The following is a 288,358-nucleotide window of genomic DNA, read 5'->3' as shown; positions in this document are numbered from 1 at the left end:
TCCATAGAAAGTGGCAATTGTTAAGTGTAGTGCACACAAGAAAGTGACTGATATAATAGGAGCAGGCAATGCCTTTGCGGATCACACAGCCCGTGAGACTGCAATGCAGCGAAGCAACACATCTATGTATGTGGTTAAGTCACAAGCTGAACCTTGGCATGATGCCAGGCAGGAAGTGCTGGACATGCAATAATCTGCCTCTGCTGACGAACTAGACCAATGGTCTAAGGAGGGAACACTGGATAGTGAGGGCTGTTTGAGGAATAAAGAGATGACCTAATGGAGGTTACCACAGCATACTTATACCCCTTGATTCACAAGGCATATGGGCAGGCACATGTTGGCGCATCCTCAATGGCAAAACAACTCATGCAAGTTTGGGATCATCCTGATATTGCCGGGACTGCTAAAAAGATAGTCCAGTCTGGTCTGTCTCCAGTATAATCCTGGAAAGGGAACGCAAACTCCAACAGGAAGGTTTACAACACCATCTGCACCTTTTGAGGTCCTGCAAAAGGACTACATAGTGGTTTGTACCTTCAGTAAATGGGTTTAGGCGTATGCTACAAAGGATAATACAGCTCTCACGAAAGCGGAAATTCTCTTAAAGGAGTTCTTTCCCCGCTTTGGCGTTTGTCAGGTCCTATGGAGCGACAATGGACCTCATTTCATTGGGCAAGTTGTAGAATATGTCATGAAAGGGTTGGAAATTAAGCAGAAATTTCATTCTGCTTTTCACCCACAGTCAGCAGGCCTGGTGGAGCGTTTCAACTCCACCCTGAAACTGAAATTGGCTTAAATACAGACTTCTACGTCTTTGAAATGGCCTGATGCGCTGCTCCTAGCCTTGCTTTCTATCAGATCAATACCACATACACGATCTGGCCTTACGCCACATGAGATTGTCTTTGGGAGGCCCATGAATATTTGGGTGGTCCCTAAGCCTCGCCCTATACATGATGTTCCCCACATGATGATGAGTGACTATTTGTCCCAGTTAACTGACAGCTTGTCTTCTATTTATCAGCAGGTGTGAGAAGCTCTTCCAGACAGGTCGCAGGGTGATGGCCATGATCTGCAGTCTGGAAATTTCATCCTAACAAAATCGTTTCAATGGACATACTGCTTAGAACCTCGCTGGCATGGCCCAGAGCAGGTCATCCTTGCTACCAGAACTGCAGTCCGAGTGACCAACAAGAAGAACTGGGTCCATGCCAACCACTGCTGAAAGATTCCGCATACCTTCGTGAGCCCTGCTGTGCTGACAGATCACGCAACATTTTGGTCACCAAGAGAGGACGAGCTGCGTCACCTGAAGGGCCTGAGCAAGTCTTCCAGGACCACACGATCCCTGGTGCATCTAGATACCTACTTCGATCCAGGAAGTGAGACATTTCATCGCAAAAAGAGACTGTTTGAGCCACTGTCCTGGGTGGTTAAAGACTGACTACAAAGGAGGTAGCCTTTTAGTGACTACTCGTCTCAACCTTAGAGAAGAAACCAGCGCCTGCCCAGGACCCTAGGGCATCATCTATTTTGTTGTTTGTTGACAAGAAGAATATGCCTGAGGAGAAGAAATCAAATGCTGAAAAGATCTGTAGCGGCTCCACAATGTTTATTACTAGATTGCCTTTGACTGCTGTCATCATTGCTAGGGTAATGTGGGTTGTGGAGGAAGTAACTCCGGCTCGAAACGTATTGCCTGTTACTAATCCTGTCCCCACAGAACATTATTAATTCACTTTTCCCTATCATGAAAAGAAGCACCGAATGTCATATCTCAATAACACTTTCATACAAATGTTGCATCATACTCAAAATGCTACAAATACTACCAACTGCTGGGTGTGTGGAATGATGCTAGCCCATCAGAAGAAGGGAGGAATGCCTCCCATTCCCCTACCATTTTCACATAATGGCTCTTGTTTAGGGAAATCAGGATGCTAAATATCCGACCTAGCTCCTGGAAAGGATCAATCATTTCCCCAATTTATAAATCGGGTGAAAAGTCGGCACCACAAAACTATCGACTAGTGGCTTTATTAGATAATGAGGCAACGTTTTTTGCTGGTACATTACTAGAGCAACTCCAGCCATGGGCCACAGACAAATCTGCAAATCCTCTACAACAGACTGCATTTGTAAAATAATTTGGGACAATAACCAACATACTAAGCAAGGCAATGGTTATGGACAAGGCTGAGGCTCCCCAGGCACCTCTATACTCATGCTTTATTGACTATAAGGCCGCATTTGATCACGTCAACTGCACTAAATTATGGTCCAAACTGCACAGATGGGGGCTGCCACAGTCCTTATTAAACTTGTTAATAAATTTGCATACGGACACATGGTTGCTGGTGAAGCTGGGCAACGGAACTTTCCTGTCGGGGCGCATTCCTACGGAAAAAGGGCTAAAACAGGGTTGCGTCCTTGCACCGACTCTCTTTAACCTATATATAGCGGACATAGTACCACTCCTGATTAGCTGCAACTCACATGCCCCAAAACTAGGAGATATCTTGATACGCTGTCTCCTGTATGCGGACGACATGGTCCTGATTAGTAAAACAAAAGTAGGACTACAGCGTTTTCTAAAGGCAACACAGGATTTCTCTCAAGCAAATTATCGAACGATGAACCTGGACAAAATGAGAACCATGACAATCAGGAAAAAAAGGAGTCAAACTGGAGCCTGGTTTTGGGGGGAACAAAAATTGAGGACACAGCGGAATACAAATATCTGGGTGCAAAGCTGGATAGAGGGGATGCTTTTTGGCACAGAAGAACAGCATCAGGTATAAAAGCCTAATATTGGCCAACACTTTAAAAACATTAAATTCAAAACTAATGGGACCATCGATCTTCCCTTTGAATGAGGTAGTTTGGGCAAAACTGCTGCCAACAATCACCTATGCCAGCGAGGCTCAGAAAGGCAGAGACGCTAAAATACTTGACGCCACAGTAAGAACTGCATACAGGGTCATCTTTGGGCTGCCCAAACATACCTCGTAGGCGCAAATTAGGCTTGAATTTGGTGTCCAAAAACAAACAGTTGCAAGACAAGGGGCCTTCATCATTGCGTGGGACAAAGTGTGAAAAGCTCCACATGGCACACTAAATGAACAGCTATGGAAGGAGATACAACAACACACTAAATCACCTGCTGCGGAATATCTTTACTTCTTCTTACGACACAGTATATATTTGTGCCAATGCATTGCTTGTACTTAATAGTGGTTATTTACCCAGATGAAGTTGGGTTATTTGGGTTACCCCTTTGATATATTGGTGATTTTTACGCTTTGTGAAGTGTGAGGTTTTTTAATTGTAAATGAACCACTAGTTATTGTATATATTGATATAAAAAAGAGTAAATTGTTTATCATTGTTCAAATGGCAGTTTGAGATATATATATATATATATATATATATATATATATAAAATCTTTTTTGATAATTGGATACGCAGGAACGTTTTGACATGTCAGAGCCTTTAATAGTGAGTTACACAGAAGAAGAAATCAGTGCTCTATTACAAATTACATAATAATAATAATAATAATAATCCACATTTGTGAAGCGCACAATAACCCGTAAGGGTCTCTTGGCGCTGGGGGCCGTCGGGAAGATTAAGCAAGCTATTGCCCAGAGTCACATGGTGCTGGGCTAATCTGCCGCGGTGCCGGGGATCGAACCGTGATCCCCAGATTCCGGAGTCAGTCGCCCTAGCCGCGGCGCCACACCTCTTCCTTCCAATTCTCCATTATTGAGTGGAGATCAACCAGTGACACAAGTCATAAATGTGGACAAAGTAGAGAGATTGAAACAATAAAAAAATAAAAAATATAAGACTCAACTGCATGCATAAGTTTTGTTAGAACACCTTAAAAACAATACTATCCCATAGGACTACAAGTGAGAAACATTCCAGTAATCTTCATTGCAGATAAAGCATACTTAGGCAGATTTAGTGGTGTACGAACAAAATGTTCAAGGGATTGGATGGCATTATCAATCGAAACAGCGCTTAGATTAAATGAACAAGAACTTAAGGAGATTAAAGCATTAGAAGAAGAAATTCTGGGAGATAATGCCATCAAAGATTCTAAAGCATTACTGGAATCAGTTGAAAAGACAATTGCTGATTTTAAAACACATACCACAAATCAAAAAACAACGGAAGTGGCTAGGGACATCAAAAACTTCAAGTTAGAAGAAATATATCCCTACTTGAAAGAATACTTTTTTCAAAATAATAACCCAAGTTCACTTAACCCTCAATACAGAGGCCGATCTCAATGAAAATGTATTACGTTCTCGGACACATCCTCAGAATCTGATCAAGGTTCTTACAGTGGTTATCAACCATACCCCCAGTACCCCAGAGCCCAACCTTTTTTTATCAGAGTCAGATACAGAGACAGAGGAGGAGGGGCAGTATGGAGAGGTTACAATCCTCAGCCAGGCCAATACCATCAGCAGGGCCAGTAACAGAAGCCAAAACAATACCAGAATCAAGACCCCGATCTTTTCAGAACACAGAGGAAAACATACAGACGATAAATTTAACCAGTATGGATGTAATAGCTAGATCTGAACCTATACCAATTTATAATTTATCTAACTATACACCGACAGAAACTGAATTATCTGTATTATATAAAGGTTTGTCCTTTGTACCTACGGTTTTGCAAAATCCAGTAGATACAAAAACAGAAGTATTACACTTCTTAAGAAAAGTGAGACTTAAGGCATTTTTCCTCGAAAGAGAATTCAAAGAGCAGATTAATGTGAGTGGACTCAGGAATAATTCAAAGTTCATGCTAGAAAGTGTTCTGCTACCAGCAGAAATCCTAATATTTGAAGAACAAATTGTACGAGAATTAGACAATTTACATATAAAGAAGATCTACTATATTGCAAATTGTACCAAACAAGAAGTATTAGCCCTTAAAAATCTATCTGAAAATCCGGCGATAATAATAAAGCCGGCAGATAAGGGGGGAGAAATTGTCCTATGGAATAAGGACAAATATGACTAAGAAGTAATGCTTCAACTATCTAATCCCGTACATTATAGATTGCTAGAAGTGAATCCTACTCTAGAGTTGAAATCACAAACACTAGAAATCACTATGGAAGCACTGGAACAGGGTTGGCTATGCCAAAAATAATTTGGTTTCTTAACACTGACAATCATAAGACACCTAATATATATGTTTTGCCTAAGGTGCATAAAAGTACGGTGATCCTCCAGGTAGACCGATAGTGTCAGCATGTGGGTCACTATTGGAACCACTTGCTAAGTATATAGACACATTTCTAGTCCCTTTGGTAAAAGAAACACAATCTTATGTACGGGACACAATGGATTTGATATCCAAGGTTGAAAATCTTCCTTATAACATTGAAAATCAATTTTTAGTATCCTTCGATTTTGAATCGTTGTATACTAATATACCTCAAAATGAGGCTTTGGCTGTAATGAGATACACACTAGACCAACGAGAGCGTCCACATCAGGTCCCTACAGATTTTATAGTATCATTAGCGATCCTATGCCTCAAGAACAACTTTTTTAATTTTAAAGAGGCACTCCATCTACAAGTATCGGGAGAAGCGATGGGATGTAGTTTTTCACCTGAGATAGCAAATTTAGTTATGGCGGAATATGAAAAAAGATGGATATACAGCAACGCCAACCCATTTAAGATTCAAGTTGGATTTTGGTGTCGCTATATTGATGACATATTTATGATTTGGGAAGGAAATGAGGTACAATTGACGGATTTTCACAATTGGTTGAATTCATGATTAGAGCTTAACTTTACAGTATCGAAAGACTGTGAAAAGATAAACTTTCTAGACGTATTTATTCAACATGAAAACGGGCATTTAGAAGGTAGTTTATATACTAAACCTACTGACTGGAATACGCTTTTACATTTTTCCAGTGGACATCTGCGTACTTTAAAGGAAAACTGACCATATGGACAGTTCCTCCGTTAGGAGGAATTGTACCAATAAGGAGGATTACTTTTTTAATGCTGAAAACCTTAGGATTAAACTGATTTCACAGGCTTACCCCAAAAAACTGGTTAAAACAGCATTAAAAAGGGCATGGTACAAGCCTAGAGAGGAATTGCTTATCCCCAAACAACAGGATAAAAATACACCTCTTACTTGTGTTCTTACATATGACCCAAATGCAAATAAAGTCAAAAGAATCATTTAAAACAATTGGAAGTTAATCGATACTTTAGGTATCCCCCAGACCACTATATATATGCTTTTAAAAAAGGAAGAAATATCCGTTCGTTCAAGAGGTCTTTATTCGATTTGCATCATAAAAGATATTCAGCAACAGTTGGTGAGAGCAGCCAGAGTTACAGAACCCCCTAAGAATGACCTTAGGAGCTTACTCAGTCTACCACCTGTAGTTGGCCATTATAGATGCCAAAATTGTGTAGCCTGTCGTTTGACAGAGGATTCCAAACAATTAGACATCAACGGCCAGACACATATACAAAGAGTATTTTTCAATTGTAATTCTAAAAATACTGTATACTGTCTAAAATGCCCATGTAACAAGTATTATATTGGTCAAACTAAACAAGCAGTGAAGAAACGAATTCTACAACATAAATCAAGGATAAAGTGCAAAACACAAGGGGCTCCCCTAGTACTTCATTTTCAGAATCTAAACCATTCTGAAAATGATATAAAATGGTCTCTACTAAGTGTGATTCAAAATGCCAAAAGTGACGAATTAGAAACTAAATTCCACAGATTGGAGGCTAGACTGATTGAAAAATATCATACAGCAACAGTAGGCCTTAATGACCAGGACGAAATTTGGTCACTCTTGCAGTAATGTTCACTGATATATAATGAACCTGTATTTCGAGAAATTGTTATCTAAATGTTTGCTATGAATAGTCTCTGACATGTGGTCTGTATAATGTACATGGACTTGAAAGATTGTACGGGGCGGCGGCTCATAATTGGGTTATACGGTTTGGACTATTCACTCATGTTGGCGTTTCAAAAATTTCTATATATAAACTCTTTCAGCACGATTCATTTATTATTTTTTTCATTAATAGCATATATATTTTGTTATTATTTTTTTATCATTTTTATTTGTTGCATTACTATTATTATTTATTATATTCCTTCCTAATTGGCCTTTTCATTATTGTTGCCTGGTTTATTATAGGGTGTTCAGAACGCGCAAGTCTGTCCTCAGCGGAGATTAGACGCCTTTCTTCCGTGTTTACACGTACCATTTTTACTTAAGGACGTGCGCACGGGTCATGTGACACTCATCGCAGACCCAGAACTAAATGGCGGTTGGTGAGAGACGGCACGCACGGTAGAAATCAGGAAGGTAGGAACCGGCTTGGGAGCTTTTACTAGGGTCGTTAAGCATGTAGGAAAGGGCCTCATTTATCTAGAAGTCCTGATTGTTTGTCCCCCCTCTTTTGTAGAATGGATTTCGAAGTTTAAAAGGATCCGGACAAGTAACGCGCCATCTCTTTGAAGTGGTTTCCCCTTTAAATAGCGGTAAGAAAAGTTGATGTTTATGTACCTGTATCTGAGTTCGAGAGGGTAGGAAAGTAATGTACGATGCCCGATATGGGGGTATGATGTATAGAAGTATATATTTTTTACCAGATGAGAACACACAGACGTCATTTTGTAGTGACATAGTTTTCTTCACCAAGTGCTTTATATAAGACGTAGTGTATTGAGTTTGATCTGTGTCCGTGGTGTTTTTCTTGATTTTTGACACTTTCTTGTTTGCAGAGATATTGAGGAAATTGAATATTACAGAAGTTTTGGATTTCTCCATAACAGTGGTTATTGTAAATATATTTCTGGCTGCAGTATAATAGCATCGACTAGTTTTGTGTTTGGACACTAAGGTTTATTTGAAGCATGTTACTCACTTGTGGCCCCGCTTGATTTGCACGAAGGGTAATTTTTGCATTTCTAGTTAATCGCACTTCTTGTTGCACTTTATCACGGGTGATATGATTTTTCATGGTTAATACAGGTCTTTCTAGATTTCCCTTTCGGGTGTTTAATTAGGTAATTTTTTAAATGGTCCGTCACTTCGAGAAAAAATATATACATAATAATTATGGCCTTTGTATCCATATGTTCCTGGATATAGATGTATGTGTGTATATATATGTAAATAGATATAAATATATGTGTATATTTTTGTAGGTGAAAAAGTATATTTATCTTACAGGAGGTTTTCGATAAAAAATTATCCTTCTACAACACAGTCCTGATGAGGCCCAATATCAGTGGGGCTAAAACGCGTCGACCTTATGATTTGAGGATGCCCATGTGAATTTAAAACGATGTGTTAAGAATTTGAAAGTACTAAATATTTAGAGGTTGGAGTTGTGTACCTCATAGTACTTTTTTGTAGGGTGATCTTTTGCAGAAAGGAATGCCCTTTTTCCAAAAAAGTGAGAGCATCCTGACATACTAATAGGGTATTAGGGAACAGAAGATATATTTGGATTCTTTTCGGATTTATGTTTTAAAAAATGATGTATTGTATATAAGAATATATGATTGTATATATACATACATAGAGAAATAATATATATATATATATATATATATATATATATATATATATATATATATATATATATATAAAGTTTTGTTTAAAAAAAATTCAAGACTTTTTCTTGAACTGCTTTTTGTCCATGATTTGAATTGATATTTGATTGATCAAGAGAGCGAATCTCATAGGGAGGAATAATTTAAGTTTTCCTTCATCTTACGACACAGTATATATTTGTCCCAACGCACTGCTTGTACTTAATAGCGGAATATCTTTACAGCAGCTTAAACAGGATGGGTCTATGTCAGCTTTGGGAAACATCAACAACCACTACTACCTTCAAAAAACTAGTGTGGAAGACAGTGAAACATCTTTCTCTGTTGGAGGACAAGGCCTCATTGGCAAAAAGGGCCCAAGGCTGGATGACACTGAAGAGATATACAGAGTCGGCCGCTCAAGCCTATTTCAATCTGGGATATGACAAAAAAAACAAAAATTGCTTTCATGAAGTACAGACTGGGGTTGTTACCCTGTATACAACACCTTCCACCCTGGTTAAGAGAGAAAGCGGGCTCTGCGTGCCGCTTATGTGGGTCAGCATCAGAAGATCTGCTGCATTTACTGTGATTCTGATAAAAACTTCTTAAGGAACGGAAACAACTGTTGAAGTGACACTTCAATCAACGGGGGATTCGTACTAGGAGGCAAGCTTTGCTGGTATGCTTTGCACCAAATGATCCACAACGGAACTGCAGCCTAGTGAGGTATCTGAGACTGTGTGACAGCAAAATGCCTGAAATGCTGATGTAAGTAATCTACGCTATGAACTCATGGGCAAACATTCTGAGGCGCATTGGAGAAACTCTCCTCAAAGAACAAAAACTTTATATCTGAAGCATGCGGTGGTCGGACAGCGCAGCACCTGTGAGCTCGCCATATGGAAGCGTTAATATTTTAATATGGCTGATTGTCAAGGTCAGAAGGACTTGTCAATGGCTGGCAGAAAGTTATTTGATGGACTGGAATGCTCCCCGCAGTACTCGGATAGAAATCAGACACTTCGTTGGTAAAGCTGCTTGGGAGATTTTTTTTGCAAGTTTTTAAACATAATAATTATGAAGGAATGTGTTGTAAATGTATATATATATATTTTTTTTAATATGTTGGCACTTTGCAACGGTTTTACTTTGCAAATAAAATGTATACCTTATACCTATCATGAAAAGAAGCATTGAATGTCATATCTCAATAACACTTTCATACAAATGTTGCACATTCTCATAATGCAACGAATACTACCAACTGCTGGGTATGTAGAATGATGCCAGCCCATCAGAAGAAGGGAGAACCGCCTCTCATTCCCCTGCCATTTTCACATAATGGCTCTTGTAGAGCCTGGTTCGCACTGTTGTGGGCCTCTGCTGTTAGTAATATTGCTCTACCGGATGTAGGAAGAGTTAATGTACAGTTACCCTGAAGATGAAGGCCTCCCACAAGCCAAAGGAACTGTATGGGAAATGGAGGAGTATCGAAAAGGAAATTCCTCCGCAAGCTATGTTTTTCCCAAACACTCGAATGGCCAAGGGTAACGAACCTCCTGTTATCGCTGTTACCAGAACCCAAGCAAATCTTTGTGTGAGCAGTTTTGGCAGTATCCCAGTGGGAAAAAGTGACTGTACTACAGTATTAAATATCACTGGAACGAGCAATAGCAGTTTTCTATCCTCACATAACACTTATTTCATTTGTGGAAGTAAAGGTTACTATCATCTACCAATTGGATGATCTGGCATATGCCATGTGTCCTTCTTGCTTCCTCCTGTGTTTTTAGCACCTGCATCTTATCATAAAGATCAAAAAATGTTAATGACATTTTCTTGAACCGATTGAAAAGAACTATAAACAATGATGAAGTGGATCAAACTGACACTGCATTACAGCAACATGTTGACTTTAATTTGGGACTCTTTTTCTTTGTTGGTGCAGCTTTGAATAGTAGAAAAATAAGACGTGTTACCCGAGTGGTAGAGGCTGTGACTAATCAAACAGCAATGGCTCTTGGAAATATTACAGAAGAACTCCAAATTACGAGAATTGTGACACTGCAAAATAGAATAGTTTTAGATATAATATTAGCTGATTGTGGTAGAGCATGTCGCATTATTGGGAGTAGCTGTTGTGTATTTTTCCCTGACCACGCACCTTCTGTTTATGATGCCATTTCCAAACTGCATAAAATAGCCACTGAGATACATCAAGACTCAGGAACATGGACTTGGACTGGATGGTTCTGGAACTTATTTTCTGTATGGGGTCTGAAAGTATTGTTGACCTTATTCATAATAATTGCAGTTATCGTCTCTTGTTGTTTATGCATACAATGTTGACCAATGCTCTGTTCCCTCTGTATTTCCACTAGTACTACTTGTGTCCCATCTAAAACGAATGTCCAAAATGCAAATGCCCGTTTAGCAATGGAATGAGAAATTTGTGAAATTATGTTAATTGATATTCACGATGTATATCATACCCCTTAGAAGGGACAAGAACATTTCTTAGCTTATGCTAAAAGGGTCATCTGTGGAAATGTGTAATATTTTACATTAGCATAAGCAACAGCCATTTTGGCTGTGGTGTCCATTTAGTTTCCTTCGTACTTCTTTCGTCCTCTGCTGTTCGCCTTTTCACTCTGCTTGTGTCATCTATTTTAGTTGACATTGCTCAGCAATGTACGTGCTGGGGGGTTTGTAGCTGCAAGTGCCCCTGGTCTTAGAGGCTATCTATTGATCGTTAACTGTTGCCATAAGCATTCCTTATCCCCCTCCCTATTTTCTGACCAAGTGGTCATCCATCTGCCCTTGTTTGCCGAAAGCTATTCCTGTGTTTAAACTTGCTCTTTACATTTCTGTCCATATGCTTACGTTGCAACAAAACTGTATATAAGGACGATGTTATGTAACTTCAGGGTACCTCCTCCTACAACACTTGGGAGTGTTGTGTGGATGTGGTACCGCTCATGAGTGATTAATAAACTTGTTGTTTTACTTCAGCTTCAGAGCTGATCTCTCTTTTTGTTAGTTTATGGACCCGTGGAAGAGAGAGTGACCCTGCACCAGTGTGCTCACTTTTGGGTACATTTCCACAGTTCAAAAATTGAAACAGCACAATGGTCTGTTAAACCTGAATTGAAGAATTTATTAAATTATCTTTGTGCTCAAAGCATAATTAAACCTGTAGAGTCCTCTGAATGGGCATCAGCAGCTGTTATTGCAAGACACAAACAGGTGATATTCACCTGTGTGCAGAGCTATGTTCTCTAAATAGAAATATAATTCTAGACTGTCACCTTCTACCTTGCATTCAAGATATGCTGGAAAATCTTGGTGGATGTTAATATTTTTCTACAATACATGTGAGGATGAAGTAAACCCAATAAAACTTCTTCAAGGTTTATTATGGTTGTTGTCTTGTTTACAGAAGTTCAATTGTGACATACAATTATTGCGTGGTGGGAAGAAAGTAAGGGCAAATTGTCTTTCTCAATTGCCTGTTAAGGATGACCAAAGCAAAGGAGATATTTTTATGATGATGAATGTGTTATTGCACCTTTCAATGCCACATTTAGTCCTAAAGTAACAGAGGAAGAATGAATCAAAAGGTACAATAAAGATCATATGTTGTCCAAAGTTAAGAAGGATATTATTAAAGGCTGGCTTGTTGTCTGTTAGTCCATGAAATCATACACCATGGCATGAAAGGCCATGGGAAAAATGTACGAGTTACTTATCTTCGGTAACGATGTATCTGGTAGAGACGTTGTCTAGCCGCAGATTTCTTAACTTAGAATATCCCCAGGCGTCAGACTGGATCCGGATTTGTTTTGCAGTACCACCTCTGTGCGGGGCCACACGACCCTGCCCTGATGTCGTCCACGTATGTGACGTCAGCGAGGTCATATATGTCCCTCCCGGCGCGCTGACATCCGTTTTCTTCGGAGAAACTTTTCCGGAGCACAACGCGGAGCCACCGACAAAAACTGTGAATGTACTGGAACAGTGTGCGAAAGATTAAAAATCTGTGAAAAAAAAGGAGGGTGGTGTAAGACACCATAGTAAAAGACAGAATCAGACACTGTCTACCTATAAGTGAAAGAACTGTGAGAAAGAACCCTGCAAGTGAAGTGAAGACCCTTCCCTAAATGCAACAAGGGAAGAGTATCTTCAACAGACAGAAATAGACTGCCATTATCATGCAGAACTGCGCCGTCCAGCAATAACGGTAAATCACAAAAAAGTGCCTTCACCCGACATGCTTAACCAAAATTATTTAAATGGAATGGGCAAGCGCTGTGTATGAGTTTGACCTGGTATTTTTATTTATACCTATTTACTTTATCACATTTTTTCTATACCTTTTTCAAAATTTCACCAAAAAGGAAAATACATTCATAATATTTACATTACAGTACATGACTATTTACAACCACATATTTACAAATTTCATACATTCCACAAACAAAACTTTTTACAAATACACATAAAAGATATATAATTTCATGAAATCGAATCAATCACAATCAAAGGAAAAAGACAAAGTCAAAACAAAGGAGCAAAGCCAAAAGATGGAAATAACTTATAAAATCAGCCTTGACTGATTCAAAAACTCCTAATGATATTGCTTGCTCCTTCTGGTGTGCCGACGCGTTTCTAGTCCAGGGAAACCAGTTCCCGGACTGTCATCAGGGCTTTGTCAGTTTTCTGTATAGAATGCAGAAAGACATTTAGGATTTATTACTAAATTGCTACCTACTCCTATATCATGTTTTGCACAGTTCATTTTCTGAAGGAAGTACCTGTCTTTAGTAGGTCATTCCCTTGCAGGTCAACAGAACGAAAAAAGGCTTCGAGTCAGCGTATTTTATTCAAAGAGAGACCGTTTCGAACAACGGGGCGTTATCTCATTATCTGCAATGAGAGAAAAGTTTTTTTCAGAGTTGGGATCAGGTTTTATTGAGAAATTCAAAAGGGGAATACCCTGTTATGTTCATACCTTTTACACAGAGCTCAAGGTGATGGGGGTCGCCGTCAGGCGGTGTTGTATTGTAATTTCACTCGAAGATTCTAACAAAAAGAAGGAATGCGGGCGTATATTAAAGGTGCATGCTTCCAACCATGTGTGGGGCATTGGCTTGAATCAATATACTGTCTATCATACCTATACTTGTGCATGAAGTCGATATTCAAAATGCAGCATGCAAATTTTCTTTTATTTCATTGCCGCGTGTGCCCAGTACAATCTGAAGCAGAAAACACTTCTATAAGAACATCGCACCATAAACACGATAACTGAAGCAAGTTTATAGTGTGTAACACGACATACCTGCTTGTATGCTGGCACCTTCCTCACCTTGAATGGCCGTTTTTCTTTTACTATATTAACTCGACCCTAAAAATGATTGAAAGGGGGGAATTATATTCTGGCGTGCTTATTGTTCATTTTGGGGAGCTAAAAGCCGTCAAAGCCATGGCTTACCTGCTGCTACCACTCGTATTCTCAGACATAAATCCTCCTACACTTCTGCTGGAGCAGCCATTTTGGAATACCTAGTTCATATCATGTGATCTCTTGCTCAGAGTTATGGTCCATGTAGTTTGCTTAACACAAACGTCAGGGAACACCGCAATGAATCCTACAGAGATTATCCAAGCATTCTGCATAGTCAGTTTTGATGTTTCTTAGCTATGGTTTTTACCTAATTACGCCTGCACCTCCTAATCTTTTAATTATTAAAAAAACTCCAAAAGGATGAATTCTGGGTCATGTAGTTTACAATTCATTGCGCAGTCAATATGGGTGAACACCCATAGATATTTGTTCCAAAGGTTCATTCACCGGCCATAGACAATCAATGCAAGTGAAAAACGCAAATTGTGGCCAAAAACTTTATTACATTTTTAAATTCTTGATAATTCAGTCAAGCTATTAAGTCCTGTCAGTGTACAATTAAACTTTAGGATTAGATATGCCTCTTTTTGCAATAATGCTCGGTCAATGTCCACCGGTCTATTTTCTTGAGTTATTGAAAAAAGGACAGACCATTTGAAATCATTTTCACTATGGTTTTTCTCCACAAAGTGCTCAACCATAGGGGCCGTCATGACTTTTTTCTTAATTCGTGATCGGTGTTGGCTAATCCTTAGATTAACCTGTTAGTTTGTTTTACCGATATAGATTTTTCCACACGGGCATTCTACCACGTATACGACATTTCTTGTCCTGCAGTTTGTAAACATATGATGTTTCCACTTAGTTCCACAATGTTCAAATTCTTTGCCCACAATGGTATTAAGACAAGCCACACAATTCCCACATTTGTGGTGGCCTTCTACAGGTTTCATATTCCACTGGGCAAGTAGATCTTGGAGGTTGGGAAAGAGAAAGGTTTTTTGGGTGTAAAAGAATTTGAATTCTTAATGAAAAAATTTCCTAGGACCCCAATCCTTTATTTATTACCAAAGATACATAAGAGTCTACATGAACCTCCGGGAAGACCAATAGTCTCGGGGTGTAACTCTTGCCTTGAACCAATATCAAAATATGTGGACTTCTTTTTGAAGCCATTTCTCAGGGAAGTTAAGTCATACCTGAGAGACACCACAGACTTCTTAACAAAAGTAGAGGGTACCCCTTTTGATGTGGACACACAAATAATGGTCACAATGGACGTGACGTCCCTCTATACGCAGATCCCACAGGACGAAGCGTTAGAGGTTATAGAGCTGTACTTGGAACAAAGGGAAAGACCGCACAGGGTTCCAACAACTTTCATCTTGAAATTGGCCGAGGTAGCTCTAAAAAAGAACTATTTTGTGTTCAATGAACAATTTTACATGCAAGTGAAGGGGACTGCCATGGGATGCCCTTATGCACCGGAAATGGCAGTCCTCTTCATGGCACAATATGAAGAAAAGTATGTGGAAACAAATAATCCATTAAAAAACCACATAAAGCAATGGTGGCGCTATATAGATGACATCTGGCTCCTGTGGCAGGGGAGCCGGGTGGATCTATTGGCGTTCCATGGGTGGCTAAACGCCAGACATATGGACATTAAGTTTTCTATTGAACACAGTACAATCCGCATGACCTTTCTTGATGTGGAACTAATATGTGATGGAGGACAACTTAAATCATCTTTGTACAAAAAAGAGACGGATAAGAACACGATCTTGCACCACAGGAGCTATCATCCGAGGAGCCTAAAAGCAAATCTCCCGTATGGCCAGCTGCTAAGAATAAGGCGTAATTGCACTGAGATTAGCGATTATGATGATCATGCCAACACATTTTGCAGCGAAATGATACATAGAGGATATCCTAAAAAATTATTGAAACATTCCTCTAAAAGGGCACGGTTCACTCCATGTGAATGCCTGCTAGAAATCAAACCAAAGAAAGAACTAGACAGATTGGTCTGTGTTACCACGTTTAGCCCAGACACACATAAAATGCGACAGGCTGTACTCAATAACTGGCACCTCTTAGAAGGACTAGAATGTGCATTTCCGCGACCAATTTTTGCATACAAAAAGAATTTGAGTATAGGCCAACAGATTGTAAGGGCTGATATCACTCCCCTTAATAAAAAAAAAGAGCGATCTACTTGCCCAGTGGAATATGAAACCTGTAGAAGGCCACCACAAATGTGGGAATTGTGTGGCTTGTCCTAATACCATTGTGGGCAAAGAATTTGAACATTGTGGAACTAAGTGGAAACATCATATGTTTACAAACTGCAGGACAAGAAATGTCGTATATGTGGTAGAATGCCCGTTTGGAAAAATCTATATCGGTAAAACAAACCAACAGGTTAATCTAAGGATTAGCCAACACCGATCGCGAATTAAGAAAAAAGTCATGACGGCCCCTATGGTTGAGCACTTTGTGGAGAAAAACCATAGTGAAAATGATTTCAAATGGTCTGTCCTGTTTTTCAATAACTCAAGAAAAGAGACCGGTGGACATTGACCGAGCATTATTGCAAAAAGAGGCATATCTAATCCTAAAGTTTAATTGTACACTGACGGGACTTAATAGCTTGACTGAATTATCAAGAATTTAAAAATGTAATAACGTTTTTGGCCACAATTTGCGTTTTTCACTTGCATTGATTGTTTATGGCCGGTGCATGAACCTTTGGAACAAATATCTATGGGTGTTCACCCATATTGACTGCGCAAGGAATTGTAAACTACATGACCCAGAATTCATCCTTTTGGAGTTTTTTAATAATTAAAAAATTAGGAGGTGCGGGCGTAATTAGGTAAAAACCATAGCTAAGAAACATCAAAACTGACTATGCAGAATGCTTGAATAATCTCCGTAGGATTCATTGCGGTGTTCCCTGACGTTTGTGTTAAACAAACTACATGGACCATAACTCTGAGCAAGAGATCACATGATATGAACTAGGTATTCCAAAATGGCTGCTCCAGCAGAAGTGTAGGAGGATTGATGTCTGAGAATACGAGTGGTAGCAGCAGGTAAGCCATGGCTTTGACGGCTTTTAGCTCCCCAAAATGAACAATAAGCACGCCAGAATATAATTCCCCCTTTCAATCATTTTTAGGGTCGAGTTAATATAGTAAAAGAAAAACGGCCATTCAAGGTGAGGGAGGTGCCAGCATACAAGCAGGGATGTCGTGGTACACACTATAAACTTGCTTCAATTATCGTGTTTATAGTGCGATATTCTTATAGAAGTGTTTTCCCCTTCAGATTGTACTGGGCACACGCGGCAATGAAATAAAAGAAAATTTGCATGCTGCCTTTTGAATATCCACTTCATGCACAAATAAAGGTATGATAGACAGTATATTGATTCAAGACAATACCCCACACATGGTTGGAAGCATGCAGCTTTAATATACGCCCGCATTCCTTCTTTTTGTTAGAATCTTCGAGTGAAATTACAATACAACACCGCCTGACGGCGACGCCCATCACCTTGAGCTTTGTGTAAAAGGTATGAACATAACAGGGTATTCCCCTTTTGAATTTCTCAATAAAACCTGATCCCAACTCTGAAAGAAACTTTTCTCTCATTGCAGATAATGAGATAACACCCCTTTGTTCGAAACGGTCTCTCTCTGAATAAAATAGGCTGACTCAAAGACTTTTTTCGTTCTGTTGACCTTCAAGGGAATAACCTACTAAAGACAGGTACTTCCTTCAGAAAAGGAACTGTGCAAAACATGATATAGGAGTAGGTAGCAATTTAGTAATAAATCCTAAATGTCTTTCTGCATTCTATACAGAAAACTGACAAAGCCCTGATGACAGTCCGGGAACTGGTTTCCCTGGACTAGAAACGCGTTGGCACACCAGAAGGAGCAAGCAATATCATTAAGAGTTTTTGAATCAGTCAAGGCTGATTTTATAAGTTATTTCCATCTTTTGGCTTTGCTCCTTTGTTTTGACTTTGTCTTTTTCCTTTGATTGTGATTGATTCGATTTAATGAAATTATAAATCTTTCATGTGTATTTGTAAAAAGTTTTGTTTGTGGAATGTATGAAATTTGTAAATATGTGGTTGTAAATAGTCATGTACTGTAATGTAAATATTACGAATGTATTTTCCTTTTTGGTGAAATTTTGAAAAAGGTATAGAAAAAATTTGATAAAGTAAATAGGTATAAATAACAAGCATTTGCAATGCAATAGGCCTCGCATTAGGAAAGTTTGAGCTATTGGTCTTGTAAATGACAAATTTTTTATTTATGTGTTGGTTTTAAAAATAGCGAAATTAATAGCTTTGTCATTTACAATGCCAATACTTTTATCTTTTGCAAATGTGACACCTATAGCATTTGTAATGCAACATGTTTTGTATTTACGTGACTTAGATGTATTGATATTACAAATAACAATGGCTTTTAATTTTTTTAAATAATTAATACTTAAATAAAAGTTATTGTAATTTATAATGGCAATAGCTTAAACTTTTGTAAATAACTTTTGTGAAGATTATGTTCAGTGTATTTTATTGTGACGAAAATCCAAGAACAGAAGTGAAATATTAACATCTTTTTGTGACATTTGTAATAAAGCTTGAAACATTGAGAGAAAATATTTGAACCAGTTATTGTTGAATGGTTGCACAGATTGATACTGTGGTGGCGCTGAGTGATGTTGTGGTGGCGACCAGTGATGCTGTGGCGTTCAGTGATGCTGTGGTAGCGCATAGTGATGTTGTGGTGCCCCTGAGTAATGCTGTGATGGTGCGATAGATAGATAGAGTGAGCAATCAATCAATCAATCAAAGACATTTATAGAGCGCACTACTTACCCGTAGGGTCTCAAGGCGCTTGGGGGGAGGGGGGGGGGGGTGCCGTTACTGCTCGAACAGCCAGGTCTTGAGCTTCTTCCTGAAGGAGAGGTGGTCTTGGGTCAAGCGCAGGTAGGTCGGGAGGGAGTTCCAGGTCTTGGCGGCCAGGTAGGAGAAGGACCTTCCTCCTGTTGTCGCTCTTCGGATGCGGGGGACTGCAGCGAGGGCGTGGCTGGCTGATCGGAGGTGGCGTTTGGGAGCGTAGAAGTTGACTCGGTTGTTGAGGTAGCTCGGGCCTTGATCGTGTAGGGCTTTGTGTGCGTGGGTGAGGAGACGGAAGGTGATTCTTTTGTTGACGGGGAGCCAATGCAGGTCTCTCAGATGTCCGGAGATGTGGCTGTTACGTGGGATGTCGAGGATGAGTCTGGCTGAGGCGTTCTGGATCTGCTGGAGTCTCTTCTGGAGCTTGGCGGTGGTTCCGGCGTAGAGGGCGTTGCCGTAGTCCAGTCGGCTGGTGACGAGGGCCTGGGTGACCGTCTTCCTGGTCTCCGTGGGGATCCACCAGAAGATCTTCCGTAGCATGCGCAGGATGTTGAAGCACGACGAGGAGACGGCGTTGATTTGTCTGGTCATGGAGAGGGAGGAGTCCAGGATGAAGCCCAGGTTGCGTGCGTGGTCCGTCGGTTTGGGTGAGGTGCCCAGGGCGGGGGGCCACCAGGAGTCATCCCAGGCAGAGGGCGAGGAGCCCAGGATGAGGACCTCCGTCTTGTCTGAGTTCAGTTTCAGGCGGCTGGTCGTCATCCACTCGGCTACATCTTTCATCCCTTCGTGCAGGTTGGCTCTGGCGGCGGCGGGGTCGTTGGTCAGGGAGAGGATCAGCTGGGTGTCGTCGGCGTAGGAGATTATGTTGAGGTTGTGTTGGCGTGCGATGGCCGCGAGGGGGCTAATGTAGACGTTGAAGAGGGTAGGGCTCAGCGAGGATCCTTGAGGGACGCCGCAGATGACTTCGGTGGCCTCTGACTTGTACGGTGGTAGGCGGACTCTCTGTGTTCTTCCGTCGAGGAAGGAGACGATCCATTCCAGTGCCTTCTCCTGGATTCCGACGGTGCTGAGGCGTTGCACTAGGGTGCGGTGGCAGACAGTGTCGAATGCCGCGGAGAGGTCTAGGAGGATGAGGGCTGCTGTTTCTCCGTTGTCCATCAGGGCTTGGATGTCGTCGGTGGCGGCGATAGCTAGAGGGAGGGCGAAAGATAGCTAGAGGGAGGGCGAAAGATAGATAGAGTGAGGGCGAAAGATAGATAGAGAGAGGGCGATAGATAGATAGAGTGAGGGCGATAGATAGATAGAGTGAGGGCGATAGATAGAGTGAGGGCGATAGATAGCTAGAAGCTAGAGGGAGGGCGAAAGATAGCGAGAGTGAGGGCGATAGATAGATAGAGTGAGGGCGATAGATAGATAGAGTGAGGGCAATAGATAGCTAGAAGCTAGAGGGAGGGCGAAAGATAGCTAGAGGGAGGGCGAAAGATAGCTAGAGGGAGGGCGAAAGATAGCTAGAGGGAGGGCGATAGATAGAGTGAGGGCGATAGATAGATAGAGTGAGGGCGATAGATAGATAGAGTGAGCGCGATAGATAGATAAGAGTGAGGGTGATAGATAGAGTGAGGGCGATAGATAGAGTGAGGGCGATAGATAGATAGAGTGAGGGCGATAGATAGATAGAGTGAGGGCGATAGATAGAGTGAGGGCGATAGATATATAGAGTGAGGGCGATAGACAGAGTGAGGGCGATAGATAGACAGAGTGAGGGCAATAGATAGATAGAGTGAGTGCGATAGATAGAGTGAGGGCGATAGATAGAGTGAGGGCGATAGATAGATGTGTGTGATTGTGTGTGTGTGGTTGTGTGTGTGTGATTGTGTGTGTGTATGGTTGGGTGTGGTTGTGTGTGTGGTTGTGTGTGTGTGGTTGTGTGTGTGGTTGGGTGTGGTTGTGTGTATGGTTGTGGTTGTGTGTGTTGTTGAGTGTCTGGTTGAGCGTGTGGTTGTGCGTGTGGTTGTGAATGTGGTTCTGCATGTGGTTGTGTGTGTGTGGTTGTGTGTGTGTGGTTGTGTGTGTGTGGTTGTGTGTATGTGTGGTTGTATGTGTGTGTGGTTGGGTGTGGTTGTGTATGTGGTTGTGTTTGGTTGTGTGTGTGGTGTGTGTGTGTATGATTGTGTGTGTGGTTGTATGTGTGGCTGTGTGTGTGGTTGGGTGTGGTTGTGTGTGTGTGTGGTTGTGTGTGGTTGTGTGTGTGGTTGAGCGTGTGGTTGAGCTTGTGCGTGTGGTTGTGCGTGGGGTGATGTGTGGGGTGATGTGTGTTTGTGTGTGGGGTGATGTTTGTGTGTGGGGTTGTGTGTGTGGTTGTGTGTGTGTGTGTGTTTGTGTGGTTGTGTGTGGGATTGTATGTGTGTGTGCATGGTTGTATGTATGTGTGTGCGGTTACAGAAGGATGGATGTGGAAGAGAGCAGCATATCAGCACAGCAGAAGAGAACAGGGAGTTAAAGAAGGAGGCGGGTGGAAGAGAACAGCAGATCGGCACAGGAGAAGAGAAGAGAACAGGGAGCTAGAGAGGGAGGCGGTGCAAGAGAGCAGCAGATCAGTATGGGAGAATAGAAGAGAACAGGGAATTAGAGAAGGATGTGGGTGGAAGAGAGCAGCAGATCAGCACAGCAAAAGAGAACAGGGAGTTAAAGAAGGAGGCGGGTGGAAGAGAGCAGCAGATCAGCACAGGAGAAGAGAACAGGGAGTTAAAGAAGGAGGTGGGGTGGAAGAGAGCAGCAGATCAGCACAGCAAAAGAGAACAGGGAGTTAAAGAAGGGGTGGGGTGGAAGAGAACAGCAGATCACCACAGGAAAAGAGAAGAGAACAGGGAGTTAGAGAAGGAGGCACGGTTGAAGAGAGCAGCATATCAGCACGAGAGAAGAGAAGAGAACAGAGTGAGGGCGATAGATAGAGTGAGGGCGATAGATAGAGTGAGGGCGATAGATAGAGTGGGGAGAGGGGAGATGGAGGGGAGAGAGGGGAGTGGGGAGAGAGGGGAGTGAGGAGAGAGGGGAGTGAGGAGAGAGGGGAGTGAGGAGAGAGGGGAGTGAGGAGAGAGAGGGGAGGAGAGAGTGAGGAGAGGGGAGAGTGAGGAGAGGGGAGAGTGAGGAGAGGGGAGAGTGAGGAGAGGGGAGAGTGAGAAGAGGGGAGGGTGAGGAGAGGGGAGAGTGAGAAGAGGGGAGAGTGAAAAGAGGGGAGAGTGAAAAGAGGGGAGAGGGAAGAGTGAGGAGAGAGGGGAGAGTGAGGATAGAGGGAGTGGAGAGGGGGAGTGAGGAGAGAGGAGGGAGGGGAGAGTGAGGAGAGAGGGGAGAGTAAGGAGAGAGGGAAGAGGGGAGGGGGAGGGGTGGGAGAGAGGGGAGGGTAGAGGAGAGAGAGGGGAGAGTGAGGAGAGAGGGGGGAGGTAGAGAGGAGAAGAGTGGTGAGGAGAGAGAGGAGAGTGGTGAAAGGGGAGAGTGGTGAGAGGGGAGAGTGATGAGAGAGGATAGAGTGGTGAGAGAGGAGAGAGTGGGGGGAGTGAGGATAGTGAGGAGAGGGGAGAGGTGGAGAAGAGAGGGGAGAGAGAGGAGAGAGGAGAGAGGAGGGAGAGGAGAGTGAGGAGGGGAGAGAGAGGAGAGTGAGGAGGGGAGAGTGAGGAGAGGGGAGAGAGGGAGGTGAGAGAGGGAGGGGAGAGTGGAGGGAGGGGAGAGTGGGGAGAGTGGTGAGAGGGGAGAGTGGTGAGAGGGGAGAGTGGTGAGAGAGGAGAGTGGTGAGAGGGGAGAGTGGTAGGAGGGTAGAGTGGTGAGAGGGGAGAGTGGTGAGAGGGGAGAGGGAGGTGAGAGAGGGAGGTGAGAGAGGGACTGGAGAGTGAGAAGAGAACAAATATGGCATTTAGGCCGATCGTCCGTTGTAAAATGTTGTTTTGCCACCGGTCACACTGTACACATCACTTTTTCATCCATTACTGGGTTCAAATTCCAGTGCAAAGAGGAAGTGGCGTGGTGCAAACCTGCCCGTCAGCTGTATTATGCGTATAATCAGGCTCCAGGAGGGGGTCACTGTAAAGCGCGCACAGGATAACTTATAACTGAGCTCAGGGTCTGCAGGAGAGGGGCTGGTGTGTAGGTAAATAAATTCTGTTTACAGATAGAAGAATGGAGGGTATTTTAAGGCTGCATCTAACAATACGCAAGCTCCTGTGGCATCGCAGTGGCAAAACTCAAAATTACGGAGCTGTGAACCTCTCATATTTCTTGGATATTCATTTGCTTTCGGATAATGGGGGATCCCGATGAGTTAGGGGATCTCTGATGGTCTGCCTCACTACATACAAGCACACGTGCACCGTGGCGGCCAGCCTTATGTCCCTGTGGCATTGGAGACGAGGATAGCATGCGGTAGTCAAGTCTGGGCATTCTGCCTCCATAGCAAACTGTGCCTATGAGGTGGGCGCGAGGGGGCTACACTCTGCCTTGTTTGCCTTTAGCCGTATCTTATCTGACCCCAGGTTGCATTTATCATTTAAACTCGCATTTAATGGCTTGTACGGGACGATGTGCGGTATTATCCACTTACATACAGGACTTAATAGTTGAAGAAAGTAAACACCCGGAGAGCAACAACGAGCAAGAATGAGGAATAGAGAGGTGCATTGGGAGAAAGAGGTGACAAGAAACAGGAAAAGAAACAAGTTAGCAAACATCCAAATGCGGGAATTTACCAACAAAAACACAATTGTGCATCCACAAGCTCGTTTTTGACAGATTTGTAGCCTAGACTCTATGAACTAAGAACAAAGGCTAATGCAATTAGCACGGAGAGACTGGGAGCAAATGGGAGCGAGGCATTGCGCAGAGGGGGGCGGGGGAGAGCATTCCTTTGAAGTGTGAAGCTCTCGGCATTGCTGTGGCGGGTCCGATGTGATGATGCAGGCGGCTCGGGGAGCAAATGGCAGCAAGCTCGTGCACGGTTTACAGATAGAAGAATGGAGGGTATTTTAAGGCTGCATCTGACAATACGCACGCTCCTGTGGCATCGCAGTGGCAAAACTCAAAATTACGGAGCTGTGAACCTCTCATATTTCTTAGATATTCATTTGCTTTTGGATAATGGGTGCTCCCGATGAGTTAGGGGATCTCTGATGGTCTGCCTCCCTACATACAAGCACACGTGCACTGTGGCGGCAACCTTATGTCCCTGTGGCATTGGAGACGAGGATAGCATGCGGCAGTCAAGTCTGGGCATTCTGCCTCCATAGCAAACTGTGCCTATGAGGTGGGCGCGAGGGGGCAACACTCTGCCTTGTTTGCCTTTAGCCGTATCTTATCTGACCCCAGGTTGCGTTTATCATTTGAACTCGCATTTAATGGCTTGTACGGGACGATGTGCGGTATTATCCACTTACATACAGGACTTAATGGTTGAAGAAAGTAAACACCCGGAGAGCAACAACGAGCAAGAGTGAGGAATAGAGAGAGGTGCATTGGGAGAAAGAGGTGACAAGAAACAGGAAAAGAAAAAAAGAAAGAAGGAACGAAAGACAAGAAGTGGCAAAGACAAAAAGAGAAAGCAACAGAAGAGTATAGAAAGAAATTAAGTGGAGTCAGGACAAAACAAAGATATGAAAAGGAAGAAATCAAAAACGGAGAAAGAAAAACGAAAAGATACGCAGAAAGAAAGAAGTAAAAACAAGCAGGAGGAAAATATAGAAAGAGTATCGGCTGATAGAGGTAAAAAATAAACGCGGCCGCGAAAAGGTAAAAAATAAACGCGGCCGCGAAATGAAAGCAAAACTCAAAATTACGGAGCTGTGAACCTCTCATATTTCTTAGATTTTCATTTGCTTTCGGATAATGGGGGCTCCCGATGAGTTAGGGGATCTGATGGTCTGCCTCACTACATACAAGCACACGTGCACACTTGCACCGTAGAAGTAAGTGAGGCCGAGCCTGCTGGGGGAAGCAACAGATGGCTCTGGTGTGGACATGCTTCGCGCGCTGGATGGAAAGCGCGTGCAGCAGGGGGCGGTGCGGATCCCTTTGAAGTGCTGGTTAGAGTTGCATCAGGAAAGCTAAACCAGCAGGCGGATGCGCGTTCACCATCACATGCACTTGTGGAAATCCGCCGGCTAGTTTAGCTTTCCTGATGCAACCCTATAATTCTCGCTATTCATTCCTTGCGGAATGGAATAGCGAGACCTAAAAATACCAGGTCAAACTCATACACTGCGCTTGCCCATTCCATTTAAATAATTTTGGTTAAGCATGTCGGGTGTAGGCACTTTTTTGTGATTTACGGTTTAATAGGGTCCAGCCTACCCCGTACCCCACCAGGACCTAACTCCTTAGTCTTATAAAGTCCAGCAATAACGGAGCATAGAAAGAACAGCAGTCCACTGCAGGAAGGTATGAAAAGACTGGCACTTTCCCTATAGTAGTGGAGGTCTGAAACAGAGCTCAACAGATCCCCAAAGAAGACTAATATAGAGGAGACAAGAGCCCCAAGTTAACAGAGAAGGCAGGCGGGAGGGTAGGTAGCAGGAGAAGTAACGGAGAAAGAGATGAATCTCCTGATGATGGTGAATCAAAAGGTACCATTTTATAAGAAAGAAGCCCCTTGGAGGGAGTTAGCCGCATATAGCAGTTCTCAAAGGGGCGCAACAATGTGAGCACCAATGAAAGAAAAACCAATGGCAACTGAAAGAGGCAAGTGGAGAAACCCACTTGGCAAAGTCTAGGCAGAACGGGGAGGATGGGTGGGCGTTAAGGAATCTGCGGCTAGACAACGTCTCTAGCAGATACAATGTTACCGAAGGTAAGTAACTCGTACATCTGAGAGAGACATCTAGTCGCAGATTCCTTAACTTAGAATAGATACCACAGCAATACCCCAACGGGGAGGTGGGTCTGCGAAAGAACAACAGAAAGTACCCAAGCAGGGAGCCGGCAGCAGAGTGACGGACAATGGGGAAGGTTTGGCGGAACAGCCAGACATCAACCCAATTAGCTCGGAGAGCAAAAGATAACGGGAAGTGGGGCGTCCCATAAATGCCAGAATGGCACTACACCATACCCTTATGAGTATGAGATATAGAATCAGCACTAGCTATATACCATAACAAAAGAGAGAGAGAGTCCCGAACGAGGGAGGAAGAATGACTACTCTCAGCTTAATGGCACACTATGTGGACACCAACCAAAGGTTGAGGAAAAAATGAAGAGATGCAACCAGAGCCTACCATGCTAGCCATTGGAAGGAAGGCCGGAAAGGTGACAACCAGGAACCAAGGGGCAAGAGATAGAAACTGAGCAATGTCTTAAAAGAACAGACGGTAACAAGAAACACGTCAAGTGCACAGCCAGTCACCAAGGGGGGGAACAGGGGCGAACAGTAACAATCTGAGGCACTCTGGTGCGGCCACCACTGAAACATGCACAGAGCAGACAGCTACAGAGACAACAAGTGGCGTAGCTAAAATTAGCATACGACTGCCCAACCAGGCAGCTTGAAGACTAAGGTGAGAACTAACTTACGAAATACAGATATGCAGGGTGCAGACCCTTGGACAACTGACATCAGAAGAGCTGTCCCGCAGGCAAAGCCGATATACTATAGGGTGATACTTAAGGAAAGGGGCACATCTGAAGGAAGTGGCAGCAGGGGCACCAGAGTACCAACAGGCGTATAAACGTTAGGAAAGAATCTCAGAATTCTAGACCACTTTCTCCGACTGGGAGTAAAAAGTAACCCTCGCCCAGAGAGAGAAATGTCCTTATGAATCCGGACACCAAGAAGGGAGCAGTGTAAAGCTGGGGAACCACCCCAGGGAGTGGGACCCAAAGGGACCCCATTGCTGAAGATGCAGGAAAAGCAACGAAGTACACCCAAGTGTACTGAAGACACCCTGCCGCGTAGACCAAGGTCAATCCTGAGTGCAGCACTAAAAAGCTCCCTGACATATGGGGACATCGGACCAGACCTCGCAGCAGCGAAGAAAGGTAGAGATGTAGGAAGAGAATACCGCTAGCAACCTGTATATATATATATATATATATATATATATATATATATATATATATATCAAAGAAGGGTAAATGAGCCCCGACCATGCAACATGGGTGTTATAGGTGCACACCTAGTACATCAATGGCAGGTGGTAGCCGCAATTTAAGCGTGAAAAACACAACGACAACCTTCCAAGGAGGAGAATGAGGCATATAAGCAAGAAGACCCATGAAGTATAGAAGATAGCGCCAAGTCACAACATTGAACACTGTACAACAGCAAGATAAGAGCACCAGGGGACGCATAGAGCCCAAAAGGATCTCTAGGCCCACTTGCCATAAAGCAGAGCTATATAATAGCATACACGTACCCCAATTGGAGTATGGCACAGCCCAAACAACGGAGAACACCTCTTAGGGCAAACCACAGTCAGAGGACCAGACACAACAATCTGTGGAACACTGCCACAGTAGGCTTACTGCCAGCTCAAAACGCATAATGCACCTAAAGGATGCTAAATGAAAGGGTAATCACCCAGAACATGTGAAAGGAAGACCTGAGGCTTACTACCAGCTTAAAACATGCGCCTGAGAAAGACATGCTTAAGGGGGAGGGCGAAAGCCCGCAAGGACAGCAGATTCGGCGTGGGCATCAAACAATAGAACCCCATCAAAGGGTAGATCAACAAGTCGCTCTTGGATATTGTCAGGGAAGACAATATCTCCCGCAACCGAGCATGGCGCCGCTAGGCAACCGAACCACCCATAGCTCGGCCTAAGGAATCGGCAGTATCCAAGGCCGAGCGTAGCGTAAATTCAGCAAGGTCACAGCCATCCCGTAGAAGATGAAGGAGGTCAAAACGAGCGCCTTCAGAGGTGGCCGAAAGAAGAGACTCTGCAGAGCCCCACAGGGCAGAGGTAGCCCGAGCTAAGACACACACTGTATTCAGTGAACGAAGGGCAGCGCTAGAAGAGGCGAAGATGTTGCGACCCTACGACTCTAGCCATCTGGACTCCCAGGAGGGTGGAAGCATTAGCTGAGGCAAGGAAGGGAAGGCAGTTTGCAGAACCCCTGCACGTCTGGGTGAACAAATAAATAAACCGGGTCATGTGGAGCAGGACGGTGGCAGTGCAAGACAGAACGAGCCACCGGATGACCGGAAGCTGGCCGAACCCAGGTGCCCAAAAGGGCGTCATAAAGAGAAGCTTCAAAGGGCAGAAGCGGCTCCACATTCCCCGCCCCGTGGTGGAGGACATCTAGCATAGGGTCCACAGGCAGAGGGAACGAAGGTGGCTGCATCTTCAGAACACTAGTAGCTAAGAAGCCTACTCTGAGAAACGCTACACCAGCCTCGGTAGCCCTCCGAGGAGGGAACAGCAACTCATCCGTAGGTGAGGGCTGTAAACTAAGTCATCCAAGACACTGGGGGTGCGACCAATGCCCAAAGGAAGGGAGCCCCATTGACGAATGGGGTTCCTGATGGGGCTCCTGAGGAGGCGGGGAGGCTGCCGGGTCAAGGGGCTCCTGAGGAGGCGAGAATCCTGCTGGGTCCACAAATTCTAAGGGGGGCACAGGCAAGGATATTTCCGGCATAGCCGGACGTGAAGGTGACACCAAACACTCTCCGGCTTCAGAAGAAGAGTCAACCGTCCGGCGTTGATGCGGTGCCAAAACGACTTCGGTCGGCGCCGATCGTGCCTCATCCGGTGCCGACTCGGCTCCATCCAGCGCCGAGTTGGTCCCGTCCAGCGCCGATTCCACGTCCACCACGACAAGCTCCGCTTCCGAAGAAGGGGATGCCGTCGTAAGAAGCGGAGTCGAAGCCGGGGAGGTGAGTTTACGGCACCGGAACGGCGTCGACCCCAGCTCCGGACACGCAGCCGCCTGCCTGGAAGGCCGAGGTGTGCTTGAAGCAAGGCTTTGAGCACCAGGAACCACCTGCGATGCCACAGGGAGCCCGACAGGACTATGCGGAGGGGTAGGGGTGCTATGGGTCATAGAGGGGGATCCAGCCGGGCCGCACCCAGACAACACCATATCACCTTCGTCCCTGAAGGGCAAGGGCCTAAGCGGCGCCTGGGGCGAACCCACCGGTGAATCCTACGGGGCCCCCATTAGATGTGGAGGCCCAGAGGACGGCCCAGGGACAGGAGAGGACCCAAGGGAGGCCTGCAGAGCTGCGGCATAGGCCTCCATTTGGGTCTGAGTCGCCCCGTGCCCGGATAGGGGAGGGACGATTCCCGGGGCACATGTTCGGAGGGCTCCGGGAACTAGCGCCCCCAACAACAGACGGAAGTGAGGTCGAGGAGTGTCTTACATTTCTCCAATGAGTTGTGCTTGTTTCTGGGTAGTTCTCTGTGACCATCATTGTGGAATGTGGCCAGCAGCAGTCATTTTCCTGCAAGGTCCACCATCTCTCCAAGGCTTTGCTTTATTGCAGTTCATCATGCACCATTTTCTCCCGGGCACACCTTTTGAATTCAGATATGTTGCGGGTCACTCTTTGGCTGTGACCATGGTTGCTTTGCTGGCCATTAACTTAAAGCAGCTTGTTGGCATATCAGGTGTTTGTTTTCTTTTTCTGTTCCTGTTTGACGAGGACCCAGTCTCCTACTTTAAGATCTGAGGTTCAAGCCCTTCAATGTGCATATCGCTTCACCCTATCCTTTTGCGGCTTGCCTTTTCATGTAGTTCTTCGCATTCTCTGGATTGACTTGATGTTAAAACCGTTTTCCTCCAATTGGGTATTCTCGTCCATACTTCTCTCTCTAGCATGATGGCTGCTGGACATTTACAGGTGGTGCTGGAGGTGTATTCCAATACACTCTCAGGGCCAGCTGCACTTCTCATCTGTTGTGTTCAGCTTGTTGAATGGTCCTTTTCAGCATGGCCATGAACCGCTCCACAATGCCGTCTCCCTGGGGCCACTGTATGGTGTTAAGTACTATAATGTAAGGGGGATTTGTAGAGCTCTGCTTGTCATGTGAGAGTGTATCCAGGCATTGAGTAAGTGAGTCTAGGCATGTGGTGAGACAGTGCCGGACTACAGGCAGTCTTGATGGTCCTGCAAGAAGACTAAGGGCCTAATTTAAAATGGGCCTCTGCACTCATGGCGGAGGTCCCGCAGTCGTGGGGTAATCTCCGCCCTCTGGGCGGAACCTACGCAATGACAGTGAGGGGCCTCCGCATAAGTGCTGAAACCCTTTGTGAATCAGGCTTAAATGAATAGCAGGTATTCAGCTTCTTGCGGAATTCAAGAAGAGAAGAGGAGGCACTGATGTGCTGCCAGAGGTTGTACCAGGATTTGGCAGCTTGGTAGGAGAATGATCAACCTCCCATTCTGCTTCTGTGATGCTGAGTATGTGTGTGTGAGTGATGTTGAGTGAAGTTGTCTGGTGGGTTGGAAGAGGTGAAGCTGATGATAGAGGTAGGTGGGTTCCGTGTTGTGTAGTGACTCTGAGGAGTAGTGTGGGTTTGGCAAGGGAGGTCGAGGAGGAGTCTGGCAGCGACGTTTTGGGTGGTGCAGGAGATGGGATGGGATGCTGGCGTAGAGTGCATTGACCTAGTCCAATGTACTTTTGATCAGGGCCTGCGTGATGATCCATCTGGTGTTCAGTAGGAGCCACTTGAAGATTCTGCGTAATGTGCGGAGGATTTGAAAGCATGAGAAGATGACAGCGCTGACCTGGACTTCATGGTGAGGTTGCTGTGTAGGATGAGGCCTAGTTTCCTAGCGTGGTTGGTTGGGGTGGGTGTGGGTCCAAGAACAGGAGACCAGCAGGTGGAGTTCCAAGGTGAGTTCTTATTCCCAGAAGATCAGCACTTCAGTTTTGTCTGTGTTGAACTTGAGGCAGTTTTCTTTCATCCAATTGGTCACTCTGGTCATGCACTATTTGAAGTTTGCCTTGGTAAAGACGGAGTTGTCATAGAGGGAAAAAATGTGCTGGGTGTCATCGGTATAGGAGATGATGTTGAATCCATAGGAGCTGATGATGTTTGCCAGAGGAGACATGTACATGTTGAAGAGTGTGGGTCTGAGTGAAGATCCCTGTGGACTCAACAGACTAGGTCCTTGGGTTCTGAAATGATCTGCGAAAGCCTGACTCGTGTTCTTCCATACAGGAAGGAAGCTATCCATTTGAGTGCTGGTCCTTGTATTCCCACTGTGTGTAGTATGGAGATGAGTGTGTGGTGGGAGACGGTATCGAAAGCAGCTGCGAGGTTGAGGAGAGCAAGGGCGGTGGACTTTCCACAGTCGTGGATGGTGCGTATGTCATCTGTGACAGAGATGAGTCTGTTTCGGTGCTGTGGTTGTGGGGTGATCTTGCGATGTTTTACGTTCAAATATATTGCCTCCTTGGGTATTCCCTATGCTGCAAACACTTCACCCAGGACAGGGATGGTAATTCCATCTCTTGTTGACGTCAATTGCTGAGCTATCGGAAATCAAGAGTATTCATCCATTATAACAGTGCTTTAATTTCCAGACTACAGAGGGCTAAAAGATATCATCTACGACTTGGCACCAAACATCTTTTAGAAATAAAGTAATCCGCAAGGGTGGGGGCAGATCTCCCTGGTTGATGACTTGGCAATGGTGGCACTCCTTTAGGATGTTCGCGGCTATCTAGTCTAGGGAGGGGAACCAGGTATGCTCCCTTATGGCCTGCTTGGTTGCTTCTAGGTCCCTTGGCCCTCATGTGCCAGGTTCACTATTCTTTGATGCAGCTTCTTGCCATCAGGTTTATGCACATGGGACCAAGGTCAGCCTGAATGCAAGGACAGCAAACTGAACATTTAAATCTCCCACAGAGCATCTTCCAAAACTTCCAGTGCTCACGAGATATCTGCACCTGGAGTAAGTGTCCAGTAGATCCAAGAAGGCTAACCAGTCCTGAGTTTGAAGAACCACAGTTATATGTTGAAAGTATAGTGGAAAGCCATGGCTGCTGCTGGATGTGAAGGAATTAGAATCCCAAGAAAACGGACATACACAATCTCATCTGTTTTTGGCAAAGCTCTAAGGTAGATGCTCGAAATTCTATAGAGTGTGGAGCTCCAGACAGGGACTCGCACATAATATGCAACAGAAATCCAACTGTGGTGGCTTCTAGCTGAGTGCGGATCATATACCCTGCAATGGTTGGAGTTTGGGCTGTTTACAATGAGGAGACTCATTACTAAATATCAATAAATAAACATCACTGCATTGCCATACAGTGCTATCTGTAATGTTACCCGGGGAACTCATCCTGACGATGGGGATTAATTCAAAAATATGTATTTTTGAAGGCTTGAATGCTGAAGAAGTTTCTTAATAGCTGCTGAAAGCCCGTCTTTGGGGAGACACTAAATGAGTGGCTGGACTATTTCTCCCCAGGCATTGCAACAAACAGTGCATATGGATTAATCATACAAAGTTGCTAATTACAGGAGGCTGAGTGTTATCACAATAGAAAAGGTTCTGTTCCAAGACAACATTTATAAGCGTCCCAGGTGCCTTCCAAAGGTAATCTCACTATAGCTAGAGTGTGTCACCTCTCCAGGAAACACATATTGGTTAGTCTGTCCAGAAATTAGGACAGTATCAAAGTTCAGTAATAATGGCAGCAGTCGTTCAAGTCCAGTCAACCAGAGCTGTCTACTGTCGAATTTAAGTGCACAGTAAATGACTCGGTTTGTGTAAGGAACTAGCATATCCTGCTTCTGTGCCTGGTCTTGTAGTAAATGAAATCTGGTGGGAAGCTTTCATCATCATAGCACTGGGAACTAAGGAGAAAGCTTTTGGCTCTATTTCAATATTGCCATCACATTAAGAGAAAAGTGAGATAGTTAGCGGCCACAATACCTGTGATCTCAGCTAAGGGAGTGCAGAGCCCATTGTGCACAAGCTGCTACGTCCTGGTATCACACTAGTAGGCCCATCAGCAGTAAATGTCCCATGTGCACCCCTGTTCAGCTAGAACATGAGCATACAGAGCAGAGGACCTAGCAGTCATCCAAACCACAAAGCATAGTGGCACAAGGCACATAGAGAGCTTCTCCCGCTACCAGGTTAGTTATTCCCCCCCACAGCCTCCAGGCAGGTCTCTGCTCATGTCCAAAAGCCTGACAGCCATCATTGCTCTTCACCATACCTCCTTTACCAAATGAAGAACCATATCCACAAGCTCCCACAGCAAGTCCGCCCAGCCTTCAGTGCTCTCTCTCACCAGGTCTGAATCAACAGCACTGACTCCTCCTTTATGTCTCTTTTCGGGTGTACATAATTCTTCAGGCTTTGCACTTTTTTTCTGGCACAGGTAAGTGCTCTAGAGCTTGCATAAAAATCCCAATGGTTCTGCTGCATGGCAGCACACAGCTTGGTGGTATGCTGCATGGCCACAATCTTTAAAGTTTTCTCTAGAATGCCCTTCAAACCATCTCAGAACTACCTTTATTCTCCTATCCCCCAAAGCTCATGCCTGTACACTCCTTTCAGTAGTAAGTTGATCTTGGTAATCGATTACCTCCCAAATCTGCCCTCTGCTGCGAGGATCCTCCAATTTTCAAAGGTTTAACTCTTTAAATAGATATGTAACATTTTGTAAATAAGTCTTTATAACACCACCTAACCACATTTCCATCAATTCCTTTTTATGTTACAACCCAATCTATATTTGCTCCTATGTTGTGGGTTGAACATTTGTAGAGCGTGTCTGTAAAAAGGACTACCAAATCTCAAGAAAAACAAATATTAACTGAAGTTCATCCTAGTATTGCTTCATTATTTAGACAAAGGGATTTTATTTTATAGACCAAACTTCACTGTGTAAAAGCAACAAACTCGATTGAGCACCCGTAAAAGTGGAACTGCATAAAGATGTAGATAGGCCGCGCAGCCAGAGTAAAACAAACAGAATTACTTAATGCAGTTGAACAGGCTACACCCCCGCCCTCCCAACTCCAGCAGGTTAGTTACTTGTAAACACAAGGCATTAGAATATTGGAGTAGTTTCTTACCTGTAACTCCAGTTCTCTTTTAGGGGTATTTCCGTGATAGTCATAATCATGTGAATAGTCCCGCCCATACGCGTGGACCCCGGAGCACTTCATTAGATATATCTTCTTAAGTTGGTATCTTCTGCCTTTTTATCAGGAAGGCCTATATAGACACTTAAGAGATAAAAAAGACAATAATGCAGCCTAACCAACTAGGCTACACTGGCCTTTACTTTTTCTTGAAGTGAAAAAATATAGCCAGTTTAACTTTTAACTTTAGCAATTTCTACTGAGTTTCACACATAAAAAACTCCCCTTCACAAAACTCCTTTTGTCATGATAGAGATGAGAAGGGTTGGACAGAGAAGCCCCCCATAGGCTGCCATTATGTGTCTGCAAATGGATACCGTGTCTTTAAGAGTCTCCAAAGACCCCTGGTATCCCATGATGCACAGCCAGAGGCAGTTACTTTCTGTTCTTTTTGAAGGCTTAGGAGGCAGTGCCTGCTGAGTCTTGCGTATGTATGTGTCTGCCACCCGGGAGACGGGCGGGTTGCTTATGATTATCACGGAAATACCCCTACAAGAGAACTGGAGTTACAGGTAAGAAACTACTCCTTCTCTTGTAGGGGATTTCCGTGTATAGTCATAATTATGTGAATAGACTAGCAACCCATCCCAAAACAACTCGCCACAGGTGGAAGAAACAGAGAACAACCGCACTATTGTGCAAATAGATTCCGAAGTGAAGCCTGCCCAACCTGAGCATCTGCCCTAGCATCAGTGTAGGCAGTAGTGCTTAGTAAATGTGTGGACTGACTTTCAAGTGGCAGCCTTACAGATTACCGAACTAGGTATGTTACGAAGTAAAGCCGAAGTAGCTGCTTTACCTCTGGTAGAGTGAGCCCTAGGCTTACTAACAAGAGTCTTGTTGGCTTGCTGATAACACAGCTGAATACAGGAAACAATCCACATAGAAATGGATTATTTGGAGGTAGCTAGACCAGTTCGGACCGAGCCATAGTTTACAAATAACTGGTACGATCAACAAATATCCTTAGTCTTGTCCAAATAGAACTTCAAGACCCTCCTGACATCAAGGGAATGAATCGACTTCTTAGCCGGAAAAGGGGGATTCTGAAAGAATGTAGGCAATGTAATAGTTTGGGTCACATGAAACTCTGAAACTACTTTAGGGAGGAACTTAGGTTGAGTCCTCATAACTACCTTAGAGGAATGAAAAACTGTATATGGCTCTTCACAACATAATGCCTGAAGTTCGCTAACCCTGCGGGCAGAAGTTATGGCCACAAGGAAAGCAGTCTTCCAAGACAGATGCTGAAGAGAGGCCTTGTGAATGGGTTCAAACGGTTCCCTCATCAGTCGAGAAAGAACCACATTAAGCTCCCAAGGAGGAGAAGGACGCCTAATGGGAGGAAACACTTTCTTCAATCCTTCAAAAAAATCTTTGATGACTGAGATTTAAAAAAAGGAAGTTTGTGAAGGACATTTTCTATAAGCAGTTAAAGCTGCCAGGTGAACTTTAATTGAATTAAACTGAAGGCCAGATTGAGCCAAGCGTAGCAAGTAAGGAAGGAAGGATGACATCTTCCTTGCATGAGGTAGGATCCACATTCTTAGAAGCACACCAGATGCAAAATCTCTTCCATTTATATGCATTGGACGTCCGTGTAGATGGTCATTTGGCCTCCTTCAATATCGCCATACAGTCATGAGGGAGATTCAAATGTCCGAACTATGGCCTCCTTCAATATCGCCATACAGTCCTGAGGGAGATTCAAATGTCCGAACTATACTAACTCAGGAGCCATGCAGCCAAATTCAACTACGAGAGATTGGGGTGCACCATCTATCCGCCAAACTTCATCAGAAGGTCCGGCGGCTTGGAAGACGGAGATGGGGCAGGAGAGACCGGTGGAGTAGATCTGTGAACCACAACTGACGGGGTCACTCCGCAGCAATGAGGATCATCTTGGCCTGTGATTGTGAGAGCTTGATCAGTACAGTCGGGATCAGGGGAATTGGCGGAAAAGCGTAGAGAAAGCCGCCTGACCAGTTGATCCACAGTGCATTCCCCAGAGTCCCCGGTTGGTAAAACCTGGAGGCAAAGAGGCAGATCTGCTGTTTTTCACGGTAGCAAGTCTCACACCACTTTGTCGTTTAAGACCCATTCGTGATTTTCTTGAATGAGTCTGCTGAGCGCGTCTGCCTGAGGATTTTTAACAGCTGGGAGGTGAGTTGCTGTGATGGTCAGGTCCCTGGCCAACAGCTAGTTCCAGGTGGCCTGGGCTTCCCGAGATAACGCTCGAGATCTCGAGCCCCCCTGCTTTTTGAGGTAGAACATTGTGGTCGTATTGTCCGTCTCAACAAGTATGGAATTGGTGTGAAACGATGGCTGGAAGGCTTTCAGCACCAAATCAACTGCTCGAAGTTCCAGAAAGTTGATGTGGTACTTGGTCTCCTTCCGGGACCACGTGCCCTGTATCTGAAGGTGGTCGGAATGTGCACCCCAGCCGTGGAGAGAAGCATCCGTCACTATGGGTTGCGTCGGTATTTCCTTGTGGAAGGGAATCCCCCAGAGGAGATTGCGGGGAGAACACCACCATCGGATGGACTGGAGAGCATGCTGCAACAGCTAAATCCTGTCTTCCCAATCCCCCAGTGTCTGGTCCCACTGATCCTCCAGACATTCTTGCAGGGGTCTCATATTGAGGCGTGCGTTTGGAGTGAGGAAGATATAGGAGGCCATGGAGCCTAGGAGAGAAGACACCTTCCTCACCGTTGAGGAGGACATGGTCATGAGAGCCTGAGCCTTCCGAAGGATCGATAAGCTCTCTACTCCGAAGAACACATGTTTGCTGTGCCTGTATCGATAGTGGCTCCCAGGTACTGTAGTCATTGGACAGGAGTCGAGACAGACTTTGTGAGGTTGATGTGGAGGCCCAAATGAAGAAGGAGATTGGAAGTCCGATTGAAATGCACTTGCACCTCCTGAGACGTTGCTGCCTTGATCAGCCAGTCGTCTAGATACGGCTAGACAAACACCTTGTTCTTCCTTAGATGTGCATCAACCTCGGCCATGGATTTGGAAAATGTCCTGGGCGCTGACTTCAGGCCAAAAGAAAGCACTGAGTATTGATAGTGGTTGTTGCCCACTGTGAATCACAGGAACTTGTGATGTTTCCTCGCTATGGGCACGTGAAAATATGCGTCTTGCAGATCTATTGCGCATAGCCAGTCTCCCTGATGAAGTTGAGGGTAGATTTGATGCAAGGACAACATCCGAAACCTTTCTCTGCGGACCCATTTGTTTGCCTGTCGCAAGTCGAGTATGGGTCTAAACTCGTTCTTGCCTTTCTTGCGGACTAGAAAGAACAGAGAATAGAGTCCTGTTCCTCTCTGTGCCAGAGAAACCAGTTCTATCGCCCTTTTCTGTAAGAGGATGTTGGCCTCCCTCTGTAACTCGTGTAGCATGTACCGTGAGCGAGTTGGAGGAATCGACGTAGGAGGGCTTGTAAAAAGTAGAAACGTAGGGAGGATCCACTGCGAACAATATTCAGCACCCAATTGTCCCAAGTTATTTTCTGCCACTCTGCCAGATATTTTTGCATGCTTCCCCACACCGGAGCGGGTAACGGACGAGGGGAAAGGAACCCTTCAGGACATGGAACCAGAAGGGGCCTTGTTCCCTGGTGCAGACTGCTGGTCGGACCGTCCTCGTGACTGGCGTTTCTAAAACAGCTGAAAAGACAGCTGAAACTGCTGTTGTTGGTTGGACTGACGGCCTTGAGAGCGTTGGAAACTCTGGGAGGAATAACGCTGTTGGAAGGGGCAGAAGGTTTTTCGCTGTTCCTTAGGTTTCTCTAGACCTACAGCCTTCAAAGTCTCCATTTCAGTCTCCATTTCGGGCCATCACGTCATCCGCATGAAACAAAAAGAGAGTCATGCCGGAGCACCCTGGATTAGAAATGCGCTGTTGCGCCTCCGGCTTCAGCGAGGTAAGGCGAAGCCAGGAATGCAACTCCGTGGCAATACCCGTGTGCTGACAGGAGTGAAGTATCCGCCCCAGCGCTGATGACTTGATTTGAAACCTTCAGACCCTTGTTCACTATCTCCCGAAAACCTTCCCTCTTGACCCTGGGTAGGAGGGCTACAAATTGTTGAAGCGACTCCCACAGAGATTTGTCATACCAGCCCAGCAAGGCCGTAGAGCTGGCCGCCTTCATGGATGTAGCTACGATGTTGCAAACTTTTCTCCCCACCGTATCCAGCTTTCCTTATCCAATGGTACCACTGAAGTCGGAGCCGTAGCATGCTGTTTCCTTGCTGCCATCACTATGACAGGGTCCGGGGTGGGGTCCAGTCAGAGGAAGGCAGGATACGAGTCAGGTGGGCGATATTTCATCTGTACCCTGGAAGGTGCAGATTTTATACAAGATGGTGTTGAACAGTTCTCTAGCCAGTTCCACTAAACCAGGCACCAAGGAAGCAATGGACGAGATGTTTGTCTCTGCTGGAGAGTTTAAAATATCACTGATGTCGAGGGCACAGGGGTAGATAAAGGAATGTTAAGTTTTGACGCCCCTCTGACCAGAACCTCCTGAAAGGTGGAGATATCGTCAACGGGAGACACTCTCTGAGGAGGGGAAATCCGTTAGAGTAGGCGCGTACCTCCCCCTACTCGTGGAAGTCGTATCCCTGGTATGCCGGGAACGAGATCTCTCATAGCAATGGCGATGAAAACGTGTGGAAGACCGGTGGTGTCTATCGGAACGACATTTTGGCCGAGACTGTGACCTTGGTCTTCAAGGCTCTGCAGGACACGTGGGCTGAGGAGCCGTGGGCCCAGGCTGAGGCAGAGGAGGAGGACCTGGCGGTGGTGGCGGTGTCACTGGCAGGGCCACCGTTTGACGAGGAGCGGGAGGCGTCTTGGATGGTGAATAGGCACGCGAGTACTCTGAATCTGAAAGAGAGATCCACCTCCTCCGTTTTCTAGCTGGCTGCGAAGAAGGAGCCCTGGACTCAACTTCAGACCTCCCCCTCGACGGCGAACGGCGATGACGTCTGGTTCGCAAACTCTCTGTCGGCGTCCACAGGCTCACTACGGAGCGAGTCCAAGAACGGTACCTCGAGGTCGAACGTCAGTGATGACCCCTCAACGTGGACCTTCTCTTTGACTTCGATCTTCTCCTCGACGTCGACCTTCTTGTCAACGTCTACGGCGATCAGTGGTGACGCACCGATGGCGACCGCCGTTGCCTGTGTGACTCAGATCGACGATGATGTCTCGACGGCGGTCTTCATTGAGTTGACGTTGAACGCGGGGACACCCGTAACGGCGATCTCGTCAGAGACCTCGCCGTTCTTCTCCTTGATGTGGAGCCTCAACGTTGCTTCAACCCAGAGCCCTGAGTCCACAGCGAACATATAGTAGTCATACCCGCTCTCGACGTCATCGTCTTCGATGTCGATCGGGACTGGCGTTGTTTTTCCACCGTTTTTCGACCGGGGAGCCCCCCAGAGGTCGAAGCATGGGTCTTGGTAGAGGACTTCCCCTCACCTTGCCCAGAGGCTATAGATGCTGCCTTCGGTCTTCTCTGCTTCAACCCCTAGAGCCAAATCTTCTCCCTGTCACGCAGGGTACACCTAGAAAAGGTCTTACAAATAGAGCAGGTGTCAGGGACATGAGAGGCAGGCAACCACAGAATACAGACTCTGTGTGCATCAGACTTGGCCATCTTCCTACTACAGTTAGGACACATGTCAAACAGAGAAGGCATTTTGACAAGAAAACTGTAAAAATTCTGCCACAAAAGGACAGCAGAAGGTATTAAAAGGCCAAAGATGTCGAGCAAAGCTGCAAAAATCCAAATACTGAATTAAATTTTGAATGAAATAACAAAAAAGGTAGAGCTCAATATTCCAGGTTCCTGCTAGCAGGAGCCGGAAAAAAGAACTGAAAGTAACTGCCTCTGGCTGTGCATCATGGGATACCCGGGTTCTCTGGAGACTCTTAAAGGCACGGTATCCATTTGCAGCCACAAAATGGCAGCCTATGGTGGGCTTCTCTGTCCAACCCTTCTCATCTCTATCATGAAAGTACGAGTTACTTACCTTCTGTAACAATGTATCTGGTAGAGACGATTCTAGCCGCAGATTCCTTCACGTAGAATTATCCCCAGGCGTGAGACTGGATCCGGAAACTTTTTGCCACAACATCCCTGCGCGCCGGGGGCAGGGCGACATCACGCGACTCCGCCCAGTCGTCATCCCTGTACGTGACGTCAGCGAGGTCACATAAGCCCCACCCCGGTGTGCCTATGTCCGTTTGGTTCGGAGAAATTTTCCGCACTACAACGCGGAGCCACCAGACAAAAAACTGTGGGAGCATGGGAACAGTGTGCGAAAGAGTATATAAAAAGAAAAAAAGATGAAGACACCATAAGGAACAGTGCAACACTGCAATGTACAAGGACAGGGACAGAAGGAAGAACAGAGCAGAGCCCTGAGCAGTCACCCTGCCAGTACGTAGACAGCCTCCCCCCCCTCCCCCGGAGACAAGGAATCTGCGTAAAAAGTCCTGACACATGTAGCAGGCCTACAACCCTCATCCCGAAACAAGGAAGGGGAGCCAGTCCCAAACAGGCAGGAACAACCAACCTCCAAGCCACCCCAGCATAGAGGGCAAACACCCCCCAAGGAATCTGCGACTAGAATCGTCTCTACCAGATACATCGTTACCGAAGGTAAGTAAGTCGTACATCTGATAGAGACTACTAGCCGCAAATTCCTTCACGTAGAATAGATACCCTAGCAATACCCATGGGGAAGGAGGGTATGCGAAAGGACCCCACCAGTCTGGACAGGACAGAGGGTCCCACAGGGGACCAGACCTGCGGACCAGGGAAGTAACCTCGTCCCTTCTAGGCAAGAGGACCCCCACAAGCCAAACACCAGCAACCCCAAGAGGGATATAGGAGGAAGAAGGAAGACTGAAGAGGCCCGTACACTCACAACAGAGGAACCAAGGGCAAGGCCGGAGAGGCTGAAGCACTCCACTCCACCCCCAAGGCAACAGAGCTTCCATCCAATGCCAGAACAGGCAGGGGAAGAAGAAGAAGAAGAAGAAACCTAGAAGGCCCAAGGAAACAAGGGAAAGAAGACGAGCCCACCCAGAGGAAAGGCAACAGGCCAGCCAGAATGGCACCTAGAGCCATAATCCTCCACAGAAGAACACAGAAGCATCCCAGCTCTCAGAACAAGAGCAGGAAGGAGAGGAAATGTCCGGATACACCACTACAAGGGGCCGCGCACACAACCTCAAGAAGCAATAGCAACATACAGAAACGTCATGGAGAACAGGCACCCGAAGGCGGCCAGCACTCCCCAGCAGAGCTTAGCTATATAACAGCTACCACTACCCCACATAGGGTAAGGTAAGCCCCAAGACATGGGAACCCTCTTTGTAAGAACTTCCGCAGCAGAGGAAAAAACAAAAGAGTCACGGGGAAAAACACCCCAGCGGAAAGCTTGACCAAAGAAAAACAGAAGGCCTAATCTCAGGGCCAAGTCTGTGTAACAACTCCAGCAAAAACACACAGAGTCAACAATGGGCCGTCCAGCAGCCAACAATGCCAAAGTCCCAGCAAGGAGGACTCAATGGCCAGAAAACACAATCTACAGCAAGGGCAACTGGCCCAAGAAGGCCCAGAACCAGCTCAACTCAGCAGTCACTGAGGAGGGGAAGGAGGAGGAGGACCAAGTCCTGCCAGGAACCTTTGGATGGCGGAGTCAGCCAGGGCATGGAACAACAGGCTGCCATCAAACGGAAGATCAATGAGCCGCTCCCGAATATTTTTAGGGAACACGCCGCCCCGAAGCCAAGCATGGCGACGGAGGGCGACTGAGGAAGCCATGACACGGCCCAGCAACTCCGAGAAGTCCAGAGCGGAGCAGAGAATAAACGCCGCTAGCTCCCGGCCGTCCAACGCATGATGCAGTAAGTCCACCTGAACAGTCTCTTGGGAAGCTGCGGATCCCAGAGACTCAGCCAAGTTCCACAAACAAGAGGAGGCCCTAGCCAATACACACAAGGTGTTAAGGGCCCGCAGGGCAGCACTGGTCGAGTCGAACATGTTGCGCCCCCAAGAGTCCAGCCAGTGGGCCTCCCGGGACGGGGGAGTCAACAGTGGCGGCAGGGAGGGAAAAGCAGTCCGCAAAAGTGGACTAATTGGGTTAGACTCATTGGTATAGGTAATAGGTAGTAGGCGCCAAAAGGTAATTGCATGATTTATTCTTACAAGCAAGCCTTATTAGTGACAGTGTTCAAAGGTTAGAGAGAACCACCTGCCTCTCTACGTTCTGTGGCATAAGCAACAAGGTATCATAAATTATAAACCTAAGCACACGTAAGATTCAAATGGTTATTTCCAAAGTTAGTAATACATAAAACACAAGAAAATAATTCCATATGTTCTCCTCTTTTCCTCTTTTCTTTTTTAGTACGTCTTCGTGTTTTCAATAAGTGAACAGTTCCCAAGCCAACACGTGTTTCGTTGCCTCAGTATTCTTGTACATGCGACTTGTTCACGGCTAGGTAGAGAATAATACGACGTTTTACAACACTTGAAATTCGCAAAGCATTTGTTATTTTTAGAAACAAATGTGCTCCCAGGGCTAATCCACGTGGCGCGGTGCTAAGTAGACATTAGCACCTTGCATTATGGTGTTTATTTATGCATATTGTGCATAAGAGTGGCTAGATAGTAACAAGTCTTCACATGTTGTGAAGACACAAGATTGTATATACATTGATTGTGTTTAAAGTGAATAGTGCACATGATGATTGTTGATTATATAGTGAGATTTTATAATTTAAATGAGTTATGTCAATATGATCACAGGGCAAAGCCAGAGTGTGTCACCCAGTGACCAGACTTCAAAACACCACCTTTAGGTATATGATTTGAGAAAACATATTCTCAAAGTGATTAGCATATTAACTATTAAGGCCACTAACCTGAACAGATTCACTTCAATATATCTGTGAAGAAACCAGCAACAAACAAAAAGCACCACTATGAGAATTCAACTCAAAGATATACTTTGTTTAATTCAAAGTTAAAGAGCAAGCCATTGTAAACTGGCCAAAAGCCTTCTAAGTAGAACCAAAAAAGAACCTACTTTAAGTGTGGCGATAATTCCAAGCCACACTACTCCTGTGGCATAAGGGGTAATTCTTGAGAGGACTATTATGCTGATCTTCGCATCAACTCCTCAAAATATCCAAATTTGTATGTATCTCAAAATTCAAGAAGGGAAACACAGAAAACAAGCGGACTAATTAAAGTTTCTGCGTGCGGCCTAAACCTCCATAAACTTGTCAATTTACAAGTTCACAAGAGCGCTATACCGCGGTGTGTATGAGGACAAATCCTTTGTTGTCCTTACCTGAAAATTTCTTCCCAAAAGCCGCCGATAAGCGACCTCCCCGCCTCACGCCAGACTCCAAATGCGAGTGCCAACATGTTTTCTGCGCCTCGCTAAGTCCTCTCTAGACGGTCACGTGATCGGGTCCTGAGTCGTGAGCCCGTGGTGTGACTCGGAGGCGGTATCCATTTTGGAATGTAACTGTTTCCATATAAATCATGGGTTTTGTTAGCCCAAACACAAGAGCACAATGGTTAGCTCTTACGCTCAGTACCATATTTCCAAGCAAAAATAGTTCCAGATAAAATGCCCGTATTTTAATAAGAGCGTGTATTTGGGTGATGATTTTGAAAGATACTACTATGGCATACTATAAAATTATATCCGACTTATGACGAACAAAATGAGGTGTCCACTTTGGTAAAATTTGGGGCAGGTACATCGACATATCGGCACTCGCAATTGGAGTCCGGCGTGAGGAGGGGGAGGTCGCTTATCGACGTCTTTTGGGAAGAAATATTCAGGTAAGGCACACCGCGATATAGCGCGGTCTTGTGAACTTGTAATTTGACAAGTTTATGGAGGTTTAGACCACACACAGAAACTTTAATTAGTCCGCTTGTTTTCTGTATTTCCCTTCTAGAATTTTGAGATACATACAAATTTGGATATTTTGAGCAGTTGATGCGAAGAGTAGAATAATAGTCCTCTCAAGAAATACCCCTGACGCCACAGGAGTAGTGTGGCTTGGAATTATCGCCACACTTAAAGTAGGTCCTTTTTTGGTTCTATTTAGAAGGCTTTTCGCCAGTTTACAATGGCTTGCTCTTTTACCTTGAATTAACCCCTTGCATGCTGATGACGAACCCCAGCCGTCATGCACTACGGTGCTCGTGTGCTGATGACGGCTGGGGTTCGTCATGGCCCGCCCCTGTTCATTTGTTTACAGCACAGGGGCGGAAACGGGCCAGCAGTCAAGGGGTTAAACAAAGTATATCTTTGCGTTGAATTTTCATAGTGGTGCTTTTTGTTTGTTGCTAGTTTCTTCACAGATATATTGAAGTGAATCTGTTCAGGTTAGTGGCCTTAATAGTTAATATGCTAATTACTTTGAGAATATGTTTTCTCAAATCATATACATAAAGGGGAAGTTTTGAAGTCTGGTCATTGGGTGACACACTCTGGCTTGACCCTATGACCATATTGTCATATTAAATTATAAAATCTCACCATAGAATCAACAATCATCATGTGCACTATTCACTGTTTGAACACAATCAATGTATATACAATCTTGTGTCTTCATAACATGTGAAGACTTGTTACTATCTAGCCACTCTTATGCACAATATGCAAGAATAAACACCATAATGCAAGGTGCTAATGTCTACTTAGCACCGCGCCATGTGGATTAGCCCTGGGAGCACATTTGTTTCTAAAAAAAACAAATGTTTTGTGAATTTCAAGTGTTGTAAAATGTTGTATTATTCTCTACTTAGCCATGAACAAGTCGCATGTACAAGAATACTGAGGGAACGAAACACGTGTTGGCTTGGGAACTGTTCACTTATTGAAAACACGAAGATGTATTAAAAAAGAAAAAAGAAAAGAGGAGAACATATGGAATAATTTTCTTGTGTTTTATGTATTACTAACTTTGGAAATTACCATTTGAATCTTACGTGTGCTTAGGTTTATAATTTATGATGTCTTGCCGCAAAAGTGGACTAGCAGCAGAGGGGTGGAGAGAAAGACACGCCAGGTCACGCGGCGCAGGAAGTTGCCGGTGCAGAAGGTGCTGAGGCACCGGATACCCTGTGGCGGGACGCATCCAAGCCCCTGTCAAGGAAGAAAGGAGCGAACCCTCAAAGGGAAGCAGCATCTCCCTCCCACCAGAGCCCTGGTGAAGAACCTCCAAGAGATGGTCCACCAAGAAATGAGCACTAGGGTCACCCATGTGCAGAATGCCCACAGCCGTGGACACCGCGTGAGCGAAGGCCGCACCCGCCTTTGTAGGGCTCCGCGGTGGAGAAAGCGGGATGGGCAAAGGCCAGACCTGGAAGTCAGAAGGAACCGTAGAATGGGGGACCTGCCGCTCCTCCGACGAACACTTCGGCCTCGGAAATGGCGGGGAGCCACCCTTTGACATGCCGGTAAAAAAAGAAACCACACAACGGCCAGTCTCCGGGGAGGACGACACCACTATGCAGCCAACCTCTGGAGAAGAGGGAGCATCCGAAGACGAATCCGCGGCACGACCCATGTGTGGAGCCATAGAGTCTGCCGTCTGAGACAGGACGGCAACACCATCCGGCACCGAAGGAGACACCGGATAGGACTCCTCCAAGTCACACCGCGCCGGGGACCGGTGTGGAGCCGGAGCCGAAGTGGGCAATGGGTGGCACCGGAACGACGTCGACTTGACCTCTGCCGAGGCAGCCGCCTGTGTGGAGGAACGAGAATGACCGGGGGAGTGACAGGAAGCCCTCCACAGCCTAGGCCCAGAATGTGGAGGAGGTGGCCCGGCGAACCATGCAGCGGCGCCAGAGACGATTCAACCTCTGACTCGCCCTCCGACGAGGCAGCCGCCTGTGGGGAGGGGCGAGCGGGGCCCCGAGGGGGATGAGGGGTCCCCACCCAGCCTCGACCTAGAGTGGGACGAGGAGAGGCCACCGACCCCTTTGGCGCCGCCCAGAGCAGCAAGCGCTGGCGCTTTGGCGGCGTCAGCTCAGCCGTGGACGAGGCTTTTGCCTGCCCAGATGCCCGAGCGGGGCTTGAGGATGCGACCCGATCCCTGGCGACCTCCCACAACACCACAGGGACTTCCGTGGGAGTTTGCGGCGAGGCAGAGGCGCCGTGGTCTGAAGGAAGGACACCCGAGGGGATGCACCACATCCTTCAAGCCTGGATCCGAACCAGTCGGCGCCAGGGCTGAAGCCGCCGGCAGCGCCGCAGAGGTCCCCGCGCAAGGCAAGGGATCCGCTGACGCCCCCGGAGGGGAAGGAGGAGGAGGAGACGCCAGTGAGGCCTGCAAAGCTGCCACGAATGTCTCCATCTGGACTCTCGATGCCCTATCACCGGGAAACGGTGGATAGGATGAGAAACGGGGCTGCATCTCCCGCGGGGAGCCCACGCCCCGGCAGGCCGGACACCAGCCCCGGGGACAAACTGCGACACTTACCCACCGGGGAGCGACGCTCTCGCAACATCAGAGAAGAGCAAGGACGATGACCACGGCCATATCTAAAGCCGTCTGCCGGGGCTGAACGAGGGGAGGAATCCGACCTGGCGAGACGCGCCGAAAGTAGTTTCATCCAGCGCTCCCGCCGCGACTTCGGCTTCAACTGTTGGCATGCCTCACAATCAGTGGTGCCGTGATCCTCCCCTAAACACCACATACAAATGAGGTGAGGGTCCGTCGCCGACATAAGACGCCCACACGACGTGCAAGTCTTGAAGCCCGAAGGCATTCGCACACTGTTCCACCAAAAGAAGAGACAATGATGAAGAAAAAAGGGGCCCCAAACAGGCCCGATGCAAAGACCGGATCCGCTTTGCACGCGGAAAAGGAAAAAACTGCCGTAGACGCGCCGGAATGGGGCTTATGTGACCTCGCTGATGTCATGTACGCGGACGATGCCTGGGCCGAGTCGCGTGATGTCGCCCGCCCTCGGCGCGCAGGGATGCTGTGGCAAAAAGTTTCCGGATCCAGTCTCACGCCTGGGGATAATTCTACGTGAAGGAATCTGCGGCTAGTAGTCTCTATCAGATAAAGGAGTTTTGTGAAGGGGAGTTTTCTATGTGTGAATCTCAGTAGAAATTGCTAAAGTTAAAAGTTAAGCTGGCTATCTTTTTTCACTTCAAGATGAAGTAATGGCCAGTGTAGCCTAGTTGGTTAGGCTGCATTGTTGTCTTTTTGATCTCTTAAGTGTCTATGTAGGCCTTCCTGAAGAAAGCAGGAAGATGACAACTTAAGAAGATATATTTAATGAAGTGCTCCGGGGTCCACGCACATGGGCGGGACTATTCACACGATTAAGACTATACACGGAAATCCCCTACAATAGAAGAACAGATATGCTCCTATTGATCAGTAGCTTCCCAAGCAATGAAGGATGGTTTTGCAGAGGCTTAGCATGCTGAAAAGAGATAAGATGGCAACAGAAATGATACACAAAAAGTGACTATCTTAGGACATAGCAAACAAAATGGATGCTATTTGGAGGGGATAGACCCCACCAGAGTACCAGCAGGTTACTCCTTTGGCATATTGAGGGAAATGTTGTTTACTGCAGCACCATGTCTCTAAACATGAGACAGCTCCACTCCCTAGTAACGGGGTAGGGGTGCAGTGTGAGAATATGTTATGATGCTCAAAACCAAGGTGGCATTCAGGAAAGATTTTGTGCAGAGAAGAAAGGGATAGAAGCCATCAGTCATGTGGCTGTGAGTTGTTCTAAGCTACAGTCGAGTAAAGGAAACAAATGTGTGAAAAAGAGGTAGCTCCTATAAAAGTACTCAAAATGTATTTGGCTGTGGTGATGCAGTCATAGTGATGAAATGTTGAGGTATTTGTGAAAGAAGTAAAAGCACAATAATTGGGTTTAGAGGGACATTAATTTATGGACATCCATGGCAGTAATTGTGGTATGAGTCTATGCAAGGCTTAAAAAGAGGAGAAGTGCATGTTCATAAAGGGTCAAAACTGTACAGCTATAGACGGCCAAAAAGATTTGAGCAGGCCAGGAACCCGAGTCACCATAGAGGTGGTCCAGCCACAAGAGCACGGTGGGTAACGTATGGCAACAAAGCCATGAGATGATGAAACGGGATTCCTAAAAAGCCATGTGATTGGGTGGGCCATGAGATATTGTAGGTCAAGATATTACAAGAGATGACAAAACCATAAGCTTACTCCCTTTCTAAACCAAAATAAAAACCCTCCCCAAACTTACTGCAGCAAACTGGGGTATCTCAAAGTCTCAACCCATCTTGTGCTCTTTCAACCTACTAACACAAAATTAAACATCCAATCTAATTCAAACCTCTATTCTATCTGGTTGTCCAGCATATGCCTCGTCCTCCCCTCATAAGACATTCAAATCAACTGTTATTCAGTCCTCTGCTACTATACAGACAGGAGAGAGAGCATCAACTCCTCCTTAATGAAGTATGACTTCCCAAATGACCTGAAAACCTTATATATTAAATATATTCTAAATAAACATTAACGCCCATAAGCACCCGTAAGACTGTAATTCTAGCAGGTTTGCAATGACTGTATTTAAATCTATCCTCATGCTTCTTTGCTTACTGTCATGTGCATTAACAGTGATCACACACTGCTGCGTCACACTTGGAAAACATTCTCCCAGCATCATACAACAGCAAACCGCACCAGTAATAGATAGCACAGTTACCAACCCCCTTTTCACATCCATACAATTCAGAACTACAACCATTACCTTTATCTGCAAAGGGCTTTGGGACCTTGACAAGAGGTAGGAAAGCCCAGTGGAAATTGCAGCCATACATTCCAACAAGGTTATTTAAGTTTTGATTAAAAGACCACAGAGGGCTAAGAGAACCCAGAAAAGGGAACCGAGTGGTGCAACTAAGAAAGAAGGCAAGCAGAGGTACAGAACAATGGTATATAAAGTGGGAGAAGGCATGCCACTGACTGGTTACAATTTTCAGAGGATTGATAAAATACCAATTAAAGAATAAACTCTGCAGATTTTTTTTGTTTTAATATTTTATTGAAGAAACAAACAAATCAGAGTCATCATCCAGCAATTAGGCAATAGAATACAGAATCAATAAATCAGGCATATACAGAAAAATCACTTTAAGGATCATTACATCGTCTCGATCCAGTCCTATCCATTGCCATTTCCGCCGAGGGGGAGGCACAGATCTCGCCTCTATAGACATTCCAGTGTCCCCATTTTTTATCCCACTTTTTGGGGCATCCTCTGACTTTAAATACAGATTTCTCTGCCAGCATGCATCTGTCCATTTCCGCCACCCAACCTACCAGGAGAGGGCTCTAGGGGGCACCCCAGTGCATTGCCACTGCACGCTTCACCAACAGGAAACCCAAGGCCACCCACTGAAGCTCCATCTCAGTGAGGTTTGTAGTACCCCATATATTAAGAAGCGCTTCCTTAGGGGAAAGAGGAATAGGTTTCCCTAACGCCTCAGCCATTTTACGAACGGCTCTGTCCCAGAACCATTGCATAATTGGACATTGCCAGAGGACGTGGTAAAAGGTGCCAGGGCGGCCGCAGCCGCGGAGACACATCTCATCCGGGCGTTTTCCCAGTTTGGCCAGGAGGGTGGCGGACATGTATGTTCTGTGTAGAATTTTCAATTGGATCAGTCAGAAGCAGTGATTTATCGCTGTTTCCCTAGGGGACATTAGCGCGGATCTCCAGTCCTCATCGTCTAGGTCTCCCACGTCCTCCTGCCACTTGTCTCGCACGGTCTGGAAGGAGTCAGGCATGTTATTGCATAGTTTACGATATGTGCACGATATCGCCTTTGTCTGGAGTGGCTCTGAAAGTAGCCTATCCTCTAGGGGAGAGGCCTCCGGAAAAGAGGAGAGGTCTGGTACAGTGTTCGTGACAGTGTGTGTAATCTTGAGGTATCTGAATGCCTCGGATTGGGCCAGATCGTATTTCTGTTGGAGTTCGGAAAAAGTCAATAATTTCCCCTTATGAAACAAGTCACCTAGAGTGGAGATGCCAATCGTGTCCCACCTGTCAAAGCCCTTAAGGTGACAAAGGGAACCCAGCCTTTGGGACGCCCAGAGCGGGGTTGCCCGAGTAAATCTGTCAGACCAACCCAAGCTCTTAGTAGCCCGGTGCCAGATAGCCACAGTTTGTGTCATGGGTCCCACATACCGATTTCGGGGGAATTTGCCATATAAGGCGCCTAAGTAACCCTCCCGTCCCGTCTGACAGCGCTCCAGATGGAATGCTGGGTTGACAGGTGACCCGTGGATCCAGGAGTTGGTGGCTACGAGTTGAGAGGCCCAATTGTAGAGGCACATGTTTGGCAAGGCAATACACCCCCATCATACCATCCCTGAGTTAGTTTATTCAGGGCAATACGAGGCGCTTTACCATCCCATAGGAGGAGTCGCAGATCCCCATCCAATGCACGGAAAAAGGAGTCAGAAATTGGGTAGGGACAATTTTGAAGGACATACAAAAAGTGTGGGAGTGCTAGCATTTTGAAAAGAGCTGCTCTGCCGGGGAGGGACCAGGGCAGCGTACGCCAGTGGGAAATGTCACTATGGAGCCTCTGGAGCGGACCCTTTAGGTTATGTTCATAAAAGAGTTTGGGATCAGGAGTTACAAAAATACCCAGGTACTTGAAACCATCGTTGGCCATAGCAATGGAGAACCCCCTCGGGAGCGCGGGCGGTGGGCCGTGGAGACTATATAGGGCCGACTTGGACCAGTTGATTGAAAAACCAGAGTATTTCCCGAAATTCTTAATGACATGAAACAGACTGTTGATGGAGGATCTGGGAGAGGAGACATATACCAGAATGTCATCCGTATACAGGGAAATTTTATCAGTCGTATCTTCATTCCATTTCAGTCCTTTGATTGAGGCATCCGTACGGATCCAATGGGCTAGAGGTTCCAATGTAAGCACAAACAAGAGGGGGGAGAGGGGACATCCCTGCCTGGTTCCCCTATGCAGCTGGAATTTTCTGGATGTATGAGCGTTAACTCACACCTGGCCTAACAAGTCGGTGTATAGCAATCGGACCCACTGGATAAAAACCGGACCAAAGCCAAAACGCTTCAGGACCTCAAAAAGGTAGGACCATTCTATGGAGTCGAACGCTAGAGTGGCATCTAGGGACAGAATTGCGGCATCCTCTTGTATATAGGGTTGCCTGCCCATTACGTTATGGAGTCTACGGAGGTTTAAAGCCGTGTTCCGGCCCGGAAGGAATCCTGACTGATCGTCATGCACAAGGGAGGGGAGGACTGTATGGAGTCTGGTGGCCAGAAGTTTGGCCAGAATCTTAACCTCAGCGATAATGAGAGAAATCGGCCTATAAGAGTCACAGTCAGTGGGCGGCTTATTGGGCTTTTGAATGACTGCTATGGAAGCTAGACGCTGGTCCAGTGGCAGACTGCCACGGTCAAGACTCTCCTCAAACATAGCTTTTAGGTGAGGGATCACTTCTTGGGCCATCCCCTTGAGGAATTCGATGGGGATACCATTAGGCCCCATAGCCTTGCCCGATTTGATAGCAAAAAGGGCGCTCGTAAGGTCCTCAGTTGTGAGGGCTGCATCCAATGCTTCCCTATCCGAATCGGAGATAGAGGGTAATCGCATCTCCTCTAGAAGGAGGCGGGATTCGTCCGCAGAGTAGTATGCTTTCGAGCAGTAGACCTCTTCTAGGTGGTCTGCAAATGCCTCGGTTATGTCCTGCGGGTCTGTGATACGCGAGGTATCAGGTCGAATCAATAGCAGCACCCATCTGGATCCCTGTTCGCGGCCTTCCAACCAAGCGAGCATTTTACCTGCTCTGTCCCCTAGCTCATAGACTCAGTGGCGAGTTTGCAACAGTTTCGCCTGAGCCTTTTCTAAGGCCAGCATTCTGTATTCTATTTGTTTCAGTTGGAGACAGGCAGCGGATTCAACGGATGGGGTAGTGTTAAGGTCAGATTCTAAGTTGAGCAACTCTGACTCGGTTTGAAGCAACAGTTCGGCCTGCTTGTGTTGATATCCGACTTTGAGAGCGATCGCTCTCCCCTTGATGACAGCTTTATATGCTTCCCAGATTGTAACGGCCGATTTGACTGAACCAAGGTTCTAAGCAAAATAATATTCAGTATGTTCGAGCAGGCTGTCTCTGATGTCAGGAATTTTCAGGAGCCAAGGGTTAATAACTATGGGACCCCTGGTCACCTGTCGGTGGTAGGTGAGTTCGACAGTAAGGGGAGAGTGATTAGAGATACCTCGGGGGAGTCCCTTTGGATTGCGAAAGAGGCCAATGTCTGCCGTATGGCAAAGGATATAGTCAATACGGGACATACTGTTGTGGGCGTTGGAATAATGCGTAAAATATGGGGTATCGGGGTGTGACACTCGCCAGAGGTCTTCTAAACCCATCGCCTGTGTAAATTCCAGGTGGTCCGAGCACTGTTTATGGGAGCCACGTTTGGGGTGTCTGTCTATAGCATCGTCCATCGTCATGTTAAAATCTCCACCTATAACCAGTGTACCTTGGGGGAGGTCTAACATCAGTCGTTCTAGGGTCGTCAAGGCGTCTTTACTCAGTGCTGGCGGGATGTAGGCTGAGATAATGTTAAGGTGTCGCCCCTCCCATGTGGTTTCGGCCACCGCAAAACGGCCCAGAGGGTCAGCCCACGTTTTAGTACATGTAAGTGGAAGACTTTTCCTGACAAGGATACCGGTGCCCCGGGAGCCCGAGGTGAACCCCGCATGTATCAGTAGTTTGTATCCCCCTCGATGGAGTGCTCGACATGTGTTACCCATCAGGTGCGAATCTTGGAGTAATACTATATCAGGAGCGTGGCGTTTAAGGTATTGCAACATTACCCCCCTCTTTATCTTACTACCAAGTCCATTGACATTCCACGTCATGAGGGTGAGTGCCCTAGTATGGGTTTGCGTCATGTTTTGTTGTATAATGAAAGACGCTAGGCTAGGGAAAGGCTGTATTTGTATTTTGTTGCGCATTTAAATTTACCAGCATCATTATCAGCGTGTAACAGGGCTTTGCAGCGCTATTTTAAATATTACCGCATTTTACTATCTTTGTTCGTTATAATTTCTTTTCCCCTGATTTTAAACAAAACTATCTTGCCCACATACTTGCACCATAATTGTGCCCCCACCGCTCCTTAGGGCGGAGTAAATCGTGTTTCTGTCAGCTGCTCGTGGCGTCTTGCCGCCATCCTAGGTGTAACCGGGACCTCTTGTGTGCCATCCGCCTGAGCGCTCTAGTGCTCAGCCAGTCGATCAGGTGAGCCTCTATTTAATGCTCACCCCTCCCGCGCAGCGGTGACGCGCAGCGGGTGCGCCCGACTCGCGCCTGAGTCGAGCCAGAGTCTGCCCGTCTGCGACCGTCAGCGCTAAGGAGGCGCGAGAGGCGGGAGACTCTGTGCGACCACCGTCGCCATCCTTCAATTTTTGATTTAGGTATGTCGAGGGATTTCCTGCTGTCCTACAAAGGGCCCTATGCCCATTGCAATGGTACGCTATTCCCCAAAAACTGGCATGGCCCCGTTTGCTGTATTCAATGTCGTATGACACTGACTTCCGAGTCCCCTATGGAAACATCTTCAGATTCCCTTACCATACGGGGTGGATTAATTAATGCACGATATTTACCCAAGAACGCCCAGAACATTTATGACCTTATTGTCGAAACCCATCTGGACTGGCTCTTGGTTACAGAAACATGGCTAAAACCTTGGTGTAATCCCGACCTAGCCATAGCCCTCCCACATAATTTTCTTATCCAACGTTTGGATAGACCTGAACAACGGGGAGGGGGCCTTGCCATTATTTACCGCAATACTCTGAAGTGTTCCACTCAAGAATTGACGGATATTAAGGGGGCAGAGGCGCTAGCATTCTCTTTGGAGATTCACAACACCTTTGTCTTCTCTGGGGCCCTCATCTATCGCCCCCCGGGGCCACCATCTAAGTTCCTGGAAACAGTGGGCGACGCTTTAAGCAAACTAGCACTTACATTTTCCCATTTTTCAATATTGGGAGACCTAAACCGGCACCTAGAGTCCCCTAATGAACCTGGAGTGGGCTGTTTTATGGACATTATTGATGTGTTAGGACTTACACTTGTGAATCAGGAACCCACTCATCAGGCGGGACACTTGTTGGACTGCATCTGTTCCAATTCTTCCAGCCTGAGAGTTAAACCCCCTAGCCCTCAGACATGGACTGATCACTTTTTTTTATTCCTTTTAATATTGTATGGAACTTGAAATCCAGCACCAATTCTATGATGCGCATAAATAAACCCATAACTAAACCTATCCCTAATTGGAAATCACTAGCCAGTAGACCTGATGTGATTGATAAACTAAAAGACAGTATACCAGCTCTAACCGACCTCACTTCGGCAGACAATCAGACTTTCTGTGACTGGATCGCCAGAGCGGGAACCCTGCTAAGCTCACCTAGAAATAACAACTCTAAAACCATCAAGACCAAAAAAAGTGCTCCTTGGTTCTCAATGACCCTGAAACTCAAGCTAGGCGAGGTTAGAGTACTGGAACGGAGGTGGCGTCGAAACTATGATACCACCGCCCGTAACATCTATAGGGCAGCGAGACGGAAGTATCATGCAGGAATAAAATCCGCAAAAAAAAAACACTATCTACAGGCCTTATCCATGGCAGGCCAGGAACAAAAAGCAATCTTCAGGATTGTTAAGGATTTCATGAATCCATCAACCCTATCGCAGGAGATTCCCCCATCCCAAGATCTCTGCAATGCGATATCTGACTATTTTGATAACAAGATCCTTACTATCGTGAAGACTTTTCCATCAGGAGCAACCGCGACTGTGGCTGCTGAACAGATAGTGGAGATGAAGACTTCCCCCCGCTTCGAGGAATTTGCCCCAGTATCTCTTGAAGAAACCTCCAAGGCTATCTTGGCTACCAAATCGGGTTCCCCCTTTGACCCCTGTCCCCCTCCAGCGTTACATACCTTAGTAGAGATGGTTAATCCTATAATCAACAGGATTATTAATTCTATGTCAGGACCGGAGGCTTCAGATTATGCTATATCTTCCTTCGCTTTATTAACATAAAGAAACCACAGCAGCTCAGGAAAAGATATAATAAGAACACAAGATGCTTTAAACATAAAGCATTGACGTAATGTTCAACAAAAATCAACAACAACTCCCAAGAGTCTCTTTGCTTATAATAATAGTCCACAGTCCTTTGTCTCTGTCCATCGTCCCTATATAACCGGACTTCCCATCATCTTCCTCCTCTTTCTTCGCTGCTCCCGCAGCCAGATAAGTGCTTCTCTATTTTGTCTTCTTTTATTGTGATTGATTGTCTTGCGGTCTTTGGGGACTCCTTGCATGGTTTATTCCCTTTCAGAGTCCCTGGTTGCGGGAACGTTCTGTCGTTCCTACGCGACTTTATTCCCACTTGTGTGCGGTGTGTACATAGACCGCAAGGGGGCGGCCTGTCGCCTCGCCGACCCTCCGGCGCGCCTCCGCAGTACGAGGAGCCGCGCCGTGGGGTCTGCTTGCGCAGGGGCCGACCCTCGCGTACCCCTCCGACACCTGGTGATCCGGGTCTGTACTTTCACAATTTTGACGCCCTCTGGGGTCTGTATTGCGGTTTTGACCGCGTGAATCGCCTTCGGGCGAGATCTGTGCACCTCTTTAACAGTGTGTGGCCTAGCGCGCTTGAGGGGTACGTAGACCCGGTCCCGGCGAGGAGGGTCTGCGCGCTTGGGGGTTGGTGCAGCCCACCTGCCACGTCAGCTGGCCCAAAACGTGATCGCAGCCACTGGGCCTGCCCACATTCGAGAACTTTCTCGGTTGCCGCCCTCTTGGGTGCCCCGCATTTGCCCCTTGGTTCCGAGATGGAAGGGGAGTACGAGGAGGAGGCCTGCCCCTATCTGCAGGATGATGAGTTTTACCAAGCGGTGGACAACTCCATCTATCGTTGTGTGACGGAGGTGGTAGGGCCCATGGAGGACCGCCTTTCGGCCCGCATCGTGGAGGAGTGTGCGAAGCTGGCAGCGGCGCAGGTGCCGCCGTCCCCCGAACTCCCGGGGACGTCCGGCGGGCTGCCGCCCGCTCCGAAGAGACCCCGGGGTGAGGGGCCTTCATCGGAGGCCCAAGGCGTGGATAAGGGCGCTTTCGAGCGTCTTCGTGACGCCTTCCTGGCCAAGGCGACGGCGGTGCCTCCGACGCCCTTGGTGGAGCCTGGCACTTCGGGCGGCCTGTCGACGGCGCCCGCCTCCCCGATCTACGACTCTCCGGACACGGATGACGACGGGGAGTCGACCCGTTCTTGGCTCCCGGCGCCTTCGGGGAAGGAGATGCCCCGAGATGAGTCGGGCATGCTGGACCCGGACGAGATCGTCCACCCCCGATCCGCGGCCTGGGCCCCGGGGGAGACGGTGGCGAAGTTTGTCGCGGGCAGGCTGCGCAAGCCCCTGGAGAAGGAGGCGAGGGGTTGCCTGCGCGGGGAATGCCCTCGGCCTACTTTGGAAGGGAAAGTGGCCATGACACCAGAATTGGACCCCAAGATGGCCACCTTCCTGGCGAAATTCATGAAGGACCCCAGGAAGGGGATCGACCGGTCCTGGCGGGCCTGCCAGGACAAGCTGTTGGATGCGGTCGGGCCCGCCACGAAGATCCTCGATATGGCGGAGGAGGCTCGAGCGAATGGCACCGCCATTTCACCGGAGGTGCTCTCCAACTGGGCCCAGAGGGTGATCGTATTCTTGGGCAACGCCAACTGTGCCCTGTCCACGGAGCGGCGGCGGTCGCTCCTTATCAAGCTGGACCCGAAGCTGGGGGACCTGGCCTCGTCGGAGGCAGGTGCCGTGGCCCAGGGTGGCCTCTTCGGTGAGCCTTTCATCCGCGAGCTTGGAAAGTTCGTGAACACGTTCACGTCGCTGGACAAGGCCCAGTCCAGCATCAAGAGGGTGTTCCACCAGCGTTTTTCTGGAGGGGCCGGTCGCAGTAGGGGCCGCGCGATCGGCCGTGGTCAGCAGACCAACAACTGTGGACAAGGCTCCGGAAGAGGTCAGTACCAGACCTCGGCCAACTACACCAATTTCTACCCCACGAGGGGACAGCGCTATGGTGGCAGAGGATTCCAAAAGAAGTCCGGACAAGGAAATGCCCCCGGTAAGTGTACTTTGCTTGGATCAAGTGCCGATTGGGGGGCGGCTGGCAAGCTTTTACGGGGAGTGGGAATTGCTCACTGCCGATGCTTGGGTTTTGCAAACTGTGAGAGGTTTCCATATAGAGTTTCACGACCAACCAACTCAGGTGAGGCCCCCGCGCCCGATGGTTTTCTCAGAATCCGACGCGCGATTGATAGACGGGGAGGTCTCAGACTTGCTGCGCAAGGGAGCCATCCGCCTATCAACGCGCCACCCACATGGGTTCCTCAGCAACGTCTTCCTGGTAGAGAAGACGGATGGGGGCAAGAGGCCTGTGATCCATCTCAAGGAATTCAATGGGTGGTTGGTCTACCGTCACTTCAAGATGGAAGGGATCCACCTCCTTCGGGACGTGCTCCTCCCTCGGGATTGGATGGTGCGACTGGATCTCAAGGATGCCTACTTGGTCGTTCCCATCCACCCCCCTCATCGTCGCTTCCTACAATTCCTGTGGGACGACAAGGTGTTCAAATTCACCGCCCTGCCGTTCGGCCTTTCTTCGGCCCCTTGGTGCTTCACGAAGGTCCTCCACCCGGTAGTGGAGTTTCTCAGAAGCCAGGGGGTCCGTATGATAGTATACTTAGACGACATCCTCCTCATGGGGCAGTGCCCAGAGGTGCTGGCAGGACAGCTGCGTCAAGCTGTCGGCCTGCTTCAGAGACTGGGGTTCGTCGTCAACGGCTCCAAGTCGGTCTTGGTTCCCACTCAGCAGATCACCTTTTTAGGTTTCGTGGTGGACTCGGTGCAGGCGGTCTTGAGCCTACCGAGTCGGAAGGTCGCAAAGATACGACACCTGCTTCGGCAGACGATCGCGAGGGATCGTACGTCACTGCGCCATGTCGCCAAGGTGGTGGGTCTCCTATCGTCCTCCATCCAGGCGATTTTCCCAGGCCCGCTGCACTACAGGGCTCTTCAGCGCCTGAAAGCGCAGCATTTGCGCCGTGGGATGTGTTACGATCAGTGGGTTCCCCTCACGGACGAAGTGAAGGAGGAGATGTCATGGTGGCTGTCTCACATGGAGGCATGGAATGGGCGAGCGATCTTCGGGTCGGCTCCGGACTTGATCATAGAGTCCGACGCCAGCAGGTCGGGCTGGGGCGCCCGGTGCGGGGATTTTTCCACCGGCGGCGCCTGGTCGTCAGAAGAACAACAATTGCATATCAATTGTTTGGAGCTCCTTGCGGGCTCCTTCGCGGTTCGCTGTTGGACCAAAGATTCGGTCAAGGCTTGTGTCCTGCTACGGATGGACAATATTTCGGCGGTCCGATATGTGAACCACCTGGGAGGTCCTCGGTCCCGCGCCTTGGCGGATTTAGCGAAGGACTTCTGGGATTATTGCCTGTCTCGTCACATTGCGGTGACGGCGGAGTATCTGCCAGGCCAGTCCAATCAAGTAGCGAATTGGCACTCTCGACATCTCAGGGATGCCAGCCAGTGGAAACTGGATCCGGGAGTCTTCCGGTGGCTTCACTCCCTTTGGGGCCCCTTCTCGGTGGACCTCTTCGCGTCCCGTCTCGACCACCAGCTGCCGCGGTTCTACAGCTGGAGGCCGGACCCCCTGGCGGAGGCCACGGACGCGTTCTTACAGGATTGGAGTCGGGAACAGCCGTTTGCGTTTCCCCCGTTCTCCATGATCATGCGAACGGCGGCTCAAATACGCCGCCAGGGTGCGGACCTGGTGTTGGTTACACCGCTGTGGAGGTCTCAAGTATGGTTTGCGGTTCTTCTGGAACTTTCCTGGGATTTTCCAATCCTACTCCCCCTGTTTCCTCTGCTCCTGACGAGCCCGGATCAGGAACCTCACCCTCTCGTCATGCAGAACACTCTCCGCCTCGTGGCGTGGAGGCTCTCAGGAGACGCTGGACGCTCCCGGGCCTTTCGGGGTCGGCTGAGCACTTGCTCTCCAAAGCGTGGGCCGATAGTACGACGAAGCGTTACAGATCCGCTTGGCTTAAGTGGATGCGTTGGTGTTTACGAAGGGATTTGGATCCCATGGTCGCCGGCCTTGTTCCCGTGCTGAATTTCCTGGCTCATTTGGCCGACAAGGGTTTAGCGTATAGAACGATCAATGCTATCCGGTCGGCGATTTCTGCGGGCCATGATAACATCGATGGCCATCCGGTAGGGGAACACCCTTTTGTGTGCCGGCTTCTGCGAGCGGTTCGCCTCGCACTGCCGCCAGAGCCCAGGTACTCCGTCCTTTGGGACGTCAATTTGGTTCTGAACCTGTTCCTATCGTGGCCAGCGAATTCTTATCTGTCTCTTAAGGAGCTTTCGGCGAAATTAGCCATGTTGTTATGTCTGGTCTCTTGTAGGCGCGTCTCGGACGTGCGCGCGCTGGATGTTTCTGCACGCATTTTTTCCCCGGATGGGGTTACTTTTACGGTGGGCCGACGCACTAAGACGTCGTCGCGTTCCGTTTCTTATCCAGCCTTTACTGACACTCCTAAGTTGTGTGTCGTGCAATGCCTCAAAGCATATGAGGACCTGACCTTGGATCTGCGCCCTCCGGGCGAGCGTCAGTTGTTGATTGCCCTGCGGAAGCCACACAAAGCTGTCTCCTCCCCCACTATTGCTCGGTGGGTGCGTTGGGTCATGCAGGAAGCGGGCATCAATACTTCTCTCTTTGGAGCACACTCCGCCAGGGGAGCCATGGCCTCTAAGGCGTTCTCGGTGGGTGCTCGTCTGGAGGACCTTATGCGAGCTGCGGACTGGTCCTCGGATTCCACCTTCAAGAGGTTTTATTTTAAGCCGGTGGTGGATTTAGCTCAGTTGGTGGTAAGTAAGCTTTAATCTGAAGCCTCCGGTCCTGACATAGAATCGAAATTTGCCTAGCTTACGTAACGGTAAGTTTCAATTCTATTAAGGACACGGAGGCGAGGATTATCCCACCCGGACTACGGTGGTGTCTCTACCCACCCGTATGGCAGTAAGTAAAGCGTTTTCCTTTACGTTGTCAGTACTGTGTTGTTCACTGAATGCTCCTCGCCTTGTTGTCGCATTTCCTGGGCCACCTCGCTGATGCTGTTCCTTTTTTGGCAGGCAACGACAGTGCTAAACAGGACCAATGAGGCTTAAGCGTGATCTGCGCGAAGAAAGAGGAGGAAGATGATGGGAAGTCCGGTTATATAGGGACGATGGACAGAGACAAAGGACTGTGGACTATTATTATAAGCAAAGAGACTCTTGGGAGTTGTTGTTGATTTTTGTTGAACATTACGTCAATGCTTTATGTTTAAAGCATCTTGTGTTCTTATTATATCTTTTCCTGAGCTGCTGTGGTTTCTTTATGTTAATAAAGCGAAGGAAGATATAGCATAATCCTCGCCTCCGTGTCCTTAATAGAATTGAAACTTACCGTTACGTAAGCTAGGCAAATTTCGATTCCTCTCTAACTACGGCAGACATTCCCAATGATTGGAAGCTTGCAGCTGTCAAGCCTCTCCAAAAAAAGACACTTGCTGATCCCACTACCCTTTCCAATCTGCGCCCTATTTCCCTGCTACCTGTCCTGTTTAAACTGACTGAAAAGTTCATCAACAGTCAACTGACTAACTTTTTGGAGAAGAACAACATTCTCCACCCTAATCAGTCAGGATTCCGGTCAGAAAATTCCACTGAGACGGCCCTGCTTTTTACCGCAGAGACCTTACGGGCAGCGTTGGATCAGGGAAAGAAGGCTGTCCTTATCCTACTTGACCTGTCGGCAGCCTTCGATACGGTCTCACATAACATCTTAGTGGACCGGTTGGCTGCCGCAGGGGTAAGAGGACAGGTCTTGGCATGGCTTAGGAATTTCCTTAGCAATAGACGCCAAGTCACAGTGCTGGGCCAATATCAATCTGAGGCTAAAGACGTCAGCTCAGGGGTCCCTCAGGGCTCAAGTTTGAGTCCTGTACTTTTTAACTTGTACATGGTACCTCTAGTGAAACTGATCGCGTCCTTCCAGATCAGTTCCATTTCATACGCTGACGACACTCAACTCATACTGGTGTTGGATAGGGAACGGCCAGGCGCATAGGAAGAGCTCAAGGAATGTCTAACAGCAACTTTTAAATGGATGACCAACAACCATTTAAAATGTAAAGCCGGAAAAACAGAAATTCTACCAGTCGGGAGTCATAATTTGTTTTCCCCAAAAATTTGTTGGCCAGCGGAGGCAGAAGTCCCTCCCAATACAATCACATCAGCCCGCAATTTGGGCATCAAATTTGACGATCAATTATCTTTTAAACCCCAAGCTGTGGCAGTAGCCGGGACGTGCTTTCAGATCATAAAAGCACTGAGGAAGTTTTTTGATCTACTTCCATTATCGGCGAGGAAAACAGTCGCAGTAGCCTTAATAAACTCTAGGCTGGATTATTGTAACGGATTATATGCTGGAGTTAATAAAACCGTTCTCCACAGGTTACAAATGGTCCAAAATGCGGCGGCCCGCCTCGTACTGCGCTGGCCTCGTAGGTCTTCAGCCTCAGCAGCACTTAACATTCTTCATTGGCTGCCAATAGGTAAAAGAATTCTGTTTAAAATTCTTTTAATTACCTTTAGGGCATTTCACCAACGAGGTCCAAAATACATATGCAATGGGTTCAAAAGATATCACCCGACGCGCTGTCTGAGGTCTGCCAGTCAGAATCTACTCACACCTCCCCGATTCAAGCTGGCTACAAAAGGTGGTAAATCCCTCTTTGTATTGGGCACTAAGGCCAGGAATAAGCTCCCCCCTTCCTACGCTTATTTTCCCAAGAAACTTCTTTCAGGAAGGCATTAAAAACTTGGATATTTTCTTTGCCCGATGCCACGTGTAGGACTCTGGTGTAATTGTAGTGTAGAATGCAGAACATCCTTTTTTTCCCTCCAACTCTTCCATCTGAGTTGGGCGAGCGCCAAGATACTCCTTGGAGTGAAAGTTGCGCGATAGAAATGTCTCTTACATTACATTACGTGGGGGATGGATTCTAGCCAAAAATTGTGACAGCTGGGAAGAAGAGCAAGGACAGATATCTGTAAAGGATAGGAAGGCAATGGAGGCTGGACGGCTGTGTCTATTATGCCCATATGTAAGGAGGACTCTGCAATACCTACAAACATCAAAAACAATAAAAAGGGCCATCGGAGATGGACAGAAATCAGAACGGAACCCTCTAGAACCCCTTCCGACCCAGCCCAACCCCCCTCCCTGCCCCCGGACTCCACTCCCCAACTAGGCAGAGTGCCTGTCGCTCTCCCAAACATCGATGGGGTGTGTGGAGAGCCAAGGGAGCCCCAGCTGTAAGAAAAAGGATTGTCTAGCCTAGTGCATCTTTAAAGCAAAACACATCAGGAATAACATTCACATCATATAGGAAACAGTGAAACAAGCAGGATGTTCTATGGTATCTGGACCAGCAAAAAGGATATGAGGAGATCAGGAGTGGGCATTAGCCAGTGAACTCAGTCCGATCCGGATTAGGAAGTCTCAGTCCCATCAGGCTGGACCCAGGACAGCGACTTGGATCAACAGCTGAGATGGAGCGAGCAGTCAAAGAGGTCACGCCTAGAGAGCGCCCAAAGATGAGTCCAGTTCAACTGAAGTCAACAATGGCAGCCATGACTGTCCCATAGCACCACAGTGAAACAAGAACTGAGCGGATCTCAGCATCGAGGCCAAGGTCTGAGGTAGGATCTCTCCAAGGGAGGCGGCTGGTCATGAAGTACAAGACGTTTCTCTCGGGCTGACCCATGGAGTGAGTCCAGACGATCGAAAGCATCATTGGTCACCGTGGGCAGTTGCCGTAAATAGATCCTGGCTTTCTGGTAGTATTTCTGGGCCGGAGTGGTCTGCCGATCGTCTGCGATGATTTTGAGTGGTAGAAGGCTGACACCACCCCTCAAGCCAGTCCCATACCTCAGCAGGGGACTCAAAGAACTAAGTCTTGCCATCTGATTCAACGCGCAGTTTAGTGGGAAACAGCATGGAATATTTGATGGATTGAGCTCGGAGTGCCTTCTTTACTTCAGGAAAACTGCGCCAACGAGCTTGAACCTTCGTGTAGTCAGGGAAGATTGTGATATGGGAATTGTCTAGTCGCAATGGCGGTCCCGCGCGCGCTGTCTGAAGAATGACATCCCGGTCACGGAAGTTAAATACACGTGCAATGATGGGGGGGCGCCCAGCTTCGGCCTGCCCCCGGGGACTCTATGTGCCCGCTCAATGGAGAAATAGTTGGAGAGCTGCTTTGGTTGGAGATGTTGTAGTATTAATTTCTCCACAAAGAGATCAGTAGCCGGCTCCTCCAAACATTCCGGGACTCCTAGGATGCGGAGGTTGTTGCGTCTCGCACGCCCTTCATAGTCATCGAGGAGCGCCCCCATTTGCACCTGCTGTTTTTGGAGTTGAGCCACTTGTTGCTGGAGGGTGGAGGTATCATCAATAAGCGCCGTGGTTTTGAGTTCTATGTCTTTCACTTTAGTGTCCATTTTGCGAAGATCCGCACGTAGCAGCGTCACTTCAATGTTCACTGAGTCGATACGGGTCTCCAGCAAGGAACAGACCCCAGCGATAGCCTCCATCACATCCTCCAGAGTGGGGGGCCTTGTTGCAGGAGGAGGAGTCCCAGTTTTAGATACAGAATCGGGGCCAGCATCTTTAGGCTCTCCTTTAGAGCCCCAGAATAGTTTGTTAATCTGTCGCTGGCTGGATGGCTTACTTCCCCTACTAGAGGCCATCATGGAGTCCAGTTGTATTGTATTGTATTGTATATTGGATTTATATAGCGCTTATCACCTAGGGGTCTCTAAGCGCTTGCCTTGGGAACCCGTCCTGGCTTTTCCCTGTGAGATAGCCCCTACAGGGCATCCCCAAGGTGAAAGCCAGGCATCCCGCCGCGGGGGGCCGTTGTGGAGATTAAGCAAGCTTAATGCCCAGAGTTGCAGAGTGTGAACCCACGATTAGGTCAGGCACCGAAGCGAGAATTATCGAGTCCGTGGACATTTGAGCTCAAGACCCTGCCGCGTTGGGAATTGAACCCTGGTCCCAGGTCTGACCTCTGCTTCAGGGTCTGCATGCTCTAACCAGTGAGCCACACTTCTCCACAAGTTTGTACGATATGTCCTAATGGCGGAGGGCCGAAGAGCGCGCAATCAGGGTGGGGCCCCCGGCAGCCTCGGAAATGCGAATAGTCCCACACCGGTTGGGATAGTAACTCTAGAGAGTCTAGGGACCCTACGGGGCCGGGAGAGGCGAAGCAAACGACAGTCTCGTGAAGGGGGGGGAGAGCAGGAGCTCTACTCACGATTATGTAGCGTGTGGACCACACTCCCCGGTTCTCAGCACATCGGGGGGAGACTTAACCTGTCCGACTAGGAGGAATGAGGGGGGGCCACCCAGGGGCCAGCTCCCCTCGTAAAGCGCCCAGGATCTGCAGGGGTGGCAGTCTAGCCGAAACGTCGGTCGGTGTGAAGGCAAGATGAGCCCCTTATGGATTCCAAAGCCAGGTCCAAAGCAGCAATCAAACAGCACCGGGGTACAGTGTCCAGTTGGAAACCCCGCAGTGAGAGCCACTCAAGCTCCAACAGGCTCCAGAAGTCGGGCGGGCACAGATATCTCACTCCAGGCTGTGGAGGAGGAAGGGTGAGCGCTGCCCTTTGCAGCTCCGAATCAGGGCCCAGCTCACCTCGGGTCAATACACGCAGTGCGGCCCCAGTTAGGCGTGCAAATCTCCCTTGTGGCACCAGCAGCACGTCCAGGCGGCGCGGGGCAAAGTATCTGGGCGGCACACCAGGTCTGTAGGCAGCGGCCCTTGCAGGCAGGATCAGGTGTCTCGAGTAGCTTGCAGGCGGTCCCCAGCAGTAGGCCCTAAGCCGGGGACTCGCATGGAAATGGCCGCGGGCGTCAGGGAGGGCCCGGATCTGGTCAGTTTATTCACTGCACGTGGGGCCAATCAGGCGGAGACCAGGCTGGAGTGACGGACGATCGCCCCCCTAAGCCCCGACTGGGCCAGGCAGATGAATTAGTGGCAGCTAGACTCTTATAGCGGCTCCGGAGTCTGCCGCATAATGGCCCTTGGTCGCGGCCGCCATCTTGGGCTAGTGAGAGCCGGGCCTCAGAAGCAAGTCCCGGCTTCCGAGAGTCCGGAGGCCAGCGGGGACAGGATGGGGGAGCCCAGGAGATTAGCAGGGCAATATCCCCAAGTCCAGGGCAAAAACAGGGGCACAGGCTCAGGATCAATGGTCGAAACAGCAGCGAGGGCCGAGGAGCCGCTTTAGAGCGCGACCATTCCTCTCGGCTGCAAGCCAAGCCCCCCAACTCTGCAGCTTTTAAGTTGAAGACAAGTTCAAAGAGCTTGAAGGTGGAGCCTTGGTTCTCGGAACAGAGGCAAGGTCTGGAGCAACTTCTAACTGCTTTAACGAAACCAAACTGCAGCAAATCTCAAATCCAAAGTCTGTTCTCTCCTATAATAGGTCAGATATACAAAACTCTTTGACAAGGAATTAAGTGAAACAACTCCCCAAAAAATTAAACTGATAAATAAAATGTCTTTATTTTACATTGGTGTGGCAAGTAAATCATAGGAAAAAGAAAACCATCATATCATTATTTACACTGTACAAGTCACTTCCGCAGCTTATCACAGAATGTTCGTTTGGAAATTAGGCTGCAAATGCTACCCACAGAACTAGTAATGTAACTAACAAGCAGCTGACGACTCCCAATTTCTCTACAAGATTTTTCTAATTCAGTTAAAATATTGCTAATTTGCATTGAAATCATTTATTGAGTATGTGTTTTACACTCCTTTGTCAGGCCTTTTATCACATTTTCTCTCTGCCTGGAAATAATAAAACTGAACTCTGACTTATGGAGCCCCAGAAGGGTTAGCAGATACTGAATGGAATCTAGATTGAACAGAATAGTGTCTACTGAAGCAAACGCTGGATTTAAGCTTTTTACCCCACTGGGGTTGTGATGGCTATGTCATCTTCAATTTTGCTGTTTATGCATATCATCCTTGTTTGCTTACGCACACACACACACACAATGATTGTTAAGTGTGGTGAGAGAGGGTTGGTGTGAAGAACTTACTGATCTCGAAGATGACTTTCTGCAGAAGGATAGTCAGAGGACTATGGGATTGGATATTCATCAGAATCCGACTGATGTGAACTGCTCAACAGCAGTATTTTATCATGCCAAATAAAACACATTAGCAAGGATATGATGTGGAAGAGATCAATACTAACTCCACCTTCCTTGTTGATGTATATAGAATCACATATTAAATAAAAAGTGCCAGCATGTTTAAGAAATTCTTGGAGTTTTGGGAAATGAAAGAACCTCATCTTATGTTGATACAGATGCTCTTCTTAACTAGAATATAAAACTGTCTGGCATACTCGCATCCGTATTTTAAAGTCGCTGGTTCCCACCTAATTCTAAGTTTAACAATTTTAAATGTATGGTCTTTTATTTGTTTTCACTCTAGTAGTATTTATTTCTCAGGGTGGAACGATTTTACATTGTACAATATGTATTTGTTGTTTATCTTTGATGGTTTTTATAATGTCTGAAATGTGTTCTTATTGTATATCTTTGATGGTCAAATCGGCCGAAATAAAGATTGAAAAGAAAAAAAAGAATATAAAAGAGAACGAAGGAACTTAAAAATAACGAGAGAATATATGTAGATTTAGAGGGCATGGGTTAGAAAGAGAGAGTTGTGAATTATAATAGTATTATAATCGAAAGTGTATGACATACCCTAAAATCCCCTTTTAAGTATCCAGTGACATTAGATGAAGATGAGATATACTAGTGAATGAAGCCTACAGGCAATGATATATGAAATATTAACTACTAAATATAAGAATAAAACCTGACTTTGCAGAACTACAGCAAATGAGCCTGCGTATAAGATAACAGTTGTATATAAGAAAATTACATTTTTAAATTATTGATCATAGTATTACCTTGCAGACATTTCAATGCATTTTTCATGACAGTGCTATAATTAGCTTCAGGAGCAAGTGGTTTACTTCTTGCATCTATGGAACTGCATAGAATAGTGGCGTAATCATATAGTCAAAGTCTTAAGAGGTAAATTGAAATTTTGTAAATAAAACGTAGCTATAAAACCATAAAATATTCTGTGATAATCCCGGATTTCAGCAATAGACTTTAATAGTTGGAGTGTCGAAGGTCCATAGAAATCCTAGAGAAATGTGACAGAAACACGAGCCTGTGAACACACCATATCATATTGGTTCCATATGTTTAAATAGCATGTTAGCTCATCTGCGGTGGAAATGGTTTGAATCAATCAGATCCAAAATTGTGAGATATGATATTCAGTCCATTTAGGAGGCCCAGGCTGCATTTATCAAAATGTTTACAAACTGGGAATGCGGGGAGGAAGGCCTGCTGTTCCTCACAGCCCTCCAATCCCTGCAGTCATAGACATTTGCAAGGGGTCATAAAATGCCTCGGTCTTCCTAAATATTAACGAATTAAGAAGTTTTATGACTGGAGAATGTACATTTGACAATTCGACTGATTAGCACATCAGTGGCCTTGCAAAGTGAAGCACAGTCACACACAAATCACTGTGCAAAAACACACCAACTGGTCTTCTTCCTATATTGGAGCCTGGGCTCGCTCAGTGATGAATATGTCCAGCTTCACTGTGCGAACTGAAATCTAAATTTAGCGTCTTAAACCGTGGTTGTGGTCAAATTGGCATATTATTTCTACAACTTCTTCCCATTGCTAGAAAGTCAGAACATACCTTGAATTAGTCATCCACTGCTTCATCATGACACGTTTGGACTAAAATAGGAGCTTGTCTAAAACACGGGCAGTGCCCTGTGGACGGGTAATAAGAGTAGTTTACCAACAATAACTCATCCCAAAAATATTCCTCAAAGGGCCATTGTCCTTTTCTTTGGAGATGGGTGCTGCTATGGCTTAGATCGTTAAATGAACCAGCTGCTGAATCTATGCAAAAAATTACTTTTAAAGATTTCAGCCCAAGACGGTAACAGTCTTTCACACGTAGATAGTAAGTACAGTGATTAGCAAGAACAAATCCGAATACTAAAGATATCACAAAAGATAACTCATATTATAGCAATATTCCTATGAGTGTGACGTTTTGTAGAAATAGTTCCTATTACAAGTCTATTGCACTGGTGATATCATATTTAAGAGTCTTAGCAAATTCCTCCTTTAGAGGGAATTCTTTTGTATGATAAATTACCAAGTTATTATCATATTTCCATTGTTAAATCCCGCTTATCCATGTAGTAGCATCTAGAAACCATTAATTGACGTGGAAATTAACGTAAAATATACTTCTGCATTTTCATTTTGTATAGTCCAATGGAGTAAATAACAATATTGAATATGCTACTTACCAGTATGCATCTGTTCTTGGCATGTAGGGCTGCTAACATTCATATCTTTGCATTAGATCGCCACCTAGTGTTGGGTCCGGATGATCGCACATTGTTGTCCTGGAAGAGTCTTCGAAGTATCCTGAGATGGGTGGCTCCTCCCCTGGACTACAGTGCGCATGGGCATCGGCTCCATCCCCAGATTGTTTTTAGCCATTGTGGCAGAGGATGGAGTGGCAAGTGTAAAGGATGTCCATGCTAGTGATTAAATACAATAGTATATCTGCAGCTGCGACAGGCACCGGGGAGGAGGGTGGGCGATATGAATGTTAGCAGCCCTACATGCCAAGAACAGATGCATACTGGTAAGTAGCATATTCAGTTCGAGGCATGTGGGCTGCTAAATTCATATCTTTGCATAGAATACATAGCAGTCCCTCCATCAGCGGCGGTTGCCCGTGCCAGCTGCAGAAACCTGAAAAAGTGTCTTGAGAACAGCCTGCCCTACAGCCGCTTGCTGTTTGGAATGTACATCAACACAGTAGTGTTTTGTAAAGGTATGTGGTGTAACCCACGTGGCTGCTCTGCAAATATCCTCTAGAGGAATGTTTCCCAGGAAAGCCATGGATGCCCCCAACTTGCGTGTGGAATGTGCCTTTGGGGGTATTGTTAAAGTGCGCTTGGCTTTATGATAACAGATTTGGATGCACTTAACAATCCATCTGGCTATTCCTGCTTTGGATATTGGGTTGCCTTTGTGTTGTGGTGAGAAGGCAACAAAGAGTTGTTTTGTCTTCCTAAAGTGTTGTGTCCTGTCTATGTAGTACATCAATGCCCTCCGTACGTCCAAGGTATGGAGCATCCTTTCCGCCACTGTTTGTGGGTTCTGGAAGAATGCAGGCAAATCGATAGTTTGGTTGAGATGAAAATGTGACACCACCTTTGGGAGGAATTTGGGGTTAGTACGTAGTACCACCCTATTTGGATGAATCTGGATGAAAGGCTCTTGTATCGTGAGTGCTTGCAACTCACTTACGCGTCTTAGTGACGTAATGGCAATTAGGAAAGCAACTTTCCACGTTAGGAATTGCAGTTCGCACGAGTGCATTGGCTCAAACGGTGGTCCCATCAGCCTGGTGAGGACCACATTGAGGTTCCACACGGGAGCTGGCGGTGTTCTTGGGGGAATGACTCGTTTCAGTCCTTCAAGAAACGCTTTAATGGCAGGCACCCTGAAGACTGAGAGATGCTGCCTATTTTGAAGGTAAGCTGCGATGGCGGATAGATGTATCCGAATAGAAGTGTACGCTAGTTTGCACTTGTAAAGGTGTAACAGATAGCAAATGATGTTAGGGATAGATGCATCTAGCGGGTTTATGTCATTGTCTGCACAGTAAATGACAAAACGCTTCCACTTTGCGGCATAGCATGCTCTGGTTGACGGCTTCCTTGCCTCCTTGATGATGTTCATGCATTCAGGAGGTAGGTTCAGGTATCCAAACTCTAAGACTTCAGGAGCCAGATCGCTAGGTTGAGCTGTTGCGGATCTGGATGCTGAATTTCTCCATGGTTCTGCGTCAGAAGTCTGGGCGTGAGGCGCAGTCTTTGATGCGGGACCACTGAGAGCTCGAGGAACGTGGTGTACCATGCCTGGCGCGCCCACGTTGGAGCAACTAGGATGAGTGTCATGGAGTGTTGCCGTAGTTTCCTCGCCACCAGTGGTATCAGGGGTGTCGGGGGAAAAGCGTAAGCAAATTTGCCTGACCAGTTCATCCATATCGCATTGCCCTGCGATTGGGGGTGTGGGAACCTGGCGGCGAAGCTTTGGCATTTTGCGTTCTCCCTTGTGGCGAACAGGTCTATGTCTGGACGCCCCCACCTTCGGAAGTACGGCTGGAGTACTGATGGATGTATCTCCCACTCGTGCATTTGATGACTGTATCTGCTGAGCAGATCCGCCATCTGATTGTCCTTCCCCGGGAGGTGTTCTGCCATGAGGAAGATGTTCCTCTGAATGGCCCACTTCCACATGCTCTGAGCCAGGTGAGACAGCTGTGGTGAGTGGGTGCCTCCCTGTTTTTGGATGTAGTACATCGCGGTCATGTTGTCCGTCCGGACTAACACCACCTTGTTGCACAGATGTACAATGAAGGACTTGAGCGCCATGAAGATCGCCATCAGTTCTAGATAGTTGATGTGCATCTTCTGTTGCTGCGTCGTCCATAGTCCCTGCACTGTGTAAGTTAGCAGGTGTGCTCCCCATCCCTGGAGAGATGCGTCCGTTGTCAGGATAACCTGTGGCACTGGCTCCTGGAACAGTCGGCCCTTGCAAAGGTTGTGTGGAGTCCACCAATGCAGAGAGTTGTATGCCCGACTGGTAACCAACACTAGGTCTGTTAATTGTCCCTGAGCCTGTGTCCACTGATTTGCTAAGCACTCCTGGAGCGGGCGCATATGCAACCGTGCGTGAGGGACTATGAAGATGCAGGAGGCCATCATGCCTATCAACTGCATGAACACTCTTGCTGGAAGTGAGTGTCCCGGTCTGAACTTCTGGATTAAAGACTGTATGCCGTCTATCCTGACCTGGTTTGGTTGTGCCGAGGCCGTCAGGGTATTGATTGTCGCACCCAGAAACTGCCGGACGTGTGCCGGCTGAAGGTGTGACTTCGGGTAATTCAACGAGAAACCCAGGTCGTGAAGGAGGTGAATGGTAGTCGACATGTCCGCGGCGCACTGCTGTTCCGATCTGGCTTGAACGAGCCAGTCGTCGAGGTAGGGGTAGACATGGATGTTCTGCCTCCTGAGGTGCGCTGCTACAGTCGCCAGACACTTGGTAAAGACCCTTGGGGCAGTTGTGACTCCGAAGGGTAGGACTTTGAACTGATAATGCGTGCCCTGGATAGTGAACCTGAGGTACTTCCTGTGGGACGGATGTAACGGAATGTGGAAATAAGCATCCTTGAGATCTAAGGTTGCTAAGAAGTCTCCTTTGTTTAACATAGGAAGAATCTGTTGCAGTGTAAGCATGTGGAAATGCTCTGACAGTATGTACAGATTGAGGGGACGGAGATCCAGAATTGGCCGTAGAGATCCATCCTTCTTTGGAATGAGGAAGTACAGGGAATAAACCCCTGTGCCTTCTTCCCCCACTGGCACGAGCTCGATTGCCCCTTTTTGCAGCATTACCAACACTTCTTGCTGCAATAAGTGCAAATGCTCTGCTGACATAGGTGTTTGCCTTGGTGGAATGTTGGGTGGAGTGGATTTTAACTCTAGACAATAACCGTACTGGATAAGCTGTCGCACCCACCTGTCTGTGGTGATGTTGGTCCAGACGGGCAGGAACTGCTGTATTCTCCCCCCGACAGGTGTTAAATGGTCGGGGGGCAGTGACAGAGAGTCACTGGTTGCTTGGGGCAGAGGAGCGTGAATTGTTGCCTCCTTTGCCACGTCCTTTGTTGCTGTTTCCCCTGTAGCACCTCTTGTTCTGTTTGGGGTACGAGGACTGTGCTCCACCTCTAGGGAACTGCGACTGTTGACCCATCTGTCCTCTGGTGACTCCACGGGCACCTGAGCGACGAAAATTATTGCCCCGAAACTGCTGAGATTGTAGGGCCCCCATCGATTTAGCAGTTTCAGTGTCCTTTTTAATCTTTTCCAGGGTGGTGTCAACATCTGGACCAAACAGTCTATCCGGATTGACTGGTTGATTAAGTATGGTTGTTTGAATGTCAGGTTTGAAGCCCGATATGCGGAGCCAAGCCTGTCTTCTGAGCATGACACTGGTGTTAACGGCCCTAGCGGCTGTGTCCGCGACATCAAGTGCGCACTTTATGGCCGCGTTGGAGATCAGTTGTCCCTCTTGTATAAGCAGTTTGGTGCCCTCTTGAAACTGCGGAGGCAGGTGTTCTACAATCTGCTCTAGTGTGTCGTAATGTGAACGATCATAACGTGCCAGTAGTGCCTGTGTATTTGCAATACGCCAGAAATTGGCAGCCTGTGCAGCCACTCTTTTGCCCCCTGCCTCTAGCACTTTGGACTCCTTATCCGGGGGAGGAGCTTCACCCGTTGTTTGGGAGTTGGCCCTCTTGCGTGCGTTTGCTACCACCAAGGAGTCAAGCGGCAACTGTCCTCGAATGTATGCAGGGTCTGCAGGCGCTGGTCTGTACTTTTTTTCAATACGTGGGTTGACCACCCTCGCCCTGGTAGGCTCTTTAAAGATGTCCGCAGCGTGCTTGAGGACCCCTTTGAGCATAGGCAGTGTCTTTACATTTCTTTCCGAAACTGAAAACGTGTCGAATAGAAAGTCTTCCTCAACTGGGTCAGCATGCATGTCCACATCATGATTAGCAGCTGCCCTCTCAATTAGTGCATGAAAACCTGCAGAATCCTCCGTAGGGGATGCACGTGTACTGAAGGACTGTGGCTCTTGCCCCACATCTTGGTTGCCTTGGTCCCCAATGCCATAATAAGAATCTGGCTGTGCATCAGGTTCATTTACTGGGAACGTGTATTGTTCATCGTCACCATAGTCCCCACTGTCAGAGTGGTCTGGAGACGGTGTTGGGCTCCTTCCCTGAGGAGGTAGAATAGGTTCCATGAGGACCGGGGCGTCCTGTGGAAACTTCTTCTTCTTTAGAGGAATGACGTAGGATTCCACCGGCTGCGAAGTGATCTTTCTCTTGTAAAGGGTCAACTTCCCCGTGTCCGCATCTATAAAACACTCCGAATCCTCTTCGGGGCCGATCACCTGACCTGAAGATGTCCCCGCCGTAGAAGAATCCGACTTCTTTGGCGTCGATTTAGAGGAAAAAGCCTTTGGCACCACCTTTGGAGGTAGAAGGAAGAGGAGCTTGCTTGCCGACTTGTCCGGGACATCTGCCGCCTTCTGCGTCGATGGCGTTGGCGTCGACGAGGAAAGAACCTTGTCCTTAATTCTTTGTAGCGAAGCCGCCACGAGAGATGCGTCGGTGACCGATGACTTTGGCACCGACGGAGTGGACTTGCCCTCGGATGCGACGTTCCGGAGGTCTTTTAGAGGGATGGACGGCGCCGACCCCGAGTCCTTGGAGCGATGCGCCGATGTCCCCTTTGTAGCCGGTGCTGTGTCGGTTGCTTTAGCAGGCTTCGCCGGCGCCGGCGCGCTTGTCTTGTGCGTGCCACTTTTCTTAGAGGATTTCTCCTCTGGCGCCGATTTCGACCCTGTGGAATCGCCGTGTTTCTTCGACTTCTGCGGACCGGAGGTCGACGGAGTCGATGAGGCCGTCGTCTTACTTGTTTTCGCCGTTGCGACCGCCATCTTAGGGACGTTCGAGTCCTTCACTTTCGGTTTCGGTTTCGGGTCGGCCATTTTAGGTGTAGTCGAGACCGTTGCTTTCAGTTTCGGTTTCGAAACCCTAGGCGCAGCAAGTATGTCCGTGGCCGGGCCGACAGGCGGGGCCGTGGCTTGCGCTACAGGGTCTTGGGTAAGGCCGACAGGCGATCCCGCGACCCCCGTGTGATGTTCTTCAACTTCGGGGCATAGCTCGTCCTCTGAGCTATCTTCCTCGGCCCCATAAACCATGGCGTCGTCCCCTACCTCGTCGACGTATTCAAGGCCCTGACCCACGACTCCGTCGTCGTCATATTCCGGATCGGCCTCGACCTCCGTCTCAGGCGGGGAGATTTGAAGATGATGGCTCTGGTCCTCTTCTTCTTGGTCGCCGAAGATGTTATCTGGATCCGGGGCCGCTTGCTTGGCCCCAAGGCGCACCGCACGCCGAATCATGAGAGTCTTCTTCGACCTGAACTTCGCACAGGCCCGGCAACTTCCTTCGTCATGGTCTGGCGAAAGGCATTTATTACACACCGGGTGTACGTCTATATGTGGGTATTTGGACCCACAGAGCGGACAGAGTTTAAACGGACTCCGCTCCATGTTGGGAACTTAGTGTCGAGTCGCGATGAGAAGGCCTCGACGTCCGAAGAGTTGTAAGAAACTCCGGTGATTCCGGCTCCGGGAGACGGAAGAAACTCGAGACCGTACGCAAACAATACCGACGTGAAGAACCCAAAGCCTTTTGGCCGTGAAAAATGATGTTTATTCGGTTCCGACGGAGAGACGTCGAGACCGCATCCGAACCCAATGGCGGAAAAAAACAATCTGGGGATGGAGCCGATGCCCATGCGCACTGTAGTCCAGGGGAGGAGCCACCCATCTCAGGATACTTCGAAGACTCTTCCAGGACAACAATGTGCGATCATCCGGACCCAACACTAGGTGGCGATCTAATGCAAAGATATGAATTTAGCAGCCCACATGCCTCGAACATATAAAAGTGTGCATACACATGTACAACAGCAAGAATAAATCCCTGGAAACAAGTACATCTCACAGCCAAATACATATGCAGCATAATGGAAACAATGCTTGTGACACAGGCAGCATACACTCACTGCAATATGAAAATACTTTCTAGAGCACAAACACCTCGTCCTGAGAATAAACACCATTGCTATATCCCCTTGTATACACAGCATCCCTCAGACTCACACTTAATTACACATTCCTCCTAACACTAGCCTACAGATGCTGGTGATAACTGCCAGTAATTGCTTGGAGGCGTCAGGGTACTGAATGTAAAGGTTTAAACACAGCAGCGTAGTATAGCAAAAATGTGCAGCAGCCTAATACTGGACCCAATTCCTAGACATTTCTACCATACAGCTATGATTACCACTCTGACAGGTGGTTTGTTGGCAGTATAGATATTACATTTTCTGCCAGTACTATAGCTTTACTGCTCGTGATTAATACAACTGACGGTAAAAACTACTGCTGCAAAATGCCGCATTCATCCTAGCTAGGCTACAGTTCAGATAGTAGCTGACTGTACTTTTCATTTACCACCAGCAATTAAATTATCACCCTTTCCAGAATTGTATCATAGATATTCAAGATATCCTATGCAGGGACTCTGGCATCAGGACTTTGTTTGGTTGAAGATAGTGATGTTCTTCGCCTGAAGAATTTTCTCACTGAATTTTCTCACTAGTTCCATTCCCTGAGCAATGTCGCTTCTGCTCCAACTCTGACACTGCTTGCTTCAGGTCAGCAACCACAAGGTCAACATCATCTTCTGTGGTTCCTCTTCCCACGCTTAGACGCAGAGCATTGCAGGCAATCTCATATGGAATCCCGCTTTTCAGAAGGATTGGAGAAGGTCTACAAAACAAAATGTTCTTGACTAAAATTCATCACTGCATTCAAAGGCATTAAGACAAATATGCTTCAAATTGTACTGAAAAACATATATACCCCTCTGGTACACACATTTCTGCCAAGCGCTCACACTACAATGCTTAATCAATGAACTCTATTATACTTGTTTCTTCAATATCATCCCTCTATGCTTCTTCCAATGAAAGTATCCATTAACCTCCCAGTTACATGACTGACAATCCCACGATAGCAAGGTATGATCATGGTTCCATGTATTTGAACCACTAACATTTTGCCCTTGTAAGGGCTTTTAGATCCCCTAAAAAAGGTGCTCTACTATTATCATGGGTGAAGTTTCTCATACATGACCCTGGTTAATGCAGCTCTTTTCCTTTGATTTGATGACGGTGACTCATCATTCAGATGAACCTTCAAACGTAGACTTATTTTGTCAAAGTAATGTTCTGTGATTAAGTATAAGCAATATTCGTTTAAATGCCACATTGCAAAATGTCTATTGTTTGCTAATTATAGGAAGGCATTTATGCCCAAAAGAGCGCAGTTTAGAACGAACACCTAGGCCTTGTCTCGTCTCAATGTGAACACAGACAACCACAAACATCTTTTAACCATTTTGGGCATCATCATGGACATTCCGCTTGAGTCCTTTGTCACAATATGCTTTGGAATCAAGTCTGGGCATTCCCACACCATTTACGGTGACTGACTAATACAGCAAAAATGGGATTCACAAGTATTTCACAGTCAGGTTCTGCAACCTCCCCAGTTACCAGGAAACAGATATTCCTGTACCCATCAGAAAGAACATTAGCAAAGATAACTTGTTCTGGTAATGGATACTTGCTCCCACAGCTACCTTGACTAAACCAACTCAATAGCAACCAACAGAAGAAGGTCCTAAGAACAAGACTGATGTCATTAAGAAAGTTATTCAATAAGATGAAACTTTTTATAATTTCGAGAAAACTTTGTTCGTACAAAAGGACAATTGTACTTACGAGATTTTGTAACCGTAACAAAATATTCTGCGTGCGGCCTACAGAAGCTAGTTCTTCAAATACGGGTAAAGGGGAATGCATTGCCAGTAGAAATAGGCTACCAAAACAGCAATAATCTTTTGTGCTGAACCTATCCCGAAAGAAGGACAGCAAATTGGTAATGTTCATCTCCTGCAGTAATCTTCTGATATTCCCTTAAGGCTGAGTAAATGCAATATGGAAATGAGTGGCTTGCATATGGAGGACCAGCTTGAGGTTTTGATACACATGGCAGAGATTAACCCCAGGCAATTATCTGCAAGGCCCACTGGTCCGATGTAATCCTTTGCTACTGGCTCAAAAACCACATTAGATGTCCCGACCAGAGTTTCCTGGTGCTGTAAATCAGAGACTTACTAGGCAGAGTTAAAGATGATGATTATGACACATTCTCCTGCCCACCTTTCTCTGAACCTCTACCTCTGAAAGCGTGAGAAGGTTCTATTGTTGCTTCTGCTGCAGCGTTTGATGCTTCCGACTCCTGCACAACTGGTGACCACTAGCCTTGGAAATATCAATATTGGCGATGGAATGTCTTCTACTATCAGGCCAGGACTAAAGCTCTTGCTATGGCTTTACTCAGTTTAAACTTTTCAAAGGATGCCTTGGCCTTTCCTCCAAATAAACGACACCTTTAAAGGAAAAAGGCATGTCAAACAATTAACACTGGACATCTTACAAGATGCTGGTTTTGTATATTCACAAATGCCTACGCATTATGATCACTGATCCCTTAGCACAAGCCAATGATCTAACTGTATCCAAACCAGACTGCGTAGACTTCTTGAAAGGGGAAATAGCCTTTACTCCATGCCATGAACCACGCTGTGCCTTTTCAACGTGGTTCGAACCACAAACACATCTTTACAAGGCATTAATTTACACAGCAAGTCGTTGCAACGACTTGCCTTAAGGGAAGCGTTGTTGGATTGATGTTATGTTGGACCTTAAGTCCAACAATTTCCCTATTGTTGCAGAGGCTGGCGTTGGAATAGTAAACAATTCTTTTTCTACTCAAACGTTTTCTCTAAGGCAAGTCATGTAAAGACACGTTCGGGGTTCGGACCGTGTTGTAAAGGCAGTAAACAGGATTGGGCGTACGCTGCTCCACCTCTCAGCTGGATTGCCCCTGTGCATTCTGGGTCATGCAATTCGTGTGTCTTCGCAAATGAAAAAAGAAAGGGTTTGTAAGTGTTTCACCAAGTTTGGTGCAAGTAGGTACTTGGTATCTCCAGGCATCTCTAGACACGAGATTCGACTTGTGTTTCTGGATCAATATCCTTCATCAGTAGAGATAAGTAATGAGGCCGCTGAGTAGGCTGCCCAACAACAGTCACAGGCTTCGATGCCTCCCGGGCGCGCAGGTGCAGCACCACTAGCTCGTCAGCTAGGGAGGATCGCGGGAGCCCTTAAACAGTAAACAGGATTGGGCCCACGCTGCTCCACCTCTCAGCTGGATTGCCCCTGTGCATTCTGGGCCATGCAGTTTGTGTGTCTTCGCAAATGAAAAAAGAAAGGGTTTGTAAGTGTTTCACCAAGTTTGGTGCAAGTAGGTACTTGGTATCTCCAGGCATCTCTAGACACGAGACTCGACTCGTGTTTCTGGATCAATATCCTTCATCAGTAGAGATAAGTAATGAGGCCGCTGAGTAGGCTGCCCAACCACAGTCACAGGCTTCAATGCCTCCCGGGCACGCAGGTGCAGCACCACTAGCTCGTCAGCTAGCGAGGCTCGCGGGAGCCCTTACACAGTAAACAGGATTGGGCGCACGCTGCTCCACCTCTCAGCTGGATTGCCCCTGTGCATTCTGGGTCATGCAGTTCCTGTGTCTTCGGAAATGAAAAAAGAAAGGGTTTGTAAGTGTTTCACCAAGTTTGGTACAAGTAGGTACTTGGTATCTCCAGGCATTGTAAAGACGTTGTAAAGGCATCCAGAAAAAATGTCTGCGTGGTTCCGTCATACATCCCTTGAAAGCATTCATACTATCCTTGCATAACTCAGCAAAGGACTTCGCATGTAATCAGGCAGGCTAGGAAAGGATGCTGCCACAGACTCCACAGAGCATGATTGTACATGGAGAAAAAGCAACCAACATTTGAAAATGTCACTGCATTACTGCCTGATGCAAATATTTTATGGCCCCAAGCGTCTGGTCTTTTAGATTCCTACCTTTGTGATATTCCAGACTTCGACTTAGAAGCTGAACCTTTCACTACCAATTTCTCAGGAGTATGAACAGACAGTAGGTATTGGAAAGCTGATGACTCCACTCTATACCTGTGAGCACCCATTCTTGTCATTGACAAATTACACTGAGGTCTATCCTAAGAGCAAGATACCTGATCTTCGAGTGCCTCGTTGAAATGCAAACCACCTTCTGAAGTCACTTACCATCCAATGTATCAGTAAACAATGACAAATTCAGCTCCACTCTTTGCATGTATATTTCCAGGTGCTTTGTTGAGGGCCCATGAAAACTGACGCTGCTCAGCCAAAACAAGCTCGTCAGGTTAATGGGCGTCCAATTCAAGGAATGGCAAAGGTCACTAGCATTCTGCCACTCCGCCAAGAGTGCAGTGTAAGCTAATGGTGGATTTTAAATCTCTTTGCCTCGCTTTTAAAATTCTGAAACTCTCCTCCCCACCGATGTTATGTCCACTGCTTTCACCCTACGTCCCTCGGCGCACCCTCCGGTCAGAAGGTCAGAACTTGGTCACTATCCCCCGCACCAAGTTAAGCCGTATGGGCGGTCGCTCATTTGGATACTTAGCTGCCAAACTTTGGAATGGACTTCCAGCTCAGATCCGTGAAATGAACGACCTTTTATCCTTTCGTAAAGCCATTAAAACCCACCTCTTTAACTAGTTATGTTATGTACACTTCTGGACAACCCCAATAATTCCATCTTAGCTGTCCCCTGGACATTGGCAGCTAGCGCCGGGACGCCCCTTGGCTGGGGCAGCCGTGCGCTACATAAACACCTCTAACATATAATGTATCTCCCTCACTGTCCTCATCACCATATCTCTACCAAGAGGACTGAGGCTTCTGAATCGGATCAGAAGCCGAACCAAATAGGTTATGCATTTTCTGCATGGACACATTGACAGAAGGTTTTTGGGCATATCTAGAAAATAAGAATCTTTCATAAAAGACTTTATAGGTGTATTTCCTGGCTAACAGCAAAAAAGATTCAAATTTAACAATTCAGAGCAAGAGCCTGAGCCAAAGCTAATGCTCCTAACAAAGCAAGAGGAATTTTTCGATATCATTACTGACTGTGGACCCGAAGGTGACACTGAAGAAATAAATTAAGTCAAGACCGGCGCTTGGGCTGAAGCCACAGACATCATACTAGGCTCCAGTTCTGTTACAGTTGCAGCGCCTGAACAGGCAAATCAGAGGGCCTTTCCAAAAATCACCAACACAGCTTGCACTTGCGCTGTAGTTGAGCAACCTGTAGAGAAAGCTTGCTTTAAAAGGCTACAGAACAAGAATAGGCTTCCAAACACCTCTTCTTTTTACAATGAGATGACTTAAGTTGTTCCTTCTTGTGCTTCTTAGCTCCTAGAATGAGCAAGGTGCAATCCATCTGGGCTAAGATTTAGGCTTTCAGTATACGTTTGGCTTCCTTCTCCGGAATTGCCTTTGAGTGCATAAGAGCACACAGCAGACAATGCAAGGTAATGGTAATGACCCAGATCCCATAAGGACTTAGAATGTGGATTCATGCCCGACATCAGTCATAGGCACTGGAAGTAGAGCTATAAGCACAAAGACTTTGAAGGGGACATTTTTCCCAAACCACTCCACAAATATCAAAACCTCAGGAGTTCAACATTCTGCACCGATGAAGATGCAGAAAAAAAGAAACTCAGTCACCAACAGCTGGGTGCCCTTTATGTATGTTGCATGCCACTTTTGGCAGAGTCCCACGGATTTGTGCATGACATCATGGGAAATCACTAAGCACGGGTGGTGAACTCCGCTCCGTTCACTGAGTTTGCAGAGTTTTCCACACTCCGAGGAGCACGAGTTAAGTTGGCGAGTGTGAGCCAGGAAAATCCATCTACAGGCGGGATTTTTCCTATCTCGCGCTCCCCAACGTTGGTGTTTGCATTGGTTTTCCAGTGCAGGACAAACACCCGGCACTGAAAATCAATGTGAACAAGAGTGACCAAGCGCACTCCGCTGCTTGCAGAACTCCGAGCTGCAGAGTTTTTTTGTCACTTTGTGGTGTTCCGCAAACACCACCCAGGCTTATATTTCACGCAGTTTTAGTGACGTGTGTAGCTGTGAAGATTTCAAACCTAATTCGGCTCTTGGGGAGGGGTTCAATGAAGAAAACTATGGGAGCAAGTATAATGCCAGACGAATGATGCTATGAAACACCTTTTTAAAGATATGCGATGTGACCATTGTGTTCATTCATAACTATAAGCCTTGGTTCACTTTCATGAAGTAAACGGATCAATCATGGTAAAAAAAAATCATAAATGAATAGAGGCCTGATGTATAATGCGAATTAGAGATTCCAAAACCTGAAACTCACTAAATCACATTGTTTGTGATTGCTAAATGGCTTTAAAGTATGTACTAAGCCAAAATGTGTTTGGAAATGCATAATGTATCACTGTTTGGAAAGAGCGCATGGACAGGTTACTTACTTGTAATCCTAGTTCAGTATTGTAGGTATTCTCACTAAAGTCACAAACGTTGAACAATACAGCACGCTGAGCCCCAGAACACTTCTCTATATATGTATATGTACTTTGTCTTCGGACGTTGGAGGTAAACGTCAAGATCTAAATCTTGCAGTTAGTTTGTGATAAGCCAGTTTTAACAGCATATTTCTATAGTATTATATTAAAAATAAAACCACATTGTAGTACCCAGTTGTGTAAGTGTTATACATTTAAGATAACCTCAAAATATGCTACAGCTGCAAAAAAAAAAAAATGAAAAGGAATGTGCGTGTCAGGTCAAAAGGTTGGTCTCAAAAATCACACATGGCTCTAGTATTCCTTTGCAGTGAAGGGAACTACTTTGTGGGTATTGTGAAAGAGCAGCATGCCATCACTCACAGTGAAGTTAGCCAATGGCTGAAGTGAGCTGACCCGCTGCCCCATGGTGTAGTGGGCAGAAGAAAAATGTGAATGACCCAACAACATCCCAATGGATGGAGAGGGTTCGCTGAAGCCCCCCATAAGCAAGTTAAGAGTGCATGTAGAGAAATATATATCTATCTTCCTGTCACTAACACTCTATGGTCTAATTGCTGCAACCAATGGAGCAGCTTGATCTCTCCTCTCTTCGCCCTCTATATCACCGTGCATGTGGTCAGCATTTGTTGACCATTCCCTTTCTGGAATGGCACAGGATATCATGGCCACCTTACACACAGTGTGGCATCTATTATTTACAAACAAATCAAATAGACATTTTTCAAGTTCAAAATCGTGCTTTTTTCACCTGTCGCCTTGATCTGAGTGGCAAGCAGCGCCAACACTAGCCAGCAGGGTACAGCAATGAGACAGCACAGCTCGACCTGCAAGAGACAAAGAGGCATTTTCAGTGCATAAACAAAGAGCACTGAATAAAGCTAGATAAATATTTACAAAGTTAGAAAGACACAATCATACTTTGATGTTTGTTGTATTTTAGCTATTTAAGCTGCCAAATATTACATAATGATACATCCAGAGGTAAATACTAGCATTATACCATAAATATATGTTGACATATGCCGTTATTTAGAGAAATGTCATTCTGTTTTTTAATTTCTCATGCTGTCCATCTGCTCACTGTTGGCCTATAATTCATGAAAGACAGCACGGAGTGTCACTTCAAAGAAGCACAATTTTCTCTATTTATCCACTTTTAAAAAATAAATGCAGACAGAAAACAGATTGTTTTCTGTCTGTATTTATCTGTAAAAATCCGTAAGAACGGAAAACAGAAAGCCCTAATTACAACACAGTTTTAGGACCACTCCCGATCCATTCTATTCTTCTAACACACAGTATTTCTCCTGAGGCATTAGGGGGTGAAGGTCTATTTGTGTGAGCCAGTGTATGCATTTATTTTTAAGATCAGTATGATCCTCGTTTTTTCCCTGGCTTAGTGGAGGTACCCCAGCTAGCACCACAACATAGGGTAAAGACTCAGGAGGGAAATTAATGGAGGGCAACTCCATTAAAGGACCCCTTGCTGGGATATTTCTATCAGTTAGGATTTGTTGGTCTGAATGACTTATCTCCGGTTCTAATACCCCCCTCACCACCATATTGCTTCCACTTCCTTTTTTCCCATCCCTCGGCAAGGGCTGAGCTATATCAGAGATAAGATTTCCAGTTGCCTGAGGGATTTCAGCCGAAATATTATTGCTAGCTGGCAAGCTCCCAGGGTCAGGAATAGGCTTAGTAGTGCTCGCAACTAGTCGAGTGACAGAATTCCCAGCAGCACTATTGTTGGCTGGAATGGTCCTACAATAAGGAGTGGGCTAAATAGTACCAGCAGACTCTCTGCTAGCATGCTTCCCCAATGGACTAGTAGGCTGAGCTCTCCCTAAACCCATGTTGTTAAGTGTGGAAACTAGTCTGTCCAGCCTAGATGCCAAGGGTTTAATATGTGTGCCAATAACCTGTTCGATATGAGCCTGGAAGTCAGCAAGTAGGTGAGTAACCCAAACTGGTGCTCCGACAGGAGATAGAGACGGGGCAGTAACAACTGGTATGGAATCATGTTTAAACACAGTTCTTTTGGTTGTTTTTTTTTTTACAATTTGGCTTTCTTACTTCTGGGGCGCGGTTTAATAACTTTATTTACTACAGAGTGTGAGGGGGATTAGGCAACCTGTGGACTATCATTTACATCTATAACAACCTGGGCACCAGGCAGCTCAGCAAACGAAGACGTGAGTAAAAAACTAGAGTCAGGAAGGTTAATTGTGGCTGCCGAGAAATCCCCCACTTGCTGTAACGGAGGAACAGCAGGAGTAATAGATAATCTCCTCTCTGTGTTTTCTATGGTCGTTGCCACAACACCAATTGTCTTCTGTAGCATCTTGTCGATAGCCTTTAGGCTCAGAAGGGGCTGAGTTGTTGCGGCCTGGTGCCTGGTCATAGGGTGGGAAACAGCAGACTTCAAATTTTTACCCGTATGACTCATTGTTGTCAGGGTGGGAGGGGAGCTAATCCGAAATTCAAGTTCAAAGGCTTTATTTCGATAGGTCATATCATAAAAGCATCACATTGATATAAAAAACATTTACACAAGAACAAATTTTAGTGAAGCATTAGTTCAAAGCATTTTTAAAATTTTTAGATTTTTAAATGGTAAAGAGAATAAAAACAGAATTAAAAGTTTGGCAATTAAAATTAATGATTCATATAAAAAGCAGATTAAACATTTAGTGCTAGCCTTTTAGCTCTGATGGACCATGTCCATGATAAAAATTTGGAAAGACCACAAACATACAGTGGCCGAGTGTCCGATGTTAAGATACGAAGTGCCTCGCTTGAATGCCTGGTACCCATAGCCCGACATATAGGTTTGAGCCACGTTTGCCTTGGGCATACATAGGCCGGACAGACAAACAGGATGTGTAATACAGTCTCTATGCTAGTTTGACAGAAGGGGCAAAAAGGGGTTGTCTGGGACGGGGGCTTCCAGTGAGCAGTTAAGGGCTGCACTGGAAGGACCCCTACCCTGAACCTAAAGTATAGAACCCTATCATGAGATTTCCATACTATATCTAGGTAGAGTTCCCGGGATGGTACATCCTTATGTCTTAGGAACTCTTCTGTTAGCCTGCCAAGGGTTGGGTCAGTGCTAATTCTAGTGGTGGCCCATTTCCAGTAGAGGGTCTTTATGGCCGCTTTAGGAGGAGAAGACCAGCTATCCGAGGCTTCGCTGAGACCTAGCTTACCAAGGAGAATTTTGACATCTTTAAGCCATTTTATTTTTTGCCATCCCACCATTGACATTACTTCCGCTAGCCCCTTCGCATACTTAGCAAGTTCTGGGACTCGCCACAGCCTGGCCCATAGAAGCAACGGCCGGAGTTTAGCCAGATCATTAATGGGTTGGCATCCTAGGTCAAGCAGTAGGGGTATCATTGGGGTACTCTGAGGAAGTGACATGATGCCCCTTAAGAACTTATTTTCAGACCTTGTCAATAAATCTATCTTAGAAGTGCCCCAAAGCTCTGCGCCGTACAGGGCCGAACTAACACCTTTGCTAATCCCTCTATTCCCAATGTGCCCTCTCAGCGCTAGAAAGGATATTTAGATAGGCAGCCCTGTGGTCAAATATGTGTACATTAACATGAAAATGTGAGATTAAAAGTGTTTCCAAATGACAGTACCTTATAAAACGGGTCAAACTCCGAAGAAATATTTTGCATATGTTCGGGGGTGGCCCGACCAGACCTCCTCTTGCCTCTGACGGCCTCAGACGGTCCCGCCCTTGTTCCGGGCTTGACCTGGCGCGACCCGTGCGCAATCCCGCGACGCGGGGGATGCCGTCAAATCTATGTGCCTCTTGGCGCGGAATACGCGTTGGCGGCTTCCGGCGGCAAAGGCTCCTGGGACTTGTGGTCCCCCCCTCACTGCGGCCGCACTCTGATGGAGGAGCGGCAGGGGGAGACCAAGTGCAGCAGTGCGCGGTGGCGGGACAAGCGAGCAGCGAAACGGGCCAAAGCAGGGGCCCCCTACAGAAACAGCAACAGGCTCAGGCAAGTGTCTCCGTAAAGGCCCCCTCTCCGTAAAGGCCGCCATAAAGGAAATATGGGTATATTCGGATTCAGGGGGACTGTGTAGACTGTTCCCAATCAATCACAGTCTTTCACCTACTCGCCGCAGCCAGGTGCACCCATATATATATCGCCTTAGTAACAAGCCCCTGGAAGCAGGCTATTGTCATCTCTGAGTTCTTCTACTCTTATTGCAGGGAAATTATATGATTCTTCTGAAATAGTTCATGTGACAGACAAGTAGGGATATATAAAATAGGGCAGCAGCAGGAACATAGATGGATAACCGCTTACCTTGAAGCGCTGAACCTAAAATGGAGACATTACAGGTATTTGGAAGACACTGAGAGCCAGGGAAATGACTGTTGAAACTGATTTTATCCTGTCCAAACTCAGCCTAGAGGGGGTGAAAGAGAAAGATATTGATCACACATTATAAAGAAGCAAATACAACTCTCAGTCACTCACAGCTGGGTAGGTGCCTGCATTCATAGCTTAACATGGCAGGATAGGAGGATGAGTCTAAGTTAATAGGCTACAACATATGTACATAAGTATGTTAGGAGGTAACGACAGGAGAGTATGAGCTTGTGGTCACAGGTGTATGAAGACTTCGTTATAGGGCTAAGCATGCACTTAAAAGTGAAACAAAGAATTCCCAGTGGATGATTTTAACATATGAGCGGGATTTTGTATGCAAGAAAGAACATAAAATCCTTTGTTAAGGAGATGATGTCCACAGAGCAGGGAAGTGCAAAGTTTTCCTGTGTAGATAGGAGTGTGCATTCTTAAGTGAGTTTGAGTGTGCTCATACACTGGAATACCACGAAGCTTGGCCACATCATTATAGATGTTTACTGACAGGAAAGTGTGCACTGCATACATAGATGAGTAAAGACACACATATATTAGTGAGTATAAGCGTGCATGTATAGGTGAGTTTGAACGTGCATATGCAAACGAGTATAAAGATGTTCAGAGGGATTAACAGACGTCTACAGATGACTACTTTATAAGTGTATCTTGCTCTACTATTAAAACTGAAATAGAGCATGCACTTTGAGGTTGTTATAAGTTACTATTATCCATGGTATGAGGAGTGTAAAACAGGGAAGTCTTATCAGCCAGTGATTTCCACATCTATGTTCTATCTTTGATTCTATGCTTTTTCTTTTCCTATCGGGATTCTTTGATTTTAACTTCTCGGGCTTCTTAAACATAGTAATTGGCAATTTTTTTAATCCAGCTACAAATATTTATGTACTATTTTGTTTTTGCAGTCTCTAGCTGAATGTGTCTTATGAATCCATTCATCCAGGCCAAGAAGCCAGTTTGTCATGCACCGGAGTTTTTTTCTTAGCCGTCTGGTGAAGTGGGGTTGTGTCGGCTTAAGTGGTGTGTGTAGAGTGGTGATAAAGGGTGCTTTAAAATAAGGTGTTGTGATACTCATTGTCAAACTATTTAATGATTGAGCTCACCAACCTAACTGAAACAATTCGGCTCTAATTTATGATATAATGGTCCAGTTAGCATAGCGGGTAAATTGGTCTAAAACCAGGTCAACATGTTTCTCGCCTAAATATGCCAAGATTGATCATGTTGGCATTCTTCAGGACCTAAGGTAAAAACCTACACTACACTATGACTGGATTCAGTAAGTACACGTATTGTGTTAGAGTAACCAGTCACGCAACAGTCAAACAGTAGTATTGTCCTAAGTCTGGGTAAAAGATAACAACCTGGAACACAAAAAGCAGGGCCGTTTCTGCCATTAGGCAGAACTAGGCGGCCGCCTAGGGCGGCAAAATGGGGAGGGCGGCAAAAATCATACTGGCAGCAGCACCGAGTGGACTGCACTGTGCAAGCGCACTTAAGAAATGTTTGGGAGGTGCAAATGCCGTTTTCCCCCTAAGGGCCGTTTCTGCCATTAGGCAGAACTAGGCAGCCGCCTAGGGCGGCAAAATGGGGAGGGGGGCAAAAATCATACTGGCAGCAGCACTGAGTGGACTGCACTGTGCAAGCGCACTTAAGAAATGTTTGGGCAGTACAAATGCCGTTTTCCCCCTAACCAGGGCCGTTTCTGCCATTAGGCAGAACTAGGCAGCCGCCTAGGGCGGCAAAATGGGGAGGGGGGCAAAAATCATACTGGCAGCAGCACCGAGTGGGCTGCACTGTGCAAGCGCACTTAAGAAATGTTTGGGCAGTACAAATGCCGTTTTCCCCCTAACCAGGGCCGTTTCTGCCATTAGGCAGAACTAGGCAGCCGCCTAGGGCGGCAAAATGGGGAGGGGGGCAAAAATCATACTGGCAGCAGCACCGAGTGGACTGCACTGTGCAAGCGCACTTAAGAAATGTTTGGGCAGTGCAAATGCCGTTTTCCCCCTAACACTGCAACATAAACAAAACAGTGCACTGGAAGATTCTATGTTGAAGACCGTTAACATAAACTTCTTTTATTTGACTTTTCTCCTATAAACGTCCTTGAGAAAAAAGAACACTACATCTTTGATAAGGGTAAGAGTTGCGAGGTAACGAGCCCACCTTCCCAGTCCCCAGTAAATTTGGCTAGCCGGAGTTTAGAAGCGTTGTTAGTGTTTCCTAATCTCTGTGAAAATACCAAAGGTTGCTATTTACGATGGGGTCATGAAAAAAACGGCGGTTACATTTTCAAGTAGTGCACGCCTTTGTTTACTTGTGTTAGTACAGATCATTTATTTATTATTACTGCCTCTCTTTGTTGTCACAGTTTCATTATATTTAGCTTGCTGCATGGCAAAGGTTTGTGTGGATACCATTAGTGAATATCTGTAATGTTGGCATGTACATATTATATTGTCTTGGGGTAACTGAATTGATTTCATATTTCATTGATACAAATATACCAACAGTATCATAATAGGAATCTTGCAATATGGGTTTAAAAAATATTACTGGCTGGTATGAGCTGCAGAATGCAGGCTTTTTGTCTGTTTTTTTTTTTAATTAAGTTTCCCTTACACAATGTTTTAGACATTTTCTATCCTTGAAAGATGGTGTTATAGGTGGTTTCATCCCCAGCTCATTTTGAAAAGTCTTATAGAATTCACTAGGTAAACCATCTTGCCCTAGAGTTTTAGATAACTATGTTAATATCACTTCAAAAACAGATTTTTCTGGGATGGATTAACCATTATGACACACTATTCGTGATGTATTTTCACTGATTTGGCAGGCTGCAAAAATATTTTAACCTAATTGCTGTTGAGGTGAACTGCTTCTCAATTTCAACTGCGTCTTCAACTATATGACCCCTTATATTGTAATCGCTCTTGTTCTGAGTCCAATTTGATTTGTGTTCTGTCTGTTATTCCTATTTGACACATGTACATCAACTGTTACCTCTCCTCTCCCTCCAATTGTAAAGAGCTCTGATATCACTCGGGATCATGTTCGCACTATATAAAACGTTATAAATAAATAAATAAAAATAAAGCTCAGTAGTTTTGGATGAATAGCAAATATCTGTCAACAAATCAGACACTGATACAGTAATCTAGGAACAGAGGTACGGTTCCGTTCAGCAGAGTAGTGGGCCCGTGGTCTTCTTAAATTAGTATGTGTGTACTTGTACATCAGGTATGACCAGGTTCAGGGCCGTTAAATAATGCATTTATTCTTCTAGCCTGGATGACGGGGGAAGAGAGTGATGGTAGAAAAAGGGAGGGGGCGGCATTTTTCAATCCTCGCCTAAGGTGGCAAAACACTTAGAAACGGCCCTGACAAAGAGGGACACACAGAACAAAGGATTATATCATCCATTCCTCTTTTCCACATCAGTGCTCTGTGTATGAGACTTTTCTAAAGACATTACCAGTGTACCAGTTATGTGAGTTTGGAAATACAAATGCTACTCTATTCAAACTGTGCAAATGGGCTGAGCCTTATTAGCAGGCTGCAGCCACTGCAGAAGTCAATTCACTAGATATTCAGAGCAAAAACAACCATGACAAAAATATGGGTTTCTTCACAGAAAATGGGGAAAGTTTAGAAACCACCACCTCTACCAGGATAGGCAATGAAATATAGGTATGAGATGAGATCACAAAGTTTGTTATGAACAATATTAGGGTAATGATTTACGCAAAATCTATCACCAAGGTGGAATCAGATGGTGGAATCAGATTTTTATATAAACCAGATGATAGTCCAATCCTTTTCTCAACAGAACCAGAAATGCTTGCAGATAAAACAACGATGTAAAAAATAGTGCTGATACTGCATTGACAGAATTTAAGAAATCTGAAATGTAAATCAGTTGTTTGTGGGAACTGGTTTTTCTAACTTGCAAACCTTATTGAAGAAAAGCAAAGCACAATAGGTTGTCTCCTAGTACTAGAACATTACAGGGCACTCTGGCTAATGTCTAGAGCTCATGTACTCCGTGGCTGAGAAGGAAACAGCCTACTGTCCTTTTTAGGGCTCGGCCTACTTCACCACTTCGTCAGAAGTGGGGCGGAGCTCCGAGCCGTTTTGTTACGGGGCTCAGAATAGTGAAGTAAAAATTCCTCAGTGCGCGAGATTTTTCCGTAGTTTATTTTGGCATCTGCATGCTAATTGGTCCTCGCAGTGCTGCGTTTCTAGTAGCCTCCACGCAATAGGCCATATGGATTTCAGTGTGTGCACTTCCTGCATATTCTGTGTGGTTACGCGCAGGGGAGTGCAATACATTTTCAATTACGAGCTGTCAGGGTGCCACGGTAATTGAACCCAGACTTTCTGGGCGCGTTCACCAGTCTGCAGTGAGTTTGGTGGGCGCGCGTTCGTTCGTCTGCATCCTTTCATATGTAAGTGTTGGCCTTTGAAGAGCTGGCTTGGTCGTGCGCCCACAATGAGACACACAGTCTTCATTACCCCACAAAGTATGTAAGTGCGTTTGTATTGGAGACAGTAACGTCCAGGTATGAAACGGAATTATTTTCACTGGTCATGGATGTCGCGTTATTAAAGTGTCTTGATGTCCTGCTCGAACTGGGTGTCACGATAGTGTGCCTCCATTTAAACAGCGTTTCTCTTAACAAAACGGCAAACAGATGCATTTCATTGTAGAAATGTATGTAAAGATATATGTACAGACTCCGTAGCTGAAGTGTTTGCATGCTGTAGCCATAATGAAACCATTGAAAGCTAAAATAAAATACTTTACATAAAAAAAGTGTTCTGCTGCTCTTTAAAAATTATTTTGCAATATTCCCCGCCTCGCAAAAAAAACGTATACACTCAATGTCGTCATCAAGCGGATCTGTAGCCCTCGGTGCTGTCAGTGAGGTACGTAAAGAGCACAGCCTCTGACATCACAGCCTGTGCCTCCTTTAGTTCGGTAACTTTTGTGACGTCATAGTGAGCTCCAGTTTTAACCACGCGCCTGTGACGTCAGATAGCGCCAATTTTACCCCAGCGTTTGTGACGTCAGAGAGTGCCCATTTTAACAGAGCCCCTGTAACGTCCGAAAGCGCCCGTTTTACCACCTGGCCTGTGATGTCAAAGAGCGCCAGTTTTACCACAGCGCCTGTGACGTCAGAGAGCGCCCCTTTTACCACAGCGCCTGTGACGTCAGAGAGCACCAGTTTTAACCCAGCGCCTGTGACGTCAGAGAGCACCAGTTTTACACCAGCACATGTGGCCTCTGCATGGGAAAGGGGGCTGGAGTGAGGGCTCATAGGCCTCCAGACCCCTCAAGAACCCCAAGGATTGTGGGAGCCCAGTGTGTGTGAGTGTCAAGGTGGGGTCGTGCTTGGACGGCCGAGTTATTGGGGTGCCTTCACCACCCCGGAACCACGCGCCGACTCCCAGCTCCCGCTCCTGGGACGCCAGGGGACATTTTACAAAGTTCTAACGGTATGTGTCCAACATTAAAGGCGGATTTAATTTGGGCGAGCTGTGTTCAGGCACACGTGTGTGTACACTCACCACTCATACTCACACACAGACTAGGGTAGCCAGTCACACTCGCTCATTCACTGGAACTCACCAGTGCATGCACACACACTCACATGTGTTCACTATCTCCAGCACACACACACACACACACAAAATATCATGCACCCCACACTCATTCACTGCAACTCACCAGTGCACACACATGCAAACACGTGTGTTCACTATTTCCAGCACACACTTCACGCACACGACACACACACACTCTCATGCACTCCCCTGGCTTCTTCCGCCAGACTAGCACACACTGAGCTCAGCAAGAAGCCTCCTTTCAGCGGATCGGCCTCAGACCCGCCTCTGATAGCAGCAAGTGGCCCTCAGGTAGAAGTTTGCGCTTGATTAAGTACTTTTACATTCACATAACTCCGAGATTACGTCTGTGCAATGCCTGGCACTTGAGGCACCTGAGCAGCGCACACAGGGATAGACGCAGTACAACTTTCGCCAGCTATTAAACACATAGGAAATACATTTTTATTTTCATCACACCAACTAAATTAAGGGGGAAAACATGTATTGCTTTTATTGCAAAGACAATGACCGAACATTTGACACACAAAGGCACGGTGTTTTTTTCGTTGATAATACGTTTTTATTTCTTGGGTGTGGGTGAGCGGACCTGGAGATGGGGAAGGTAAATCGCACGGCTTTCTCCCCACAGCTTCGCTTTTCTTTTTTTTTTTGTTACGAGAAAAAGCACGCAAGCGTCAGATCCATTAAATTATCGTAACAAGACGGCTCGGAGCTCCGCCCCACAGAGTGACAGTGAGTGCAGAGTGACAGTGAGTGCAGAGTGAGTGTAGAGTGACAGTGAGTGCAGAGTGAGTGCAGAGTGACAGTGAGTGCAGAGTGAGTGAAGAGTGACAGTGAGTGCAGAGTGACAGTGAGTGCAGAGTGACAGTGAGTGCAGAGTGAGTGCAGAGTGACAGTGAGTGCAGAGTGACAGTGAGTGCAGAGTGACAGTGAGTGCAGAGTGACAGTGAGTGCAGAGTGAGTGCAGAGTGACAGTGAGTGCAGAGTGACAGTGAGTGCAGAGTGACAGTGAGTGCAGAGTGACAGTGAGTGCAGGGTGAGTGCAGAGTGACAGTGAGTGCAGAGTGAGTGCAGAGTGACAGTGAGTGCAGAGTGACAGTGAGTGCAGAGTGAGTGCAGAGTGACAGTGAGTGCAGACTGAGTGCAGAGTGACAGTGAGTGCAGAGTGAGTGCAGAGTGACAGTGAGTGCAGACTGAGTGCAGAGTTAGAGTGAGTGCGAGAGTGACAGTGAGTGCAGAGTGAGTGCAGAGACAGTGAGTGCAGAGTGACAGTGAGTGCAGAGTGAGTGCACAGTGACAGTGAGTGCAGAGTGAGTGTAGAGTGACAGTGAGTGCAGAGTGAGTGTAAAGTGACAGTGAGTGCAGAGTGACTGCAGAGACAGTGTATAAGGGCGCAGGGTGCACATAGTGTGAGTGTGCAGAATGAGTGTGCAGGATAAACAGTGTGTGACTATGCAGGGTGACATTGGGAGTGTGTGGGTGAGCAGTGAGTGAATGTGTAGGGGCAGTGTGTGAGTGTGCAGAAAACACCACACACAGATACACCACACACACATACCACACACACACACCATACACACACCACACACACATACACCACACACATAACACACACACAAACCACACACACCTCACTCTCTCAACACCACACACTCGTCACCACTCACCACAACACACTCACCACCACACACTCACCCCCACACACAAAACAACACACACAACAACACACCCCCAGCTGTCAATGAATGCTTTCACCAGGCACAAACACCAACAACCATCAATGTACGCTTTCACCAAAAACAAACACGACCATGCATCAGTGCCGCTAAACACCCACGCACACAACAAACAATGTCAGTGAAACTTTCACCAAACACACACACACACACCAACAGCTGACAGTGCACCAGCCACTCTTTCAATTGGCACAATCATCAACAGCTGTCAGTGCACCCTTTCACCAACCACACGCATTACCATCTAGCTCTGTATGCTTGACAGCCACACTCGGTAACAGCTCTTACTGCACGCTACCACCAGTCATACACACCTCAAGCCACCACTACACGCTTCCACCAAACACACACACCAACAGCCATCACTGCACAATTCCTACAGACACACACATCCACCACCCATCAATGATCAATGCACACACCAATTGATAACGCATCCACCAATTAATATTGTACCTATCGCACTATACACTTTACCTTTTAAAGATCACGCGTTAAAGTGCAGCATGCCACCATTGATAACATTCCAATCCAACACACATATCTCCAACACACACCACATGCTTCCACTCCAAAACACATGCCTAAAACACATTGCCATTTACAATGCCATTATCTCTAACTAAAACAAACCCGAGCCCTAATGCATTCCTAATGCTTGTTTAACCTGCTGCATATTAATGTACCACAATCTCCCAGACTGAGGCCTTTGAGCTCAGATATCAATGAAGCATTCCAGACTGTAGGAAAACTTTTACAGGTAAGTGGTTTGTTCAGTCTCCAGCACACGAACTCACACACAACCCTTTTCGGTAAATGTATAATAATGGTCTCCATTAACAGCAAAATCATGCTTATATTTCCGAAAGTGCACTCTCCTGCTCTGCAGCAGTGACCATGCATACCAAACTACCTCACATATGAGAGTAGGACGCAGTAAATCCTTCTAATGTTCTACTTCCAATTTTTTTTTACATTCTAAGTGCCATATAAATAATTATAGAAATATATACTCTAATTGTAGAGACACTAAAACTACTCTCATGTAGCATATGCTTTTACTAACTTGTAAAAACATGCTTATAATACCCATCTGCGGACGTGTGCTTACCGTGCACAAGAGTATCTATGCATCATTAATCAAGCTGTGTTGATTGTGAAAGGGGCCTTAGGTGGGAGTTGACTCAACCTTAGCTCAACAGGCTTCTCTATGCATCAAACTCACAAAAGATGATGAGAGGAATCCTTGCAATTTGCTAACCACTGGCGATCGCTTGGGGCAGCATTCCCAACTCTTCGGTCTTTTGCCCACCATGCCACCTCAGATCTGTCATATGCAAATCAGTCTTAGCCCACCTCCAATAGGGACAGTCTAGCCTGAACTCTCAATCTAGGTTTTCTCCTCCTACTAACCTGAACGAATCCTAATAGTTAAGAGTTATTGCAAGCATTCCTCCCATCACATTGTGTGTGTTTGCCTTCTCAATGTAATCTGAGGGTAGTGGGCGTAACCCTGGTTTAACCTTTGCATGTGTATCTAATTATTATTTTGACTCCCGGAATTCAATATTGTATTTATAGAATAAACCTCACAATGTATGCCCATGATTGCTAAAGAAATAGAATACTGTTAGTTTCCAGAAAATGAACAGAAATGTTTTTAGAAAAGGGTATTTTGATTATACCCACCACAACATTTTCTTTATTTTGGATGCATACTTTTAACCACAGGTTCTTGAACTTAGATTACGCCACAGGTGGCAGACTGAATGCAGAAAACGTTTCTTGAAGCAGTGCTCCTGCACACCACTAGGTTGTGCGTATAAGTGCCAACCTTGTATGCTGAAGTCAGTTCCTTTTTTTCAGCGCCCTGTGAATCAAATCCAGAGCGCCACTCCCAACTTTGTTGGGTTTTCCAATGGCTTCGAAATGATTTCACCAGCATGCTGGAGAACAATGTCAATCCCAAAACTACAGGTTTTAAGCGATGCTACCACTACAGGAGACAGATGTCTGTCATGGACCTATACCAAGTGCGTCTTTGGTGTTTGGGCTTGGGCCATGACTAAGAGCCATATGTATCATAGTTCCGTTTTGCGAATTCCAAATAGCGATTTTTAAGGAATCGCTATTTAGAATTCGCAAAAGGGTATGTATGATTAAAATCGCAATTATTTTGCGATTCCTTAAACTTCCTTATTTGCGAATTCGCAAGTTGCGAATTCGCAAATAAGGAATAATTTCCCATTCATTCCTATGGGCCAGCAGGCCCATAGGAATGATTGTGAAATGCATTTCATTTCGCAATTCGCAATTTGCTAATCGCAAAATGAGATTGATTTCAAGGGTGCAGGGGTGTCTCAAGGACACCCTGCTGCACCCCTGAAATCAGCATGTGAGTGCATATGGCGCACATACATGCCCTATGGGCATGTGTGGTACTGAAATGTCTGGACCCGTGTTATAAACATCGTCGTATCATGACGATTTTGGTATCAGCAGACCGAGAATGATTAGAATACTATGCACAAGCATTTTCGTCATCTTCGGGTGACGAAATCACCCTGAAATCAGAGTTTCCGTCCTGAACCCTCGGGTTCCATTTTGTGAACGGCAGCCATTTTGTGATTGCCCTCACATAGGCCAAATGATTAAGGCCAAAAACAAGTCTGAAGGGCACGTACACCTTTGCTGACTCCTCTGTGACCTGGGCAAGCTGACTCCACTGCCTGAAGCCAAACCTGTTCGGCCAGTTCCTTTCCCAGTGGCCGAATGAGATTAGTATCAAGGCACAACATATCATAAACCTTTCATCGCACACAAACCATGCCTAATCTTACACACACCTGTCCCTGTTTCTTTCTTTATGACTTGCTTTACGAGGAGGAGGTGCCCGTTTTTATTGGGGGTCCGTCGATATCTGATGAAAATACTGGGCTTTGCCGGGTAATTGATTGTGGGCTGGACAAACTAAAATATGGGCTTGTCATCATGACTCTGCTTTTTCTTTGTAGTGAAAATATGTGAATGGTCAACTGTAAAATAAGGAATGTTTGCCTAAAGCATAATATTTTGTATAAAAAGAGAAGGCTGGCTTTGTAAGATTGAGCAGTCTCCTGAGAATATACACCGTGTTGTACTTCTAGGATACCTGTTACTGGCTGCAGCCAATAAATACGATCTTTGACTTCACCAAGAAGACTCTGTGTTTCTGTAGTCTGAAACAGGAAGGACTCGAAGTCCTAGGGTGTGTTCCCTGGCACCGCTGGGTTCTTAAAAACCCAGTACTTCAGTTGCCGCCCAACGTGGGGCGATATCAGCGGTACCAGTCCAAGCCAGAGGTTCGTGAGGAGCTTCGTGTGAAAATTCTGGAGGAAGGCCGCCACTTCATCGACCCCTGTATGTCGACGTGGTCCGAAAGTCTTTGCTGCGAAGTTCCCCGCTTCCCGACGGCTACGAAGGACTGCTGCCCTGACTATCGCCCTGTTATGGACCCTTGATGATTGGTAGAGCGAAACATTAGACAAGTCTTCTGGTGACGTCATCGATACCTCAGTTAAGTATGAGTGGAGCGTCTCCCAGTCCTTAGTGCCGTTCTTAGTTTTTGGGTATCCCCTTGGGATCGCTATTATTTGGAACTTGCAAGTACCAAAGCCGAGGGACTCGTGTATTCACGAGACTATCGTATTCGATAATCCCTTGAAGTTTGAAGCTAGACTAGAAAGCGAAGATGCCTGGTCTTAGCAGACTTGGAAATCTGTTTTGTCTTGGTTGTAATAGGGATTCCCGATTGGAGGACTTGTGTCCGGTTCCTCCGATTGGAACTCCAACCTATGAACTTTATGTGAAACATGGCGTAGGCCCCATCGCATATAATGAAGTATGGATCCGATACACCAGGAAAGATGGTGGTTTAAAATGGCCCCAATGTGGTAGTTTTGACGCAGACATTTTGGATAATCTGGAGGTTAAACTTTTTAAGAAGAAAGCCCGGCCGGCAATGTTTGACTCTTTTCGCATATGGCGCAAAGAAGCCAAACAGAGAGAAATGAAATTAGCGAAGAAAAATAAACGAGAACGAGGTATGTCAATGGTACAAGCTGCTGTTGCGTTTAGGGATAATGAGGAAGATGAAGAAAGCGAACAGATGCTTAGGGTGAAGAAGTTAGCGGTAGATAGATGCTACCCAGTTTTGCCGCGTAAAGAACAGGAAGAAAAGAAAGATCTTGGGAAAGATCCTTTAATGTTGCATCTCTTGAGTTAGCCACCCCCTTATGCACAAAATGCAACGGCGCCACCGCCACCAGCTGTGGTTGCACAACACCCAGTTGTTGCGCCAGCTGTGATTCCACCACAGCCAGCTCCCTTTCCGTGGGCTACTATTCCTTTGGCGCAGCCTCCTCAGGGGCCGCCACCTTTGCCTCCTTCTTCGTCTGCTACTCCTACGCTTGTTCTTAATGCTCCCTCCATTCCGACTTCGAATTCTTCTGCTATTGTTCCGTCTTCTCTTATTCTTTCACCTTATCCTTCTGCTAGACAACGAATGAGTACTGCAGTTACTGGTTTCTTTTCTCCTTTGTTGGGACAATTGGGTATGTCCCCTGATACTGAGCATAGACAGTCACGTAGTCAGTTGCCGAATATGGATGAGCGTACGATTTTGGACCACATGGCGCGTAAATGGATTATGTACGATACACAGTATGATCTTGAGGGTGTTATGCATGTTTTCCTTCAATGGGAAGCACCGAAGCAACGGTACGTTTTCGATACGATGTATGCTTTTCTTGTTGAAAAATGGGATGAGGAAGTAGGGCAAGCTCCTGACGAGTTGTACAGCATACATTCCGAATTTGCAAAGGGAACTATTGTAAGTCCATCTGATGTTGGGAAAGCGGTCGCGATGTTGTTGTCATTTAGGAGTGAGTCTCCTTCTCGACAATTGTTCGGGCCTGATTCTTCAGTTAGGAGAAAGGCACGACAATATCCAATGAGAGAGGTTCCTCCGGTGTGGAAAGAAGAAGTGGTTGCTGGTGCAAATAATAATCCGCCAGCTGTACCGGCCCATTTTCAGCGTGTCTGGGTGCATGTTCCATGGAAACGTGCTGAAGTTTTAGCTATTAAGCAGTCTTTGCCTGATCCACGCAAAAATCCAGCAGGGTACTATAAAGAGTTGGCTCAGACTGTGGGTTCGTGTATTATGAATTTGGCTGACATCGACATGTTTTTCGGCAATGTTGTTCCACAACCTATTTGGAGTAAGATCCATCATACGGATCATGCGGTTAAATTGGGTGATACATGGGTTAATCTTAGAGATGCCGACAATAGGCAAGTAGGCGGTGCTAAGCCTGAAGATATGATTACTGAACTTCCTGATAAGATGTCTGCATGTAAGCAGAAGAAAGACGAAACGGTGTCTGACTTTTTCACGAGGTTCGAAGAGACCTTCGTCGACCATAGTGGTCAGGATATGGCTACAGAGGGCGGTCAGAGATTGTTTGTTGACAAATTTGTACATAATTTGCTTCCTGAATTATGCAATAAGTTGAAGGATTCTGAAAGTGCTTGGGCTGTTTCCACGTCAGCACAAATTTTGGCTACTGCCCAGTACTATGAAAATAGGCACAAAGATGAGTTAGAGAAAGCGTATAAGAAGACTAAGGAATTGAAAACTAAAGTTCTTCTACAGCAAGCTTATCCACCCCGTACTAATAATCAACGTGATTATCAGCAGAATCAGCAGTATTCGAGAAACTCGCAAAGAAACGAGTCTTCTCAACAGGGTTTTCCGTATGGTCCTAATCAGTGTGCGTATTGCAAAGAAGAGAGTCATTACAAAAATAGTTGTCCGGTTTTGTTGCAGCGTACGAATGGTGTTTCTGGCCTAAGAGGTAGAGGTGCTCAACAAGCGCCTAGAGGTAGAGGTCGTGGACAGAATGTACTTTCTTTGCCTCCAAAGAACTCGATGAATAGTTTTGATCAACAGCGAGGTTCATCTGGTAAGACCGCTCAGTACTATACGGACGATTACTATAATGAAGGTGAAGAAATGAATGGTAATGATTGTTAGGACAGCCATGGACAAAGAGAGGGAGTTGTTTCAGTTCCAGTAGATCAGAGTGGACCTTATGTTGAGGTGATTACATCAGGTGTGTCAGAGCTTTTTCTGTTGGATACTGGTGCTACAAAGAGTTCTATTATGCACTCAAAACTCCCTGGCACACCTTTGTCTGGCGAAATGAATGTTTCAGTAGGTTTTTCTGGCGCCCCGGTTAGGAACCCGATTTCTAGTCCTATGTCTCTTTCTGTTGGACCTTATGAATTTGAAGCACCCCTTATTCTGACGACAGGTTGTGGGGAGAACCTTCTAGGATTAGACCTGTTAAAAAGACTATATGCGACGTTGTATTGTTCTCCTTCGGGAGTACAACTTACACTGGGCAAGAGAGTGGTCTCCCCGATGTATTTGTCGAAGGATACACTTCCGACAGAATTGTCTTCTCTACCGGATGCTCTTTGGGCTACTGGTCCCAACGACGTGGGTCTTTTGGAAATACCGCCATATATTGTAACATGAAAGCCAATTTTAGAATTGAAGGACTGGGCTATTTTAAGGCCCAGCGGTGCCAGGGGACAACACCTGAAACCTTCGTGGATATACCTGTTCCGGCGTACAAATCACAGAGACACGGGACACTTCCTTCGGCGTCAAAGATCAGCGTTTATTTACTGCAGGGATACAGAAATCGCTAGAAGTACAACAGAGTGTAGGTTCTGAGAGTCTGCTTCGAATTGCAAAAGTGGATCGCTCCTTTTATACACATTTTCATCATTGCACAACATGGCGAACAAAAGGTTACAACTCTGTTCCCACAGTAAACTTCAAAAGGATTGCATTCATGTTTTCAGAAGCCCGGAACATAATTACAGAAACATTGCTGGTTCCCAACTGTATAAGCACGCTATCCCACCATTAGGCACATTCCATTCTAGCTGTAAACGAGCTAAGAGAAGAGACAGAAACAGGTGCAAGGAAGACAAAGACAGACAACAGATTGAAAAGAGTATAGGGGCAATATCGGAAGCGTGATCGCAGGATCAAAGGATTCCAGCCTAACGCATGCAAGGCTGAAACAATAGACCGGCACGGCAAGATGAGCCTCGAGTGGGGCCATCTGCCTTCGCCGTGTCATCCCCCTAGTCATAAAGGCACACTCAAAGGAATATGCATCTTCCGCAACGACTTGGGAAACCCAGGGTCATCAAGCGGACATTGTCCGTTCGCCGGCTACGTGAGGGCAAGAAACAAAATGGATGCCATATCTAAAATGGAACCCGAGGGTTCAGATGGAGAAACCCGCAAATAAGACGAACCCTTCCAGGTAGTGTAGCGAAAACACGTACACCTACTAAACTCGTCATTTGCGGTTCGTAGATACCAAACTCGCCCATATTCGAACAAGCCCAAAACGTCGTTACGATTCTCACAGAACCTCAGACGCTCCTTTTGCCCTCATGTAGGCAAGCACTAGTCGATATTAGAATCAATATCGATATTAATGAGATCGTTCAGATGTTGCTGGAACATTATTCTATCCATCAGTGTCTCTTTGGTAACAGATGGCCTTCTTATACACGTTGTAGCACAAAGGCCACATAAGGCTGGACCACACTGTACATAAAGACAACACGTGAACAGAAACGTCACAACAACCCCTACAATCATCAGAATCTTCCAACCCCAAGTCGACATCAGACCCCAAAACCATCCTAGAAGCGTCCAATCACCTGCGTCCACGTGTATGGACTCGGAGATTTTATGCAACTTCGAGATGGCTTGATAAACAGTTGGAGCGTTATCAGGTATGAAAATGCAGCAGCTCGAATGGATCACCTTGCACACACCACCTCTATCTGCGAGTACAACGTCTAAAACCATACGGTTCTGCAACATCATAAGTCTATCCGCTTGAAGCTCTGCTGTCAGGTTACCAAGAGCACTTGCAGTTATGTTAGCAGTCGATTCTACCACACGAGTCAACTGTCTCAGGTTCCTACTATTGACCATAGGTCCCCAAAACGGCAGGAAACCCTTAAAGAAATCTCCTGCTTCTTGACCGGCAGTGTCCTCTTTGCTAATAACGCCTCTCACAACTCTAGTCTTGTGATAGTCTGAGGCAACTGTAAAAGTCGGTGGCAAAAGATTCGCGATATAACATGTGCCCGAGAAGTCACGGGGCAACCACGTATAAGCGCGATCATAACATACAAAATAGGTACCCTTGGCAGTCAGGAAGACAGGGGAAGAGAGCATCGGTAACACGTATGTCTCAGTACAAGCACTCTTCCCAAGCTGAGCTCTCGGATTTCGACCAAGACCTTACAGGCAGAAATTACCAAGGTGGGGTACGATCCAGATCGGAGACGAGCTCTTAAGCTGTCTATCACCCACTGACATACTATACTCAGCCTCACTCAGATCCTTGTAGGCTCGCACCTCTTCCTCTGGAATAAGCGATGAATCAAAAATATCTCTATCCAAATCGGCAATCGCTATCGCCAAAGACTTGTGGTACGGGCCAGGACCAAGGTCTGCGGAGCGTGGCTCTCGACGGGGGTAGGAATCTAGTGCACTACGGAACATGGTTTGGAATGCTCGAGCTGATCCCTGGGAGCTATAGGGAAGAACTAAATACGGAATACCCTTATCCATGGTATGTGGCATTAACCCACACACCCAACAGTTGGTAGTGTTCATCACCAACTGATGTTGATGCAGAAGTTGGACAAAGGAATTGTTCATAAATTCCGCACGTCTGACCTGTTCATGTTGGGGGAGAAGATGAAAGGAATGTGGAGAAATAGTGGGAACGAGAACAGAATTCAGATCATGAGAAGGAGAAGTAGGTGAAGTGGAAGGCAATAGCGCAAAATACACTCCACCCACCAATAACGTAGAAAGTTAGGAATAACATGAAAACCTGAAACAGAAAACATTTTGTTCGTAAAATCTTATGCAATTTGGATCTTTGCGCCGACATCCTCTCTATTTCCGACAGCTTAAAAAACTCCATCCTCTAAAGACCGTCAGTAACGTTCTTGACGCACCTGGTTCTGAGTAGCGATTATCAATTCCCAGGAGTTCCCAGGAATCGACAAAAGTAACCGACCTAGTGTCAGAAACCTGCTAAACAGAAGTAGGTGCCCGCACGGCCCTACGGCCAACCCAGATGGTAGGTTTTAATCAAATAAACATTCAATTTAATATAAGTCTCCTGGCTGCATAGAAGAGGAACACACGTAATGTATGAAACAAAATTGAAGTGCTCAAAATCAATCAATAAAAAATGCAAATAATGTTCGTAGCAACAGTGAGGGGGTCATATATTCAAAAATAAAAAGGAGATTTTATTTGTCCATATCACGCGATCGAAGAAAATATCGACATTTCCCAGGTCGAGTTTGCTCTTCAAACAACGGTTCAGATGGCAAAACAGTGTTCGATTGTTCAGGTGACAGTTCAGAACTTGAATTCTCCAAGGCTGAAGACGAAGGTACAGTTCCAGATGATTCAACAGGTGTATCTGACTGAACTGAATCGTTCTCTACAGGTTGAGCATCACTGAATGGCACGTAGTGTGGAAGGGCATCGGTCTCAGTTGGGGCAAATCCTTTCTTTACCCAGTTATCTGCTGGCAAAGGAAGCGGGACTTTCTTCGTATGGGTGGCATGCACCCAATGCTTCCTGCCGTCCAACCGAACTGCAGTCCTCGTTGCCAACAAGACTTGGTAGGGTCCCACAAACCTTGGCTCAAGATTTCGTTTTCTCCCAAAGTTGCGGGTTACCACCCAGTCGCCAGGTTGGAGCCGATGACCAGGTCCTTCTGTTTGTGCCGGTAGAGCTGCAAAAACCTGTTGATGAATCAAACTCAATTTAGCAGTCAGATCATAAAGATGGCCAATCAACATTGGATATTCAAGTCTGTCGAACTCCTTAGGCCTCGGTACCCCCCAAACGTTCGCAGGACGGCCAAACACAATCTCATATGGGCTAAGCCCTACTCGAGAGTGCACAGTCGCCCTGGTCGATAAGAGAGCTAGAGGCAGTGCATCAGGCCATGATAAACCAGTCGTTGCTTGGATTTTGGCAAGTTTCAGTTTCAGAGTACCATTGTACCCTTCCACTAAACCCGCCGATTGAGGATGATTAGCACTATGAAATTTTTGACGAATTCCCAGGCCCTTACACACACTCTTCATCACACTTCCCAAAAACTCACTTCCATTATCCGACCATATAATCCGTGGCATGCAATACCTGGGAAAATATTCCTTGAGTAGAACTTTTGCTGTGGACAGGGCAGTATTATCCTTAAGAGGGTAGGCCTCGATCCATCTGGAGAACGCACAAACCACAACCAATACGTACTTCAAGTTATTGCATCTCTCCATAGGGATGAAGTCCAACTGGATAACTTCAAAGGGACATGTAGGAGGAGCAAAATGACCAGGTGGAGTGGGGGTGCCCTTGCCAGGATTATACATCAAACATATCATACAGTTCTTAACCACTCTCTCAGCACACTTAGCAATCCCATCATTCTTCCATACAGGAGACAACAACTTACATATACCTTTCGCGCTAATATGTGACATGCCGTGGGCCATAGTAACAAAGGCAAGCACATACGCATCCGGTAACATCCATCTCTGATATTCTGACAAATCAACCCAACATCCATTCACGTCTAACTTCCCCGTGCTTTCTTTCCACTTAGTCTTTTCAGTTTCGGTGGCCTCATTCTGAATCGCTTTCACACTCTCAACTGTGTCCTCACACATACCAGTCTCCGTCGTCCATCTCACTGAACTCGTAACATACATTCGATTTGTCAGATTCTTAGCCGTTTCCTTAGCAATCTCATCCGCAAACACGTTACCACGACCAACATCATCCGTAACCTTTCGATGCGTGCTGCATTTAATGATTGCCACCTGCTTAGGCAATGTAAGTGCGTCCAAAAGATCGTTCACGAGCTGTCCGTGTTGGATCTTCGTTCCATGCGACGTCATGAATCCTCTTTCTCTCCACAATCGACCAAAACTATGCGCTACGCCAAATGCATACTGACTGTCAGTAAACACATTCACTCGCTTCCCTTTAGACAAAACACACGCTCTCGTTAACGCAATCAACTCTGCCGCTTGCGCTGAAATTCTGACTCAATCTCGCAGTTTCCACAACCGTACTCAGCGTCACTACAGCATACGTAGTCGTCACATCACCATTCGGCAACTTGAAGCATGAACCATCAACATACAAAGTACCATCGGGATCTACCAATGGAGTGTTTTTCAGGTCGATACGACCCTTCGTTTCTTCTTCAGTTCTTAAGTAACAGTCATGTGGTGCTACATCACCTGATTCCACATTAATCGGCAACAATGTCGCTGGATTCAGCACATTACAACGTTTTATCTGTATATGACTTGCCAAAAGCGTCAACTCATAACCGGACAACCTTGCGCTCGTCAAGTGTTGAGTTTTCGTTCGATTCAAGAGAGTGTCAACTGCATGCGGGACCATCACTGTAAGCATATTATCCATGACCAGACCTGCGGACTGTCGAATGGACACCGCAGCTGCCGCTGTCGCCCTTAGACAACTCGGCAATGCTCTAGCTACTGGGTCTAAGGTTGAGGAAAAATATGCACACGGATGCTGTTTACCGCCAAATTATTGCGTCAAAACACTCAACGCACAACCTTCTCTCTCGTGAACGTATAGTGTAAACGGCTTACTGTAATCAGGAGTACCTAACACAGGAGCCGAACACAACGCATCACGCAGTTCAGAAAAACTTTTCTGACACTCTTCGGTCCATGGCAAAGAAGTCGGAACATCCTTGCACGTGAGAGCTAACAATGGCTTCGCTAACAATGAAAAGTTCGGAATCCATTGTCTGCAGTATGACGTGATACCTAGAAAGGAACGTACATCTCTCTGAGTTGTTGGCACAGTCATTCGAGCAATCGCTGCAATTCTTTCTGGGGTCAACCTTCTTCCCTCCTTTGACAATAAGTGACCTAAATAGGTTACTTCTTGACAACAATACTGTAGTTTAGAAGGTGACACCTAGTGATGTAAGTCACATAAATGCATTAACAGCGATACTGTAGCAGTTTTGCAAATTTGCTCAGTGTCAGCAGCCACTAACAGATCATCAACGTACTGAATCAGGGCCGCACCAGCAGGTAGCACAAACGCATCAAGTTGGCTCTTAAGGGCTTGACTGTAGATCGATGGACTCTCACAGTAGCCCTGAGGTGCACGTTTAAACCTGAAACTGCGACCACCGAATGAGAAGCCGAATAGATCTCTGCTTTCCTCAGCAATCGGAATGCTAAAGAAAGCATTCTTTAGGTCGATCACCGAAAACCAGGAAGCAGAGGCTGGAATCAGGGTCAGTAAAGCTGTAATGTCAGGCACCACTGGAAACTGTGGAATCACATTTTTATTTACTTCTCTCAAATCAATGACAAAACGGTACACAGGAGGCTTGGATGGGTCAGTTTGTTTCAAAATAGGTAACACAGGACTATTACACACATTTCCCCGAGTTTCTTCAATAACATCCTTTGCGATCAAGTCATAGATGATCGCTAATAGCGCTCGCTCGCCATCAAGAGAGATACGATACTGGGGAATACGTGGTAATCTCACATTTGATTTCAATTGAACGACATAAGGTGGAATGTCCAGTAGGCCCACATCGTTGGGACCAGTTGCCCATAAAGACTCAGGAAGGGAACTCAATTCCGGCGGGAGCTTATCAGTTGACAAATATATAGGAGAGATCACTCTCTGACCTAATGTAAGCTCCACTCCCGTAGGAGAGCAGTACAGAGTCGCATATAACCGCTTCAACAAATCCAGACCCAAGAGATTCTCACCACAACCAGTAGTCAAAATCAAAGGAGCCTCTAGCTCACGTGGCCCAATCGTAATGGACAAAGGGCTAGAAACTGGATTGCTAACCGGGGCGCCAGAGAATCCAACAGAAACGTTCGTTAAGCCAGACAAAGGTGCGCCAGGGAGTTTCGAATGCATGATGGAACTTTTTGCTGCACCAGTGTCCAACAGAAAAGGCTCAACTACGCCCGATGTGGCAACTGCGACGTAAGGCCCTCTCTCATCAACCGGAACTGATACGACTCCCTCTCTTTGTCTATGGCTGTCCTAGTAATTGTTGTCTGCACCAATCTCATGCTCGACATAATAGTCATCCACATGATACTGTGCAGATCTACCAGACGATGTATTTCGTTGATCAAAACAATTGTCCGTGTCCGATGAAGGAGCAGAACGCTCGTTTTGATTTCGAGAGGTGCCACGACCTCTACCTCGAGAGGCCTGCTGATGACCACCACGACCTCCTCGAACCGAGACACCATCCGTTCGGTCACGTAAAACAGGACAATTACACTTTAAATGGCCCTCACCCCTACAATATGCACACTGATTATACCCAAGCATAGATCTGGATGTAGAGGAGTCAGAGTGCGACTGCATCCTAGAAGACTGCACTTGCGGTCGATACTGCTGTTGCGAGTCATTCTGATTCGAGCGTGGAGGATACGCTTGCTGCAATAAGACCTTAGTTTTTAGCTCTTTCGTTTTCTTATCTGCACGATCATTCTCCTCTTTTCCTCTATTTTCATAATATTGAGCCGTTGCTAATATTTGAGCTGTGGTTGAAACAGCCCATGCACTTTCAGAATTTTTCAATTTGTTGCATAGCTCAGGCAACAGATTTAACACAAACTTATCGACAAACAGTCGCTGACCTCCCTCAGTGCTCATATCCTGACCACTATGATCGATAAATGCCTCCTCAAATCTAGTAAAGAAATCGGAGACACTCTTGTCTTTCTTTTGTTTGCAAGCAGACAATTTATCCCAGTTCACCCTCATCGCTGGCATAAGTGTTTTCATGAGCGTAATGATTCTTTGGGGCAGATCCGTAATTAACTGTTCAGGCTTAGCCCCACCAACTTGCCGTCCGTCGGCCGCTACAAGAGCAGCCCAATCACCACCTAACTCAGCTGCATGATTCTCTTGACGAATTTTCGCCCAAATCGGTTGCGGTACGACATTACCAAACAACATATCAATGTCAGCAAGGTTCATAATAGAAGCATCCACGAGTTGGGATAACTCCTTGTAATAACCTGCCGGATTCTTCCGGGGGTCAGGCAAAGACTGTTTCACCTGCAAGACTTCTGATCGCTTCCATGGGAGGTGTATCCACACTCTCTGGAAGTGTGGCAAAATTGGAGGATTAGCAGCAGCATTACCTGGCATCCACACTGGGGGAACTTCTCGCATAGGATACTGACCAGATTGCGCTTTCGAATCATCGGAGTCGTCGTCAAACGACACTCGAGGAGGCACTGCAGATCTAAAAGCTAACAAACGCTCTAATGCATGTCGTACATCACCGCCTACAATCATACCGTTCGAAAACTGATTCTGAAGTTCAGTCATATCGGGCGGTACATTATCTAGCTCATTATTATCCCACTCTTCTCTCAAGGATTTACACATCTCCTCGAACACGAATCTTTGTGTGGGCTCATTAAACTGAGAGAACGTATCGAAAACTATGCGCAAAGTGAACTTAGCAGGATGTCTTATCCACCTGCGCGCCATAGTTACTAACGTCTCACTCTCCCTACCTCCAGGCATTTGGCTTCGTCTCTGGGAGACGTCAGAGGCATCGGATTTGAATAACGATCCGAAAAGTGGAGAGTAGAGAGTAGCAAAGAATTAGGTATACGATTACGAGCAGAAGGGGTAGAAGAAAGAAAAACAGGAGCAACAACATTAGGAGTAAACGTAGGAGCAGTGGGAGCAGTCAAGATAGCAGGAGTAGTAGTAACAGTAGACTGAGAAGGTACAGGCAAAGGAGCAGTAGGAAGAAGAGGAGGTAAAGGAGCAGGGCCCACTTGAGGAACAAGGGGATTCGGAGGAACAGGACCAACTACAGGCTGACCTGCAGCCGCTGGAGCAACAGGCGGAAGAACAGGAGGAACTACAGGGGCTGTAGTACCCTGTACATAAGAAGGTGATGATTTTAATAAATAAGATAACAAAGGATCCTCTTTCGATGCTTCTTCCTTCTTTTCAGAACTCGATGGCAAAACCGGATAACATTTATCCACCGCCATGCGATGCTGTCTGGTAGAAACATCCTTTTCCTTCTCTTCTTTGTCTCGCTGATACTGTTCTGCACTTTGCATCATCGTAATGATACCGTCTCTCTTATTTTTCTTAATCTGCTTGATTTCTTTCTGTCTGGCCTCTTTGCGCCATACCCGAAAGGAATCAAACATTGCTGGCCTAGCTTTCTTTTTAAACAATCTTGCTTCGAGATTATCTAAAATCTCAGTGTCAAAACTACCATGAGGTGGCCAACTAAGGACATCATCTTTTTTAGTATAACGAATCCAACATTCATTATATACAATGGGGCCCACTCCATGTCGACTATAGAGCTCATAAATCGGAGTTCCAACTGGAGGTATCGGACATGAGTCCTCCAACCGGGAATCCGTGTTGCAACATTTAAGGAAACCAAACAAAATACTACGGCCAGGCATCGTGCACACTAACCGAGTTTCAAACTTCAAGAGTTACCGAATTACGATATCCTCGCAAAAATACGAGACCCTCGGTTTTTGGCAATTGCAATTGTCAAAGAAAAACCCAAAAGAGAGAACCAACAACTAAGGACCACAAATGCAATGGAACCATGCAAACAACCAAGTTTCAACAACAACAACCAAGTATCAGAATACGAAGCAACAAATGTTCCAAGAAGGAACCAAAGAGTTAACCTAAGGACTGGGAGCGACCCACAAATACTTAACTGAAAGAACAATGGCGTCACCAGGAAGGCCCATCAATCGTCTCGCCGTACAAAGGACTACGCCAGGCGCCAAAACAGGTCGACAGTCAGGGCATCAGTCCGTCGCAGCCGTCAGGAGGCGGGAATCTTCGTGGGAAAATCTTCGGACCACTTATTTCGACAACAGGATCGATGAAGCGGGGTGCACCTTCCCTCGGAGATTTCACACGAAGTTCCTCACGATCGTCAGGCTTCGGACCGGTACCGCTGATGTCGCCCCACGTGGGACGCCAACTGAAGGACTGGGCTATTTTAAGGCCCAGCGGTGCCAGGGGACAACACCTGAAACCTTTGTGGATATACCTGTTCCGGTGTACAAATCACAGAGACACGGGACACTTCCTTCGGCGTTAAAGATCAGCGTTTATTTACTGCAGGGATACAGAAATCGCTAGAAGTACAACAGAGTGTAGGTTCTGAGAGTCTGCTTCGAATTGCAAAAGTGGATCGCTCTTTTTATACACATTTTCATCATTGCACAACATGGCGAACAAAAGGTTACAACTCTGTTCCCACAGTACACTTCAAAAGGATTGCATTCATGTTTTCAGAAGCCCGGAACATAATTACAGAAACATTGCCGGTTCCCAACTGTAAAAGCATGCTATCCCACCATTAGGCACATTCCATTCTAGCTGTAAACGAGGTAAGAGAAGAGACAGAAACAGGTGCAAGGAAGACAAAGACAGACAACAGATTGAAAAGAGTATAGGGGCAATATCGGAAGCGTGATCGCAGGATCAAAGGATTCGAGCCTAACGCATGCAAGGCTGAAACAATAGACCGGCACGGCAAGATGAGCCTCGAGCGGGGCCATCTGCCTTCGCCGTGTCATCCCCCTAGTCATAAAGGCACACTCAAAGGAATATGCATCTTCCGCAACGACTTGGGAAACCCAGGGTCATCAAGCGGACATTGTCCGTTCGCCGGCTACGTGAGGGCAAGAAACAAAATGGATGCCATATCTAAAATGGAACCCGAGGGTTCAGATGGAGAAACCCGCAAATAAGATGAACCCTTCCAGGTAGTGTAGCGAAAACGCGTACACCTACTAAACTCGTCATTTGCAGTTCGTAAATACCAAACTCGCCCATATTCGAACAAGCCCAAAACGTCGTTACGATTCTCACAGAACCTCAGAATGCCGCGCATTCCCCAATACAAGATCTCTAGCGAAGGTGAAAGGGCGTTGTTAGCGATCATTTATGATCTGATCGAAAATGATGTAATTGAAGAGACAGGAGGCAACGTTTGTAATAGTCCTGTTCTGCCTGTTTTGAAGCGTACCGACCCTTCCCAGCCACCTGTTTACAGGTTTGTGATTGATCTTAGAGAGGTAAATAAAATAGTTGTGCCACAGTTTCCCGTTGTCTCTGATATCACTGCCCTATTGACTATGATTCCAGCTTCAGCCACTTGGTTCTCAATGATTGACTTGAAGAATGCTTTCTTCAGCATCCCGATTGCCGAGGAGACCAGGGATATTTTTGGCTTCAGTTTAGGAGGCCGAAGCTTCTGCTTCAAACGCGCTCCTCAAGGCTACTGTGAAAGACCATCGATATACAGTCAGACTTTAAAAACACAGCTTGATACGATTGTTTTTCTGATGGAGCTACCCTTATTCAGTACGTCAACGATTTGCTAGTCGCTGCAGATACTGTGGAGATTTGTAAACAAGCTACCTTGTCGTTGTTGCGTCATTTGTATGATTTGCATCACAAAGTGTCTCTTTCAAAATTGCAATATTGTCGACAAGAAGTAACCTACTTAGGTCACCTCTTATCGAAGGAGGGAAGGAAACTGATCCCAGAAAGAATTCAGGCAATTGCAACATTGAGCGTGCCAAGGACACAGAGAGAAGTACGTGCTTTCTTGGGCATTACATCATATTGCAGACAATGGATACCGAATTTTTCTTTGTTGGCCAAACCTTTGGTGGCATTAACTTGTAAAGATACACCGAATCCCATTCCGTGGTCTGAAGATTGTCCGAAAAGTTTTTACGAATTGCGTGATGCATTGTGTTCGGCTCCTGTGTTGGGTACTCCCGACTACAGTAAGCCCTTTACACTGTATGTCCATGAGAAAGAAGGTTGTGCATTGTCAGTGCTGACACAGTCTTTCGGAGACAAACAGCGTCCATGCGCGTATTTTTCGTCGACTTTGGATCCGGTAGGTAAGGCGTTGCCAAGTTGCTTGAGGGCCACAGCGGCAGCAGCTGTTTCTATCCGACAGTCTGCTGGATTAGTGATGAATAATATGTTGATTGTGATGGTTCCACATGAGGTGGACACTTTGTTAAACAGGACCAAGATACAGCACTTAACTAGTGCTCGTTTGTCAGGTTACGAGTTGACACTGTTAGCGAGTCATGTGCACATAAAGAGGTGCAATACGTTGAATCCAGCCACGTTATTGCCGATTTCAGTAGAGACAGATGATATCGAACAGCACGATTGTTTTCTCAGGACAGAAGAAGAAACAAAAGGGAGAGTAGATCTAAAAGATACTCCTCTTGTGAAGTGTGACAGAACCTTATGGGTGGATGGTTCATGCTTCAAGCTTCCGAATGGTGATACGACTGCGGCATATGCTGTAACGACTTTGCATACGATTGTTGAAACTGCACGTATCCCACATAATTCAGCTCAAGCAGCAGAATTGATTGCACTTACGAGAGCGTGTGTGTTGTCGAAAGGAATGAGAGTGACCATATATACTGACAGCCAGTATATGCCTTTGGTGTGGCTCATAGTTTTGGACGCTTGTGGAAAGAACGTGGGTTACTGACTTCGCATGGAGCTAAGATACAACATGGTCAGTTGGTGAATGAGCTTCTTGAGTCACTGACCTTGCCGTTACAAGTTGCGATTGTGAAATGCAGTGCACATAAAAAGGTTACTGATGATGTTGGTCATGGAAATGCATTTGCTGACGAAATCGCAAAAGAAACAGCAAAAGATGTAATGAATCGAATGTATGTTGCAGGCCCTGGAAGATGGGTTGGTGACGTTGGAATGTGTGAAGATACGATAGAGAGTGTGAAGTCTATTCAAGCTGAAGCTTCAGAGAAAGAGTTGAGTGTGTGGAGAGAGAGCACGCGTAAATTGGATGCAAATGGTTCTTGGGTTGAATTGTCAGAACATCAGCGATGGTTGTTACCCGATGCGTATGTGCTTGCAGTGGTGACAATGGCCCATGGAATGGCTCATATCAGTGTGAAAAGGATTTGTAAGTTGTTAGCTCCAGTATGGCAAAATGCTGGAATTCTTAAGTGTGCAAAGAATGTGGTCAAGAATTGCATGGTGTGTCTGAAATACAATCCTGGTAGGGGAACCCCAACTCCAGCTGGTCATTTTGCGCCTCCAACGTATCCATTCGAGGTTTTGCAGCTAGACTTCATCCACATGGAAAGGTGCAACAATTTGAAATACGTACTCGTTGTTGTTTGTGCCTTTTCGAGATGGGTAGAAGCATATCCCTTAAAAGACAACACCGCCATATCCACAGCTAAAGCCCTTGTCAAAGAATTCTTCCTTAGGTTTGGAATGCCGAGAATGGTCTGGAGTGATAATGGGAGTGAATTTGTGGGTCGAGTGATGAAGAAAGTATGTGAAGGGCTAGGTATCCAACAAAAATTCCATGCTGCAAATCACCCCCAATCAGCTGGACTAGTAGAGTGCTATAATGGCACACTAAAACTGAAATTGGCCAAGATCCAAGCGAGTTCTGGTCTTAAATGGCCTGACGCTCTGCCTTTAGCACTCCTATCAACAAGAATGACTGTGCATTCGCGAGTGGGACTTAGTCCCTATGAAATTGTGTTCGGCCGCCCGGCCAACATATGGGGTGTGCCAAGGCCGGCAAAATTCAGTGAGATCGAACACCCTGTACTGCTTGATTATTTGTATGAATTGACGGGTAAATTGCGTGTTTTACACCAACAGGTTCACAATACTCTGCCTCAGGTCTCTGAAGCTCCAGGACATCCTATCGATCCTGGATCATGGGTGCTGGTCAAGAACTTCCAACGGACAAGGAATGACCAGCCCCGTTGGACCGGCCCTCACCTCGTCCTTCTCTCAACAAGATCAGCTGTTCGAGTGGAAGGGAAAAAGAACTGGATCCACGGCGTACACTGCAAGAGGGTCCCTTTGCCTCTACCGTACGACCGGTGGGTCCAGGAGGGGATCGCTGACTCGGAGACTGCGACTGTGCCTCATTTCTGCCTTTTAGCAATGCACGTGTAAAAGGAACAATTTCTGAACGAGAAAGTGACAATCTTTTGCATGAAGCTGTGCCACCGTCAATTCGATTGAACACTACAGAGCCTGAACTCTTGTTCCAGAATCAGACAGTACCTGGAAAAAGCCGTTATAATTTGAGGCCGAGAACTATGGTCAAATAAAAAAATTCTTTTTTTTCCTATTTTTGAAAGTGCAGCTCTCTCATCTGAGAAACTTTCATATTTTTGTTTTTCGAACCGCCATCCGGGTTCAGCTGCTAGGGTCGTGGTTGCCCAAGTCTTTGGAGTGCAGCTGAAGACGTTAGGTCGACAGTTCTGGTCGGTCTAAGGGAGTTGCCCTGGACTGACAGAAGCATTCCTTAGCATAGAACACCCTACCGCCGCGAGCAGCAATTAGAGAGGATGGAGTGTTTCGAGATGGAGAGACCTGCCAAACAGTGGACTTTAAAGCTAGAATGTGTATATTGATGACAAAGAACCATACAGAACCGGGTACAGATGTCTACTCCAGCCCCGAGATTCACACCAGTCTGAGCTACACTGGCGTCGGAAGAGGACCCAGTGCCAATGCCTGGACCAATGTTGGCTTTAGCCCGACTGCAGTAAAAAATGCACAATCCAACGAAATCATGAAACACGAAAAGGATACGGGCACAGGATTTATTGATGTACCATTACAAACAGTATAAACCCAATCAATCAATCAATCAAAGGTTTGTAGAGCGAGCTACTCACCCGTGAGGGTCTCAAGGCACTGGCGGGGGGGGGGTGGGGGGGGGGGGGGGGCAAGAGACAGCTCCGGGTCAGTCGAATAGCCAGCTCTTGAGGTCCTTCCTTAACGCGTGGAGGGTTGGAGAGCGTCTGATGCTGACCGGGAGGTTGTTCCAAGTTTTCGCTGCGATGTAGGAGAAAGCTCTTCCGCTGACTCTGCTTCTGCGGATGCGGGGTACCTCAGCCAGGGCGAGGTCGGAGAAGTGGAGGTTTTTCTTGGGAGCATGGAAACATACTCGGTCGTTGAGGCATTTGGGTCCGATGTTGTTGAGGGATTTGTAGGCGTGGGTGAGGAGCTTGAATGTTTCCCTCTTCTTGACGGGGAGCCAGTGGAGGCATTGTAGGTGTTGGGTCATGTTTGTGGTGCGGTGTTCCAAGGACGAGCCTGGCTGCGGAGTTTTGGATGGTTTGGAGCTTGCGTAGGAGAGTTTTGTTGATTCCAGCGTAGAGGGTGTTGCCGTAGTCCAGTCTGCTGGTAATGAGTATGTGGGTGACGGTCTTTCTGCAGTCGGGGGTGGGATCCTTTGAAAGTCTTACGGAGGATCCGGAGGCAGTTGAAACTGGTGGAGGCGACGGCATTGATCTGGCGGTTCATGGAGAGGGAGGAGTAGAGGATGATGCAGAGGTTCCGAACGTGGTCAGTCGGGATGGGCGGGCTCCCGAGGTGTTGTCCCAAGCGGAGGTGCAGGGCTCAAGAATGAGGACCTCGGTCTTTTCTGAGTTGAGCTTCAAACAGCTGTCCTTCATCCAGGCTGCTACGTTTCTCATTCCTTCTTGGACGCTGAGTCTGAGTTCTTGGTGAGGCAGAGGATGAGTTGAGTGTCGTCGGCATAGGATACAATGCTAAGCCCGTGGTGTCTGACGATGGCGGCGATGGGGCCCATGTAGACGTTGAAGAGCGTCAAGCTCAGTGAAGATCCTTGGGGTACTCCACAGAGGATGTCAGTGTCGTTGGAGAGGAAGGGGGGAAGTTTTATCCTCTGGGATCTGCCAGAGAGGAAGGATTGGATCCAGTCGAGGGCGGATCCCTGTATTCCTGAGTTGTGGAGTCTAGCGGCTAGTGTGAGATGTGAGACGGTGTTGAAAGCTACGCAGAGGTCTAGGAGGATGAGGGCCATGGTGTGTCCCAGGTCTAGCTGCATGGCGATGTCGTCGGTGGCTGCGAGGAGGGTGGCCTCGGTGCTGTGGTTTCTGTAAAAGCCAGACTGGGAGGCGTCTAGGATGCAGTTTTCTTAGATGAAAGTGGTCAGCTGGGCATTCACAAGTTTTTCTGTGACTTTGGCTGCGAAGGGGAGGAGTGAGATGGGCCGGTAGTTCTTCAGGTCGGTTGGATTGGCTGTTGGTTTCTTGAGGAGGGGTTTCACCTCTGCACGCTTCCAGTCGTCTGGGCAGATGCCGGATGTGAGTGAGGAGTTGATTGTTTGTCCTAGTTCGGGTACGATGGCCGCGATGGCCCTGTGGAAGATGTGAGGGGGGCAGGCGTCAGTTGGGTCTCCTGAGTGTGTCTTCTTCATGGTTGAGGAGATGAGCTGGATGGAGGCGGGGGCCCAGGAGGTGATAGTTGGCTTCTCGGCGGCTGTGGGAGGTGTGGTGCTGTTTTCTGCTGTCTCAATGAAGTTGTCATAGAGGGCCTTGATCTTCAGGTGGAAGTAGGAGCTGTGTTTGTCGCATAGTTCCTGAGAGTGTGTGATGTCCGTGGCTTCACAGGTGGGTTTAGCAAACTGCTGAATGATGTTGAATACTCCCTTGGTGTTGGATGCATTGGTCTTGACTTTGTTTCTGATGAAGGCCCTTTTGGTGTCCCTTATATTCTGGTAGTAGACCTTAAGGGCGCTCTTGTGGTGGTTCCATGCTTCCGTGGTCTTCTGGTTCCTCCAGGTTTTCTCCAGGCGTCTGTAGTGGCATCTGGCTTCTAGGAGTTCGGAGGTGAACCTGGCTGCCTTCAGTGGGCATTGGTTGGCGGTGCGGCAGAGGGGTGCCAGCTTGTCGGCGCAGCAGGAGATCCAGCGGTGAAATTCCCTGGCTGCGGAGTTGGTAGTGGTCGTGACCCTGGAGGGGTCCTGGAGGAGGGCAGAGTTCAGGTGTTCCTCTGTGACCTGACTCCAGTTCAGTTGTGGTGGGTGTGGGGCGATCCACAAAGTAGAAGGAGAGAAGAGCCAAAGGAGACACTGCTGTCCAGCCAGGAATCCCAAGCAGAAAACCCTACGGTACAACAGTCAATGGAACAACACCAACCAATGTCGCGCCAAGAAATTACAAAAGAGCAACAGGTCGTCACGCAACATGACACTAACCTGGTGCCTCTGCCAAGTTGCACCTATGAACAAAGGCTCTGTTATCTTTTTAGTTCAAACTTTGATCCTATTGCAGAGCAGGTGGGACCCCAGATGCTGATGGCTTGCTCCGCCTCTCACTATACTGATGATGCTTAATACATTGATTTCCTAAATGCCAGGGGGCTTGACACCTCGGCTGAGGCAGAGCCAGATTCATCACTTGGGCCAGCAATGGAAAGGAGAGGCACATTTGCGGTAGTGGTCTGGAGAGTAGCTGAGGCACGAGAACTGTAGCTACACTCCACTGAGGACAAAATGAATACCCTTAAAGAGATCTTACATCTGGGTCCACACCTTCTGCCCTTTGTAGTACTGGGTTTCATGATGTTCTGTCATCATGGAATGTAGAATGTGGCCATGGAATGTTGGCTCGAGGAAGCAGGAGTTGAATGGTGGCAGGAAGTGGTTGAGTGTGGGCACTCTGCTATGGCTCTCCGTATCGTTATTACATAAAGGATATTTGTGCTACATACTTGTGTGGTGATTCATTACATCTTCGTTTTGGTGATGAGTGGGAGAAAAGGAGAGCAGTCTTGTACGGATTCCTTGCGTTGGATTTCTTGAACTGTGCTGGTCTACATGTTCATACTTATTTTGATTGCTTTAAAGGTATTACATTTTATATAGCCACTTTGTCTTTCTTCTAACCAGTTCCTTGTTCAGTTATCCTGGAAATGGCTTCTTACCAGAGGGTCTTTAACAATTGCGCTGTTCTGTGGGTTACTTGAGGGCCCTGTCCTAAACGAGTACCAATGTCTAGATCCTTGGATATGGATACCAATGTTTCTGGATTATGTTCGTGATTTTTTTGCTTTGCTTACTGTATGTCAATATTAGTCTTGGTACTTCTTATTGTTTGTCTCTTCGAGTAATTAATGTATCTGTACAAAATGTACTCATGACTTTATTCAAGCTTTTTTGTAGATATCGTTGTCTCTATACCCTCTGTGTCGCAATCTCTGTATTGTGTCGGAGAATTTTTCTTCTGCATCTGTATCTTTCGAACAATTTTTTCACATTCTGATTAGTGCTCTAAAAGGGAAACTTTGGATGAGTGATTTCGGGTGGAAACTTGTTCAGTGTTAAATGCTATTAGTAGATGTTTCTTTTCTATATAGTGTTAAGTGAATTTGACCTTCGTCTATATAGACTTGTATATCCAGAACATAAATCCTTGAGTTACTTGCTGTAGAGGTGAATGATAATCCTAAATTGTTTACATTCAACTTGTTGAAAAATGCCATGAAATCATGATCACCCTTCCAAATTAAAAATAAACCATTGATATGCCTGATCCATAATATTATTTTTTCAAGTTCTTCTTGGTTGCCTGATCTCCAGGCATGTTCCTTTTCCCACCATCCCATTACAATATTTGCATGGGAAACAGTCTTTGCAACACGGTTTTTACATCGCAGTGCTTGTACCATGCATTTGTTACCACACATTTGTTTAGCACGTATAAGCCTTTATCACACATGCCTTTACCACGCATTTAAGGTAAGTATGGGAGGGTTCATGGGTCTCCCCCAAAAAGATAAAATATATATATATATATATATATACACACACACACACATTTATATACTTACCTCAGTAATGCATGGTAATGGCATGTGATGGTGAAGCATATGCGTGCTAAACAAATGAGGAGTAACAAATGTGTTTTAAAGGCATGCAATGTTTTTACTAGCGTTGTACCGTCATAAAACCTATTTACATAGTTTGGTTAAAATGATGAACCCATGGCAGTTACGTATTGCTGATGGTAGAGCTTGTGGTTGAAAAGGAAAATTATGTTGGTCAAGCACATTTCTATCATGGTCAATAACATATTTCTTTGTTTAAGAAAGTAGGCGCAAGCCTGAAGACCTATTTCATGTTTTAAGGAGGTGTACAAAGACACCATGTCTATGGTCACCAGTAAATAATTTTCATCCCAAATAGTATCGGCTAATATGCAAAATAAATCTCCTGTGCCTCTTATATAAGAGCTTAAGGTGTAGACAAACGGTGCCAGCTATTGATCCACAGAGAATTTTTCGAAAAGAGAATCCCATGAAGAGGCAATTGGTCTTCCTGGGGGATTACATAGAGTTTTGTGTATTTTCGGGAAAAATTATAACGTTGGAATGGTGGGTTAGTCATTCAGCTTGAAATAGTATTCATCATCATTAAAGTCAAATCAATCATACCATTAGTTGAGTTTTTGTTGAGGTCTAATGTCAGCCTACAACTACTCCTAGACCATTTGACAGTGCTACAATACCAAACAGTGTGCAGTTATTGTAGTAAACTGGGCTGCTTGCAGATGCCCTACCACTTTTTCCCCCATTTTAAACTGCTAGATGCTGTGGTAATTGATTTGAGAGTATTCTGGGTCCTGCTAACCAGGCCCAGCGCCAGTGCTCTTTCCCTTAAACTGTAAATGTGAACTGATAGACCTAATTGGCAAGTACTTTTACAACCTCTGTAAGGCCTTAGTATATGGTGCCAGTGACACCCACAGCAAGGATGTAAAAGGGGTATAAGGGCTGCAGCAGTTATTGTGCCACCCTGAGTGACCCAAGTAAAACCGAAGTCTGCAGGTCTGCCATGTCAGCCCTGCAAAAGCAGCTTGCCTGCTTGAGTTCGACCCTGCACACACCATGTGTGACAGGGTCACCTCACTGCAATTTAATCCATCTCAGTCACTCCTAAGGCAGCCTACTATAGCCCAGGAGGCAGGTTGCACTATATTATATGGTTGGGAATATATGTGCAAGCATATATTGCGCTGTGGTAGCATTTTAAATGTAATTCTATCACAAGTGACCAATGGTCCATAGCATAACATAGGCTGGAATATGGGCTTTACCTATATGTCCAGCTCCATGATGGCCCGGCCGATTTCTTTCGTGTTTGGTGTAAAACACTTGCTTTTTAATTCCTGACACAATGGTCGTGGCGAGGTTTATCCAGCATGTACCTAGATGGCACTTTAGACTGTGCCCACCAAGTTAAGCCAGTGTTCTCGTGCCTTGCCGGCTTTTCCGAGGGTTTGCTGCCAAGACAGAAGACTGACCTCATGTTGGGGAGTGTGTGCTGCTCCCAGAGGCCAGAGGTAAATACGTGTGTGAGCAGAAGTTGGCACCTCCGCCCACATAGGATGGCTTGTGATTAGACCAGTGCGGTGGTGAACCTCAAAGGTTTCACGGGCGCCACTGGACAAAGGAACTTGTCCCCACTTGAGGATGAAGCCATCCCTGCCAGAGGCACTGTTTTTTGCAGGCAGGCAGGAAATTAGCTATGCAGGAGGCGTCCACCTCCACAAGGGTGACCACATCTCTTGGGTGTTGGAGCTGTGGTGGAGTCGAGGATGGTTTTCACCATCTTGAAATTTGGATAGAAATCAGGTTCGAACTAGTTTTAGTGACATACGCCCACAGGATGTTGTCACTACTGGAGTCGATTAGCCGCAGGACTGGATGACCATTAGCTACTAGTCCTCACACACACTAACACCCCTTAAATCCAGGATTTAAAGGGCACCCCAGACACCAGAACCTTCGATTCGATGTGAAGCAAGAAGAGACAAGTGTCTGCACAAGAACAGTACTGCACAAAAGTGAAGGCCCAAAGTACTGCACCTGTGACAGCCACACTGCACCAGCTGGACTACGACTCGCCCAGGACTAGAGACCAGATCCAAACTAAAGGTGAACCTCTTTGCAACCTAAAGACTTCACAGGAACTCCCTAGGACTAGAGGTACTAGTCCCCTTTAGTCGAAGGGAACAAACCGCACTTAGACGACCACTTAAGGACTGTCTGCTTGGCCGAACCAGCCATCTCCAGGGAGCTGCGACTTCGACCCTCAGTGAGGCTCAATTTGCCTGCAACTATCTTTTTTGCTAAGCTAACCTTTCCAGTACAGTGAGCCTGATTGACAGCTCCGTTAGACATTTAAAGTACCTCTGCACCCGCTCTCCCGAGCCAGGTGAAAATGTGCTAGCTGTTGTGAACTGATTGCATATATGTGTTTTCCTATTGACCGCAACATTAATTTTTTCACATTGAAAAGTACTGTTACTCAAGTTACTTACCTTGTCTGATAGAGACATGATCTAGCCGCAGATTCCTTACCTTTGAATTTCCCAGCCATCAGACTGGATCCGGAAGACTTTTCTTCAAGCAATACCCCGTTCGCCAATAGGTGGCATCAGTCGGCTCCACGGGACAACGTCGGCGGCATCTGTGCCGTTATGACATCTGCCTTACCTATATAGGCACCACCGCGATGCACTGCCGTCAGTTACTTTCCACAATTTTCAACACCAGAAGTGCAGAGCCATGAAGTGCATGGATATTGGTGTCTTTCTGAACAACTAACGTTCTGAGAAGTATCATCCCGACCCTAGAAACTTGTCCGCAGGATAGGCGGGTCGGTAAGGAATCTGCAGCTAGATCATGTCTCTACCAGGAAAGGCACTACCAAAGGTAAGTAACTTGTTCATCTGAAAGAGACATCTAGCCCCAGATTCCTTACCTTTGAATAGATACCCAAGCAATACCATCCCCGTAGGAGGGACTGTGGACAAGTTTAGACCAGGAAGTCCGTCCCAGCGGACTTGACTGTCCAGGTAGTAGTGGTAAACGTGTGCAGGGATGCCCATGTTGCTGCCTGACAAATGTAGAGGACTCGAACTCCACATTGCAATGCCATGGTAGCAGCCTTAGCTCTGGTATAATGAGGTCTTAGGCCTTCAGGAGGCTGCTTTTTTGGGCAGGGCGCAGCAAATTTTGATGCAGAGGATGACCCATAGCGAGATAGTCCTCTTCTGCACTGTAGTACCTTTCTTCGTTCCAATGAACCCCACTAAGAGTTGGTTGTCCATCAGGAACTATTTAATGCGGTCAAGGTAGAACGAAAACACTCTTTTTGGGTTCAGACGGAGTCGCTCTTCTTTAGCGGAGTGACAGATTGCCTCACATGGATTGGTGTTACCACATTCGGGAGGACCGAGGCCCTATTGCAAAGCACCAATTTATCAGGGAATATTATCAGGTAAGAAGGCTTGGATGACAAAGCCTGCAATTCCCTCACCCTCCTGGCAGAAGTGATTGCCACTAAAAAGGCTGTTTTGATGGTAAGCAGCTGGAGGGGGCAGTTGTGAAGAGGTTCCAATGGAGCACACACCAGGAAGGTAAGAACCAATTAAGGTCCCACTGAAGCATATTGAAAGGGGAAGGTGGGTACATCTGTACAAGGCCTTTGAGCACTCTATTTACAATAGGAAATTTAAATAATGAGGGTTGGTCTGGCAGCTTCAGGAAGGCAATAAGGATGCCTCCTCCAACTGACGGAAGACGCCGGCGGCCATTTTCTACCCCGTATTCTTGCATTACAGCGACTTACACTAGGAACACTCATATATCCTGAGTTTGCGTATAGAGGCGCTGAGCAAGTTAGGCTACCCAGATCCTGTTAACTTTAAAGACCGGTAACACTGCCTGGTCATATATAACAGGAAGAAAACATTTGTTTTAAACCCATTTGGAAGTCTTAATTGTTTGCGGTTTGAACACCAATCTGGATGAGATAAGGTCCGTTTATATAAACTGCATTAAAAAACAGAATTGCCGGTCACGAATATCGTTTGTAGATTGGGCTTTTGGACTTACCATCTTTTAAAACAATATCCTTGGGATTACATCTATCACTATCACTATTTATCTGGAAGTGAATAAAACGGGTAGTAGGACTTATAACATATAATTGTGTGGCTCCTGAAGAAGGCGTTGACAATGCCGAAACGCGCGTCGATTTTTATTGCCACTGTCCAGTTAGATACAATTGTAATTCTCACTTGTGTTTGACCTATTCATTACGATTTAAGAAAAACTTTGTACTTCTTTGTATCAATGTGGATTATGCTTTTTAGCATAAGAACATTTTTTTTAAGATGTACTCATTAAAATGATAATGTTTTTATGTGTTTTTATATTTTTGATTCCTTCTTGCTTTTCCTTCATTTACTGGTTTCCACTTACAATTGCCTAGGAGATTATACACACAATTTTCTTTCCCTGTCCTAGGAGTTGGACAAATTACTGTTCAGGGGGGTCCTTGTTTTCTACATTTTTTATTTTTTTTTAGCTTCAGGAAGGCAGACAGGGCTGAAAGGTACCCCTTGAGAGATCTAGTGCAGAGCCCTGCTGGGCTAGGGTCAATATAAAGAGCAAAACTTGAGAAATGAAAGCAGAAAGAGGATCAGTAGCCCTTTCTGTACAATATTTTAAAAACAAATTCCACTGGCAGGCGTACACTGTCTTGGTGGAGGGCCGCCACAATCACATTGCAAACTTCTGGAGGAAGGTTGAATGCTATCAACTGCCGCTGCTTGATCTCCACGCAAGAAGACGTAGAGTTAACAGGTTCGCATGGAGGACCCTCCCCTGCTGCTGCGGCAGAAGATCTCCCCAAAGTGGCAGCCTGATTGGAGGATTGATGCTCAAATGGAGAAGCTCAGGATACCAGACTCTCCGTGCCCAGTCCGGAGTCACAAGAATGACTTGGGCCCAGTCACTTCTGATTTTCTTGAGGACTCTGGGCAGGAGTGGTATGGGCAGAAAGGCGTATAGGAGGCCTGAGCTCCACTCAAGACGAAAAGCGTCTCAGAGCGAGAGCTGCCTTGAAAACTCCACTGTGCATAACTGCTGGCTTTGCGTGTTCTCTGCTGAGGCAGGCAGATCTAACAGAGGGTCTCTCCACTTTTGGAAGAGACCTTGCGCCACCACCAGATGGAGACTCCATTCGTTATCCCCTAGGCATCGACAGCTGAGTTTGTGCGCCATGGCATTCAGAGAACCTGACAGGTGTTGAACCACCAGAGATATGCCCTGCTGGTCCAGCCATGTCCAGAGACACAGGGCCTCTTGACAAAGGATCCACGACCCCACCCGCCCTGTTTGTTGCAGTACCACATGGCGAGGGTGTTGTCCATGAACACTCAAACCAGCTTTGCCTTGATTGAAGGAAGAAAGGCTTTCAATGCCAAGCGAATCGGTAAGTTGATTTGGAGTCCGGATTCTGCTGGAGACCAGTGTCCTCTGATCTCCACCTCTCCCAGATGTGACACATGCATCTATCACTACTGTGTGTGGTATGGTTGGGGAAGGAGAGGGCCTCTGACCCAATCACGGTTAGTCAGCCACCACTGCAGGTTCTGTGCTGCGCCCACTAGATCTTCAAGTTGCGCTCCAGAGCCTGCATATGCCAAATGACATGTGTCACTAGCAGAATGCAGGAGGCAATGAGACCCAGCAGCCTTTGAATCATTGTCACTAAAATCCAGGATAGAGGCTGAAAAATCTGTATCATAGACTAAATAAGCTGAACTCGCTGATCTGGAGTATAGGCACGAAACTGCATTGTGTCTAGAACTGCTCCGATGAAAGGGAGCATCTGAGAAGGAGGCAGGTGTGTTTTCAGCACGTTGATAGTGAACCCCAGTGAATGCAGGAGGTTCGCCATAGTCTGGAGGTGGGAGACTGGAGGGAGTCTACCTTTCACAGCCAGTAGACGCAATAGGGGAATACTGGGACCCCATATTGGCGCAGATGAGCTGCGACCACTACCATCTCCTTAGTGAACACCCGCGGGACGCTGGTAAGACCAAAGGGGAACACAGAGCACTAAAAATGCTTGTGACCTACTAGAAACCTCAGATAGCGCTGATGAGCAGGCAGGAAGGGAATGTGAAAATTGGCGTCCTGCAAGTCCCTCGCTACCATCCAGTCTCCTGGGCGCAGGGCAAGCAAGACCTGAGCCACGGTGAACATTTTGATATTTTCCTTTGAGGAAGTAGTTGAGGGGTCGCAGATCTAGGATAGGGTGAAAACCCTTGTCCTTTTTCGGCATCAGAAAGTAGAGGGAAAAATAGCCACAGCCTACTTCTGGCCCCGGAACCCTCTCTATGGCTCCCTTGGCCAAGAGAGTCATGACTTCCTCTTGAAGCAAAGCCAGGGGATCGTCCGTCAGCAGGCCATAAGTTAGAGGCATGGAGGGATGGGTGTTCTCGAAGGGGAGCGAGTAGTCCCTTAAGACTATCTGGAGAACCCACCTGTCCGAAGTGATGTTCTGCCAGTGGTGGAGGTGATGGCTGAACCTGCCACCAGATGGCCACCTATGATCTGGAAGGGCTGAACTAGGAAGGTGGGGAGGCTGATGCTGCAGGGGGTGGGGGTTTGACCCGACCTCTGGTCGCCCGACTGTCACGCCTGCCAGTTCTCCGGTCAGTTTGCGCTGTCAGACAAAGATGGCTGCCCAGAAACGCGCATGCGCGAGGGGGTCCGGCAAGAGCCTAAAGCCTGACTTCCCCGCAACTCTGGGCTTCGCGTTCTAGTGTTTTCGTGTTCCCTTTGCGGCACGTCACTTCCGCTGAGCCATTTCCGTTGTTTCCTAGCTGTTCGTGTTTTGGCGTCCTCAGCACTCTGCTCATTATTTGTTCCTTTTGCTGATTATTCGAGTTTAGGGTGTCCTCTGGCTAATCCTTGGATACACGTCTTGCGCATCCTAATCGCCTCTGTCCTCCCGAGCTACTCGACGGACCTCCGTCTTCACAGCTATATTGGACGGACCCGATTCTCTGTATATTTCCTTCCTCCGGCTGTCTTCTCTCCCGTCCTGAGGGGATCCTTTGCATGGGTTTTGCAGTTCCGCCCGTTGGCCGGACACTTATGTTCCGTCGATCGGCCGGACTTGCGGAGCATGGGCTTTGGAGTTTCTCCAGGGGGATTGTGGGAGTTGTGGTCCGCCAGGTTTTTTTTTTTCCTATTTTGTTTTTGGACTCACTGGTGTCTATTTTGGAGGCTGGCATTCGTTACAGTGCCAGGGCATGAAGAAGGGGTAAAGCGCTATTTGCGCCTCATTTACTAATACTATTCTGCAAACTATATTGTGGTTTCTTACATGGGCATTATTACATTTTCAGATAAGATATTAGACAATCCGCAATTGCTACAATCATGATATTCAGATCACCTATTTGCACTGCATGTTAAGAGAACAGAAATTTACAATCCTTACATATTACCTTAAGAAACGGAGAGAAACAGCTTCCTTTACTTTAATAGACAGACCTCAGGTTTTCAAATTGTGGCATGGTTCAGTATTGCGACAGAGAAACAAGTCGACCTGTATACTCAAGAGCCAACTTGATGTCTTCTAGGTAATGATAGATAGTCTAGGTATCTAATGATTGTTGTTTATTTGCTGTTGTTCTGTATTAACCTAACCCATTCCTTTTAGTGCCTGTTTCCACCCTGAGGGATACCAGTCCGAGGAGTCCTGTTTTTTCCCTTCCTTTCCTTGTTTTGTTCCCTCCTTTCCCTCCATACCACCATTGTGTTCTAGTGCTTGATAGACCCAATAGGTGCAGAGGGGACGGGTTGGGCTTGTCTACGGTTCCTGGCACTCCTGCGGAAACTACGCTTGGATCCTTACACCGACCCACAGGCACGCAGAGGTTGCTGAACTTGCACAGTCTTATGGCTAGGGTATGGCTGGAGTGCTGAAACCCCTTCTGTAGCCAAGAAAGGGACGACAAAGGCAGATAAGGGACGTGTGGCCACAGCCAAACCCAAGGACTTGGCAGTAGCTTGTGAGTCCTTAAAGTACCATGTCTACCTTTTCTCAGAAGAGATGGGTGCCATCAAAGGGTATGTCCATTAGAGGGGCCTGGACATCCCTTGAAAAGCCAGAAGTTCTCAACCAGGTGTGGCGCCTAACAACCACTGTCAAAATCTCTCTGCTCAATGAGTCGGTGGTGTCGAGACCACAATGAGTGGTTAACTTTGATGCATCTTTCCCACCTGATACTGTTTGCGAGAGGTTGGCATGGGCCTCCTCCGGGACATGTGGCAGCACTTGCGCAATAGTTTCCCACAGGGAGTGGGAGTAATGGCCCAATAGGCCTGCAGTGTTTACTGATCTCAATTCAAAGCTGGTGGAAGAAAAAGGTTTTTTACCACAACTGTCCAGCCTCCTGGATTCCCTGTCTGGGAGAGCAGAAGGAAACACACTGTGGGAGGTAGAGGCTTGGACTACCAAGCTCTCAGGGCTAGGGTGGTTGGTGAGGAAATGTGGGTCACCCAGTGCAGGGCGATGGTGGTGGGTGATTGCCCTGTACACAGAAGCCCCTGAGCTGGGCTTGGACCAGGGTCCCAGTAGGACATCAGTTAAGGCCTCGTTAAAGAGCAGCAAGGGCTCCGAGGAGGAGACTCCTGGCTGCAGGATCTCTTTCAAGATATTCATCTTGACTGCCACAGAAGGGAGCTGAAGGTCCAGGACCTCTGCTGCCCTTCGCAGCACCATAGTGTATGATGCTCCCTCCTCCGTAGCCGCAGTAGGGGGAGAAAGCAGGCCAGAATCTGGAAAGGGATCTAGTGCCTTGGCCTCACCCAATTTCTCATACCAGTCCATGTCTTGATAAGACTGGTCTTGTAGAGGGTCCAGCAAACCCTCCCTATCTTCCTCCATTCCTAGCCTTTCAGAATAAGGCTGAGGAACTGATCTAGGACCTAAGGGTTCTGTCAGTGCTAGTATCGGTGTCGATCCCGCTTGGGTCGTCAGCGATGCGAATGGGGCTGGGGGACCCTGGCGGCATCGGGTGTCAGGCCGGCGCAGGTCACAATAGCACAACCCGCGTAGGTCTGGTATCATCGCTGGATCTTTTGGGGGTTATCGGTGCAGGAGCCGCAGGTGAGAAACTCAATGGAGCCCCCTCTGAGCCTTCAGGACCCGAAGGCGTGCCAGTAGGGCCAGGCTGCTCAAATATAAGGCACATGGGATCATATAGTTCTTTGAGCTGAGTGGGGGTCGGTGGGAAATCACTGAGCCAACTCAGACATAGGTTCAGAGGAACGAGGCCTAGAAGACCAAGGCTCTTCCATTGAGTCGGCCGACGGACAGGGAGAAGTTGAAGTACACTTCGACTTCTTATGCTTTTTGTGCTTCCTATCGGACCGTTCAACTACTTCGAGTTGGGGGTGGAAGACTTAGGGCTCCCAGAGCAGTGCCAAGAAGATCCTCTCGACCGGGACCGTGAACAAGACCTCCAAGGAGAATTACGTGGTGCTGGGCGACAAGCAGCAAGCAGCTTTAGATACTGCCCCCTCAAAGCTTTCGAAGCCATGGCCCAACAGCCAGAGCATGACTTCCAGTTGTCGTCATCTCCAGGCACTAGAGACAAACCAGGTGTGGATCCGTCACAGACATGGGTGGGTGATTGAACCCAGAAGTCTTCTTGGACATGAGGAAAACCTACACATCAAAAAAGGGGTCGACAAAACGTCAAAAAAAGCCTGTCAAAAAGAGACAGAGGGTAGCTTTCTTCAAGGATCTGAGCTGGCTGGCGCGGAACAACGTTACGCAGAGCCAACCAACGCCACCTTACAGCGCGCAGTGGTATTGCTCGAAGGAAAATCTTCCAGATTCAGTCTGACACCTGGGAAATTCAAAGGTAAGGAATCTGCGGCTAGAGGTCTCTATCAGATTTATTTAATGCTTTTAAATTGATAACTCGGGTTATACTGTATGTATTGATTTCATTTTGGTGTCTAAAAATATATAAATATCAGAACTATTTTTTATAAATTGGTGTCAGATTTCTTCAGTCCTGTCAATTACTTATCATCCATGTTGGTGAGATGAAATGCTTAACACATGTTTCTCTAAATAGCCTGTCTGCTCTTTACCACTCTACCAGGACTGAGAGAAGATGTACTGAGAGAGTACCTGGATTCCATCTTTGTGTATTCAGCTAGTATTACAAGGTAAGGCACCCCTGCCGTACTACATAATACTTTCACCTTTCAACAGTTATATACTATTCTACATAACATAACGTTTGTTTGAGCTGAGTAATGTTGCCTGTTGCCTTAGATACTATTGCAAATAAACTGTGCATTCTCTCTAGCTTCTTATCCAGTTTAGGGGCTTTTGTCTCAGACTCTCTGCTATAGCATCAGCTTTTCATGCTCATCCAATGACAACGAGTATGCAGAAGGCCTTTTTGGTATGACAGTCACACCCGCACTTATTGTTCTGACATGACTGACCCCAATAGGTTTCAGAGGAACTAGGGAACCTGCAGTGTTTGAAATAAAGACAAAGGGTGACACATCAGAGAAAGGGGTGTTATTAATTGCTCACAGCCTCGACGATCGCCTAGTGAACTTTTGGTCTTCCCCACTGGATAATGACGAATAGGAAAATGGCCCATGGCACCCACAAAACAGAAAAGATATGTGATGGGCCAGGCCTACAGAACAGTTGTAGATTGTTTACTCTTGTAGGGCACTATTACTCAGGGTTTATCCTAGTGATCATTACTAAAAGAAATGATGGCTTGCTCCCCAAACTAATTCTGACATGCCAACGCTCAAAGGAGCTAAAAAATCATGAGGTGTAATTCACAACACAGATATTTCGCGTTGTTTGTGATCTTTAAACAACAATGTCAAATATGCGTGTTTTTGCATTACCACAATATGTTTTGTGTCTTTTAAGATGGTAAACATGCATATTGTAACCACACAATTTGATTTTGTTCACTCCCTAGCTAGTAACATCAACATTCATTTTTCAATATGTTTTGTGTCTTTTAAGATGGTAAACATGCATAGTGTAATCACACGATTTGATTTTGTGCACTTCCTAGCTGGTAACATCAACATCCTGCCAGTTCATTTTTCGAAGAGTTCTTATCTGTAGGGACGATTTTCATCATAAGACAGTCTAAGATGGCCGCTGCTTGCACGTCAAGCGGGGCTCTTCCTTTGACTACATTAATTGGTCGACCCACTGTAATACATCCGGGTCACTAACTTTGAATAGGTGTATTGGCCATGCGTGTACTGCATGCCTTGATTTTCCCATAACTGATGCCGTTTCCAAACACGAGGCTGCTTTCTAAAAGTGGGTACCGATATTTTGATTATCAGCTTACGTTAGGATTTGCTTTGCTGAGCTGTAATCTCCCAGCGGTTCCTCCAGTGCTAGTATGCTACAATGTGTATAGGTGGTTTTATTTGAACATTGTGATACTGCACCACTTTTTAGGTTTTGCCTGGCGAAAACGATCGAAAGCATCGTTTCGCTAGGCGAAAACCTATTGATTACAGTATGTGGGGCATAGAACGTCCCCAGTCTCCCATTGGCTAGCTCCATAAATGGAGGCTAGCCATTGGAAGACGGCTCTGTCCGTCAATCCGGGACCAGATTTGGGGGCGTTCCCGAGAATTTTTGGCTTTTGGCTACGTCAGCCGAAAGCCTGTTCTCAGGAACGCCCCCGAATCTGGGCCGGCATTACACGGGGGGTCAGGTGCGGACTCCCTCTTTGCATGTGCGTCTGGGACAAGGAGAAGATGTGTGGTCCGCACTAAACTAAAGGGGGCGGGAGGGGGAGCGAGAGGCGGTGAAGGGAAATGCTGCAGGAGTAGAAAAGTTCAGAGCGAGAAAACACATGCGAGAATAAAATAACAGAACAACTCTGCCGAGCCTGGACTCTGTGCTTCATGGAGAGCAAAGCATGCCTTGGAGAGCGAATCATGCCCTGCGTGTAAAACTTCCTGATCTAGGCGGCTTGTTTCATCCCTGCATCCGCTCGACGTAGAAGGATAAAACGTCAGTCATTGCCAGTGGCGGGTTGGCACCCTTGGTGGGTGTGCAGCGGGCACCGTGTGGTCTAAAAAACAAAAGCTGTTTCAGCAGAGCGAAGCATTGTATTTGTTATGTTATGTTATTATGAGCTTGTAAAGCACTATATCACCCAGGGGTATCTAAGCGCTATCAGCGGAAACACAACATCAGTAGACGAAAAAAAGCGGATCACAGAGGTCCCCATGCCTCCGCAAAGAGCAGACAATGTGCCCTGATTGACTGTGGTGCCTTTGTGATGGAAATGTTTGCCAGCTGGAGAATGTCTTATTTTTGCTTACTTTGTAAAACGTGGGTTCCTTTCACTGTCCCCCCCCCCCACCCCCCCACCCCCCTCCCGCCTGCACATGTGGCATTCGCAGCATGTGGTGGATTTTTTGTTTAGCATAAAAGCGCAAATATTTTCAGTCCTGGGTTTGTCTCTGGCGATGCATCTCATCTAACTAATTCCACCTCTGGCTTCCCCAACCCCCTTTCCCCGAGCCGATGCATCTCATCTAACTAATTCCACCTCTGGCTTTCCCAACCCCCTTTCCCGAGCCATTAATTTAGCTCTACAGACGCATCAGTGGCAGATGAGATGCAGGCTGCCTGGTCCCAGTTTAGCCTGCTCAGGTCTGTCTGCGCCATCAGTGCAGTCTGTTTTCCCCGTCCAGCACTGCGTTTGCTTTCAGTGCCCCAGACTAGTTCCTTGGGCAATACTGCACACCTTCAGTGCTTGATTGGTTAAAAAAAGTGCAAGGGCTCTTCCGTTTTCCCCATGAGGCAGTAGCAAGCGCTGCAGAATGTCAGAATTTCCAAATATCAATGCTGCATAAACATGATTACACCTCATACCCAGATGGTCTGGGTGATTTTTCCGCCAGGGTGTTTTCCGCATAATTGTGATTTTTCTCACTTGCCCAGTAATCCATCATCTGCGGGGTAAATTACACAAAGTGCTTCTAGCGCATACGGATCGCAAATTACTATGCTCTGTCTCACGTGTTGCTGCTACAGCGCATGCGAAAAGTTACCTGGCCATCTTTCAGTCACTGATGTCTCTATTATGGTGTTGAACCCATACTAATGAGGAGTGAACGTTCCCAGATAGTGCAAACTTGCAAAAAAATTCAACCTATTGAAGTAATGCTGCCACAAATTATGCCACGTACTTCGCCTTTTCATTCCCACATAATTTAGTTAAGCCTGCCACATAACTTGGTCCTAATCGTCACTTAATTCTAGGGGCCCCGCTCATAGCTTTGCTTTCCTCCACTTTTACATTTTTGTCTCTTTATCTCAAGCTTTCATGACTGTCTTGATGCTTCAGTCCTGGTCTGAGATAAAAAAAAAAAAAAAGCGGCAGCCATTAAAAAGACAAGTGGTGGTATCCAGCTGCCCCATCGACTGCAATAACCGGGATAAATTGAGCTCTGCTACTAGTTTTGATGACCCAGATTAGTAAAGTGCTCAATAATTGTAATGATGGGCCGTTAAGAAAGCAAAAAAAAATGCCCCTCAGGTCTTTCAGTTGTTGGTAAGATTGTCCCAGCATAAGGCGCTGTGAAATTTGCTGTTACTGCACCTATTATCTCCTCAAATAGTTACAGTAATATGTGCTTTGTGGGGCTCGCAGTGTGTGGGGGGCTCTGTGTGGGTGTGTGGGGGGGCTCGCAGTGTGGGGGGCTCTGTGTGGGTGTGTGGGGGGGCCTCTGTGTGGGTGTGTGGGGGTCCTCTGTGTGGATGTGTGTGGGGGGGCTCTGTGTGGGGGGGGCTCTGTGTTGGTGTGTGGGGGGGCTCTGTGTGGTTGTGTGTGTGGGGGCTCTGTGTGGGTGTGTGTGGGGGGCTCTGTGTGCGTGTGGGGGGGGGCTCTCTATGGGTGTGTGTGTGTGGCATTTGCGAGAGATTAAGCTATTGGCATTGAAAATGACAATGCCATTTATTTATCTGTTTTCAAAACCAACACATAAATAAAAAAAGTTGTCATTTACAATGCCAATAGCTCTAACTTTTGCAAAGGCAAAACCGTTGCATTATAAATGCTTGTTAGACTTCCATGTGTCTATTTTTTTACATGTAACCCGCCGTATCTGTTAGAACTAGCGGTGTCTTGAGATAGTCTAAGATGACGGCCGTTTGCACGTCAAACAGGGCTCTTCTTTTGACTACATTAATTGGTTGACCCACCGTAATACATTCGGGTCACTAACTTTAAATAGGTGTATTGGCCATGCATACACTGCATGCCTCGATTTTCCCGCGACTGATGCCGTTTCCAAACACGACGCTGCTTTCTATAAGTGAGTATCGATATTTGGAATATCAACGTACGTTAGGATTTGCTTTGCCAAGCTGTTATCCCCCAGCGGTTCCTCTAAGGGCTAGTATGCTACCATGTATATTGGTGGTTTTATTTTAACTTTGTAATACTGCACCACCTTTCAAGACTTCCATGTGTCTACTTTTTGACATGCAACCCGCCGTATCTGTTAGAACTAGCGGCTTCATAGGTTACCACTATGCCATTACAGCTATCGGTTGTGTTTTTATAACATGTTACCGTATCCTTATCACTTGTCCTGGCCCATATATATATTTCTAATGCCAGTGTCATCCAATGTATCACGCATTAGTATCTATGCAGAGCAGATCGAGAGCGTTGTCAAACAGAGAACTGTTGGTGTGGGCTTAAGTCGGCTTTACCAATTGTTTTTGTTTGGTTTAAACACCAAACTGAAGCCTCTTTCACAATGAGATTACTCGATGTCTTTTTACCACGCCGAGAATTTCCTTGGTTTAGCAACGGGCGTGTGCATTATGTTTGATCACCACTTTGGGTTTAAACAATATGAAGTTAATACATTTTGCTGCCCAAGTTAATTACGAATTACGTATTGATGCAGACATTACAGCCAGCATTTATAGCTATAAAGTTGCGCTGGCATCATTTTTGAAAAACTGATGACTAAGCCATGTACTTCACTAGACTCTTACAACCAGGGGCACTTTGTTAGCCCGACTTCTCTGGTTCTGTGACCTTATATATTCACATATAATTGTTTTTCAGTTGGTGAATTAGACGATGTTTACATAGCTCGATATGTTGCTTTTTGCAGATATCAGAAAAATAACGCATTGAAGAGCGGTTTGCTATTGCTGCTGGTTTTCTAAACTGCAATTTTTTCTGTACCGTGCACCAGGTACGTGTATAACCAGCCAATGATCCTCTCATCATTATTTGGACCAGGGTCAAACAGTAGATTTATTGATATCTCTCTGCTTGTTTTCCTTCCTCTGTTTCTGACAGTGACTTTATCACGGTCCTGACCACATTTTCATGTTCAGGCAAGCTTCCATATTCCATGCATAGTCCTTATGCTGGTTTGACTAAGTACAGAAGTAAGCCTTCTCTTTGGTTTCCCTTAGTTTCTAAGGTGATGGTGGTGACACACTAGCAGCATGTTTTCACCTGGGAAGTGGACAAATGTAATATTTGGCACTAAATGATGTCAATTTTGTTAATCTCACGTGATTTTCTTTTACACACAGGTTTCCTTTTTAATCAATGTAATTTATTGACAGTACAATTATGTTTACAAGCCTTGTAATACATTGTATTATGTTTATATAGGAGTCTTTTTTTTTTGTTGCAAAAAGCAACTGTCCTGATGATGGTCTAACGGACTGACACCTCAAAGACTGAAACATCGACCTTTGTCAACTCCAAAGAAATTTACTGTTATTTAGTGAAGTGTATTCTCTAGAGGAGATCTGTCGCTTTTTGATTGTGTTTGGAGTTGATGTTTGTCATGAACTGTTTGATTAATTTGATTTTACATCCCTTCATGATGTATTGCTGATTTGTTTCATATAAATCTTTGCTCTATAAAATTACATATATTTCTATATAAATAGGATTTCCCGTGTGTTCTGTGCTCTCAATTCTAATTTAGTGTTGTTGTCTAAAGACACTTTGGAGTTTGTTCATATATGACTTACCCCTCAAACAAGTCTTAACAAATACAAATTCTTCATAAACGAAATCCCTTGTTGGCACCTCTTACCTTTGATTCTTTATTGCCCAAGCCTGCAAGGGTGTATTGGGTTTCCCAAACTATTTACTGTGTCATCCACACAGCAGTGCCCTGGATGACCAGTAAACATAAGGGTTGATATATTCTCTTTACCACAGGGTTCTGCTTCTACCAGACCAGTAGATCTTAATCCCTCTCCTCTGCCATTAATCACACGAGAGGTGCTATAAAAGTATATAACTGTAGAGAAGATAAAAGAAAATACATGAAAGAGAAAATGGGGACAGAAAGCGAGGGACATCGATCTACTTAGGTGAACAAAAATCTAAAGGAGTCTGGGTAGGACAACCAGGAGAATAATGGCACATAAGGAGCTGCACATGGAACAGTATATTTATTTTTACAGTTAAGGTACACGCCTTCATGTGCTCCTTAATGGGGAAGTATGACTCTTGAAAAAGAGATAGTATATAAAAGTGATATAAACAAGTGTTCACAGGTGAATAGCATTTATAGATGATTATTGTACAATTGTGTTAAAAGCAGGTTTGTGAGCATGTAATCACAGGTAGGAAATAAAGCACAGACTAAAAAATTAGAAGGAAAGGGGCTGAGTTCATAGGTGAAGAATATAAGCATGCAATTATAGGTGGGAGTTTGACCATTGTTGGTCTGCCAAGTTTGGACACTAAGCTTACTGGCAATAGTTGGAGGAGGAGGAACATGTGTTCACAGCTGAGGAATATGAACTAGGGCTGGATTGGGGCACTAAAAAGGACAAAAATGCTTTTAAAAGCCCGGCTCCCTTCGTCCCTTCGTCCCATCGAACAATCTCTCTATTTCCATCCGTCCATTATTTCTCTCTCTCTCTCTCCTTATCTCATCTCTCTTCTCCCTTTCTGATCGCTTTCTCTCTTCCTTCCCCCTTCTTCCCTCTCTTTATCCCTTTCTTGAAACCTTCTTGTGCTTTCTGAAGTAAATCTCGGGGAGCAGGGGAAAGTGGTAGAAGCACAAGTAGTGACCCTGTACTTTCAAAACCAGAAACCAAGAGCTCCAGCGAACCAAGGAAATCCAGATGGAATAAAAGGCCTGTCTGACCCTAGTATGAGCATGCATATAAATATGGAGAGCAAGAATGTGAACTTCACCTTTAGTCGCTTTTCCAGGTAGTCTCTAACCTTTCTTAAGTGAAGTTCATACTCTTCACAGTGTTGGCTCACCATCTCGGCTGCCTGAAAGAAAAGGACAACAAGAATTTGAATCCTGTCATTAATTTGATCTCTGTAACATCACCTTTACATTTACTGTTTCTCTTTTGGTAAAATAATGCACAACAGGTGTGATCTCCCTTACAGGACATTATGTCTATTGAAGGGGTAAGAGAGAAGGACATAGTGGAAATGAGAAATAACTAACACAAGTTCACAGGTATATTCATTATATGTTTAACAATATAATATCTCAGCCCACATGGGAGTTTCTACAACACATCTGTACAGTAATTACTCTCTCCTTATTAAAAAAGGTAAAGGTATTTGTGATCTTTTAATATCATGAAACACACACAGCTGGCGACAGTGACTCTACATTTATGGCCGAGACTTCAATAGGAAATGGCTAGTCAGAGAGTCAAAGGTCTTGATTTAGATTTCGGTGGACCAGTCAAAGCAAACTTTGGGCCTGATTTAGATTTCGGAGAACTGGTAACCCCGCCACAAAGGTGACAGATATCCCATCTACCGAAATATAAATCCCATAATGTCCTATAGGATTTATATTTAGGCAGACGGGATATCCGTCACCTTTGTGACGGAGTAGCCCGTTCTCCAAAATCTAAATTAGGCCCAAAGTTTGCTTTGACTGTTTTTCTCCTATTAGGACACATAAGCAAGTATTGATTTGCCAATAACCAAAATAAAACTTTATTCACTCTAGACCATTTTTGTGGCTTGTGTACAAATGCTAATTTATGTGCTCTGAGGGAGCTGGTGTTTTCTTTCTCTGACTTGAAAGTGAGAGGATTTATCTGGCAATCTGGGTGTGTGAAAGGAAAGGTTTTTTTCTAGCACACAACAAAATGTAAATGTCTGTAAATGAACTGTGGGAATATTTCACAATATATCGGAATTAGGAGATCAAATATGAAGCCAATTTTTTTTGTAAATCTGAAGTGGAAATAAACATTTTAATACGATCAAAACAAATCAGTACACTAGGTGATGCAATTTCCACATATTATCGTTTGTACTCGGTATAGTTTTATCAATATAACTGAATGTCTGTGCAAATGTAATGGTCATTTCAATTGAAAATGTGTTATCTGTGTTGCAAGTTCACTACCACACTATGCATACTCCACTCTATGATAGTCTTATCCCCTCAACTCTTTGACAAACTATGTCACTCTACGCTGCTCCACTTTAGGACACTCTACACCAAATCACAACATTCTACTCCACTTGACAACACTATCTACTCGGCTCTACACCACTCTATGGCACTCCACTCTGCTCTATGTCACGCTACGCCGCTTTACTCTACGTCACTTTACTCCCCTCTGTTATTCTAACCTATGCCACTCTAGGCCACTCTACTCAATGACACTCTACTCCACACCACTCTAGGACACTCTACTACTCTCTATGACACTCCACTCTACGACACTCTATTCTACTCCACTTTACTACACTCCACTCCAATCTACGACACTCCACTTCTCTCTATGACGTTTTACTCTACTCTACAACACTTTACTCCACTCTATGACTCTCTACTCCACTCTACACCATTCCACTCTACTCTACTCTAAGCCACTCTATGCCACTTAACCCTGAGCCACTCTATTCCAGAGTACGACTCTTCTCCACTCTACACCGCTCCACTTTATCACACTCCACTCTATGCAACTTTACTACACTCTACGCTACAACACTCCACTCCGCTACAATCTATGTTATGTTATGTTATGTTATGTTATTTTGTGTCTTTTATAGCGCTCGGCTACTCAGATGAGTGTCCCGGCGCTTTGTTGACAGTCTGACAACGCTAAACACAACAAACAGCTAAAAATAGGTCAGGAGGGCAGAGATCTAAGAGGCAAAGAGCCAGGTTTTCAGGCCCTTCCTAAAAGCCAGCAGATTAGAAGTGCTGCGAAGAGTCAGGGGCAAAGAGCTCCAGAGTTGAGGGGCCCGGAGCTTAAAGGAACGACTTCCCATGCGTGTCTTCCTCACACGGGGAACAGTGGCCAAGAACAAAGACTCAGACCTCAACGATCGGAGAGGGCAGTAGGCAAAAAACCTCTTCGGCAGATATTTCGCCCCTGTTGCATAGAAGGCCTTATGGGCGAGCGTTAAGGCTTTAAAAACTATCCTCTGGCGAATAGGCAGCCAGTGGAGCGATTGCAATAAGCCAGAGACTCTAGTTCGCCTATGCAGGCCAAAAATGGCACGTGCTGCCGCATTCTGCACCGCCTGCATACGTTGCAGGAGATATTCTGGCAGGCCAAGATATAAGACGTTTGAATAATCCAAACGTGAGCCAATCAAGGCCTATGACCTCTGCTCTATGATACTGCGCTCTATGACACTTCACTCTATGAGATTCTGCTCCACTCTACACAACTCTCTATGCCCCTCCACTCTATAACATTCCATTCTACGACACTCTAAGCCACTCCACTAACACTTTAAAATCTACTCCACTCTGCTCCACTACAACTACATGACACTCTACAGCTCCTCTACGCTACGACCATCTGGTCTATGACCCTCCAATTCATGACACTCTACTCTACCACTCTCAACGGCACAACACTCCTCTGCTCTCCACACCACTCAACAATACTGTTCGCCCCTCTATGGCACTCTATGCTCACCCCTTTCTACGTTGCTCCATTCTACAATACTACACTCTATGCCACTCCACTCAACTCCCTCTATGCCACTTTAATCCACTTTATAACACACCACTCCAGTCTACACTACTCCATTCTATGCCAGCCAACTCTACAACACTGTTCTCCACTCTATGTCCCTCCACTTTACACTACTCAACTCTACACCACGACATTCCACTCAACTCTACGACACTCCTCTGCAATCCACTCCACAACCATCCATGCCACTCCACTCTCCTCCACGGAGCTAACGTTTAGCCATGCTGAACAGAAGCCACGCTGGTGTACAACATGGCTAAAAGACATTAGCAAAGCTAATAGGTCTTGCTTAGGCAAGATCTTCTGTCTTTACCAATGCTTGTTTATTATTCCACTACAGCGGGCTTGTGCTAATCAGGATTCAAAATACAAGCCAGAAATATTTGCCAGTACTTGTTACCCTAGAGCTTTCGGTTCTCGAACAGAGTGAGCAGCGGCATGTCACCAATTAAGAACTGAGCTCCGGCTATTCAACAATTGTCTTGTACCAGTATTGTGGCACGGCAAGTTACCTTTTTTTAGGGGGGAAAGCAGTTTTTCAGCGTGATTGGAGCGCTTGCCGGGAGATTCTCAGGGCGGGCCCAGACGCTGAGATGCCCATTGTGAATAAGGGTGAGTCGCCCCTGGCGGGTTTATAACCCAGCTTAGTCTTCGTGAGTTTAAAATTAGTGGCTAGTCATGCCCAAGTTCAACCCCTGCAAGGTAGTCCTACTACTGGCGCTTAGAGCGTGGGGGGGTTATTATTGTTTCTCTCCTTACAGTCTCTACCTTAATCCCATCTGTCAGGCTATGAAGGAGTATACGGAGGAGGAGTCCCTCCAAGTCATTCCCCTAGATGATGACTTCTGCGACGCGGTGGACGCCTCCATCCACCAAGCAGTTTCTGCTGCCATGGAACCATTCGAACAGCGCATTATGCAATTTGCCTTTGCCTGTCAAGCACAGCGCCCCCCCAAAGTGAAAATAAATACGTCCTATGTCGACCTAGGAGCCTTCGACTGCTTAAAAAAGGCGTTTTTGGCCAGAGCTGGCGGGGAGTCACAATCTAGCCCTCTAGAGGCCCCAGAGGTCCCTCCCTTACAGGACGAGAACTCAGTAGCTGAGTTCGCGTGTGAGGCAGGCACGTCCAGGCCTTGGCGTTCCGCAGAGCACTCCGCCACTAACGGTGATTAACACTCGTATATGCTAGTCCCCGAGGACCTCGTCCATTCCCACTCATTGGAGTGGACTCCCTCCACTAAGGTTTCTGTGTTCATGGCGGGACACTGACAAAAACCCCTAGAAAAAGAAGTGAGAGCATGCCTCAAAGCAGAGTGCCCCCGCCCTGCCCCACCAGGCAAAGTGGCCTTGACCCCGGAGGTGGACCCTAGGATGGCCACCTTCCTGCAGAAATATATTTGTGACCCTAAAAAAGGATTGACCGATCCTGGAGATCATGTCAAGATAAGCTTTTAGACGTGGCAGGTCCCCTCACCAAAGTTCTAGAGTTGGCAGAAGAGGCCAAGGCATCTGGCACGCCCCGGAAAGAATCTCTAATTAGGCTCAGCGTGCTACTGTCTTTTTAGGTAACGCGCACTGCACTCTTTCTACCGAAAGGAGGCACTCATTTTTATTGAAGGTAGACCCTAAGTTGGGAGACCTCGCCACTTCGGACGCAGGAGCGGTGGCACAGGGCGGTCTCTTCAGAGAGCAGTTTATAAAAGAGTTAACCAAGTTTTTGACCACCTTCACGTCGCTTGACAAAACACAATCTTCCATAAAGAGGGTGTTTCACCCTAAGGTTTTCGTTGGGGCCGGCTGAGGTAGAGGGCGCTCACCGGCTGTTTCTTCACACAAAGCTCTCAAAGAGGCAACGGCAAGAAGCAGCAAGACACGGGCAGACCGGAGTTCTTCCAGTCTCGCCGGGGCTTCAGCGGCCACAGTGGCAGAGAAGCAGGCAGAGGCCACAGCGTGCCTAACTCAGGTGAAACTTTCCTCTCTCTCCCATCTCCCAGTGGGCAGCAGGTTGGCGGCTTTCGTACACAACTGGAAGGTTATTACCTCTGACGCATGGGTGTTTCAAACAGTGCAAGGCTTCCATATAGAATTCTACGGTTCCCCAGTGCAGGACCTTTGCACTCGGCCATTGGGTTTAGCAGTGCGATCATGCTTCCCTCATTTACCAAGAGGTGGCGGATCTGCTGCAAAAAGTTCACCCCAGAGGTTTCCTCAGCAATGTCTTCCTGGTTGACAAGACAGACGGGGGAAAGTATCCCGTAATCAATCTGAAGGATTTCAACCAACGGTTGGTATACCCCCATTTCAAGATGGAGGGCATCCATCTATTGCGAGACCTTCTTCAAACGAACAATTGGACAATCAGGCTGGATTTAAAGTACACGTACTGAGTGGTGTCAATTTTTACCCGCAACGTCGTTTCCTGCAATTTATGTGGAAGAACCAAGTGTTTGAATTAGCCTCACTACCTTTCGGCCTGTGGTCGGCTCCATGGTGCTTTACCAAGGTTCTCAAGCCAGTGGTGGAAACACTAAAGGCCAAGGGCTTTCATCTTATCATTTACCTGGATGACATTCTCCTTTTGGAGCAATGCCCCATCAGGCTCTCACACCAGTTACAGCAGACAGTAGACCTTCTTCAGAGTTTGGGGTTTATAATCTATACCAAGAAGTAAATCCTGTCCCCTGCCAAGCAAATGACTTTCCTGGGATTTGTAGTGGACACAGTATCCCACACCTTGAGCCTTCCGGCTCGGAATATGTCCAAGATTGGCAGGGAACTTAGGCGAATGTTAGCCCGCTCTTCGACCTCGCTCCAGCAGATTGCCTGACTGGTAGGACTTTTGAGTTCCTCAATTCAGGCGATCTTTCCAAGTCCGCTCCACTACAGGGTGTTGCAATGCCTGAAAACCTCCCACCTTCGCAGCGGCCTCCAAAACTCGGATCACGTACCCCTGACCGGCGAGGTTCGCATGGAGATGACTTGGTGGCTCAGCCACATGGAGGCCTGGAATGGAAGGGCCATTTTCTGTTGCGAGCCGAACTTAGTAATAGAATCCGACACCAGCAATTCAGGCTGGGGAGCCCGCTGCAGGGATTACTACACAGGAGGAAAGGGTTCAGTAGACAAAGGTCAGCTCCAAATCAACTGCCTAGAGGTGATGGCGGGGTCCTTCGCAGTCCAGTGTTGGACGAAAGACAGAGCATCCTGCAGCGTGCTTCTGAAGATGGACAATATATCGGCAGTCCGGTACATCAACCATCTGGGGGGGACAAAGTCCAAAGCATTAGCGGATCTGGCCAAGGATTCTTGGACATTTTGTCTTTCCCACAATGTCTCCGTAATGGCAGAGTATCTACCAAGGGCGTCCAATGTCATAGCAGATTGGTGCTCCAGAAGTTGGTCGGACATGAGTCTCTGGCAGCTACATCCTCCAACCTTTCACCGCCTCCACATCCTGTGGGGTCCTTTTTCAGTGGACCTCTTTGCGCCCCGTTGGACCACCAGCTCCCGCGTTTCTTCAGTTGGAAACCGGTTCCCCTAGCATCAGCGACCAATGCTTTCCTACAGGATTGGTCCAAGGAGACGGGGTATGCCTTTCCTCCGTTTGCCATGATAATGAGGCTCACGATGCAAGTCCGGAGACAGCAGGCGAAGGTAGTCTTGGTCACCCCGTATTGGAGGTCTCAAGTGTGGTTTCCAATTCTTGGACTTTATTGGGATTCTCCAATCCTTCTACTCCAAGATCTGTTTCTCCTGAAGGATCCCCAGGGCGACCCACATCCTCTAGTCCAGCAAGGGCGGATGCCCTTGGTAGCGCAGCGGATTTCAGGCTTCGTTGGAGAATCTCTGGCCTATCAGCAGCGGCTCAAACATTACTAGGAGCGGCTTGGGCAGACAGCACTAACAAAAGGTATAAATCGGCATGGGCCCGATGGGTCCGTTGGTATGTTCGAGGCGATTACGATCTCATGGGGTGGGATGTGGTAACCATCATGAATTTCTTGGCTTCGCTGGCAGCCCAAGGTCTGGCATATTGCATTGTCGATTCATACAGATCGGCGATTTCGGCTGGACACCTCCCGGTCGCCGGAGCCTGACTGGTCGAACACCCTTTGGTCTGCAAGTTGATGTGAGGGATCCGCCTTTCGCTCCCTCCAGAACCCCGTTACTCCTCACTGCGAGATGTTAATAGTATATTACATTTGTTCCAGTCTTGGCAGGCTAATAGATACCTTGCCTGCAAAGAGCTCTCCGCCAAATTGGCTATGCTTTTGTGCTTGGTGTCTTGCTGCAGAGTGGCGGATGTCAGAGCTCTAGACATCACTGGTCGTGTTTTTACCCCGGAAGCGATTACTTTTCACATGACACGTAGAACTGAATCTGACTCTAGAATAGTTTCCTACCCAGCTTTTGATAAATCCCCTAAGTTGTGCAACGTCGGATGTCTCAAGGAGAACAAGAGCATGACGGAGGAGACTCGCCCACTGGGCGAACGCCAGATGATAATTTCTTAAGGAACCCTTCAAAGCGGTCTCGCCACTAACAATAGCTTGTTGGATCAGAAGGGTGATGCAGGAAGCAGGCATAAATGTCTCACAGTTTGGGGCACACTCTGTACAAGGAGCTATGGCCTCTAAAGCTTTTTCTTTGGGCGCCAGATTGGAGAACATTCTGAATGCTGTTGACTGATATTCAGACTCCATGTTTAAAAGATTCTATTTTAAACCAGTCATGAACATGGCGTCGTTGGTGGGGGATAAGCTTTGAACGAGCATAATCCTCACCTCCGGTCCTGACATAGAATGACAAATTTCCTAGTAACCATGACGGGGGGGGGGGGTTCAATTCTATTAAGAACGCAGATGCGAGGATTATTCCCGCCCGCGGCTCAAAGAGACCTGTTCCTACCCACATACACAGTGTTTGTAATGGACCATCTGAGCATTGTTATGGTGAACCCCTCGAAATATGGGGGGAGCATTGTCTTTTGGTTCCACACTGAAGTTCTTCTCTTGCTGGTTAATGTTAGCGTATGCTCTGGTACATTGTTTTGCTTCATGCAGTTTGGAGAATGGTTTCATTGGGTTCTCCTAGGGTCTGAAGGGTCAAGAACAGACTGACGATCTTTGGTGTCACGGTGGTCGCAGTCAAGAAAGAGGAAGGGTATTGGCAACAGCACGTTCTCGTGGACCATGAGCACTGCTGATTGGAGGACTGGGACTGCCCTGTGAACTACACGAACAATGGGACTTGTAGTTTTTGTTATTAAAGTTGAAGTTGCGGAGTATTGATATAAAAGTAAGATGAGCATAATCCTCGCCTCCGCGTCCTTAATAGGATTGAAACTTTTCGTCATGGATACTAGGGAATGTATAATTCTTAGACATTGTAAGTGCAGTAATGCCATTAAGAGTATGTGGTGCTGGGAGTATGTCTTTACGAACTCCACAGCACCATAATGGCATTACTGAAAACTGGGAGGTTTGGTATCCAACTTCTCAGCACATTAAACCCACACTGATGCCAGTGTGGGATTTAATGAAAAATGCACTTAGAGGGCATCTTAGAGATGGCTCTGAAAAATTAAATAACACTACTGTCCCGGCTGAGTGGAGGCTCGCCAGTTGCCACCACCAGAACTGTTTCTGGATCCCTGAGTCGAAAGCTTGCTGCTCTCGGGGGTCTGAAACAATGCACATCCTGGGATGAGGTGCCAAGCCTCCTTCCCAAGGAAAGGCAGGGTCCAAGAAGCGGAAGCATCAAAGGATTGCCGCCTTTGTGAGCTACCCCAGACATTTGTTGGTTCCAGCAACTGGCCCCCATCTGTTCTAATCCCCACTTTGGGCGGGCCAATCGGCAGGAAAACCAAGTGAGGAAGGAGAGGTGAAGCCTGTCTCTCAGTCTCACCATCTTACTGAGGGGGCACCCAGCCAACCAGACAGAGGCATATGCCCCCCTCCAACAGGAGGATGGCAAGATAGGGGGTGTACCTACCCCAAAGAAGGGACCCATTTGTTCCAACCTTTAATTACCTGTAACACCCTTATATCTAGTATTATGAGGCAACCCTGAACCTTGCCTCCTCAGACAAGAACCGACCAGAAGAAGTGAAGAAGAATGACCTAAGAAGCCGTGCTGAACTAAGAAGAGGAGGGCGCCCACTGACTTGGCCACAGCCCTACCGGCCTGTCCGCACCTCGAACCTGCTCCAGCGAAATCCCTGCGTGTCCTGCAGCAAGCAGTCCTCAAGATCCCGAAGGACCTGCCCTGCCTTCCAAAACCAAGACTTTGTCTCCCGTGAGCACTGGATTTGCTCACCAACAGAATCTGGCTCTGGCCAAATCCGCGAGTCTGCACCACTCTGCAACCAATGCCCACAGTCAGAGTTCAAGTGGCCCAACACCCTGAGGAGGTCTGCCCTACAATCCTGGCCTGAGATCTGGTGATCTCTGACCTGTTTTGAATCTCCAATCGATGCCTGCAGCCCCTTTCTGGAGGGTCCCCCCGACTGCAACCGGAGCTGGTAAGAAAATCCAATGCTTAAAGACACCCCAGGACCCGACGTCCCACGGCCTTGGGTGGCCCATCCAATGGTGTCCCAACATCCCCAGGCATCCCAACTTACCTCTCCAACCCGTGGTCACCTCCAGAAGATCTTCATCCCTGAACCTGCAGTTTTTGTTACAACAGGAGAATCCCTATTGGCACCCGACGTCAAAACAGAACCCTGCACCCAGCTGCTCCTGTGCCGCTGCAGGTGTACTTTGGGTGCTAACTCTGATCCCCCTTTGCCCTGAGCCTAACACCAGGAGCTTTGCTCCCACAACCTTGTGGCTGACTCGTGAGCAGCCACCAACCGGAGCACCCCTATCCTCCATTGGATAACACTGGGCCTTAGCACTCTGAACCCGGCCGCTGTTGGTGCTCTGAGACTGCATCCTTGACCCTGGGAGAACCCTTGTTCTAACACCAGAAAACCAACTCCCAAACCCAAGTACTTACCTTGAAACCGATAACCTAATTTCCTCCCATAGGACTGCATTGACTGATTTCTTGTGAAAATTGTTGTAAGTGTTGAGTTGGTTTTGTATGAGATTTGACTTACCTTTTCTCTAGAAAATGTCCGAGTGTGATATCTAGGCATATCTCACGGAGTAGAAAAAGTAATCCGTTTGGTAATCTGAAAAATAATCCAAAGTATTCTAACAGTAATTTCCACTGTATTGAAAGTATTTACAAACATGCAATAAAGTGATTTTCATTCAGCTTGCTTGTATTGTTCAACCTGCCTTGAAAAGAACCATTTAGATTTACCTGTACTAGGCTTGTTCAGATACAAGAAAATAAATATAACTAAATAATGTTTTTATACAAACAAATTGGTCTGTTCAGTCAGTGTGTGAAATCATTTGCTGCATTAGTGTGTACAGCAAAGTCTTAACACTGCCCTCTGATAAAGCCTTTCTACTCGCTCACAATACCACAAATAGAGAGGAAGGTGCTATCTACTTTTACCTCTGCCTACATCTGGGGTTCCACTGGACGCTGTGCACACTATACCTTATTTTGGTATAGTATATACAGAGCCAGTTTCCTACAGCAGGCTTCTCCAGTGCTGAGGCTAACGAGTCTGAGCAGTGCAAGTTGGTGAGCCACTGATTATGTGAGTGCAAAGAGACAAAGCTATATTATAAGCTAAAGGAAGTGCCAAGGAACTCACCAATACAACGAGTCACTGACACTGCTCAGTGGACTGAGAGAGAAACAATTGGGCAAGGATAATGTCATTAGTGAACGATCAGCTGTAAGGGCATGCATGGATAGTGAGAGGTACAGCCATAGGGTAGCCCGGTTTGAGGTGAGTGCAGCACAGCCAGTGGAAGTAAAAGGCCACCTAGAGCGCCGGACTGCTCAGAACACAGCTACCAGAAGTGGGTGGTAAAGAGGCATGCCTGATTGCCTCTAGCCAAATGAAAGAAGAAACACACGAAAGGTGATGAGAGGCTGCTTTCAATAAGTCTGACCACTGGAAATAGCTCAGGTTAGCACTCCAACCCATCGTCCTTTTGCTCACCATGCCACCTCTGTTTGGACCCAGCCTTATGCATATAGTCTTGACCCTGCTCCTCACGGGAAATGTCCATCCCAAATTGAAAAGCCAGGTCCCCCTTGAAGCAGAACACAAGCAATCTAGGACCAGATTTGCCCCACTTATAGGCTCATCAGCAAGGTACAGCTTGGTTCCAGTGACACAGTGTGTATGGGACCCACATTTGGGCATACCCATGCTACATAGTGTGGTACATGAAACACACATAAGGTGATGGCTAGTAGCTCAGATCAATTCATTCAAGGAGTCCATACATCACTGTTTTGCATAATTACTATGCCAAATGAAAAAGGGCATATGCTTGCGGTGAATGTTGAAGCATGGCCACCAGAAGTGAAGGCTTACAAGGTGTACCAGTATGACTGAGGCACGGCTGCTGGAAGTGGACAGCCGCATGGCAAGCCGGATAGACTGAAATTAACAAAGCATCTCATGTTTACAATTGTGACCTTTAAAGTACGGCCACCAGATGTGAAGGGGCACCTGGTGTGCCTGACTGAATGAAGCACGGCTACCATTAGTGGATGGCCACCCTCATGCCTAGGTAACAAAAGGTGTATGAATTAGTTAGTGTGTATACTATGAACAGTCTTTTGGATTGTTGTGAATGATTAAGCACGGCTACAGTACGATCACAATTTCATGGCCAGCTGGCACGCCTGCTAGGAGGCATTAGATAGTACTGTTACAGTGGTCAGCTGGTACAGAAAGGAGTGCCCAGGAAGGAATTTTAACAGAATGGAAATATTTACAAGTTGTCCCCTATTTAGATGCAAATTGAAAGATTCACTTGTAAGTGAAACCAGCTAATGAAACGCAGCCTTTCGTCTTCTAAACAAACAAGGGTGGTCTCCTTTATTAGGAAGCGGGGTCCTCAACCTCAGGGGTACCACTGCTATGCCTCTGGCTAATCTTCACAGGGGAGATCAAAGGGCAGGGTACTAGCAGGGGTCCACTGGGGGTAGGGGGGACCACCTCACACTTTTACAGGAATGGGCAGGGATGCCTCAAGATAAGGTGAATCGGTGTCAGCCAGGAGGACGAGTTCCCCTTGTCTTAGGAAGGATTCACACCTTTCCGGACCAGGACTGCCACTTTATAAGCCGTTTGCTGCAACCTTGGCAGGATGAAGAGGGATGGCAAAGGTATGTAAACCTGCACTGCCTTACTGGAACTCACTTTTGGATCCCAGAGAGTTGACATGAATGACACTCGCCCACCACAGCAGCAGGGACAGACAGGACAATAAGATCAACACATATAACATTATGTCATCAACTAATCTGCTCTTCATGTTGCAGCTGCTGCTACTGGCGAAACGGACAAGCGATCCACTGTCGCCGCAAGCTGAGCCATCACCCTGGGAGAAAGGAGGTGCCAAGAAACCCCAGCCATACAATGAGTTATTATGACATGGCCAAGGGGACTGTTGAAGCACGACACCAGAAGTGAAGGCTCACACGGTGCGCCTGTATGACTACTGGAAGTGGAAGTCTAATAAACTGAAAGTAACGCAGCTTGTCTGGTGTACAATTGTGACAGTTGAAGTGCAGCCACCAGAAGTGAAGGGGAACTTGGTGTGCCTGACTGAATGAAGTACGGCTACTGTTAGTGGACGGCCACACTTTATGCCTGAGTAACTGAAGGCGTATGAATTAGTCCGTGTGTAGACTATGATCAGTCTGTTGGTTTGTTGTGAATGATTAAGCACGGCTACCGTACTATCACAATTTCACAGCCACCTGGTACTCCTGCCTGGAGGAAGCATTGCGTGACATCGGTAGAGTGGCCAGCTGGTAGAGAAAGGAGTGACCGGCAAAGAAAGTTCATGAGATGGAAATATTACAAAGCTGTCTTCTATCTGACTGCAAAATAAAGCAAATTGAAAGGCTCCCTTGAAAGTGAAAGCAGGGAACAAACTGCGCCTTCCATACAAACAAGTGTGGTCTACATTATTGGGAAGCAGTGGGCCTCAGCCTCAGAGGTACCAGTACTATGAGCTACAGTCATTGCTTAGAAACAGCAAAAGCCACTTGGATCTCCACTGCACTTATCTACAAATCTTCACCTGACCCAAAGAAGGTCTAATGCCAGCACACTAAGCTTGCATCAGATCTTGAAAGGGTTCTACCAGAATTGAGCCTGGATTATCTGCCCTCAAGCAGTCTTGTTTTCTTCTGTCTTCTCTCCAAGCTCATGCTGATGCAATTTTCTACCTGCCTGCCACTAACGTTTCCTAATGATAGGAAAATATGATATATATATATAAACCCAAAAATAAACTAATTCCCTTGAGATATATACAGAACAAGCTAAAACATAGCCTCAAGTCAAAATATAGAGTCAAAAACTAATGCAATCTCAAAGATAAAATACAGCAAAATTTATTACAGTAAATAATAAAAACAATTCATGTGGACCTATATCACAAAATTCTCTAGACATAATAGTTAAAAACTAAAATTACAATTTATAACACAATCTATTGTGACCTGCACAATACAAAAGACAGACAAACATTTTTGAAAAACCTAGAAATTGTTAAATACAGATGGTACATTCAAAGCTGTTTTGTAGTCGCACCCATGTTTCATAACAAACAATTTCTAGATAAACATGGGAGGAAGAGGCTTGAATTTTACAGAAGGTGAGCTCACCCATCTGTATTTATCTGAGAATTTTGTGATATATAAGTCCACATGAATTTTATTTATTATTTACTTCTTTAATAAATTTTGCTGTATTTTATCTTTGAGATTGCATTAGTTTTTGGGTTGAATACCCCATTTTCCTTGATCATTCCAAGGGGTTCCTCTCTATTCTGAAACATATAGATATATATAGCCTTTATGCTGTGTTAAGTTAGCATGAGCTTTTTAGGAGTTTAAACGCCATTTTACCTTTCTGCTGCTTTTGCACACGACACATAGTTGTTGCTTTAGCTTTGAGCCTAGTAGAATGTTTTTGATTCATACGAGAATAATATGTTGTTACACTGATATCAGCCTTGTTTGGCGAGCTGTGTCTGTACAGTGAGTGCTGAAACCTTCAAGGATATCTCAACACAGTGGTTGTTGTGAGCACTGATCTTCGCTTGTTCCTAGACATAACATAAATCCAGCTGCAGTCAAGTTCTGGCTTTAGGCGCGTTTTATATTGCTTTGCACGAGAACATACAAACACACTTGATGGTGCTTCGCAAGCAGAAGAGCTGGTTGCTGATGATGTGATCCCTTACAAATAGGATCTTGAGGTATGGGGCCGCTCTGCTAAAATCGAAAGAGACCTTCTTAGATATAATATAATATACTAGCTAGGGATTAAGAGAATTAGGTTTTGTTAAACCCTATTCATTTTAGCATAATAACATGCTTTCACCGTTTGTGTTCTATGGACTAGTGACTATGCTGATTACTTTGTTTCTTATAATATGTTTGCTTGTATTAGCTAAGATACTGCGTTTGAGAACACTGCATTAGTGAATAAACATTTCAAATATGCATGTGTCCTCTTTTACTCCTTGTTCTAGATTGAAATGATTGTATAACGAAAGAGTGTTCATGTGTTCCACGTTACCTGACGTGTACTAAGTCCATGTTCTGGTTTGTCTAAGCATTGGGAGTTTATGATGACCAATGAGACACTGATTGCTAGTCTGGTAGGGGATTTTTGGGTACTAAGGTGAGTTTTGGCACACCCTAATTCACTGAGGTTCCAAGCCTCTATGCACAGTTCTGTCTGAGCATGGAATCCCTGCAACATGGCGTCCAATCGTTGGTGGTCTTATTGCATGATACTTGAGTAGTACGTCATTCAGTCCTTAACTCCTTCACTATTGTTTCCGGTTAAAGGTGGCTACGGTGGACATTGCGCAACATAGCCGCATTGCAGTGCGCAATCATTTGCAGATTTATAATGTCCCCGAAGATGGTATGGCCGTGATCATGGTTGTGAGTGCAGAGGTGGCTTACCCGTATGAGATTTTCTACTCATGGGTGACCTTCCCAGCTATGAATGCAAATACTTGTGTGTTCGACACGTACACTTCCACGGCTGTGCCAGCAGAATATGCACCATATAGGGCACAGGAGATTCCTATTGATACTTGGCAGTATCGAGTTTGGTTTAATGGCGCCCTACCCCATTCATTAGCAGCTCCGAGGTTAGGTCCTTTGTCCATTCCAGGCGCAACTTGGCTGGATTTAGAGCCTCATCCACTGCACGGAGCATGTAACGTAGCTGAGTTAAGACGACTACATGTAGTCACAATTAGCGTGATTAGGTCGTTAGTGCAATACATTAACCGCAATCTCCCGGGCAGGGCCCCGGGTGGTGCGGCGCTTCCAGCCGGACAGGGCGGAATGAAGCTCAGTCCCGTTATGGTCAACGCTGTGATGGGCAAGCGTCCCCAAGAACAGGATGAATTTCCTTTTAGGCTTGCCGAAAAGTTTGACTAATTGGAAGCAGTATTTCCTAACACGTCTCCTGGTGAAAAACACAGGATTCTGACAATTAGCTTACCGAAGGACTTGACCCCCGAAATCGGTGACTGTGAGACCTGGGGAAAGACATTTGCGACGATCTACGCGAGGTGTTACGGCACTCCGTCTATGACTGTCCTGCCGACGGTCCTTAAACGTGTTCAGGATGAACACGGACCCGAGGCTGCGGTTGAATTGGGTATGCGTCTCTGTGGCACCTTTGATGTGGTTTCCGATCTCATACTTGCTAATGTCAAGGGGGATGCACTAAACTTTCAGGTTGCCAACGTTTTGCAGGCGATTCCCGAAGCCAAAAAACCCGACAGTTGGCGAGGATTATTGTGGCGGCTTATAAAACCGTGGGCTGCAATAGTAGGGGTCTCAAGCCTTTTTCTACTAAAGAGAAAAAACAACCCCAAGGGTAGTAGTCGGAAACCAACGACCAGCCCAAGTCCAAAAAACAAAATTGGCCTAAGAAACAAAAACAGAGAAAGCAACAACAACAACAGAAACAGGAGTCTCGTCCTGCGTCTCCAAAGCCTGCGCCCACAGAACGTGTTTATGACTTGCGCGATCGCGCGATGATAAAATCACCTGATCGTTTTCAGGTTTCTGATCAACGCTCTCCTCGTTCTTTTCAGGAGTCATCAGCCTTTTCGTCCGGTGGTGGAGGAGGCGGCAGGGGTTGGGGTGGCCAGCAAGGACGTGACCAGCCCCACCCGAAAGACGGTAAAGGCAAGCAGGACGATTCTACACCGAAGAGACCCCAGTTTCAGAAAAAGAAAGTCGCTGCTTTAACAGCACACAGATATGACACAGATAGTGAGAACCCAGCTTCGGAATCTGACATGGGCTTTGACCTTGCTGGACAGCGCGGAGGAGATTACCATAGTACGAGAGGCCCTGCGTCCACTACTGAAGGTGAAAGAGACTGACCGTTATGTTGTTGTGGAGACAGCTGACACTAGAGTAGCTCTCCCTGACAGACTCTATGAAATAGTCTTATTCATTGAAGGTGACATTCAACGTGCCATAGAAGGGGTATTTTGGGTGAATCTTACGACTACCTATGACATTTTGTTAGCGGAGGCTGACTGGCCCCCACCTTTTGTGCTCGCTGCTCCGAGAGTGGAGGAGGTAATCCTCCCTAGTTTCGCGCACACGGTCTCGAAGGAGCATGCGCAGAATTTTGCAGAAGAGTGGACTAAGGCCCTTGCGCCGGCTCTGTACCGTACACACTGTGGATGGGATAAATTTTCCCCGCTCCACGAGATTCCTTTGCGGTCTATGTCTCAGCCTCAACCTCAACATCTCATAAAGCACGAAGCGAAGGCTTCCGTTTCAGAAATCCTTGAACAATTAGAATATCAGGATGTTATTGAAACTTGTGTGTCACCAATGAATAACCCTCTTCTTACTGTAACCAAGCCTGATGGTTCATATCGTTTGGTATTGGATTACCGGCATTTAAACTCGCATTGCCGTACCAGTGCAGTACAGAATACTCACGGCTCTGCTTTAGTGGATAGTCTCATGCGTAAGCGGTTTAAAACCACGCTTGACATTTCCAACGGTTTTTATGCCCACCATTTGGATGATCTTAGTTCCCAATGGACCTCCTTGACTTGCGGCGGTGTCCAAAAACATTTCAAACGTTTACAGATGGCCTACAAGAATAGTCCTGGAGTGTTTGCTGCCCGCATAGTCTCTCTCTTAGAGAGGGTTGACCCAGATGCTTGTTCATATGTGGATGACATTTATCGCACGGATGATGAACTGTGGGAGCATCTGTGTCGAGTTGACCACTTAATTTGTAGCTTTGAGGACTTCGGGTACAAATTCAACTTTGCAAAATCGCACATTGCAGAGTACACAGTGTTGTTCCTGGGCTACGAGCTCAACAATGAAGGTCGAGGATTGGCTCCTCACTTCTTGGACAAATGCGCACAATTGCGCGCTCCGACAACTCTGAAAAAATTACAGTCTTTGCTGGGATTTTTAAATTTCGGGAGAACATACATTCCTGAATATGCCCAGCGTATAAAGCCCTTGTATGCTTTGATACAACCAAATTTTACAAAATCAAACTGGCTGCCTGAGCACTCGGCTATACTGCAATCTTTGCAGGCTGATCTGCTCGCTTCTAAATACTTATTAACTCGTGATAATCACACCAACCTGATGATAAGAATAATTCCTGGGACGGTGGTTTCACATACTTTACTTTTAACGAAGGAGATACAGTACCTATTGCTTACAAGTCACACTTGTACACTTCGGCTGAAATGTGATTTTCCACTGTGGAGAAAGTTTTGACGGCTGTGCAAATGGCGATTCTAAAGGAACGCGCTCTGTCACAGGGAAAACGCATGTTGGTGGTTACCCCGTGTCCTGCTTTGGAAGCAGTTACGAAAGCCAGTGTACCGAATTCTAAAGCTGTGCACCCTCGGTGGATACAATGGGCTGCATCATTGACGTCTCCGGATGTCATGTTCATTTTTTATGCCTCCTTACCGTCGCAGGAGTTTTTGCAATATGAGTTTGTTCACCCTGAACCTTTGGCTATGCGGCATTTGGAGGATTTCCATTGCATCATATACACTGATGGTTCGGCGCAGGTTGCGCATGGTTCTAAACACGCCTACGTTTCCACTTGCGCCATTGTGGTAGGTGCCATGGTGAACAATGAGTTCAAGTCCAGGGTCGTGCACACGCAGACTCTAGGGGACTGCACCGCACAATTGGCAGAGGTTTGTGCTCTGATGCTTGCATTGGAGTACGCTGATCCTAGTGTGACAATACTTATCGGAAGTGATTCTTACTACTGTGTCCAGTCTTACAATGAGAACTTGTTCTTTTGGATTCAGGATGACTTTCGTGATTCCAAGGGTAGCACAATAAAACATAAAATGATCTGGGTCCGAGTGGCTGAGCTTAAAGAGCAGTTGCCACTCGTGTTTGTAATTCATACTCTCGGTCACCAGCGCGTTGAAGTCCACGCTGTCGGCAACTCGCTTGCTGATGAAGCAGGGAAATCGGCGGTATCAACATATTTGGTTGCAGCAGTCACACGGTCCAAAAGTAAGATTGATGATGATATCTTGGCAGCTGTTGCAGCCACTGAGAAGGGAGATAATTATCCTGCGGGGTTCCCTTAGAAGTACACATACCACTTAAGTCCCGATAAGGTTCTTTATGTGAAAATACCTGAAGTTGGGGAGAGGTTGATTCCCAGCACAGATCGCAGACATTTACTGATCACAGCGGCCCATGAAGAAGTTGCGTCTGCGCAAGTGGGCGTTTCAGCTACTGCGTCTCAGTTGCAACAACGTTTTTGGTGGCGGGGACTGTAGAAACAGACACGTGACTATGTCCTTCAATGTGACATTTGCCAGCAGATTAAGGCTTCAACTGCTACGTGTCCGCCCCAAACACAGTTGTTCATTTCTAATAAACCGTTTGGTTGTGTTTATTTAGATCACTGCGGTCCTTTTTCTTCTGATACTGCGTATAAGTACATCTTAGTAGCAGTTGATTCATGCACACGCTTTGTTTGGTTCTGGCCTCATCGCAGCGCTGATTCAAGGACTGTCATCAGAGATTTGCGTGTCTTTGTAGGGATTTTTGCCTGTGGTACCTTCTATTCGGATCAGGGTCCTGCTTTTGCCTCTAAGGCGTATAAGGATGCCATGGCTTCGATGGGGTCCAAGTCAAGTTTTCGTCTCCATACCGACCTGAGGGTAATAGTGTTGTGGAACAAATGAACCGTGACTTAAAGCAATCTTTGACAGCTCGAGTTATAGGCACTGGCAGAAATTGGCTGGCCCATCTCAATGGCGTGCAGCGTGCTCTTAATAATCTCCCTAGAAGGTCTCTAGGTGGGCGGACTCCATACAAAATGCTCTTTGGTATCAAGATGTATGTTGGTTCGGCTGCCTCCTTTGACGTAAATGAACATTGCAATGTTTTACAGACTCTACAAGAGACAGTCTTGCAAAGGAACATTTGCCCTCCACCTCGGATGATGCGATGCAGATCCCGGTAGTTGGCTGGCTACCCCAAGTTGGAGAACTGGTTCGGGAGAAGATCGATAACAAGAAGGAATTTGGTCCCTCATACCGTGCTCCGGTTCCCGTGTTTGGAGTGAAGGGCACAAGAACAGTCAGTTTACCACCACTTCCAGGTCGTAAAGAGAACAGGTATATCTCCATTGACAATGTCAAAATACACAGAGTGGCCGATTCTTCTTAGCATGACACCGGCAGTCTCATGTCCTTCGATAGTGAGAAATTCTGTTTTGGCCACTGCTTCGGATCTTGCACCGGAGGTGGCCCTCGAGATGCATGCAGTTTCAAGTCCTTTATTGAGTGCTTTGCCTGGTACTCGCCTTGATGATACAGATTACACCTACCCAACTGACTTATCGATGCCTGATTTGCAAACTCGTTTAGCCACAGAATCCAGATTTTCATTTGACACTATTTCACATACTTTAGTGAAGCCCACAAGGCTGAGAGCCTATGTTTAACTATGCGACTTTGTTTAAAAAACATTTTTTGATTCCTCCTTGGACTTACATTTGGCTGGGGCTTTTTGCTCTCTATCTTTTTATGTCAATTGGTTTTGTGTTTTATTTTTTTTGATTTATCAATGGACATTATGTCGAGGAGAGAACATGCATTAGACATCTGAATGGAACATTGGCTCCCCACTCCTCATCACATTCAGCCCACAGATTGAAAAGAGAGTTGGCCTTTGTTAACATCACCGCGTGGCCTGTCCTGGATGGAATAGTCTGGGATGCAGTTAAATTTCAAATCCATGGACCGACTGAAGTTATTAATGTTCCTAATGTGCTTAGAGTTAACATGGGGGATGTGGTTCAACAAAACATACGTTCAGATGATTGGGATGTTCACGCCGTAGAGGCTTTATTTGCTGATTTGAAATATTATGCTGCCTTTGATGCTGAAGATTTATATTTAGAATCTGCTAATTATGGTGATTTGTTTTGCTTCCAACATTTTGGCAATCACTTCCTGCATAAAACTACTTCTAGGAGAGGTACTGTGAATTATACCCAATGGGAACATTGCCCAGCTTCTTTAAGAGGCAGCTCAAACACATTTTTGAAAAAACACACTTATTTTACCGACTTTAATCAGTCCAATCCCGCTTCACTTTATTTTAAAATGACAGATAAATCCATGTCCAAGGTTAGACTTACCGATACTAAGTTATTGTATTCGAAATCCTTTCTAGACCAGCTAGCTGTTGGTGGCTACGAGTTGTGGAAGGAAACTATTGACCTTAAACTCGTTTGGGGTTCTAAAAATTGGCAGGTACGAGGCACTGAGGCTTTGCACCGTGCATGTCTCATCCCAAATCATATGTTGTTTTTTAATTCTACTATCTCACAGACAACATGCTTTGGATTGGCTACTTCTAAAAAATTAAATGCTCCTTCCTTCCCTGATTTGGAAGAATATTCGGGTTGGGAAAATTCAACTAAATTTTCAATTAGAGAGCTGCAGACCCTTTTGCTAAATGTATCCTTTATGTCATGGATTCCCTCACCATGCCATCCACTGGTCACAGCACGATCCTGTACAGAAACGATCGGCGGCACCACAGGACAGGGACTACGACTACCAGCAGGACTAGCGAGGCCGTATCGAGGAATGCGGACCGGAAACGCCTATAAAGCGTAACTCAGCGAGGACGTAGTGTCGGATATTTGATCCTTTCCGGCTTTGCCTACAGCCGCCTGACCCAGTAACGAGGTATCCAGTCATACTCAGCAGCCCGGAGGAGTAGGGAACAGAGGTAAGATTGAGCGGCTGCTCTCTGCCCCCGCTCCTTGGATCCATAGTAGGTTCTTGATACATTGCCACACTAGCTGAGACGCACATCACGGAGGTGTTTTGCTGCGTCTCAGCTGAATAGTACGAAAGGTGCTTTGCGCCACAGCAGGAAACGGAGGCTAGATCGAGCGGCTGCTCTCTACTCCCACTTCTTGATTCATTGGTAACGCTAGCTGAGACGCACAACACGGAGGTGTTTTGCCGCGTCTCAGCTGAGGAGCACGAGAGGAGCATTGCGCCATAGCAGACCGGAACAGAGGAAACTGAGGCAAGATTGAGCGGCTGCTCTCTGCCCCCGCTCCTTGGATCCATAGTAGCTTCCTTAGCATCACTAGCAGAGACGCACACCACGGAGGGGTTTGCCGCGTCTCTTTTAAAAGACACGAGAGGCTGCGGGTTGATCTTTTAAGGAACCCTGGGGTTTGCTCTTTGAACAGAGAAGGTTGAGCGGCTGTTCCCTGGCTCTGGTTACGAACTGCATGGTTGATTGCCTGGCTGGGCATTCCCAAGTTTGTTGCTTCCTCGAAGAGAGCACCCACGCTGGATCAGGAGCTATCTCACTGACTTTATTCCCTTAGCAGCTTTCGAACTGCATTTCGGCCGTTTCTTAGCACGGTGCCCTCCATTGGCGGACACCGGGACCGGTGTTCATGCGGAGGACGGTAAGAGCCCTTGGTGCTGCAAATGGGTATCGTTGACTTTGCTTTACGTTCATGCACCGTATGTTTTACCATTCGGTTGGCTTCTTTTCTTTTCTTCTTATCCAATAAATACAGCAATAGCTATCAAGTCTGATTCTCTTGTTTTATCCGGGCCTTCCCCGATCCCGGGAACATCAGGCTGTTGCATTTTAACATATCCAGTTTGGATCCCAAGGGTTGGTTGATGTGGCACAGAAGTGCAGATTCGTGCCAGCATCGTTTTTTGTGTCTTGCTGAGGGTTTTACACAGGTCAGAGTAGATCCTCGTTTTGAGAGTGACCATTCTGTTACCACTTATTCGGTAGGCAAATTGTGTCAGAATTGGCTCAAACACTCTACATTGGCGTCAGTAAAATTACATTTGTCTAAACTGTCTGTTCTGGTTTGTCTAAGCATTGGGAGTTTATGATGACCAATGAGACACTGATTGCTAGTCTGGTAGGGGATTTTTGGGTACTAAGGTGAGTTTTGGCACACCCTAATTCACTGAGGTTCCAAGCCTCTATGCACAGTTCTGTCTGAGCATGGTATCCCTGCGACAATAGCATTGCAATGGACTGCGAATCTCCACATTTCCATAATATTGGCTGTTTCTATACATTTATTTCCGCTTAAAACGGCGTTTGGCCTGCTTAATCTGTCAAAGGAAAAATTTTTAAGAGCATCTACATGTCTGATTGAGAATGACCAGGACTGTGAGACATTTTGAAGAATTCTTCTTGACGTTTGTCCATTATATATCTGCAAACTCAAGAAATCCTACTCCACAGTTTAGTGGGCAGAAACCCAACACAACAATGTACCCTGGAACACAATTGTGTAGCACATAAAAACAATTCAATTCATGTGCCGCATATTTGTATTTCAGCCCACTGTAAATACTACTGAATCTACAGTTAGGGACACTTTCCTAAAAATGTTAGTTTCTGCCTGCTCATGCCTCTGACATTCATGATTTATTCATGGTTCATAATTTTGATTTGCTGTTTCTTAGTAAAAATGGCTATCCCCAACTTGGGGAGGTCCAGCAGCAAACGAGAGACATTAGGTGTTTCCAATAGTGGTTAATGGGAATTGTAGACGGGATTGGTTGAAAGGCAGGGGTGGAGTCAGGTGCACGCTTTTTGAAATAGGTGCAATAGCTTAAGGGTATTCAATACTGGTGGGCGTTAGAAAGCAGACATGCTCTGAAGGAGAACATGATAATATTGCACGAAGGTATGATTCATTTTGTGTACGGGGTGAATTACGGGGATTAGTCATCTTGAAAAACTGGCAATTGGGAACTAGTAGTAAGGTTAAACAAACAATGAGAAGAATGATTCTCTGGGTACAATGTGTTGAGCATTAAGTTGTGCTTTTGGAGGGAAAACGTCAAACATTCAGTTAAACATGCCTATGTGCACTAGTTTCAGAGTTTGCTGTTTTTTTAAGTGTCCGAAATCATAAACTAATGTCAATGTTTCAATGGTTTACCGTTTTCAGTGAACCCCTGAGGAGGAGCCACTAAGAGCTCGAAATACATTGGGTTAATGCGATCCACTTTCAAGGATGTTTTATGTATAATACCATGCTCCAGAAAAAGGCCTGGATAGGCATATCTGTGGATTAAGAAACGTTTTTATACATATACTGCCCTGCATGTGACAGAAATAACTTTGGTGATAAAAACTGATTGATTGGAACTTATTGAATAAACTACGCAAACATGGATTAAATTACTGGTGAATATGTTATGAATGCAAGCTGTGCGTCCGGATGGAGTGGAATGTTGCTCAAGCTTCTTCGATGTGTAGCCCAGTCTTCCACCACATTGTTTGATGAAATTTTGCAGAAAGCGTATCTTATTTGTCACATCGATCATTCACTGTTGAAGAATGTGAGTTTGCCTCTATTTTTAGTTTGCTGCAAATGCTCTGCATTGTCCGGAATCCCATTTCCCTCCATTTAAAAATGTCAATTAGATTATTTTCTGCAATTTTCAGTTAATTTGCACATCATGAATTTTAGCAGACATTCTTATTTTGATTTCACTTAAGAATTTACATAATTTTGTTTCTCAGTATCTCTTATAATGTAAATTCTTTATTGGTGATTGGAATGTGCCTAATTCTTCATCTCTGAGCAGGAAGGTGAATACATTTCTAAAAACCCTTCAAGTTTTTTGTTACCAGCAACTTGCCTCCTGCCTCAGCCACCTCAGAGCAAAACAATGCATATTAACATAACCAGCAACAGTCTGTCTGGTACTATAACCAGTGAATATTGACAGGTAAGGTCAAGTTTTGATCTCATTTTCAATTTGTAACCAGGCAGTTTAGAAGACAAAATTCTATTGGCAATTTACAAAAAAAAGGGCCTCTTCCCGCTTTTCATGAAATCCTTAGCTCTGCTGATGTTCCAGTACCAAAATTAGATGTATATTCCATAAACTCAACATATCCTGACCTGACTTGATCTGTTGTCTTTTGTTAATAAAGTCACCCCGCAGGTCACATGAAATCACTTCTGTAAGAAATTGGTTACTGGCTGAGGGGGGAGAATCCCTTTTCAATCAGCAACCACAATTCTTCCCATGGTGAAGTCACAAGCAAACCCTAAATTAACCTGTACTCAACTCTCGAGTAGCTTAGTACAGAGCAGTCAGGCAGTTTATGTAGTATTTGTGCAACACTTCAAACAGTAACCCAGTGAAAACACACCACAAAAGGAACCCACACTAGATTTAGAAAAACGTGGCCATTTTTAAAAAATAAAACAAGACCAAAACAACAAAAATTCAATTGGTAGAACCAAAGATATTCAGTTTTAAAGATTAATGTCAAAATAGCAGCAGAAAGCACAAAGCGCCAACTGTGGATATCTGGTCGCACAAGACTGGGACAAAGTCACAAGTTCAGGCCTACCACGACAGAGCAAGGGCAGCTACAGGGACCCGCTTAGACCCACTGAACAGAGTACCTTAAATCCTGGTTTGCGGACTGTTGCGTGTATCCACGGAGATTGCTCATGCAGCAGAGGCTGTGCGTCGATTCCGAAATGTGCGAGACTGCGGTCCGAGGTCCTGTTGCTTTGTCGTTGAAGATCCCAACGAGGAAGGCTTGCAATGCAAAGTCCGGTACCGTGGATGCATTGCACAGTCAGGGCGATGCATAGATTCCGAAGGATGCAAGGGTCTTTGTCAGGGATACTTCAAGCAGGGTGGGTTCTGATAGGGCGACGGGCTGCGATGTGGGTCTTTCCGGCAGTTCCGATCCACTCAGTAGCAGCGATACGTTGGTTCTACGTGGCGTTGCGCCGCACAGCAGAGTTGATGCGTTGGGTCCACAGGGGCTGGCAGAGCACCATAGACCCACTTCCAAGGGTCCAGGACTGGGTGGCACCACTTGGCAGGGTAGACTCACAGACGGCAGAGTCCGGGTGCAAGTGCAAGGTTGCTGGAAGCCTGTTATGTCCCGGGGGTTTCCGATCAGAAGGCCAGCAAACTAGCCCTTGGAGTCAGTCTGGGTTCAAGAGATGCAGGCCCAGTCCTTCTCACCCAGGCAAGGAAGCAACGGGCAGCAGGTCAGCAGTCTGGCAGAGTTGCAGTCCTTCAGCTGCTCAGCAGTCCTTCATGGCAGAGCATCCACAGGTCCAGAAGTGTACCGAAGTGGTGGCGTCTGAGGTTTTTTATACCCAGTTGTGCCAGTAGAGGATAAACTTCCAGAGGTTTCCCTTTGAAGTCCCCAAGCATCTTACCTTCCCTGTACTGGCTCCAGACTAACTACAGTGGTTATGCCGCCATTTGTGATTAGGAAGGACACAGCTTATTCAGGTGTAAGTGAGATTATGCCAGTGATAGCTCATCCACTCACACCTAAGCTCCCTATTGTAGGTGGCTGTCTAGGAGGAATACACAAAGACCAACTGTCAGCTATAACCAGTCATGTGACCAGTGACAGGCTACAGGTACTAAAGGGCTAAGGCTGGAAAATGCCATCTCTGTAAAAGTGCCATTATTAGAATTGCAATTTAAAAATCCAACTACACCATAAGTTAGGATTTTAAATTGTGATTCCAAGGACACCAAACATGAACTGGTCATCTCTTCCCATTTGGAAATTACACATATAAATGTAATAAGACAACTCCCATGGGAGGCCATTAGGCTATGGGAGAGAATAACCTTGCAGTAGTGAAAAACGAATTTAAGAGCTTTACACTACCCGGACATGTAAATATACATGTCCTACTTTTTAAATACATTGCACCTTGCCCTTTGAGCTAAAACAGGGCCAATCCTAGAGGTGACATATATGTATTAAAAAGGAAGGTTTGGGCCTGGTAAAATGTTTATTTTGCCAGGTTGACAAGGCAGTTTAAAACTGCACACATAGCCTCTGCAGTGGCATGCATGAGACGTGTTTGATGGGCTACTTAAGAAGGTGGCTCAATCAATGCCGCAGGCCCACTAGTAGCATTTAATTTACAGGCCTGGGGTGCATGTAGTACCACTCTACTAGGGACTTATAAGTAAAATTAAATATGCCAATTGGGGATAAGCCAGTATTACCATGTTTCAAGGAGTGAGCACTTGCACTTTAGCACTGGTTAGCATTTCTAAAGTGTGCAGAGTCAATATGCCAGCAAAAACGGGAACAGAAAAAATGGAGGAGGAAGGCAAAAAGTTGGGAGGGTTGGGGGGGGACCGCCCTAAGGCTGACAGGTCTAACAAACTTATTCTAAAATATATTCTCCTTGTATACACGGGACCCTGGAAGACAGCATACATAGTTGAAAGGCCCAAAAGAGAGGTAAGGTTCTTCTGACCATCTTCTTTTGAATAAACACACAGTACTAGAACAGAACGTCAAACCCAAATGTAGGTTTCCAAATCTGGCACTACTTTCATTAGATGACTACTGTGCCCTCCTGTCCTAGAACTCTGTTCTATACTATACAGCAATGTAGTAAATGTTGTGTTCCATCACCTCCATATCCCTTTCATGATGCCTGCATAAATATAATAAGTACTTGTTGGACATAGTTAAATTTAGAGAAAGAACTCTAGTTTCAACCTCTGCAGACTTTGCGGCTACTACACCTGCAGTTCCACTAAGATAACATCTAAAGTTCTACTCAGTTCTCTCAAAAACAGACATTCATCCTACCGATGATGGTTTTCCTGCCAAAACCATTTGCCTTTTGTTATGTGCAATATTAAATTCTTCACAATACAAGAACAATTGCATGCAGCCTAAAAACCAGGTCATATGTTACCTTTATTGAAGAAACCTTCAAATGGATAATACCGTACTGAATAATGTTCAATCCATTACTAATCTTCATTTATTGGGAAAAATAAATGAATTATTTGAGTGCCAGATACTTCCCTACACAACCTGCATTTTGGTCTGCAGTACAAACCCTAGTGCTCTCTGTATGGATGGGGGTAAGATTCTCTTAAAATGGGTTCCCAGGCATGCTCTTCCCCAAATGTAGATCTGTAGTTCCCTGCTGTTAAGAGTCCAAGGAACTATATAATTATTTACAGATCAGGTGCTAAGCGTATTTGGATGTGAAGAAATGTGAACACATTTTGCCCATCCTTATTTCCGTGCCCTGGCTGCTTTTACAGGTTGGAAGCAAACTCCCCTGCAGATGCCAAATGGTGCATTTTGGAAAAAATCCACACACCCCACGACAAAGGTGGAGAAAAGATCAGAAAGAAAAAGGAAGTTTATTGGATTTTTACCCTTGGCACTTTCGGTATACAACGGTTCCCACGCATTTTTTACAACGCGGTACCGTTACCACGCTACTTTTACCACGCATGTCATTACAACCAAATGCGCTGGGGGGCGCTCCAGGATAGTAAATACTTTAATTTACTATCCAACTCCTTTCCCTAGAGTCCACGGGGACTGGAGTTGGAATAGTAAATTAAATAATTTACTATCCAGCGCCCCTCCACGCAAGTCGTTGTAACGACTTGCGTGGTAAAAGTAGCGTGGTAACGGTACGCGTTGTAAAAGTACGCGTGGTACCGTCATACATCCGGCACTTTCACTCGGGGGTTGAACAATGAACTCCCTTGGGAAAATGCAATCATATAAAATCCCCCCAGAAGTAGACCACAATGACTCTCAAGACAACCATGTTTGTCTTGTACTACCTTTTTCGTAGACATTGTATCAATTAGGAATACATAGTTACTCTAGGTATATATATATATATATATATAGATCCCCCCTCCATTCCATACTGCCACTTGCTCGAAACGTGATGCAAATAAGCAAAACATGCTAAAAAGGTCATGCAAATGCACCTATACATATGACAGTTTGTGGTCCAGACCTCTATCTCTCACCGTTCGCATTGCTAATGAAAAACAGGACCGTCTTTGGTTGAACTACCGCTGGCGTTATAGTCTATCAATTTATGTTAGGACTGTTTGCAGTGTGCGACTGCCTTTCCCTTTAAGAGAGGGAGTTCCCATACCTGTTATCCAACCATGAGGCCACATATATAAACGAACCAGGTTCAAGCTTACGAACCCTTTTGCACAGATGAGCTACTCGCACCAGACGCCAGATACACCGCCATCGTACAGCTTCGAAAAGGTACGTACGCCATGAATGAACTTTATACCCCCTGATAACTATAGTGACTTCTTACACCCCATCACTATTTTTTGGCAGATTATTAAAAACACACACCTGTGTGGAAACTTGCTGAATCCTTCTAAAAACAACGTACAGCCCTGAGCTGACAGCGCATCTAATCTGCCTGGTTATCAGGTAAAACTCTGTCGTTGTATGTTATATGGCAGCATGGGATGTTCTTACATCTTTACCATATAAAATCTGACAACTATTACCCCTTAGGTCATCTGAAACACGGACGTTGTTCCCCGACCTGGCTTGTACTTTTGAGGTAGCTGTGTCTATCGTATGTGTTGCTCTCACTCGCAGGTAACTTTCCCAATATTTGACGAAAGCATATAGCTAGTCTCGACCAGCCCTCTAAAATTGACATATGATATCTCTCACATACTTCCTCCTAGAACGCTGAAAGTGAGATGTGTTTTTTATGCACACATATACCATATAAAGATTTCCACATTCCAAAGGGGACGCCGCGAGCGCTTCTCATGAACTAAAGGTAAATTTCGCGACAATATGTAGATGCTCAAACATGTAACTTGTACCGACACCGTAAACAATTTATGATACTACTCTTTCTTTAACGGTAGAGTTCAAGATTGCAAGCCGTCTTATCCTGAAGGTGTCCCATGCAAAAACTCCATGTTTTAAAAGACGCGCTAGGAAACATATGCAAAATAGAGCAGGTATGTTTAATCCATGAAACATTAAAGTGAAACGAGGTAGCTCGAACAATCACAGAAATATCTGATTAAAAATCTTGCTATTAACAGGACTCCGTACGAGCCCCTGAATGTTCGTGACACTGCAATCTCCTCTCCAGCGCGCAAACCAACATTTGCTTTTTAATAATCAAGGTAACTATAGCAATGAAATTCAACGAAGCGGATAAACCAAATGTAATTCAGCATTAAGGTTCTGTTTGTGGCTCGACAAACACGTAAAAGCAAATATACCTAGTAGCGATCCCCCCAGATATAGATTACATAAAGAAACAGCTATTTTTGCTTACAAACAGTGTAGGATGAAGGAGAAAATAACGTGATAATACTCCTGTTCACACCCACAATCCTAATTATTTCTTTTGTTTGGTAACCCTGCTTTTTACATTCTAGCTATAAAGGCAAACCCTATATCAACGAATCTGAATTTTAAACCATCACATACCTCTTTTCAAGTCTAAGGTAAGCGACATCACCCTTGACAGTATATAGGAGAAATAGCAACAGTAGGCTAGGCCTAATGAAATTTTAATGTAATTAAATAATAAGATCCCCGTATGACCCTAGATGGCTAAAATATGGTGCTACCCAGGAGCCCCACAACTGGTAGCATCCAAACAGGTCATATATAATGTGAAATCTATAGACAAAATAGGAAGCTTGTCCCAAAATTAGCCAGAACAATAGCACCAGTAACCTACCAACTAATTTCTTCTCATTCATGTTTCTGCTTTAAATCTTACCTTCTTTCACTTCATGAGTTCAGGAATACCTATATCTGTATATAGAATATATATGATCATTATCATGTCTAATAGAAATGATTTTTCAATCTTTAATTAGACATATGTCTCTTTCTTAGCAGTGTATTATGTTGAATTAGCAATTATCTGGCAAGAGATTATAACACGATTATGATGCATCATACTAATTGTTCCTTACTAAACACAAGGATAGCTCTCTAAAACAATATTTGTTTAATTTTAGAACTTTGCTGAAATTTTCCTGATGAAGACACATTGCATGTGTCGAAACGCGTTGACAGACATCAGCTTCTTCTACCAATTCTGGGAACAACCAATGCCTTAACATTTCCCTGAATTTTTTATACCAACTGGACTGAAAAACTTTTTTCTTTTTAAACAATTTTAGAAAAAATGTATCAATGAATATGTTCATATCAATTTTTATAAGTATAATTAAATCTCTCATGCTATCATAGTACGTTGTGTTTTTCTCTCATTGTATCTCACTTTACCAGATATTTCATTGTATTTTGCCTGGGTTGTTACCTTTGCTTTAAATTGCTTTTACAGGTTCCTACTTAATTTAAACTCTCCCACCTTACTTGTAAAGGCCCTTATTTATCAATAATCCTCCTAACTCCTTGTCACAATGCAGATCTCTGAAGGGACACAAGCTACTTGCAGCGAGTCTCTTGTTCCTCTTTATCTTCCTCTTATACAAAAAAAAAACACTGCCACCCATGCATTTTTGCATGCAGCTCTTATCTGGAAGCCCCTTTCCTTCTCCATCAAGAGTTTCTCCACCTCTCTTCCCTTTGAGGAGAGACCTGAAAGTTTTTCTATTTAAACCTTTTAACCATAGGCTTCAGTCAGAAGAACTGCATTTTGGGCGCAGGTTATGGTGGGGACAAAAGTTCTAGCTTGCCCCGCTTACTATAAACCCTCCAATAGTAGGGGTTTTTGGGGTTTATTTAGTAATATAGCTTTACTTTACCTGTTTTTTTAAGGAGCATATCACAAGTAGTTTAAGGAGTATTTTACTTACCCTGTGAGCATCTATTCATAGCGTGTAGTGCTTCAAATTCACATGCTATGCACACTCCTGCCATCTAGTTTTGGGCCCGGACTCCGCAAGTTTTATGATCGGCATTGTGTGTCATTTCTCTTCCCCCTCGAGGTATTGCGCATGTTCAATGGCTCCTTTGTTAGATAATGTTTTTTCCCCTTGCCATATGCGGAGTGAGGATATAGTATGTTAAATTAGTGTTTGCTGTTGAACATGTTGTATTTGTGTGTAGTCTTCTCACCATCTAATACCTGCCGAGGAGGCAGGAGGGTGCATGTGAATCTGTAACAATACATACTACGAATAGATCCTTACAGGGTAACATGCTCCATTCGTAGCATGTGTTGGCTGCAGATACACATGCTATGGGAAGATTGTAAAGCACTACCCCTCTTGCAGTGGCTTTAAGCATGAGTTGGTGTGTTTGTTTGAAAGAACGTTTGACGGACTGTTCTTCCAACTAGAGCTTGTTGTCTTGCTTGAACATCCACACAATAGTGTTTTGTAAATGTGTATGACGTCACTCATGTTTCTGCTTTGCAAATGTCACTGAGATGGATATTTCCTAAAAAGGCCACGGTTGGTCCTTTCTTTCTTGTAGAATGAGCCCTTGGCATAGTTGCTGATGTCCGTTTGGCGTGAGGAGAACAAATCTGGATACATTTAACAATCCATCGTGCTATTTTTGATTTTGGAAATACTGTTTTCTTTCCGTGGATTTGCAAATGAAAGAAACAGTTGTGATTTCCTGACGGGTTTTGTAAGTTCCAAACAGTACAGAAATGCCTGTTTAACATCAAATGTACGTTAAGGACACTCTGAAATTGTCTGTGATTTTGGAAAGAAAACCAGTAACTCCAAAGTCTGATTTAAATGTAAAGGTGATATAACTTTAGGTAAGAACTTTGGGTTTGTGTGCTAAAGCACCTTGTCTGGGAACACTTGGCAGTATGGTTCTTCAATAGTGAGTGCAAATATTTTGTTAACCCTACGTAGATATGTTATTGCTACAAGGAAGGCCACCTTCCATGTAAAGAACTGTATCTGACAGTTGTATAGTGGTTCAAAGGGTGAGCCCATGAGTTGTGTTAGGACAATGTTTAGGTTCCACGCTGGTACTGGAGGTGTACGTGTTGAAATTACTCATTTTAACCCTTCCATCAAGGTTGTGATGACAGGAATGCAGAAAAGTGATTGGTACTTCCTGTTTTTAGGTATGCAGCAATGGCTGCTAAATGTAGGCGTATTTAGGTGTATGCAAAATGGGCCTATTGTAAATGTAACAGGTAACAGACTAGTTGTTGTTCTGTTGATGAAGAAGGGTTCATCTTTAAGGATGCACAGTAGTGGACAAAACGTTTCCATTTTGCTGTATAGCAACCCCTGTGGTCAGCCTTCTGGCCTCCTTTAGAACAGTCATACATTTTGGAGGTAGATTTAGGTATCCAAACTCTAAGACTTCAGGAACCAGATTGCAAGATTGAGCTGTTGTTAATTGGGATCTCACCCTTCCCCCGCTGAGAGAGAGAATGTTTGGATAGTTGGGTAGCTTCTTGTGAGTTACTAGGGGTAACTCCTGCAGTGTTCTTTACCATGGATGTCAAGCCCATGTGGGAGCAATTATGTCTGAGTTTCCTGACTACGTATAGAGTGAGTGGGAGAGGAGGAAAAGAGTAAGCAAATATCCCTGACCAGTTCATATATACAGCGTTCCCTTTTCTGGTGGCAAACAGGTCTAATGTTGGGTTCCCCACCGGTGGAAGTATTGTTGCAGTACCATAGTGTATAATTCCCAGTCATTAACTTGTTGATGTGTCCTGCTGAGCAGGTTTCAATGGAGCTTTCCTGCCCTGGTATGTACTGTGACAGAAGGAGGCTGTTTGTGTTTGTTTGCCCACTTCAATATATATGGTCTGAGATGGCTGTGACAGTTGCATGAAAGGGTCCTCCCAATTTCAGAATGTAATACATTGCAGTCACATTGTCTGTTCGTAGGACACTGTTCACTGCAATGTTTGTTAGGAACTCTTTGAGAGCCATATAGATGGCTAAAAGCTCCAGCATGTTGATGTGCAGTGTCTGTTGTGGTAACCACAATGTCCTTCATATGATAATCCCACCCCATGATTGATGCATCGGTTGTGATCGTCACTTGAAGATACCTCCCTTCAGTACGTTTGAGGTGTTCCACCATTGTAGTGTCTGATAGAGCTTAGCTGAAACCAACGCTAGATCCTCCATGTTCAGCCCCCGCTTGTGACCATTGCGATGCTAAACACTTTTGGAGGTCTCATGTGTAGTCGTGCATGTGGCACTATTGCTATGTATGATGTAATCATCTCTAGTAACGATAACGATTCCATTATTTCGAGCTACCAGACGTGAAGACGTGAGGTTGCCGCGCTGATATGACTGATACTTTTATTTCTGCACATTGAGGCCTCGCCCTAAGAAACAGCGCGGTGGAACTATCTAACTATCCTTTGAATCAGATCATCAATATACTCACGTTTTAACCAAAGCATCACTTGCTGCAAACTAAGCTTATGCAGTCATGGTAAAGATTCCCAGTTGTTATTCGTATTCAAAGGAACATCCATTTTCTTTGGATTATGTGTTTGGACGAGAACATTACCAACATCCTGCTGTAGGTGTCTCTACCCAAAATACAAAGAATTCAGGACTATCCTCATCTCTATCTAAATTCTTCCATATCCTTCGCTCTTTACTTGAAAAATAATACGATCTGGCAACTTTTAACCTTTACAGACTATAGTTATTGGGTGGCTTGTCCTGAAGAAGGCGCTGGTTGCCGAAACGCGCGTCGAAATTTATTACTTCTGTGCCACGAACATATTCTTTATATTCTTTTTTAATTGCAATTTCTATACAGTAATTGTCTTCCATGTTTTGTATTTATTTATAGTTCTTCGAGCTATTTTTATTAAATATATGTCTTTGTGAAATTACTTTGACATTTGTAATGAATTTTTTATGTATTTGCCAATAAACTCTGTTTTTTAACCTCACTTCAAAAAAGGTCCCTTGTACATGTTATATCTATTAGACAAGTACTTTGTCTGCCTAGGTTGTTGTTTACCAATATGATTTATCCCTGACCTAGGAGTACAGTTTGTTCTTTCTTCAGGGGGTCCCTGTTTTATACACTATTATCTCTAGTAAGTGTATCACTGTTTTGACTGGTAGGTGACAATGTAGCTGAAAAAGATCCAGTTTGTTCTGGAGATTGACAACCCTTTGCGGATTGGGGTAAGCAGTTCCCGATACTGAATTGAGTATCGCTACTAGGTATAGCTGAAGATGGAGTGATTGGAGATGTGATTTGGTTGCATTGATAATGAAGCCCAATTGGTGTAGTAGATTGATCGTGTTTTGAGTGTCTATTAAGATATTTGGCTTTGGTTTGACTCTATAACAGCCAATCGTCTAGATACTGTAAGGCATTTATGTCTTCCCTTCGTAATTTTGCTGCTACTACTGCTAAGCATTTGTGAACACTCTTGGGGCTCTTGTCATCCCAAATGGTAGAACGTTGAACTGATAATGATGTCCACTTACCACAAGGTGGAATGGGATATGGAAGTAAGCGTTCTTCAGGTCTAATGCAATCATGAAGTCGCCTTTTTGTAAGAGTGGTATTACATCTTGCAATGTGACCATATGGAAGTGTTTGGATAGTATGTAGCGATTTAGTGGGCGCAGGTCCGGAATTAACCGCAGTGAGCCGTCTTTCTTTGGTATGAGGAAATAAAGGGTGTAGACTTCTTTGTTTTGATGTCTGCGTGGGACTAGTTCTATGGCCCCTTTTAGCAGTACTGCTTTTACTTCTTCCTTTAGCAGATGTAGATGCTGTGGATTGAACACCTGGGGCCCGATATAGGTAAATAGAATATACTGATTCGTAAATACCGAATTTTACCGAATCGGTAACATTCGGTAATTACCGAATCAGTATTTACCGATTCGGTAATTGCCATTGATTCCTTTGGGCCTTGAGGCCCATAGGAACCAATGGCAATTACCGAATCGGTAAATACCGATTCGGTTAAATTACCGATTTTACAAGGGGGACAGGGTGTCACTTTGACACCCTGTTGCACCCCGGATTCCGTCTTGTGTGCCATGTGGCACACATACATGCCCTAATGGCAAGTATGTGTGTCACATGGGTCACACAGGTGTACATGCACAGGTGTGCATGTACACAGGAATTTGTTATTTACCATCAAATAGTATTTGATGGTAAATAACGAATTATTAAGGGCCTGTGGCACTGTTTTCAGTGCCACCTACATCCCATATTACCGAATCTGTAAATTTACCGATTCGGTAATTTACAGAATCTGTAAATTTACCGAGTTGGTAAATTTACAGATTCGGTAATATTTTGGCCCCCTACAACTGAAACTCCAAATACCCGTCGGTAACGGCCGAAATCGGCCGTTACCGACCGGTATTTGTCGTTCTACATCTGCCCCTGATGTTTAGGCGGGATATTAGGTGGCTGTTGAGTTAGTTCTAGGCACTATTCCTGCCTGATTATTTGTAGTACCCATTGGTCTGATGTGATGTCTGGCCACAACTGGTGGAGCTGTTGGAGCCTTCCCCTGACAGGTGTTTTGTGTTCAGGGGGAAGTATGGGAAAGTAATTTACTTGCTGGTGTGAAGGTGCCCTTGTTGGGGATACCTCTACCTCTGCCCCTATTTTTATAGTCTCCTCGATAGTACCCATGCCCTTGCTGGTGATACTGCTGTTGCTGGTGCTGATATGAGGTATTTTCTAGGGTAGACACTTTTGTTGCCCCTCTTCCCTGGTAACGTCGAAAGGGCTGTTGTTTCTGAGGTGTTGTCTGTAGGGCATCCCATGCACTTGGCCGCATCAGTGTCCTTCTTTATTTTCTCTAGATGTGTCCCCACAGCGGGGCCCAAAGAGGTTTTCCCCATCAAATGGGACGTTCAGAATGTGCTGCTGCTCCTGGGGTTTGACCCCTGATATGCGTAGTCACGTATATCTACGGAGCATGATTGATGTATTGATGCCACCTGTAGCAGTGTCAGCTCCGTCTAATGAACATCTGATGGTTGCATTTGATATCTGCGTCCTCTCATGTACCAGGTCTTCCCCTCGTTTTTTGTATTCATCTGGGAGATGTTGCATCAGGTCTTGCATTTTGTCCCAGGTAGCCCTATTGTATTGAGAGAGTAGGCCAAATCAATTGGCAATCTTCCTGTGGTTTGCGAGACCTGCTGCTACTCCTTTGTCTGCTGCATCAATTTGTTTACTTTCTTTGTCTGGAGGAGGCGCCTCTCCAGTGCCTTGTGCTGCGGCTCTCATCCTGGCAGTGGTGACAAAAAGGCAGTATGCTGGGGGATGCACCCATATATAAAAAAAGTCAGTTGGAGATGCCCTGTATTTCTTCTTCATGCGCAGAGTTAGGATTCTGGATTTGACCGGTATGAAGATCTCTTTGGATATGCTGAGGACGGATCCAATCATTGACAGATATTGAATTGTGCGCCAAAGACTTTCCACAAGGAAGTCAGTTGTCTCCTCTGTAGTGTGCATGGGGAGTCTGAGGTACTTTGCTGCTCTTTGGGTGACACTGTGGAATGAGGATGTGTCAACTGGTGGTGGCACCTTACTAGGTACTGGCAGCTCCATGTCTTGGTCATGCTCGACAACATCAATCATCCCATGGGTCAGGGGTATGGTGGGTGTCCTGTGTTCCTTGGGAATCTGTATCCTCTATCTCTCCCACTTCCTCTTCTTGATGAGAGGGCAAGTGTGTTTGTGGTAACTCGGGCTGAAAGTCATTGGGCCTGTGGCCCTGTGGTCTTGTGCCACCCTGTTTGGTGGAGGCAGTGGTAAGGATTGTTCCTGAGCCTGTCTCGTGGCATTTTCTTTATGTTTTTCATGCATAAAATGTTGCAGTCCTTCAAAGACAATGCCTTGTTCTTCACTTGGTCTTTAAGTATGAGTCTTTTGTATCTTTGGAGTCAGTGGTGCGTCCTCAAATTTTTTTTGTGGCTTTGGTGCCCCTGAAGTGTGGCTTTTCTTCTGGCCTGAAGAGCGTTTCTTAGGATCCGATGATTTTCTTGGGGCCGTAGCCTGCTTGGCATACTTCAGTGCTGATGGGCCTGCTGGTGCCAACTTATACTTCAGTGCCGATGGCTCGGTGGGTGCAGAATTGTGCTTCGGTACCGACCAAGTGCCAGAGCCGTCCCTATGCTGTAGCCTTGTTGCCCGATCGGGAACATTCTTTTCCGGTCTCGGCTTCGAGGTATGCTTGCTTTGTCGGCCTGAGCCTGAGGGCTGGTGAATGCAAGATCTTCTTTACACAGGAGTCAACAGTACTCATAGTACGTGATGTCGTCTTAGTCTTTGGCCCAGATATGTGGATCAGCCTCAGTGATGTGGGCTCCTCGACTTGCACCAGAGCGTGTTTGTTCCAGGAGGATGAATCGGAAGCAACGTAGTGGAGGCTGGTGATGACCACCCCACCTCCTGCCCGAGGATTTACCTCGCTCTCAATGTCACTCTTGTGCGAGAATTCCACCTCAGTCGCCAGTTCCATGGTGTGTGCCAGGCATCGATCTCTACCCGGTCCACATGTCTTTCTGTTTTGTCGAATAATGTACAAACTCCGCTTTCGTCATTTTTGTGCTCTGGAGATAGGCACAAATTACATCCTTCAAGTGTGTCACAGTGTGCATTTTTGGCACCGCACCAAGGACACCGTCAGAAGAGGTTCTTCTTTGTCTCCATAACACAGAGATTGTCATTCTCCACGGGTGTGTGTTTATTGGTTGCCGGGTAGTCGGTCCCCGGCGCCTAGGATCCTTGAGTGTCGTCTACTGGATCTCCAGTTGCGTGTTTTTCTTTACTTTGGTCCGCATGGGCATCAAATGCTGCAGAGCTCCAATGCGATCCGTTCAAGTCCAATGGCGGAAAAAAAACATTATACCAAAGAAGCCGTTGAACATGCGCAATACCTCAATGGGGAGAAGAAACGATGCACGACCCTCATTAAACTTCCTCGAGAAAAACTACTTGCAGAGTCCGAGCCCAACACTAAATGGCAGGATTATGCATAGCATGTGTATCTGCAGCAAAAACATGCTACAAATTTTATATTTTCATGTCTTATGAGTAGAGCTCCCCGTTTTATGGTATTTTACTTTTTGGGACATTTCCATCTGTCTCTAACCATATTTCTGTAGCTCATTTTATATGTATTTATCCCTAATTATTTTGTGCTTGGTGTAAAAAATAAATCTGCAATGAGTATATTTCCACATTTATTTAACTAGCAAATATTTACTTTTGTTTTAATGTCTAAAGGTTTTTATCCATTTACAGTACAATAAAGTAATTTTAAAGCATTTACATTGTAGAACAGCTTAAACAGCTGTACTGCTGAAGTTATCTAAGCTTCATTAGAAAATCATTTCAAAATTGTAACTCCCCAACCTGGCAAGGAAAGACGTCACCTACTGGATGTCCGATTGAGTACAACTGAAAATGGTATGGTGGCAAAGACAGCCTTCACCATCGTAGCAGCATTTGCGGCATACTACGGTGGGCTCTGTGCACCATGGGGAAGGCCCCTGCTAGTAGCTGACATCTCGATGCCGAGAGTAAGTGGAAGCGATAGGGCCGACCTAGACCTTCCTATTACGATGGAGGAAATCACACTGGCACTTTGCTATATTGATTCAGGGAAAACCCTAAACTCAGACGGTTTCCCATTAGAGTATTACCGATAGTTCCAGGCCCAGTTAGCCCCTCACCTTCTTCACTTATATCAAGAGCCAATCAATAAATTATACTCCACTCCTAAACTTGACTTGTCTACCATAAGCGTGCTGCCAAAACCAGCTGACCACTGAATCATTGTGGATCTTACCGCCCAATTTCTCTTAACAACTCTAAACTAACACTCTATGTTAGAGGACAGGCCAACTTGCTACTTAAAACACTCTCACAGTTGGTCCAGTCAAACCAATGTGGGTTTATGCCCAACAGGAGTACCAGAAACTGTCTCTGAAGATTACACGTTGTCTTGACTTGTGGGCCAAACTGCTCTCCTACCCCTAGATTTAAAGAAAGCCTTTGATTCCATCAACTGGGCATTTCTTGAGGAGGTGATGGAAAAGGTGGGTTTCGGCCCTAGATTTAAATCGGTCTTTTTTAGTATTGTATTCCCAACCTCAGGCCCAGGTCCATGTTAATGGCACCCTCTCTGCCCCAATTACAATAGGCCGAGGCACCTGTCAAGACTGCTATCCAGCCCCTCTCCTCTTTGCCCTGGCCAAATAACCTTTGATGGGCTGGATACTCTGTGATGCACAGATATAGGGATTTGACATGGGGTAGCAATGGAGAAGCGAATGGCCAGGTATGCAGATGACATCCTTCTCTTATCTCCCAACCTTTCCTTACGATCCCATGATTGCTTCAGATGCACACACTATAAGGAGAAGCATTCGGATTGACTACTAAATGGCCCAAATTGGTCCTGGTCCCTCTGAGGGGAGAAGAGAAAGTGAAGACCTGATGCCACACCTCATAATCCATTGACTCAGCTTTGGCTATTTAGAGATTCACATAGCACTTGAAACTAACCTAACCTGGAACCTTAACCTGAAGTCACTCATGGCCGGGCTCACAACAGACCTTGGTCTGTGGGCATGACATCTTCTGAATGTTCTAGGTTGAGTAGCCCTGTTCAAAATGATCCCACTACTGCGACCATTGTACACCTTACATAATTACCCACTACTGATCCCCCATGCCAGGTTTGGTACCCTACTGGTTAAAATACGTGCCTTCCTATTTCTTAACTCCCCCACATATAGTATATGGCAAATGTATTCAAGTATCCTTCGATGGAAGGATGTGCATGGAGGATATCAGCCTCTATTACTGGGCGGCCCACATAGTGGTGGTTAATAAATTGCTAAACGGCTGTGGAGTGGCCCAGCGTTCCGCCTTGAGGTGGCAACCATGGGATTATACAATATCAGAGGTATGCGTTATGGAAGCCAGATCCCCTCACCACTTCCTGAGCCGACCCATGTAGTCCTCCTGACATGGGGCTCGGCAATGAAATGGACTGGCTGGGATAAACAAATCAGCTCTTGAGACCTCACTATGGATGGAACAATGGCTATGTCATTCATCCTCCCTGGTTGGCTTAAGAGGATGAGACAAAATCGGGAATGACATGGTTGGAGATGAGTGGTAGGGATCCCATATTAAGTCATTCTAGTACCTTCAGACAGATTACAATCTACACAGGCCTCAAGTCTTTAAACAGATACAACTCTGTAATGCCCTTGAACAACACTTAGACTGCCTTAAGTAAGGCTCCAGAATTCAACTCTCTAGAATCCCAAATCCTTATCGGTCCTATAGAAGAGAAAGGTATCTCCCGAACTTACAAAACCCCCATACTTAACTCACCAGACTTTTTCATACTGTAGCAGTCTACTGGGGAGGGTGAGGGACAGAATGGGGGAAAGAAATTTGGTGACAATTGGAACCGTGGTGGATAAAAGATACATCACAAAATTGAGGAATTCTGCTTCCCCTCCGTTATTGGTCCTCTGGGAATGAGTGATGGATTGGTAGGCCAAGCAAGAAGAAGCTATTTATCTGTCACACAGATGCCCCAAGAAACATTGGAAGATATGGGGGAAGTGGCGCCAATATTGTGGCTTGCCCGAAAAAAAAGTTACCATAATGAGCATTGTGTGATGTTCTTGTATGAGTTTTATCATCATTATGCACATAGCTATATAATATTGTGGCATTAGTTTCAAAACAATACAATCTAAATTTATATATAAATAGATTTTCAGTGTTATTTTCATGATATACAACATCCACCTTTTAAAAAAGATACTCTGCTGTGTATGGCCTTCAGTCTTCATACATGGATTGTAGGGGGTGGAGGGCTGGGCACCACATTGTTCTTGTACACTCAATGCGCTGCATGCAACCAACACATGTGGCGCAAATTATTTGGATGTGCGTAGGAAAAGTTGGCTGCAGGGCTAGGCCTGTGACACTCTACATGCACTCAATCATACAACAGTGCCCAAACTCAGGATGCAGCCTTTGGTTTGCACTGAAGAGGTTGGCAGGCCAGGCCTTGCGCATACTCTGAGCATGACCAATCCTTTTACTTTATTTATTTGGGATTTCAAATCTTTGGGTTTGCCAGTTTTGGGATTTGCAATCCTAAACTATGAGGTCTCCAACCCAACAAGATGGACTCGAGAGGAACGAGAAAGAAGAGAGAGACAGACAGACTGTATCATAAATGGTTCTATCCTGCCATGCGGCAGAGTGGTTTGGAAATTTCACCCAGCCCAGCGACTGCAATATCTGACTATATTACACGTTAGCCATTATGCATTTTTTAGATTGTATGTACGGTTATACAAAAGGTGATTTTGTATAAACAGGATACTATTTATAAAGAAACAATAAGGGAAACATTTGACAATACAGTTTTGTTGACTCTAGTAAAAAAAGAAAAAAATCGTTATTTAAAAAGAATGCAGAAGTTTAGGAAAATACACTTTGTTTTTTTAAAAATACATTCTGCCTGTATAAGAAATATTGTTGAAGCAGTTTTCTAATGTTCGGATAATAGTGGATGATGATTGTAATTAGACTATTCAGACTTGTTTACCATTCGTGAACAGCATTTTTATTAAAAAAGAAAATTGGAAAGCTTTGCACAGTGGTTTTGCCCTATAATTATGATGTTGTTGAAACACATTCTTCACAAGCAATGTGAAATTATTTCGATATTTTAAAAGAAATTGCGAAATATTGTCAATTTTTAGTCCCGCTGTCTCCTGTTCGCCAAAATCCCATCAGACTTCAGTAATGCTTGGGAAAGGAGCAGAGCATTGTCCCACCCACCTTTCTTGCTGCAATCTGTAGGCACAGGTGGCGGAGGGTCAGGGAACACACAGAGGTAGCATTAATCTGTCCCAGGACATATGCTTACACTGCCCTCCCCTTTGGTAAGGGAGAAGGGTAAGTATAACTTGCTCCACTGTGATGCAATTATTGTGACATTACAACTACATCTGATGACACCTGAAATCTATGGCAGTGTAAGTTATACTTATGTCAATTACATATAACTGGAGAATTTCCCTGGTTTATCTTAAAAACGTTTTTTTTTTTCAGTGAACATGTTTGTTTCCATTTTAAGATATACTATAGACATAGATAGAGGTTGCAAGTATTCTGGAACCCATATGTGAGCCAATTCAGCTTGGAATTGCACTGGACACCTAAAAAACCCAAAAAGTTGAATCCTCACCAAAGGTATCCCGTTATTACAGATCCTTATGACTTTCAGGGTTTTGGAGGCAAATATTATAAATATTACAAATAACATAAATTAGGCTATTGTGGATTTGGTGGTAATGTCCTGTATATCTCTATAAACATTAACTTACGTGTGGAGACTATATAGAGTGAATGAAATTAATGCAGAATAGTTGCATTGATGAATTATGGTGCATTTCTCCTTCCTACTTTTGAGGAGTAATGCTAAGTTATGCACATTTTCTTGTGGGTATGTATTGGCCAACATTTAGACTTACCAATGCAGTCCACCCTCTTACAATTCTGTATTGTCTTTTAAAATGGTAAAAAATGTAATACAGATCCTAAGTGCTTAAACCCTCATTAAAGTTTAATTCAGAAAGAAAGAGTTAATCGTTGGTCGAGTCCTCCCGCATCATTTGCCCTAGAACATATGCAACTAGTTGGAAAGCAAATGTCAGAAGTACTCTGAGGAGTCACAGATTTAGAGCCCCATTGTGAAGGTGGCATGGGTTGATACAGTGTGCTGCCTGTAAATGTGTCTTCAATGAAAGAATGAACAATTTACATACATCTTCTTCTGAATTACTTCAGAACCAGAAGTAAAGGCATCATGTAATCTAATCAAACGTGAGGTTGTCAAGCTCAAATATTAATGATTTGTATCCCCTCTTACCTTTCCAAGACCAGCAATCATTGGGGTGTTCTCGGTCCTGAAAGGAAAAAAAGTATGCATTAGCCAGTGTAGTGAGTACAGTATCGCTTGTACAAGGGATAGACTTGCTCTAGGCTAATGAGACATCCTCCCCAGCAGGAGAGAAGACAGTGGGAATATGCACAGTAAAATAAAAAATTATTTAGGATCACGAGCATAAAGATGAGGCCATGGATGTTCAATTAATTTAATACATGTTTTCAACTCTTCATAATGAGGTCTTCACCACTATTGCCAAATACCACTCCCCCCCTTCCATTTAACATTCCCAGGCACATAAAACCCTTTACATTATCTAATACAACACAGCACACAGGTTTGTCAAATGAGTATAGCTAGGCAATCAAATATGAAGTTAACAAAATAGAAACAAGATATTATTCTTAATGGCTACTCCTATTGGGTAAACCTTTATACAACTACAATGAGCTATATCACTGCCTCTCCCTCATCGGTCCGGCATCTGCACCTCCAGATTCTTTTCCAGCACCCCATTGTTCCCTTGCTCAGACAATCATTTAGTCCTCGGCATACTCAAGATAAGGTACTTCATGACCTCCAACTGACATGTTTTACACTGTGTAACATCCCTTCACAAATTGCTATTTCCAAATTGAGGTAACTAAACTTGACCCAACACTCCAGCAGGGCAGTTAAAACAGTTCTGCCTATGTCTGAGCATCGCTGACCCTCCTGCGACCAGCCTACAACCGCAAGTTGAATTTTGAGTAGAAAAGAGATGGTTGGGTAAAAAGATTATTGATTAGCTCATTTCAGTGCCTTTTTTGTTGGTTAGAGTAGAAATATAATAAGCCCCCAACTCCAAAGAAAATGACCAGTGTAACTGGGTATATATAGAGAGTTTCTTTGGATGGAGTGAGCACCCATCTCATACTTGCTCATATGATTATTTTCCCCAGCATTTACCCAGGGAAATACCTATTTTATATACCAGTCGCCAATGGTTGTCAAAAAGACCAAACCCAAAACCACTTAGGTTTGTAAATTCTGATTGGGTGTAGTCTTCAGAATATATGTACCATGGTGCATTGCAATCCGGATTTATCAATCGCCAGTAGTCACAAGGAATTCTGGAGGTACTGTCATACATTCTTGTTCTGGCACTTTTTCTGCATTAATGGGTGTGTAAAACTGCAACGCAGGGAACAGCCCTTGCATTTTTCACTGATTATGCACCATCTCCGCCTAACTTTCAGGGGACGGGGATAGCAGCCTAAGGGAGGGTAGTCACACATGAGGGGGCACTTAATGAGGGCAATATTCCTCCTATGTTACAGATTACATACCAGAATCAAAATTAGTGCTGACCCATTCTTTGTATTCTCCAGAAAGTTAGTTATTAAGATTGCTTGTGTCATACCCACTGGTAGAGATGCATTTGTTACCGGGCCAGTCCATTGTTTTGCCTATTGTTGGCTATTCCCTAGTGGATATAACTTCCCCTAGGGCAGTATCCTTGTGCCAATGCTCATCTAAAACTAATTCATGTGCACTTTTGCCTGCGGGACTCATAGTGAATTCGGTTAATTCCAATGATTATTCATTACCATATGTCCCTATTAAATTGGTGAATATCAGGGCGAGTATACACAGAAATAGTATTTCACTAAACATGATGGAAGGATTACCAAATGCTAACTCCTCCCTGATGACGGCATGGCTGCAAATTCAATGTCCCCCCGCTAGCAGAACCAGGTGTCTGCCTGGCCGAGAGCATCTCATAGTCTCCAGATCCCTATATTCTCTCGAAAGGATACTAAGTTGCGTTCAATCATAATTAGAATTTATAGTATAGGATTATAATGACCATTACACAGATTTATTATTGCTTATATTAGAAGCCATAGCCTGGAAAACAAAGTGCTAACCAAAACGATTAACTGCCTGTCAGCCTACCCTCCAACTGGAACGCCAGAGAAAGCCTCCACAGCACTCCCGAACTCCAATGAGGGTGTAGGTTTTGTGGCTGGACCAAGCATGAAGGATGTACTTGTAATACCGATCAATCCCAGAACCATTCGTCCCAACAAAGTGGCGGAGATTACTACTGGCTACGGGATGTGACAAACCCTCCATTAAACCAATAAGTGAAAATACGGATGAATGGAGAGTAAATATTAATCAAACCACCCGGGACAATTTGCTGAATGTACAATGTATCGAGGGAGAGGATAAAAGGACCAAATTTCAAGGCAAATAAAGAGGCATCTAAGGAGCAATATGATGACTGTCGCAAGCAATAAAACACTCCAGAAGACCAAAGTGTCTGAAGCTACAGAGAGCAAAAGAGCAAGTAGAAAAGAGAGCACACCAGGGGAAATGGAGGAAGGTACAGCCCAGAATGGCATTACAAAAGACACTGAGGAGATCTTTAGTTTAAGGGAGCTAATTAAAGAACCAGTTGACAGTTATCAGGACAAGTGGTTATACCCAATCTTCAGAAAGAAACCTCAAGTGCAAATAATAAACCCTACCATGATAAAGCCAAGTGCGGAACGTGCCCTGCATACTATGGTAAAGCGTGAATGGAAGAGACATCCTAACAGAAAGAAAGTAGTGCAGAAGCGCACAAAAAAGGAAAACACGCTGTTTTAAGTTGTAACACGAAAGCAAACTTAGGAGGAAGTACCACACAAGCAACTGTGCCTGCAAGTGCACCTCAAGAAAGTGCGACTGCGAGTTTGGGGGACTGCATAGTTACACATTTTGCTGGTTTGCACAAAAAACAAGCATATATGATGTAAATGGCTCGTTCCACTGTGTAAGGGGTTTTCAATAACAACTTTCCACAAAGCACTTTGCTTTAGAATGGACGCCTCAATGATATATTTGTCTGTGGCAACCTATATTTGGTCTGAGTGGATTGTAACAAGAAGGGAATTGAAAGTCTTGCCTCAAGGTTTTGAGTAACTATACTAGCATTTTTTATGTATGTTCACATGTGTATTCTAATTTTCTTTACTAGTTATAATGAACTGCCACAAAATCAAGCTCAGGGTCATGTTCTATCAATTGAAAGAAAGTTTAGTATGCCAATGTTAGCATGTTTTATATTATTAATATGGATCTGTTTTTGGATTGCATACTCTTAAACAATGAACATGCAAATCTAGCTTAAATTAAATTAAACAGTATATTTAATGTGCTGAATGTAGTGATTTTAAAATTTTACAAATTATGTTACTCGTTCATAATGTGTGTGTATTAACGTATGTGTGTGTATTAACTTAAGCCGCTCTACATAGACCCTTACCAATAAAGCTGTGAGGATAATGTTAGAATGTAAGGTCTGAACAATCCCCAAAAGCCAGATGAGTTTTGGCATACTTGGACAATTAAGGGTTGGGTAAAGCAATGTTACAAGAGATACCTCTACACTGCAACGCTGCGATAATCTTGCTAAGAAATGGGGTCTGTTTAGATTCTTCTCATCTTACAGTACATACTCCAGGAGGTCTGCATACTGTTACAATGTTCTATTGATTTCCGGTTGATAGAATAGGCTGAAGACCCTGAAGGCAGGGTTTTCTTCCTTTACCTTACATCGTATAATAGGAATATGATTTTGTCAATAAATATGCTCCAAGCATGGATTTTCCTGATTCTTTTAACAACATACTACCGACCATAAGAGAGTTTGACACAGACATGATCATATGGGAGGGTGCCTTCAATCTCGCACTCAATGATGAACTCGTGAAGTCTACAGGTTACATTGGACATAATTCCTTAGTCACAGACAGGCTGAACAGTATTTTAGACACGCTAGGCTTGACTGAAATGCTTTCCTGGTTAGATGATTTTGGCTGATAGGGGTTGCTGCGGCACCTTGGGTGACAGATGTCACCTACCTCCATCTAACATTGGCTGATTATTCTCCATTACAGCTAGGTACATTGTTCCCTTGTTCCAGGTTGGCCTGACAGATGGAGGTTCTCTTCAGAGTTCCTACTGGATGTAGAAATGCAGGCAGCTATTACTAAATACTTTACATTTAACCAAGGCGCAGTCCCAGAGTGCACTATAATCTGAGAAGCTATTAGCTTACATAAGTGGCATAGCAATAGCCAACCCAGCAGGTTTTCCTAGGACTATCCAGAAACAGCTAGAATATACCAAGTGTCACATCAAGGACCACGAGGGATAGGTTCACTTAAAACTACCCAATATTTATTTGACTGAATTAAACATGTTATTACATAGATTTTGTTATCAAGCTGAGAAGTGAATTTCCTCGCTCGTCATGTACGTGTAAAACAGTACTTGAAGAGTGAGAGGTTTGGGAGAACGTTGGCTTGGCCACTTAAAAGAGAGAGACATATCAAACCAATTGTACAGGTGACTAGACAAGGATGGCGATCCAAATTTCACTAGCGTAGATAAATTTACAGAGTTCAGCAAACTTTATGAGAAGCTGTACACTTTTCATTGTCAGGGGGATGCAGACTAACTTAATCCTAAACTTAATCCTGATATCGAAGCCTCGTTAACCTTTTTGGATGCAGAGAAGTTGTTTGCTTCTCTCTGATGCCTTTTCTGTTTGCAACACTATGAAGATTTGGAATGGGTGATTATATAATCCATATTAATATTATAAAGAGAGAGCCCAAACCTTTGAGGCGGGTAATCTCAGTAACCACAGCACCAATCACAACACCCAATACAGCGTTGGAAAGGGCAGTTGCGGCAGAAGAACATAGGCTATGCAGACTGCCCCCATGTACATTTAAAAGGTAAAAGAACCGTGCCAGCAAAGTAGTCCCTTGTGGGCATGTCTGCGTTCTGCTGTGGGCGTGTGCTGTGGGTGTGACTCAAACTGCTGTGGGTGTGTGCTGGGGACGTGACAAACGCTGGGGGCGTGTAGTACGTTCCGCCCTTCATGCCATGTGAGTCGTACATACAAGCACCAATTACGCAATTGTGCCGCATCAAGGGGCACGCTGGGGCCGTGACAAACGCTGTGGGCATGATTATGGGGTGCAGGGGTATTTAAAGGGAACAGGGTGGGATTAGTTTTTAGGGTGTAAAAGGTAATAAAATAAAATATTAAATACATAAAAATAATATAAATAATGCAATTTAAAAGAATACATGTTTTAATTAAATGTAAAAAATGTGTATATATATATATATATATATATATATATATATATATATATATATATATATATATATATTCACTTATCTCCCTCCACTGGAAAGGAACTTTGAGCCGCACACAAAACTTCCAGTTTGCCGATTTTAATAAAGAGTTCAAAACGCATGTGGCGATGTCCTGACGCGTTTTGTTCGCCGTGGAACTTTTTTGAAGGTCTGCCATTCACCTCGACATGCCGTCTCTGCTTACAAGTCCGATGTTATTCAATAATCCATTTCCTCTAATAATCTTTTATTAGGGAATCACTTCCTTTAGTGACAAAGTGCCTTGTGGGACTTGTAGTGCAGATGGCAGTCATATTTTATTCCCTCCAGTGGGTGGTGTAACTTACATGCTTTTGGGAGTTGGTAATGTTCTCTGGCAGGAAATTCTCCCGTGTTAGTCCACTTTTAGAGCTGACACAGGCCCAGTACCGAGGCCAGTCCTCGGCGGCACCGTATTCGCCTTAGTCGTTTTACAGATTCCAACTGCTAGGTTCAAGTCGGAGAATGATGGCGCTCTTGTGGTGGCGCTGGGCTCTTCGGCAGAACCAAGCCGATAATTATATTCACTTATCTCCCTCCACTGGAAAGGAACTTTGAGCCGCACACAAAACTTCCAGTTTGCCGATTTTAATAAAGAGTTCAAAACGCATGTGGCAATGTCCTGACGCGTTTCGTTCGCTGTGGAACTTTTTCGAAGGTCTGCCATTCACCTCGACATGCCGTCTCAGCTTACAAGTCCGATGTTATTCAATAAATCCATTTCCTCTAATCATCTTTTATTAGGGAATCACTTCCTTTAGTGGCAAAGTGCCTTGTGGGACTTGTAGTGCAGATGGCAGTCATATTTTATTCCCTCCAGTGGGTGGTGTAACTTACATGCTTTTGGGAGTTGGTAATGTTCTCTGGCAGGAAATTCTCCCGTGTTAGTCCACTTTTAGAGCTGACACAGGCCCAGTACCGAGGCCAGTTCTCGGCGGCACCACATTCTCCTTAGTCGTTTTACCGATTCCAACTGCTAGGTTCAAGTCGGAGAATGATGGCGCCCTTGTGGTGGCGCTGGGCTCTTCGGCAGAACCAAGCCGATAATTATATTCACTTATCTCCCTCCACTGGAAAGGAACTTTGAGCCGCACACAAAACTTCCAGTTTGCCGATTTTAATAAAGAGTTCAAAACGCATGTGGCGATGTCCTGACGCGTTTTGTTCGCCGTGGAACTTTTTTGAAGGTCTGCCATTCACCTCGACATGCCGTCTCTGCGTACAAGTCCTATGTTATTCAATAAATCCATTTCCTCTAATGATCTTTTATTAGGGAATCACTTCCTTTAGTGACAAAGTGCCTTGTGGGACTTGTAGTGCAGATGGCAGTCATATTTTATTCCCTCCAGTGGGTGGTGTAACTTACATGCTTATATATATATATATTGTGAACACAAAGTTTTTAGCTGTTTCCCAAGCCTCTTCTTCGGCGGGCACACGGCAGGGGTAGCCACCCCCTTTAAATTGAACACAGTCCCACCAACGTAATCTCTCCATCCATTCACGGAAAGAAAAAACACTGGAGCCGTGGCCTCGGTATTTGGTGCAGTTTTATTCAATACACAACGCCCTACGCGTTTCGGAGTGTAGCTCACTCCTTCTTCACGGGCCCATGAAGAAGGAGTGAGCTACACTCCGAAACGCGTAGGGCGTTGTGTACTGATTAAAACTGCACCAAATACCGAGGCCCCGGCTCAAGTGTTTTTTCTTTCCATGAATGGATGGAGAGATTACGTTGGTGAGACTGTGTTCAATATATATATATATATATATATATACACAAACATATATTTAATGTTTTAATAATGTACTTTTACAATGTATATGACTTTACCACACATGCATTTGCGTTATAATGGCATGCATGATAAAGTCATATGCGTTGTAAAAGTTTTAGAAATGATGGCTTTGCAGAGTACTAGTCCCGCGTTATAAAAATTGCAGAGTGATGGTGTGCGGGATGTTGGTTTGCGGAATATCATCACATATTCGTTTCCCACTGTTCTTATTTTTTTATGACCCACACCAACGCTCTTCGGCAAACCTAGCCCTGAACCCTAAACATACCCCTGTACCCCAAAACCCAAACCTAGCCCTGAACCCTAAAATACCCCTGTACCCCAAAACCCAAACCTAGCCCTGAACCCTAAAAATACACCTGTACCCCAAAACCCAAACCTATCCCTGAACCCTAAAATACCCCTGAACCCCAAAACTCAAACCTAGCCCGGAACCCTTAAAATACCCCGTTAGCCCAAAACCCAAACCTACCCCTGAACCATAAAAATACCCCTGTACCCCAAACCTAGCCCTAAACCCTAAAAATACCCCTGTACCCCAAACCCCAAACCTAGCCCTGAACCGTAAAAATACCCCTGTACCCCAAAACCCAAACCTACCCCTGAACCCTAAAATACCCTGTACCCCAAAACCCAACCCTAGCCCTGAACCCTAAAAATACCCCTGTACCCAATACCCAAACCTAGCCCTGAACCCTAAAAAGAACCGGTACCCCCAAACCTATCCCTGAACCCTAAAATACCCCTGTACACCAAAACCAACCCCTGAACCCTAACAATACCCCTGTACCCCAAAAAGCAAACATAGCCCTGAACCCTAAAATACCCCTGTACCCAAAAACCCAAACCTAGCCCTGAACCCTAAAAATACGCCTGTACCCCAAACCTAGCCGTGAAGCCTAAAAATACCCTTGTACCCCAAAACCCATACCTATCCCTAAACCCTAAAAATACCTAGGTACCCCGTAACCCAAAACTATATCTGAACCCTTAAAATACCCAAACAACCCAAAACATATACCTCAGTACCCCAAAACATATACCCCTATACCCATACTTACCTTATCCAAATATTTTCGAATTTCGTTGTAAATGTATGCGTGGTAAAAGCATATAAAATGTAATGCCATGTGTTATAATGGCATTGCGGAGTCATGGTACTTTCTTAATGAAAGTATGCAGAGTGATGGTATGAGGAAAGAAAGTTGCGGAATAATGGGTGTTTACCGCGGGAAACAATCATTCAAGACTCACACAATTCTAATTGTTAGACGGTTGCCGATGGCCCTCAAGCGGGGGCACACGCGAATAAGCGTGTCACATTACACACATTCTATTTCATACCCAGACAACATCTGGACGGGCTGCTAGTCAATTTGATAAAGTGATTCTATTCTATTCAATGACAGTTTCTAAAAATTAACTTGAACGGACTAACTTCGGACACATTCCAAATTACCACAGGGACCAGTCAGGGTGGCTCACTTTCACTCCTTTCCATACTGGCCATGGACCTCCTGGCACGCTTGCTGTACAATACACACTCTCACATAGGGCTTTACTTCAGGTCACACAAACTACTCATATCATTGTACAATGATATTTTTTTAATGCAAACTGTCTTCCAATATTGCCTCTTTGATTAGGGAAATAATCAGACCTGGAATATACTCTGGAATAACCAATTTGTAGATACTCTCCGCCCACTGACTCCACATTAAAATCACGAATGGAATATCCCATACGCAGGATGAAGGACTCAAATACCTTAGTGAGTCAGCATGTATACATACCAAGGACATACTTTGGGGGAATTAAGGCCTAGCAATGTTCAATCTTTTCAGCCAGATACATACTTGGATAAGCTGTATCTGTTTTAGTCACTGCAGAGCCTTGACGACTTTGGCCATAAACTACAAATAGCTGATCAGTCTACAAATAGCTGGTGCTTAGTGTTGCGAAAGTAAAAGTTGAGACACAGTTTGATGTCCAAAGTAAGAAGACCCTGCCCAGCCAAGGTGGACCTTCATGGGATCTAGCCCTTTTGTGAGACCTGGAAAAGATGTCACTATCTTCCTTAGAAGATGTTCTTTGAGTTGTTTTCTGAAGCTACAGAAGTAGCCTCTCTGCCCTGTCCCTTTGAGTTTATGAAGTGAAAGTGCAACAAATATTGCACTCTTTTACCTCATGTTTGGGATGAAGGCAATAAAGGCAGTCCTTATAATGGTCATCCACATGAACTCTCTTCTTCCCACATGTCTTGCAGGGACAAAAGAGGCCTTTTCTGTAAGACAAATTGGAGTAATGAGGATGAAAATCACTTTTCAGAAGAAGAAACTGAGCAGAGCTCTGGGAGACTCCCTTCACATGCGACATGAGGTAAAAATCTGAGGAATTCAGCCTCTCTTGTGAGTGTTCTAGAGCATGATACCACCTGATTGGTCATAGTTAAAGTTTGGTCCTTTTTTTATTTTTAAAAAGGATATTAATTTTGTGGTCTGGAGCCATTGTAGCCTATGCTAGTTAGACATACTGCTTCACTATAGTACCGTGCGACTTCCACTTCGACGATGGGGAATGATTCACGTATGTGAATCTAAGAAAGATCCAATAATGGATAAGATGATTGGTAACAAGATTTTGTGGTCTGTCATGGAAGAGTGGAAACATATGCATCGCTTCAGACTCCTACCTCTAAGATTGAAGATATTTGGGGACCACGCCAATCGAATTTAGCTACATAAAACACTCTTCCCCCACCCAAACGTGGCATGCGTAATCTGATGACTCATTATGCAAAGAGACCTCACATGCTGTGTAACAGTTACATCATCTCATGATTAACAAATAAATCTGTTTAGAAGTCAGTCAGTCAATCAGCTTTATTTCGATAAAAAATATCTTAAAAGCATTACATAAAACAACAATTTAAAAAAACACAACATTTAAAATCCATCGACACGTCAATTAAAATAATGTACTTTTCAATAAAGTACATAAAAAGGTCTAAATACATGACCACAATTAAACAGTGACATTGAGTCATTTAAATCTGATCGACCAAGCCCAACCTAGATATTTGGACATACCACAAACATACAGGGGCCTGATGTCAGACATCAGAATTCGCAAAGCGACTATGTGATGTCTGGTACCTAGCTCCCTGCATAATGGTTTTAGCCACCTGGATCTCGGGGATTTGTAAGCCGGGCATTCAAATAGAAAGTGGGCAACAGACTCCACTATAGAGATACAGAATACACAAAAGTTTGCGCCGGAATATTCCAGCGAGCGGACAATTCTCCCAATGGTAGCAAACCCACCCTAAACTTAAAATACAAAGCCCTATCAAAAGATTTCGAAATCAAGTCAAGGTAAGGTTCACAAAAGGCTACATCCTTGATCCTTAGGAACTCAGTAGTTGTCCTGCTTTGTTTGGGGTTGGAACTACTTTTGCTGGCTACCCACCGCCAATATATAGTCTTTAGGACAGCTTTGGGAGGAGCACATCTAGATACCCAAGCAACCCAGAGCCCCAGTTCACCAAGCAAAGAGTTGACGTCTTTGAGCCACCCAATTTTAGACCAGCCCGGCATTGACAATATTTCGAACAGCCCTTCCGCATAACTAGCAAGTTCAGGAACCCTCCACAGGCGGGCCCATAGAAATAGTGGGCGGAGTTGGGCCTGTTCTTTAATCGAACAGCAACCCATAACCAGCAACAGGGGCAACGTTGGGGTGCTCTGAGGGAGGGACATCAAATCCTTCAAAAATGTATTCTCGGATCTGGACAGGTGATCAATGTTGTTTGAACCCCAAAGATCTGCCCCGTAAAGTGCTGTGCTAACTCCTCTTGCTTTGTAGATGTCTAACACTGGGGCAATTGGTTTAAATGAGGACAAGCGCTTCTCTTTACGAAGTACCCTCACAACCCTTTTGTGACTCAACAACATTTTCTGGAGATGGGGGCACCACTGCATGGAATCAGATAGGTGGATACCCAAGAAGTCAAATTCCTTAACCCTTTCCAGGGGCACAAGGTTCAATACTGGTGGGCGACCAAGCTTCCTGGGTGGATTCAATACCAAATACTTTGTCTTATCGGTATTGATTTTAAGCCCCCTACTGGTACAAAAAGACTGGAAGCTATCCAGAAGGCTCTGTAGTCCCACAGTGGACTTAGAGATGAGGAGGGCATCGTCAGCGAATAGGAGAGTTGGTATTTTCTTGCCTGCCAGGGAAGGTGCGTCAGATGGTTTATTCAAGAGGTGCTCCACCACTCCGTTCACATACAGTGAGAACAGAGTGGGGGCAAGGACACATCCCTGGCGGACACCCCTATTCACTGGAATTTTAGCTGTCTTCTCGCCTTGAATACCCTACCTCACCTGAGCAATGTTCCCAGTATGCAATTTCACCAGTAAGGACAAAATATATGCAGGGATCCCTAAATCAGATAGTACCCCCTATAGGCAATCCCGGGGCACCAAGTCAAAGGCAGTCTTTAGGTCAATAAAAGCGACATAAAGACTGCCTTTGCCTAGTACAACCACCTTCCAGTATAAGAGCATTAGTCTAAAAACCTGCTCAATGGTCCCCGTGCCTGACCTAAAGCCTGCTTGGAAGTCCGAAAGGATTTTGTTCTCAACCTCCCACTGGAGCACTCTCCCAAAAAAGATCCAATAATGGATAAGATGATTGGTTACAAGATTTTGTGGTCTGTCATGGAAGAGTGGAAACATATGCATCGCTTCAGCCTCCTACCTCTAAGTTTGAAGATATTTGGAGACCACGTCAATCGAATTTAGCTACATAGAACACTCTTCCCCCACCCAAACGTGGCATGCGTAATCTGACGACTCATTATGCAAAGAGACCTCACATGCTGTGTAAGTTACTCATCTCATGATTAACAAATAAATATGTTTAGAAGTTGTTCATGGTCACGAGATTGTACTGGTGATATTTATATACATATATATATTGAATCTATTATACTGTATCCAAACGTGATATTTATTCTTAGCATGACGTTGTGGCAAAGCTTGATGTTATATGTACAATATAATCAACAAGAAAGATATATACTTGAGTGTCCGAAGAGCAGACTTGAGCGGGTAGTATAAGCATACAAGGTGAGTTCCATAACGCAAATTTTGAGTGCTATGTAAGCAAGGAAGAGATTGTGTGTATATTAGTTTGAGAGAATGGGCTCTCAGAATTAACATGTTTATTAGACTACTGCAAGCTCTACCAATTAGGAAGCATAAAGTAACCCTGCGTAGCCATCCACTAGTGTCACAATCTGAAGGTGTTAGCTTTGTGCCCCTCAAAATGTATTCATCTAGGTCTTCGATTTAATAGGGGCCTAGTCTTCTGATTAACATAACCTTCTTGCAGCATGGTGGTTCTCTGGCAGCCATTGCTTCTCAAGGAGGTGCACAATTTGCTTTTGTGATACGGCACCTGTCACTGACATTAGTATTTTGTTCTCTACTGTATGGCAGGATCATATACAGGGCATGTAACTCCTTAGGTAGACTTTGATGCATGCAGGAAAGGCGTGGCTACAATAAATCTTTGATACAGACTTGTGTGCTTGACATAAGCCTGTTTGCTGGCTCAATGATTTAGCTGTTTGCTTAGCTTACTCAAAACTACCCTAAGGTCAAAGGTAACACTTTTAAATACAAGGGTAATCTCTCGAGGCCAATGAAGCTGTTTTGATGTCAAATGTGCGATCTTGACAGTGAGTACACCCTCTCGAAATCAAGGGCATCCACATGACTTCAATAATCTCCTTTTGGCATTCTTTACCTATACAACATGCATCTGTAGATTTTTAAATACATTGTTGACATGAAGGCACTTTCAAAATTGCAAAAAAAGCCTCTGAGGGACCTGTCTGAGGTAAAATGAGAGTGGTCAGAAAAACTTATGTAGAAACATACGTCAGTCCCTTTTTGCTGCCCTGTGTGCTGTATTAGCTATTAAAAATGTTTTAGAAACAAGGCAAGTATGAAGAGCCTGAGTCCCAATCCAGCAAAGGCTGTACAACGTTTTTACTGGAAAGCTCATATTTCTACAGAACACTTTTTCTTCTCAAAAACAATCCCAGAATGAGTCATTAACAACAAAATACATATATTGCCCCCAATCTTATTTAGATCACAAAGCTGACAGAAATACAGGGTCTGCACTGACCAGGGAAAAATATGGAAAAGAAGAGTTACATTTCATCACCTAGTAATCAGACAATGCAATAAAAACACAGTAAAAAGGTAGAATATATTTTGAGCAAAGCATAAAAGGAACCACCAAAAAGAATACATAAATGCCAAAAACAGATGAAAGGTCTGACAGTAGTGTTCTTAGTTTATTTTCAGAGAAACAAAAACAGAACTGAGTGGCACTCAGTGTGGTACACGCTGACAGTGTGGAAGGCCTTGTCTTAATTAAAGGTGACAGTTCACTTTATCTTATATGTAAAGTAATTTGCCTGTAAATTAATTTCGTTTAATGTTTTTCTCTTTTGAATGGAAGAAAATGCAAAATGGTTTGGACAGCCATGCTACTGTGAGGGTTTCAAATGCATTTTCAATTATCTGAATTTTTGTTTAGCCTTATTTTATATATTTACATAATTTTAAAACATTAAAACAATGTGTTATATTTAAATAGGTAGCCTTAATTTATTATTTTGCTTATTTGAGAGTTTTGTCTTCCCATTTTAATTATGTTCTATGCATGTGCGAAGATATTCTATAACAATGAATATTAACGAGGATTCAATGACAAGGAACCACTTCCATTGGCCCAAATAAATGTTCAGGCTTAGTCTTAACTGTTCCACATATTGAGGGAAATATTTGTTAACCTAATCTCAACTATACTGCTTTACTTTTTTAACTTGCAACTTTCAAATCAAAAGTGATATGCCAACAGCCTTATGGCACCTCTGTATTATTATTTTTGCTCCATGGGGGTCCACAGCATCTATTCAGGTTCCCTGATTTGTGTTGTGGCCATTTGTAAAATATATAACAATTGCCATTACACGTATTTCTAAGACTGTTCTACTACTAGTAAGTTTCATCAATCATCTGCTTAAGTGCATATGATTCCACAGTTCTGTCAATTGACATTTTACTGCGGTGATCGTTATGTAAAGACCATTAAGTGGAAGGAGGCATAAAGCAGTTTCATGTGCATGAGCATGCCAGAAGGAACAACGAAAATATTCCTGATCCAGGGCGGGGGTGAATGCCTGAATATGGGCCACTGCAAATATCTCCTAATCTTATTGGCTGAACAATGAGATTGGGAGACACAAGGAACAGACTCTTGGACATGGAGACAAGGTCTACGCACAGCGAATGCGCACTGCCATGTCGGCATAAACAGACATGGGAACAAGGAGACCTAAATACTAGAACATGAACTTATGGGCACTGGGTTGAGAGAGAAAGATAAGTAAGGAAATGGATGCTAAAACAGTCAAATATGCATAGCACTCTATAAACTGGCTTACGTCAAACCAGACACTTTTAGCCCAGAGGAGCACGGAGAGCCCAAGGCAATGCCAAAAATGTACAAATAACATATAGCATTACATGGCAGAACATAATCAGGGTGGTGCCTGGGATTAGTCGCATCCAGTCACACTCGGTGACATTATCTTTGATGCAAGGTATCAAATAGTTGGGACTGAGGATGTCCCACTCTTCATCTCAAACAACGTTCTCTCAGATGAGAAAAGGACTCTACCAGCCTTGCAGTAATGCCTACTACCTGCAAAGGCTCTGTCACACCCCATAATGTACCAATTTTCTGAGATCTATAAACTCATTTTTTAAACTCATTTATATTCTGTGAACTAGACCCGACTCAGGTATCGGAGTGCTTTACATGACCACCAGTTTCGTTACAGAAGGACACATACATTTTTGTTAGGCATGGGGAGATTGAGTGATTTGCCCAGAATCACAGGATGTTGAGCGTCGTTGCAGAGACTCGAACCCGGTTCCCCAGGTTCGAGGTCGACCACTCTAGCCGTAAGGCTACATCCTCCCCTCTTAAATGTTGGTGATCACAGCTCTAACTTAAAACCCTGAGCCTTCGACAGGAACAAGAATTAGAGCATAATACTGAATAATACGTGGATCTAAATGCATTACTTGTCTCACTGTTCATCTCCTTACCCTGGCCGGAAATTCCGTTCTTGTCCTCCTCCAAACAGCATGGGGTGCAGTGGGGTGGACACACCAGGGCCTCGTACATAGAGTGCACCTATTCGGGGGGCATAGAACTGCAGGGATGTTAGAGAAAAGAGGTTAATGGGGCGATGACAACTATGACAACAGATCAACATTTGAAATGCAAGTCATGTTCCACTGTCACAGGGAACACTCATCTTACCTTGTGCCCGACAATGGTGAGATAATCCACTTCCAACTCCTGCACATCTACTTGAACCTTCCCAAGTGCTTGTGCAGCATCTGTGTGAACCAAGATTCGAGGCAGTCCACACTCTACTCTCTTCTGGTTCAAGGTCTTTATTATGCAGCTGAGTTTCGAGACAGGCTGAAGAACAGGCATGGGATGAAACTACATACTTGCAATAGCTGTTTTATAAACTGCATCAATAAGATTTACAGCCGTGTATATCTCACATTATGGGTGTGGTCAGAAAATGTAATCTGATTTTCTTAGCATGTTAAACTTTTGTAATTTTGAGACTAGGCTACATAATGACATCGACAGTATAACAATTGTTTAATATCCAATAAGCTCCTTAGATCACTGCTTTATACCAGTTGGTCACAAACAACATTAAAAACAAGCAATACATATATTATGTAGTCATCTCTATCTATAAAACGGCTGAAAAATTATTGCTACAAGTGACTTTTGCAGCATGAATCACCTATGCATTCACATGCTGTGCATCAACTTTAAAGCAGTGCTGATTCTATTGCAGGACCGGAGGCTTCAGATTATGCTTCTCAATCTTTACTAGAAGCTCACAGCAGCCAATGAACATGCTTGCTTTTCATATCCATAACGTTAAACACTACATATCCCATCATAACTAGCATATAGCCACGCCCCCCATGTCCAAAAGAGGCCTCTGCCTGCCGCCATCTTCCTCTTTCTTTGCTGCTCACAGCTGAGCTAAGTGCACCTTTGTTTACTCCCTCTGCTGTATTGTGGAGATTACTGTATTGTATTGCTAGATCTGTGAGATTACTGTATTGTGGAGATTACTGTATTGTATTGCTTTATGGCGTCCTAGATTTGTGGACGAGTCTAGTTACATGCGTAACACCTTTGTTTATGTCAGGGAGTTTGGGTTGCACTGGCGGGAAGCCTCGGTGCCCCACGTTTCCTCATTTAAATTAATCCTTATTGTGGCTGAGAGTCGCGCTTACTGCGCGAGGGTAGCTTCGGTCTCTGACCGGAGACAGACGGGCTCCGGTGTCATGACTGAGCCGCATAGAGGCCCCGGTGTATTCCCCTTGAGTTGGCGCGCATGCGCATTTGGCATTCCCTGGTGGCCGATGACGCAGGTAGCGGCCGGGTGGCTCTCCGTTGCGGCGGGCCCCCAAACGCGCTGAATTTGGGCTAACATTCAGTAGGATTTCAGTCACGTTTGGGCTGCACGTCGCGGCGCGATCCCGAACTGCATTTCAAAGCGTTTTCTGTCGATTGTACATGACGGTTGTCCCTCTGTCCCTATAACCGCCTGCGAAGGTTGTAAAATATATAAAGGGCCTATATTTATATATGAGAGTGTGCACACGCTCCAGGTATTGTGTGTTGCCCTGGGTCACTGACCCGTGTTGCTTACAGCTTTGCTGAGGGGGTTGAAGTACTTAGAGTGTGAGTGTGCTGGAAGGGCTGACCCCTCCTAGACCCTCCTTGTGGCTGTGCCTACTGCTTAGAGCTATCTGGGGAATTCATTCCTAAAAGCCACCCCATAATGTCTGAATGGGAGCATTATCACGAAGACTATGCAGAGGAGGAGACTTTTGATACAAGGCAGACGGCTGCCTTGGAGGACAATCTAGTGTCTGCATTAGATGCTTCAGTACAGTCCTCCGTCAATAGGGGTATGGAAACTACCGTACCGCAGACAGTACAGCAAGCACTTGCTTCAGCCCTTCGCCCTATAAGAAGACATCTTGGGGCTTCGCCAAGAGACATGGCTATGATAAGCCACAGAAGAAGAAAAATGAGGCTTCCACCTCGGGTCAACCTGCGGGTGACTCTGCCACATGGCCGCATGCACAGGCCTTAGCTACCTTGCCAGACATGGCTGACCACTCATATTCTAGCGGCAAGGCCAAAGATAAGTATAGGGTCCACGACATGGACACGGACACTAATACTGATACTAACACAGACACGGATACGGACACATCAGAGGAGCATCCTCTTCCTAAGTAGGCTAGGAAGGCGCAGACAGGAGGTCTTACACCGAGTAATACGCCATTTACATTTGATCCTTCGGAAATAATGCACCCCAGGTCGCAGGATTGGGTTCCGCCTACGGCAGTGACAGCTTATCTTCACGAAAACCTTCGAAAGAGCTTCCCGAGGGAAGTGCGGAGCCGTCTTAAATCGGAATGCCCCAGACTTGACATCCTGATTAAAGTGGCGGAAACGCCTGAGATAGACGCAAGTCTTCTTACCTTTCTGAAAAAGTTTACGAAGGACCCCAGACGAGATCTTGACAGGGCATGGAAGGGATGCCAGGACAAGATGTTGGACGCTGTAGGCCCTTTGGCCAAAATTTTAGAAATGGCCTTAGCGGCCAAGGAGGCTGCTACTCCTGTAGACCCTGACGTGTTGGCCGGATGGACACAAAGAGCTATCTGCTTATTAGGCAACGCAAATTGTGCCATCTCTTCGGAGAGAAGGAAGTCCTTGCTAATGAAGATGGATACCAACTTGACGGAGCTGGCAGACGTGGAGCCGGGGCCCCTTGCTGAGGGCCAGTTATTTGGAGACAAATTCGTCAAGAATGTCTCCAAATATGTAGGAACTTTCACAGCACTAGACAAGGCACAAGCAGGCATCAAGAGAGCGCTAAACCAAAGGGTTTTTGCCAGGGCCGGACGAGGCGGGGGTCGCTCGTCAGGCCGAGGAGGTCCTCCAGGCTCCCATAGAGGCGACTTCGGCAGAGGCAGAAATGAGTATGACTCCACCCGCGGTGGAACTTTCTACCCCTCCCGCAAGAGGTTCGGCAGGAACCAGTACCAGTCCAATAATAACAGGGGAAACTTCAAGCACCAGCAGAACTCAGGTGAGAGTAGCGGATGTCTCTCTTCTTCCTTTGGGGGGACGAACACAGCACTGTCTGGAGCAGTGGAGGGAGCTTACACAGGACGCATGGTATTGCAGACAGTTCAAGGTTTTCACTTGGAGTTTTACTCTCGCCCTGTTCAATCAGGCATACCGGCAGGTCTCCATTTTTCCCAACTAGATCTCAGTTTTATAGACGAGGAGATCTCAAGCTTGCTACAGAAACACGCGATTGCACCAAGTCATCAAGGGCCTCGCGGTTTCTGCAGCAATACCTTTGTCATACAGAAAAAAGGTGGCGGAAACAGATTGGTGTTGAATCTCAGAGAATTCAACCAATTTCTTACGTACAATCACTTCAAGATAAAGGGAATCCATCTTTTGACAGATCTACTACAGGTAGGAGATTGGATGGTCCGGCTGGACCTGAAAGACGCATTTCTCTCTATTCCAATTTTTCCTCCGCATCGCAGATTTCTGCAATTCAGATGGAGAAACCAATGGTACGAATATTTGGTTCTGCCTTTCGGGCTCTCCTCGGCTCCTTGGTGTTTCACCAAAGCGATGAAGCCGGTTGTGGCGTACCTCAGAGAGCGGGGTATACGCCTCATCATATACCTGGACGAAATCCTTATAGTGGATCAGTGCCGGCAGACTCTCTTGCGGCACCTCACACTGACCACAACATTACTGCAGAAGTTAGGTTTTGTGATAAACAACAAAAAATCTGTCATGGTTCCCACACAGGTAATAGACTTCCTAGGTTTCACAGTCAACTCCGTGACTGCTCAGCTATACCTCCCGAAGGACAAGCTGAAGGATCTAAAGAGGGAGATCAGGAAACTGCTGAACAGTCAGACAGTCTCCCTCAGAGGAATTGCCAGAGTGGTGGGAATTCTTGCCTCATCAGTCCAAGCGATATTCCCGGGCCCGCTACATTACAGGGCTCTGCAGCAGTTGAAGATCAGGCATCTTCAGAAGGGTCTCTCGTACTCGGACAGCATCCCACTCACGCAAGACGTGAGGACGGAATTACAATGGTGGTTGGGACACGTCGATGCCTGGAACGGCCGAGCAATCTTCAGCTCACTCCCAGAAATCACGATAGAGTCAGCCGCCAGCCGCTGGGGCGCGCTTTGTGGAGACATCTCCACAAGAGGAAGATGGTCCCGGAAGAGCTTTCTCTTCATATCAATTGTCTAGAGCTGCTCGCGGGGTCGTTCGCGGTGCGGACGTTGTCCCCGAAGCAGACATCCTGTTGTATTCTCCTGCGTTTGGACAATGTGTCAGCAGTGAGGTACATCAACAAGTTGGGCGGCACGAGGTCGTCCATGCTTGTACAGATAGCCAAGGACTTTTGGCACTACTGCCTTCACAATCAGATATCGATAATCGCGGAATATCTTCCGGGTCAGTCCAATCAGGTAGCGGACTGGAATTCGAGATACCTCAGGGACTACAGTGACTGGAAGTTGCTCCCGAGGGATTCCAGTGGCTGGAGACGATTTGGGGCCCGTTCAGGATGGATTTATTTGCGTCCAGACTAACGTACCAGATTCCACGGTTCTTCAGTTGGAGGCCGGATCCGTTGGCACAGGCAACGGACGCATTTCTCCAAGACTGGTCGACGGGGGTACAGTATGCTTTCCCCCCCTTCTTGCTGATCCCCAGAGCGATGTCGCAAGTGATCAGACAACAAGCGGAGGTGGTCATGGTGACTCCATGGTGGACATCGCAATCATGGTTCCCCAAACTGATGCAGTGGAGCTGCGATCTACCCAGACTCCTCCCGGAGTCGACGACGCTACTGCTGGGCCCTCATCAAGAGAGGCATCCTCTGATAATGGAAGGCAGACTTCAGCTGATGGCCTGAAGGCTTTCAGGGAGCAGTGGCAAGTGCCAGGAGTTTCGAGCAGGGCTGCAGATTTCATCAAGCAAGCCTGGGCACCATCCACGAGGAAAATGTATTCCTCGGCCTGGAAAGGTTGGGTGGATTGGTGCATGGAACGACAACTGGATCCCGTGGGGGCTGAGTTACCCCATGTGCTGAATTTCCTAACGGATAAAGCATCCGAAGGGTTGGCCTATAGATCAGTCAACAACTTCAAATCAGCCATTTCAGCGGGCCATGTCCAGCTGGAGGGGAAACCAATAGGTATGCACCCTATCGTGTGCAAATTACTTAAAGGAATTAGGGTGGCAAACCCTCCCAAACCAAAATACTCCGGACTGTGGGATGTATCTCTGGTTTTGGACCTATTTAACAGATGGCCAGCAAACTCCCTTCTATCCAGAAAACAGTTATCAGCCAAATTAGCTATGTTACTCTGCCTGTCGGCATGCAGAAGATCGTCCGACGTACGAGCGCTGGAGTTAACAGGTAGAGTATTTACTCCGGAAGGAGTTTCTTTTAACATAGTTAGACGCACTAAGACATTATCTACTCATGTTTCATATAATTCATTTCAAGAAAATGAAAAGTTATGTGTTGTTAAATGTTTGAAAACTTATGAGGAATGTACAGCGGCTATTAGGCCTCAGGGCTGTTTGCAGCTTTTGATTGCCTTACAAAAGCCTTTCAAAGCAGTGGCTGCTGCCACCATTGCCAGATGGCTTTGTTATGTGATGAAAGAAGCCGGCATTGACATCACCATTTTTGGTGCGCATTCTGTGAGAGGTGCCATGGCATCAAAGTCATTCATGTTGGGTTCCAGCATTCAGGATATCATGCGCAGTGCGGACTGGTCTTCAGAATCGACCTTCAAAACATATTATTATAAGCCGGTGGGGGATATTACCTCAGTAGTTTTTACCAATAAGCGTTAAACAAGCATAATCTGAAGCCTCCGGTCCTGCAATAGAATCACAAATTTGCTAGCATTCGCGCCAAGAATTTGCAATTCTATTAAGGACACGGAGGCGAGGATTATCTCACCCGGCATGTTATGTATAAATGCTTGCCCACCCAGTGGTTATGGTGGTTACGGTCTCATATCCTTTATTCCATGTTCAGATAAGAAGACAGACTGAAGGTCAAAGAATGCCAGGATATTACGCCTGAAGATGTTTGGTTCTTCCACGTTGGAGGAGTTGCAAAGTTACCCAAGTTGCTTTTGGAGCTGTTCGCCTTAAAGAAAGAGGAAGATGGCGGCAGGCAGAGGCCTCTTATGGACATGGGGGGGCGTGGCTATATGCTAGTTATGATGGGATATGTAGTGTTTAACGTTATATATATGAAAAACAAGCATTTTCTTTGGCTGCTGTGAGCTTCTAGTAAAGATTGAGAAGCATAATCTCGCCTCCGTGTCCTTAATAGAATTGCAAATTCTTGGCGCGAATGCTAGCAAATTTGTGATTCTTTATTATCCCTTACACGCCTATGTTTGCCTTCTGGGAGCATGGACATGCAAATTTAACTTGAAAATCTAAATAATAGTCTATTTTGTTAATTCATAGAACTGTTGGATCTATGTCATCTGAAGGAATCAGCATTGTTTTCCTATGTGTTGTGTATATACACGAGGTGCAAGCTTTTTAGCTAAAATGGGCCGTTACCTTGTGAGAAGCCATTCGTCACTATCTCCCACCAGGACCACTGAGATTACTAACAGCAAGAGCAGACAACTACTGGCTGATTAGAATACTGTATTATAGGCAGAAAAGTGCCTTGTGTCCTGGAGTAATAAGTATCACACCTGGAGGATTTGCACATTATGCCCATCTATACCAATGACTACTCATTGTGATAACTTGTCAATCTCTCAGTTTGAACAAGTTATAGCATAAATGTATCTTCAACATAATGGGTCACCTGGGTGGAATCTGCTGGTTATAACCATGGGTCATTTAGTAAATATCAAATGGTAATTGAAAAACAGTGTTCCCATCAGGGATTCACAAGTCGATGCAAGTTGACGGCAGAAGGATACCTAGACCAGCAAATATTTGGTGCCCAAATGACACATCAGAGCAAGAGTCCTTTAGAGTGTGTGAGCAGGACACTGAACAGCAATTTTTAAGCTACCCCCAAAAATTAGATCACCCCAAAACTTTCCTCTGTCAGTTCTGCTCTGATCCTTGAACTTGAGATAAGAATACCCTCCTTAATATCCAACCCAAATTTAGCTTAGCAGAGCAGCAAAAAATAAGTTGGGATCACTCAATGTCTGAGTTCTAGATCAGGAAAATAAAATAAAGGGCTTTATTACAAAATCTAAAAAAACAAGCTGTACATATTAATTCAAAATATGACATGAATGCTCAAATACAGGATACATAATCAGAAATCAAATTTATTCTTAGACCTTCATTAACAGCAAAATCATAAGAGAAACAGAGAGCATCCCTAGAGAAAAAGGAAAAGTCTCTAAAATGTCTGTCATAAATTGGACAGAGTCTATAGTAGAAAGGCGTTCTGGAAAATATCTGGCTTACCCCCAGAATCAAGGGGGTGTTATTCACCTTTTCATAATACAAATGCAGCAAATACGGCAAATTCAGCACAGTGTGATTAGTGCTAACACCTTTCAGGCAAATCAGGCATGAAATGTATTACTAAAGTACATAACACAAACCTACTTTTAAGAAATCATTGAGAAGCTTCTAAGCCGTTGCTGTCCGGGGGTGCGCACCATATTATGAAACATTTGTTCGAACAATGATCCATGCACTAGTGTATGTATTCTACCAGGACCGCGTCGAAACTACAGCGGAAAGGTCCTTGTTAACTAGAAACATTTGGAACACGAAGGTAAGTCCATTCACAATGAATGCATTCTAAGGAAAATAACCAGTCGCATCACAGTGCTTTTTGATCTGTGAGGACTGCAAGGAGAGAAGACATGGTGGGACCTTGATTGGGAGAGGGAATGAGCAGGAGACAGATGAACAGCATCAATATTAGCTAATGGAATCTTTGTAAAAATGTGTCACAACTAAACTACAATAATAAACACACTTCTGAATGTCATGTTAAACTTGTTACAAGAGCACTGTTATTATTTCTGCATTTACATCTAAAATTCATCATAATAATCATTAGTATTCAATCGTTATTGTCACTCAAAATAATGCATTTAAACAAGTCTACAAAAGCAATAATCAAGAGGTTGCTGAAAGGGAACAGAGCAAGAGTTGCTTCTTCAAGAGGCAAGTATCCTTAGAGATCAACACTGATTGAGACAGATTTCTGAATGTTTCTAACTTGTTAAAACTAATACTGCTAAGAATCGAGGCTTTCTTGTAGCACCCAGAAAAACTAACGTTTCTGTTGAATGGACGGTAGACATGCCTTCTTGTAGGTCAAGAGTTGTAGCCATGTGAGGAATTATTTCTGAATCCATTAAAGAATAAGAATATTGTAGCTGACATGAGCTTCACTACAAATATGTAACAGATCATCTCCTTCCACCCGCCCTGCTTGCAGTTTACTGGTTTTGGGTGGGGGAGAGTGGCGCAAAAGCAACAGATTTGGAGTTGTGTTTGAGTATTATATGAATGAGGAGCATATTCAATAAGCTTGCACTATATTGTAGTTCCCAATAATAATGGTTGACATGTAACCTCAAAAAGAGATGGAGTGGTTTTGAGCTAGTCTGGGGCAGCATGACTGTGAGGAGAGCCAAGAAGCATAACTGATCAAAAAGTAGAGGAGTTACAGAAGTATTTGGAATCTATTACAGCACCGAAATTTGTTTAGTGAATAGAAGAGGAAGAAGAGAGGTGTGGGGCAAACTAGTAGAAGCAGATTGGTGCAGTGCTGTGAATGGCTATGAAAACTAAGATGAGATTTTCGCATTGTATCATGTGGACATCCATGAAATCGGGCGAGTGAATGTCCAGCCAAATTACTGATTTTGTCTAGGAGAGTAAAGGCATGTGCTGGAAGTTAAATGAGCAAGCTGTTATAAAAGTTCAGCATGAACACAACCAATTCTTTTATTAGGTACTAATAAGAGAATGAAGACAAGAAAAGAACAGATGTATCCCAAATACAGGCATCATTTTATCAACAGGAGCATAAAACGCCAAGAAACCATGGAACCGAGGAACAATGTACTATGAACAAACCACGTAAGATAAACTATAATATTTTGTAATGTAGCTAAATATCACAATAATAGGATGTTACACTATATTCTCTAGATCAGTGCTTCCCAAACGTTTTAGAACCGCAACCCACTTTTTAGAACCACAACCTTTTGTGACCCACCTAGCTTTAATGGCCAAGAGGCAAGCAATTTTTTTATGTAACTAAAGCTTTTTGTGGCAGCGCACAGTCATTTACAAACAGCACATTTTCTTTTGAAATGGCCGCTAAATTTGCAAAGACATACATTTTTGCTGATGAAACTATACTGATCACAAATTATAATGCGTGGAAATCATGTTTAAGTGAATACCTAGCAATTGTGCAGTGCATCATCGAGTAAAGTGTACTGATTTGTTTTGATCGTATTACAATTGTTGCTACCATCAAACTTCAGAATAAGAAAAAATGTGCTTCATTTTTGCTTTCCTAACTGATGAATGTGTACAGTTAATTTACAGGCATTTACATGTTGCTGTGTGCTAAAAAAAATTACACCCTACAGCCTTTCTGTTCACACTCTGTACCTACCCCACCAAGGTTGTCATATAATTCACTTTACTTTTGTTTCTTTTGCTGCAAAGTGAGAGGAGTACTTTGTCAGAAGACGTAGCCTGACATTTGACCCCTGCCTTTGAAGCGCAACAAATGTGACAAGTTAAAGACAGAGTTTAAGGGCATCTTGTTTTATTATTTGGAATTTCACAACTCACTAAAAATTGCCTCGGGTTGCGACCCTTAGTTTGGGAAACACTGCTATAGATGGCACTTTTCAAGTCACCACTATTACCATTCAGTGTCTAAAACTTCAGAGAGGACACCGAGGAGCACAAGACCTGCATGTAGACTTGTATGTACCGGTTATACTGGCAGTCCACCAGTCTGCACATAAAGAGTGGTATCAACCATGATTTATTTATTTATTTATTCGAGAATTTTATATAGGATTCCTGAATCAAAGAGTTTGGAGGGTCTTACAGATAACTAAATTACTCACATTATATGTGACCGGAGAGAAACATTCTGAACAATATGATGTATAGCAGACAAAGCACTGATCTTTAATGGAACTTATAAAGTAGATTACAGGTTACATTGGAATTCTGGTAGATAAGTGGAGGATTTTAAAAGGGCAAGAAGTGTATGGTTAAGAAGAAGTGGAACGGGTGTGGTTTTAAGTGCTTTCTGAAATTGAGAAGCATGTTTATTTTCAGATGTAAAGAGGTAGATAGTTGAGAGTTTCAGAGAAGGACTATTTCTGGGCAACTTTTTTCAATCATCTTACTTTCAGTTGTAACGAGTTTTGACTCCCAAGGCCATTGTGGCTGCCTAATACAGTCAGCAGTTCAATAAGGATTGTTCAGGTAAATGACTTTGTAGATGAGGCAGCATATACTGAAAATTAAAATATATTTCAGAGGCTAGAGTGGTTACTCAAGGTAAGACCATGGTATTACAGTCTATGGTTTACACACACATAATGGCCTCTGAAACCAATAAAGAGAAATATCATCAGGGAACCCAATGGGTTTCCACAATATTCTATAGGACTACTAATAGCATAACCACATTTGTAAAACTGTTTCAGTTACTTTAGTCTATTATACAAAACACATGTATGTTCTTCTAATATGGTGTACTGTCCACCTAATAGGTCTTTCATACAGCCACAAGATTTTAATTTGACATCCAAATACAAGGAACAAAGTATAAAATCATGAACACATTGCATCTACTCTACTACATTGCATTCCAATTCTCTTTAATGTTACGATCATATGTCATTCAAACGATTTACCTGTCATTTGTACACATAGAATTCACAGCATTGAGTACACATGATTTGGGAGCAAAATATAGACGTCAACACAGACTGACCCGCATTATACAGTGATTTCATATTTGAAATCCATAAGAACCAATATAATATCATGAACAATACCATTATTTGGAAATTGCGCAAGGGCACTTGTGCTTATTATTTCTTACACAGTCAAGTAGTTTCATGTTTTTTTATTTCAACTGACGATGTTCTTGCTGTTCTTGAAGAAAACTTCCCAACATGGACATTGTAGTATCGCATTTTCAAGGTCCTTCCCTGGCACAGTGTACTGTATTGATCCACAATAGATTGCTGTTGTAATTGTAACTAGTTTGCCCTGCCATCTCCCGATGACATCAGCACAGACTGAGCAGAATCAATATTCGTACTGGGATAGTGCTTTCAACGGTAAGGTAATATAACGTTTTATAGAACACTGCACGGATTTGCTAAAAGTATCATTCTTTTGCTCACACTATGATGATTTTGCAGAACTTAATGATTTCCCATGCAAGGAAACTGTAAAACAAAGCCAGAGCTTTTATGCAATGCTGCCTGTTTTCTTATTGATTTTACTTCTCAGTTGGGACTTTGAATTTTTTAGTTTTTTTCCGATTTTTATTTAAGATTTTCTTAGACGCAATACATAATGCATAACTTTGCAATAAGAACAATGAGCATCTTAACCCGTTCCGTGCTCCTGTCGGAGCACTACCTGGCTGGTGCTGCGAACGACCATTGGCCGACGCAGCCCCACTCGTTTCTTCAAACGTTCCGCACTGGCGCAGAGCGTTCGAAGCAGTTAAGGAGTTAAAGAGTGAAGCATAATCCATCAGACATGCAGTAATACAGTTACATGTAATGACCGGCATTGTTATCACAAGACAGCATCCCATTTTTGATTTCTACGCGTGCTGTGTTCATTGAGAAATAGTTCATCATCACTTCTCTCTTTTCACCCTGTGGTTAGTGGCAGAGCCTCATCAGTCTCTCCTTCAATCTCCAACCAAAAGTGTCGCATCCACGAGCCCCAGATCTTTAAGAACTTTTTAAGGTACCCTCCCGCTTTGTATTTTACCTTCTCCGCACCTATGTGTACGTCCATACCTCCTCTCTAATCCATCAGTCTGGGAGGATTCAGGACATCTCAGTATTTGGCTATGTCTCTCATAGCAACTATAAGCCCTAAGTTGGAGAACAGGAGCTTGTTTTGAGGAATATCAATCTCTGAGGGTATGCCTAACAAGATATACTTAGCGTCCATCGGTAGCTGTTCCCCCACTACCTTGCTGAGTTCTGCTATTATTGTGATCCCGTATGACTGTATATAGTGACAGTCCCATTACATGTGTATATATGTACCTCTTCCTGTCTTGCAATGGAGACATTTGGGTGTTGCAGCCCTCCTGAATCTGTGTAGGTGTGCCCTATCATAGTATATCCTGTGAAGGACCTTAAATCAAATCAGCCGCAGCCTTTAGTTTATTGGCGAACTCTATTGGATGCATTAGTGCGGCCTACCAGTCAATATCATCCATTTCCCTTGTAGTGGATTCCCATTGGGTCCTTAAGGCCTTCAAATTGTCAGGTATGTTGTTTATTAGTGTTTTGTATGTCCACGAGACGGCTTTGTCAAGTATTTCCACTTGGAGCAGTCTCCCCTCCAGGAGTGCGTACTCGGGGAGATAGTGCAGGTCCAGCCCCTCCACCCTCCATGCATGTTGCAATTGTAAGTATTTGAACCGCTGGGTGTCATTCAGCGAATATACACGTTGGAGGGAGCTGAAGGAGATCAAGGATTCATCCTTCAGGAGGTCGCCCAGTCTGGATATCCTGATTGTGTCCGAAGTCTGGAATCTCCATTGCTGGCAGGCCGTTCCCTCCTTTAGGGTTTCACAAGTTAGTCTTTTATGGCAACCCATTTGTAGTTCCACCCGCTTCCAAGCTTCGACCATCCTTTGTGTTGCCGGCAGTAATTTTCTGACTTGCATGCCCCCGTAAATTTAATGCGGATATGCACATGTTTGGAACTGGCGCCCTTCTTAGATGGTCGCCCAGCAAGTATTCCCATTCATTAATTACTAGTAAGTGGGCTACCTGATCGTAGGATCTGATGTCTGGAAGCACAACACCTCCATTGTACTGATTGTGCTGGAGTCTCCATAGTGCCACCCTCAGGTGTCCTTCGTTCCATAGGAGTGTGCGTATCTCTCCATCTATTGTCACAAAGATATTCTCCGGAATCTTATAGTATGTCTTTAGAAGAATGTAAAGCAGCTTCAGCAGCGTGGCCATTTTATAATGGCCTCTCTGCCTAATAGTGTCAGGAAGAATAATCTCCACCTTACAACGTCTCTATGGAATTCTATCAGAACCCTCCAGATGCTGTGGGTGAGACTCACGGTGGTGTTTGTGGTTACATAGACGCCTAGATATCGAAACCCTTCCCTATCCATGCGGAAGTGTCCGGGGAGGTCTCGTGCACCTAAGTGTCCGCCTAATGGATAGAGGCTTGACTTGTCCCAGTGAATTCTATATCCAGAATAAGCCCCATATTCCTCAAATATCCAAAGTATAATGGAAAGTATCATGATAGGGTTAGTAACATACAGAAGGATGTCGTCGGCATACAGTGAGATCCGTTCATCTCTAAGTGTCCTTGATTCGTCCTGGAAGCCTCCTATACCGGGGTGCGCTAAAACCATGCAAGCTAGTGGTTCTAATATAAGAGCGAATGGGTACAGCGGACAACCTTGTCTAGTGCCCTGTCAATAGGGAAGTCTGCCAACATTGCTCGTTCATCCACACTCTAGCCCATGGCTCTGTGTATAATAGGTCTACTCATGCTAGGAACCTGGGTTAAAATACGAAGAATGTTTCTGATTTGCACATTATTCTGTATTGTCCTATTTAGTGTGAGTCTTCATGTCACTAATGATTCTTTATGCATCTGCACCTTATAATTTCTGCACCACACCTTTCAAATTTTTTTAAATAAATCTTTAAAATGTCAAATCCTGGGGGCGTGGCCAAGATGGCGGGCTGAGAGGACGCACTTGCCGTGAGCTCCCGAGCCCCTGGAAACCCTGCACCGCTTATATCCGCTGATTCCCCCCGGATCGAGCGGTAACCACACCTGGTGACCCCCGCGGTGGTGTGGAGCAGTCGGCGAGCCCCAGGTGTCCCGCCGCGGTGGTGATTCCGGCCGGATACCGCCTGAGACGGCGCCCGCTGATCGACTTGTGGGAAGCCCGAGAGCCGCGAGACCTTCGGGCTTGGGGCCCCGGCGGCGTGATCTGGCGACTGCGAGTGGCCTGTCGGAGTGCCTGCGCTGTAGCAATCGAGTGGGTGCCGAGGCGGCCTTTGCCGGCGGAGCGGAGCCGAGCGGAGAACGGCGACGGAGGCGTAGCTGGCCTACGACTACATCGCAAGACCGGGGCTCGAGAACGCCTGCTCCACGTGGCTGCTCCGGCCCACCCCTGGCCGTGGCGGAGTAGAGTCGCGCCTCCGGAGTACTTGCACGCCCAGCCGGCCCCAGTTGTCACTCGCCCTGCGAGCCTGCCCTTCGACTGTGTGCATCGCATTTGGACCCGGGACGGAGGTAGGCCTCGTTCCCTGGGCGTTGGCCCCATTGACTGGACTGGGGGGCCATTTTGGAGACCTCGGACCGGCCGTCCAGCCTTGATCCGGGCCTCAGCGCTGCAGTGCTTCCTGACCGACGACGGAGTGCCCGACCGGCTTCCGCTGCTCAGCGGCCCTGACCTTAGGCGCCTCTTTACCAAGCTGCGGCCATCGGTGACTCCCGCCCGCCAAGATGTCGAATGCCAGGGGTCAGAGGAGGGGCGACCGAACTTTGCCGGACATGTTGGGACGTGGTGCCCTGCGAAGCGGGGGGAGCCAGGCCGCCCGAGCTCCCCGGCCCATTCCAGAGGCGCTGACGGCGGAGAGCCCCCAGTGACTCGATCGTTCCTGGAGTCGCTGTTTAGCTCCCTGAGGGAGGATTTTCAGACTTTGAAGCAAGAGGTGGCCGGAGAGGTCCGGGAAGTCCGGAGAGAAGTGGACTCCCTGGAGGAGCGAGTTAACACTGTGGAGGAGGCAGGTCATTCCAGAGATGAAGAGATCACCCACCTGCAGCAGGAGGTCCTGCGGCTGCGGGAGCAACAGATTGAGCTGCAGGCCCACGCCGAAGACCTCGAAAACCGGTCCAGGCGGAACAATATCAGGGTCCGGGGCGTCCCGTCCAACGAGGAGGGTGACAACGTGACCGCCTACCTGGAGGCCCTCTTCCGCGCAATCTTGGGGGAGTCAGAGGACTTTCAAGTCCGCATCGACAGGGCGCACAGGGTGGGCCGCCCTCGCAGAGCCTCGGCGCCCCCCCCGGACATTTTGGCCTTTCTGCCGGACTTCCCCCTGAAGGAGCGGATTCTCCGCGAGGCACGGAGGCAGCAGCCTTTCCGCTTCAGAGATCACCCGGTGGCTCTCTATCAAGACTTATCCACGGTCACGCTGCAGAAGAGGAAATCTTTCAAAATTGCCACGGACTTCCTTAGGGAGCATGAAACGCAGTATTCTTGGGGGCACCCCTTCCGCTTGATCTTCCGTTGGAACGGGACACTGCACCAGCTCCGGTCCCTCCAGGATGTCTGCGCCGTACTGGGAATCACGGCCTCGGATGCAGACACCCCGGCACCGCGCCGCAGGCGAAGCACTCGAGATGGTTGGCAGCAGATCGGGGAGAGGCGCTCCCCTCCACCGGAGCGACCTGACTCGCCCACGATTCGGGCGGACATGTCGAGCGCTATCCTGGAGGCCTCCAGAGCAACAGCGAACAGTGATGTGGCCTTGACGGCCTGAACGTACTCCGGGGGGAGTCTACATTAGCTTTTCATCATTGCAGGTGCGAGGGTTCTGGGGGCAGGGGGGGGACGGGGGTGCTGGTGGTGGTGGCTGGACGTCCACTTAATCGACTTTCCACGGCCTTGTCCGATAAGGACCGGACTGGGACAATGACTTTTTTGAATGGCCTGAGAAGCGGGGTGGGAAGGGGAGTTGCAGGGGAATGTTTCGAGTTGGGGGGTTTGTTGGGGGGATGGGAGTTGGGGGCAGTATGGAGCTGGGTGTGTGAAGTTCCGGGGGAAGGGGGGGGTCCACTCAGTTGGGGGGTTTTGGGGTTCGGGGACTGTACTGTGCCGTAGGGATGTTTGCTTTCGCTGTGTGCTGAGGTTTCTTGTTGTGGCCTCTGTGTTTCGCCCGCTGGGCCTTGCCCGCCTTCATGTGCGTTTCTGGGGTTCCCCTCCTTGATGGCTCTTAAAGTTGTTACTCTGAATGTGAAGGGGCTGAATAACCCGGTTAAAAGGCGGGCCGTCCTGTCTCTGTTGGAGAACTCTCAGGCCGACATCTGCCTACTGCAGGAGACCCATCTGCTGGCCAAGGATTGTCCCAGAATACGCACCCCCAAGTTCCCCACGCAGCTCTTTTCCTCCAGTGCTTCTAACACGGCAGGTGTAGCGCTCTTGTTCTCTAGGGGGTTCAGAGGGGAGGTTTTGCAGAAGGTAGCGGAACAGAAAGGGAGACTTTTGGCATATAGGATCAAGGTGGGGGGCTTGGTGATAACTGTAGGCTCTATATACGGCCCCAATGACCATCAAGACCAATTTTTGCTCAGGGCATTGGAAGACGTGGCGTCCACCTCTGATAGGCACATTGTGCTAGGGGGGGAATTGAATTTGGTCTTTGATGCGACTCTGGACAGGTCAGTGCAACGGCGCCACCAGTTGGGAGAGCTTTCGGGCTCGGTTCGTACCCGGCTGGAGGAGCTCGATATGTACGACATGTGGCGCCGCCTCCACCCCGCGACCCGCGCGTATTCCTATTTCTCTCATGCGCACAAGTCCTACGCGAGACTGGATCATCTTCTAGTGTTGGGCCCGATGTTCGCACTAGCCTCGAATGCCGACATAGGGGTCCTCTCTCTTTCCGACCATGCGCCGGTGGAGGGTACCTTCAGTCTACCCCCGGTGGCTCGTCCGAGAGGGGTCTGGCGTCTCCGGGACACGCTGCTGCACAGGCGCTCGACGGTGCAACAGATTCGCGCGGCCATAACGGACTTCCAGCGGGTAAACGACAACGAAGACACCTCCCGCGCGACGCAATGGGCTGCCCTGAAGGCTGTGCTCCGGGGCGAATTTATCGCTATCTCCTCGGCGGAGAACAAGGATCGCCAGCTCAAGAGGGACGAGCTTACTCAGCAGGTGCGGGAGCTGGAACAGGTACATCATAGAACGGGCGCCCCCAGAGTCTGGAGGCAACTGAAGGCCGCCAGGAAACTCTTGTCTGCTCTTGACACTGACCGGCGGAGTACGCGATGCTTCGCCTGAAGCACAAGTATTACACCGGTGGAGACAGGTGCGGCCGGCTCTTGGCGCACAAGCTTAGGGTGCAACATCAGCAGCACCGAGTGAATGAGCTGGTTACTCCTGCCGGAGGGTCAGTCACGGAGGACGAACGAATTGCGGACGTTTTCCGTAACTTCTACGCTGACCTCTACACTGTCGAGTCCCCCTACGCCCGGGCGGAGGCGGACTATCTGGAATCGGTGTCGCTCCCATCGTTAACACCGGAACAGGCCCAGTATCTGGAACGGGAGATTCGGATCGAGGAGGTGGTTACGGCGATCTCCCGGCTTAAGACGGGTAAGGCCCCGGGACCGGATGGCTTTATCCCTCTTTTCTATAAGACCTTCTGTCAGGAACTTGCGCCTCTGCTGACGCGCCTATTCAATACATTTTCGGAGCCGGGTGCCATCCCCCCTGAATTTCTCCAGGCCACGGTCTCCGTGATCCCGAAACCGGGCAAGGACCGGACTGCCTGCGGGTCATACCGCCCTATTTCGCTACTGAACACGGACCTGAAGGTTTTCACTAGCATACTGGCAGCACGTCTGGCACTTCATCTCCCGGGCATGGTCGACTCGGATCAGGCCGGCTTCGTGCCAGACAGGCAGACAGTGGACAACACGAAGAGGGTGACTCATATTCTTGAGAAGGCCTCCAGGATTCCCGGGGAACGCATGCTCCTCTCCATAGACGCTGAAAAGGCGTTCGACAGGGTGCACTGGCCCTATCTAGAGAAGGTCCTTGGCAAGTTTGGGGTCGGCGAGAAGTTCCGGCACCTGATTTTCAACTGCTACCGGTTTCCGTCTGCGGTGGTCCGGGTGAATGGGGGCAGCTCCCGACCCTTTCCAATAGAACGTAGTACACGACAGGGATGCCCGCTGTCCCCTCTGCTCTTCGCTCTTTATATGGAGCCGTTTGCTCAAAGGGTCCGACAGAACCCCGATATCGCGGGGGTCAGGATGGGAGAGTTTCGCCATGCGCTCAGCCTCTACGCGGATGACGTCATTTTGACGCTCTATGACCCACGGAGGTCCCTGCCTGCATGTATCGCGGAATTGGACCTCTTTGCCGCGGTGGCGGGCTTCAAAGTGAACCTCGGGAAGTCTGCTGCCCTCGATATCTCGCTGAATGGCGCCACCAGAGCTGACCTGCAGAGGCTTTTTCCTTTGAGCTGGTCGGGGGACCGGATTCCGTATCTGGGGATCCTCTTGGCACCCTCACTCCCCGCGATGGTCACGGCCAATTACACGGCTTTGAGTACGAAAATCAGAGAGGAATTGGCCCGGTGGGATAAGGGCACGTTATCGCTGCTGGGCAGGGTGGCCGCAGTGAAGATGACCCTTCTACCTCAGGTGCTGTACCTGTTTAGGGCGCTCCCGCTGCAGCCCCCCAAAGGATGGCTCGCGGAGACTAAATCGGCCATCGCACGTTTTGTGTGGCAGGGCCGTAGGCCTCGGATCAAACGGACCATAGCTACGCTGGCGCCTGAGTCTAGAGGTCTAGGGATACCAGACTTGCAGAAATATTTCCAGGCCGCCCAATTGTGCTATTTGGTGGAGTGGAGCCGGTGGGAGTCGGATAAACACTGGCTGTTTCAGGACCAAGCGGTAGCAGGCAGAACGCTACAGGAGGTGCCTTTCCTGAGACGGGCCCATCGGCCCCCTAACCTTTACGCCTCCTTTGTGACGCGGGTCCCGCTTCGGGTGTGGGACTCGGTGGCTACTAGGCATGAACTCACTACCTTTCCCTCACCCTTCACGTCTCTGATTGGCAATCCGGACTTTGGCCCGGGTATGGAGCCTACGATCATTGGCGCACGGCACGTTGCTGCACCCTGTTTCGTCTATATGGCCCAGAGGGTGTCGTCCCCTTCCAGGACCTACGTCGGGATTATGGCCTCCCCGAGACGGAGCGTATGCGGTATATGCAGGCGCGCCACTGGGCGCTACAGCCTCAAGTGCGGGCGACGGCAGACCGGGAGATCACGGGGTACGAGCGCTGGCTAGTCACTCGCACGTCGGACGCTAAGCTTATCTCCGATTTGTATAAGATGCTGCAGCCCCCCCCCTTTCATATCCACAACCCGGGTAGGGAGCGCTGGGAGCGGGAGCTTGGCCGAGTGCTGAGTCATACTGAATGGGACCACATCTCCTACCGGGCGCGCCACTCTGCCTATCACACAGGGCTCACGGAGACCTTTACCAAAATTTCCACCTATTGGTACCGAACTCCTGAGAAATTACATGAGATGGACAGATCTATACCGGGGACGTGCTGGCGTAACTGTGGTCAGAATGGCACGCTTACCCATATCTTGTGGGACTGCCCCCTTTTGGCTTCTTACTGGGAGGAGGTCCTCAATGAGGTTGACAAATGTTTTGGGATAGAGCTGCCCCGATTCCCTGCTTACGTCCTATTGGGATTGCCGAATGGATTGATGTACCCTCTCAGATCTAAAAGGGGTAGACAGATAGCGATAGCTTTGGGGTCGGCTGTACAAAACATACTCATACACTGGCGATCCACCACGCTCCCCACTGTTGTCGGTTGGCTGCACAGATTGTGGCATGTCCTTGGCATGGAGAAGCTGTCCTTAGTGGTGGCAGGGGACGTAGATGCTTTTGAGGAGCTGTGGGCGCCTTTCCATACTCTGTTGTGCTCTGAATTCAAAGAAATCACCTGCCCTAGGTATCTCAGACTGTTGCGGCTGACACCGCCGCCGGACCCGCCTGTTTGATTGGTCTAGGACGGCATTTGGTAGCGGGGGCACACGATAGGTTGCTACGATGGGAGAGCGAGTGGTTGACGGCACAGTACAGGGGGTGGGGACGGGGTGTGGGAGTTGGGGGGTGGTTGGCTGGGTGGGACATGGGGCAGGATTGTTTTCCCCACCCTTTTTTCTTTTTCCCTTTTTCCCTTTCCTCCCCCCCTTTTTTTGTCTTCACCCACGGGTGCGCGAGCTGTGTTTCCAAGCATGATGGTGCCCACTGTGGCGAAAGAATTGCTCTGATGTATCTAATGTACCGTACGCACTGATTATGAGGGCACCTGTGGTTTTCTTTTTCATGTACTTTGTTGTTTCCTTCCTTACCCTGCTTCAATAAAATACTTTAAACCTAAAATGTCAAATCCTGCTCTAAAACTCGATTATTGATTCTGTCCTTATTTAAATTACTGTATTTTTAAATGTTGTAAGGTGCCTTATCTCAGAGGCACATTTACTCATGAAACTGAGGTTTAACACTGCCTCCGATTCATCCATCTGTGGGCATGCTATTGAAGTAATATTGTGGGGTGTATAAATGTACAGGTATCCCCTGTGCTCACTAGGGGAGCTGTCTAGTCAAATGAGTTCCCTGGAGTCCAACAATTACAGACGTCAATGCTACTCAAGGGGACTGATGCAAAGGGGGATTAAGATTTTCCAGAGCGGATTTGAACGTACCAGTGGGAATGGGGCTGCCCACTACAGTCACTGATGCTACCAGTCTCAACTAGGAACGTCAAGCAGCGATATCTCCAGAGCCTTAAGGGTTATACAGATAGTTTGGTTCTGTAGTCAGGGTGGCTTTCTTTAGTCAGAGGAATTGGGTCCAAAGCTAGAGTGTGAATTCTGACTGCTTCTTAGCCCTTCTTGGGCCGAAGGGCAGGAGAATAAGGCACCATTTTTGCCTCAGATAGGTCAGAAACAGTGCAGGATCACCCCTGCATCAAAGACATGCTACAGCAGCTTAACAATCAAAATGTCTTTCTTGCTTTCTCCTTGGAAGTTGAGCTGTGATAATCTCATGACTCTTTGCCAGGGTCAGTCTATGATCTACCCTCAGGAAGATCTTTCCGGTCAGCTGGGCCTTGTGTCAGTGTTCCTAGGGATCACGCCACTTCTCATGTATATGCAATTCAGATCCTCAGCACGTAGATAAGGCACATCCCTCACTAGGTTGCAGCTACAAGGCAAATCTACACATGTTTACTCATTTCACACTTTGCCCTAATCTAGATGGAGGGCAGCATTTTAGCACATAGTCAAATCATGATCTGGTGTCTTCCGTGCCTAGCAATTATGTGCAGGCCTCCACCTTCCAAGACAACAGAGATGAAACCAAGTATTGATTTGGAGAGGGGTCGTCATGTATTTTAACCCTCTTTTGGTCAAATGGGGTGCAAAAGCCACAGGGTTGCCTCATTTATTCAAACTGTTGTGTGCTCCTTCAGTCCTGAAGGACTATCCTGCCCTTGATTCTGGCATGGATTTTGCTGATGTCTGAGCCCAGAAACCAGTCAGACCAGTTCTGACAAGTGACAGTGGTATTTGTATTTACTTATTATGAAGGCCTGCATAATCTTTGGTTTTCAGAGAGATTGCCACAACACAGGAAATTAAGGACAGATGCGTTTCACCGAGACCCAAAGAAACTAGGCAAAGAGAATTGGCTGGATTTGATGGTAAGACTGGAGGCTAGCATTATGCATAACAACCTTTATTTACATCTTAAGGGCAGAAAAACCTTTAAAAGTTCCAGCAGCGTAATTCCAACAATATCACAAATCAACAGAATACTCAAATCCCAATAGGTTTTCCAAGGTTCCATGTTCCTCCTCTTTTGATTGATGTTTCTGAGCTCATATGTATTACTTAAGAGCTACTTGCGAGTTGGTTTTATTGAGTAGAATTTCAAATTGTATAGAGTAGAAAGGTTTCAAAGATTTATATTTAACTGTTTTCTAACCCAATTTATGGAGTTGAAGGATTGTTTGATTATAATATATTTTTCTAAAAATAAGTTTATTTTGGTGATTAGTGACACTTTATAAAAGGAAAAGGATCCGAGGTAAGGATTCTTAAAGTCACTGAAATCTTGCCAGGATGAAGTTCTTAACATTCTTAGTCCAGTTGCAAGACTTTTTGATCAAGTTGAACAAGCCTATGTTAAGGGAAATATGTAAATTCTATCTTCTGTATGGCTGGTGCCAAAGGGCAATTTGTTTAATTGGCTATGCCATTGCAGGATTGTTGGCCAAAAGACAAAAGACCATCCTGATGAGGATAAATCCGACAGTGTCAGATTTAAGTGTCAAAGAGTCCTCTGATGAGTGTAAAGATCTCCTGTTCGGAGACGGATTGGTTAGAAATATCACAAAGTATGTCCAGAACTTCACAAGTCTAGACAACGCTCAGGTTTCAATGAGAAGAGAGTTCTCGGGAACAGGTTTTATGGAAGGGCCAGGAGGAGAGGGCAACCTCTCAGCCGTGGATTTTACAAGTTTTGTTATTCTCGAGTACAAAGTACTGGCTATCAAGGAGGCGGTTTCTAAAGCCAGCCTTCTGGTGTCTTTTTCCAGAAAGGTAGAAGATGTTGAAAAAGAGCATCTTGAGCCGGTGGTCAAGGCTCAACATCAAGAGTCAAGGTGAGTATGAATATTGGTTCTACCCTAGAAGGGGTAGGAGGAAGATTGAAACTATCAGTGATCAATGGAAAAAGATAACGACAACCCATGGGTTATTTCTGCAGTAAAAGATTATTTAATAGAACTGGAGAAGGAGTCCTTTCAGGAAAAAGAGCCGAGGGAGTAGTGTTTTCACAAAGAGTCAGAGGATGTGATATTTAGATGTTAAGAAACAACGCGAAACTGGAAGTGAACAACATGATAGGTTTTGCGAGTACAGATATTCTTGTGGAAAAGAAAGGCAAAGGATGGAGACCTGTCAAATATTTAAGAACATTGAATCAGTTTGTGACTTAGAATCATTTCAAGATGGAGGGTATCTATCTATTGAGAGATTTGTTGTTGGAAGGGTATTTGTTGATCAAGTTAGACCTCAAAGATGCTTATTTTACAATCCAGAGTCACCCAGAGAGTCAAAGACTATTGCAGTGCAGATGGAAAGACAGTGGATGCAATTGTGTAGGATTGGTCAAAGATGAGAGCATATGCAGTCCCTCTTTCTCGATGATTCAGCCAGTGCTGCTACAATGAAGAAGGCAGAGGTGTTGAATAGTTTAGTGACACCATTTTGGAAGATGCAGGCATGGTTCCCAACAGTTATAAAGTTAGCAATGGAGAGTCCTTTTTTGATCAAGTGCAGGGATAAGACTGTTGAGAGGTATAATAGGCAAGGAGCATCCGGTAGTGCTTTCGCATTTGCTCAACTTTATAGTTTGAAGCATCGCAGGGATTTAGGAAGATTCACATAACTCTCAGAATTGGCTTAAGGCTTGCGTGATGTATCCTGAGCCCCAGGCACTAAGAAAAGATATAGAGGAGCATAGAAAGTACTGCTACGTTGGTGTACAGAGAGGGACTTGGATCCAGTGGAGGCTTGTGAGTGGCAATTGGAGTATGGCTGAGCAGCAGGTAGGCTCTTTTTATTACAACATTTTTGGCAATATTTTTTAAAAGAAGAACCTGTGTGTGTAAACTGAATAAAAAAAGAATGAAACCCAAGATTACGAAGAACAAAATGCCTGAAGAATCCTTAGAATAGGAAAACTTTAAAAGTAATTTAAAGGAGAGTAAAACTACAGTGAGATACAGAAAGACCTGCAGCCCACCAGTGTCCTCTACATCGGACTTCCCTGACAGGGTGTGCTTCTGTTTATCACATGTCTGGATGTTCAAGAGAATGGTGTCAACCGGTAGTGCCCTATGCATGACCTGTAATGTTGAGTTTTGGCAATTTTGGTCAGTGCTTGGGGGAAAGAAACCACTTCTGTTTCGTTTTGGAGCCGGACAGTGCTTACAAGAAAAAAAAATTCACTGAGGGGAACTAGCACTATTTTGTTTGCGAAACCTAGCAAGCCTTATGAGAGGATTGTCTTAGCTGAGGGTAACCGGCAGCGTTTTGTTTATGGATCCTGGAAAATCTTACAGAAGTATCTTCACTGTGAGCTGTATTGGTGCATTGTCAGTGTCTTGTCACTGTGAACGGCACTGGTGTTGGTATTTACATATTTTGGAAACTGTTTCAATCATCTGGCAGAGGATCCAGCAGTGTATTGGATTGTGGAATGGGCACTGTTTGTTTAGGAGACCTGGCAGCGGCAATTTAAGTCAGTCTGGAGTGAGCCTGTGTTACTGACGGTGAGGGGAACTGCCATTTACAATGCGTGTTGTTGCCGACTAGTGTTTTACGAGGAGCAGTTGTTGGTGAACCTCATTCGTGTGCTGGGATGATGCATCGTGGGCCGAGCATGAACTGTGAGTACACTGCGCATATTGTTGGAATTGTCGTTTGAACTTTACATATCACATTGGTTCTGCCACGTGACATATGCGCAAGGCTACTTACTTTTGAATTCCAGCTCTGGCACTCATCCCAGCGCGAGGCAAAATGTACATGCTCCAGTTGACGTCAGCATGGATGGAGGGCCTATTTTCCAAAGAAAGCGTATGTACAATTGTGCTATGGCAGACATCTTTGTTGTTTGGGAGGAATTTTGTGTATTCCTTTCTTCGTTACAATCTTCTGAAAAGGCTTTATTTTCTTTCTTCATTGTTGACTGTATCTTGTCCATACAAGGATACCAAATCGTCATCATGCTGTAAGATGACCATGTAGCGCGTACCTGCATCTGATTCAAATGTGCCTTGGGTTTTCCCATGCTAGCTCCATCACCATCACGGCAATTGTTAAAAGTCTCGGAAACCAGAGCAGCAGTAATTATGCAGTAATTATGCCAGTGACAGTGTAGTGACACCAGGTATTCACTTTGTGGAGGAACGTCGGATGAGAGATCGCTCACCGGTTGGTGAAAGGCTTGTCATCCGCTTTAGAGATTATATTTATGCTCCTTAATCTCTACAGTGCACTTTACTGTGTTGAAGAGTTTCATCAAATTTACTAAGCGTAGACTGGCAGGTGTTTGGTTTGATCCTGAAGTATGGTTTCGGTGAAATGATGGGTCTCTGGATGGGCATGTTCGGTCTCTTCATTAGCATTTGTTGCTAGTCTGCGGTCACGTTTCAGTTTCTCATTCAAGTTAAGTCACATGGCCAGAATATTATATTATGTTTACTTTTACCACAATACCAGGATGTGCAAGTGTGTATTCCTACCGCTGCTTATGTTATGAGATGATGTTTGTCAATAGGATGACTGAATGGAGTAAGTCACCTAAAGGTTTCCAGTGATAGATTAATCATAGTGTGAGTGTCAAACCTCTACAGTGCACTAGTTGCACATGTTTTTCAGTATGGAGGAATTGTTTTGTTTGTTCTTAAGGATGACTGTTCGGGGGAGGGGGGTAAGTCATAATTTCCTACATGAGTGTTTGTGTTAAGGATGACTGTTGAGGCGAAGGTCATCTAATCAGGGGTAGGTCTTCTATTTCTTTTTGATTTAGATGTTATGATTTTGAGGTGACAGAGGTGTTCGTTGTTGGGATGACTGAGCATGGATAAATGCAAAAACCACAGTTGATGGACAGAATGCAGAACAATGTCATACATTCACCCCAGTACAGAGATCTGGGCCCAAATCCATCGTTTTTTTTGCCCTCCACACCACCCCAGTTCAGACATGGCCATATGCAAATCAGTCTGACCCTGTGCCTCATGGGAACAGTCCAGCCCGAACTGCCAAGCCATGCCTTCCCTGGACCGGAAACAAGCTTCCGAGGACCGGTTTCTGGCATTCCAGCCGTCTTCAGCCCGGCTTGCTTGAATCCAGTGGTGTGGAGAGCATGGGACTCACGTCTGAGCATACCCATCCCACTCGGGGTGACAAATTCAAACAAGCATTTGCAATGCAATAGGTCTCGCATTAGGAAAGTTTGAGCTATTGGTATTGTAAATGACAATTTTTTTATTTATATGTTGGTTTTGAAAATAGCGAAATTAATAGCTTTGTCATTTACAATGCCAATAGTTATAACTTTCGCAAATGTGACACCTATAGCATTTGTAATGCAATATGTGTTGTATTTACGTGACTTAGATGTATTGATATTGCAAATAACAATAATTTTTTTAATAATTAATACTTAAATAAAAGTTATTGTAATTTATAATGGCAATAGCTTAAACTTTTGTAAATAACTTTTGTGAAGATTATGTTCAGTGTATTTTATTGTGACGAAAATCCAAGAACAGAAGTTAATATTGACTTTTTTTGTGACATTTGTAATAAAGTTTGAAACATTGAGAGAACATATTTGAACCAGTTGTTGTTGAATGGTTGCACAGATTGATGCTGTGGTGGGGCCGAGTCATGTTGTGGTGGCGATGAGTGATGCTGTGACGTTCAGTGATGCTGTGGTAGCGCATAGTGATGTTGTGGTGCCCCTGAGTGATGTTGTGGTGCCCCTGAGTGATGCTGTGGTGCCCCTGAGTGATGCTGCGGTGGTGCCGAGTGATGCTGTGGTGATGTGATAGATAGAGTGCAATAGATAGAGGGAGGGCGATAGATCGAGGGAGGGCGATAGATAGATAGAGGGAGGGCGATAGATAGATAGAGTGAGGGCGATAGATAGCTAGAGTGAGGGCGACAGACAGACAGACAGACACAGTGAGGGTGATAGATAGAGTGAGGGCAATATATAGACAGATAGAGTGAGGGCGATAGATAGATAGATAGATAGATAGATAGATAGATAGATAGATAGATAGATAGATAGATAGATAGATAGATAGATAGATAGATAGATAGATAGATAGATAGATAGATAGACTGAGGGCAATAGATAGAGTGAGGACGATAGATAGAGTGAGGGCGATAGAGAGATAGAGTGAGGGCGATAGAGAGATAGAGTGAGTGTGATAGATAGATAGATAGATAGATAGATAGATAGATAGATAGATAGATAGATAGATAGATGGTTGTGTGTGTGGTTGTGTGTGTGGTTGTGTGTGGTTGTGTGTGTGGCTGTGTGTGTGTGATGGTGTGTGTGTGGTTGTGTGTGTTGTGTTTGGGGTTGTGTGTGTGTGTTTGTGGGTGGGTGTTGTGTTTGGGGTTGTGTGTGCTTTTGGTTGTGTGCATCTGGTTGTGTGTGTGGGTGTGTGTGTGTGGGGATGTGTGTGGGGTTGTATGTGGGGTTGTGTGTGTATGGGGTTGTGTATGTGGGGTTGTGTGTGTGGAGTTGTGTGTGTGGGGTTGTGTGTGTGGGGTTGTGTATGTGGGGTTGTATGTGTGTGTGGGGTTGTATGTGTGTGTGGGGTTGTGTGTGGGGGTTGTGTGTGTGGAGGGGTTGTGTGTGGGGGTGTTGTGTGTGGGGGTAGTGTGTGTGGGGGATAGTATGTGTGGGGTTGTGTGTGGTGTGGTGTTGTGTGTGTGGGGGTTGTGTGTGTGGGGTTTTGTAGTGAGCTCAGAGTAACAGTATAGCTGAGAGCAGCAGGGTACGACCCCGGCACGGGTCCCAGGAGCCAGCGCGAGGCGCGTCTGAACGCTCTTGTCAGGGTGCGGCGCAGCAATGACTCTGAGGTGCATGATGGCGTTTTTGACGCAGGCATTTAGGGGAATGGGCAAATCGAATGGCCGGACATAATGTCAGCTGCATGACTATGTGTGAGAAAAAATATACTATCTTTAAATGGAGATGAACTGGGGATGTAGATCGATATTACACCCATGTGCATTTTAATAACGATCAAAACTCATAAGGAAGATACATGCCTTAAAAAAAAATTTAAAACAGGATGAGTGTGCTCAGCAAAACAAAAAAAGAAATTCAGTTGCGAACGTGTGCTTTTATAGGAACTGGAGGTTCTGCCATGTTGAGTGCCATCGTTAAATAGAGAACCCTGTGTAGTGTCAACGTAGCAGGGACACTGTGACCTCCTACTGCTGATATAATACAATAGTGCCCCCAAAAGTGCCCTTTTATGATTATGCTGAAAAGGGCTTTGATAGTCCGAGAAGATGCAATTTATTTTTTATCAATTATCACTTGCTTTGCATAGGAAATTCTCCTCCACCCCCTCCATGTACCAATGAGACTTTAACATATATGATGTATGTCGAGACATTTTTTCGTCTGGATTAAAAAAAATCTTTAACGAAAATCAAGATGCAAGGGGTTAAAATTAAGCAGTAAGGTAAAATGAAACTGAAGAAGCCTGTAGACCTTAAGGAGAGCTGTTACCACTTGTAAATCAACTATAATGTGCAATCACGGAGGTGGTAAGTAGTGAATTACTCGTGAAGTGCACTCTACTGTGGTAATCATGTGGAATCTGACATTTACTGTAGTAATAAATGCATGAATGTGTTCATTGGTACAGATGCTCTCCACACCGTGCTATGGAACCTCATTTATTTTCACTGCCGTGGCATAAATAGCATGCAGATGCACAGAACATAATATTCTATTTATTACTACTGTTGTGTGGACAGGAGTCTTCCCTAACAAGAGGCAAAGCCCACAGTCTGCAAATATGGTTAATGCCATGGCATTTTTTCAAGCATATTTGTTTAAACAAAAGGTGTTAACTAAAAACCACAATGCAAGGTGTTACATGTGTGCAGCGAGGTAAACCCACATTGAAGAGCTACTGTGACTATTAGGACACTTGTTTCCCGGTGTGAAGTAATTGATACATGCAACCTGTGAGGTAGTGAAGCGTTTTTCCCCCGTGTCGCTTTTGCTGCACTGTGGTAATAAATCGAATTTCACTTTGCACATGTGAAGGCATGTATATTAGTACAGTGGCTGGAAATAACGAGTTATTAGGTCACATTGTTTTCCATTAATACATACACAAAATCTCCACCATGTAATGAATATGTATATTTACTTCTAGACAGATTTGTAAGGAAATGGGTTGTAGATCGACATGCTTTAATACTCCTGGTATCTAGTGTGGCGTGCGGATGTTTGAAAACGTTTTCGAACAAAAACAACTTGCAGACTGCGATGCCTTGCTGCTCCTTGCTTAGCACACAACGTAACAGGACAAAGACTAGCTCAAAAGGTTTTTCTCCCGGCTGGTAATGTCAGTGAAGTGGAGTGAACTGAATTGTGACAGAATGTAAGTACTGTGCATATAGAAGATATTAAAGTGAAAAACACTTTGATCATGGCTCGCTTCCAGGTACCAGAGAAGGCACATGTGAATCTGTACTACACGCTGCAAATCTGCACTACAAGCTACAACGAGCCAGAATCAGCCGAGCGGCATCGTGCAGCCGATGAGGAGTGGGAGGGCGGGGGCTGCCTGCGCATGCGCGCCACTCTGCAGTTTCGTTTTGCCGAGCGCGAGCCCGGAGAAGAGAAGTGCCGCATGAAGTCCCGGGTCCCAGGAAGGGGCCCGGGTGAAGACCAGCGGGGAGACTGCGGGCCTCCATGCCTATGGGGAGAGCTCCGCTTCTTGGTGGAGTGGCAGAGGAGCTCGAGTGCTGTGCGGGGCTCCCTTGGCAGATGGTGCGAGACCGAGTCCGACTCCGGTGAGGTAAAGGAGAGGGGGGCTGTGTGCCGTGTGCCTGTATGTGTGTGCCTGTGTGTGCATGCGCGCGCCTGTTTTTGTGTGTGTGTGTGTGTGCGTGCATGCAGAGGGGTGGGGGCTGGCTGTGTCTGTGTGTGAGCAGGGCCTGTGAGTTACTCTGCGCAAGCGCGGCTCAGACGCGCGCTCCCGCGGTCAAAACTGACTTCAAAAGCGCGCGTCTGACTCGTGTCTTCATTCCTAAATACGGGTAACAATAGGTCTGAAGCAGACACCATCAATGCTTACGCATTGAAGGTAGGTCTGCTCGACCTAAAACCACAGTTGATGGACAGAATGCAGAACAATGTCATACAGAGTGGGCTAAAGAACAGTGACCATCATTTCCTTTGGTGTTTCTTTGAGCGTGGATAAGTCACCCGTCCAGAGGTGTCATTGTTGGGATGACTGTACGTGGATAAGTCACCCGTGCATAGGTGTTTGTTGTTAGGATGACAGTGTGTAGATAAGTGCCCTGCTGTTTTCTGTACTTGTTATGTTGGGTTCTATGTCAGAGTGCTAGTCACCCGTGGTCTTACGTATGAGTGCGAGAGTTTTTCTTTTGATGGGTGATTGGGTGTTGTACTGTTTTGATGGTGTGATGGTTTGTGTTCAAGTTTGGATTTGTATTTATGCTCTTTGTTGTGTCTGCTGCGCCACTAAGGTGTTGATTTTCTCTGTGGGCTGCAGTTTATGCTAGCCTGGCCAACTGATGTGTTATGTGGCATGTGGGGTTCAGTATGAGATGTGGGGGGTGGTAGAGTGTTTGGTTTTCTACTTATGTTTTGGGAAAGGGGTATGTGGGTGACATTTATTATGTTTTCTTGCATGTCTTTTTTTATGCAGTTGCGATAGGATCAAATGGTATTCGCAAAACTGTTGATCTTTTATTTATTGCTTTTATTTGCATTGGTGTTAATGTATATGGGATATCATATCATCTTTACTCTAATATGTTTCCATGTATGTCTTCTTTCTCCTCATCAGATTGCATTATTTCAATCAGTCATTCGTATTATTGTTGTTTTTTTATTTATTGCATGGTTCCTTACATATATGGGATGTCCTTACATCTAATTTGTTGTCATACATGTTTCTTGTCTCTCTTCATGCAATTGCAAGGTGTTCTTTGGGTTGTCGCAATGTGTTCTTCTATTCTGTAAAATGGGGAGATGTGTTATACCTGCTGCTCAGCCAATATGAGTATACTGTGTGGAATGTTGGCGCATGGTGATGCGCTGGAATGTTGGGTGCCTGTGAGTGACAGTTGGGAGTATGGGATGAGCAGCAGGAGGCTGCTCCTGGTGGGCCTCTTCCTTAAACCTACTCAATAAACCATCTTATCATAATCTACACCTCGGCTTCCAGACATCTTTTAACTACAACAGATGTTTCATCCTAATCAGCAATGTATGTGACTGAGCAGGAATGTGAAATAATGTTTTCTTTCTAATTTTCTCAAGACAGAATTAATTTCGTGCAAAATACCGTTAAAGAAAGAAAATGTTTGGAACTGTCAGAGACCAGGGGTTTTGCATGCGGGAATCCGATGTCAGGCAAACCCGTGGTTAACAACACAAATGGTTACCTTTTGGAGAAGCTAACCTGTACTTTTCAACTCCAAACACTAGAGAGTGGAATATACACACCAGATGAATTTTTAACAGATTTGTGCTGTGGAAAAAGAGCCAGTAAATTATGCACAAGGGTGAGAAACAAATACAAGGGAGGACAAGGACCAATGGGAAAAGGGCAGAAAGTTGTTGGATGGAGGGAACTTTTTATTAGGTGACCTACTGAATGGGGCATAAAGAGGTCACTGTGGCAAACCAGGTTTAGCATGCCAATATCTCTTAGTAAAGAAAAGCAGTAAACTAAAATGGGAAGAGATAGTAAAAAACCATCAGCTTACCATGATGACTCCAGTCTCATTATTAGCCAACATGATTGACACAAGGCATGTGCTTGGACGAATTGCTGCAATGACATCATCCACTTCTGCTTGTCCACTCACGCAAGACACCTCAACAAATGTGGCATCTATAAAAAAGAATAGCAACATCCCATGCCATTATATAGATTAGAAGTATCCCATGTATCCCATTAAAAACACTTCTGTTAACTCAATTTTGTGGTACATAAGGCAAACCCACTGACCTGCCGCTTGTAGCTTCACCAAGTGCTCCAGTGGCAAACGCACTGAGTCATGCTCCACGCTAGAGGTGATGAAATGTGGCACTCCACCAAACAAGCCATTATAGTCATGATCAGAGTTACCCTGGCTCATCGCCTTGAATTCTTGGAAATACTTGAGTGCTGAATGGAAAACCAAATTATTAGCCTGTAAGAAGACAAAAGAGACAGTAATATCTAGAAAGCAAAGCCAAGCAACTCCCATGACTTCATACATTTAATTGAGCAGGCAGCTAACAATGCACAAGTAAGGAAGAACTCAGATGAGAGGTTAAAGCTCTAAAGTGATAGAAATGTGAACGTGTTATGTTCCATTCATCTAGAGTACTTAAAAAGTGCAGATGTCATATAATTTCAGCTTACCCTAGAAACTCCATGACTTGAAAGCAAGACAATCTGCCCTGTACAGATAAATCACCTTTCCAACGGACACCAATTTGTTCACTTGTGCACCTTCAGGTCACAAAAGATGGCCATCACAGGTGGAGTCACCGAGAGCTCCTGTCATCTTCAACCTTTACATGAAGCAGCTTGGTGCTCTACTCACAGACAACAGCACAAAGATTCACCAATAGGCCGTTGATGGTCAACTCTACATGAATCTCTCCTCTACTTCAGATATCCAAAGCCTCAAACACTGCTTGCTCATCATCCAGACCAGGATATCCAGCACTTACGTAAACCTCAACCCAACAAGACGGCAGAATTCCTGTTATTTGCCAAGAACACCAAACAAGATACAGTACAAACCGGGCTCGATGACATGAACCGAGACAGCGTCGAACCCCAACTCTCACTGAATGCCAAGACACTTGAGTTTACACTGGACAACAAACTCACCCTCACAGAACACAATTGAAAAAAACATACAATGCCTGCCTGGTACATCTCTCTCTCTCTCTCTCTCTCCTAAAGAGGGTAAACAAAATGTCTTTCAGTAAGTTACTTCAGAACTGTGGATCAAGCCCTTGTACTCTTAAATCTGGATGGTGGTAAGGCACTTCACCATGGCCTCCAACACTCCACACTGACAGACCTTAAGGGCATCCTACAAGCTGCTGCATGTCTCATCGAGGGCCTGAAGAACCTTGATCATAGCCTCATCTTGATGGAGCTCCACTGACTCCCTCTCCCAGCCCTCATCTTCAAAACCAGCTTAATCACTTCCAAAGCTATCATCAAGAACAGCATCCTCCATTATCTTACAGACAAGCTAGCAAGTTTACTTTCTCTGTGGTCAATGGCACAACCCCAGCTTGGACACCATCAGACTACAGACTAAGAAGTGTAAAAAAAACAGTTTTTAAAGAATTTAAAAAAACAAGACAGCAGGCTGTTTCTATCTGTGCATGCAGGATCTGGAACAAAACCTCCATGTTCATCAGGACCACCCCAACACTGCTTGAAACCAAAATTGATACCACCTGCTTTCCATCAACAAAGTGACCCTCGCAAACCAAAACACCATTGGCTGATTGATGTAGGTAGTGTAAATCAGGAGCGTTGCTATCAGTGGTGTAGAGAATGAACCACTGTCATAAGTGGCCAAAGAACACTGATTAACACGCTGTATTACGACCCAACCAACAGCAAGGAATGCACATTTCCACTACATGCACTATGAAAAATGACACCCTTTCTACACAACTGTTTTGATTGGCATAAGAAAAAAGCAAATTACAACAATATCCCTTGGCGGGTTTGCTGAATTACTACACCTGGAACATGTGTATGCCATCCGGGTGTGTAGCTCTATCGGTACCTTCAAGTGCTTTGAATTCCAGCCCCTAGGAATCTGTACTAACCATATTATTTTAGGTGCGATTGAGAAGGACCCCTGAATTGTCAAGCTATGCCCCTGCCCTGAGCGAATTAGTACGTCTAGACAAGGCCCACAAGATCACCTGGATAGTCAAATTGAAACAGTTGGTGGGGGACATTGGACTGGCGGAAGCATGGGAAAGCCAGACTCCGCCGCCAAAACAGGCAGTAAAGAAAACTTATTGGGAGAGGGTCACAACAGAAGCAACTACTAAATCTTAGCGGGGTACTTTGACGGAACAATTCCTAGACCACAAGCCCACCGCTAAACTGGAGCCCTTTCTCGACTTCATTGAGTCCCCGAGAGATAGGGCATTGTACCTGAAGTTGAGGCATGGAACACTCCCACTCAATGACTTTACTGTTGGGTGGAATACTTGTGATGCGAAAGGTCGCAAGTGCCCCGCCTGTGCTTCTCCCACAGAATCTATTCCACACTTTCTCATTGCCTGTCCGGCGTACAAACTCCAGAGAAGAAAATGGCTCAAACCCGTATGTATCAACCTGGGAGCAAGGAACTATAGTGAGGTGCTGAACATTTTAAAATCTGATACATCCTCCCTTAGTACAATTTGTGGGACAGAAGTAAGCTATTGAAGGCGAATGTCGTTAAAAACCAGGATTAATAGTAAGGTCTCCCCTTCACATGTGGATTCTATGTTATATGAATTGTTTTTAATCTGTATAGATTTTATGCTATTTTACATTTTGTTTAACTTGTTTTTATCATCACGATTGTGTTTTATCGAGCTATTGTATGACATTGAGACATTGTTCCTTTTTAATACTAGATTGTCTTATCTGATGGACATGGTTTGTTTATACTTTTATGATATTTTTATAATGAATAAAGTCATACAACAACAACAGTACTAGGGTCACTGCTTCCATTGGTGGTTTAGTAAGTGTGTAATCATAGGTATGTGATATCAGCCCCGGATCTGACTGCATAAGGTTTGCTTTTCTAAGCAGAATTGTATAATTCATAGAAACTGCAGCATGGACACCTGTTTAACATGAAGCATTTTCCTGCACGATCAACATTGCTGACACTTTGCAGCACAGATGTTTTAAGGACAATTATAGGAAGCATTGTGCCAGCTAAGCCTTTGCATTAATTCACCAGCCACACTTAAGGCATGTACATATAAGGGAAAGAGATAACCAGGGACTAGCTGAGAGAGTAGCACCTTCTCTTGAGTTATCTAAGCAGAATACCAAAGTATTTGCCATTTGGTACTGACAGCTGGGTGTAGAATTACTGACATCAGAAGATTTTTGGACTGTTCAAGAAGTATGATGACAGTGATAAATGAGCCTTAATCAGGGGCAGTCTGGCTCAGCTGCTGAGACAACTCTGCTCCCCAAACCGAATACCAATGCAACTAACGCAAGGCCTAGAGCAGAGGTCATAGTTTACAAGGAGAGTCAATCAAGAGGTTTTCTGAGATCCAGGTATGTTAAGCCTCTTTTTTTCAGAATTCTTTAGATGATGTATGTTAGAAACCAAGAGGTGTCAAGTACTGTGCCAGGCAGCAATGGCAAATGTTATTTATTTATTGTATTTATTTATTTTTGTGTTTTATAGAGCGCGAACTGGACCTGTTAGGGTATCAGAGCGCTTTACAGGATAACAAGTTGTATACAAAAGAACTTAGGAGGGGGGAGGGTGGAAACATTTGGGATAAAAAATAAGTATATACATTTTACAAAAGCGAGAGGTCCAAGAGCCTAAGGGTGGGATGCTAGGAGGTGTCGGGTGGATAGCATCCAGTTAATCCAAGGTGTGGCAGTAATAGGATATAAAGCAAAGTCGCTGAAGTGAGTGCAATGCAAGAATTAGGAGAGGAATTTGCCCATTAGGAAGGTATTGACCGTCTTTTTAAAGCTTACTAGAGAAGGAATTCTTTTATTGGCGGGCAGGAGTGAGTTCCATATTCTTGGTGTGGCCCCAGAGAAAGCCCGATTGTACGTTTTTTTCTTTCGCAAGCTCAGAGGCTGGAGAAGGAGGTCCCTAGCAGACTGGGAGTTTCTGGCTCCTTCAGATACCACGATTTTCTGGGCGAGAAATGCAGGGGATTTAGTGTATAGAGCCTTGTGAGTGATACAAGCCAGTTTAATTTGGATTCTGACCTCAAAAGGAAGCCAGTTCAGAGCTTTCAGGTGTGGAGAGTTGTGGTTGAATTTCTTTGAACCTGTTAGGAGTCTGGCGGCAGTGTTGAGGCAGGCTTTTAAGGGAGCAGGGGAGATCTTGGGTAGGCCTGAGAGAGTAGAGCATCCATATTCGAGTCTGGAGATGACTAGTGCCTGGACTGCCATTTTTAGGTTCTGGAGTGTCTAGGAAAGGTTTCAGTTTTCTTAGATAGCTCAGATGAAATCTGGCGGTTTTGGCCATTAAGTTGATGTGGCCACGCATATTCAAGCTGCAGTCTAGGGTTATTCCAAGGGATTAGGCAGAGTCCACTATGGCCGGTGGGTAGTTTAAAGCTGTGATCACCTTAGGCCATTCCTGAATGTCAGGGTTGGTTTTGGGTGAGGAGATTAGCGGAAATTCTGTTTTTTGTGCGTTAAGTTTGAGCTGGTCAGAGGTGAGCTATTGGACAGTCAACTTCAAAGCCTAATTCAGGGGAAAAATCTCCTCAGGAAAAGAGATTTTGATGTAGATCTGGGTGTCGTAGGCATACATGTGGTAGGAGATATTGGCAGTGCGTAGTTTTATGCTAGCGGCTCAAGGTAAATATTATAGAGGGTAGGGGACACGGATGATCCTTGGGGGACTTCGACCATGATCGGAGAGAAAGCGGACAAGTTACCGTTGATTAGGAATCGCTGAGAGCGGTTCTGGAGGAACGACCTAAACCATTCAAGAATGGGCCATCCAGTCCCATCCTAAGTTTGAGGAGTTCGAGGAGTTTTTTGTGGTTGACCATATCGGAAGCCGAGGATCGTCGAGAGGATTAGGAGACAGGTTTTGACTTGGTTAAGGTCTTGGAGGGCATCATCCACGATGTGGAGAATGGTGGTTTCAGTGCTGTGCCCAGGCCTAAACCGAAATTGGAAGTCGTCTATCGTGGAAGTTGGTGATGTGTTGGCTCAATTGCGGTTGCACACATTTCTCCAGAACTTTAGCAAGGAGTGGGATATTGGATATAGGTCTAAAGTTCAGAGTAGGTTTTTTGCACTTTGATTCTCCTGTAGAAGTAGTGGTCCTACCGGGAGGGGTTCGCATGATGGTTCGGAAGGGCCAAGGCAGAGATCGATTGACCGGGGTTGGTACTATGGCCTTAATGGATGTGGGATTCGTAACTGTTGGTTGAGGAAGGAAGGAAGGTTGTTGGAAGAGGCTGGGCGGTGTATCACGGCTCCCCCTAATTTACTTTTTCTGAGATTGCAGATAAAATTGTATTTTTATCATAGGGGGTGCCTGTCTCTGGTGGGGGGGGGGGGACCAGGAGCCCATACGGAAATGCCCTCCCCCATGTTTTCTCTTTTCTATTTTTAGAACCTAGTTAGTCGGGGCGACAGGCACACTGCTAGTTTGGGTTAGGTGATAGCCATATGCAGGGGTGCAGGGCGGGGGGATGAGTTTATTGTTTTCTTTCTGTTCTCGTTCTTATGGTTTTCCTTTCTTCAAGCTTCTCTTTTGTCTCTCCCTTATTAGTAATATTAGCGAAATATCCTGATTTTGTTTAGATTCCAGTGTCTGGTTGCCATGCTTTTTCTACTATTCTGATTTTATGGGGCGCGGGCTCTGAGGTCCTGCGCTTATATTGTTTGTCGATAGTAATGCCATAAATCCTGCTTCGTACTCACAAAAAAAAAAAAAAAAGAACCATTACATATCATGGTATCTAATGTATCCTCACTGAAGTGTTTTACATGCTGCCAATTCTCAAAGCGTGAGAATGCGTGAATAAGAGGTTTGTTCAAATATTTCATTTTTGCTATTCCTAGACAGGATGTTTGTTGCACTGTTTTATTCAAGAAAATTATTTGATGTGGTATGCGGCATGCTCTAAATATGGCCCAAGTTCCCTCATCCTGCCAATCTTTTGTCCCCAGACAGATTTCGCGTCTATCTATGATGTCTTTCCAAACGTCGAAACCCTTTACAGACAGTTGAGAAATAAAGGAAGCAGAGTATATAAAAAAATTTTTTTAAAAACTCCTCTGTTGCGGAGAGTAGCTGATCTGTTAGGGTTGATTGCAACCGTATGGATAGCGTGTTCGTCACTCGAGTCCGGTGGACTTAGGGTTTATGGGGCAGATTTGTGGGTAAGGAGGAAGGCTAGAATATCCTCCTCCAAGAGGTGGCAGGGCTGCTTGCGAGGGCGAAGGTGTCTCAGGGATAGTGGAAACGGGTGATAAAGGGGCTCGGTGAGAGGGGGGGGGTAGAGTTCTGCGGGAGCTTTTAGTTCGAGAAGGAGAGTTTGGTGAGGTGAAAGATGTTCTTTAGTTCCAGAATGGAGTTATGGATGCTCTGAGTTAGTTTGGCTGCTCTGTGGTGCAGAGTTTCAATGTCCATAAATGAGGGAATAGCTTGCGGACAGGAGGTCTATGGTTTGGGAACGGTTCTGTTGGCATGCACTGGTAGCCTGGTAGTGGGCCTAGGTCGACCTGTGTCGAAAAACCCTTAGAGGAGTGTTTTGTGAGTGGCTAGGCGCGCTTGGCAGATTAGTCGAGGGATCGTTGGGGCGGGTGTTTGCTACCTAGCAGGTGTCTAGCATAAGAGTCACTATGTAGGTGGGGGTTGAGGTGGGGGGTGAGCACTGGTTGGGGGGGGCGGTTACAAGATCTCCTTAAGGGATGGCGGAGGTTTTGTAGGAGGGGAAGGAGAATCCCTAGTGGAAATAGGGGAGAAATTGCCTAGAGAGCCGTTTAGAGTGGGGAATGGCAAGAGTTGGGTTGGTCTAGTCCGCACCCTTGGAGGGGAAGGGGGGGCAAGGGGGAGTGGTTAGGTCTTTGGTGGAACTAAGTGGGAGGCTTTCATCCTTACCTATTGGGATGCGTTGAACGGAGCGACGGGGGTGGTCGGGTGGCGAAGGGTGGTGTAGGGGAAGCGTGGAAGGATGAGAGTCGTGCACATGTTTTTTGAGGAGGGTGGCAAGGTCCGCAAATTTATTGAGGTCTTTGGTTGAAGCTTGGATCAGAATGATGCCATTTTTGTATAAGGTGATGGTAAGGTCAGCTCGCAAGTTTGAGGAGGGCACAATCGTGAGCTTGGTGCCGCACGGAATGTTCCTGGTTTTGTGTACGTTAAGTAGGTTTGAGATGGTTTCGTGCCATAGGGATGTTTTTCTGGAGTAGAAGATGAAATCATTAATGATTGTGCCCTTGTCAGCGCTATATCGTAGGTCAGAGATCAGGGTCTCCGGTGTCTTTTCAGAATGGAGTGTTTGAAGGTTTTAGCAGCAGTTTTGGAGATATTAGAAGGATAGACAACAATGTAGGAGTTGTCCCCTGTTGAGGTCAGGCAAAGCCCTGCCATACTGGCGACAGAGGGGAAACTTTAGGGCCAGGGGAGAGCTAAGGGAGGTTGCAGGTGTGGCTACAGTAGTGAGGCTCTCTACTCCGGGGTACAGACAAGGAGGTCTGCAGTAATGCAGGGCTCTGGCAGTGAAGGATAATGCTCCGGGGCATAGACAGGCAGTTCGCAGAGTAGCAAGGCATCAAGAATAAAGGGAGCGAGCATAGGATCATGTGGCCAGACAGTATGCGTGTGAGTAGAGTGTGGTTGAGGTCAGGCAAGGCCCTGCCATACTGGCGAGGGAGGGGAAACTTTAGGGCCAGGGGAGAACTAAGGGAGGTTGCAGGTGTGGCTCCAGTGGTGAAGATCCCTTCTCCGGGGTACAGACAAGGAGGTCCACAGTAATGCAGGGCTCCAGCAGTGAAGGATACAGGTCCGGAGCATAGACAGGCAGTCCGCAGGGTATCAGGGCATCAAGAATAAAGGGAGCGAGCATAGGATCATGTGGCCAGACCGTATGCTTGTGAGTAGGGTGTGGCTGGGGGAGACGGCCACACTTTAGATGGCTCAGTTGGTGGTAATGGAGGGAAAATCTCAATGGGTCATGGGTCACTGATCTGATACACAGGCAAGTCTCCACATCTAGGAAAGTTGCCAAGTACAGGAATCACTCCATTTGGATCCCGAAAGCGATCGCCATGAAAACACAAAGTCTGCCAAAGCACTGCAGATAAAGCAAAAGTCAACTCGCAGCGAGCCGAGGTGGCAGTAAGGAGAGGCCGGACAAGGCTTACGTAGGGCTTACAAGGGGTGCGACCGCCCCAGGGTGAGCCGAACCCGGTTGGGAGAGGATCGCCTCGGGCGAGAGGCACGCAGCCGGTGCTCCAAGGCTCCGGGCCGCCGCCCAGGCAGGCGGGAAACCGCGGAGGCAGGAGGCCGCGGGTGAGGCTGCAGAGGTATTTGTCCAGTGGGCATCTGCGGGCGGGTCTGCAGGGGTGTTGCTGCAGCGGGCCAAGTCTGGTGGGCGTCCGCGAGGCTGCAGCAGGCCAAGCCGAGCCGGGCTTGGCCCCAATGCCTCAAGCCCCGGATTGAAAACACACAGCAGGGACACCGCAGAAGTCGGGCGTGGCGAGCCCGGACATCAAAGTTCTGCTTCCCCACAAACTGATGAAGCATAGCACCCTGCCCTAATTCCCTGCACTGTAAATGTACATAGTTCAAGACTGGCTTGCTTAAAGCAGGCAGATACAGAAGTGCTCTGTGTTAATGTACAGATTATTTTTTGTTTTTGTTTTTAGAATTGTCAAAACTCACTGAGATAGTACTAAGTTGGGCATGTACTTATAGAACTTACTGTAATGGAATAAGATAGCTGTCCCACAAAAACTGAGCGGTGGTGGGGATCGAAAGTAAAACTATAATCAGCTTGAATATGGTTGATTGATGACTTAGAACAGGGGTCTCCAACCGGTCAATCTCGAGCTAACGGTAGCTCGCCGACCCTCTGGGAGTAGCTTGCGCTGCTTTCTAATTATAAAGACGTATTTTAAGGATTTTATTTTTTAGCCCTTCATTGTTTTTTCCAGCTATAAGCCATTGCCCGCCCTCACACTAACCAGCTGCTCTGATTAGCTCAAATGAGTTTAGCTGGGGCGGGCGGGTCAAAAAACGTGACGTTCTTCCTGCGGTCACGCGCCACCTGCATTTTCCAGGCTGGCACCGCACTTCATAATTGCAGTCTCATCCTCCTGGGAAGCTGTGCAGGACTGGTAACTGTGCCCCTGGCCTGGATTAATAAAAGAGTTGTTCCGGCTAAGTGCATTGTAATTCCTTTGATTTTAACATCGGCTGCCACTGGACTTTATATCTGACTTCCGTAACAAAACACAGTGGCAGCCGATATTAAAATCCAAGCTCTGCTTGTGTGACACTGAGCTGTGTTTTGCTGCACCACAGCTACCCAAACAATTTGATTTGTTAAGTACATATATACTAGTATGCATCTAATACAGGCAGTTTCTGTTTCCAATTTTAGTGGTTGAGTCGGAGATGATGCAATTTCTTCTTGTGTGGGATTTTTCTGAGCAAGGCTCATTAGTCCTTACGTGATTTTACCCATGCACTTTGATCCTATTGATGTTATGTCTTTATATATATATGGCATGGTTCTTGAGGTTTTACTTAGGAGAATGTTTAATGAAGAACTCCTTAACACTGATTTAGAAACTCATGGCCTATGTAGGAGGAAAGCAGGCTGGTGAGTGCAATAGACAACTGGAGTGTGTGTTCGTAAACGAGGTGTGATCAAATTTGACATTTGTTTTTAAGGAACAAATTCATGCTCATTCGTGTGGAGCTTGTTCAGTATTTCATGATGTGTAAGAGTTTGAATAATTTTGAACTGTATATTAGATTAGTGAATTAATGTATAAGTATGCTTTATTTCTAATATTTCAATTATATGTGAGGTTACACAAGGGGCCTTCTGCTTCAATAATGACATTTTCAATTAAAGTAAATAGGAGCTATAGTGCAGCCCTCTGTATGCACGATCACAGAAATGTCTGAGAAATATCAGCTTTCCACACAGTCTGGGTGGGAGATAAAAGTCCATTTGAAATACCATGAGAATAAAGCATTCTACCAGTGTGCTATTTATTTTTCATGCTTATTTTCAGAAAGTTATGTTTTATGTAAAAATAATCCAACTATCTGTTTTTGCATGTGTTCATATTGTTTGTAGGCGAGTCCTACTCAACAGAAGTGTGATAAGGAAGAATGTGTTGTATTTCTTTTTAATGCATTACCAAGGGTCGTTCCTGGCTTGAACCTGTTATTGATCTGACTATGGAGCTTTGTGTTTATTGTGGTATGGCTGAAGGACAGTTCCATATGTTTCATGCTACTATAATTACTGAAAGTAGAAGAGGACTGTGCAGTTAGTGCAAGGCTCAGCAGACAGTCTGTTGCTGAACATTGCAGAACTATGCATTTTCTGAAATATGGACTTTGCAGAGTTAAAGCATGTGATTGAAGTGCTTTATAATGAAAGTAAGGTTGCAGCCTTTCCAAATATCGGCCATTTGTTGTTCCAATAGAAGCTCGGGTCCTGCAATGAGACAACGCCGGACAGAGCGGGGCCTCCTTTTTCCTGAGCTGGGTTCCAGGAGAGGTGAGGTACACTCCCTGTACTATTCAGATGTAAGAGACACCGTTTGGTACAGAGGAACACGATTTTGGACTATTTATGTATATCCTTTACAGATTGTCGTTACGTTCACTTTATGTATGCAGTAGCTAATGCTTAGAACTCTGGCCCTGAAGAAAGCCATGGGATCTTGTCCCTACCGGCTGAAACATGTTGGCCTTGTAAATGCAGTTATATGTTTAGACTGCTTCCTCTGCATTGTTCTTGTTTGTTTGAGGGAAAGGACAAATTACATTAGAGTTTTTCGCCTATTGATCCTTTTACCCCTTGTTTTTAACTCACACATCTTTTGATTTTTGCACTGCACTCGATCTCATCTTTATCATTTGTTCATGGGTACCTAAGCGATTGATGGTGCGACCCAATTCAGTAAGGGCGATGGATGGGTCTCATTGATCAAGAGACATACCACCCCATTTTTGGATGACCAAATGAGAACACTTGATCTACATACCTATTTGATGGAAATCCAACACATCTCTGTACGGGTCTTACCAACAATCTCAGTAGGTCCTTCGACAGGTTTGACTTGGCACACATTTTGATATAGAGACTTATATAGCTCTATTAGCGCCTAACTCACTTATGTAGGAGTTTTGCAGCAGCTCGGAGTACTTGAAGCTCCGTTATAGACCCCCGGTTCTTTTTGTTGTTAGGACCACAAAGAAGTTAGCCTTAAAAACAATGAAACAGGGCGTGGGAGGTGTCTCCGAAAAATGCGCGAGTTGCTTGGCCTTAAGTAGCTCACGATGATTTTCACTGATCAGAAGTAGCTCTCACTACAGAAAAGATTGGAGACCCCTGACTTAGAATGTACACAAATATATTTTATAGAGCTTTGTGGAGAGCATTAATATAGTGTTGTTTAATGTTCCCAAAGGAAGGGGATGACTGTAATCTAAATATTAATTCTTACTTGGTGGGAAACAACGGCCACCATAAAATACCATGAAATACCTACAAGACAAACTTTTTTAAAGATGGTCAAAACATGAAAGTGCAATGAAGGAGGGACTACATATAACGAAAGGTAACATTTACTGAATAGAAAGGCAATAAAAGTCCTGACCTGCTTGCTGCATATTTCCACAACTGTAGCACAGACGCTTCTTGGAATAATCAGATTTCTTCTATCAATCATGCTCCTGTGAAATTCCCAGGGTGTGGAATAGTTGGGTCTGTGTTGTCAATTCAGTCTCTAACTTTGAATCAGAATTATCTCCTGTTATTTATTTTTAATCAACGGAACTCAGCCGCTAAACTTTAACCATACTTTTATTTTATTTGAAATTGAGGAATTTCTGCTGTGGTCTAATCTTTTTCAAAGGAACCAGACAACAAAGGCCCTTGTAGATCCTGCACACAATATGCAGCACCAAGTGGGCACTTTATCTAAGGTAAAAGCAAGCTTTCTAGAGCTCTTCTTCGAAAGGGAGCAGGATATATAATAATAATCAAGCCACATTAGTCTAAATGTAATTGCAAGTAGAAGAAGAAATGACAGTTATATTAAATTTGGTCTGTGAAACCAAAGTAAGGTTAGCAAGTATAGAAAGGTCAGAACAGAGAGGAAATATGAGTGGAGGAAAGTTATAGGATTGCCTGTTCATAGGTTCCATGAGTAAATGAAGACTGAGAAGAGCAGTGCAAACTGCCTTTGTAACAGTTATACATTCATTAAAAGGGGTCATCGAGTGTAGAAAACTCAGTTTTTTTTCTACTGGCCTGAATCTCTAACAGTCACCAACAATAGGCACTCTACAATGTACCTTCCATTGACAATATCAATTGGAGTTTTGAGATCAATTGTAACATCATTCAGCCGATGACCCCTTAAAAGATGGCTAGTTATTGAGAAAGCATCGGACACCTGCAAAATGGTACTTTTGGGACCTTTTTAATCTGACAGTCACCCATGGAGCTGCCCTTTCTCTCCATGAAGATCTCTGCTAAACTCCAATTTATACTTCCAACTGTAGACTACTATGGGAGGGGCTTTACTCATTCAACCTTTATCTCTTAAGAAGTCAGATCCTCTTCCTATTCTCTAATTGCAGTGTATGTTCAGCATCTCACTGTCCCGGAGCGACACCAAGACTGGGTTGGGGATGTGCTAATGTACTCCAGCTTGACTTGAGTTTCAGAAAAGCATCATTTTGAGGTTTGGAAGTGAGAGTCATGGCTTGTCTGCTTCATATGTGCTGTGCTGACATCTCTTGTCCCAAGAAGTCTGGATCCTGGTGAATCTGTGAGATACACTCAAGCCCAAAGGGCATGGACATAAAGCACAAGCAGCTCACATCAGGGCACACTGCCACCCAATTCACAGCCTCAAGGACGATGCTTTATTCTGACACAGACATGCTAGGCTTTAGCAATGTTTGCCGTGAGGATTGGGTCCAAAGGTTTGATTCAATAATGTGTTGTGCAAAATCCAGCCTTCCTTCGCATTTTTTCAAATGAAACTTCGGCCCACAAAGTTACAGTTGTAGGTGTTACCAGCCTGTATGACAATCTCTGTGGCATTGCTCAGGGAGGCTGCTTCAGAAGAGCGTAGTAGAATGGACAGGACGTACCTCTGTGCCCCCGGAGGTGAAGATGATGTCCTCAGGTCTTCCTCCAACCATCAGAGCCACATTCTCACGGGCGAGGTCTATAATCTCCTTTGCCTTTTGACCTGTGGGAACCGAAAGGAACAGGTTTTTGCCATTTTCACTGAAGTACAGCAGTTAACTGCAGTTTACACAATGCAGCCTGCTAACTTGGCAATGTGCTTGGTCAAGAACTGAAGTGGCAGGTGTGTGGAAAGTAGATCTCTACCTGGGAATTCTCCACACTAACGTATCATTATTACATAGCACATCACCAACGAGTAGTATCGGGCCGGGAATAGTATCACAGGGTGCAAACAAAACGTACCTATGGTTTTTGGATTTGGTCTCAATTCGCTCCTGACAACATTATGTGGAGGTTCTTGAAAAGGGGCTCCTAAACATATTGCTGTGGGAAGACCAATACTAGCTTCTATGCAGCAGAGATAGGAAAATACCCTCGAGTTGCATAGCAACGGAAAAAAGGTTCCTGTTAGAATTGGAAATATTAAGACAAGGACACCAGTGGAAGTAAGTCCTGTTTATTAACCATCCACTCTCCTCACTGGAGAGTGCACCAACATTCTATTGCAAGCTTCAGGACAAGGGATACCAACTGGGAAAGAGGGGAGGGGTGGACGGGAGGTACCATTTGGGAGGTAAAAGTTACAACACATCTCCCTTCCATAGGGGTGACAAAGAACAGAAGAATGGGACCCACGGAGGTGGGACAGAAAACATTCTTTATCGTCATTTGAAATATAAACTGAACCAGAACATTAATCATGCGCATTTACAATTTTATCAAAGCTCCACCATTGACCATTTTCAAGTTGAACCACATTCCTAAGCACCTTCGCAATTTTACAGGGTGTGTAGTATTTGCTTTGGGTGACTCCCACTTTATTGTTCCTTCTGGCTTGTACCCTGTCACCTACCTCCCACTGGGAATCCTTCACCCCATGTTTCGTATCATACCACCGCTTGTAATTGTCTTGGTGGAGTTGGATCTTTTCTGCTGTGGTCTCATGATCCACTTTCCTGGCCTCACCTCCACTCAACCAACTGGGATTCAACTTGGTGCAGGGTTCTCTTCCACGCAATGCTACAAAGGGTGAAATACCTGTGACCTTATTCGGAGAGTTGTGGTATGCCCACAGGCACTTCCTAAGGAAACCCTCAATGTCGTATCCATTGGTGGCAGCTAACTGGATATGTTCCTTTATGATTCTGTTTGCCCGCTCGACTAACCCATTGGCTTTTGGGCAATACAAAGCTGTGGTCTCGTGTTTAATGTCCAATCCCTTGAGAAATGCACACATTTCTTCCGAGCTAAACTGCACTCCGTTATCTGTCACCAAAGTCACTGGAATGCCTTCTTCTACAAACACTCCATTCAAGAACTCAATCACCACCTTTGTGGTGACACTGTGCACAAACTTCTGTTTGATCCAATGGGTTGTGTAATCTATTAAGACCAGCATGAATCTCTTCCTTTCACCTAATTCCTGCAGAGGTCCGGTAATGTCCATGGCCAACTTGCTCCACGGTTTGGTTGGTACCATTACTGGAGATAATGGTGCCTTCTGCACCGACTTAGATATGACGCTTTTGGTGCACGCACCACAATCCTTTACAGCTTGTTCAGTCATTGCGTCCATCCTTGGGAACCAGAAACTGGATCTGACTCTGGCTTTAGTAAGGCTTCGCCCCAGGTGGCCTTCATGTGCTAAGTCAATGACCTTCTTCCTGAGGCCCTTGGGTGGAACTACTCTATGATTGTTATAAATTCTGCCTCCTATGAAACTTAATTCGTTTCTCACATCCCAAAACTCCTCTACACCGGCATCCAGTTCATTCTTCTTGTTTGGCCATCCTTTTTCCATATATACTTTTAAGGATTTTAATTCGCTGTCCTCTTTCATCTCTTCCTCCCATTCCCTTTCCGTGATCGCAAGCATCTCCGTCATTAGTATAGGACTGTCCAGGGCTTCTTCTGTATTCCCCACTTCAGGTAACGGGGACCTTGACAGGAAATCCGCGATTTTATTCTCCTTGCCTGGTACATACTCCACGTTGAAGTTATAGTGTTCCAGTCCCAGGATCCATCTGCTGATGTGAGGTGTACAATTTTCTAACCCCTTCACAGAGAATATGAAGGTGAGGGGTTTATGATCGGTCCGGATGGTGAACCTCAAACCCCACAAGAAAAACTTGAAATGTCTGACAGCCCAGAAACAGGCCAAGGCCTCCCTTTCAATTACGGAATAATTCCGTTCAGGGTCTGTAAGGTTCCGGGATGCAAATGCAATAATCTTCTCCTCTTTTCCATCTTTCTGCATCAAGGTCGCGCCCAGGCCTTTGTTGGACGCATCTGTAGCCAGGATAGCTTTTTTTGATGCATCAAATGTACCTAATGCCGGGGAGTTTATTAATTCCTCCTTTAATGAGTTCACCACTGCATCAAGCTCCTCGTTCCATAAGAAATCTTTGTTTTTCTTCATAAGGTCTCTCATGGGTTCGCACTTGGCAGCAAAATTGTCCACATACTTGGACATATACTCTAAAAGCCCCAGGAAGGACTTAAGTTCTTCTTTGTTCTTGGGGCTGGGTGCTTCTTTCACTGCTTGGATTAAACTGCCCTTTGGTTTGAACCCGTCTTTTGTTATCTTGTGGCCCAAGTGCTCAACTTCCTTCACTTTTATTTTGCATTTTTCTTTCTTCAGTCAGACCGGCCTCCATGAGTCTGCTGAACACCTGTCTTATTACCCCATCATGATCTTCCTCCGTTTGTCCATAGACAAGTATGTCATCCTGGAAACACATGGTACGTTAAACTCCTTCAAATATCTTCTGCATTGCTTTCTGGAATATGGCAGCTGCAGACGCCAGCCCAAAAGGCATCCGTTTAAACATGAATGCTCCGAATGGGGTGATGAATGCCGAGAGGGGTCTCGACTCTGGATGGAGTTCAATTTGGTGATATGCCATGGACAGGTCAATCACGCTGAAGTATCTAGCAGGGCCCATGGTGCTCAGCATTTCGTTAATAATGGGCAAGGGATGTCTTTCCACCCATATATTGTCGTTTAAACTGCGCAAGTCCACACAAAGACGAATTCCTTCTCCGCTGGCTTTGGCCGCAATAACAATCGGAGCCAACCATTCTGAGCAGTTTATTGGTTGGATTATGTCTAACTCACATAGCTTGCGCAATTCCTCTTCTAGGGGTATTTTCAACTTGTGTGGCACTGGGAGTAGTTTATGTACAACTGGCCTAGCATTATACTTTAACTTGATTCTGTGTTGGAACTTGTGTAGACAGCCAAGCTCCTCTTATATTGCTGTCCAAACTATTCGCAGATGTTATCGCTTCTCAGGGACCTGTCTGTCAGCAAAACTTGATCGGCACTATTGGGATCTAGGATGATACCCAGCGCTTTTTGGTGAACCCATCCCAGTAAATTAGACCCTGATTCCACTACATACACTGTTCCATATGTTTTCCTGTCCTTAAAACGTAGCTGCACATTTTTCATGCCTACCAATGGTATTTTCCCTTTGTTGTAGCCTGTGGGAGAAATATCAGGCATTTTCAATTGATTCACATCACAATTTTCCATAGACACAAAATCAACTTTGTTCAGTAAGGTGTATGGAGAGCATGAGTCTGCGTACATTTCTACACATTGGTCATCAAGGAAAACGTCACATTTGGGGTAAATAGAGTTAACAGTACTATTTATATCTTTTACTTGCAAGATTATCTTCCCACCTCTTTGCTCTATACACTTTACTTCCCTGGCCACACTTTTCTCCATATTCCTTCCCTCATTTCTAGTGTGCAGTTCACCATCTCTACATACTCTCGCAAAATGCCCTCTCCTATTACATTTTTTAAACGTGACAAACCTTGCAGGGCACTGGTAAAAAGTTGCAAAATGGTTGTTGCTGCCACACCTGTAGCATTTAGGACCCTTCTCCTTAGGCTCTCCTCTCACACTGTAATTTTCTTTTGACTTAACCTTACACACTTTGTTGCAGTCCTCCTCATCCTTTACAGAAGCTACTTCCTCCCTCTTAGGTTTCATTTTTTTAATGCATCTTGCTGTATGTTCTACTGACTTGGCTATTTCAATTGCCTCTCTTAACCCTGGGTTTTTTGCTAGTAACTTCTCCTGGATCCGTGGGTTATTGGTGCATCTCACAAGTTGGTCCCTTATGAGGGAATCAGTAAAACTACCAAACTCACATAGCTGTGTCAGACCCCACAATGCAGCAATGAAATTTTGCACAGATTCTTGTTTACCCTGACACCTTTTGAAAAACTTATGGCGTTCCAACACCACATTTATTTTGTCTCCAAAATGTTTCTCTAACTTTCCCATAGTTTGCTCATACACATCAACATCAGTTTCATCCTCCCCCTCCTGTTCTAGCATAGGTAAAGACTCATAAACCTTGCGCCCTTGTCTACCCAAATTGTGTAACAATATATGTTTTTTCCTTTCTGCCTTATATTTTTCGCCTCCAACAGCTATCAAGTATGACTCGAATAATTTCACCCACTTCTTCCAACTGATTTCAGGTTCGCCTATCTCGTTCAAGAAGGGTGGGGGTTGACTCATGCTTGCTGCTGCCATATTGTTACACTAAATTATACCTGTAGAGTGGACAATGAATACCTTGGTACTGCACCACCACTACCTGACTCATACAAGAACCCAACACCCACAGCATATTACTTTCCCAGCACAGTTTTACAAGGGAACCCAGTACATTCACTATAAAGACACAGTTCCAGTGAAATGTGGAGAACTGCTGAATGTCCTTCCAGTTCCACTCTGTCAGTAGATCGATTTCACTCACCACCTCAACCTGGAAGCTTGTTCCCCTCGAAATCCACTGTTCGCCTTAGCTGGGGTGGGTAATAATACTACAAAAACGGCCCGCAAAGCAGCCACAAGGAACAGCTGGCCCAACGATCTATTTCTCCATTAAGGGTTAACTTCTTCACAAAACACCCGGCCCTTAGCTGCTGGTGTGCTGGGTGCTTCCTGGATATCCGGATTAGGTCAGGTGACGCGGGGCGTCCTGACAGGAATTTTCCCCTTCCGACCTCAGGCTCCGGACGAGCCACGCTCCTCAAGTGGGACAGTCTTGCCCAGCTTCTCTCATGCGGCCGATCGCACTCGACGCCAAACACACGCTCCTCGATCCAAAGACGACGCCTGGGCTCTCCAACGCCTCTTGCACTCGCCCCCTCAGTTTCAGTCACACGGAACCACCGGAATACAGCGCAGCTCCCCACCGCGGCAAGCCTGGACACAGCTGTCACCACAGGACACCACACGCTCTCCCGGTTCCGAGGCAAGGATACTTCCTTAAGTTCAGGTGAGGGTTTTGGTAACTTGTTAAAGCTCAACGCCTCTTCCTGCTTATATAGTATGATTATCTCATAGTAACCCACTACGCTGCTAGCCTGGTTAACACAAACAGCCGCAGTCGACACTTTATGAGCTATGTCCACGGAGGCGGGGTGGACTTAAAAGTGTTCCTTGTGCGCCCCCACAGCCTCGCAGCATGCCTGAAGATAGAGGATTAACTATCTCTCACTCCTAACCTTGTGTCTTCAGTGGTAGTCCCTCCAATCCACTGCTTGCTGACTCTATAATTCCCTTTAGCCGAGCAGACAGCAGTCAGCGGTGGCTTCCCTTCTTCGCAAACTTCTTCCTTTCTTCTTATTCTTCCCGCACAAGCCTGCTCCAATTTCTCTGGTGTGTGTGTGGAGAGAGCAGTCAAAGGGGAGATGGTTAACTACTGCCCCCTGCGCAGTTCCGTCGCCAGTGTTAGAATTGGAAATATTAAGACAAGGACACCAGTGGAAGTACGTCCTGTTTATTAACCATCCACTCTCCTCACTGGAGAGTGCACCAACATTCTATTGCAAGCTTCAGGGCAGGGGATACCAACTGGAAAAGAGGGGAGGGGTGGACGGGAGGTACCATTTGGGAGGTAAAAGTTACAACAGTTCCCCTAAAAGCGTTGCTAGCAAAGAAAGGAAAAACAAAAGAAACATACTAAAATGGAATCTCTTCACCAGAGAGGAAAAGGGCAGGAAGTACCCTCCAATCCCAGAGTGCACCCATGACCGTCCGTCCCTCTCTTTAATCTGGCCATCCGAGACTCTGTAGTTGGCCACCTTCAGCCCACTTTCCAAACCATGCCCACAGTACTTCCACCACCCTTCCTCCCATGGCCAAAGCTCACCTAATTTTCACTCTCACTCAGCTATCTGTTGAATACATGCTTTCCCCTCCCCTGTCCACTTGAGGTACATACGATTGGCGCAACCCTCAGCCACGTGAGGCACTCTCAATTTCCCTAGTCTAGCTGCCCTTCCCGCCACCCTTTCCTTGTGGTATCCGGTTTGCTTCATTCTCTTGTGTTACTCCTGCCTGTCCCCATCTCACGGCCGCCACCAACTCTGCCGTGCCGCCTGAGGTGTTACTGCTCCCACACCCTCCATCTGAGAGAACCAACTGGGTAGTGGCTTTCCAATCACATAGAAAAGAAGAAAGGCAACAGGGCGTACCAGTGAGAATCAGAACAGCTGCAATAATGGGTTTCTGAGAGTCCAGAAGTGTGGGAGTGTAGTTGAATGGACAATGAGTGTATGCCTGTGTTTTTTCCGCTACCGCGCCAGATAAAATGCTGACTATGGCACAACAGTTGCAATTTTTCATAACTTGCGGGCAACCATGGGAGGATGTTCATTAACCATCCTGGTAAAATGATGGCATTTGTATAATGGTGGTAATTCTTGGCAATGTGTGGGAGTTCATGTCACGTTGCCTATCCCTAGTAAAATGCTGGCTGTGAAATAATGCTGGTAAATCCTCCCACATTAAGTGCATCCATGGTATAATGATATCTAACTCTGGCATAATGCTGATCCTGGCAGAATGGTTACCATTCTAGACATATTGCGCGACAGGACATGGCGACGGGGCGGGATTCTTACATCATGCCGCCTCTTCGTGCTGATAAACATATCAGGTATGAGGCTTCCTTTCTGAAGACCATAAAGCAACACACTTCCCCATGTCATTCAGAGGATAGCAGACCTTGCTTCGAAGGACCGTTTTCATGCAAAAAATGCCATTACTCCTCTATGCTTTTCACTGACTCTCATGAACCTAGCAAGTCATTACATGATTTGCACTGTATCCTTATCAACGTTCGCTCAATGCCCAAACACCAAATTGAGATCTGGGACTTAATACACTCTTTGACCCCAGATCTCTGTTTCATTACCGAAACTTGGTTAAAGCCCCACACGGTATCTGCCATTACATTGGGAGTACCTTTGGGATACAAATTTCATCACTCTGACCGCCCTGATAAAACAGGTGGCGGTATCGCCATAATTTATAAAGAGTCCCTCAAAATAGACATTTTGGACAAACAATGTTGCAAAGAAATGGAAACAATGGTTTTCAGAATTATTTTCCCAAACAGAAAGACTAGTAAAGGCGTACTTGTATACAGACCACCTCCTCCATGTTCCAGCTTTTCTACATCTCTGTTAGAGATGTTAGGCCCTCATATACGGGCCAATGAGGATTTTCTCCTTCTTGGAGATTTTAATATTCACACTGACCAACCTGATTCTATAGGCGCAAAAAGTCTGTCTACTGACATGAATACCATCGGTCTGACACAAAGAAATCAGGATCCCACTCATGAAGGTGGACACTGCATTGACCTGATATATACCAACTTTGACAACATACTGTGTCATAAACCCAACCAAGTCAACTGGTCAGATCATTTTCTATTACAATTCACTATTTTTAAAGCTAATGTAGGTCCCCATAAGAAACCTCTACCCTCCACCATACACAGACAGTGGCACAAACTTACACTGGAGACGCTACAAAAGGTGTGGGAAAAACCCGAGATCAGAGATACTGAAGAAGTAGAATATAAGCTAACTATGTTCCAGCAATCTCTTACTGTAGCCATGGATAAAATTGCCCCCCTGAAAACATTTAAACAGCATCCTGTAGCTAAACAGGAAAAATGGTATACCGAGGCCCTCAGGAAAGAGAAGCAAGAATGCAGGAGGATAGAGAGAAGATGGAGGAAATCACATTCTGAGGAGAACAAAAAGGCACATCGTGCAGCGCAAAACAACTACTATAAACATATTAAAGCTTCCCGTAAAAACAATATTGCTCAACAGCTCATAGAAGCCGGTAATTCCCCTAAAGAATTGTATAGGATTCTTGAAACTTTCACAAAACCCATGGCTTGTACAAGTCCAGATGACTTCTCACAAAGTCTATGTGAAGAAGTCTCATCATACTTCGAAAACAAAATAGAAGCCATCTATGAAAAAATTCTGGCATCCCAACCAAATAGTGATACCTTGAATGCCTCCTCCCCTAATAAAAATATCAACCTCACATTAACTACATTCCCTCCTGTCAACACCGAAGAGCTTTACACAATAATGACCCAAGTAAAATCTGGATCACCGAATGACCTTATTCCTGTTAAAACCCTAACCTCCCTCCGCACCCTGCTAGCCCCCCACATTCAGGATGTAATCAATCAGTCTCTTAAAGAGGGAAAAGTACCAGCTGAGTGGAAAAATGCAGTAGTGAACCCCATCCGCAAGAATGCGGCGCACCCCGTGGACAGAGCTCTCCAACCTCCGTCCCATCTCCCTTCTGCCTTATTACAGCAAGATGGCCGAGAAGCATGTCAATGCACACCTGTCCAGTTACATCGAGGCAGCGGGCGGCCTAGACCACTCGCAATCTGGTTTCAGGCCCAACCATAGCACCGAATCAGCCCTCCTCTCAGTGACAGACAACATCAGAATGTCACTTGACAGGGGGAGCTCAGTGATTCTGGTGCTATTGGATTTGTCCGCTGCCTTCGACACGGTGTCGCACAAAATTCTCCTCGACCGTCTGAAGGCAGTGGGAGTAAAAGGGACCGCCCTTGCGTGGCTTGAAAGCTTTCTTGAAGACAGACAGCAAGGGGTCAAACTAGGCTCCCATAAATCCGTCTGCAGGAAGCTTACCAAGGGTGTGCCACAGGGCTCATGTCTGAGCCCCACGTTATTCAACGTATACGTGGCCCCTTTGGCAGAGATTATAAGATCTTACGGGTTCTCTCCAATCTCTTACGCTGACGACACTCAGCTGTTGTTCCCCTTCCAGACCACTACACCTGCAGTCATGAAATCCTTTCAAGACGGCATGAGAGCGGTGGCGGGCTGGATGGCCCAGAACTTCCTCCAATGCAATGTGTCCAAGACGGAGGTCATGTTGTTTGGAGGGGCCACCATGCTCTGGTCGCCGGATTGGTGGCCACTCGAGCTAGGACCTGTCCCAGCGCCCAAACTGACCATTAAAAATCTGGGGGTGCGCCTGGACCAAGCCCTGATTATGAAAGATCATGTCAGTCAGGTCACGGGAACGTGTTTCCGTACAATAGGTCTTCTACGGCGTATCTTCCCCTTCCTACCTAACACCTATAGGAAAACGCTGGTACAGGCACTAGTTCTTGGACGAGTGGACTATTGTAATAGTCTACTCATTTCCGCCAACCATGAACAACTACGCAGACTGCAGGTGGTGCAGAATACTGCGGCAAGACTCATCCTGAATGCCCCTCCCCATACCCCTTCCCGCCCTCTTCTCTCCCACCTTCATTGGCTCCCAGTGCAACAGCGAATAAACTTCAAAATCTGCTGCATTATGCACAAGTGCATATATGGGTCTGGTCCCAAATATCTAAAAGAGATTTTTCTTCCCTATTCTCCTGGACGTGCTCTGCGTTCCAGCAACACTATGCTGCTGCATGTACCTAAAGTTACCAGAGCTAGGCAGGGGGGGCGAGCACCCTCCCTTAAAGGCCCCTTGTTGTGGAACTCTCTTCCACCTCAACTGAGGCAAATCTCTAACCTCTTTTCCTTTAGGAAAAAACTAAAAACTCACCTGTTCGCACAAGAATAATTTGGCCATTCTCTCTGTCATCCCCCTCACTACAATTTGCCAACTCATGCAGAAGCTACGCGCAGAGATACCCCTTCGGGGCTGATTCAGGCGCGCTACAAGACTATAAATAAATAAAATAAATTGTGCATATCCAAGTTACAGTGGTGGTCATCCATGGCATAGTGGCAGTAATGGCGATATGGTGGTAATCCTTGGCATATGGTAAGCATCCGTGGCTACTGGTGCACCACCACAACATTCTCTGTGGCACAATGATGGTAATACCAGGAATCCTTTGGGCATCCGTGCTACAGTGATAGTTCTGGCAGTACGGTGGTGGCACGTGCGATACTGTGGTAGTTGACTGAAAAATGGTGGCAATTTTTCTCAATCTGTGGCCACGCTTGGCATCCATACCTGCTATAATGCTGGCACCTGCATTCTAGAGGCACTGCATGAGACACTGTGGGGATGCAGAGCACTGTGTTAGCTATTCAAATATAATGCTGGTCCTAGGCTATTTGGTAGTAATTCCAGGCACATTGTGTTCCACTATAATTAACAAAGAAGGGAGGTAGAGTACAAAAATAGGATTCCTACTCCACGGGCACTGATACATAAACAAGGAGAATCCTACTACCAGGGTGCATCTTGAACTGTGGAGACCACAATTTTGAGAAACCGATGCATGCACATCGGAGGGGCAAGAACATAAAGGATATTGTGGTACACACTAGACCACGGGAAAACCTCACTGGAAGACAAAATGTGACTGGTGTCCAAGGTCATTTCCCCTGTGGGGATTGCAGTTGCTGTCACCAAACCCAAAAAAGCAGAACCCTCACCTTTAGTAATGGCACATCATGGGAACAACGCCAATTTTCCAATTGCAACACGAAAAACGTGGTCTATATGATAACATGCCCATGTGGACTGGAATATGTGGGTATGACCATCCGACCCGTCAAAATAAGGATAGGGGAGCATAAAAGCAATATACGCTGCAAAAAAACGACAACCAAGATGGCATCACATTTTTTGTCACACCAACACTGCATCAATGATTTACGCTGGACTATCATCGAACGGCTACCCTCTGAAATAGGCTTGTTCCAGAAGGAACAGCGTTGGGTGTTCCGCTTGGGAACCCATATCACAGGCCTAAATGACGAGATACCATGGAGCCAAATCACCTGACCACTATTAAGATATGAAAGGGTCAACAACAAGAATTCTCCTGTTTAAAGGTTGACCTGAGAACCCATATCACAGGTCGAATGAACGATATATCATGGAGCAAAATCACTTGACTGTCCTCGTGATATGAAAGTGTCAACAACAAGGATTCTCCTGTATAGTTGTCAGATAAAAGAGGCCAAAAAAACTGCAAATATATAAATGTTCTTTTTCTCAAGACAACAAATGTAATGTATGAATTCCTTGTTGGCAAAAATTAACATCTAAGAGGATAAGGACATTTTACATTTAAGATTCATCTTTGTGCCCCTGTTTAAAATAAACAAAATGGTAATCCACACCCAGTCACACCCAGAATGACGACAAAATAATGAGGCCGGTTCCGAATGAAAACAAATGGACTAGACAGCACCAGTGATTAGCGCTGCCTGCACGCATGCGCCGAGAATCAGCGGGGTAAGACGCAGCAAAAACATTTGTGCGCATGCGCGCCTGAAAGACACACGAGCAGCAGCTGCGCGGAAGGGTTCTCTGTCAGCACGAGCCGCAGCCGGCGCCCGTGAGTGGCTGGCGAGCGGAAGGTCCATATTTGGATAACCTAAAAACCCGGCAATTAACAAATGACAGCTGGATACATGTTACATGTGATCAGACCACATGTACACAAGGGGCGGCAACACGGATGTTTCCTTACAAGGTCTTTTGCTATTTCCGCTAATTAACCAATGAAAACACACCCAATTCCTCTATATATACCGCCTAACTCATTCGTAAATCATTCACGGCGGAGCAGCACAGGGTGGTAGAAGGAGGCCAATTTAGGCGGATTTCGTGAGTATTCTTCAACAAAAAGCAACCCCTGGTTGTCCAGATGTAGTGTGGAGCTCAACAGTGAGTAAAGGCTACAACATTGAATCCACTTCTCTACCCTCATAGATTGTGGATCCACCTACCTACCTTGATGCCCAGGATTTGCTCATGAGACAATACAGTACAAAGACCATGAGTATGTCCAAAGAAATTGAGTATAAACAAAAAACCTTAAGTGTGTCCTATATGTTGTGTGTTTTGTATGTCCCTTTTCTTTACAGGTTTATTGAACCGTTTGGGGCTCCAGGCGACTGCACCTGTCTGAGCCATTCCTATATGGCAACCAAACCTCATGGTTTTTTCTTCTTTTTTCAGGACATGTAAATGCATGATCCAAGAACCGCTGTAGGCACACTGTAGCCATCTTTAAATTGTCATCACTTTTTAGAGAATTAAGATAAACCCCTTTTTTCTTAGAAAAACGTGAGTAGGGTTGGGAAGTTGTGCCCCGTCCTGAAGAAGGTACACCAGTACCGAAACATGTCGACGCACACCAGAGGTTCTGTCCCTAATTAAGACAATTGTACCTCGCTCTTTTGCACACCTTTTTAACAGCACCAGCTAGGGGTACGAAATAAAGTTTTTTTTCACACCACCCACTAGCCAGGTACTTTTTAAATTTTCACCACACCCTCCACTCACATCAATCCCTTCACTTACACTCAACACACACCACACATAGTCCAACTTGTCAACGCTCCCGCGTAGTCGCAGGTCGCAGCGTGCCGCATCCCCTTAGCGGGGTGCGAAGACCCCGATGATGAAGCATGACACCAAGGGGCCTGTTGGTGTGTGAGGGGTATTTTACACAACACTGAGTGTCCCCCTTCCCTGTGATGCACCCTGGTAGTAGGATTCTCCTTGTTTATGTTACATTGTGTTCCACCCCCGTCGACAGACGCGCGTCACCGCAATTTCATCTTTATATTTTTCCTGACAAAGGGCTTATATTACCCGAAATGCATCGGGAGAGATGACTGAAACTTGTGGTGGCCTCATCTAAGCTAATATCATCTATCGATATGAGAAACTAATATTGAACTAAGAATAAAATCTTTACAAGTTTACCGCTACTATTTGAAATTTTATCTACCTTGTGTATGATTTCCTAACAGACTTCACATATCCCGCTGAGCGGGTTGCGCGCAGTGCTCAGGGGGTCGTCCCCTACCCAGGAGACACTACTTCTTTATGATTACTCAACAATCATTGACCAGAGACATACTCCTGAAGGACGCAACAATTTAAACAACTTTTTCATACCAGTTGTGCGTGTTCTATCATTCATTTCTACACAATGATGGTAATACCAGGAATCTTTTGGGCATCTGTGCTACAGTGATAGTTCAGGCAGTACGGTGGTGGCACGTGCGATATTGTGGTAGAACACTGAAAAATGGTGGCAATTCTTCTTAATCTGTGGCCACCCATTGCATCCCTGCCTGCTATAACGCTGGCACCTGCATTATGGAGGCACTGTATGAGACACTGTGGGGATGCAGAGCACAGTGTTAGCCATTCAATCATAATGCTGGCCCTAGCCTATTTGGTAGTAATTCCAGGCCCATTGTGGGCAGCCGTGGTATGATGGTGCGCACCTCATTTATAAATCATTTCAAATACATTAAAGTTAAAGCAAGTTGAAGGAAGAAATTAACAAGTGCATGTGAAAATATATACCATGGAGCAGATAAGTCTTTGCTAATGCCTGTATTTATGAGAGAGTTTTGGACAAGGAGAAACCTATTGTATTTGTAAATAGTTGTTTATCTAGCAAACAATGTGATCTGACTTACCTAGATGTCCTTGGGGTTCAGTTGCTAGAAACAATAATGAAGTAAGTATGCTAATGTCTAAGGATCTCTATGTGGCACTGGAAGATTCTTTCAAGAAGGAAGATTGTCCTTCAATGTGCCAAGCGTCTCAATCAACCTCAGCTTCTCATGCTGACTGACTTTGCTTTCTCAGGAGTAAATCAATTCTTGATCCTTGGAATGTTACATTTTCATCCTATCTCTCAGGCGCTTTTTGTCCAGTGTGTTTTCTATGGCCTGGGAAACTTAGAGACGAGACAAACTCTGTAACAAGTAACCCCAGTCATCACTGGAACATCAGCTACCAGATATTACTGCAAGGTCACAAAGCTTTTTAACCCCTTCCATGCTGATGACGGCCCCCATCCGTCATGCATTACAGTGCTCGTGTGCTGATGACGGCTGGGGGCCGTCATAAAGCCATTGATTCTTTAAAAGCCTAGCACACGAGGAAAATCGGCCCAGCATGGAAGGGGTTAAGCAGTAGATTTCAGGGGACAGTAAGGTTTCTTAAAGCTATTAAAAGCTATCAATCAATCAATCAGAGTACTTGTAAAGCACGCTATTTAACTGTGAGGGTCTCAAGGCGCTGAGGGGAGGGTGTGCCGCTACTGCTCGAAGAGCCAGGTCTTGAGGAGTCTTCTGAAGGCAAGTAGGTCTTGGGTATGCCATAGGTGGGTAGGGAGGGAGGTCCAGGTCTTGGTGGCGAGGTAGGAGAAGGATCTGCCGCCGGAGGTTGTTCGTTGGATGCGGGGGACATCGGCGAGAGCGAGGCTGACGGAGCGGAGCTGGCAGGTCGGGGTGTAGAAGATGAGTCTGATGTTCAGGTAGGCTGGTCCGGCGTTGTGGAGTGCTTTGTGTGCGTGGGTGAGGAGCTTGAAGGTGATCCTCTTGTCGACTGGGATCCAGTGTAGGTTTCTCAGGTGGGGGGTGATGTGGCTGCGGCGGGGGACGTTGACGATCAGTAGGGCGGAGGGGCGGAGGCGTTTTGGATGCATTGTAGTCGTCGTAGGTGTTTGGCTGAGATTCCTGCATAGAGTACGTTGCCGTAGTCCAGTCTGCTACTGACGAAGGCCTGTGTCACCGTTCTTCTTGTTTCGGTCTGGATCCACTTGTAGATCATGAGGAGCATGCAGAGGGTATTGTAGCAGGAAGAGGAGATGGCGTTGACCTGTTTAGACATGGAGAGGGATGAGTCGAGGATGAATCCTAGGTTGCGTGCAGGGTCGGTGGGTGTCGGTGCTGCTGCCAGTGTGGTCGGCCACCAGGAGTCGTCCCAGGCTGAGGGGCTGGGTCCGAGGATGAGTACCTCCGTCTTGTCCGAGTTTAGCTTCAGTAGGCAGTTCTGTTGGTGCCTGATGTCGTCTTGTCTTCCAGGTGGCGGGCCAGTTGCATGTTGACGATTTTCTTGATGACCTTCGCCGGGAGCAGGGAGATGGACTGGAAGGTCTTGAGGTCCTTGGGGTCCGCCTTGAGCTTCTTGAGGAGGGCGCTGATTTTGGCGTGTTTCCAGCTTTCTGGGAATGTCCCTGTTTCGAAAGAGATGTTGATGACCTTCCGTAATTGGGGTGCGATGGCAGCGTCTGCTTTGTTGAATACGTGGTGTGGGCACGGGTCTGACGGAGATCCTGAGTGAATGGAGTTCATGACCATGCGTGTCTCATCGTCGTTGACGTTGGACCAGGAGTTCAGGCGGTTGGTGCAGGTGGTGTTCACAGGGGAGGTGGGGTCTTGCGTAGTCGGGTAGTCATGGTGTTGAAGCTGTCATGGATGTCAGCGATCTTGCGATGGAAGAAGATGGCCAGTGAGTTGCACAGTTCTTGTGAGGGCGGTATGTCGTTGGCGCTGGGTTTGGAGAGCTCCTTTACGATGCTGAAGAGCTCTTAGCTGTCATGTGCATTGTTATCCAGGCGGTCTTTGAAGGAGGATCTCTTGACTAATCTGATGAGGTGGTGATGTCTGCTGGTGGCGCCCTTGTGGGCTGCGTGGTTGTCCGGAGTGCGTTTGTGGAGCCATATCTTCTCCAGTTTCCGGTAGGCGCGTTTGGAGGTCTGCAGCTCGTAAGACAACCAGTTGGCTCTCTTGCTGGCGTGGTTGTTGGAGGGTTTCTTGAGTGGTGCGAGGGTATTGGCGCAGTCGTCGATCCACTGTCTGAGGTTGCGGGCTGCGGCGTCTGGGTTGGTGGGGTCGGTGGGTGGGTTCTGGGCGAGGGTGGTGATCAGCTGGTCTTCGGTGACTTTGCTCCAGCAGCGGCAAGGCAGCTGTTGGGTGCTGTGGTGCGTGGTTGGTTTGTTGAAGGTGAAATGGATGCAGCGGTGGTCGGTCCAGTGGAGTTCGGTGGTGTGGTCGAAGGCGACGTGGGTGCCTTTGGAGTAGATGGGGTCCAGTGTGTGGCCAGCGGCGTGGGTGGGTGCGGTAACGAGTTGTCTGAGGCTGAGGTTGTCGATCAGGGTGGCGGAGTTGGCGTTGTTGTTCTCGAGGTGGAAATTCAAGTCTCCGAGGAGGATGTAGTCTGTGGAGGAGAGTGCGTGGTTGCTGGAGAGGTCGGCGATGGAGTCGCTGAATTGTGCTCTGGGTCCGGGTGGTCTGTAGATGAGTGTTCCTCTGAGGGTGGTGGTGGGGTCAGCGTGGATCCAGAAGTGCAGGTGTTCGGCGGTGTTAAGGGTGTCATCTGCGTGGGTGGTGACCGATTCCTTTGGCGCAATCCCTGCGGGTGATCTTGTAGCCGTCCGGGATGGCTAAGGCGATGTCGGGCGTCGAGGAGTCGTTCCACAAGGTCTCGGTCAGGAAGGCCACGTCTGGGGCAGAGATGTCGAGCAGATCCCAAAGCTCGACGGCATGTTTGCATGCAGAGCGGGTGCTGAGTAGTATGCAGCGGGAGGTGTTTGGGTCCGGTCCTTGGATGTTTGGTGGTTCTGTCACAGGTGAAGCTGCAGGTGTGGCAGGTGAAAGGTACGTGAGTCAGTTTCGGTGTGGCTTGGAAGCAGGTGTGGTTACGGCCGGCGTTGAGTGCGTGGAGGGTGCTGGAGTCGTAGCGGAGTCTGGTGTTGTGGCGTTCGCGGGGTCCAGGGGTTCTGGCGCTGGGCGCGGTCCAGGTGTGGACGGGCACAGACGGGCTTGCCTTTGGCACGCCAGCGGCGCGCGCCCGCGGTGCAGCCTCCAAAAGAGGTGGGTAGGGAGGGAGGAGCAGCTGGGAGGCGGGAGCGGGGTGGCCAATGGGTGTCAAGGGGGCGGGTCGCAGGGACGCAGCGGCGGGAACGAGGGAGCGTTAGACTGCGGCGGCAGTAGCAACGAGGCAGCTGGCGGCTGTGTGGTGGCGTGGGGAGCGACCTGTCTGCGAGCAGGGTCAAAGGTCACCAAAAGCTATAAATGTTACACCTGGCTCCTACCCATCTATTAATTGGTATGAAACCGTTCATGTGTTTTGAAGAATACCGACTGCTTCACACTCTTTGTCCCAGTTACAAAAGGTACATCACACTTTTCTGTTCCTCAAGCTGGCAACCTTTCTGTGAATGCACCCTGACATTCTGCTACTAGGTCTATGTTCTCCCAGCACCCCAGCCTGTCAATGTAACCTATCTTCTTTTCACTGCCTCTTCACCTGCATACAGATATAAAGCCAGACAGCAAAAGATGATTTTACCTGAACTTGTCTGCGTTACAGTTTCTTTATTAGAAAATATTTCTTTTAAAAACATTAACTTAAGACATTCCAGCCAACGCGTTTCAATCCTATAGGGAACTTCCTCAGGGCAAACAAAGTGTTTACAATTTGTGTACAAATCTTCTTTTTATTCTGTAGGTTTTAAAAAGTTCTTAAGTATGTGACACTCGAACAGCCAACGCGTTTTATCCAACACACTGGACTTCTTCAGGGCTAAATGAGGTGTAACGAAAACACTGTCACAGCTTGTGGTATCAATCTGAATATCCGTCCAAGTTCACAATAGGTTTCAGATCTCAAACGTAGCATCAAACATGTCCTATGAACTTATACTTGCAAAGTCAAACAAGTATGAGGATTGCAAAACAAATATGTCAGCCAATCAGGTATTGCAATAATTTCCAAGTATAAGGAAATGAGGGGGTATTCATCAAATCCCCAAAAGGCACCAGAGTCAGTACCCACAACAACGATATCACGGTCAAATGTTTGCTAAGTAATGAAAAGGCCTTCTTGCACATACCTCTGTATTTGCAGTATATGAGTTGTGGTGCATCTGCAACAGCTTTGGTCACAGGTGTATGATTATCTGCTGTCTAAGTGCTGTTGATATTTATCAGACCATGGTTGCAAACATCCTTATAGCTGATGTATATTATGAGGTGGGGTTCACCACCTGCTGGTTGCATGCACTCCCATACCTACTGTGTACGATCTAGTGAGGCTTACCAGGCCTTTATCACAGACACCCATAAACCTGTGTATGGTCTGCAAAGGGCTCATTAGCCCTTGGCCGCTGGCACTCCCATACCTGGCGTGCATGCTCTTATGAGGATTGTCCGGTCTTGTTTAAATACACTCTTATACAAGCAGAATATGATCTTCTGGAGTTCACTTGACCTTGGATACAGGCCTAGACATACCTGCTGTATACGAGCTGCTGGGATTTCCCCAGGCCTCCGTCATTGCTTCAGTTACGGCTTGAATCACTTTTGGTTCGAGAGGTGTGGTTGCATTGTAGTCCATATAGACCTTCCTGCACACAGTAAATGAAAAAAAAGCTTCAACCACAAAAGGCGAAATAGCTATGGTACAAAACGTAAAAGTTGAAACATCAGAGAGAGTGATTAGTAGAAGTGAGGAATATTGAAAAGAATAGGGGAGAAAGAGACAGAAAACGTGAAAGCATAGATACCCTTCTTCCCCGATATGAGTGAAATACAACCCACCTTTCTTCAGAACTCTGGTCTCCTCCCATGAGGGCGGAGTGCTCCATCTCGATAGCCTATGCTGTGCCCTTAAGCAGTAGGGCTCACTACTTCATGGATACTGTGGGAGAGAAATGCATAACACATCAGTAGTGCTCTAGGGACATCTCAGGGCATCAGACCTCTACCTGAGGGTTGGCTTTAAGCAACTAGAAAATGTGAGTAACATCTCTTAAAGGCAAAATCCTCTCAGACACTTTATACAGTGGCATAAAATTGTACATGTAATGCTGAGTTCTGAGTGCGGCATCGAAGCCTCTTTGCAGTATAGATGACTTCAGTCCAAGAAACCTGTCAGAAACTGCCAGGGCCTGATTTGCAACAGAAAAATCTTACATGCAAATTTAGCCGCATCTAGAAACTCTCACAATTTGTGCATGTGCAACTTGTTCATTGACTACAAGTAATCAGCTAAGTAAGCGGAAGCAGAAGGGAAGTAACTTTGAAACTGAAGCAACTAAGTACAAGAAATGCGAGTGAAGTGAACATCCAAGAAGTAAATCAACGGCACATAGTTTGAAATTCACAAAAAATATCCAAATGATTTGCCAAATTGTATTAGACTTCAAATAGCCTCTGTATCGTAAATGGTAAATTAGTGCACTTCAATGCACAACTGTTAGTTACGTTTTAGTGAAATGTCTTCAAGGCTGTTCTGAAAGGATACTGAAATAATTCTAAAGAATAAAGGACTGTGTGGGCTGAGGCGTACCTCGCCCAGGGATGTTGGGGAAGTACTTCCTTCCCGCTTTTTATCTTTTCTTTGTCTTCCCTACCTTTTTTCTCTCTGTACTACTTTTTTATTCATTTTAGACTCTTCCTTGCTCCCAGCTTTCTTCCCAATTTCCATTATTACTCTTTCCTTTTCTCCATCAGTTGCTGGGCACCTCTACATTCTGCCATGGCATTCCTGAGAACTGTAACAATACCTTCTCTATGAAAGAAGGAAAGAAAGCACTAATTACATATTTACTGTGATCCTGACTGTAAGGCGATCGGGCCCAGTGACAGCCCTGATAGTAGCTGCTGAAAAGATGTGTTCACTACGCAAAACAATTATGAAATGCAATGTCTGTAGTAGTCCAGAGTCTAATGTTTAGCAACACAGAGGACCTCGCCAAACATATCACTGTCCTTCCTACAATGTAAATTAAGTGCACGGATATGTTTAGGGTCTAAACCATCAGTTCCAGGTTCAAGCATAAAACGCAGTGGGCCTGGCCAAAGTTGTAATAGTTGTGCCCAAAACTCAATCACCCACCACAAAAAGCAGACTACAGCACACTCACAGCTTAGGACTGCAAATGTTTGAAATAAAAGCAGTTCAGGGAGACCATGCTCTTGTCTAAATTGGCCAGGAGTCAATGTCCAGGCAGCCACTGATGCGTGGAAATAGATTTAGTACCTACTGTGGGCTCCCAAGGATTATCTCAACTGTATAGTATAGGTGGCTATGTCATATATGCCAAGTCTAAATCAAACGTTCGTAGTGAGTTGGGCAGACATGAGAACTGGGGCACCGATTGGACCCAGTGTTTGAGGGCAGCATCTAGGACAACACTCACGACTCCAGCGAACAGTGGTCGCTGGCCGGGTCTGAAACACAGATATGGGGATAGCGATAATGGAGAGAAGTTATTTTATTTCATTTTTATGGTTTCTCCTACCACACACTGTGGCTGACTCTCAAAAGTTACGAGCAAATTGAGTCTGGATCGTATTCAAATGGGCCAAGGCACTTTTCCCCTCTTATCCCAGGCAGTATTAGTTTCCTTATCTTTAGTATGTTCAGTTTGTGTACTGCGTTGTGGTTTCCTTGCACCTTTCAATATCTCAGATGAAATGTTCACTTTTAGAATATTCAAAGGCACAGAATTCTAGACTCACTTGATTTAGGCCATGCCCTTAATTACACAGGCCTTGTCTCATCGGTCATGTCTCTTTTGCCATGCATCATTTAGAGGCCCCCAACTTTTTGTCCCACTTAAAGTCCTGCCATTACTGGAACAGGAAATATATTGACAAAGATAAAAGAATACATTACCACAAAGTCAAGGAATACACTGGCACTTTAAAGGGGAACACAATGACATTGGGACAGAGAGACTAGTATTGTGGGAAGGGAAGAAAAGTAATTTGAAACAGGCAGTGCATGACAGAGGGAAAGAGAATACACTAACATGGTACAGAAAACATACTGACAATGTCTTGCAGTTCCCAGTATGAAGTTTATTCCTTGGTTCCTTCACATCATGGCTGGTTGACTGCCTTGGAGTCAGCAAGAGCAGCATTCTGCAGCAGGTGGACTCATACAAAGGGACAGAGAAAACACTAACAGACCACCAAATAATACTCACACTCTGACTAAATGTTCCGATAATGGTTTTGGAAATATAAGCTTTTTGGGACTGAAAGAAGACTACAATGGAATATGGAGCACTGCATTGGAACATGGAGGCGCGTGCACAAGGGCAGAGCACATACTAACACTGGTTTATATACTGATCGGAAAGGGGAATACAACAGTGATGCTCCACAAACGGCTGTGACATAGATAACATGGTAATTCAGACTGGGAGACAGACAGACAAAAAAATACATGACTCTGGAAACACACTGGCACGGAAATCGGGAAGAAATGATCAATGCACAGCGAAGAAACTGACACTGGACAATGAGTATACAGGCACTGTGTGAAGCTCTACCAAACAAGTGAGCACCCTGACAATAGTACATGGAATAATACACCGACAGAGGGGAGGAAATGCAATGACCTAAGAAAGAGACTGCACTGAGATATGCAGAAGCAAACACTGATGCTAGAAGGTTCAACTTTTTCTTCCACTTCAAGAAAGAGCGGACCACCTTTTCTTGCCAGACCCCCTTAGAGAATCTTCCCCACATTAGCCCCCACTTCTGTAGAGCTGTAGTCCAATGTAATTCAATCACCTCCACTCTCCATATACTGTAACTTTGTGTCTATCTCTAAAATGTGACACTTGCTTCCACTCCTCATCCACGCTCCGCCCATAACACCGCTCCCTCGCAGCAGTGCTTAGTCTTTATCCTCCCATTTTACCACAACATAAGTTGCTGCTTCCAGGACAAGCACAACAAAAGCTCATCATATGGATTGGATTTACCCACCGTGATACCACGAGGTGCTTGTATGGTATCACTTTCTGTTCTTCCAGCCCTATAAAGCTGCAAAGAAGTTCCTGTCTGCTGCAATCATTTGTTTACTGTGTGACTTGGAGGGAGAGGCTGCCGCATTGGCGGGGTCCAGAACAACCGAGCTTCATTAACACATTCAGCTTTTTTAAGATGTTGATAGCTGATAGGGAAAGTGGGCACAGACAATTAAACACTCTTGCATGTGTGAATGAAAACCATGCCGGCGCCTGCTCCAGAAGTATGCCCTTAGAAGTACCATTTGCTAGAAAGGATAGAACTTTACCACCATATTACATTTTGGTGAATAGAAGAGAACACTGGGTTCTACCTGGCCCCACCTGAGGTAATAGCTAGTCTATTTTTTGTATCCATGCACTTAACAAGAGTGTTTAAATTAAGTCTAAAGACTTCCAAGCTTAGCAAAAAAATCAAGGAAGGAGATCAAGTTCCAAAAGTGATTGCCCGAAAGCAGACAATCTTGCAAAATGGAAAATCACTAAACCACTACTACTGAGGTGGGAATGATTCTAATGGAAAGGCCGAAGGTAAATGTTGCAGTATTTTGGGCCATGCCCAGATTTAGAATATACTATTTATTACCAGCATATCTATGTAAAATGGTAAAGCTAGTTGCAACACTAAAATATACCCAAAGTGTCACATGTAGTGGTGGTGTCTAGTAATGGTGGGACACCTTCTTAGGGATTCTGTTTACGTTTTTTTTTTTTTTATAGCGCATGCTACCTATATTGAGCCTTTTTTAAGCTGTTCCAATATTTCAATACAACTGCATTACTAGATTTCAAGACCTTTTCTTTGGGACCTGGGATATTAGTTGGTTACGGAGCACTATCCATGGTGGGCACTGCTGCTTAACAGAGTTAATCGTTTAGTAATTTTTCTCTTCAAAGAAGGCAACAGCGAGTAGTTAAGACTTACTCCAGGAGATGGTGAAAGGATTTAACTCCAATACAGTAAAACACCTATCTTTTTAGAGGTGGTTATAGCATGAAACCCCCAAAATGTGTCCCACAGCTCAGTTGCGCTCACTCACCCGTAGGCAACTTCGGGTACATCCGCAGGCAGTCTTTTCACACGCATATTGTGTCCTGCAGAGTGATAAAGGACAGTTGGACACCCCTAACTCAATCTTCACATATGCACACCTGTTTTGCAAAACCTCCCTCTCATACAGCTAATTGTGTTTCGTGAAAAACATTCATGAAGGTTTCCACCAGAAACCTTAGAACGTGGTTGACCACGTTGTGCTCATAACATGAAAAGAAAGGAGGCTCTGACACAAGGCTCTTTAGTATTTGAGAATCAGTTATTTTTATTCAGTCACAACAGTACCCTTTCAAATATATGACTTTACGAAGCATTAATTGCAAATTCAGCTGAATGTTTAACATCCAGCGATTTAACAGATTGCTATCAGCTAGCCTTAAGTGTAGGAAGGACATACTGTGTTTCTTGTGCCGTCAAAGTCCACTTTTAACGTTATGGACATAGATTCTTACAATTTTCGTTGATTTGGTTTAATGTTGTCACATGGAATGTATGTTTGAGTATACATACATCAATGGGGGTGATTGTCTACATCCGTTACTGTGTTAGACTGCAAGTATACCAGACTTCTGTTAACAGGCTCAGAGGGTTGTGTGTCTTTACCTCCGACCACAAAGTAATATTTATAGATTCTGTAGACAGTAACTTATATCACTGTTCGGATAACAACACTGTGAAGCAGGCTTTTGTGAAACCGATAAGATTGGACAAAGTTGTCAAATATCACGCTGTCATGCAACCCAGTTTATTTCACAATTATGTTATACAGCCAGCCTAATAACTCTCTCACGTCTTCTGGTCGCTTCCTTATCTGCGAGTTATCGGTGTTGTCTGGTGAAACTGTGTTGAGGTTATCAGAGAGACACTCAGACTGAAATTGCCTTCCATGTTTTGTTGTGCTTTAGATAAAGGGAGAGGATGTTTTAGGCACTGCACAGAGCTCGTCTGAAGAGTACGAATTTGAGGACCGTGTTGGTAATTGTTTTCTCTCTACGCTAACTACCTTTGGTCAGCGTCATCCTGGATGCTGCAGTGTAGGCACGGTGCTATAAAGATTCCCAGACCCATGATTTAGCTGCTCATACGATCCATGTTTTTGCTTTACAATCTGTGATCAGAAGCCCCGTTTATTCTATTATAAAATCAAGACTACAAGGACCAGAATGCAAAGCAGGAAACACTGGACTAAATCACCTACTAACATAAGGAACTAATAAACGCGAGAGCTAAAAGATTATAATACAAGTCACTTCCTTTTCTACGATCCCGTTATGTTTCTGCCACATCGTACAGTCAGCGGAGTTCTCTACTGCGAATGTTGTCCCTAGTTTCCCTCACTCCTGTCAGCAGTTTCCTACTGCTTACTGCTTAGAAGTGGGAACTAACCTGGTACAAGCAAAGGAAGCTCTGGTCATTTCCCCAAACGTGTCAGTCTGAAACTGAAAGCCTCTCTACGGTGAACTTTAACTTAAGGACCACACTGAATTTCAACTCTGCGTCACACCACCAACCAGGAATGGTGAAATCCGGATTTGAAGGGGAGGGGCGAAAGAAAAACAGGGAACTCGGTGGCTATAAAGTCCGAGAACTTCAAGATTGAGCGGCGCAGACCACAGATGCGGAAACAAGGATAACCAGACCCCGCCAGTGTAAAAAACAGTTCTGTGGCAAACTCCTCGAAATGTGCAGCTGTGTTATTTGTTCGGAGGGCGAGCTGTTAACGCATCGTATATTTGGAAGGCATCTATGCACCTAGAAAAAAAGTATTCTCTAATTCTACAAATACACTAAAAGTAACATAAATATTTTAAAACGTAGTAAAGTTTGCAGAGGAAATAATGTAAATATATACCGAGGAAGCAGTAGAATCCGGAGAAGTAGAATCGAATACAAATATTAAAACGTGGCTCCTGATTGGCCAAAAGCCCGGGCACATCATCAGTGACAAGCACGCCACGCCACGTTCTGTTTGCGTTCTGGTACACCTCTTCCGATGCTGCGCACGCGTGGACTCGAAAGTAGACCAGCAACGATACACACGAAGATTGAAGAAGAGTAGTAGTTCCGAAAACTGCAGAAGAAGAGTAGGGTAACCAGACGTCCGCGTTTGCCTGGACAGTCCCGGCTTTTTAAGGACTGTACCTCTGTCCCGACACTTTTTCCTGCAACAAAGACATGTCCCGGTTTTTGAGAGCAGGTCAGATGAGCCCCCACCAAGTGCAGAGCACATACTAACACTGGTTTATATACTGATCAAAAAGGGTAATACAAGCAGTGATGCTCCACAAACAACTGTGACACAGACCGCATGCTAATTCAGACCAGGAGACAGCTACTCAGCCAAAAAATACACGACTCTGGAAACACAACTGGCACGGAAATCGAGACGATATTATCAATGCAGAGCAAAGAAACCGACACTGGACTATGAGTATACATGCACTGGGTGAGGCACTACCAAAAAAGTGAACGCCCAGCCAATAGTGCATGGATTAATATACTGACAGAGGATAGGAAATTCTATGTCAGGACAGGAGGCTCCGATTATGCTTTTCTCATTTCTTTATAAGGAAATGCTAAGCAGCCAATTATAGTAACAAAAAAACTACATTACCCATGAACACCAGGGCATAACCATAGAGTATACAGTATAAAAGGTTATAATGCTAGTCCTTCTTCCTCTTTCTTTGCTGCTCCGCAGCCAGTTAAGTGCTTTTTCCAGTACTTGCACATCTCTACTGTGATTGCTTTGATGTAGTTTGTTATTCTACTTACTTTGTATGCTTTGACTCTAGCGCTTGCAGTGCGCTGTGTGTTGCGTTTCTCTGGAGCGCTCCGGCTCCGGTTACCTGCTGTGCCCGCTGCAGTTTTTCTTTAGTTTTCGGCCCGTAATTGCTGCGTGTGTTCCCGGGAGCGTGTGGTCACCTCCCTGAGCACTTGTGTGCTGCCTTGTTTCTTGTGCGTGGAGCGGGAGCAGGGGTTACCGGCTCGTGACGGGAGCGCGAGCGCTCTCGAGCCGTGTCTTCGCAGGCAGCCGTGTCGCGCATGCGCACTGGCATTTTTCCGGCTTCTGTGACATTCTTCACAGCGCCGGTTAGAGGAAAGTCGTGTTCTACGTCAAAGCCTACAGCCTGCTTGGAGTTTAACCCCGTATGACGCCGGAGTTCTGTGAGAGCTTTGGCTGTTAATATTTTGCATAGGCTTTGCCTAGAGTGTGTTTCTTGGTGACAGCAGGCCTTACTCCCTCCACTTTTTCATACAAATTGTGTCAGGTTGGTGCCTGCTGTATTGGCTTGCTGTGGGGTTTACCACACTCCCCCTGCATAGTGTCTTTGGCACTCCATACTTTCTTCCAGTCATCTTGTGGGCATTATTTCAATACACCTTGTGTATCATGGAAGACTACTATTCTGATGAAGATGACTACTATTATGGGGAAGATGATTCTGGTTCTTTTGAACAGGATTTAGTTGAAGAATTGGACAAGGGTGTCCAGCAGTCTGTAAATAAGGCGCTAGTGCGTGCCATTAATCCACTCAAACGGCATTTGAATAAATATGCGCAACAACAGGGTTGGTTGCCGACTGCTAAGAAGTCCTCAAAATCTGTCAATCCCCACAGGTCAGACTTCCAAAATTTGGCGAAATCTTTGGCGCTGAGGCGTCCAAGTCTTCTGCACCTCACGATACTGACGACTCTTATAATGTTCATACTTCAGCTTCTTCTGACCATGATGATCCTCCACCAAGGAAACGTGTCTGCAAAGAACATTTTGTTGATGCTCCTGAGCGTCCCCCTGTGTTGACCTTTGAGCCTGCAGATATTATTCACCCTCATTCATCATCTTGGTTGCCTTCTCCTGCAGTTGCAGCGTATGTTCAGGCTCTCATACGTCAGCCTTTTGATACGAATGTTAGGGCCAGGCTCCGCTCAGAATGTCCGAGGCCTGATCTCGCTGATCACTTGGCAGAAACGCCGGAGGTAGATCCAATGATGGTCACCTACTTGAAAAAGTACGCAAAGGACCCCAAGAACGACCATGACAGGTCTTGGCGATCTTGCCAAGACAAATTGCTTGACTTGCTTGGTCCTTTGACCAATTTTCAATTTCAATCTTTATTCGGTTGTTTGCAAAAAACAACCATAAAAGCACAATTTAATATACATTATAAAAACAAATTGATAAAAGAGACCACAATATCCACAGGAATAAAACACAATTAGACTGTAGGTGAGTATATACAACAATATGTACAACAATAGCAAGCATTATCCCTCCATGCTGATTCTAAATTTTAGGGCTAATTTTAAGAAACTGATTACAAATAAAGTGCATTCGTTATTTAGCAGCTGTAGGTGACAAAGTGCAGGTTTAATCTGGGTAAAATTCAGTCTCTTAAGGAGAGGCTTAAGATAAGCCCTCCGGGGAATATCATAAAAAGGGCAAAAGAATAAAAAGTGCACCAAGTCCTGCGGAGACACACAGTCGCAGCCGCAGGTAGGTAACACTTGGCCTTGGTGGCTGCCTCTTGGAACGGCTAACAATAAGTGAAAGAGGTTCAGCCGAAACCTAATTAACAAGAAACAGTCAAAACTCGACATTGGCCAGGTCAGGTATGGTTCCATGCTTAAAGTGGTTTGTATGACAACATAGTTTCTATTGCTGCTTTTCTTTAGATCCACCTCCTCCCGCTTGAATAGCTGCGAAAGAAGGAAAGTGTTTTTCACAAACTTTACATCGGTTACTGTAATTAAGTCGGGATTTGAGAAAAGTTCCGGGCGCCCCAATGCAGTGAAACATTTCTTTAAGCATTTTAGCCACGGGATTTTTAACATGTTATCCCATTTCAGTGCTTCTCTCAAGAGCTGGTGGTTTGACCTTTGACCAAAATTCTAGATCTTGGATTCCAGGCCAAGGAAGCTTCGGCTCTTGTGGACCCTGCTGAATTGATTGAATGGGCGCAGAGGGCTATATGCCAATTGGGGAACACCAATTGTGCTTTATTTTGCGAGAGACGCTGATCTATTCTCTTAAAATTAGACGCTAAACTGGCGGAACTCTGTACCTCTGAGTCGGGTCCGGAGGCGCAAGGTCTTTTATTTGGCCAGCCTTTCTTGAAAGAGCTGACAAAATTTGTTTCCACCTTCAGTGGCATTGACAGAGCGCAAGCTTCATTGCATCGCGCTATGCGTCCGGTTTTTGCCAAGGCCGGACGACATCGTGGACGCTCGTTCGGCCGAGGTTCATATCAACAGTCCCACAGAGGTAACAACTCAGCGTGAAGGAGGTCAAGACTCAGGATTTTCCACCAGAGCGAACTTTTATCCCTCCCGCAAGGGTAGAGGGAACTATGGAAAAGGCCGTTCCGGAGGACAGCAAGGCCATTATCAAGACTCCAACAATTCAGGTGAGCCTGATTCATGCTTGCGATGTGGTTTTGGGGGGCAGAGTACATTTTTTTCTCAACAACTGGCGCATGATCTCCAGCGATGCATGGGTGCTGGAAACTGTTCAAGGTTTCAAGATAGAGTTTTACCAGCCCCAGCATCAGATTCACCCTCCCACTCCTTTTAGTTTTTCCCTTCGAGATCAAGTTTGCCTCTCCGAGGAGATCGCCGTTCTTCTCAAGAAAGGGGCGATTCTTCACACTGTCCGTCATCCAAGAGGGTTCGTCAGCTCAGTGTTTCTGGTCGAGAAAAAAGGGGGCGGATCGCGCCTTGTTCTCAACCTGAAAGACTTCAACGGAGGGGTCGTGTACAGGCACTTCAAGATGGAGGGCATCCATCTCTTAAGGGATCTCCTTCGCGAGGGAGATTGGATGGTCTGTCTGGATCTCAAAGACGCATATCTGTCGATTCCAATATTCAAACCCCATCGTTGGTTCCTCCAGTTTCATTGGAAGGGTATTTGGTACGAGTATCAGGTTCTCCCGTTCGGCCTCTCGTCGGCACCATGGTGCTTCACGAAGCTTCTGAGGCCGGTTGTAGAGCATCTCCGAGCTCGGGGTGTGCGTCTGATTATTTACTTGGACGACATTCTCCTAATGGCGGATTGTTCTCGCAAACTCATGACTCATCTGGAATGGTCCATCGATCTCTTACAATCTCTCGGTTTTCTGGCCAACATTCAGAAATCGGTTTTGACACCGACGTAGTCAATAGATTTTCTGGGTTTCAAGATCGACTCTATTGCTTGTCAGCTTCTCTTGCCCAACCAGAAAATACGTTATGTCAAGAGGGAGTTGACTTCCGTTATTTCCAGACAGACTGTGTCATTGAGATCGTTGGCACGTGTAGTAGGGCTGTTAGCGTCTTCCATTCAGGCGATCTTTCCGGGTCCTCTGCATTACAGGGCAATGCAGCGTCTGAAGATCCAACATCTCCGGAAAGGCCTCAGATATTCAGATCAGATTCCTCTATCGGAGGAGGTGAGGTGGGAGATGCAATGGTGGCTAGACCACATGTAGGCCTGGAATGGTCGAGCCCTATTCGGTGCGTCGCCGGAACTGGTGATAGAGTCCAATGCCAGTCGCTGGGGTTGGGGAGCCCAGTGCGGTCCTTTCTCGACGTGGGGTCGTTGGTCTCCTCAGGAATTATCTCTCCACATAAATTGTGTGGAACTCCTAGCGGGTTCCTTTGTGATCAAGTGCTTTACTCCCCATCAGTCCAACTGCTGCATACTTCTCCGAATGGACAACGTGTCAGCAGTACGCTATGTCAACAAGCTGTGCGGAACTCGGTCCAAAGTGCTAGCGGAGATAGCCAAGGATTTTTGGCATTCTTGCCTGCAACAGAAGATCACTGTTATTGCAGAGTATCTTCCCGGTCGCCACAATCAGATTGCGGATTGGCACTCGAGACATCTTCGGGATTTCAGCGACTGGAGGCTTCACCCTCACGTATTCCGCTCTCTTCTTCGGAGTTGGGGCCAGTGTCACATAGACCTGTTTGCCTCTCGCCTCAACACACAGCTTCCGCGATTTTACAGTTGGAGGCCGGATCCGCTAGCCCTGGCCACGGATGCCTTTCTTCAGGCTTGGCCGACGGCTCTGTGCTATGCGTTTCACCCGCTCATGATGATCCCCAGGGTTCTGGCTTACACCAAACGGTATCGAGCGGATCTGATTCTGATTACTCCGCTCTGGAGGGCTCAAGCGTGGTTCCCGGTTCTCCGGGAAATGTGTTGCAAGGTTCCAATCCTTCTTCCTCTGAAGTGGAATCTTTTGCTTGATCCTCTCGAAGATCCGCATCCCCTGATTCTGTCCGGCACTCTCCAATTGCTGGCGTGGCGGATTTCGGGGAACGCTGGTCGATCCCAGGCCTTTCTAGCGACGCCTCCAGATTCATTAGTGAGGCCTGGTCACCCAATACTCAGAAACGGTTCAAAGGAGCTTGGAAGCGTTGGTGTGATTGATGTGTTCAACGTGAGGTTGATCCCGCTTCAGCAGCTGTCTCCTTGATTATTAATTTCCAGGCGTCCCTAGCCTCTTCAGGTCTGGCTTATAGGACGGTCAACAATTTTCGTTCCGCCATTTCGGCTGGACATATCCAGATTGATGGTAAGCCTGCTGGTGAACACCCTTTCATTTCCAAATTGCTTAAAGGTATTCATCTCACGAAACCGCCCAGTCCTAAATATGTCTCTTTATGGGATGTTTCCATCGTTTTGCGGTTTTTAGAGGCTTGGCCCTCTAACCAGTTGCTGTCCCGCAAGCAGCTGTCTGCTAAGTTGACCATGTTGTTGTGTCTTGTTTCTTGTAAACGTGTGTCGGATGTTCGTGCATTAGACCTTGCGGGTCGTAGTTTTACGCCAGAAGGACGTTACATTTCGTCTTTCCAGACGTACTAAATCTAATACTGCTTCGATTACCTATCCATCCTTTCCCACTCATCCCAACCTTTGCATTGTGCAATGTCTCAAGGATTACGAGTAAGTACTGCTTCTTTACGTTCAGATATGCAGGGTCAGTTGTTAATTGCTTTACAGAAACCATTTCGCCCTGTAACTCCTGCTACATTAGCGCGCTGGGTAAGATGGCTCATGTCAGAAGCTGGCATTGATGTTTCTGTGTTTGGTGCACATTTTGCACGTGGGGCGATGGCTTCTAAAGCTTTCTCCATGGGTGTCACTCTTTTTTACATTATGAAGGCCGCAGGTTGGTCTTCTGATTCTGTTTTCAAAACGTTTTATTATAAGCCAATCGATCATATTGCTGCTGTGGTGGTGGATCAGCTTTGAACAAGCATAATCGGAGCCTCCTGTCCTGACATAGAATTCAAAATTTGCAAACATACGTGACAAGAATTTTCAATTCTATTAAGGACAAGAAGGCGAGGATTATCCCACCCATTGTTATTGATTTGCATTGTTATTTTGCTGTAATCTTTATTGATGATGTTGAAAACTTTCACATCCCTTATTCCCCCCGCCCGGTTTGAATTCTTATACTCTTGCACTATATATGTGTATTACGGCTGTATGTCTCTTTTCAGGTTCTGACCCGAAGTAGAGTTTGCGGTTGTCATCCGTCTTCGTTTCCCCTTTTTCCTGGTTTGAGGATCCAGTGTTCTTCTGCTGCCTGCTTCCAGTTCGTTTGGACCTCTGCGGCGTGCTTTCTTCTGTTCCTGATGGTCAACGTTGGATTTCTCTATTGGACTTGAACTGTTTCCTCGACAAAGAAAGAGGAAGAAGGACTAGCATTATAACCTTTTATACTGTATACTCTATGGTTATGCCCTGGTGTTCATGGGTAATGTAGTTTTGTTGTTACTATAATTGGCTTCTGAGCATTTCCTTATAAAGAAATGAGAAAAGCATAATCCTCGCATCCTTGTCCTTAATAGAATTGAAAATTCTTGTCACGTATGTTTGCAAATGTTGAATTGTATTGTTTCTTACTGTGGTTCTTTAAATGCTCGTGTGTTAGAATCTAGGAATGTTAGGACATGTATTATTCTAGCCAGAGGCGCAACTAGAGCCCAATTTCGGGGGGGGGGGGGCTAAGAAAAAATTTCGGGGGGGGCTAAAACTTTAATCAGTAGGCAGAGTGGAGCTGCTAGGGCTCTTAGAGGGGGTGAAACAACTGCAAGGTCTAATTAACATTTAAATGGTCTTTTAAAGACCTGTAAAACGTTCGGGTGCGGCTCTGTGTGTGCCCGGGATCTGTCTCATACCGGGCTGCCACACACGACGGGGGGGGGGGGGGGGGGGGCTGAAGCCCGGTGAGTTCAATGGGTGTTGCGCGCCTGATTCTAGCTGAAGCTGTCCGTTATTGAGCTGCCTGAGGACTGGATACATCGTTTCCCTGGTGCTCACCTGTTATATTTATATCTTATTCTGTAACTAATAAAGCACTTTAACTATAATTATCGTGTGACTATTACACTACAAATTGGGGACGAGGGAAACTGGCACTATTTCAGAAGATTTGTGCTCTCCATGATTTACAGTGGTGCATTGGACGTACAACATCGACTTTCTGAATCTTTGGAAGAAACTTTCGTGAGTGGATTTTTTTATGTTCACTTGAAGGAGAAGGACTTTTAGCGGCATCCCTAGCATTTAACAGGTTGAGTTTTACCTTAGTGAGATTGCATGGTGACCGTTGGATTGTGTGCCTCCAGCTCCATTATTCGAGCAGCAGTGAAATTCCTGTATTGCCGAGCGCGGAGCTGGTGATGCAGTGATTGTCCTTGTGTGTCACCAGGCATGCGCAGAAGCATACGTTCATTGGAGAAGCGGAGTGACGTCAACACGCGGGGTCACGCTACGTGACCTTGCGTGACAGCCATTTTGAGTGCCTCACACACTGATCTTAACAGAGAGATTGGTTATTTTTCTATGTTCACTTGAAGGAGGAGGACTTTTAGCGGCATCCCTAGCATTTAACGGGGTGAGTTTTACCTTAGTGAGATTGCAGGGTGACCGTTGGATTGTGCGCCTCCAGCTGCATTATTTGAGCAGCGGCGACATTCCTGTATTGCTGAGCGCGGACCGGGTGATACGGTGATTGTCCTTGCGCGTCACCAGGCATGCGTAGAAGCATACGTTCATTGGAGAAGCGGAGTGACGTCAGCACGCGGGGTCACGCTACGTGACCTTGCGGGACAGCCATTTTGAGTGCCTCACACACTGATCTTCACAGAGAGATCGGTTATTTTTCTATGTTCACTTGAAGGAGAAGGACTTTTAGCGGCATCCCTAGCATTTAACGGGGTGAGTTTTACCTTAGTGAGATTGCAGGGTGACCGTTGGATTGTGCGCCTCCAGCTGCATTTTTCGAGCAGCGGCGACATTCCTGTATTGCTGAGCGGGTGATGCGGTGATTGTCCTTGCGCGTCACCAGGCATGCGCAGAAGCCTAAGTTCATTGGAGAAGCGGAGTGACGTCAGCATGCGGGGTCACGCTACGTGACCATGTGTGATTGCCATTTTGAGTGCCTCACACACTGAGAGATCGGTTATACAGAAACTGAGTGAAGATTTATTTGGGATTAATGTGGAAGCAGTTTAATATCGTTATTTAAACATTTTGTCATTAAACAACAACAGGTGAGAAAGTCGGGAGAAAGATTGTGTTTTTTTGAGGAACTTCTCTTATTGTACACTATTTATGTTAGATTATGTATGGAAGAGGGACATTGTACAGTAAGCACTGCAAGCATAAATAAAGACATGGCGCAACAAAATTTCTCAATAAGCTCTCCTGAGCCATTTTGGGTTAAGGGTGCACAACCAAATATAAAATGGATTGAGTGGAAAGAATATTTTATAAATTACATAGAGGCAGTGGATGAGAGGAAAAAGATGAAAACTGAGCAGAAAAACGTATTCAAGGATGAGTAAATCCACAGATGCAGATTTGGATGATTTTGACAATGCAATTAAAGACATGGACAAATATTTTGCGCCGAAGGTATGCATTGGTGTTATATGGCATACATTCTTTCAAAGGAAACGGACAAAGGAAGAGACTGTAGATGAGTGGATTGATGATTTAAAAAATCTTGCTATTGACTAAATTTGGTGAATTGCATGACGATTTAATCCGTGATCAATTGGTCATGCATAATGATAATTCTGCTCTACGAGATCGTGTCTGGGTTAATGGAGATGCACCATTAGATGATGTGGTAGCCATTATGAGAAAGTCAGAGATGTCTGGTAGGTGTGCTACGGTGGACTGATAAGTACAAGGAAAATGGTCCGAGTTTGCACAATTATTCATAGATATTCTGTATTACTCTGTAGAGACGTTCACCACATACATATATCATTATTCATTGATGAACAATGTGAACAATAAAGCTTGCAATATTCAAAGTCTAATTGAATTTATTCTTACAATCGTGTAGGATATAATTACTACATCACAGAAGTAACTTATACTCTTCGAAGTTTATACGCGTAATTTTCAAATCATTACAGCGATGGTGCTCTCAGTGAAGGAAGGAGGGGATTGATTGGGTTTGTGAGGGACTGGGTAAAGGTAGTGTGACATTGATGGCATCACATTAAAATCAGTAGGCCTTTAACCTAAAACTAGTACACACGTTCCCTAATCACATCACACATAGGCTAGACAAATCCATTGCGTTGAGTCCTATGGCGTGTTGGGTTGGTGTAGTCTACGTTTTGACCCCTGTATGTGTGTAAGGGTTATTCTTGCATCATGCTGGGGTCTTCGTCAGGATAGATACAAAATGTGAGCACCTAAAACATAAGGTCTAGCATTAGATGCTTGTGGTGGACTGTATTCATAGTATGGGCTATAGGTAGTGGAATACATAAATTAATGCAACGGTCGGCGTCTGAACCGTCACTGCATGGGCCAGCGTGGGCTCCAAGAAAATCTAAAGAAAAGTGAAGGACAAATCTCAATGAAATTCACTGGCACATAGGCCGTGTACCCATAAATGTGGAAAAAAGGGCGGGAGACTTACTTGGGCAATGCTCCTGTGATCGAGCATACAGTTTCACTCATGTCACGATTAAAGGTCCAGTGGAGGACGATTTCTTTATTCAGTGCGTGCCTTGCACCATTCTGAAGAGTCAAAAAATAAGCATAATGAGGGCTGGAGAGCGGACTGTCTCAGTTGTTCGAGCTCGTAAAACTATAGGGGGCTTGGATGAGAACTAATTTAAACAGGTAATATGGTAAAGGTCCGCTATATTAAAGCGAACTGACACGGTCTTGGGCCGTTATTGAAAGCCTTAATATAAATGTAGCCATGACTGTCACAGTTCATATCAGTTGTTGATAATCGGGTGCTCAGTTGGACAAAAACCCCCATTTCAGCGTTGTTTTCTAAATATACAAGTTTCGCTAGGTAAAAGCGAAAACAACCCATTGCAGCGGTGTTACTTATTTACTGTTCAAACGCATTAGTATTACCGTTCCAAAGGGGGGGCCCACTAAGTTGTACAAAATAATACAACATTGTAACATTGCAAGATGGTATGGTCCGTATGTACCCATGACAGGCAATCACTCGTGATATATCAAAAAATGGAGCTCTGAGCGGTTTGGAAGCAAAAATGTGTTAGTAAAATCGGGGAACACTTGAATACATCGGATATCTGCCCTGTTAGTTATACGGGAGAAAAAATTGACATGCTGGGTTTCAGGTGGCTTACCTTTTTATTCAAAGGAAGGTCCACTAGAGGGAAGTTGTATATAGCGAAGGTGGGACCATCTGTTTTGGGATGGTTTGATCAGAAGAATTTGAACATTATATTGGACCCCAATAGTAAAGAAAAAGTCCTGATTATGGACGAAGGTAGTAAACTGGGGGAGATGCTATCTGAAAGTTTTCTGAAAGTCTTTGGTAAAGAATTGGGTGCACTAAAGGGGTTTGAGCACAAAATGATTTTAAAAGCAGATGCTCAACCCAAAGTACACAAGGTAAGACCAACCCCCATATTAATCAGAGAGGAAGTTAAAAAAAGAGATTCAGGTTTGTTATCTAAAGGGGTAATTGAAGAAGTCGAGACATCTGAATGGATTTCTCCAATTGTGGTGGCCCGGAAACCCAATGGAAAAATTTGTTTATGCATTGATTTGCGCCACCTGAACAATAACATCGTAATTGATAAGTTCCCCTGCCAAGAATTAACGAAATGGTGTCTTCGTTGAGAGGTGCAACGTGGTTTTCTACGATTGACCTCTCGGCCGCATATCATCAGGTGGAGTTAGATCCAGAGTCTAGGAAACTGAAGGAGTTTATAACACAGTTTGGCTGTTGCCAGTTCAGGCGTACGCCTTTTGGGTTGGCATCAGCCACAGCTGTCTTTCAGCGCTTGATGCATAAACGTTTTGGGGAAATTACATGGTTTCTTTTTTTCAAGATGACATTTTAGTTGCAGCGGCTGACAAATTGAATCATGATTTGAAGTTGAAACAAGTGTTAGAAACTATACAATCAGCGGGTTTGACAGTAGAATTATCTAAGTGTAAATTTGGTCAGAGGAGTGTGTCATATTTGGGCCACATTATTAGTGAAGAATGTGTCAAACCTAAACCTGCGTTAGTAGAAAATATTGTAAAATTTCCTGCACCAGCCACAAAAGAAGAAATGAGAGCGTTCCTTGGCATGGCTGAATATTGTACAAAATGTATAAGAAATTTTGCTGCAAAAGTTTTTAACATCCGTGCTCTTCTCAAGAAAAACACAACGTTTGAATGGACTAAGGTGTGTGAAGAGGAATTCACAAGGATCAAGGTTGATTTACAAAATGTAAATGCACTTGCCAGTTTTGACCCTAATGTAGAGTGCTTGTTGACAACGGATGCGAGTGATAAAGGCCTTGAAGCGGTGTTATCACAAAGGGGATTAGATGGAAAGGAAAGAAGAATTCTGTTTGCCTCTAGAGCTCTCTCTCCTACTGAGAGTAGATATCCAATTATAGAGAGGGAAGCTTTGGCTTGCGCATGGGCTTTAGAACACTTTCAAGCCTTTGTGTGTGGCAAACCAGTTATTGTTCGCACTGATCATAGGCCTTTAACTCCCATTTTGTCATGTGAAAAAATATCTGGTGCGTCTGCAAGATTGGCTAGATTGTCCATGCGAATGAAGGAATACATTTATAAAATGGTTTATTTACCTGGAAGAGAAAATCGTATTGCTGATTGTTTATCCAGATTGCCATCCCCACTTGAAGAGTGTGTTGATGATCCTTGGAATGATTTCTGTGTGGCTTTGGTACATGATTCTGGTGCACCCACCATTAATAAAACTGGATGGATGGATGAGCAGGAAAAAGATACTGTGTTGAGGAATGTGATGGATTATATCTGCAAAGGTTGGCCTAGGAAGGGTGATATCAAAGGTGGTATAAATGCTTTTTGGCAAGTTCGCATGGAATTATCTAGTGATAATGGTGTACTTTTCAGAGGTGATAGGATAGTTCCACCAATGTCATTAAGGAAGAAAGTACTACAATTATGTCATGAAGGTCACTTTGGAATCATAAGGACTAAATCTGTTGTAAAGGGAATGTTTTGGTGGCCAGGTATTAGTGGTGCAGTTGAGGATTTCGTGAAAAGATGTGTGGTTTGTAATTCTGCTGACAAGACACTTAGAACTTTGAAACCTGCAATGAGTGATGGTTTAACACCTGATCTTCCATGGGATACTGTTGCAGTTGACATTATTGGACCTATAGGGGAGCTAAAGGAATATGGCTTGGTAGCTCTTGATCTTTTTTCGAAATGGCCTATTGTCAAGTTTGTGGACAGGATTGATACTTAAACTGTTCTCAAATTTTTAGATAACATTTTCATTATGGAGGGTTTACCAGTGTGTATTCTAACAGACAATGGTGTCCAATTTATGTCTAAGTTGGCGAAGGATTATTTTGACAGATGCGGTGTTAAACATAAAACCACTGCGTTATATAATCCCAGTGGAAATGGCACAGTGGAGAGATTTAACAGGGTAATTAAAGGCATCCTACAGGCATCTGTGAACAAAAAGTTAGACTGGAAAACACAGGTACAACAGGGTGTCTGGTCATATAGGATTATAGCTCAAACTAACACTGGATTGTCCCCGTTTATAATGATGAGAGGTAGGTCACCCAGATGTAAATTCAATCCTGGATGGCTTTTGGATGGTAAGGTAACGTGTTGGTCTCCTGTGGAGGTTTAATGGAGTTGTTGTCTATTCATGCAAAAAGCAAGGAGTTCTACGACAGGCACCATAACACCAAAAATGTGCTAGTTAAGATAGGTGATTGGGTTAGGGTTAAGAAACCCTTTAACCCCTCCCCTGCTGATGACGGAACCGCTCCGTCATCAGCTACGGTTGGGCTGTGCTGATGACGGAGCGGTTCCGTCATGGCCTGGCCGCCGCGCCTGCGCGCGCTGATTTCGCGCCTGTGCGGCCGTTCTATTGAGCGGGGCGGGTCATGACGGAACCGCTCTGTCAATAGCACAGCTCAACCGCGGCTGGTGACGGAGCTGTTCTGTCACCAGCACGCGGCCGCCGCGCGGCCGCCACGCCCCGTTAGCGCTGCGGCGGAATAGCCGCCGCAGCGAAAGGGTTAAGGTGCCTAAAGGGGAAAGTCATTTTGAACCTCCAAGGAGAGTTGCAGAGGTGTTAAAAAACTCTGTAAGGCTTGATGATGGGAGAGTATGGAATCTTAAAAGTATTGCCATTGTCACATCCTCCCAGAAGGACTTGAGGTGCAAACAGGACTATGTCATGTGGAGGAGTCAGCATTTGGGGCTTGACAGTATGATTGGTGCTCTGTGCTCTTTTGTGAATTTCACCAGTAAATTATTTAATTGCCTCGAATTGTAAAGCGCTCTGATATCCTTTGGGATCAAGTTCGCGCTATATAAAACTTTATAAAGAAAATAAAATAAATCCTGAGCAGGAGGAAGTTGTGGATTCTCTTAACCTAAAGGAAAATGATTTTGGTTGGATTGAGGATAATTTTGAAAATAGCCAATTACAGTTTCAACTGGCTAATGAATTTTGTTGTGATCCTGTATCTGGACAGACTGATTCTGTTCAATCTGATTCTGACCTTTCTTCTTGTAATGAAAGGGGAAGGGTTGGTGGTTGCAGTACCAGTACCCAGGCATGTACTGAGATTAGTGACAAGGATGTTATTCACAATATAGTTATTGACATCTTGTCAAGTAAAATGAACAAGAGTTTTGCCAGGCTGGTTAAAAGGATTTGTTATGTAATTCTTTTATTTTTTATTTTTTTATTTATAGTTATGTTAAATTTCCTTTCCTTGTTGTGACGGGGGGGATGTGTTGTGTTGCTTACTGTGTCTATTTAAATGCTCATGTGTTAGAATGTAGGAATGTTAGGACATGTATTATTCTAGCTGAAGTTGTCAGTTAATGAGCTGCCTGAGGACTGGATACATTGTTTCCCTGGCACTCACCTGTTGTTATATTTATATCTTTTTCTGTAACTAATAAAGTACTTTAACTATAATTATGGTGTGACTACTACACTACAGAAATGCAATGAAGGAAGAGGCTGCACTGAGATATGGAGAAGCAAACGTTGCTGCTAGAAGGTGGTGGTGGCTCACGTTCCTCCGACACTTTCTTCACGCCAGGAAGAAACAGAAGTCCAAGTGGAGCCTTTCACAGAGCTCCCTTAACAGCACTGAATGATGTTTGAAAATCCACCTGCTGTGCTGCCTCACTCATGCAGCACAGCAGGATGTAATAAAGGATGAATAAATGTCCCATGACCCAGCGATATTATCAGCTGTGGTTATTCATAAACTACCATACTCACCTGGGTCTATAAACATTAACACATAAGCCGATAATCACTGGTGCAAGCAATTTTATTTATCTCATGATGATTTTACCTTTACACCAATTCTTACCAACCCTATCACCTTAGATCTTAATTTCCTCTGGTCAATCGATCAGGTTGTTAGCAGTATAGGCAGAAATGACATTTAACCTTTATTCTTAAAATGACCACAGACTTGAGAGAGTTTTAAAAGTTTTATCTGGTTAATAAGTTTGTGAGTCAGATACCAATACATGTCATACACCAGTTTCTTTAAGGAAATAATGAACAAGAGTAAGACACAAATGACTTAGTAAAATCTCATGACGATGGTACCTGGAAAGGGTGGAATTAGAGAACCGTACAAGGACATACTACACAGAATTATATTTACAGAGAATGGTGTGAGGATCAACCCCTGGCCAAAGAGCTAGAAAGGGAACTCCCAAGTAGTCAGGAGTCGGCAGTTCGGGACAGGTTCAGGACAGGATAGGTGACCTCTCCTAAGTGCAACGCCAGCATTGTACCCCTCTCTAGTACTGCTCTCTTCGATTCTTCCCCCTTTAGATGGACAGATTCTTTTTCAGCAATTCTCTGACTCTTCTCTCTCACCTTCTCTTCTCTCACGATTCTTCTATCGGAGTGCTTGAACAGCGTCTCTGACCTCTGTGGCATCCGCCGTCATCTGCATCCGTGATGGGTCTGTGTCTCTGCGTCAAGTCTGTGACATCTAACTGACTAAATCTACCTTAGTTATACTATTCTGTGTGTATGTACCAACCCCCAATGTTTCAATATTCGTGAAAACCCCTATTTCTGATTGGACAAGGAGATGGGGAGAGGTCATCACACCATAATAATGAAATGATTGATTGATTGATTGATTAATTTTATTGTTTGGTTACTCAAAACCATTACATTAAAACCAAAGTACAAAGTTACCAAAATTAAAACAGCAAGTAAATCAGCAGGCAAGTCTATATGATGGATCCCTGGACGCTGGTAAGCTCAAAGGAATAGTATCCATGATAAGGTGGGCCAGCGTGCATCTGCAAAGTCTCTAATCATTTGTGCCCTGGGTGGCCATCAGCTTAGACCGTGTCTGTTGGATGAACTTACCAAATGAGGCCATCTGCTTTACTATGGTCAATGTGTATAATTGATAAACCGCCTCCTTTGCGGTATGTGTCCCCATTTGTCTTAAGATAGGCCTGAGGTAAAGGCTGCGTGCTACGCGCAAGGCCGGGCAGCCCAGGAACACTTGTTGGGCGTAATTGAGGGCCGACATTAGTTTTGCCTTGAGTACTCTTTGAATGACCGTTGTAGATGGGCTATGTAAGGTGGCTTGTAATTTGCAGAGGGCAGAGGTGATGGTTTTCCCTTTGCATTGGATTTTCTTTAAATGAGTGCCAGAAAACCCCGACTCGTGGTAGCAGACGCCCAAATAGGTGTATTGCTGTGTGCTTTCCAAAGACAGGTGACCAAGCCTCCATTTGGCTAGTTTTTTTTTGGGATAGCGCCCAAAGATTACTATTTTTGACTTGGAAGGGTTAGCTACCAACCTGTTTTTATCGTTATATATTGCCAGAGTAGTCAGCGCCTTTTGGAGGCCTATCTTAGTGTGATCCAGGAGTACCAGATCGTCGGCGTATTGCATGAACTGGATTTTGGTCCCCCCGATCCTTGGAGTGGCTAAGGCTGCTCCAGACAGGGCTATCTCCATGTCTGCTGTGTATAGATTAAACAACAGTGGTGCTAAAACGCACCCTTGTTTTAGACCTCGATCCGTGTCAATCTTCTCAGATGCGGAGTCGCTCGAAAGTTTGATTGTGACCCACGTTTTTTGGTACAGCGACTGAATTGCTCTTAGCAGGGTCAGATTGATATTCCATTGTGCCAGCTTTCTCCATAGGATAGTGCGATCTACCCCATCGAACGCTGCAGAGTAGTCGATGAAGCAGGCGAATAAAGGGAGGCTTTTGCTCAACCGTGCTTGGTGGGCCAGGTAAGAAAGTGCGGTGATGTTATCCACGGTTGAAGACCCGGGTCTAAATCCGGTTTGACAAAGGGGCAAAAGACCTTCGCTTGCCCAATCTGCAAGATCTGACAAGATTGCACTGGCATAGGCGTTGCCCTTGATGTCCAGGAGGGCAATCACTTGGTAGTTGGACGGGTTTGATTTAGGCCCTTTCTTGTGGATTGGGTGTAAGAGCGAGCCTCTCCAGGAGTCTTGCACATCCCCCAGGAGCCAGCATTCGGCATATAGGTAGGTCAGGTTTTCGGACCAGAATTCTATGTTCGCTTTAAAGAATAGACCTGGGAGGCCGTTGGGGCCCGGTGCCTGATTTATTTAAAGATTTTGGACACTAGCAATTGTCCAGGAGGGGCCTTCTTATGGGTTATGGAATCTGGCTCCTCTCTTACTGTGGGTGCGTTCATTGAGTGAAGGGCGGCTTGGTCTTCGTTGTATAGAGCTTTTACGTGGGCAACCCAGGTAGAGGCCTCGAGGGAGTTTTCTCTGTGATTTGTACCTCGTCTGAGATTGCTTAAATAGCTCCAGAACTCTTGCGATTCCCCGGGGCTCAGCAGGTCAAAGATTTTCAGCCATTGTGCTTCACAATGTTCGCGTTTTGCGGCCCACACCTTCTTCAAATGGCTTTTTGCTGCCTCTTGTAGCTGTTTTTTGTCTGAAACTGTGCCATTTTTCCGGAATTCTTTTCATTTTATATTCGGATATTTGGCACTTTCTTTAATTGCCCGGTTGAATCCGAATGTGGATGGTGGGTGGTGGGTGCCAACGGGTTACCCTTGCTATATCCCCTTGAATCATCGCCGCTAAGGTCCCGGTGATTCAATCCCATGTTGCTATTGCACCCTTGTTGTGGTCACTCGGTGGCCAGCCTGCCTATGAATTTGTCCAGTTATTGAACGTGATGGTTGCTGCCTGCCCCCATTTAATTCTTCTGGGTAGCTTTATCAGTTCTTCGCCATTCGCGAACCCAATGTATTGTAGCCTATGGAGTGTTTTTGCTGTTAGGTTCCGTGTAATTGTTAAGGCGGCATGGTCGCTGTCGCTGCGCAGGTGAACTGAGTAATCCGACATCAAGGGTTGCAGTTTGTTGTCAGAACCCCAACCACAGTGGCAGTAACAAATGGGAATTATTATAACTCTGCAGCAAAAACCCAATCATTACACCTCTTGTGGTCAGAACTGATTCGGAATCGGCATGCCAATATGGCAGTCGATTTGTTCCGCGAGTGACGTTCTAGCCTTTTCTCACCACTGAGGAAGGAGCTCAGGTGCAGCGCGAGCGTAATTGGAACCGCGCACTTCACCTGAGCAACGACGGAGAAAGCAACATTCGAGCAACGTTCCTCAGTATTGTAGTCTTAGAGCAGGGAAAGTATAGTTAGTAGCAGAAAAATAAGAGGAAAACCTAATTGCAGAATCAGAGCCCGTGTTTAGCAGTGAATTCATCATTCTCGGCGGAACCAGTGTTCGGAGTTTTACCGGAGGTGTCTTCAAGGTTGCGCGGTGTCAAGAGAGAGAAGACGTCACGCAGCTTGGAGATTCATTGTGATGAGTGAAGTTGCACTGAACACCCGAACAGAGATGGCAGAAGGAATTAATCTACAGTCCTTAGGAGCAATTCTAGACACTATTCAAAAGGAGTTAAATGCGGTTCGGGAAGAAAATCAAAGTTTGAGGTTAGAGGTGGTAAATGCTAGAAAAGAGACAGCAGAAGTCGGTCAACGACTTAGACAACCTTTTGGTTCGGCACAAGATGCACAACAAAGTACTGCTGAAGGGTCAAATAGGTCAACTCCCCAGGTAATCCATTCCCTATCCCCGGTTATCCCTTTAGCGGCCCCAGAACGTTTCAGTGATCCATAAAAGGCGCAAATATTTATCACTCAGTGTTCATTACATTTTATGTGCTGCCCTTCGATTTTTCCTGATGCGCAGTCCAGAGTAGCCTTCGTGTTATCATATTTGAGTGGAGATGCAGCATCCTGGTCTATGCCCCTAATTACTAGGCATGATCCCCTGTTACAAAATTATGAAGAATTCAAACAGGAATTTCTGCGAATCTTCGACAGACGGAGAATATCTCAGGCGGTAGACAATGAACTACTTGATTTAAAGCAAGGGAATCGAGATTTGGTGTCCTACCTGGCCCAGTTTAATAAGCTAGTAGTGGAAACGGACTGGCCAGAAAGCAAAAGAGCCGCCATATTCTATTGTGGGTTGAAATACGAATTAAAAGATATATTGGCCGGAATCCCGAATCAACCCACAGAAATCTCGGCTTTGGTGGATTTGGTGCTGGAGATAGATTTTAGACAAGGAGAAAGAAAGGGCGAGAAGAAAAAAGAGTTTAAACCCATGGTCCCTAGATTCGATAGAGTGAGGACCGAAATTAGTAGAAGTTACGAAGGACAGTCAAGTACAGAACCCATGCAGATAGAAACCATCCGTGGTCCTCTGTCCAAAGAATAAAAGGAGAAAAGAAGAAGTAGCAACTTATGTATGTACTGTGGAGCTGGAGGTCACTTCGTAAGGAATTGTCTAAAGAAGCCCAAGGCAACCTACAAACCGAAGGAAAACTAATTGCATCACCTGTTGAAGGAGTTGAACAGGTGGGTGCAATTAAGGAACCAACTCCAGAAGAACACCGAGTGGCTAACACTTTGCAGTCGGCCGTACCTCATTTGATTTTATCAATGACGGTTCGGTTTAGACACATCACGTTGACCGACGTCTCGGTTATGATAGACTCTGAGGCCACAGGGAGTTTCTGTGATTTGAAATTTGCAAACAAGGTGGGCATCGAAGCGATTAAAAAGGTTAAAAGTGAACCAGTCAGGGCAGTGGATGGGACCAATTTATCGTCAGGCCCTATCGTTAGTCACTCAGAATTAATGCATTTGATTTCGAGCGATGGGCATGTGGAAAACATTCAGTTTAATTTGATTGATGCTCCGCAGTTTCAACTGATACTTGGCCTTCCTTGCCTCACCGAGCATAACCCAACGATTAACTGGAGTACCAGGACCATAAAGATGGATTCCAACTACTGTCAAGAAAACTGCTTTGAACACAACGAAAAGACTCAGGAATTCGGTCCAGCTCATTCCTTAAGTCTGGCAGGCGGATCGATGTGTGTCATTGATGCCCAAGAGATACCTGAAGAGTACCATGAATTTGAAGATGTATTTAATGAAGTAGAGGCCGAGCAGCTTCCTCTGCATCAAGTCTACGACTGCAAGATTGAGACAGAACCAGGTTCGAATCTGCCCTGCAGCCGAGTGTACGCCTTGACCGAAAAGGAAAACCATCACCTGAAAGAGTACTTAGATAAGTACTTAGCTAATGGATTCATTCGACCCTCCCAATCTCCTGTATCATCGCCTTTATTTTTTGTGTCAAAGAAGGAAGGGGATCTGAGAACTTGTATAGACTACAGAGCCATCAATAAAACCACCAAGAAAAATCGATACCCGCTTCCTCTAATATCGGTCTTGTTGGATCAGGTGAAAGGAGCCCAAATTTATACTAAGTTAGACCTGAGAGGAGCCTATCACCTGGTTCGAATGCGGGAGGGCGACGAATGGAAGACAGCGTTTAGGACAAGATTCGGGTTGTTTGAATATCAGGTGATGCCTTATGGCCTATGCAACGCCCCAGCCGCCTTCCAACATTTTATCAACGATGTCCTGAAAGAATATATAGATCAATGTGCCATCGTATATATTGATGACATCCTCATTTTCTCTGCCAATAAGGAAGAACACCAAGATCAGGTCAGAGGAGTTTTGCAAAAATTGAGAGACATTAAACTGTTTGTGAAACTTGAAAAATGTGCGTTCAATGTTTCTCAAGTGGAGTTCTTGGGGTTTGTCATCTCCCCAGATGGAATCCTCATGGACAAGCGCAAGATCTAAGCAGTAGTAGAATGGAAGTCCCCAGCGAGTAAGCATGGGCGAATTTTGCGGATCTCGCGTTCGCGAATTTTGCGGATTTGCGAACTCGCAATCCGCAAAATCCGCGAATTCCCGCGAATTTGCGGATTTTTTTTTTGTGTTCGCCCGTGTTTCTGCCAGTTTGCGAGGGTTTTTACAATTTCGCAATTTGCGAACTTACCTTTCGGGTCGCAAGTTTTGCGAACTTGTTGTTTCTACGTGTCCAGCCTGTTTGGGACACTCTTCTTCATCACTGCCACTCTCTGTCACCACTGCCACTCTCTGACTACTCATGCCACCCTCTGGCCCACCCATGCCACCCTCTGTTTCATCACCACACCCTCTGGTTGTCCAGTGTACATTATTTTCGGCAAAGCAAAGCACACCTTCCCTGCCTCAAGTGACCTGAATTAATTTGGGGCTGATTAATGTGTCACAGAATATTTTTTTAGCTGGCACCTGCTTCCTTAGTGCGCCCTGATTAGTGATCTTTTGCACTTGCTAAGTGCTTTCATTGTTGCAAAATTAGTTACAACACCTGCCCTGCCCCAACTGACAATAATGAATTAGGGGCTGATTAATGGATTTTAACTTCCAGCCTGGCTCCTGCTTGTCTCCCTTAGCTGTAATTCAGGACCTTTGTGGCATATGTGTAACTATTCTGAGGTTCAGAGCAGGGTCACATAATAGTTGCAACTGGCAACTGAACTCTGGAGGGGCCCCTCAGGAAGCACTACAGGAAATGGCTACTAATGATGAGCCTGAACTTTTGAACCTGGCAAGTAGTTTCAGTTTTGCTAAGATCGTATTTCTGCAATTTAGCACTTATTCGCGGGGCGCGAAATTGTACTGGGAAGCCGCGAACTCACGCGAACAGTGCGAGCAGTGCGAGCAAAATCCGCTGCTCGCGGATTTGCGGATTTTGCGGGAGATTCGCGAATCTCGCGGATTGCGGATTTCCCGAAAATCCGCAAAATCCGCGAGCGGAAAGGATTTTCCGCCCATACCTACCAGCGAGTGTCAAGGAGGTTCAAAGCTTCATTGGGTTTGCGAATTTCTATCGAAGGTTCATAAGTGAATTCTCGCCCAAAATACTGCCTCTGACCAAATTGCTTAGGAAAGGAATCCAGTTCGAATGGTCACCTGAAGCTGAAGAAGCCTTCTAATCCTTGAAGCAAGATTTCCCCTCATGGGGGCGCAACATCAGGTAACAGTGTATACGGACCATCGTAATTTGAAGTTCTTGAAGACGGCCAGAACCCTCACCCCAAGACAGTTGCGTTGGTCATTATATTTTGCCGACTATGATTTCGTAATCACCTATCGACCTGGGGCACAGAATGGGAAAGCAGATGCCCTATCTAGAATAAATACAGAGAACCAGAAAACTCCTTTGGAAGATCAATCCATTATCCCAAAAGCAAAGATAATTGGGGCAACGACTTCAGTGAATTTAGAGACTAGCATTTCCAAAGCCATGGATCTAGAGACTATGCAGAGCTGGGCAGAAGATAAAGAGGACAGGGAAATTATCCGCCTGCTACCTTACTTCCAGGGAAGGTTGTATGTTAATACCAAGGAGTTGCAGCAACACGTGATACAGGAATATCATGATGCAAAATTGGCAGGGCATAAAGGGGAAGCAAAGACCAAGGAGCTAATCAAACAACACTATTGGTGGCCGGATATGGCTAAAGAGATTGAAGAATATGTGAAGACCTGTGATATCTGTGCTCAGGGAAAATCTGAACGGCAGGCACATTGAGGGTTGCTCTTACCACTACCCACCCCACCTTATCCTTGGCACACAGTTACATTAGACCTTATTACTGATCTGCCACTTAGCCAAGGGTATAATACCATTCTAGTGGTAGTAGACTCATTTTCCAAGATGGCACACTTCACGGCCTCAAAAGGGGTTCCTACGGCAAAACAACTAGCCTCCCATTTTAGCACCCAGATTGTAAAGATACATGGAGTTCCAAAGGTGGTAATTTCGGACAGAGGCCCTCAGTTCATTTCTCATTTTTGGAAATCATTTATGGCAAGTTTGGGGACAGATGTTAGATTTTCCACCAGCTACCATCCAGAAACTGATGGTCATACGGCGAGGGTAAATCAGGAATTGGAGCAATACCTGAGATTGTTTCTTCTACAACAAGATGGAGAGCGGTCAGATTATCTGTGGGCAGCAGAATTTGCCCACAACAATGCAAAAAATGTTTCCACAGGGTATTCTCCCTTCTACATGAATTATGGTAGACACCCAAACTTCACAATCAGGCAAACAGAGATTACCGTTCCAGCAGTTGAGGAAATAGTGTCCCATTTAGAACAGATTCATCAAAAGGCAACAGAGAGTTTAGAATTGGCAAAGGAAAGATATAAGAGCTATGCAGATAGAAGGCGGCGTGAGGGTCCCCCTTTAGAAATAGGAGATCACGTTTGGTTAAGCACCAGAAATTTGAGGCTAAAGGGGAATCGAAAATTTCAGCCCAGGTTTATTGGCCCTTACCAAATTGAGAAACAGGTCAATCCAGTGACTTACCGGGTAAAATTGCCACCAAAACTGAAGATACACCCAGTCTTCCACGTTTCCTTATTAAAAAAGGCTCCAACTAAATTGCGAGTTAAATCACCTCCGAAACCCATTTATTTAGAAACTGGTGTGGAATACGAAGTCAAAGAAATCCTAGATTCAAAGTGGTCTAAAGGAAAATTGTATTGCCTAGTGGGATTCGGGATAAGGCATCTCTGTTCCTGTGCTGGATACGTGAGAAGACGCAATTATTCAAAAAGGTATTTAGTTCTGACATTTGTCACTTCGGATGATATAGTCGATCGTCGTTTGATTCTTGTACGTGGGGGCAACAAAGGCCCCTGGGCTGTTCTTTAGATGGACTGAGTGCCCTGTCGCCAGTTTGTAAGATTTTAGTAAGGCATTCAGTGCATTGGTAGCCCCAGACTGGTGACTTTGTGTGGGTGTGACCCCTATATTGTGGATATTGAGGTCACCGAGAATGATGCAATCCAATGACGGGAATTGTAGTAATAGGGCCTCTAGATGATTTATTAACGTGGGCAAGTTGGCTGTAGACCCAAGCGGGTTATGGTAAATATTGATCACTAGTATAGAAAAAGTTCCGTGGGTCGAGTGGGGGCCTTTCAGAATGCCCGCCTGGAGCATGTTGGGTAGGTTATTTATTTCCGTGAATTCTAGATTCAGCGAGTGCTTGATATATACACATGTCCCTCCTGATGGTCTTCCAAATATGTTGGTCTTTGTTGCAGGTTTGCCGTATTCTGCATATCCTCTTAGTGTGAGTGGATTAGTCACCCACG

The 288,358-nt window shown here is 45.5% G+C and overlaps 1 protein-coding gene across 1 annotated transcript; it reads right to left on the bottom strand.

Annotated features, from left to right (window-relative positions):
• Positions 1–75,566: 75,566 nt before the first annotated feature.
• SCLY (selenocysteine lyase) lies at positions 75,567–263,783 on the bottom strand. The gene is given in 14 exon segments (XM_086943733.1): positions 75,567–75,766; positions 75,768–75,939; positions 82,468–82,543; positions 86,045–86,147; positions 135,685–135,768; positions 178,858–178,894; positions 194,099–194,205; positions 194,316–194,480; positions 225,839–225,966; positions 226,084–226,267; positions 239,192–239,292; positions 257,694–257,806; positions 258,000–258,099; positions 263,667–263,783. Coding segments are annotated over 13 exon segments (1,386 nt in total). The 5' UTR covers positions 258,047–258,099; positions 263,667–263,783; the 3' UTR covers positions 75,567–75,697.
• Positions 263,784–288,358: the final 24,575 nt, after the last annotated feature.

Source organism: Lissotriton vulgaris, chromosome 11 (genome assembly GCF_964263255.1).
Source record: "Lissotriton vulgaris chromosome 11, aLisVul1.2, whole genome shotgun sequence".
NCBI lineage: Eukaryota > Metazoa > Chordata > Amphibia > Caudata > Salamandridae > Lissotriton > Lissotriton vulgaris.
Note: the sequence above shows the minus strand (reverse complement) of the source record. Positions and strands in the feature narration are given on the sequence as shown.